The sequence below is a fragment of the Carcharhinus amblyrhynchos genome, chromosome 11, assembly GCF_965287045.1.
Source record: "Carcharhinus amblyrhynchos chromosome 11, sCarAmb.v2.hapA, whole genome shotgun sequence".
Classification (NCBI taxonomy): domain Eukaryota; kingdom Metazoa; phylum Chordata; class Chondrichthyes; order Carcharhiniformes; family Carcharhinidae; genus Carcharhinus; species Carcharhinus amblyrhynchos.
In genome coordinates this window covers 20,692,449-20,915,499 of record NC_137334.1, presented here as the reverse complement: position 1 = coordinate 20,915,499, position 223,051 = coordinate 20,692,449, and the positions used below count along the sequence as shown (strand labels likewise).

Here is a 223,051-nt window from a genome sequence, read left to right as displayed (position 1 = left end):
CGCCCACTACACCAGCAGCGCCGGGCAGTGAAGCCCTTCTCGGGCATTCCTGCAGAAAATAGACCCCCCCACCCCTAATTATAGCATCCAATTTATTTTGCGTTAAAGTTTTAGTTTATTTATTATTGTCACAAGTAGGCTTATATTTACATTGGGATGGAGTTACTGTGAGATTCCCCTAGTTCTGGGTAGCCAGAGGGGAAGGCCACTCAGCCCTTCTATATCCTGTTCTGCCTGCTCCACTTCAGTGAGATGGCAGCTGCTCTACAACCCCTTTTCCCCCACATCCTACAATAGCCACAATCCTGTGGGTCACAGAATCCCTTACAGGGCAGGAAGGCCATTCAGCCCATCCAATTTAAACAGCATTATTAAAATTCTGGAATCTCAGCTTTTCTAAATAGGCACAAAGAATTGATATTAAATCTGGAGATATGCGGAGCTGGTGGTGTAATGTTAATGTCACTGGGCTAGTAAACACACAAGTCTCACAACACCAGGTTAAAGTCCAACAAAAACCACTAATTCCACTCCCACTCACTTGGCGAAGGGGCAGCCAGTGCTCCAAAAGCTAGTGGCTTTTGCTACCAAATAACCCTGTTGGACTTTAACCTGGTGTTGTGAAACTTCTTACTGTGTTTACCTCAGTCCAACGCTGGCATTCCCACATCATGACTGGGCTAGTAATCCAGAGGCTTAGGCTAATGCTGTGGGGACATAGGATCCTGACAGTGCAGAAGAATGCCATTTAACCCATTGAGCATGCACCAACTTTCCGACAAAGCATCTCCACAGCCCCACATATTTACACCACTAATCTGCTTAACCTACACATCATAGGACACAAAGGGGTAATTTAGCATTGCCAATCCACCTAGCGTACACATCTTTGGACACTAAGGAGCAATTTAGCATAGCCAATCCACCTAACCCGCACATCTTTAGAAAGGAAGCACCCAGAGGAAACGCAAGTAGACACAAAGATAATCGACTAAAGAACAGCTTCTTCCCTGCTGCCATCAGAATTTTTAACATGAAGCATGAATTTTTATATGAAGCTGATCTTTCTCTTCACTCTAACTATGACTATAACACTACATTCTACACCCCCTCCTTTCCTTCTTCCTGGTACTCTGAACTGTTTGCTTTATCTGTACCGCAAGAAACAATACTTTTCACTGTATCCCAATATATGTGACAATAATAAGTCAAATGAAGTCAAATGTGCAAGCTCCACAGACAGTAACCCAAGGCCAGAATTGAACCTGCATCCCTGGCACTGTGAGGCAGCAGTGCCAACCATTAATCATGGATGCTGGAGATCTGAAACAAAAGCAGAAACTGTTGGAAAAACTCAACAGGTCTGACAGCAGAGTCAAACACATTAAATGTTTTGAGTGTAATATGACTTTTCTTCAGAACAACTACCAACAGGGGAGTCGATAGCCTAGTGGTATTATCACTAGACTATTAATCCAGAAACTCAGCTTTGAATCCTACCACGGCAGTTGGTGGAATTTGAATTCAATAAAAATCTAGAATTAAAAGTCTATTGATGACCATGAAATGATTGTCAGAAGAACCCATTTGGTTCACTAATGTCCTTAAGGGAAGAAAAGCTGCCATCCTTACCCAGTCTGGCCTACATGTGATTCCAAAGCCACAGCAATGTAGCTGACTCTCAACTGCCCTCCAAGGGCAAATAGGGATGGGCAATAAAATCCTTGCCAGCCAGCAACACCCATGAATGATTTTTTTCAAAATCTCAATTTTAAAATGGAGAATCAACCTGGCATCAATTGTGGAAGATCCAAGCTCCTACCACTTTCGGCGTCAATCACTGTGTGCCATGCAAGCTGTTGGCATCAGGTCCTCTGTGTAACATTTGTCCAAATATTAGGTTCACAGCTGTGTCTGTGTTCTTTGCCTGCCGTCAAGTATTTATTCAGCTTTCTGTTAAAGGATGCACAGTGGTCTCTACCTCCCAATACTCCCTGACACAGAATGCTTCAACAGAAAAAGGACATGTTTTGTTTATTTAGCCCCCTTCAAGACAACTAGACATCCTAAAATGCTTCACTGTCAGTATATTTGATTTGATTTATTATTGTCACATATATTGGGATACAGTGAAAAGTATTGCTTCTTGCCCACAATACAGTCAAAACATACTGTTCATAGAGAAGGAAACAAGAGAATGCAAAATGTAGTGTTATAGTCATAGCTAGGGTGGAGGGAAAGATCAACATAATGAAAGGTAGGTCTATTCAAAAGTCTGATAGCAGCAGGGAAGAAACTGTTCTTGAGTCGGTTGGTACATGACCTCAGACTTTTGTATCTTTTTCCCGACGGAAGAAGGTGGAAGAGAGAATGTCCAGGGTGTGTGGGGACCTTGATTATGCTCGATGCTTTGCCGAGGCAGCAGGAAGTGTATATTTTGGAAATGTAGTCCCTCTTGTAATTAGGAAACACCGCTGACAATTTGCATACGGCAACAGGATGATGATAATGATCAGATAATCTATTAAGGGATGACTATTGGTCTGGATTCTTCTTCAGATCTTTCGTGTTCACTTAAGAGGCAGCACAAATGGTTAGCACTGCTGCCTCACAGCTCCAAGCACCCAGATTTGATTCCCAGCTTTGGTCACTGTATGGAGTCTGCACGTTCTCTCTGTGTTGTATGGGTTTCCTCCGAGTGCTCCAGTTTCATCTCATAGTCCAAGGATGTGTGGATTATGTTGATTGGCCATGTTGAATTGCCTCTTAGTAACAGGGAGATTAGCAGGGTAAATGCGTGAGGTTATGGGAATAGGACCTGTGTGGGATTGTGGTCAGATGCAGACTCGATGGGCCCAATGGCCTCCTTCTGCACTGTAGGAATTCCATGATTTTATAAGAACATAAGAACATAAGAAATAGGAGCAGGAGTAGGCCATCTAGCCCCTCGAGCCTGCCCCGCCATTCAATAAGATCATGGCTGATCTGTCATGGCTCAGTTCCACATTCCCGCCCTCTCCCCATAACCCTTGATCCCCTTGCCTATCAAAAACCTATCAACCTGCGTCTTAAAAATATTGAGCGAGGCAGCCTCCACCACTTCAACAGGCAGAGAATTCCAGAGATTCACCACCCTTTGAGTGAAGAAGTTCCTCCTCAACTCCGTTCTAAACTGCCCCCCCTTTATCCTGAGGCTGTGCCCTCTAGTCCTACTGTCCTTTCTGAGCGGGAAGAGCCTCTCCACTTCTATCCTATCCATCCCATTCGACATCTTATACGCCTCAATGAGATCTCCCCTCATTCTTCTAAACTCTAACGAGTACAAGCCTAGTTTATTCAGCCTCTCCTCATAGTTCAACCCCCTTAACTCCAGAATCAGCCTAGTAAACCTCCTCTGCACTCCCTCCAAGGCCAAAATATCCTTGCATAAGTGCGGCGACCAAAACTGCGCACAGTACTCCAGCTGCGGCCTCACCAGTGCCCTGTACAGCTGTAGCATGACCTCCCTACTTTTATATTCAATCCCCCTCGCTATGAAGGCCAGCATCCCATTTGCCTTCCTGACCACCTGCTGCACCTGCTGGCTGGGTTTTTGCGACTCATGCACAAGGACCCCGAGGTCCCTCTGCACCATCGCATGCTGCAGTTTTTCGCCACGTAAGTAATAGTCCTTCCTACCATTATTCCTACCAAAGTGGACAACCTCACATTTGCCAACATTAAATTCCATTTGCCAGTTCCTGGCCCATTCGCCCAGCCTATCTAGATCCTTCTGCAGACTCTCCACACCCTCCGCGCAATTTGCTGTTCCACCAATCTTGGTGTCATCAGCAAATTTTGACACCATACACTTGGTTCCCTCCTCCAGATCATCTATATAAATGGTGAATAGCTGAGGCCCCAGCACCGACCCCTGGGGCACTCCACTAGCCACCAACCGCCAATCCGAATAGCACCCATTGACCCCCACTCTCTGCCTCCTATTTGACAGCCAATCCTCTATCCACGCTAACACCCTACCCCTAACTCCATGCCCCCTGACCTTTTGCAATAACCTCTTGTGAGGCACCTCGTCAAACGCCTTCTGAAAATCAAGAAAGACCACATCCACCGGCTCTCCTCTATCCACCGCCCTAGACACATCCTCATAGAACTCCAATAAATTCGTCAGACACGACTTCCCCTTAACGAAACCGTGCTGCGTCTGCTCTACCAAACAATTCTCCTCAAAATGCCTCGCTATTTTCTCCTTGATCATGGATTCTAACATTTTTCCTACAACAGACGTTAAACTAACCAGCCTATAATTCCCCGCCTTTTGCCTGCCACCCTTCTTAAACAACGGCGTAACATTAGCCGTTTTCCAATCTTCCGGCAGTTCCCCGGAATCCAGCGACGTTTGGAAAATAATCACCAAGGCATCAACTATCACCTCCGCCATTTCCTTCAGAACCCTTGGATGCATTCCATCCGGTCCTGGGGACTTGTCCACAATCAGAACCTCCAGTCTGTCGAGCACCGCCTCTCTAGTAACAATAATGTCATTCAGTCCCTCCACTCCTACCATCTTTCCATCGCTAACACCCGGCAAATTATTCACGTCCTCCTCCATGAAGACCGAAACAAAAAAGTTATTCAGGGCCTCAGCCATTTCCCCATCCCCTACCACTAAGTCCCCCCTCTCATCCTCTAAGGGTCCAACGTTCACCCTAGCCAGCCTCTTCCTTTTTATATAGTTATAAAAACTCTTGCTATCCTTTTTTATATTAAGCACTAGCCCAGCTTCAAAGTTTATCCTACCCTTCTTTATCAACTTCTTTGTCATTCTTTGTTGACATTTAAACCTCTCCCAATCCTCTTCTCGCCCACTACTCTTAGCTACTCTAAACGCATCTGCTTTTAATTTAACACTTTCCTTCACCTTTTTCCTTCTCATTTTATGAGAGATAAGGCCTCAGCTTAACATAACAACCAACACCTCTGACAGTGCAGCTCTCCCTCAGTACTGCACTGTGATGTACTCAGTACAACACAACCCTCCCTGATGAGTTTAATGCATTCTACGCCTATTTTGAGCTAGAGTTCAGTGAGAGCATGCACTCTAGCTTGGAAGCCCTAGATGAACACGTATCTGGAGTTACCATTGCAGATGTCAGAGCAGATTCCTCGAAGGTCAACCCCCAGAGAGGAACTGCCCTGGATTGGGTACCCGGAAGAGCACTCAGATCCTGCATAGATCAGCTGGCAAGATGTATACAAAGACATCTTCAACCTTTCTTTTCAATAATCTGAGGTCGCTATCTGCTTCAAGAAGACGACCATCATCTCGAATCCTAAAAAAAACCAAGCAGTGTGCCTTAATGACTATCAACTGGTGGCTCTGACGTCCATCATTATGAAGTGTTTCGAGAGGTTAGTCGTGGCATGTAACAATTCCAGCCTCCCAGACTACCTGCATCCACGACAGTTTGCCTACCACTGCAACAGGTCCGCTGCAACAGGTCCACAGCAGACATAATTTCCTTGGCTCAGCACGCAACTCTGAAACACCTAGATAACAAGGACACCTTTATCAGGCTCCTATTTATTGACAACACCATTATTTTCACGAAACTCATCTTCAACCTTCATGGCCTGGGGCTTAGCTCCACCCCCAGCGACGGGATCATGAACTTCCCAATTCACAAACCACAATCAGTAAGGATAGGCAACAATATCTCCTCCACGATCATCCTCAACACCGGTGCCCCACAAGGCTGTGTTCTCCTTATACCCCTATGACTGCATGGTCAGATTCCCCTCCAATTTGATTTTCAAGTTTGCTGATGACACCACCACAGTGGGACAGATCTCAAACAATGACAAGACAGAGTACAGGAATGAGGTAGAAAATCCAGTGAACTGATGTGGCAATAATAATCTCTCCCTCAACGTCAACAAAATGAAGGAGATTGTCATCAACTTAAGGAAGCTTAAAGGAGAAATTGCCCCTGTCTGACCTATAGCATTATGGGATCATCTTCATTGCATGGACTGAAGTAGTTTAGGAAGGCTTCTCACCAACATCTTCTCTAACTCTGGATTGGTAAAGACCTTGATATCATATCCCATGAACAAATTTTTAAAAAGTAGCTCAAGTCTCCTCATAACTATAGTGTTCCAACACGATATTGTCCAAATTAATCTACAGGTTATATTTTCCATGACTTTCTTGCCGATTATAAATTGAGTGGCTAAAACTGCACACATTACCTTAATTGTGGTCTGATCAACATTTTATATAAATTGACCATAACACCTTTATCATATAGTCTGCATGCTACTTTATTTTTTTCTATTTAGTGGGGATATCGGCATCACTGGAAAAGCCACTCTTTGGCCATTTCAGAGGGCTGTTAAGAATTAACCACATTGCCGTGGGTATGGAGTCACATGTAGACCAGAGCAGATAATGTGATGTTAATGTTCCTGTAAGAGATGTTTTTATTTAATCATGATCTCTGCAGCTCACAGTCTTAGGTGATGTCATTGGTGAAGGAGAAAGGAAACTGTGTGGAGCTCAGGTGACAAGGGTTGGTTTTAATTTCATTTTGGCTGCAGAGTTAGAAGCATAGCTGAAAGAAGTCTCTGTTTTTATTTTGGAAGTTTTACCAGTTGGCTGAAAGCACAGCTTATTGTCAGCCTGCAGTAAAGAATCTGTGTTTTTGGTGTTTTGGAAAGCTGATGACTACAAGCTGCTCTGAGTTTTCAAGATCATTTGAAATCAACATTCAACGCAAGGAACTACATTCCAGTATCATGTGAGCTTTAACTGTGCAGTGATAAAGGTTTTGTTTGTTGGATTTTGGTTTTAATTGGAACGCATTAGAGATATTCATTAAGAGTTACAGATTATAATGGTTTTGTTTCTTGTTTGTAATTAATAAAAGTTCTTCCTAATTTTCCTACTATACATGTTAACTATATTGTTGAATAAATGTTGTTTGATAAAAGCTCCCTAGTGGATCGTTTGAAACATACCTGAAGTGGAACAGACCATGCTTATCCTAGCCAAATACAAGATGCAAAACTTATGATTCAGGCGGGCTTCATAAAACACTTTGGAGTTTCTAACCTGACTCACAATAGTAAGGACAGCAAATTTCCTTCTCTAAAGGATATTAGTGAACAAGACATGAAACCCATTCCCTGTGGGGTTTTTCCATTCCTTGTGGGGTTATAGCTTGGAGGGATCCCAGAAGATGTACTGGGGAACCCACCCACGTGAGAAGTCCTCATTGCAAGGACAGCATAGAAATTGCCTGGAAACTTTAAACTTCTGAGGGGCAATTGTCCTGTTGTGTGAACCATCCCATACTCTGATTTAATTTGGAGACTGAGGATGGTTCTTCCTCCCTTAGCAGAATGGTTACTCAGTTAAATGGACCTGCCAAGCACTCCCCCACACTCTGACTACGCCCCTACCACCCAACACTCAGCCGATCCATTTAGAGACGCAAGGACTGATTAGGGACAGTCAACATGGCTTTGTGAGTGGAAAATCATGTCTCACAATTTCAACTGTGTTTTTTGAAGGAATAACTAAGCAGGTAGATGAGGGCAGTGCAGTTGATATTGTCTACACAGACTTTAGCAAGGCCTTTGGTAAGATACCTCATGATCGGTTATTGCATAAGGTTAAATCTCACAGGATCTAGGGTAAGGTAGCTAAATGGATACAACATTGGCTTGATAACATAAGCCAGAGGGTGGTTGTAGAGGGCTGTTTTTCAAACTGGAGGCCTGTGACCAGCGGTGTGCCTCAGGGATTAGTGCTGGGTCCACTGTTATTTGTCATTGATATTAATGATTAGGATGAGAATATAGGAGACATAGTCAGTAAGTTTGCAGATGACACCAAGATTGATGGCATAGTGGACAGTGAAGAAGGTTATCTTGGATTGCAGTGGGATCTTGATCAATTGGGCCAGTGGGCTGACGAATGGCAGATGGAGTTTAATTTAAATAAATGCAAGATGATGCATTTTGGTAAATTAAACTAGGGCAGGACTAGTCAGTTAATGGTAGGGCGTTGGGGAGAGTTACAGAGCAAAGAGATTTCGGGGTACAGGTTCATAGCTCCTTGAAAGTGGAGCCACAGGTGGACAGAGTGGTGAAGAAGGCATTTAGCGTGTTTGGTTTCGTTGGTCAGAGCATTGAATACAAGAGTCGGGACGTCTTGTTGAAGTTGTACAAGACATTGGTAAGGCCACACTTGGAATACTGTGTGCAGTGCTGGTCACCCTATTATAGAAAGGATATTATTAAACTAGAAAGAGTGCAAAAGAGATTTACTAGGATGCTACCGAGACTTGATGGTTTCAGTTATAAGGAGAGGCTGGATAGACTGGAACTTTTTTCTCTGGAGTGTAGGAGGCTGAGGGGTGATCTTATAGAGGTTTATAAAATATCGAGGAGCATAGATCAGCTAGTCAATATTTTTTCCCAAAGGTAGGTGAGTCTAAAACTAGAGGGCATAGATTTAAGGTGAGAGGGGAGAGATACAAAAAGGTCCAGAGGGGCGATTTTTCACACAGAGGGTGGTGAGTATGTAGAACAAGCTGCCAGAGGTAGTAATAGAAGCGGGTACAATTTTGTCTTTTAAAAAGCATTTAGATAGTTACATGGGTAAGATGGATATGGGCCAAACGCAGGCAATTGGGACTAGCTTAGTGGTTAAAAAAAGGGATGGTGTGGATAAGATGGGCCAAAGGGCCTAATCAACTATCAACTATAGCAGATCTGACTGTGACCTAAGCACCATAATCATTAACTTCCTTGTCAATCAGAAATCTGTCTAACTCAGCCTTTAATATACGTAGTTAATTCGCTCCCTTGGGAAGAGAATTCCAAAGACTAATGACCCTGAGAGAAGGAATTCCTCCACCTCTCCATCTCAAACAGGAGGCCCTTCAGTTTTAAACTTTGCCCATGGTTGTAAATTCCCACATGAGAGGAAACATCCTCCCAGCATCTACCCTGTCAAGCCCCCTCAGAATCATGGAGTCATTGAGGTAAGATGGGTATAGAGGGATTTGGGCCAAATGCAGGCAACTGGGACTAGCTTAGGGGTTAAATAAAAGGGCTGCATGGACAAGTTCAGCTCTACAACACAGAAAAAGCACCACCTTTTAAAGGGGCCATGCAATGCTTTCCCCCAAGTATTATACAATTTTACAAGCACCAATCTACAATTATTCTAACCAGCTTTGCAATAGTTGGAATTTTTTTTTTGGTGAATGGAATTGCAGATGAGGCTAAGCTTCTCCTGAATGCATGTGGGGCAAAGGCTTACAAGCTAGTGAGGAATTTAACAACATCAGGGATACCAGGGGACATTCCATTTGCCGACTTGTCCGAGTTGCACTCGTTCAGAATCACCACAATCCTAAGCCCTCAGGTAGTTCAAGTTCCATAGTAATTTTCGTCAGGCAGGAAATGTGTAGCTAACTTTTTTGGCTGAATTGAGACAACTCTCTGAATATTGTGAGTTTGGGGCAGTGTTAGAGGGCATGAGATTAGTCTGTGGCATTAATAAAGACAGCATACTACATCGCCGTGTTGGGAGAAGCCACACTGACTTTCAAAAAGCAAATGTCTCAGGGAATGCAAATGGCTGTAAACAATGCAAAAGATATTCAAAAGGTCTGGGATCGGTTTGGTTCAGTTGCCTGGACAGCTGGTTCATGATGCAGAGTAACACTAACAGCACAGGTTCAATTCCCATACCAACTGAGATTATTCAGTAAGTTCTGCCTTCTTAACCTTGTCCTTCACCTGAAGTGTGGTGACCCTCAGAATAAATCACCACCAGTCAGCTCTCCCACTCAAAGAGTCACCTGGGATTATAATGACTTTATTTTTCTTTTATTCAAAGGGGGATGCAGGGCATCAAGTGGGAAAAGAGGCAGCAAACAAAAGGAGAAAAGCAGTGGAATGTTTTTGGTTTGGGGGGTGGAGACTCTGCGAATCATTGCAAATTCATGGACACTATCACCATTGCAACAAAAATGCGCAGTTGATTAAAAAATTCAGGATTGCTAAGAGCAAGTCTAAGGCTGGGCAGAGCGATTCAACTTGAAAAAAAGCCTGCGTCAGCTGTTTGCCACCTGCATAAGGAATCTCCTCACCTAGGACAGAACAAGGTTCCGGTCTATCCACTGCTCAATCTGTTTGGCATTCACAGGAGAATTTAAAAGTCTCTCAAACAAGAAAATTGTCACTGGAGGAAATGATTTGATTTGATTTATTATTGTCACATGTATTAGCATACAGTGAAAAGTATTGTTTCTTGTGTACTACACAGACAAAACATACCGTTCATCAAGAAGGAAAGGAGAGAGTGCAGAATGTAGTGTTACAGCCATACGTAGGGTGTAGAGAGAGATCAATTTAATGCAAGGTAGGTCCATTCAAAAATCTGACAGCAGCAGGGAAGAAACTGTTCTTGAGTCGGTTGGTATGTGACCTCAGACTTATCCCAACGGAAGAAGGTGGAAGAGAGAATGTCCGGGGTGCGTGGGGTCCTTAATTATGCTGTCTGCTTACCGAGACAGTAGGAAATGTAGACAGAGTCAATGGATGGGAGGCTGGTTTGCGTGATGGACTGGGTTACATTCACAACCTTTTTAGTTTCTTGTGGTCTTGGGCAGAGCAGGAGCCATACCAAGATGTGATATAAGCAGAAAGAATTCTTTCTATGGTGCATCTGTAAAAGTTGGTTAGAGTTGTAGCGGACATGCCAAATTTCCTTAGTCTTCTGAGAAATTTGAGGCACCGGTGGATTTTCTTAACTCTAGTGTCGGCACGGAGGGAGCAGGGCCGGTTGTTGGTGATCGAGACACTTAAAAACTTGGAAGCTCGAATAATGCCTAGTTGACAAGTTTGGTAAAGGGAAGTTTCTGCCAGACATTTCAACAGTGTTGGCGCAATTGTATCTACTTTTCCACAAAGGGAGTCATTGGAACTGGGAAGCAGTATAAAAGAAAGCTTTCAAGGATGTGAAACTGTTGCTACAGTCAATTAGTTCACTTCGATCAACGCAGAGAAATCATTCTATCATGCGATGCTTTGCCCTACAGTGTTGGGGCAGCATTCTCTCATCTAATGAAGCACGGGTCAGAAATAAGCCATTGGTTTTGCTTCATGCATGCTGACAACAGCTGAGAAGGTATATTACAAGGAAGGTCCAGGCATCATCTTTGCTGTTGGATGGTTTCATCAATATCTTTTTGGTCATTCATTTGCCATATGCACCGACCACAATCCATCGATGAGTTCTTTGGGTGAAGCCGGGTGCATTTCTCCCCATGCCCTTGGCAGGAATACAGAATTTGGGCTCACACACTGTCAGCTTACCAATAACATTGCATACAGGGCAGGAAAGGACAATACAAACACAGACTCATCTTGCCTGACCAGACATGGCCACCAAGGCAATATTTCCTCCAGTGACAATTTTCTTGCATGAGAGGCTTTCTAATTCTCCTGTGAACGCCAGACAGACTAAGCAGTGGACCGTCGAGGACACTGTGTTTTCCCAGGTGAAGAGATTCCTTATGCAGGATTGGTCTACAGTTATGGGATATGATGAATTGACATAATATGCAAAGTAGAAAGATGAGTTGTGTTTGCAGGACGGTTGTATCTTTTGGAGGTCCAGTGTGGCCATCCCACCCCCTGGTCGTTCACTAGTCTTGGATGAAGATCGCGAGACTCACCCAAATGCCTCCCAAATGAAAAGCTTAGCTAGGTCATATGTTTGGTGACCTAATGTGGATTAGGACTTGGGGAGCAAGATGAACTCCTGTTCTGTGTGTCAGATCAACAAGAAGATGGCACATCAGCACCATGACGTCCATGGGAATGGCCATCGTCTGTGGTCACAACTTCAAGTAGACTTTACAGGGCCTTGCATGGATCATACAAGAAGATAAGAACCAGGAGCCAGAGTAGGCCATCTGGCCCCTCAAGCCTATTCTGCCAGTCAATAAGATCATAGCTGATCTTTTTGTGGACTCAGCTCCAACTTACCTGCCCACTCACCATAACCCTTAATTCCTTTACTGTTCAAAAATATATCTATTCTTGCCTTAAAAACATTCAGTGAGGTAGCCTCAACTGCTTCACTAGGCAGGGAATTCCACAGATTCACAACCCTTTTGGGTGAAGAAGATTCCCCTCAACTCAGTCCTAAACCTGCTCCTCTTTATTTTGAGGCCTTGTCTCCTAGTTCTAGTTTCACCCACCAGCAGAAACAACCTCCCTGCTTCTATCTTATCTATTCCCTTCATAATCTTATATGTTTCTATAAGGTTGCCCCTCATTCTTCTGAATTCGAATGAGCATAGACCCAATCTACTCAGCCTCTCCTCATAAGCCAACTCTCTCAACTCTAGAATCAACCTAGTGAACCTCTTCTGCACCCCCTCCAGCCAGTATATTCTTTCTCAAGTAATGTTTCTAGTCACCATGGATGTGCATTCTAAGTGGTTAGAAATACACATCATGAGCAACATTATAGTTCCCATTACAATAGAGAAGCTGTATCATGTTTTTCCAACTCATTGTTTACCTGCCTCTGATAACAGTACAAGTGATTTGTTCCAAAAGTTCATGCAAAGAAATGTAATACACCACATGCGGACTGCTACTTTGCTACCAGCTTCAAATGGTTTAGCCAAGCGAACTATGCAGACACTGAAAGAAGGACTGAAGACGGGCACCTAGGAGCGAATCTCTCATGGTTCTTCCAGTTTCATATCACACCACAAACAGAACTCTGACCAGCTGAAACGATGATGGGTAGAAAGCTAAAATTTCACCTGGTTCACATGCTTCTAGATATCAAAATGAGTGTGGGAAATAGGAAAAGCAAAAGGAGAGGCATGGCTAGCATGGTAAGGAGATACATTGCAACCTGAGTGATTGTGTCTATGTAAGATATTACAATGTGCAGGTTGTCCCCCTTTTGAGATGTGATCCCCCAAAACTGAGTCCACAAAAAGATCAGCCATGATCTTATTGAATGGCAGAGCAGACTCGAGGGGCCAGATGGCTATTCCTGCTCCTAGTTCTTATGTTCTTATATTCTTATATGATCCATGCAATCTCTCAGAGGAATCCCTCACCTCGTAATCTGTTAAAAGTGTGTGGGAAGGTGTGAACAGTACTTCAGTAATATTTAATGGGTAACTGACAGAAATACCCCACACTCACTTTAAAATGAATGCTTAACAATTTATTTATTTAATTAATCAGGAACTTTAGCTAAACAAGTAACATACTGAATAAAATAAGCTTCTACTGGATTGCTTTTCGAATAAATACAATGCTCACTCATCAACCAAAAAAAATAGAATTCAGTCACTCTCACAAAAAATACAACTAAGTTTTGTGGCTTTCGGAAACTTTCAGAGTTCTTCTGTTGATTCCTCTGTCTGTAAGTTCTTTCTGATTTGGTATCTTTCACTAGTTAGATGATACGTATATGATTTAGAATATCTGAAACTGGCAGAGGTAAGAGCTGCTCTATTCCTTTTGAGTGTTGAGAGGTGGCATTTCTTCTTTACTCTCTTGTTTTTCACCCCTGCACTCTCCCTAATACCTGTGATGACCTATCAATTTTTCTACAATAGGGTTGGTTTGATGTCGTCAACACCATCAAATTCAAATTTGATAGATTCCTGGCAGCTAAGTGCCTGCTTTAAATTGATTGGGCAAAATTTTAACCAACAGGTTATCTTGTCAAGACTACTGCCTGACTTTTTGATACAAATGTTTCGGTCTGGTCTGGATGTACTTTGCATCCTAACCCTCCAAGATAAAACATCAGCTTTTAAAGGGACACTGCAATGTTTTTTTTCCTCGAGCGTTTTTACAATTTTTTACATCTTTATCAACATCAAATTCCAACTTCACAGTCTCAACTTCGCAACTAAGGAACTTTGGCAGTAACCAATGTTGGCTGTCTGGAATGAACCTTCTCAATCAAAATGATTGATCAAAACTGATCAATGGAAGAGTCATTTGCAGACACCAGGATCATTTTCTTTTGCACCACACCTCTGAGACAACGAGTTGCCAGACCGCATGGCAGAAGCAAATGTTATTGTGGAAACTCAACGGGAAATGGTTCCTAATGTACTGGGGCATACAGAGGACTTGACTGCAGGAGGGAATGGAGAGAGATTCATTCACAAAAACTCAACCTAGTCCTGCACCCACAATGTTTACAGATGCACCATAGAAAACATTCTTTCTGGTTGGATCACAGCTTGGTATGGCTCCTGCTCTGCCCAAGACCAGAAGGATCTACAAAGGACTGTGAATGGAGCCCTGTCCATCACGCAAACTGGCCTTCTATCCATTGACTCTATCTACACTTTCCGCTGCCTCGGCAAAGCAGCTAGTGTCTTCGGAATCACCAGTGGTACTGCGCAGATCACAGCCAAGTCGCAAATCTCCTCAAAGACTGACATATAGTTGAGAAATGAATTTCATTATGTTTCTTTCCTGAAAGGGGAATTGAACTTAAAGCAGGAAAAGTGTTATATTGGGTACACTAAGCATCTACCTATTTGAATATGTATACACTGCTGCCTCACAACTCCAGGGACCCGGGTTCAGTTCCCAGTTTGTGTCACTATCTGCGTGGAGTTTGCATGTTCTCCCCATGTCTGCCTGGGTTTCCTTTGGGTGCTCCAGTTTCTTCCCACAGTCTGAAAGACATGCTGCTTAGATGCATTGGCCGTGCTAAATTCTCCCTCAGTGTACTTGAACAGGCGCCAGAGTGTGACGACCAGGGGATTTTCAGGATAACTTCATTGCAGTGTTAATATAAGCCTGCTTGTGACACTAATAAATAAACTTTAAAACTTAAAAATATGTATGCTGATGTCTTTAGTAAGTGTGAGCCTGTGTGAGGGTTACCAACAGCCTGGGCTAATGCAGGTTATTATTGCAGCCACAAGGGACTTGTGCATAGTTGCCACCAGCTCTAAGCACTCTTTGTTAATATATCCATCTATTTCCCGGAAGTGATGTTCACCAGGGAAATTGCTACGGTGAAGGATCATCCATATAAGTGAACACAAACCTGTATGGAAAGCTTTGTTATTTTTAACCCTCCATTCTTCCTAGCGCCATTTCTCCAATACACAACCACAACGTAATCCAGGATTATATGGTAATCCAAGGACTCAACATATAAGGAAGACAATGTAGTTCCTGGAATATATTGTACAAAGAGGAACACAGTGTAAATACTGGTAGACAATTTAATTCCAGGAACACAGTGCAAACCAGAAACCCAATGTAAAAAGAGGAACCCAATATGAATACAGGTAGACAATGTAATCCAGGAACAGAACTGTCAGACTTTTAAATGGACTTTTCTTGCATTAAGTTGATCTTTCTCTACACCCTAGCTATGACTGTAACACTACATTCTGCACCCTCTCCTTTCCTTCTCTGTGAATGTTATGCTTTGCCTACATAACACGCAAGAAACAATATTTTTCACTGTATACTAATACATTTGACAATAATAAATCAAATCAAAATCAAATCAAGAATAAAAACACAGGAACACAATTCAGAGAAGTCTGCACTGACACATGAAAGGCCCTGACCAACCCACCTAATCACACTTGCCAGCGCTTGGCTCATAGCCTTGAATGTTATGGCATGCCAAGTACTCATCCAGGTACTTTTGAAAGGATGTGAGGCATCTCGCCTCCACCACCCTCCCAGGCAGTGCATTCCAGACCCTCACACCCTCTGGATAAAAAAAGATTTTTGTCAAATCCCCTCTAAACTTCCCACCCCTCACTTTGAGCTTGTGTCCCCCCATAACTGACCCTTCAACTAAGGGGAACAGCTGCTCCCTATCTATCATGTCCATGTCCCTCATAATCTTGAACACCTTGATCAGGTCGCCCCTCAGACTTCTCTGCTCCAGATAAAACAACCCAAGCCTATCCAATCACTCTTTATAACTTAAATGTCCCATCCCAGGCAGCATCCTTGTGAATCTCCTCTGCATCCCTACCAGTGTAATCACATCCTTCCTATAATATGGCGACCAGAACTGCACACAGTACTCCAGCTGTGGCTTCACCAAAGTTCTATACAACTCCATCATGACCTCCCTGCTTTTGTAATCTATAACCCGATTGCTAAAGGCAAATGTCCCATATGCGTTTTTCACCATCCTACTAAAATGCCCTTCCGCTTTCAGTGATCTGTGGACAAACACACCAAGTTCCCTCTGGTCTTTGGAATGTCCCAGTGTCAGACCTTTCATGGTATACTTCCTTATCAAATTACTCCTTCCAAAGTGAATCACCTCACACTTTTCAGGGTTAAATTCCATCTGCCACTTATCTGCCCATTTGACAATCTCATCTATATCTTCCTGTAACCCAAGACACTCAATCTCACTGTTAACCACCTGGCCAATCTTTGTATCATTGGCAAACATATGATCCTACCCCCCCTCATAGTCATCTATGTCATTTATATAAATGACGAACAATACGCGGCCCAGTACAGATCTCTGTGGTGCACTACTGGTCACTGACCTCTAATCACCAAAGCAGCCATCTGTCACAACCCTCTGCAGAATACTACTGTGCAGAAGAGGCCCTTTGGCCCATCAAGTCCAATTATGTATCCACCTTGTCAGATCACCCTGTATCCCATGTGCATCAGCCTTTTTAATAAGTCTCCATGTAGGACTTTGTCAAAGGCTTTGCTGAAGTTCATGTTAACTACATCAACTGCATTATCCTCATTCACATACTTGGTTACACGCTCAAAAAATTCAATCAAATTTGCTAGGTGTGGTGTTCCATTGACAAAACCAGGTTGACTATCTCTGATCAAATATTGCCCTTCCAAATGGAGATAGATTTTCCCCTTCCAAATGGAGATAGATTTTCCCCTTCAGAATCTTCTCCAGTAGTTTCCCAACCACAGATGTGAGACTCGCTGGTCTGCAATTCTCTGGCTTGTCTCTACAACTTTCTTAAATAGTGGGACTACATTAGCTGTCCTCCAATCCTCTGGCACCTCTTCGGTGGCCAGGGGGGAATTAAAAATTTGGGTCAGAGCCCCTCAGTTTCCTCCCTTGCCTCCCACAGCAGCCTCCTACTAAAGGGGAATGCAGTGTAAACACAGGTACACAATATAATCCAGGAACAGAATGTACTCCAGGAGCACAATGCAATCCAGGAACAGAATGTACTCCAGAAACGCAATGTAATCCCGGAACACAATGTAAACACAGGCAAACATAGAGATGTAAACATAGAAACTTGAAGTAGGAGAAGGCCATTTGGCCCTTCAAGCCTGCTCTGCCATTCATTATGATCATGGCTGATCATCAAATTCAATATCCTGATCCCGTCTTCCTTCCAATATTCTCAAGAGCAGTATCTAATTTCTTCTTGAAATCACACAACGTTTTGGCCCCAGCTATTTCTGTACTAGTGAATTCCAGAGATACAGCACTCTCTGGGTAAAGAAATTTCTCCTCACCTCAGTCCAAAAAGATTTTCCCCTCATCTTCAAACTGTGACCCCTAATTTTGGATTCCCTCACTGTCAGGAACACAGGAACTTGATATAGACACAGGAACACAATGTAATCCAGGGACTACAATTACATGCAATAATTATAAACAATAATAGGAAGACAGATTATTACTTGAATGGGTGTAAATTGAGAGAGGTGGATACTCAACGAGACCTTGGAGTCCTCATGCATCAGTCTGTGGATCAGTGTACCTAAGTGCTGAAAATAAGCACTTAGGTACACTGGAAGTAAAGAAGACAAATGGTGTGTTGGCCTTCACAGCGTGAGGATTTGAGTACAGAATAGGGATATTTTACTGCAATTATATAGGGTGTTGGTGAGACCACACGTTGAATATTGAATGATAGAATCGTAGAATCCCTATTGTGCAGAAATAGTCCATTCAGCCCATCAAGTCTGCACTGACCACAATCCTACTCAGGCCCTTTCTCCATAACCCCATGGATTTATCCTAGCTAGTCCCCTGACAATAAGGGGCAATTTAGCATGGCCAATCCATCTAGCGCAAACACCTTTGGACTGTGGGAGGAAACCAGGGCACCCGGAGGAAACCCACTCAGACATGGGAAGAATGTGCAGACTCTGCACGGACAGTGACTCAAGCTGGGAATGTGCAATTTTGGTGTCCTTATCAGAGGAAGAATATCCTTGCTATAGAGGGAGTGCAGCAAAGGTTTACCAGGCTGATTACTCAGATGGCAGGTCTGTCATATGAGGAGAGACTAAGTCAGTTAGGATTATATTCACTGGAGTTAGAAGAGTGAAAGGGGACTTTGTAAAAACTGATAAAATTCTAACAATGTTAGACAGGATAGATTCAGAAAGAATATTTCCAATGGTGGGGAGTCCAAAACTAGAGGTCATAGTTTGAGGATGAGGGGTGAACCTTTTAGGACTGAGGTGAGGAGAAATTTCTCCATCCAGAGGGTGGTGAATGTGAGGAATTCACTACCACTGAATATAGTTGAGGCCAAAATGTTGTGTGATTTCAAGAAGAAATTAGATATAGCTCTTGGGGTTAAAGGAATCAAGGGTTATAAGGGGAAACCAGGATATTGAATTTGATGATCGGCCATGATCAAAATGAATGGCAGAGCAGGCTCGAACAGCCTGCTTCTCGTTTCTATGTTTACAATTCAAACCAGGAACACAATGTAAAAAGGGGAAGACAATGTAATCCACGAACCCAATTAAACCAGGAACACAATGCAAAAGTGGCATAGTGGTTAGCACTACTGCCTTCAGCACCAGGGACCTGGGTTCAATTCCCGGCTTGGGTCACTGTCCGCGCAGAGTCTGCACATTCTCCCCACATCTGCGTGAGTTACCTCTGTGTACCCCTGTTTCCTCCCACAATCCGAAAGACTGAAATGCACCAAAAGGCTAGGTGCATTGGCTATGCCTGAACAGGCACCGGAGTGCGGTGATTTGGGGATTTTCACAGTAGCTTCATTGTAGTGTTAATGTAACCCTACTTGTGACTAATAAATAAACATGAACTTAAAAGGGGAACGCAGTGTAAACACAGGTACATAATTTAATTTCAGGAACACAACATAGATAGAGGAACACAGTGTAATTCCAGGAAAACAGTGTGATCCAGGAACAGATTTTAAACAAAGAGAACAGTGTAAAAATGGAAACTCAATGGGAATACTGTGTAATCCAGGAACCGCATTAAACAGGGAACACAATTTAAAGAGAGGAACATAATGCAATTCCAGGAATACAGTGTAAAAAGAGGAACACAGACACGGCAGCAGGTTTGCACCATGCAGCCACCCTACAGCATGTGTCTCTCCCTGTCTCTGCCTCCCCATTTCGAAACGCGCTTACTGTGCTGCCCCGTGTGTTCTGGCCTCTTTCGGCTGCAGTTTAGGCCGTGCCGGCCTCTGGTGGAGGATCGAGCAGACCCTGCAGCGGGGAATCCCGGGGACAGACCGAGGATCGAGCATGGGAGAGCGGCAGGTGAGGCCCCAGAGAGAGAGAGAGACTCCTCCAGAGAAACTCCCCCAGCATTGCACCCCAGAGACATACTCACACTGTCCCATCTCACTGTATAACATTGGGGTACAGCGCTGGTGGGGATAGGTCTGTCAGTGTATAATACTGGGGTACAGCACTGGTGGGGATGGGTCTGTTGCTGTATAACACTGGGTACAGCACTGGTGGGGATGGGTCTGTTGCTGTATAATACGGGGTACAGCACTGGTGTGGATGGGTGTGTCGCTGTATAACACTGGGGTACAGCACTGGTGGGGATGGGTCTGTTGCTGTATAACACTGGGTACAGCACTGGTGGGGATGGGTCTGTTGCTGTATAATACGGGGTACAGCACTGGTGTGGATGGGTGTGTCGCTGTATAATACTGGGGTACAGCACTGGTGTGGATGGGTCTGTTGCTGTATAATACTGGGGTACAGCACTGGTGGGGATGGGTCTGTCGCTGTATAACACTGGGGTACAGCACTGGTGGGGATGGGTCTGTTGCTGTATAATACTGGGGTACAGCACTGGTGGGGACGGATCTGTTGCTGTATAATACTGGGGTACAGCACTGGTGGGGACGGGTCTGTTGCTGTATAATACTGGGGTACAGCACTGGTGGGGATGGGTCTGTCGCTGTATAATGCTGGGGTACAGTACTGGTGGGGATGGGTCTGTTGCTGTATAATACTGGGGTACAGCACTGGTGGGGACGGGTCTGTTGCTGTATAATACTGGGGTACAGTACTGGTGGGGATGGGTCTGTCGCTGTATAATACTGGGGTACAGTACTGGTGTGGATGGGTGTGTCGCTGTATAATACTGGGGTACAGTACTGGTGGGGATGGGTCTGTTGCTGTATAACACTAGGGTACAGTACTGGTGGGGATGGGTCTGTCGCTGTATAATACTGGGGTACAGTACTGGTGGGGATGGGTCTGTCGCTGTATAATACTGGGGTACAGTACTGGTGGGGATGGGTCTGTCACTATAACACTGGGGTACAGTACTGGTGGGGATGGGTCTGTCGCTGTATAACACTGGGGTACAGTACTGGTGGGGATGGGTCTGTCACTGTATAACTCTGGGGTACAGTACTGGTGGAGACGTGTCTGTCACTGTATAATACTGGGGTGCAGTACTGGTGGGAACCAGTCTATCACTGTATAACACTGGGGTACAGTACTTGTGGGGCTGGGTCTGTCGTTGTATAACACTAGGGTACAGTACTGGTGGGGATGGGTCTGTCACTGTGTAACACTGGGGTACTGCGCTGGTGGGGACGGGTCTGTCACTGTAACACTGGGTACAGTGTTGCTGGGGACGGGTCTGTCAGTGTATAATACAGTACCGGTGGGGATGGGTATGTCACTGTATAACACTGGGATAAAGTACTGGTGGGGATGGTCTGTCAGTGTGTCACACTAAGGTATAGTACTGGTGGAGATGGGTCTGTCACTGTATAACACTGGGGTACAGTACTGGTGGGGATGGGTCTGTCACTGTATAACACTGGGGTACAGTACTGGTGGGGACAGGTCTGTCACTGTATAATACTGGGGTACAGTACAAGTGGGGATGGATTTGTCGGTGTATAACACTGGGATAAAGTACTGGTGTGGATGGGTCTGTCAGTGTATAACACTGGTGCACAGTACTGGTGGGGATGGGTCTGTCAGTGTATAACACTGGGGTACAGTACTGGTGAGGCTGGGTCTGTTGCTCTATAACACTGGGTACAGCACGAGTGGGGACGGGTCTGTCACTGTATAACACTGGGGTACAGTACTGGTGGGGAGGGTCTGTCATTGTATAACACTGAGGTACAGTACTGGGGTGGGGACAGGTCTGGCACTGTATAACACTGGGGTACAGTACTGGTGGGGATGGGTCTGGCACTGTATAACACTGGGGTACAGTACTGGTGGGGATGGGTCTGTTACTGTATAACACTGGGGTACAGTACTGGTGGGGATGGGTCTGTCACTGTATAACACTGGGTACAGTACTGGTGGGGATGGGTCTGTCACTGTATAACGCTGGGATACAGTACTGGTTGGGGAGGGGTCTGTCACTGTATAACACTGGGGTACAGTACTGGTGGGGATGGGCCTGTCACTGTATAACACTGGGGTACAGTACTGGTGGGGATGGGCCTGTCACTGTATAACACTGGGGTACAGTACTGGTTGGGGATGGGTCTGTCACTGTATAACACTGGGGTACAGTACTGGTTGGGGATGGGTCTGTCACTGTATAACACTGGGGTACAGTATTGGTGGGGATGGGTCCGACATTGTATAATACTTGGGTACAGTACTGCTGGAGGTAAGTGTTAATATTGCCCTGTTCTACCCTCTCGGGTGAGGGTATTATCTTGAAGACTTCTATCTGGTCACCGCACCGCCTTCTCCTCTACAGAGACATGGGTCCTTGTCTCTTTTGCCTTTCCTCAGAGTTATTCTGGTTCTTCGTCACCATTACAAATTAATTCTATGCCGTCACATATCTATTTTGTAGTGTTCATAATGCTCTTGATTGTGCTGTTTGCAAAGTTATGAACAAGTTTAACATGGCTTCGCTGCTTTGTATTTTTGTCCATGTTAGAATGAAGGCTGTGTATGGTTTGTATTTCTGTATTTGACTTTTTGTCATGGAGTGTGCCATACAATGATTGGTATAAGTCACCCGATATCCTTTTACTGCAGAATCTTATTTTGCTTCATATTTTCCAAGCAGTGGGCAATCTCCTTCACCCTTCCAAGATCCACCTCCTCAGACTTAAGCTGTATCAAGACTAATTTACCATTACATGCGCAGGCTGCAATTTTTTTCCTGTCCTCTTGCATGTTGACATGTCCTTTCTTTGTGTTAACTACCCACCCTAATCTGGCCTAAAAACAGACTCTCTCCACAGAAGCTGCTAGACCTGCTGAGTATTTCCAGCATTTCTGTTTTTATTCCAGATTTCCATGCAGTATTCTGCTTACACCCAAGTTTGGTGTTGACTGGAAATTTTGAAATCTTCTAATTCTGATGAGGAGAGATTGGTTCAACTGGGCCTGTATTCACTGGAAGTTTAAGTTTGTGTATTCACCACAAGTCAGCTAATATTAATGCTGCAATGAAGTCACTGTGAACATCCCCTAGTCGCCACACTCCGGCACCTATTTGGATATACAGAAAGAATTTAGCACCTAACCTGCACATCTCTCGGACTGTGGGAGGAAACCGGAGCGCCTGGAAGAAAACCACGCAGACATGGGGAGAAAGTGCAAACTCCACACAATGACCCAAGCTGGGAATCGAACCTGGGTCAGTGGCGCTGTGAGGTGACACTGTGCCAAGAGGGATGAGAATTGACCTGATTGAAATGTATAAAATCCTAATTGGGCCAAACAGACTCAATGCAGGGAGGATGTTTTCCATGGTTGGGGAATCTGGAACCCGGGGGCCCAGTCTTAGGATACAGGGTAGACCATCTAGGACTGAGATGAGGACACATGTCTTCACTCAGAGGCTGATGAACCACAGAATTCACTGCCACAGAAGACTGTGGAGGCCATGTTATTGAATACAGGGAATGTATTCGAGAAAGATTTATTTTTTTAATGGCATCCAAGGATATGGGAAGAATGCGGGAATATGGCATTGAGAGTAACAGCCCTGATCTGACTGAATGACAGAGTAGGCTTGAAAGGCCAAATGGCCTCGTTTCTGTGTTTGTATTCCCAAGTTCAAGCTGTTTGTCGAAGTTTTGAACGACAGTGGTGCTGGCACTGATCCCGGGGAACATTACTTCCATCCATTTATCTGTCTGGGTAGTTTAACCCTGACCCCACTGCTTTCTGTTTAGTGGCCACTAACACTGACAGTCAGAAGTGCACGATACTTATCAAAGACCTTTTGGATAGTGCATCTGCCTCTTAGGTTACTTTTTGCCCAATTTAACTTCCAGTTAATATTTTGGTGTGAAAGCTTGCTGTGGCCTGTTGTGCAGTGGGAGCTTCCAGGGAATGGAGGCTCAGTGTGGAACGTTCCTGCAGTGCATCGTTCTAGTCTGTCTCTAACAGACAGCATTTGACCTCTCCCTTTGTTTACACACCCCGCTGGAGTCAAATAACTTGGTGGGCACACACAACATGGAAGGCTCAGGAGAGTTGTGAAATCCTGCAAGAAATTAGAATACTATGTTCTTTGAAGATGTATGCGCGTGTGTGCGTGCGCGTGTGTGTGTGTGTGTGTGTGTGTGTGTGTGCGTGCGCATGCACACATGTATCATGTGCGTGTGTGTGTATGCGTGTGTGTGTGCGCATGCGTTCGTGTATATGCATGCACATGTGCACGTGCATATGTGTGCGTGCGGGGGGGGGTGTGTGTGTGTGTGTGTGTAAGTGCGTATGTGTTTTAAATTCAGTTTTGTACTGTGGCCATCACTGGCAAAACCAACATTTATTGCCCATCCCTTGAGAAGGGAGTTATTTGACAAGGAAGCATACTATGAAAGGTCTGACACTGGGACATTCCGAAGAACAAAGGGACTTTGGCATGTTTGCCCATAGATCTCTAAAGGCAGAAAGGCAGGTTGATAGCGTGGTGAAAAAGGCACATGGGACACTGGCCTTTATCAATTGGGGTATAGATTGCGAAAGCAGAGAGGTCATGATGGAGTTGTATCGAACTTTTGTGAGGCCACAGCTGGAGTACTGTGTGCAGTTCTGGTCATCACATTGTAGGAAGAGTGTGATTGCACTGGATGGGGTGTGGAGGAGGTTCACCAGGATGCTGCCTGGGATGGAACATTTAACTTATGAAGAGAGGTTGGATAGGCTTGGGTTGTTTTGGGGCGTTTGACAAGGTACCTCACAAGAGGTTATTGCAGAAGGTAAGGGGGCATGGAGTTGGGGGTAGGGTGTTAGCGTGGATAGAGGATTGGTTGTCAAATAGGAGGCAAAGAGTAGGGGTTAATGGGTGCTATTCAGATTGGCGGTTGGTGACTAGTGGAGTGCCCCAGGGGTCGGTGCTGGGGCCTCAGCTATTTACCATTTATATAGATGATCTGGAGGAGGGAACCGAGTGTATGGTGTCGAAATTTGCTGATGACACCAAGATTGGTGGAACGGCAAATTGCGCGGAGGGTGTGGAGAGTCTGCAGAAGGATCTAGATAGGCTGGGCGAATGGGCCAGGAAATGGCAAATGGAATTTAATGTTGGCAAGTGTGGGGTGGTCCACTTTGGTAGGAATAATGGTAGGAAGGACCATTACTTATGTGGCGAAAAACTGCAGCATGCGACGGTGCAGAGGGACCATGGGGTCCTTGTGCATGAGTCACAAAAACCCAGCCAGCAGGTGCAGCAGGTGGTCAGGAAGGCGAATGGGATGCTGGCCTTCATAGCGAGGGGGATTGAATATAAAAGTAGGGAGGTCTTGCTGCGGCTGTATAGGGCATTGGTGAGGCCGCAGCTGGAGTACTGTGTGCAGTTTTGGTCGCCGTTCTTACGCAAGGATATTTTGGCCTTGGACGGAGTGCAGAGGAGCTTTACTAGGATGATACCAGAGTTGAGGGGGTTGAGCTATGAGGAGAGGCTGAATAAACTAGGCTTGTACTCGTCAGAGTTTAGAAGAATGAGGGGAGATCTCATTGAGACGTTTAAGATGATGAATGGGATGGATAGGATAGAGGTGGAGAGACTCTTCCCGCTCAGAAAGGACAGTAGGACTAGGGGGCACAGCCTCAAGATAAAGGGGGGGCAGTTTAGAGCAGAGTTGAGGAAGAACTTCTTCACTCAAAGGGTGGTGAATCTCTGGAATTCTCTGCCCGTTGAAGTGGTGGAGGCTGCCTTGCTAAATATTTTTAAGACGTGGGTTGATGGGTTTTTGATAAGCGAGGGGATTAAGGGTTATGGGGAGAGGGCAGGAATGTGGAACTGAGACACGACAGATCAGTCATGATCTTATTGAATGGCGGGGCAGGCTCGAAGGGCTAGATGGCCTACTCCTGCTCCTATTTCTTATGTTTTCTCTGGAGCAGAGAAGACTGAGGAGAGATCTGATTGAGGTGCTCAAGATTATGAGGGGCACAGACCGAGTGGATAGGGATAAGCTGTTCCCCTTAGTTGAAGGGTCAGTTATGAGGGTGGGAGGATTAGGGGGAATTTGAGGAAAAACTTTTTTACCCAGAGGGTGGTGACGGTTTGGAATGCACTGCCTAGGAGGGTGATGGAAGCGGGATGAGCACTTGACATTCAAGGCTGTGGGCCAAGTGTTAGCAAGTGGGATTAGGTTGGCAGGTCAGGGCCTTTCATGTATCAGTGCAGATTCGATGGGCCAAAGGGCCTCTTCTCTGTTGTATGATTCTGTGATTCTGAAAAGAGAGCTGCTTTCGTGAATTGATGTCTGTTTATTGACGGTACTCCCACAGCGCTGTTAGGAAGAGTCAATCTGCTTTTATTACTCTTATAGGATTTCACACAATGCTTTGCTGGGCTATTTTGGAGCGCAGTTTAAAAAAAAATCTTTCACAGAATATGGGTGTTACTGGTTAAGCTAACATTTGATGCCCATCCCTATTTGCCCTTGACAGGATGGTGGTATGCCACCTTCTTGAACTGTCACAGTCCGTGTGGCATAGGTATACCCATTGTGCTGTTAGGGAGGGAGCTCCAGGATTTTGACCCAGCGACAGTGAGGGAATGGTCGATATATTTCCAAGTCAGGATTTTGAGTGAAACACTATCGTGGTGTGCACACACTAGTCCCTGCCTCTGACTAGAATTCAGCAGGCTCAGTCCAGGGCCTGCCTAATGAAAAGCCTGGGTAATAAGTTCTAGATGGGCAGGCTACTCACTGCCTGTTACCAGGGGAACTCGTACTCAACCAGCCCCAAAGGGAGATCAATCAGTGATTCCCCGTGGACATCGAAGGGGGGGGTTATCACAACAGGAATAGAAGTTATTGGGAAATAGAATGTTATCGTTTATTGTGAGGGGAGTTTAATATAAGAGCAAGTAGGCCGTACTTTGATTGTACAGAGTATTGATGAGACCACATCTGGATGACTGTGTAGAGTATTGGTCTCCTTATGGAAGGATGGATGTAAATGCAGAAGCAGTTTGCTAAACTAACATCTTATGGCGAAGATTTGGATAGGCTAGGAATGTGTGGTGCAGTCAGACCTGCCATGGTCTTGTTGAATGATGGAGCAGGCTCAATGGGCTAAGTGGCCTGCTCCTGCTTTTAGCTCCTATGTTTGCATGTAAAATACTGATGTCAAACCAAGTTAGGACAACTGACTCACAGAGGTATCCTACTTAAGGGAGAGATCTTGAGAAAGAATTCCACAGCCTTGGACCCAGACAGCTGAAGGAATGACTACCCCAATGTGAAAAAAAACACGGGGAATGTGCAGAGAAGCCATGGTTGGAGGAACGTCAAGATCGTGAGCGTTATTGGAATGGATGAGGTTATGGAGATACGCAGAGGAGTTGGTGCAGGCTCGGGGACAAGGCAGCTGAGCTTTGGATAACCTGATGTTTACAGAGGGTAGAAAGTTGGAGGCTGACAGGGAGTGTGGTAGAGTTGTCAGGTCTGGAGGTAACAAGGGCATGGATGAGAGTTTCTGCAGCAGAAGAGCTGAGACAGGGCCAGAGTTGGATGACTGAAGCAGTCCGTGTTCAAATGCAACAACATCTGGATAATACCCAGGTTTGGGCTGACAAATGATGAGCAACACTCACGCCACGCAAATGCCAGGCAATGACCGCCACCAGTAAGACCGACTCTGACCACTGTCCCTTGATATTCAACGGTGTAACCATCACTGAATCCCTCACTTTGAGGTTACCATTGATCAGAAATTCAACTGGACCCATCAGATAAATGCAGTGGCTACAAGAGCAGGTCAGAGGCTAGGAATACTACGGCAAGTAACTCACCTCCTGGCTCCCCAAAACCTGTCCACCATCTACAAAGCACAAGTCAGGAGTGTGCTGGAATACTCCCCACTTGCCTGGATGGGTGCAGCTCCAACAACACTCAAGGAGCTCGACACCATCCAGGACAAAGCAGCCCACTTGATTGGCACCACTTCTACAAATATTCAATCCCTCCATCACCGATGCTCAGTAGCAGCAGTGTGAACTATCTACAAGATGCACTGCAGCAAGTCACCAAATATCCTTAGATAGCACCTTCCAATCCCATAACCACTTCCATCTAGAAGGACAAGGGCAGCAGCTACGTGGGGCCACCACCACCTGCAAGTTCCTTCCAAGCCACTCACCATCCTGACTTGGAAATATATCGCCATTCCTTCACAGTCGCTGGGTCAAAATCCTGAAATTCCCTCTCTAACGGCATTGTGGGTCAACCCACAGAACACGGACTGCAGCGATTCAAGAACGCAGCTTACCACCACCTTCTCAAGACAACTAGGGATGGACAAAAAATGCTGGCCAGCCAGTGACACCCATGTACCACAAATGAATAAGAAAAATGTTACAGAGATGGAGATAGCCAGGGCTTAGTGACTGTCACTTAGTGTGAACTTGTAGAAACAGTTGTCCACACCATCCTGTCTCTCATTCGTTGTCCACACCATCCTGTCTCTCATTCGTTGTCCAGCTGAAACATAGAATCCCTACGAGTGCAGAAGGAGGCCATTCAGCCCATTGAGTTTGCGCCAACTCTTTGACAGAGCATCTTCCCCAGGCCCACACCGGCCCCTCCCACACTATCCCTATAGCACCATGCATTATCCTAGAGCACCCAGAGGAAACCCACGCAGACACAGGGAGAATGTGCAGATTCCACACAGACAGTGACTCAAGCTAGGAATCGAACCCAGGCCCCTGGCACTGTGAAGCAACTGTGCTAATCACTGTGCCACCGTGCCATCCTTGTCCGGTTCCTATCTCTGTAATCTCCTCCTGCCCTAAGAGGATCTAAGAGATCTATCCTTCTCAAGCCCGGCCTCTTGAACATCCCGACTTTAATCACTCCACCACTGGTGGCTGCAACTTCAGCTGTCTTGACCCCCGCCCCGGAATTCCCTCTCTGCACCGCCTCCCGACTACACTTTCCTCCCTTAAGACATTCCCATTGATTTGTTTTGATTATTGTCACATTAGTATACAGTGAAAAGTATTGTTTCTTGTGTGCTATACAGACAAAGCATACTGTTCATTGAGAAGGAAAGGAGACAGTGCAGAATGTAGTGTTACAGTCAAAGCTAGGGTGTAGAGAAAGATCAACTTAGTGCGTGGTAGGTCCATTCAAAAGTCTGCTGGCAGCAGGGAAGAAGCTGTTCTTGAATTGATTGGTCCGAGACCTCAGACTTTTGTATCTTTTTCCCGATGGAAGAAGGTGGAAGAGAGAATGTCTCGGGTACATGGGGTCCTTGATTATGCTGGTTGCTTTGCCGAGGCAGCAGGAAGTGTAAACAGAGTCAATGGATGGGAGACTGGCTTGCGTGATGGATTGGGCTATGTTCACAACCTTTTGTAGTTCCTTGCGGTCTTGGGCAGAGCAGGAACCATACCAAGATGTGATACAACCAGAAAGAATGCTTTCTATGGTGCATCTGTAAAAATTGGTGAGAGTTATAGCTGATATGATCTCTTTGATAATGGTTTTGGCCACCTGCTGTAGTACCTCATGTGGTTTGGTGTTTTATAAGGTCCTAGATATTAAAACCACTAGATAAATGAAGTTGTTGACCTATGGCCAGTCACGTAGACCATCACTTGTGACTTCGATAAGGAGTGTTTGTGTTGGTGGGGATTCTAATTGGAGAGATTCAGACTTGAACTTGCAGGTAAGATTGGCAAAGAAGAAAGAGGTTTTGGAGGCGAGGGAAGTAGGTTTCAAGGACAGACGAGGCAACGATACACATTTGGAAGAGTGGGAGTTACATTAGCAGATTTGAGAGAGAGTGGGGGATTACCTGAGGAGAGGGACTGTTTTCTATATTGGACACGGAGGGTGGGAGGTCACCAGTGTGGTTGGCCTCATGGACAGAGTGACTTGTTGCCCCATTTAAATGAATATTTTCTTCTCTCTAGGTTCATCTGTATGGAATTCTATGGCGAGCTGGACTGCACAGGCAGAAGAAGGGGAAGATTTACTGATGGCCAGCCAGGACACAAGGTATCATACAATCATAGAGTCCCTACAGTGCACAATGAGGCCATTTGGCCCATCAAGTCTGCACCAACCACAATCCCACCCAGGCTCTATCCCCATAACCCCATGCATTTACCCCAGCTAGTCTCCCTGACACTAAGGGGTAATTTAATATAGCCAATCCACCTAACCCGCACATCTTTGGTCTGTGGGAGGAAACCCATGCAGACACAGGGAGAACATGCAAACTCTGCACAGACAGTGACCTGAACAAGAAATAAAACCCGCATCTCTGGCGCTGTGAGGCAGCAGTGCTAATCACTGTGCCACCAAGCCACCCAAAGGCTAACCAGAGACAGAGGAGCGCAGGAAGAGGCTCCCAGGCATTGAGTTGGGAATTACAGAGAATATCGCTCCTTCACAAAGGAAATGGGACAACACGCTGTGAGCTGGTGTGGTCCCACCCAGACCGGGACTGTTCTGCATGGTTTCCAATCCAAACAGTTTTCAATTCATAGAGCCCCTACAATGCAGAAGGAGGCCATTCAGTCCATCGATTCTGCACCAACAACAATCCCGTCTAGACCCTATCCCGGTAACCCCACATATTTATCCCACTAATCCCTCTAACCTATGTACTCTGGGACAGTAAGGGGAAATTTAGCATGGCCAATGCACACCTAATCCGCACATCTTTGGAGTGTGGGAGGAAACCGGAGATCCTGGAGGAAACCCATGCAGACATGGGGAGAATGTGCAAACTCTGCACAGACAGTGACCCAAGTCAGAATTGAACCCAGGTCCCTGGCGCTGTGAGACAGCAGTGCTAACCACTGTGCCGCAGGAGAGCCTAAGAGGGCAAGGTGGGTAGGGGTCTTAACTGACAGCCACCTCATGGCTAAGAAATAAAAACTAAAAACATAAACAGCAGGAAAAGAACGGCAATCCAACCAGGAAGAGTTTACACCCCAGAGAGCAGAGGAAACGTCTGTTTAAAAATGCCAAAAATAAAATGTGCAGTGGGTCCACTTTTATTGTGAGAGTTTCAATTGTGCTTTTATTTCATGTTGTCCAGCCCGAGAGAGGAAGAGAGCCCCCAGGAGCGAGGCATTCTGCATGTCTGGACAGCGTGTGGTAACACCAGCATCCCTGAGCATTTACCTGGCTTGGGTGGAAAGGTGGTGTTGCAGGTTGCCCTGGGGACAGAACACGGTGTGCTCCTACTAGAAGGTGAGCAGGCGGGGCCGGGGGTGGATGGGGGAGCCTTAGGCCTAAGCCCGGCTGGCAGAGAAACAACGGGGAAATACCAACAGCCTGGATAATTAGTGGGATGGGCAAAGTGTAAAAATCTGCAAGGCCAGTAATCATAGAATTCCTACAGTGCAGAAGGAGGCCATTTGGCCCGTCACATCTGCACTGACAACAATCCCACCCAGGCCCTATTCCCACAACCCATCTACCCTGCTAATCCCTCTAATCCATGTATCCTGGGACACGAAGGGGCAATTTAGCATGACTAATCGACTTAACACGCACATCTTTGGTGTGTGGGAGGAAACCGGAGCACCCGGAGGAAACTCACGCAGACACAGGGAGAATGTGCAAACTCCACACAGACAGTGACCCAAGGCCGGAATCAAACCCGGGTCCCTGGCACTGTGAGGCAGCAGTGCTAACCACTGTGCCACCATGCCACCCATGTTTCAAGTTCAATAATGGTCCTCTTTCAAATCCAATATTTGGCTGTTCCAACTCTCCCCTGGCTGTTGTCCCGTAAATATAAGCTTGTTTTGAAGCCAAGTTGTATTCCCAATCCCTACTGTATGCACAGTTCCCCCTCCTGACCTCCATCACCTTGTCCAGCACTGTGACACCATGGGGCCATTTCTCAAGATACTTTTGGTGAACTGGAGCCTGAAATCCTTTTCTCTTTTCAGGCGGAGATGTCTGCAGCTTTGGATGCTTTCCCTGGAGACCGGAGAGTGAGCTCCGTCACTCGGCAGTGCCTGTTCTGGAGCCGGGATTAGCTGGCCTGCGCGTGGCGAGCGTGGCAGCCGGGAGCCTCCACAGCGGAGCAGTGACACAGGATGGAGCTGTGTACATGTGGGGAGAGAATGGGTCCTGCCAGTGCGCAGTCCAGGGTCCGAGCCAGGTCCCGAATCCCACTCTGGTTACAATCTGCGACCCCGAAACCAGCCCCCCCGAACTGGCCAAGACGGTGCAGCTGGCCTGCGGGGAGCAGCACACCCTGGCCCTGTCGTCCAAGAGAGAGGTTTGGGCCTGGGGCAGCGGCTGCCAACTTGGCCTGGTCACCACCGCCTTCCCCGTGGCCAAGCCCCAGAAGCTGCAGCACCTGGCCGGCCGGACGGTCATGCAGATCGCTTGCGGTGCCCACCACAGCCTGGCGCTGGTCCAGAGGCCCTGGCCACACGAGAAGAGGCAGAATTCGGAGAAATGCTGCCACTGTCACCAGCTGCTGCTAACCATGACGGACAAGGAGGACCACGTGATCATCTCGGACAGCCACTACTGCCCGCTGGGCATGGCACTGTCCAGCTCCGAGCCCTCTGCCCCCATCCCCGCCGACCAGCCCCCTCCCCCTCCCGAGCTGCCTCCTCACCGTCAGGCCGCCAGCTCCCAGCTTCCCCAGTCCGTTCAGCCCCAGTGCTCACTGGACGCCGCCGACGAGGTGGAACAGGCAGGGGGTCCAGATACCGCTGGGGAGGGAGCACCTCCCGATCCGCCACGGGAGCCTGAACAGGCGGCAAATGGCACCAAGCCCCGGAGTTCACACTACCCCGACGAAGAGGCAGTGAAGGCCTACCTCAGAAAGCTGTCGGACAACTCGCAGCTGGACTGCTCGGTGAAGAACGCCCATCCTGCCAGCGTGCCACTCTTAACCTCGTCCGAGGGCACCCAGCCCACCAGCCCTTCGTCTGCAGCCCCTTCCACATTCAACAACCTGGTGGTCTCCTGCGCCTCAGTGGTGGGGGAGAGAGTAGCCGCCACCTACGAAGCCCTCTCACTCAGGAAAGTGGTGAATTACTACTACCCCGCGCCGGGTGTGGTTGCCGCTTGCATCGGCAGCCCTGCCAGCAGCGGAATCCAGCACAAGGAGACCAGAGAGGAGCTGGTGAAGATGGAGGAGTGCATGCCCGACAAAAAGAGCTTCAGCCTGGGGGACATCCGCGAGCAAGGCTCCGAAGGCATGTGCCGCCGGCTGTCTCTGCCAGGCCTTCTCTCGCAAGGTACTGCACCACGGCAAGCCAAGGGCGGGGTTCAGGCAAGCAGAGGGCACCAATCCAAATGGAACCATGGTCCCAAAACCGCAGCATCGCTGCAAAGGGCAGATGGATGATTTGTGTAGATGCCCCCTGCCAATCACAATGCACCAACCCTGCCTCCCCCCCGCCCGCCCGCCAACCCTGCCTCCCCCCACCCGCCCGCCGACCCTGCCTCCCCCTCGCCTGCTGACTGACTCCCTCTCACCCGCCCGCCGACCCTGCCTCCCCCTCGCCCGCCCGCCGACCCTGCCTCCCCCTCGCCCGCTGACTGACTCCCTCTCACCCGCCCGCCGACCCTGCCTCCCCCTCGCCCGCCCACCGACCCTGCCTCCCCCTCGCCCGCTGACTGACTCCCTCTCACCCGCCCGCCGACCCTGCCTCCCCCTCGCCCGCTGACTGACTCCCTCTCACCCGCCCGCCGACCCTGCCTCCCCCTCGCCCGCCCGCCGACCCTGCCTCCCCCCGCCCGCCCGCCGACCCTGCCTCCCCCCCCGCCCGCCCGCCGACCCTGCCTCCCCCCCGCCCGCCCGCCGACCCTGCCTCCCCCTCGCCCGCCCGCCGACCCTGCCTCCCCCTCGCCCGCCCGCCGACCCTGCCTCCCCCTCGCCCGCCCGCCGACCCTGCCTCCCCCTCGCCCGCCCGCCGACCCTGCCTCCCCCTCGCCCGCCCGCCGACCCTGCCTCCCCCTCGCCCGCCCGCCGACCCTGCCTCCCCCTCCCACCGACTATGTCTCGTCGTCTCCCACCGACTGTGTCTCTACTTGACCCACACCCGTGATTTCTCTGTTGAAACATGATTTGATTTATTATTGTCACATGTATTGGGATACAGTGAAAAGTATTGCTTCTTGTACGTTACACAGATGAAGCATACTTGTTCATAGAGAAAGAAAGGAGAGGGTGCAGAATGCAGTGTTACAGTCATAGCGAGGGTGCAGAGAACAATCAGCTTAATACAAGGTAGGTCCATTCAAAAGTCTGATGGCAGCAGAGAAGAAACTGTTCTTGAGTTGGTTGGTACGTGACCTCAGATTTTTGTATCTTTTTCTCGATGGAAGAAGGTGGAAGAGAGGATGTCCAGGGTGCGTGGGGTCCTTGATTACGCCCACATTTTAGCCCTTTTATTCATTTATAGGACATGGATGTCACTGTCTGGCCAGCATTTATTGCCCTTCCCTACTTGCCCTTGAACTGAGTGGCTTGCTTGGTCATTTCAGAGGGCAGTTGAGAGTCACATGTAGGCCACATCAGGGTCTGGGATCACATAGAGGTCAGACCGGGTAAGGACGGCAGATTTCCTTCCCTAAAGAACATTAGTGAACCAGATGGCTTTTTCTGACAATGGTTTCATGGTCATCAGTAGATTCTTAACTCCAGATATTTTTTATTGAATTCAGATTCCACCATCTGCCATGGCAGGATTCGAAGCCGGGTCCCAGAACATTATCTGAGTTTCTGGATTAATAGTCCAATAGTACCACTATTGGATACTATAGATAATACCACTAGGCCATCACCTTCTCCTCACATCTTGTGAATGAATTAAAAAAAAGTTAAATATTGGGACAACTGAATTATTTTGAATTTTGATCCAAACATAATTCCAGAAGTGCTGAGCTCTCTCTGCCCAGCAACAGTTTGTGATTAAGCCAGTTTGCCACTTTGATGTCATATTTGATCCTGAGATGATCTCAGATCTCATATTAATACTGTCACTAAGACCAGCTGTTTCCACCTCCAGGAAACCGCTTAAGCTCACCCCTGCCTCCACTCGTCTGTTGCTGAAACCCTCATTTATGTCTTGTTACCTCTAGACCCAATGCAGTCCTTGTTGCTCTCCCTCAACCAACCCTCTGTAAACTTGAGGTCATCCAGAATTCAGCTAGTCATGTCCTATCTCAGAGCGCGTCCCACCCTATACTCACTGATCCACAATGGTTCCCTGCCGAGCAATGCCTTAACTTTGAAATTCTCACCTTTTTTTAATCAAATCCCTCCATAGAATTCCTGCAATGCAGAAGGAGGTCGTTGGGCTCATTGAGTCTGCACCAACCACAATCCCACCCAGGCCCTATCCTCATAACCCCAAGTATTTAAGCTGCTAATCCCTCTGACACTAAGTGACAATTTAGCATGGCCAATCCACCTAACCTGCACATCTTTGGACTGTAGGAGGAAAGAGGATGGCACAGTGGTTAGCACTGCTGCCTCTCAGTGCCAGGGACCCAGTTTCGATTCCAGTTTGGGTCACTGTCTATGTGCAGTTTGCATGTTCTCCCCGTGTCTGCATGGGTTTCCTCTGGATGCTCCAGTTTCCTCCCACACTCCAAAGATGTGCGAGTTAGGTGGATTGACAATGTTAAATTGCCCCTCGGTGTCAGGGGGACTAACTAGGGTAAAAGTATGGGTAATGGGGATAGGGCCTGGGTGGATTGTAATCATTGCAGACTCAATGGGCTGAATGGCCTCTTTTTGCATTTTAGGATTATCTGATTTGATACGAAACCGGAGCACCCGGAGGAAACCCACGTAGACACAGGGAGAACATGCAGACTCCACACAGACAGTGACCCAAGCCAAGAACTGCCATCCTCACTGACAAATACCTGTTTTTCCCTTCTCATTATCTGTCAAATGTAGAGACAGTGCTGATGGCCAGTTGCATGTACAGAAAGCACTGGCTTGGGTAGACTAACATGGTTTACTATTTCGGTCTACCCTGTAATCTTCTCCAGCCACACAATCCTGAGATTTCTCCATTCCTTGAATTCTGGCCTGCCATGAATTTTCAATGAGAATTGTTTTGCTATTGGTGACCTTCAGTTACCTGGGCCCCCAAGCTCTAGCATTCCCTCCCTAAACATCTCTGTGAGCAGCACGATAGCACAGTGGTTAGCATTGCTGCCTCACAGCACCGGGGACCCGGGTTTGATTTACGTCTCGGATCACCATCTGTGTGAAGTCTGCACATTCTCCCCGTGTCTTCGTGGGTTTCCTCTGGATGCTGCAGTTTCCTTCTACAGCCCAAAGATGTGTGGGTTAGGTGGATTGGCCATGGCAAATTGCCCCTTAGTGTCAGGGGAATTAGCTGGGGTTACAAGGGGCTATTCTGTTAGGGCCTAGATGGGATTGTCAGTGCAGACTCAATGGGCTGAATGGCCTTCTTCTGCTCTGTAGGGATTCTATATTTATCTGCTTTGCAATCCTCCTTTATGGCACTGCTTGAAACTTAACCAAGTGGTTATTGACCTAATATCTCCATATGTTATCTTCAATATTTTCCATATATCTCCATCCAAAGGTGTGTAGGTTAGATGGATTTGCCATGATAAATGTGTGAGGGTTACAGGGATAGGGCAGGGGAGAGGGCCTGGTGAAGATACTCTGTCAGAGAGCTAGTGAGGACTTGATGGGCCAAATGGCCATTTCTGCGCTGTAGGGATTCTATACGTGGATTAGTGTCACACTTTGTTTGAGAACAGACCTGTAAAGCACCTTGGCATGTTTCATTACATTATAAGGTGCACTATAAATGTAGGTTGTTGTTGTTTAAGTATTGAACAGATGAAAAAACAACTCCAGACAATAGTAAACAGGATCACGCGAAACTGATTTGCCCACTTGAACCAAGAGTGTTTGGTTTCAAATCATAGTCGTGTGTCATGGTATCAGAGCATCAGTGCAGTCAGCACTCTTGCATTCACCTAGCACCTATAAACAAGCGTGTCTTTTTCTTTCAGTCTCTCCGAGGCTCCTTAGGAAAGCTGGGCGTGCAAGAATACGGTCGGTGAGCCTGACTCCCACACCCGGTAGCGAGGCTGATGCACATTTACCTTCCCTACAGACCGAGTTATGGAGCTGGGGACGAGGCAAAGAGGGTCAGCTGGGCCACGGAGACATCCTTCCCAGGTAATGGGAAACCCCTTCATATACAGACCAGAACTGCACACACTGGGACTGCACATACCTCCATATACACACCGGGACTGCACTCATCTCCATTTTCAGACTGGGACAACACACACTTCCATATACAGACTGGGATTGTGGACACATCCATATACAGACCAAAACTGCAAACACCAGGACTGCAAACACCTCCATTTACAAATCAGGACCGCGCACACCTCCATATATACCAGGACCATACACTCCATATACACACCTGGACTGCAAACCTCTTCATATACAGACCAGAACTGCACACACCTCCATATACAGACCGGGACTGCAGACCCCTCCATATACAGACCAGGACTACAGACCCCTCCATATACAGACGGGGACTGCAAATATCTCCACATACAGAGTGGGACTGCAAACCCCTCTGCACGCAGACCGGGACTGCGCACACTTCCATGTACACACCTGGACTGCACACCTCCATATACACACCTGGGCTGCACACACCTCCAAATACACACCAGCACTGCGCACACCTCCATATACATACCAGGACTGCACACACCTCCATATACACACCAGGACTGCACACACCTCCAAATACACACCAGCACTGCACACACCTCCATATACACACCAGGACTGCACACACCTCCATATACAGACCAGGACTGCACACACCTCCATATACTGACCAGGACTGCACACACCTCCATATACAGACCAGGACTGCAAATCCTTCCATCTACAGACCGGGACTGCACACAGCTCCACACACAGACCGGGACTGCACACACTTCCATTTACAGGCCGGGACTGCAAACCTTTCCATACGCAGACTGGGACTGCAAACCCGTCCCTATACAGACCCAGACTACACACACCTCCATATACAGACCGGGATTGCACATATCTCCATATATAGACTGGGACTGATGTATAAAGATGAAGTGTGTAATAAACTCCAAATGAGGTGTCATAGTGAACACCTGAAACTGGAGTTAGAAAGTGTTGGGCCTTTTTGGATCTCGGAATACTGCACACAATGTTGGGTTGTCACCAGGTGTGATTATTAGTTAGAGAGCTGAGCGGGCAATCACAATGTTCTCGTCTTGCTTACAGGCTACATCCCCTATGCATCAAGAGCCTGAGCAGCAGGGAAGTGGTCCAGGTGGTGGCTGGTGCCTATCACTCGCTGGCTTTAACAGCCCGGTCGCAGGTAAGATCCACACCCACCTGCTGCATTTTTGCTCGCGTGCGTCTGATCCACAGGAGAGCCAGAGAGGCTGAAACAAAAACGGAAAACGCTGGAAAATCCCAGCAGGCCTGACAGCATCTGCGAAGAGAGAATAGAGACAATGTTGACAACCTTGGTGACCCAATGTTGAGAGTAAAGAAAATCAGAGGAGATTTATTCTTTGAGAGTTGGGGGAGGAGGGCTGGGGTTGTTGGTGGGGTGGGGTGGTGGTGTTGTTGTAACTGGACAAAGGGAATGTAAATAGTGATGAAGAAGGCTGAGAAAGATGCTAAAAGTGCCCATTAAGTGATCAGAATGTGTGAGTGGCCGAACAGAGGCACAGATTGTTAAGGGAGTGTCAGGATTGTGGCAAGTACACAGACAGCCCAAACTGAAACATTAATATCGAAAGGCCAAGCAGCAGTGTTACCAAGGCAATAGGCTTTGGAATTTAGCCAATCAATTTGAATCAGGCACTTAGATACCAAAAACTTAGGACCAATCCTATTGTGGGAAATATTAATATGTCATCACAGGTATAAAAAAAGGAGGCTGTGGGGCAAAGAGGTAGAGCAACTGCCACCTGTCAGAGCTAACAGCTCTTAACTCTCTCTCTAGTGTGAGAGGGACATGAGGATATTGAGTCAGGTAAGTTTGATGGGGAGTGGAATATGTGTGTTAGTCTTTCATTGCCACCCTTTCTCCATATTTTTCATATTTTAGCCTTTTTCTTTCCTTTGAGAGAGAGAGAGAATCACTAACTCTCACAGCTTCATCTATGTCTTAGAGAAAAACACCATCTAGATAGCAAAGGTACCAAAGAAGAAGGAAGTTCCAGTCAGAAGAATCAACAGAGAAAGCCCAGAATATTCCAGAAGAGACAAAACCTGGTTGTAATTTAGAGAGTGGCTAAATTCTAATTTTTGTTAATGAGTGGGGTTTGTATTTATTGGAACAGCGTACCATTGGAATCTTGTTTTATTCAGGAATAGTTAATAGTTAGAAGGGATTTATTCAGATAGTATTTAGTTAATTTCTTCATTGATAGATAAATAAATTGTTACATGTTGATTTTAGAGAGAGTGTCAGGGATTTATTATCTATTTAACCACTAGGAGTTGCTGAAGAGCAGGTCACACCACTTCACACACGTTTTACAGATTATAGGCCAGGTACTCCTCTTTGTGTGTTTCAGTGTTAGTTCTCAGAGGGGGTATCCACCTCTGCTTTATAACAACAAGCAAACTAAGACAGACATAACATGAATGTGGGATAAATGTGAGGGAATATGTGGCCAAAGCTGGGGAGTGATGGGATAGAGGAATGGAGAGAGGCAGATGAATGTTAACCGTTTACCTATTGGTCCCAGGATCAGATGCTGTTAGTGTAGAAAAGCCCTGGATTGGGCACCGATCAGCTCTTTTAGACAAATCTCCCTTGCTGGTAACACTGCCTTGACTGGACCAAGGAGGAAATGCAACAATCACCTCCACAAGGCTCTCAAGGTGGGGGAATACATTACCAAACCTCAAGAGTCTTTTGTCCTGTGAAGTTTGTATCCTATGTATGCAGGTAGAAGCTTAATGATTTCACACTGATTCTGTGGGTCCTCAATTTTCTTCCTCCAGGTCTACTCGTGGGGTAGTAATGCCTACGGACAACTTGGCCACACAGAGTCACCCACCGTCATGCCCCGCCTCATCAAGGTATGGCATAGCCAAGCTTTCAACTCAGAAATATGAACAAAAATTGCATTAAAGTTGTTATGAGACATGTGCATAAGCTGTTGATATAGGCAGACCAGGTAAATCCCCACCTTCTGAGAATCGCACAGGGTTTACAAATCTGGAATTAAGAATCTACTGATGACCATGAAACCATTGTCAATCATTGGAAAATCCATCTGGTTCACTAATGTCCTTTCGGGAAGGAAATCTGCCATCCTTACCTGATCTGACCTACACATGACTCCAGATCCACAGCTGAACAAAGAACAGTACAGCACAGGAACAGGCCCTTCGGTCTACCAAGCCTGCACCAATCACGTTGTCCTAGCTAGACCAACCGCTTATATCCTTCTATACCACGGCTGTTATTTCATTCATACAGATAAGTCTTAAATGTGGCTAATGTAACTGCCTCGACCACCTCACTTGGCAGTGCATTCTAGGTCCCCACCACCCTCTGTGTAAAAAAACCTCCCCCTGCATGCCTCCACTGAACATTCCTTCCCTTCCCCACCACCACCACTGCACTGCCACAATACAGGCAACTAGGGATGGGCAATAAATGCTGGCCAGCCAATGATGCCCATATCCCATGAATGAACAGAAAGAAAACATAGAAGGCATTGAACTGCAGAGACAAGACTGCCCATTTAAGAGCCTCAGTCTACACTGAGTTAGGTGGTCTCAGTAGGGCCTCTTTTATAGCAGGAGCAGAAAAAGTCCTGCAGGACACTCTCTGCTTGTTACTGTATTATTCTAAAGTGCAGTTTTTATTTAGGAACATGATCAGGTTTTGTTTCTGCCAATGTTAGGTTTTAGTGATGATATTGAGGGTTAACTATTGTTTAAAAGTTTTATTAGTGTCACAAGTAGGCTTACATTAACACTGAAATGACATTACTGTGAAAATCTCCTAGTTGCCACAATCCAGCACCTGTTCGGGTACACTGAGGGAGAATTTAGCATGGCAAATGCACCCTAACCAGCATGTGGAGGAAGCCAGAGCACCCGGAGGAAACCCACGCGGACATGGGAGAACATGCAGACTCCACACAGACAGTGACCCAAGCTGAGAATCGAACTCGGGTCCCTGGCACTGTGAGGCAGCAGTACTAACCCATTTGCTGCCCACTTGCCCTATTAGTTGTCAAAGTCTGAAATCAGCACCTAGCCCTGGTAATTCTCATCCTCTGTTAGAGCTAAACAATTCTCTCACTGCAGCCAATCCCTCACTCAGCCCCACTCACCCATCACCTCCATCCTCACTGACCTGCATGCGCTTCCCAAACTCCAAATGCTTCTGCTCATCCTCGGATCAATCTCTGGCCTTGCCCACCTGACCTCTGAACCTCTCCCAGAAGTCTCTGACTTTCTCAGCACCCCTCACTCCTATTCTCTCCCCTTGGTTTAGAACTTAGAATCCCTACAGTGCAGAAGGAGACCATTCAGTCCATCAAGTCTTCACCGACCACGATCCCACCCAGACCCTATTCCCGTAACGCCACACATTTACCCTGCTAATCCCCCTGACACTAAGGGGCAATTTAGCATGGCCAATCCACCTAACCCACACATCTTTGGAGTGTGGGAGGAAACCAGAGCATCTGGAGGAAACCCACACAGACGCAGGGAGAACGTGCAGACCGCACACAGACAGTGACCCGAGGCCAGAATTGAACCTGGATCCCTGCTGTCCCGGTGATGGGGCCTTCTTTGTGGAACTGTGCGCCCGACACCTTCGGCAGATGTGGGGGGGCAGGAGAACATAAGAGTAAGTTTACAGATGTCGGGCTACTGTCGAACATTAGTCCGGAAACCTCACGACCACTCAGAATTAAACTGACCTGTAAGTGTTTTCCTGGTACAGATTCCAGAGGGTGTCCGTGTGTGGGATGTGGCAGCGGGACAAGGACATTCTCTGTTTTTGGCCGATGAGGCTTCTTTCCAGCCCATCATCTATTACAGTGGACGACTGGAGCTTCCAAAATCCGGGAACGCTGATCTCGGCCGTTCCTGCACCCAGCAGCCACTGCTTCTGTCATCCTGCGGTCAGGCAAGTCAAACTCACAACATTCCTTATTGTTCAATGACATTTATGCAGTGAATCCGGAATGTTCCAAGGAGAGTTATACCATCTTTAAAACATATCTTAAGACAGATTTTCTACAATTGCATTAAGTAACGATAGAATCATAGAATCCCAACAGTGCGTAAGGAGGCCACTTGGCCCATTGAGTCCTCACCAATCCCACGCAGGCTCCACTCCCGCAACCCCATGCATCCACCCTGCTACTCCCCCTGTCACTAGGGACAATTTAGCACGGCCAATCCACCTGAGCCGCGCATCTTTTGGACTGTAGGAGGAAACCGGAGCACCCAGATGAAACCCATGCCGACATGGGGAGAACGTGCAAACTCCACACAGACAGTGACCCAAGCTGGGAATTGAACCCAGCTCCCTGGCGCTGTGAGACAGAAGCGCTAACTACTGTGTGCTGCCCCAGAATTTGCCAGTAAAAGCAGCAGAAGTGGGAAAATATCGTGATCTTGACTGGGATGTTTGGTTGGCAGGGTGGTTCTGGTTGGGGGTGGGGGGCCAGGAAGGGCTGGAAAAGAGCCTCTCTTGGAGAGTCAGTGCAGACTCAATAGGTTGAATGGCCTCCCATTGCACTCCAGGGATTCTACAGAGATCTATACATCAGGCGTAGTTGAATTGGATGCTGGGTTTGGGGATTGGGATCAACTGGGAATGGCCAAATCAGGTTTCTCACCCTCAAGTTCTTATGCAGAGTTGTATCAGTTTTAAATAAGTTAGATATTTTGATTAAACTCCACCCAAATCCTCAAACATCCAGGGATATACGACACAAATCAGGATGTTAAAAGTAATAATGGAAGTTTTTCCGCTTCCAACTGCAATATGGTGTTGTGGAGGAAGTTACTGAGAAGGTTGACAGCATGGTGGGAAAGTGGTTAGCGCTTCTGCCTGACAGCACCAGGGACCCGGGTTCGATTCCCGGCTTGGGTCACTATCTCTGCGGAGTCTGCACGGGTTTCCTCGGGGTGCTCCAGTTTCCCCCCACAATCCAAAGATGTGAAGGTTAGGTGGATTGGCTATGCTAAATTGCCTCTTAGTGTCAGGAAGGTTAGTAGGGTAAATGCGGATGGGATTGCGGTCAGTACAGATTCAACGGGCCGAATGGCCTCCTTCCATACTGTCGGGATTCTATGATTCATGGTGTTAGAGTAAGAATAGCTCTGAAATAAAAGGGAATCAGAAGGGAGTGAAAGGAGAGAAAGGAGTGCAAGGGAGGCGAAGTTGGATTTAGAGTGTACATGTCTAAATGCATTGGACATGGCATTCAATAGTTTTACCATTGCTAAATCCCCCACTATCAACATTCTGGAGGTTACGATTGTCCAGAAAATGAACTGGACTGGCCATATAAAGCAACCGAATTGATTGATATCCCCTCTACAACCTTCAACTTTCACTCCCTCCACCACTGATGCACAGCAGCCGCTACAAGATGCGCTGCTGCAACTCAGCAAGGCTCCTTCAACAGCACCTTCTAAACCCAAATCATCGGCCATTTAGATGAACAAGAGCAGCAGACACATGGGAACGCCACCATCTGCAAGTTCCCCTTCAAGCCACTCATTATCGTGACTTGGAAATATATCGGCCATTCCTTCACTGTCGCTGGGTCAAAATCCTGGAACATCCTTCCTAACAGCACTGTGGGCATACGGACATCAGCTGGATTGCAGTGGTTCAAGGAGGCAGTTAGGGATGGGCAATAAATGCTGGTCTAGCCAGCGACACCCATGTCCTATGACAGGATGCAACAAGATAATTGCTTTTCAGACCAGAGGAAAGAGTGCAATGGTTTTACCAGGTATTTGGACTTGCTCATTCTGATTGTTAAATATATATCCAAGTCATTAACACATGTCAAGCTTTGGAGATGACACAAAACCTAAAAAAGGACAATGAGAAGTTTCACAACACCAGGTTAAAATCCAAGAGGTTTATTTGGAATCACAAGGTTTCAGTTCAGTTAACTGTCCTGGCTTGAGACAATTCACACCTCTTTAGCCTGAGATTATCCCTCTCTCCACTCGCCCTGTCAGTACCTGTAAGGACTTGATTACCTGTAAAGATTCACACTCCAACCACTATCTTGCAGTAGTGTCTCTGTCTATATATGCTGTGTTTGTGAAACCTACCTCTCTCACCTGATGAAGGAGCAGCACTCCAAAAGCTCGTGATTCCAAATAAACCTGTTGGATTTTAACCTAGTGTTGAGAGATTTCTTAGTGTCCCTATCCCAGTCCAACGCCGGCATCTCCAAATCATTAAAAAAAGTGGGGAAATTTAAAAAGGTCTTAAACTCAGACAATTCAAAACTTGAAAGGCAAATATCTCTGTGCAAAAGACGTTATCATTTATTGAACATAAAACATAGAACAAGAGAATACAAATGTACAGCCGACTGGAGACTCATGAAGAGTTAAATAGCTCTGGAACAAAGTGACACAGTCTCTCTGAAAGATCTGAAATACAGAATCAAAAGCAGATCAATTATACTTTTTTCTAATCAATAATTCTGCCTCTTTAGATTAAAATCAATTCCATTTAACAGTGATACATCAATACAAATCTCCATCAAGTACCTCAGCCAACTATATGATACTTAATAGCATGGTGATATCTTATTCGTCCAACTGATTCCAGATGTAATCTCCCTCTTGGCTCTAACTACATCTTTGTTGCCTGATAACAGCAGATGCTACCGCAATGGACGTTCCCACTGGTTCACTGCCAAGATGAATAGACGTGTTCCTGCATCCAGGGGTATATCTATCCTTATGTCTGGGCAATGAATACATCTGTTCATTCATGTTGCACAATATGTCCCCTCTTAGGAATGCCACACAATAAGTCTTGCTGACTAACCAGTTCCCAGACCTTTGGCTTTAAATTATTGATTTTTACTCCTGTGCCTTTTAGCTACTTTGCTTGACTAAACCATACTTTACATTAAACTATATTTAAAATATCAGCATATATGTTTTAAAATCATAACTATTTCTTTTGATTCACTTACTGCATTCACATATATGTAAAACTGTTTGTGTTAACTCATGTGAGAATTTAACTCCTTACTGATCTCTTGTCCTCTGAAAGACTGCATTCTGCCAATAAACCGGTTAGAAACTCCCCTCCACAATGAGAAAGATAGTAACAAGCTCCAGGAGGACAGAAAGTAACGATTACTGAAGGGAAAACAAATGATTGATAACATTTAATGCAGAGAGTGGTGATGCCTTTGTAGAAAAAGTGACGAGACAATATTAACCAAACAATACAATTTTAAAATGGGTCCAGGAATAGAGACCTGGTGATATACAGACACAAACAATGAAGCTGATTGGACAGATTGAGAAAACTGTTAGAAGGCCATGGGATCTTTAGTTTTGTAACTAGCAGCAGAGGGCACAAAAAGACCATAAGACGTTGGAGCAGAAATAAGCCGCTCGGCTCATCGCATCTGTTCCATCACTCAATCATGGCTGATATTCTTTTCATCCCCATTCTCCTGCCTTTTTCCCATAACCCCTGATCTCCTTATTAATCAAGAACCTATCTATCTCTTGTTTTAAAGACACTGAATCACCTGGCCTCCACAGCCTTCTGCAGCAGAGTTCCACAGTTTCACAACTCTGAAGAAATTCTTCCTCATCTCTCTTTTAAAGGATTGTCCCTTTAGCCTGAGGTTGTGCCCTCTGGTTCTAACTTTTCCTACTAATGGAAACATCCTCTCCATATCCACTCTATCTAGGTCTTGCAATATCCTGTACATTTCAATAAGATCTCTTCTCATCCTTCTAAACTCCAAGTACAGAAGGAGAGACTTCAACCATTCCTCATACGAAAAGCTCTTCATTCCAGGGATCATTCTTGTGAACCTCCTCTGGAACCTTTCCAAGGCCAACATATCCTTCCTTATATGGGGCCCAAAACTGCTCACAATACTCCAAATGGGGTCTAACCAAAAAGTTTCAAATTTATGTTAATCTTCCAGACAACACTGGCTGAGCCATGGAAAAAGTAATGTCTTCAATTCTGGGCACCATGCTGTTAGAAAGGACATCAGGATACTCAGGAGGCTACAGAGGAGATTTGTTAGAATGATACCCAGGGACAAGAATTCAGTTACACAAAGCACTGACATTAATTGAGTGTGTTAAAGTTCAAATGTTAGAAGTTTTAATGTTTATTTATCAGTGTCACAAGTAGACTTACATAAACACTGCAATGAAGTTACTGTGAAAATCCGCTAGTTAGCACACTCTGCTGCCTGTTTGGGTACACTGAGGGAGAATTTAACATGGCCAAGGCACCTAACCAACATGCCTTTCAGACTGTGGGCAGAAACCGGAGGACCTGGAGGAAACCCACGCAGACACAGGGAGAGCGTGCAGACTCTGCACAGACAGCGACCAAAGCTGGGAATGGAACCTGGGTCCCTGGCACTGTAAGGCAGCAGGGCTAACCACTGTGCCACCCGTTCTCCTCAGAGCAGAGATTTGGCAAGTGTCCTTGATCATTGAGCAAGTAAATAAGGAGATACTGTTTCCAGTGACGGAGGGATCAAGAGAAGGCAGATTTAAAAACACAGGCTAATTGGCAAACGAAAGAGCAGATTATGATCCCCACCCTGTTGTTGTGGTCTGTAACGCATTGCCAGGAGGGTTGTTGAATCTGCTTCCACTAATACGATGGGCCAAAGGGCCTTTGCTGCACCGTATAACCCTTATGGGCAGAATGACCCCATCCCACCCAATACAGGAATTGTAGCAGGTAGGAGTGGACTACAAAGATCCGTTGACCTCTGGTGGGAATTTCCAACCTTGGAGCGAGTGCACCTGGAAAATCCCATCCAATGTCTCCAATAGCTTTGAAGAGAGAATTCCAAACATTTGAAGGGGACAATGTTTTAATAGTTAATAGGGACAATGTAAGGGAATGTTTGGATAGTGCTTTAAATAAAACAGACAGGATGGCTAAATGACCTTCTGAGAGTTTAATTCTATGGTATAAAAATAGGAGACATTTACTTTGTTTAAGGGAAGAGCCAGCCTGACCCAAAGCATCAATTTACAAAAGTCACTGCAGATAGTGTGTTTATCACTACTTTCTCCCTAAATCACTGTCATGTCTTTAACTGGAACCATAAAATCCCTACAGTGCAGGAGGCTATTCAGCCCATCAAATCTGCAGCAACCTCTTAGCCAGGCTTACCCTCTAAGCCTACCCCACTAACCAAATATCCTCGGATACTAAGGGGTAATTAACATTGCCAATTCACCTAACCTGCATATTGCCTCGTGATCTTATTTTTATACCTTTGAATCATACACATAGGCGGCCTTTCATCTAACCTGCATATCTTTAGACTGTTTAAAATCCAGTTGCATCTTTTGCTACATGACTTGTCTCTTGGTCCCAGTTTCGCAGCCAATACGGGCAGCACAGTAGTTAGCACTGCTGCCTCTGGGTTCAATACCCCAGCTTGGTATACTGTCTGTGCAGAGTCTGCACGTTCTTCTTGTGCCTGCATGGATTTCCTCAGGGTGCTCCAGTTTTTTCCCCCCCACAGTCTGAAGACATACTGGTTAGGTGACTCAATGTATCCAAACAGGCACTGGAGTGTGACAACTAGGGGATTTTTCACAATAACTTCACTGTTGTGTAACTGTAAACCAACTTGTGACACTAATAAATAAACTTAAAAAAGGCTACTTCCACATTTAGCCCCTGAAGGATGGTAATCAGCTGATGTTTTGAAGGGAGATTTCACATGCACCATATGAGTGAGTCATGTGGATGATCTGCCCTTTCAACCAGCTGCCCCCTGGAGAGTGACATTGCAACCTGTTACAACAGGGAGGAACACCTGTAGTCTGTTCCCAATAACTGGAAGCCCATTTATTGGCCATTAGTAGACCAGGTCACAGCTGCAGCTTGTTGGGAGGTGGAATTACTTCATTTCATACTCAGTGTCTTAATCTCTGCTCCAAGTAATTAACACCATAGAGTATCCAGGCTTTGCAGTGGTCAGATGATCTATCTTCCTCTGCAGTGATGGTTTGCATGTGACTGCATTGATCCCTGGCCCTGAATATGTTTTTTTTTCTCTTCTGAGTAGCTGCTGTATTATGAGGCAATCTATTTTGAAGCATTGCAGTTTTTCTCCTGTACTGAGGGGGCAGCAGAGTTCTTCTCCCTCCTATGTGGATTGGGTAGGATAGTGGTATTTTGGCTCGATTCCTAAATCTTCATACAGGTTTTCTCTTCAAGTTTGGGGTGGAGGTTTTCCTGCTCATGCTTTCCATTGCTGTTGTATCTTCTATATTTACATTTCTCATCTATACGCTTGTTCTTTCTATTGTTGAAAGAGTAAGAGTGTCTTTTGTTTATTCATGGGATGTGAATGTCGCTGGCCAGGCCAGCATTTGTTGCCCACTCCTAATTGTTCCTTGAAAAGACGGTGGTGAGCTGCCTTCTTGAGCTGCTGCAGTCCCTGTGGTGTTAGGAACACCCTTGGTATTGAGAAGGGAGTTCCTGGATTTAACCTAGTGATGAGAGGAAATTTGAAAGAATTTCAGAAACAGGAGAACATTCCATCCTTCAAACAAAAGTGATTTTTCTTTATTATTGTAATATATACTAGGACACAGTGCAAAGTATTGTTTCTTGTGTGCTATACAGACAAAGCATACCGTACATAAAGAAAGAAGAGAGTGCAGAATGTAGTGTGACATAGCTAGGATGTAGAGAAAGATGAGCTTAATATAGGTCCAATCAAAAGTCTGATAGCAGGTAAGAAGCTGTTCTTGAGTTGGTTGGTATGTGATCTCAGACTTTTGTATCTTTTTGGTTTATTATTGTCACATGTATTAGTGTACAGTGAAAAGTATTGTTTCTTGTGTGCTATACAGACAAAGCACACCATTCATTGAGAAGAAAAGGAGAGAGTGCAGAATGTAGTGTTACAGTCATAGCTAGGGTGTAGAGAAAGATCAACTTAATGCGAGATGGGTTCATTCAAAATCTGATGGCAGCAGTGAAGAAGCTGTTCTTGAGTCAGTTGGTACGTGCCCTCAGACTTCTGTATCTCTTTTCCAATGGAAGAAGGTGGAAGAGAAAATGTCCAGGGTGCATAGAGTCCTTAATTACGCTGGCTGCTTTACTGAAGCAGCAGGAAGTGTTGATAGAATTAATGAATGGGAGGTTGGTTTGAGTGATGGATTGGGCTGTATTCACAACTCTTTGTAGTTTCTTGCAATCTTGGTCAGAGCAGGAGCTATACCATGCTGGTATAGAAGGATGCTTTCTATGGTGCATCTATGGGAGTTGTAGCAAACATAGTGAATTTCCTTAGTCTCCTGAGAAAGTAGAGACGTTGGTGAGCTTTCTTAACTGTAGTGTCGGCATGGGGGAACCAGGCTATTGGTGATCTGGACACCTAGAAACTTGAAGCTCTTAACTATTTCCACTTCATCTATCTTGATGTAGACAAGGACATGTCCTCCGCTACACTTCCCAAAGTTGGTGACTATCTCCTTTGTTTTCCTGACATTGAGGGAGAGGTTATTGTCGTCACACCAGATTCGCTATTTGCAGGGACACCTTCACTTCAAAAAGACACAACTCCTTGTTACCTGTGGAATCTTGTGTAAATTTGCTGCTGTGTTTTGCCTAAAAAAAAGGAAATGTCCTCCGTGCCTTTTTCCAGCGCGTGGAGGCATTTCCTGTACGGGCTGCTGCTGCACACCTTTCACTACTGCATCCTCACATCGCCCGGATACACCTTGGCAGGCCTTGTTGCTGCCGGGCGGCAGAGGCCACCAGTGGAAGTCCCTTTATGGAGGGATCTCCCCCCGTTACATCGGAGACCTGGGGTGGAGGATGATGCATGCAGCAGTTCCGCACAATCGCAGGATTCACTGGTTCACAGGCTCCGAAGCTTGCCCCTTCTGTAGCCTTGTGAAGTCTGTGGACCATGTCTATGTTTTGTGTCTTATGTTGCACTCCCTTTTTGTTTTTCTGAAGAACCTTTTATTGATGTTTTGTTTGCACTTCAGTCCCACGCTCCTGATCTATGGACACCTGGTGCGGAGAGGGGAGGGTCGGGATGGCGACCTCCATGCGAACCTGGGCCTGGCAAAACGCGCCATTTACAGGTCCAGGCAGCGAGTGATTGAGGGGGGCCAACCGTCCTGACTGTCTGCCCCTCTACCGCGGCTACGTTTGCGGCCTGGTGTCCCTGGAGAGGGAGCATGTGGTGTCCGTGGGCACAGTCGATGCCTTCCATGCCTGCTGGGCACCACAGGAGCTGGGGTGCATTATAGACCCCGACAATCACATTTTGATTTGATGTGTCTTAATTTCCTTTGTACTTTTGTTTTTGTTCAGGCTGTTCCCCTTCCTTTTGGGGAGCTGCCCCTTTTACTTTGTCCTAATTTAGTTTGAGCTTGTCTATTTGGTTTGACCTTGAAATAGGACAACAGTGACTATTCTTTCAAAAATAAAGCATCTCATGGGCTTTGAGGTGATTTGAAATGTCCGAATTCGGTCAAGGCTTGTTGGTGGACTGGCCGAGTACTGAGGTATCTTACTGCCCTCAGCAAAGCGAAAACACTGTCGATGCTGTAAATCCAAGTGCGGGAAAGACTCAGGTCAGACCTGAGAGAGAAACAGTTAACGTTACGGGTCAGGTTCAACCGAATGGAGGGTCCGTTCATTCCTTTTAGTAGATGAAGATGGCACTAATACGATGAGTTTCTTTTACTGAACAGAACTTAAAATTAAAGCATTACAAAAGCGAACTGCCAGAGGAAAAAGAAAGCTAAAAAGAGAATGGCCTTTTCTGCAAATACCGTTCTGATCAAAACCAACCTCCAAAATAAGACTACTGGCTGAACTCAAAACATAGAGCTGAAACTACAATATGCGTTGTTCATTATTTTTGTCATTGAAATTGTTTGGCATATGCTGTCTGTGACTTGGCGACACACCTGGTTTATGAATAACTTTGGCTTATAAAAAGCCTGTCTTTCTAACATTTGTCGTTTCAAAAAATGCAGTCAGTTTTCTGGCTAACCCAGCATGCTTTCTGTATTTTTAAAATGTTAAGTTAAAGCTGAGTTGGTTCATTTTTTAAGCTTAGCATTTAAATGTAATTGCATAGGCAGAAATATCTTAACATGAAGCCTTTGCATAAATGAGGCAAACCGCACACAGGCTCAATAACCTATTTCTGGAGTTTAAGTAGTATTTTCTTCTCCTTCAGTAACTGTTTCTTGCTCCTGAAGAAAGAAGTCTCAGGGCTGTTCTGCCTTTGATTTTCTAGAACTGACTATCACTAGAACTGATTAGTTCTAGAAACTATCAGTTTCTAGAACTGACTTAGTTCTTTGACTATCAAAGAACTAAGAAAATCAGTTCTTTGATTTTCTAGAACTGACAAGTCAAGAACTGACTTGTGTCCCCACTCCTGTCCACAATCCCAGCAGCAGCCTGGCCTTGTTGAATAGTCAGTGGTTCCTGTCAACAAAGAACGGTACAGCACAGAGAAGGGCCCTTTGGATCTCCACCCCTCGCCAATTGCATTTACCTGTCTAAACCAGTCACTTATACCCCTCTCTTCCCCATCTGTTCATGTTTCTATCAAGATAAGTCTTAAATGTCACTAATGTGTCTGCCTCAACCACCTCACTTGGCAGTGCATTCCACGCCCCCACCACCCTCTGTTTTTAAAAAAAAAACAACATCCTGCACATCTCTACTGAACCTTTCCACCCCCCCCCCCCTTATCTTGAACTTGTGCCCCCTTGTAATTGTCATTTCTGCCCTGGGGAAAATGCTTCCAACTGTTCATCCTAAATGCACCCCTCATAATTTTATAAACTTCTTTCAGGTCACTCCTAGGTCTCTGTCTTTCCAGGGAGAACAACCCCAGTTTATTCAATCTCTCCTCATAGCTAATATCCTCAATACCATTACAACATCCTGGTAAACTTTTCTACATTCTCTCCAAAGCCTTCATGTCGTTCTAGTAGTGTGGTGACCAGAATTGGACACAGTATTCCAAATGTGGCCCAGCCAATGTTTTATATAACACAATTTGCCAATTTTTATACTCAGTGCCTCATCTGATGAAAGCACATGGCATGCTTGCCTTCTTTGCCACCTTTTCTGCCTGTGCTGCCACTTTTAAGGATCTCTGAACCTGTACACTCAGATCTGTGTGTCTGTGCTCCTGATGGCTCTGCCATTTATTTTATAGCTCCCACCTGAATTGGATCTACCAAAATGCCTCACCTCAAATTTGTCTGGATTAAATTTCATCTGCCATTTCTCTGCCCAATTTTCAGTCAACTATATTCTGCTGTATTCTCTGACAATCTTCATCATTATCCGCAACTCTGCCAATCTTAGTGACATCCGCAAACTTGCTAAATCCTACCAGCTACGTTTTCTTCCAAGTCATTCACAGATATTATAAACAGCAGAGGTCCCAGCACTGATCCCTGCGGAAAACCACTAGATACAGATGTCCATTCAGAAAAACACTTTTCCACCACTACCCTCTGTCTTCTATGTCCAAGCCAGTTCAGAATCCATCTAGCTAGTTCACCCTTGATCCTATGAGATTTAATCTTTTGTACCAGCCTACTATCTTCAATGACGTTGTCTGTTTGGTTACAGCTCGGCTACGTGAGCAGTCTGTTTGCGGGGGGCCAGATGTGTTTGGCGCTGTCAGACAGGAACGTAATGGGCTACATCGCCAGCTTACATGAGCTCGCATCCTCAGAGAGGAGGTTCTACTGCAACCTGAGTGATGTGAAAAACCAGATCCTCAAACCACTACTGGGCATGGGTAATCTCAATGTTCTTTCTGATCCTCTCCAGCACTCCATACAATGTACATGGCAGCGATTTAATCCAAAAATACACAATCCACTCCTTAGCATGAATAGAGATTATCCTGATTTGAGATGCTCTGGGATGAAGGATTCTGAGCCAGATGAAACCACTTTGAAACAAGCTGAATTGACAGCCCCATCCCCACCAATGCCTTACCCCAGTGTTATACAGCGACAGACCCGTTGCACCCATGCCTTACCCCAGTGTTATACAATGACAGACCCATCCCCACCAGTATTGTACTCCAGTTTATACAGTGACAGACCCGTCCCCACCAGTGCCTTACCCCAGTGTTATACAATGACAGACCCGTCCCCACCAGTACTGTATCCCAGTGTTATACAGTGACAGACCCGTTGCACCAGTGCCTTACCCCAGTGTTATACAGTGACAGACCCATCCCCACCAGTACTGTACCCTAGTGTTATACAATGACAGACCTGTCCCCACCAGTACTGTACCCCACGGTTATGCAGTGACAGACTGAAGGGCTATTAAGTCTTGAAATTAGAAATATTGGGCAGTAACAATGCTGCAGTACGGATACGCAGTGCTGGGATGGGGAAAGCTTGGAGTAGGCCCTGAATAGGGAGAAGCCGGTTGCCAATTTTAAAACAAGTGAAATAGTGAAGTCCACAGCAGTAGGATGGACTTGGTATTAATCTTGAGTGAGTGTTGGTTAGTCTATTAGCTTCCAGAACTGTGTAGAGATCTGTCTGATTATAGCCAAGCTCTTGTAAATGGAACGTCAAGTGGCCCAGGACGGGAACTCCAGAGTGAGGATTGTGTAATCTGATGACTCACTTGGATGTACTAAAGATTGTCAACGCACCTTGCTAATCGTGTATTGTGCTTTACAGATAACCTGTCTTCCATTTTGGGTTTGACACTGAGCCAGTTACTGCAAGACACAGCCAGCAAATACAGCAAACTCTGCTATCTGATTGGACAGCACAGCGTCACCTTGAATAAGTTCCTGCACGGTCCGAAGGATGTCAAGACACTCGTCATGTTGGAGCATGCGAGCGTCTTCCTGGACACATTCAAAGAGCAAGTACACAGCCCAGTTACTGCTCCTGCGGGTGATGCATGTGTTCAATATCGGGGGGGAGAGGAGGAGGCAGGGATCTGAGCTCAAAGATTTTCATAGCTCAACAGGGCGGTATGGTAGTACAGTGGTTAGCACTGCTGCCTCACAGCTCCAGGGACCCAGGTTCGATTCCCGGCTTGGGTCACTGTCTGTGTGGAGTCTTCATGTTCTCCCCGTGTCTGCGTGGGTTTCCTCCAGGTGCTCCGGTTTTGTGTCTCAGTCCAAAGCTGTGCGGGTTAGGTGCATTGACCATGGTAAGTTGATCCTAATGTCAGGGGATTAACAGGGTAAATGCCTGGTGTTATGAGGACAGGGCCTGGGTGGGATTGTGGTCAGTGTAGTGCCGATGGGCCAAATGGTGGCCTCCTCAACTGTAAGGATTGTATGGTTCTATGAACTAGAAGGTGTTGGGGGGATTGCTGTGTAACCTGAACCAACACCCGTTTCCTCCCTCCCCCCGCCCACCCCCCACCTTAAAATCTACTTCTCCAACCAAGCTTTTGACCTGTTTCCCCAAATACCATCTTGTGATTCATTTGTCAGATTTTCTTTTACACTGACGTGTCTTGGGACGTTTTGTTACATTAAAGGTGCTGTTTGGATCTCTTACTCCCCATATCCGACCGCAGTTCCTCAAATTGGACAGGCCAGGAATTATCAAGTTTACTTATTTCTCAGTCACAAGTAGACTTACATTAACACTGCAAAGGCGACTGAAAATCCCCTGGTCGCCACACTCCGATGTCTGTTCGGGTACGCTGAGGGAGAATTTATCATAACCAATCCACCTAACCAGCACGTCTTTCAGATTATGGGAGGAAACCGGGGCACCTGGAGGAAACCCACACAGACACAGGGAAAACGTGCCAAGTCCACACAGACAGTGACCCAAGCCGGGAATTAAACTCGGATCTCTGGCCCTGTGAGGCAGCAGTGTTAATCACTGTGCCACCATGCCGCCCATATTTGCTATGTGACAGAAGACTTGGGTAGTTCATTTTCCATTCTGCTTGTCACACCCACGACGAGAATGGTTTTATTCCATCATTGTAATCAATCGAGAACCATTGGGTTTGTAATGACAGTCTTTGCCAGATTGTCATTACAAACCTAACTGGTTCTCGAATGTGCTATCCTTGTTCTCTCCTCCACCTTGAGGGTAAATGGGTATGGGCACTGAATGCTGGCATAGCCAGCAAGAATCACATCATGGGAGCTAATAGAAAAACTCTGTCCCAGCGCATCTGCTTCTGAAACTCTCCCCTGTCTCTGTAAACTTGGGGTCATACACTCGTGTGTTTTAAACTAGTTCGTGTGTGCGCTGTCTGACTGGATTGTCAGTAGTTCCTCTTAACAGGGTTATCTAGATTTAAAAAATTTTTTTTATTCATTTGTGTGTCTGCATCCTCGGATTCTTTAACCATTTATACTCTATTCCTGAGGTTGTTGAGGTCTCCATTCCTCTGACCAAAGTTCTCTGCTACACATTTATCTGTGGTGTGTCACAATGCCAGCGTTGGACTGGGGTGGGCACAGTAAGAAGTCTCTCAATACCAGGTTAAAAGTCCAACAGGTTTATTTGGCAGCACGGGCTTTCAGAGCACTGCTTACTCATGCGATGAAGGAGAAGTGCTCCGAAAGCTTGTGATACCAAATGAACCTGTTGGACTTTAACCTGGTGTTGTGAGACTACTTACAGCACCATTTAAGTGGATGGGTAATAAAATTGGCCTCTGATTCATGGGCTTGGCTTTCTTTGTCCATACGTATACTCCCACAGATAGAATCCATACAGTGCAGAAGAAAGGCATTTGGCCCATTGAGCCTGCACTGATCACAGTCCCGCTGATGCCCTATTTCTGTAATCCTACATATTTACTCTGCTAATCCCCCTGACACTAAGGGTCAAATTAGTATGGCCAATCAACCTAACACACACATTTTGGATTGTGGGAGGAAACTGGAGCATCTGGAGGAAACCCACACAGACATGGGGAGAATGTGTGGAGTCTACACAAACAGTGACCCAAGGTGGGAGTTGAACCCGGGCTCCTAGCACTGTGAGGCAGCAGTGCTAACCACTGTGCCACCCTGTGCTGGTTGCGAACACCTTGCTCCCGCGTTTCATTCGGGTAGCTGTTCCTTTCCATGAAGTTGCTGTTAGTTCTGTTGACCATGCTGTTCTCGCTCTGGTTTCAGGTACTCCAGCTCCGTGGGCAACTTTCTGGTAGTTGGTGGTTTTCAAGCATTGGCCAAGCCAACAGTGTGAGTATCACTAAATGTTATCTACTTGAAGCTGTATGGCACGGTGGGTAAGGGCCTCGTTGCCTTTTGAGTTTCAAAGAGGGAGAGGTGATCTCATTGTAAATGACAAAATAATTCAAGGGATAGGCAGGGTGGTTAAAGGTAAAATGCTTTCCCTGAGTGGCCGCCTCCTGTCAGAATTCAGTTATACATGGTGGATGATCAGATTAAGTGACGGTGCAGGCTCAATGGGCTGAATGGCCTACTGCTGTTTCTATGTTCCACACTCCCTGCAATCAGAAAACTAGTGTAGTTAGTGAATCCTCACCTTTCAATTTGTCATTTATCAGTTTGATTCTGTGTCTAGGCTGGCTCCAAAGGGCAGCCGTGAACACTGGATTGAAAAATCAAAAGCTTTTTAACTCAATTCTGCTTCTGGTTGTTCCTGAACTCAGCGATGTTCCACTTGCAGTAGCGCTGCAGGGATAAGGGGATATACTGTTGTATCTGGCCGCACAGTGTGTTTCTAAACCCTTATCTGTGAACAAAGCACTGCGAGTCAACTTCTTATTAATGCAGTAACACTTACTAATTCACAATTAGTTGTAGTTATGCAAGTTACTTTTACACAACAATCAGAAGTTTCAAACTTAACACTGGACTTTGACTTAACCGCGAGTAGCTGACAAGTAGCCAAGCAAATATTGGCCTGTATCCACATATCAGTCTCTGCAGTCTCCTCGGTTTGGTCTGGTTTTTGGTCTAGTCTGATCCTCTTCCTCTGAGTCTAGTCTGCTCTTCCTTCTCCTCTGGATGGTCCAGGTTCATACTTCACAGTGGTTTCTAGATTCACCGCTGCTGGTAGTGTATTGCGTGGCACCTTCTTCCGGGCGGGCCCTCGGTCACGACCAATCAATCAGGCGCTGCCACACCGATTTTGGGGTGTATACCAAGCAACCACGCCTGTAGGTGCTGGAGGCATGTGGGTCACATACTTCCCTCCCAACTAAGGGGCTAAGGCACCCTTTTGCCTTGTAAAGAAGTAAACAGGTTGGCACAGTGGTTAGCACTGCTGCCTTTCAGCACCAGGGACCTGGGTTCAATTCCTACTTTGGGTCACTGTCTATGTGGAGTTTGCACATTCTCCCTGTTTGTGTGTGGGTTTCCTCTGGGTGCTCTGGTTTCCTCCCAAAGACCAAAGGTGTGAAGGTTAGGTGGATTGGCCATGATAAATTGCCTCTTAGTGTCAGGGGGTCTAGCAAGGGTAAATGTACGGAGTTATGAAGATAGGGCCTGGGTGGGATTGTGGTCGGTGCAGACTTGATGGGCCAAATGGCTCCCTTCTGCATTGTGAGAAGTCTCACAACACCAGGTTAAAGTCCAACAAGTTTATTTGTAATAAACCTGGTGTTGTGAGACTTTTTACCGTGTTTGCCCCAGTCCAACACTGGCATCTCCACATCATTCCTTCTGCATTGTCAGGTTTCTATTCTATGTTTGACCAGAAAGTGTCCGTTGTCTTTGGGATGGCCTATTTCCTATGTATTCCTGATCATAGGATCCCTACAGTGCAGAAAGAGGTCGTTCAGCCCTTCGAGTCTGCACCGACCATAATCCCATTCGGGCCCTATTCCCGTAACCCCACACATTTATCGTGCTAATCCCCCTGACACTAGGGGCAATTTAACACGCTAAACCCGCTCATCTCTGGACTATGGGAGGAAACCAGAGCACCCAGAGGAAACCCACACAGACACGAGGAGAGAACACGGTGACCCGAGGCTGGAATTGAACCCAGATCCCTGGCGCTGAGAGGCAGCAGTGCTAAACACTGTCTAAGGCTGCTTGTCTCAGTCTTTACACACAATTTGCCCTCCTATCCCATCATGCTTTGTAATCCCCACCTTTGGTGACCTGTTTAGCCATAGTACACGCACTTTATTCTCATAATGCCTGGAATGGGTAGGTAGGTTGGTTCGAACCGTGGGAGGACATGAGGAGAAATCTGACTGTTGGGAATATGAAGAGCAGTCGGGGGAACTTAGACAGTAAAAGCAGAATTGACTTCGTAGAATCCCTACAGCACAAAGGATACCATTGAGCCTGCACTGACTCTCCAAAGGAACATCCCACCCAGGCCCACTCCCTAACCTCATAACCTTGTGGAATAAATTGCAAAGAAAGTGCATTGAAATGCAAATGGGTCCGTTTGATACTTAAGTTTTGAACAAGAGTCATGGTGACTCAATGTTAACTGTGTTTCGCTCTCCACTAATGCTGCTGAGGTTTTCCATCCCTTTGTGTGTTTGCACAGGGAGAGGCAGTGGAAGGGTGTGGTGTTTGTGTGGGAGAGGTTGGAGGGATGCAGTATGGGTTGGTAAGCAAGATCATTCTTCAAGAAATAGTGGTTTGGTTGGACGTGGAGCTCTGCTTCCTCCTGGGCCTGTCTTCTGCAGCTTGTTAAACCCAGTTTTGCAAATAGTTGCTGAATAACAATTTACTGATTCTGCCCATGGGTATCTGAAAGTGAGAATCAGTTCAGTTCATTGTGTCCACAACTTCCCCTGGATTTCAAAGAGAATCTCCAACTATTTGTCAAAATCTTGCTCTCTCCACAGGCCTGTTTCCATCTCAAGATAATCACCAAAATTCCATTCTCCCCGTAACCCAGTATCAATCCCAAACTAACGCCACTCCCTGCTCTCTCCTCATACCCCAGTATCAATCCCTACTAACACCACTGCCCTGCTCTCTTTCCCCAAACCCCAGTATTAATCCCAAACTAACACCACTGCCCTGCTCTTTCCCTATAGCCCGCTCAAAAAAGACAGTAGGACTAGGGGGCACAGCCTCAAGATAAAGGGGGGGCGTTTTAGAACGGAGTTGAGGAGGAACTTCTTCACTCAAAGGGTGGTGAACCTCTGGAATTCTCTACCCGTTGAAGTGGTGGAGGCTGCCTCGCTAAATATTTTCAAGAAGCGGGTTGATGGGTTTTTGATAAGAGAGGGGATTAAGGGTTATGGGGAGAGGGCCGGAAAGTGGAACTGAGCCACGACAGATCAGCCATGATCTTATTGAATGGCGGGGCAGGCTCGAAGGGCCAGATGGCCTACTCCTGCTCCTATTTCTTATGTTCTTATGTAAGAATCCCAACCTAATGCCGCTGCCCTGCTCCCCCCTCATGCATGTGGGCAGAGCTCCGAAGGTTGTCTTTTTCTTGTCCATGGCTAAATGCCTTGAACAGGTGGTGAATGGAACTCCTTCATGAGGTAAAGTGCTCCCGCAATGCTGTTGTCAGAAAGGGGATTCTGGCATTTTGATCCAGCGATAATGAGCAGGCATGTTATGTGGCTTGGAGCGGAAGTTGGAAGTGGTGGCATTCCTACAACACAGAGTGGCATAGTAGTTGGCACTGCTTCCTCACAGCACCAGGGTTCGATTCCTGGCTTGGGTCATTGTCGATACAGAGTCTGCACATTCTCCTCGTGTCTGTGTGGGTTTCCTCCGGGCACTAGGGTTTCCTCTCTGTCTGAAAAACACGCTGGTTAGGGTGCATTGGCCGTGCTAAATTCTCCCTCAGTGTACCCGAACAGATGCCGGAGTGTGGTAACCGGGGATTTTCACAGTAACTTCATTGCAGTGTTAATGTAAGCCTGCTTGCAAGACGGATAAATAAACTTAAAACCTGAGGAGTACAGAGGAACGGAGCAGGGTTGGGGTTACTGTAAACCTCTGACAGACATCCTGTGAAATAGTGTTCTCTCTCTATAGGTGCTCCTTGCTGCATGCACCCCTGGTTCAGTAATAAGGGGGCTTTAAGTTTAAGCTCTGTGCCTGGTCCACTGTGAAGTAAGTGTGGTTGTTTTGTATCTTTGACACAGGGAGCTGTTCAACAGGAACCTGCAGACACTCCAGCAGCTGTCTGAAGTGACGGACGAGAGTATCCACGCGGCTGACCTCTTGCACACCCTCTTCTACTTGCCCATCAGGCACCTCCATGAATATGCCCGCATTCTGCTCAAACTCGCAACCTGTTTCGAGGTGGTAAGTGAAGTTTTGCGTTTGTTCGCTGTCGAGGTGAACTGCTCCAGCTTGGCAGTGTGTCATGAAAGCGTGACCTTTTCCTGAACCAAAACTGGATCCTTGTCTCACCAACTGATGATAAGAGGGGCAAAAATAGAGGATGCTGGGAAATCATAGAATCCTGCAATGCAGAAGGAGGCCATTTGGCCCATCGAGTCTTCACAGACTGCAATCCCACACAGCCCTGTTCCTATAACCTCATTTAGTCTGCTAATTCCCTGATACTAGGGTCAATTTAGCATGGCCAATTAGCATGACCCGCACATCTTTGGACTGTGGGAGGAAACTGGAGCACCCAGAGGAAACCCACACAGACATGAGGAGAATGTGCAAACTTCACACAGATGGTGACCCAAGTCGGGAATCAAACCCAAGTCCCTGGAGCTGTGAAACAGCAGTGCTAACCACTGTGCTACCGTGCCGCCCCAAACAACGATGCCCAGCGTGGGGCTCAAACCCAAGACCCTGCGATTTAAGGGTCCCATGCTCCAGCGACTGAGTTAGCCGGGCACATGGAGTCTGCATGTTCTCCCTCTGTGGGTTTCCTCTGGGTGCTCCGGTTTCCTCCCATGCTACAAAGATGTACAAGTTAGGTTGATTAGCCATGCTGAATTGCCCCTTGGTGTCCTGGGATGCATAGGTTCAAGATTAAATTCGTCAGGTTACAGGGATAGGGCCTGTTGTTGGTGCAGACTTGATGGGCTGAATGGCCTTCTGCACTGTAGGGATTGTATGTATGAGTCCACACCAACAACAATCCCACCCAGGCCCTATTGCCATGCATTTACCTTGCTAATCCCACAAAGGGACAATTTAGCATGGCCAATCAACATAACCACACATCTTTGGATGGGTAATAATGCAAAGGTGTTGCTGTGTGTGAACAAGCCAGCACAGGAGTGGTTTCTTTTGTGCCCACAACTGGGGCAGACATATGGATAGTGGAAACATCCTCCCAACTCTAGGCTTGAGAGGAGGAGATCACCCAGACCTTTTCTCCTCTTTCCCCAACCCTTCAGTCATTATTCAGTACCAGTGGGAGATGTGCCAATTTGATGGCACTTGATCCTTGCATTTGAACAGCCTGTACATGTCTGCACTTGAGTACCTGGGTGAGGGAGTGCAGTTGTCTCTGAGCACTGTTGTGTGGGATGGAGGAGGAGTTGGCTGTCAGGTTGAATGGGGTAACTCTGTCCTGCTTTGTGTCCTGTGACAGGTCTCCAAGGAATACTACAAGCTGCAGGAGGTCAGCTGTCAGTGTGAAGCCCTTGGCCTGTATCTGAAGAAGAAGCAGAAAGAGGCTGAATACACCTACAACTTCTGGAAAACGTTCCCAGGGAAGATGACGGTACGCCCCACACTAATCGCACACTGAACACATTAACCTTCGCCCTTGGAGAATGTGGCTCATGTCATCTCGTGGCTTACGTGCTGCTCTTAATCTTTGAGACCTCAGCCTGGTACAAGAGTCTATCTGTGTTGTTGCTGACTTCTTGCCACTGGGCAAGCTCCTGCACTCTTCCGCTCGCTGCCTCTTGCTCTCCTGATGGTTTGCTAGCTCGCTGACTTGCCATCCACACGTTTGCTCACACTCAGGCACTTGCTATTGTGCAACTCTTGTCTGTGGCAACATGTTGGGTTGGGTGGATTGGTGGGGGATTGGGGTAGTCACTGGGTGAAGTTGGTGTGAAATTGGTGTGGGGGGTTGAGTTGGCACTAGGTTGGGGATATCAGGATGGGTGCAGGGTGAGGGGGGCACTGGGTGGAGGGGATTCGAATAGATGCTGAGGGGGGCTGGTGAGGTTGGTGTGGGGTTGGCACTAAGAAGGGAAGGGGTGTGGGCTTGGTGCTGGAATGGGCAGTGACAGAGAAGTTGACATTGGAAGTGGTGATGGGATCCGCAGTGGGCTGAAAATGATCGGATGGATGTTACTGGAAATCAATGTGTTATCCATTAAGAAACGCCTGTGCAAGAAGTGAATGGGAGCCAGGTGATATTGTTTCCAGGGTCTTGGGATGCAGTCTAAATTGCAGACCGAGGGATTCTGAGCTGGAAATGACTGTGAAAAATTCCTGGAAGGTAGACGCAGAAGGAAAAGATTGTAATGCATCTTTATTTGGCTGATGTAACTGAGCACTTGCCAGTCTCCGTGTTAATAGACCTTTATCCAGCTCTGGATCTGACTTTTCCTGGGGATTGAGAGCATATGTCTGTCCGAGCCAGCCTCACGTCTGTTAGCAGTAATATCCTGGTGACTAAGGAGAGCGAGACTGAAGACATGGAATATTTTTATTCGCTCGGGGAAAGCTAGCATGGTTTTAGTGTAGAAAATGTCATGGTCAGTGATTTCACTCAGTGTTCCTTTTTTGTGGCCTGTTTATTTCAATGTCTTTTCATCCCTCGAGATCCACCACACGTGTGTAATAGAGAGAGACAGTGTTCATGCCTAATAAACCTGATCATCTTTCTGAGGAGATAGCTAGCGTGGTGGACAGAGGAATATCTAAGGATGTTATTTGGACTTCCGCAGACTCCCTCTAAAGAGTCATAAGAACATAAGAAATAGGAGCAGGAGTAGGCCATCTAGCCCTTCGAGCCTGCCCCGCCATTCAATAAGATCATGGCTGATCTGAAGTGGATCAGTTCCATTTTCCCGCTTTCTCCTCATAACCCTTAATTCCCCTATCAGAAACCTATCTACCCGTGACTTAAATATATTCAGCGCGATAGCCTCCACCACTTCAACGGGCAGAGAATTCCAGAGATGCACCACCCTTTGAGTGAAGAAGTTCCTCCTCAACTCCGTTCTAAACTGCCCCCCGCCTTATCAGAGGTTTACAACACGGTCAGAGTCAGAGGTTTACAACGTGGAAACAGGCCCTTTGGCCCAACTTGTCCATGCTGCTTTTTTTTTTAAAACCACTAAGTTAGTCCCAATTGCCCACATTTGGCCCATATCCTTCTATTACCCATCTTGGCCAGATAGCTGTTTAAATACTTTTTAAAAGATAAAATTGTACCCACCTCTACTACTACTTCTGGCAGCTTGTTCCAGCCACTCACCCCACCCTCTGTGTGAAAAAATTGTCCTTCTGGACCCTTTTGTATCTCTCCCCTCTCACCTTAAACTTTATGCCCTCGAATTTTAGATTCCACTATCTTTGGGAAAAGATGTTGACTGTCCAGCTGATCAATGCTAAAGTTGAAACCCATGGAACTGAAGGCAAATAATTGAATGGCAGGGGTCAGAATAGGGATATTGGGCAGGAGGGATTTTACAAGCATCTGATTTGAGCCTCCATTGTTCCCAGATTTGCCAGTGACCTAGAGGACCAGATACCCACGCAGCCAAGTTTGCTGCTGATGCAAAGATTAGTGACATTGTCAGCAGGGTAGGTAGAGTGTAAAATTGCAGGGAGAGGTTAAAGGTAGCACTGCGGCCTCACTGCACCAGGAACCCAGGTTCGATTCCCAGCCGTGGGTCACTGTGTGGAACCTGTTCATTCTCCCCACGTCTGCAAAGGTTTCCTTCGGGTGCTCCAGTTTCCTCCCACAGTCTGAAAGAGGCTGATTAGATGTATTGACTGTGCTAAATTCTTCCTCAGCGTACCCGAACAGGTGCCGGATTGTGGTGACTAGGAAATTTTCACAGTAACTTCATTGCAGTGTTGATGTAAGCCTACTTCTGACACTAATAAATGCACTTAAAGGAATCAGCCTGATAAACCTTCCCTGGACTATAAGGACACCAAAACTACACACAATATTCCAGCTGTGGCCTCACCAATGCCCTATACAATTGCAGCAAAACATCCCTACCCCTATATTCAAATCCTCTCGCTTGAAGGCAACATACCAAAGAGGACAACCTCATGTTTATTCACATACTGCGTCTTCCATGCAGATGCCCACACACTCCGCCTGTCCAAATCACACTGAAACATGAAGGATGTGGAGGCGTTGGAGAGGGTGCAGAGGAGGTTTACTAGGATGTTGCCTGGTATGGTGGGGAGGTCCTATGAGGAGAGACTGAGGGATCTAGGGTTGTTTTCGTTGGGAAGAAGGCGGCTAAGAGGGGATCTTATTGAAACATATAAGATGATTAGGGGTTTAGATAGGGTGGATAGTGATAGCCTTTTTCCTCGGATGGAGAAAGCTAGCACGAGGGGGCATGACTTTAAATTAAGGGGGGGTAGCTACAGGACGGATGTCAGGGGTAGGTTCTTTACCCAGCGGGTGGTGAGGGATTGGAATGCCCTGCCTGCTGCAGTTGTAGATGCGTCTAGTTTGGGGGCGTTTAAGAGATCTCTGGATAGGTTTATGGACGAAAAGGGATTGGTATAGGCTAGTGGGTCATTGTTTTTGTAACTGGTCGGCGCAACATCGTGGGCCGAAGGGCCTGTTCTGCGCTGTAATGTTCTATGTTCTATGTTCTATGTTCTACATCTCTGTATCTTCCTCTCTCCCAACTTTGTATCATCTGCAAATTTGAGATGTTGCATTCAGTTCCTTCTTCCGGATCATTAACATATAATGTGAACAGTTGGGGTCCTAGCGCTGATCCCTGCGGAACCCCACTAGTCACTCACTACCAATCATAGAACAAGAACATAGAACCCTACCATGCAGAAACAGGACCTTCGGCCCATCGAGTCTGCACCGACTACAATCCCAACCAAGCCCTATCCCCATGTCCCTACACATTTACCCAATCGGAAAAAGACCCATGTGTGCCAACTCTTTGCTTCCTATCTGCTAACCAGCTTTCTATCCATCTCAACATTATCTGCAATCCCATGTACTTTAACTTTGCATAATAGTCTGTTATGTGAAACCTTGTCAAAAGCCTTCTGAAAATCTAAATAAATCACATCCACTGGTTCTCGGTCAACTCTACCAGTTACACCCTCAAATTTCCAATAGATTTGTCTTTTCTGATTTCCCTTTTGTAAATCCGTGCTGACTTTGATTATACCACTGCCTTCCAAATGATGAGTTATAAAATCCTTGATAATAAACTCTAGCAACTTCCCCAGTACTAATGTTAGGCTCACTGGCCTTTAGTTCCCTGTTTTCTTCTCCCTTCCTTCCTTCCCCCACGTTCCCCCCCCCCCCCCCCCTCTTTGAATTGGGGGCTTACATTTAGCTACCCTCTAATCTGTAGGAACTGTTCCAGAATCCAAAGAATTTTGGAAAATAACCACCAATGGATCTATTATTTCCAGGGCTGTTTCCTTAAGTTCTCTGGGATGAAGATTATCAGGACCTGGAGATTTATTCACCTATACCCAACAACTTCCCCAAAACCATTTCTCTGCTTATGCTGATTTCCTTCAGCTCCTCACTAAAACATGTTTCTCTCAGCACTTCTGGTACATTATTCATCTCTTCCTTTGTGAAGACTGAAGCAATGGACAAATTTACTTCCTCAGCCGTTTCTTTATTCCCTGTTATGAATTCTCCCATTTCTGACTGTAAGAGGCCTACCTTTGGTCACTCTTTTTTCTCTTTACATTTGAAACTATTACAGTCAGTTTTTATGTTCCCCTCTAGCTTACTTTCATACTCTATTTTTCCCTTTTGAATCAACCCGTTAGTACTCCTTTGCTGAATTTTAAACTTCTCCCAATCCTCAGGCCTATTGCTTTTTCTTGCCAATTTGAATCTGATACTGTCTCCAAATTCCCTTGTAAGCTATGATTTGGCCACAATTCCCTCATCACTCTTGCGACAATCAGAAATAAACAACTTCTGGAGTTCACCTATTCATTCTTTAAATGCCTGCCATTGTCTGTCCACTGTCTTTCCTTTCAGTAATGTTTCCTAGTCCATCATGGCCAATTCATGCCTCAGACCATCATAGTTCCCTTTGTTCAGATTCAGGATCCTGGTCTCAGAATCAACTACATCACTATCCACCTCGACAAAGAGTTCCACCATATTATGGTCACCCGTCCCCAAGGGTTCTCTCTCACCTAGACTGCCAACTAATCCTTTCTCATGGCACAACACCCAGTCCAAGATGGCCTTGTGGTTCCTCAATGTATTGCTCCAGAAAACCATCCTCTAAGCTCTCCAGAAATTCCTCCTCTATTGCACTGTGACTAATTTGACTCTCCCATTCTATATGCAGATTAAAGTTGTCCATAATCACAGATGTTCCTTCCACACGTGTATCTCTGATTTCCTGCCAGATGCTTTTCCCAACATTACCGCTACAGTTTGGTGATTTGTATACCACCCCATCAATGTTTTTTGCCCCTTGTTTCTTAACTTGACCCATACAGATTCCATATCATCTATGCTAATCTCTCTCCTCAATATCGTATCAATATCACCTTTTAATCAACATTGTAACTTTGCCGCCTTTTCCTTTCCATCTGTTCTTCCTAAACACCGAATAGCCTCAATGTTTAGTTCCCATCCTTGCTCACCTTGGAGCCACGCCTTCATAATGCCAACTATATCATACCTCTTTACGTCTATTTGTGCAACTGATTCATCCATTTTGTTTTGAATGCTCTGAACATTTGGGTACAATTAACATTTCTTTTCCTTTTCCTACTGTGTTTATTTTTACTCTGTCCTAATCTGGCCCTTGATTTCTCTGCCTATCACTTTCCTTGTTGTCCTGACTGTCCTCTTCTCTGGTTGTTAATTCCCCCTGCTCTGAATCCTTACAAAGGGTCTCTCTTTCCTTTTCCTTCCACCTCCCCCCGCCCCCCCCCCATATTAGTTTAAACCCTCCCCAGCCAGACTAGCAAATACCGCCCCCCCCCCCCCCCCCCAGCAAAGACATCAGTTCCAATCCTGCCCAGGTGTCCAGTTTGTACAGATCCCACCTCCCCTAGAACCAGTCCTAATGCCCTAGGGATCTGAAACCCTCCCCTACACCATCTTTTCAGCCACATATTCATCCTATGTATCCCCCTGTTTCTACTTTGATTAGCACGGGGCAGAGGTAGTAATCCTGAGATCGCTACCGTTTGATGTCCTTCTTTTCAGCTTGCTTCCAAGCTCCCTATAATCTGCTTTTAGAACCTCATCCTTTTTTGTCCCTATTTCATTTGTACCAATGTGGCTGTTCATCCTCCCCCTTCAGAATGTCTTGCAGTTGCTCCGAGACATCCTCCACCCCAGCACCAGGGAGGCAATATACCATCCTGGAGTCTCATTTGCGGTTACGTAAATGCCTGCCTATTCCCCTTACAATTGAACCCCCGATAACTATTGCACTCCCACACTTTTTACTCCTCCACTGTGCAGTAGAACCAACCCTGGTGCAATGCATTTGACTGTTGCTGTTTTTCCCTGGAAGGGCATTCCCCTCAACAGTATCCAAAGTGTTATATCTGTTTTACAGGGGAATAGCCACAGGAGATTCTTGCACTGCCTGCCTAGGCCTCTTTCTCTGCCTGGTGGTCACCCATTCCTGTGGAATCCGAGCCTGCGGCGTGAACACCTCTCTATACGTGCTATCCACAATACTCTACGCATCTTGGATGCTCCACAGTATCCCCAGCCGCTGCTCCAGCTCCAAAACACAGGCTTCCAAGAGCTGCAGCTGGAGGCACTTCCAACCAACATGGGTTTAAAAAAAGGGATGACGTCCTAAAAGCAAAATATGGGGATCTAGGAAGCAAGCTGAAAAGTAGGACCTGAAAAGGTAGTGATCTCGGGCTTACTACCTATGGCATGTGCAATTCAGAGTAGAATTAGCAGGATACATGAGATGACCATATGGCTGAATAGTGAGAGGGAGCGTTTCAGGTACTGGCCCCGGGCACTGAAAACGTTCTCAGCCCCCCACACAGAGCATAAAGAGCACACCGTGGCTTGGAGCTCTCCTGTTCTCTCTAACCGCTTTAAATTAAAATTTTGAAAGATGTTTTGTGACTTGCGAGATGGCAATGAGTGTCAGTACTTTTACCCAACGTGCACGGAACCCAGACCACAAAGGCAGTTTTGTCCTTCGTTTGTCGTCTTTGTGTGCAAAACATCTGATGTTTCCTGCTGCAGCGTTGCAAGGGTTAATACGAGTTTAACTTTTTTTAGGCTTTTCTGACGCGACATTTTTCTGCTGTGAGTATAAGTACATATGGAATTTTTTTTTTGTGCTGACTATCATGAGAGATGTGCTTAATGAGAATGCAGCATCCCTTCTCTAGACATTAGCTTCCTGTGCTAACTTCTCCTTGGAGGGAGATCTGACTAGCGCTGACTCCCAAGCAAGTAAGTTTAAAGTTACATTCCATCCCTCCCCTTTTCCTCCTTATGTTTGACAGCTTCTTAACATATAGAAGTGTGCTCAGAGGTTGTTACGGCTTGCTGTGATTTAACATTTGACGCATGTCTTGACTGCTTTTCAGCTGTGCAGAAGTCCCATTGCCTTGCATTAAAATATTGTTGCACGGGGTGCAGTTTGTGATGTCCCAACACTTTACGGAAAGGGGAAGAGGGGTTAAGGGAGGGCTGACATCTCTGGGCTTGGGTCAGACTCGATGTTGGGTGGGGCTTGCCATCCATTACCACCTCTGGCTGTCGGGCATCTCGGTGACGCAGCTTCAAAAGAACCTCAGCCATACCCAGTACAAGTCTGCCTCTGAAAAGTGTCTGTCACGCTCTCACTCGCTGGGCACTTAGTGTTGGGGGAAAAAGAAAAACAATGGCATGCCAAGTCAGTCACCTTGGGATCGGTGGGAAATGTGTATTTTGATTTGATTTATTATTGTCATGTGTATTAGTATACAGTGAAAAGTGTGGTTGTTTGTGCGCTACACAGACAAAGCATATCATTCATAGAGAAGGAAAGGAGAGAGTGCAGAACGTAGTGTTACAGTCATAGCTAAGGTGTAGAGAAAGATCAACTTAATGCAAGTCCATTCAAAAGTCTGATAGCAGGGAACAAACTGTTTGAGTCGGTTGGTATGCAACTTCAGACTTTTATACCTTTTTCCTGAAGGAAGATGGTGGAAGAGATAATGTGTAGGGCCCTTGATTATGCTGGCTGCTTTTCCAAGGCAGTAGGAAATGTGGACAGAGTCAATGGATGGGAGGCTGGTTTGCGTGATGGATTGGGCTACGTTCACAACCTTTTGTAGTTCCTTGTGGTCTTGGGCAGAGCAGGAGCCCATACCAAGCTGTGATACAACCAGAAAAAATGCTTTCTATGGTGCATCTGTAAAAGATGATGAGAGTCGCACCTGACATGCCAAATTTCCTTAGTCTTGAGAAAGTAGAGGTGTTGCTGGGCTTTCTTAACTGTAGTGTTGGCATGGAGGCATGTACAAGGCTTCACCGAGTAACTGAAATCCAAACTGGTTGTAATGAAGTGCTGACTCTGTAAATGTGGAGATATACCTGATTCTCTTTCTCTGACCTCTCAGAAACAGTGGTGCAGAGGTGAGTGGACACCCTAGAATCTCACACCAGGGCGAAGCATCCTCTGAGTCCAGAATGAATATTGAGTGTCAACCCGTAGCAATGGAAGGGAAGAGGGATCAGGATGTTGAATCTGATCAGCCCATGATAAAATGAATGGTGTAGAAGACTTGAAGGGCTGAATGTCGTCTTCCTGCCTCTGGTTTCTAGTTAATATGTCTCTCTCTCTCTTTCAGCAACATTAACAAACAGATGTTTATAAATGTAATTGAGACAGTGTTGTACTACTGGAGACATTAACTTGCATTTGTTTGCTGGTTCTCAGCCAGAAGGGAGATAAATAGATACAGGTGACTGGATGTTAGGTTTATTCCCATTGTGTCATAGTTCAGTGGGGCTCTAGTCTGATTGGGTTCTGTGGATTTCCATTCCGTTACACTATTTGGGTGTGCGATTCGTGTCTGCCTGTTTCTGGGCACCAGCAAGGGCTGAGCTTGCTCCCGGCGACGCTCTTTGCAATAATCTGTTCTTTTCCTGCCAAGGATTCCCTGAGGAAGCCGGAACGCCGTCTCATCTGTGAGAGCAGCAACCGGGGACTGACGCTCCAGCACGCTGGCAGGTTCTCCATTAACTGGTTCATCCTTTTCAATGATGCACTAGTCCACGCCCAGGTGAGTCCATCTGAGGGGGCAAATGGGGAAGGTCAGTCACCAACCCAGGGGAAAGGAAGCAGTGTGTCACTGATCTGTGGGGTGGCACGGTGACACAGTGGTTAGCAGTGCTGTCTCACAGTGCCAGGGTCCCAGGTTTCATTCCTGGCTCGGATCACTGTCTGTGTGGAGGTTGCACATTCTCCTTGTGTCTGCGTGGGTTTCCTCCCACAGTCCAAAGATGTGTGGGCTAAGTGTATTGGCCATGCTAAATTGCCCCTCAGTGTGCCTGAGCAGGCGCCAGAGTGCGGCGACTAGGGGATTTTCACAGTAACTTCATTGCAGTGTTAATGTAAGCCTACTTATGACACTAATAAACTTTACGATGATGCCACAAGGTCACTGTCTCCCTGAAAAGCGACACTGGGTTACTGATGAATTGGCACCAAAACCAGGCGAGCACAGTAAACAAGGTGACCCTTTTCACCGAGTGAAACTGTGCCCCATAAACCTGCCTGGTGTTTTATTACTGGCTGTTCTCCACCAGGATTGCAGGGCGTACTTCGTGTTGTTGATTCCTGTTTGCGTTCATTAATTTTTGTTTGTAAGGCGTCTTTTTTCTCTTTTTCCCCTCAGTTCTCGACACATCACATATTTCCTCTTGTGACGCTTTGGGTCGAGCCCCACTTTGAAGAAAGTGGCAGTCCGTGAGTATCCGAGGAGATTGTTTGCCAACCCAGGTGACGTCCATGTGTGATTCTAACTGTAACCCCCTTGTGATGGGAGCCATGTTTCTCTTGTTTGGTCTCTTGTGTGTGCTGTCTGCCAGTTTGCAGCGCAGCACAGCAAGCGGTGAGGGAACACCTTATATCAGCGAGTCGTTCAGCTTTTTCCATTCATGGGAATGGGCGTTGCTGGCTGGCCAGCATTTATTACCCATCCCTGGTCGCCCGTGGGCAGTTAAGTCAACCACATTGCTGTGGCTCTGGAGTCACATATAGGCCGGACCAGGTAAGGACAGCAAATTTCCTTTCCTAAAGGAGATGAGTGAACCAGATGGGTTTTTCTGACAATCGACAATAGTTTCATGGTCATCAGTAGATTCTTAATTCCAGATTTCTTTTGTTGAATTCAAATTCCACCATCTGTTGTGGCGGGATTCGAACCTGGGTCCCCAAAACATTAACTGAGTTTCTGGAGTAATAGTCTAGCAATTAATACCACTAGGCTATCACCTGCCCCTCAACATAGCTGGGATTGGAAGGTCTGATTTCTTTGTAAACAATTTCTGTCCCAAAAACAAAAAGTGCTGGAATTGAATCCTGGACTTTTTAAATCCTGAAGCTATGAATTGTTTAAACAGTCAAGTGGCCATGCTATGGTGTTATGCATCACTCGAGGAGTTGGAGTTGCTTTGGCAACACACACTTAAACATGCATGTTGTCGTCTACACCTAATAGATGGTGATGATGGAGACTCCAATCTTTCCATTATGTGACCAGGAATTTCTCCCACTCTTGCTGTCTGCTGTTGGTGCGTGTTTGGAAGGATTTGCAAGTTGATCTTTAACCTGTTTGGCCATGTTGTGGGCGCACCTTCTGTGACCCTCAAGTCCCAGAATGGGACTTGCATCTAGAACCTCTGCCTCAGAGGTTGGGACGCTAACCCACTGTGCCACAAGATCGCCTGGTCACTCTGTTGGGCACTGATTAATGTTGCACAGCCCCTCTCGGAGGGTGCATGGGAGAGAGGGCAATCCACCCACTGCACTCTTAACAGGAGCAAGGACATTGCCGGGGAGGGAAGCGTGGAAGAGGGAGGGAGTTCCCCTGAATACAGCAACTCCACATTCTGCCCTGTCACTTGAACAGCACCCTGACATTGGGTTCAATGGGAGGGTCACTGGTCCAACCATACAGCAATAAATGGGAGCAGCTGATTGTTCTCAGTGATGGGAACATGTGTGAGGTTTTGCTCCCTCCCATTGTTCTGTCTCTCTGCCAGTCGTTTCTATCCATCTTTGTCTCCCTGCGCACAGTTGTGTACACGCTCGGTCTCACTCCATCTCTTTTTCCCTGCAGGAATGCCCTGAAAATAACCACAGCTGAAGAACAGTTTATCCTCACTGCAGCCACACCACAGGAGAAGGTGAGGTATCAAGTTTATTGGCACAGGGAGTGAGGGTGAAGTTGTGGCCAGGTGGTCTGGTGTTTCTGAGCGGCAGCTGATGGGAGGTGTTTTGTGTCATTAATCCTGGAAGTGAGTGGCCTTGTCCTGAGATTACCCAAATGGTCGCCTTCGTATGACCCTGGGTAGCAGACTGACTGACAGATTCAGCCCAGTGTCAGAATTATAGAGAGCAGTTGGAGGGAAATTTGCATCTGTTTATAATTTGATTTATTATTGTCACATGTATCAGTGTACAGTGAAAAGTAGTGTTCCTTGCATGCTATACAGACAAAGCATACCATTCATAGAGAAGGAAACGAGAGTGTGCAGAATGTAGTGTTACAGTCATAGCCAAAGTGTAGAGAAAGATCAACTTAATGCAAGTTAGGTCCATTCAAAAGTCTGATGGCAGCAGGGAAGAAGCTGTTCTTAAATCGGTTGGTGCGGCTATATAGGGCATTGGTGAGGCCGCAGCTGGAGTACTGTGTGCAGTTTTGGGTGCCGTACTTACGCAAGGATATTTTGGCCTTGGAGGGAGTGCAGAGGAGGTTTACTAGGCTGATGCCGGAGTTGAGGGGGTTGAGCTATGAGGAGAGGCTGAATAAACTAGGCTTGTACTCGTTAGAGTTTAGAAGAATGAGGAGAGATCTCATTGAGACGTATAAGATGATGAATGGGATGGATAGGATAGAGGTGGAGAGACTCTTCCTGCTCAGAAACGAGAGTAGGACTAGGGGGCACAGCCTCAAGATAAAGGGGGGGCGGTTTAGAACGGAGTTGAGGAAGAACTTCTTCGCTCAAAGGGTGGTGAATCTCTGGAATTCTCTGCCGGTTGAAGTGGTGGAGGCTACCTCGCTGAATAATTTTAAGACGCGGGTTGATGGGTTTTTGATAAGAGAGGGGATTAAGGGTTATAGGGAGAGGGCCGGAATGTGGAACTGAGCCACGACCGATCAGCCATGATCTTATTGAATGGCGGGGCAGGCTGGAAGGGCCAGATGGCCTACTCCTGCTCCTATTTCTTATGTTCTTATACGCAATCTCAGACTTTTGTATCTTTTTCCTGATGGAAGAAGGTGGAAGAGAGAACGTCCAGGGTATATACCGAGGGAGCGGGAAGTGTAGACACTGTCAATGGGTGGGAGGCTGGTTTGAGTGATGGATTGGGCTACCTTCACAGCCACTTCTGTGACCTCAGACTTTTATCTTTTACCCGATGAATGAACTCCATGAGATATCCAGATGATGTTTTTCAGCCCCTCGTTCTGACTGAGATTTGAATCCAGTGTTACAGACTGTTCTCTGTCAAAGCCACTGCTTCCTTCCCATGCTGATAACACCATTATCTCCCTTAAACACAACCCTGAGAATACATCCCCCCCCCCCCCACTCCCAAACACATGGTAATCATGGAGAAGTAGTAAATGTATCTTTGATTAAATCAACTAAATAAGAGATACTGGCATCTCCTGTTGATTCTTTGGTGCAGATAACCTAGTAAAACATTGTTTAAATTATTCCTTCCTCCCAGGAAATCTGAGAAAATGTCTCCCCAAGGGCAGCACAGAGGTTAGCACTGCTGTCTCACAATGACAGGGACCCGGGTTTGATTCCCAGCTTGAATTCTTCCCATGTCTGCGTGGGTTTCCTCTGGGTGCTCTGATTTCCTCCCCCAGACTGAAAGACGTGTTGGTTAGGGTGCGTTGGCCGTGCTAAACTCTCCCTCAGTTTACCCGAACAGGCTCCAGAGTGTGGCAACTACGGGATTTTCACAGTAATTTCATTGCAGTGTTAATGTAAGCCAACTTGTGACACTAATAAATTTTAAACTACTGTCTGTACGATGCCTCTTCCAAGGTATATAATTGCTTTCCTGCAATCTGACAAACCCAGCGGTGATTTTCTACAGGATTGGTGGCCAGACTCTGCTGCAAAACTCACTGTTTCTGATCCTGTTTCAGACAAAGTGGTTGAGAGCGATTAACCAGACAGTGGATCAGGCACTGAGTGGTGCCCAGGATTACCTGACCCTGGGGCTGGGCGGCACGGTGCGAGCAGAACCCCCCATCTCACGTACAGCCACTTACACCTTCTACAAAGAGCCACGGCTGAAGGAGGCAACTTACGAAGGACGCTGGCTGTCTGGAAAACCACACGGCAAGTGAGTGTCAGTGTTAACATACGTGGTCAGTATTACATGTGGTGAGTGTCAGTGTTAACTTGCTTGGTCAGTGCCGCACACACAGTGAGGGTCAATGTTACACATATGATCAGTATTAAAGGTGGGCAGGGGTTAGGGAGTGGGGTGGAATAGGAGGAGGGTGCTGGGGGCTGCTGAGGAGAGGCACACTGGAGGATGGTCTCTTGACCAAGAAGTTGGAATAAAGACAGTACCATTGGACTTGGTACCCAGAGAGATTCAGCACCTTCCTGTGTGGGGATGGGTGGGGGGGGTGGGAGTTGGGTGTGGGGATGGATGGGGTGGGGGTTGGGTAGGTGTGGGGTGGAGTGACAGTGGGGAGGGGTATGGATGGCGACCGGCAGAGGGTGGCGATTTGTTGGTGGAAGGATGGGAAATTGTGGAGCATCCTCTGATCCTCACATGTTTGATATGACTGAGCATATCTGTGACCCGTGTGTTCTCTCCATGCCAGGGGTGTGCTGCAGTGGCCTGATGGGAGAATGTACACCGGCGACTTCAGAAATGGTTTAGAGGATGGGTGAGTGTGAAAAGAGTGAAGGTAGACATTCCTCTGAGCTTTGCTGAGTTGGTTCACCGTCTGACGGAATGACGGGAGCCTCCAGGCTGGAGATGGGAGTGGAAATCAGCCGGAGCTGCTCATGCTGGTATGTGTGCCCCCGTGTGGGTGTTGAGCAGACTAGCCCCTGCAATCTAATACCCAGGGCAAGGCACCTCAGGGCAACAAGGCTTGGATGTGAGCTGAATGAAAGAGGCAGAGCAGGAGGTAAACAGGACATGTTTTCTCTCTCTCTCTGTCTGACCCCAAAACCCTGCCACACTTGGTATATCCATGATGAACACCTGTAGGGAATGTGCCCTGGCTCTATGACAGCATATTCCAGGGGCTTCAAGTCCATATCTGAGGATGAACGTTCTGGTGCAGTACCGAGGGTGTGCTACACTGCTGTCTTTGGAGTCAACATGGTGTGTGTGTGTGTGTGTGTGTAAGCCCCAGGGTACTTAGGGAGCCTCCAAGTGATCTGGCCGACATTGCCCATTTACCCAGTGTCACTGGAATAAGTTATCTAGTCATTCCTCTCATTACCATGTGTGCATTGGCTGCCATCTTGCCCACAGTTGCAGCCATGATGGTGCTTTAATTTTGGACACCTCAGGGTGTGAAAGGTTGCTATCGAAATGTGGGATCTTTCCCCTTTTATTTAATAAGGCCCAAGTGGGGCAGCACAGTGGTTAGCACTGCTGCCTCATAGCACCAGGGACCCTGGTTCGATTCCTGGCTTGGATTGCTATCTGTGTGGAGTCTGCACATTCTCCCCATGTCTGCCTGGGTTCCCTCCAGGTGCTCCAGTTTCCTCCCGCACTCCACAGATGTGCGGGTTAGATGGATTGGCAATGCTATATTGCCCCTTAGTGTCAGGGGGATTAGCTAGGGTAAATACATGGGGTAGGTTTGTGGTTGGTGCAGACTCAATGGGCCGAATGGCTTCCTATTACACTTTGATTAATACTTACAGGTCCTTGCTCCAAATTTGAGAAGTGGGGGCTGGGGTGGGGGGGATGATTTGCCTTATTGGCACTAAAGTGCTGAGACACAGGACTGGTCACCGTGTGGAATGTGGGTGAAACTGGCCTCTCGTCCACACACACTGCCAAGTGTCAGCTGTACCTGGCAGTGGTGGCATCAACTGGACAGTCTAGTTTGGGATGTCTGTTATTAATGGGCCTTGTTCAGCTTGCCAGCTGCCATTGAGCATCATGAATGTGACCTGGCATAATGTGGGTCAGTGTTCCCTTGGTTTGAGGACAAGATCCTTTTGAAGTGAGTGAGTAAGAGTGCTGGTGAAGGTTATGATTTGTCTTCACAGGTATGGAGAGTACGTCATCCCCAACAAAGCTCTGAAGAAGAATGATCATTATCAGGGCCACTGGAAAGAAGGCAAGATGCATGGCCATGGCATCTACAAGTACGTACAAGTCTCACATCCGTTATCAGTTGGCCCTGGAATCCAGCCCAATGTTTGACGGTTAAGAGAAGGTGGTTTGGGTGTCGCCGGGATTGGATTAATGAGGTGGTGGCTCTTGGTTCCGCCCAGTGATTGGGGACACTGTGATGGCCAGTCCCTTGGCAGGCTGTCATGTACTGTTTGAATCCAGACCCCGTCCCAATTCCAGCACTGCTGTGATGGTGAGGGTTGTAAAACAACATGCCCCCATCCCCACCTCACCCCCTCTCCCAACTCTCTTCTGGCCACAGGGTGAGCAATGCCACCACCAATCTCTGCAGCTTTAACAATGCATGAGGAGTTGCTTCTTTGGTCACTTGTTACTCGACAAAAGAGGCTTCAGAGTAAAACGTGTCATGAGTGTGGGGCCAGGAGCTGGGTGAATTGGGGTGGTGGGTGCCTTCCTGAAAGGCCTCTAAACTAGGCTGAAACTTTCACAGTCCAACCCTCACATCACCCCCATTATCAGCAGGATTTTGAATCTCAGCCCCTGGCGGTGTAACCACTAAGTCACCCATATTAACAAAAGCAAAAGGCCAGAGTATATAACACGCTGCAAATCCCTGTCTGCTATTGTAACGTGTGCAGATTAGTCACATAGAAACTAGATGCAGGACGAGGCTGTTCAAACCCTTCAAGCTTGCTCCGTCATTCATATTGAACATGGCTGATAGGATCATAGAATCCTACAGTGCAGACAGAGGCCACTCAGCCCACTGGGTCTGTGCTGACCACTATCCCACCCAGACCCTATCCCCATAACACCACACATTTACCCTTCCACTCCCCTGACACTAAGGGGCAATTTAGCATGGTCAGTCAACCTATCCCACACATCTTCATCAAATTCAATATCCTGATTTCCACCCCCCCCGCCCCAACTGTTTGGCCATTCGGCCTTTCAAGCCTGCTTCGCCATTCATTTTGATCATAGCTGATCATCAAATTCAATATCTTGATCACCCCCTTCCCCTCCATTTCCCTTGATTCCTTTAGCTCCAAGAGCTATATCTAATTTCTTCCTGAAATCTCACAACGTTTTGGCCTCAACTACCTCTTGTAGTAATGAATGCCACACATTCACCACCCTCTAGGTGAAGAAATTTCTCCTCACCTCAGTTCTAAAAGGTTTACCCCTTATTCTCAAACTGTGACCCTCTAGTTGTGGACTCCCCCATCATTGGGAACATTCTTTGTGAATCTACCTTGTCTAACCCTGTTAGAATTTTATAAATTTCTATGAGATCCCCTCTCACTGTTCTAAACTTCAATGAATATAATCCTAACCGATTTAGTCGCTCCTCATCTGATAGACCTGCCGTCACAGCAATCAGCCTGGTAAACCTTCGCTGCACTCCCTCTCTAGTAAGGACATCTTTCCTCAGATAAGGACACTAAACCTGCCATCCCAGGAATCAACCTAGCAAACTTTACTGTACTCCCTGTAAAACAAGGACATTCTTCCTCAGATAAGGATGCCAAAATTGCACGCAATACTCCGGGTATAGCCTCACCAACACCCAATGCAATCCTTACTCTGTAAAGGGCAACAGTTAGGGTACTGATTCTGGGGATGGAGAGGGGGATCTTATGAGAAGATCCTGTACAGGGTGGATATTGGAAGGTAGTTTCCCCAGGTGGCAAAAGCTGGAAAATTTTTTTTAAAAAATAGCAGTCTTGTAAGATATGAGGAGAAATGTTTTGAGTTTTTGCAATGCTGTCTACTCCAGGGAGCAGTCAGGGAGGGCCATTGAATATTTTTTTAAGACAAAGGTAAATAGGTTCTTCATTATCAGAGGGAGAAGGTATTCAGACAGCAGTCAGAGCAGCCATGTTCTTATTGAATGGTGGTGCAAGGGAGGAGGGGCACACGTGAAGGGTGTGGACAAGTCAGTTCCTGAAGGACACACGCCGCGATTCCCACTCGCATGCGGTGGGTTGAGTGTGAGGCTGAACAGCTGAATCCCCTGTTGTAGTGGGTGCCATAAAAGGAGTTCGGGTTAGCACAAGAATGATTAGGGCAAAGGCAATTTGACCCCTCTGGTCTCCAGCACCATTCAATAAAGTTATGGCTGATGTGATTGGTGGTCTCAATTCCAGTCTGTCCCTCCATAACCCTCGACGGCGGCACAGTGGTTAGCACTGCTGCCTCTCAGCGCCCGGGACCGGGGTTCAATTCCCAGCTTGGGTCGCTGTCTGTGGGGAGTCTGCACGTTCTCCCTGTGTCTGCATAGGTTTCCTCCCACAGTCCAAAGATTAGGTGATTTGGCCATGATAGATTCCCCTTAGTGTCAGAGGGATTAGCAGGGTAAATACGTGGCATTACGGGGATAGGGTCTGGGTGGGATTGTGGTCGGTGCAGACTCGATGGGCCAAATGGCCGCCTCCTGCACTCTGGGGATTCTATGACTCTTGTGGATCAAAAACCTGTCTAACTGAGCTTTGAATATATCCAATGACCCAGACCCCACTACCCTGAGGAAGAGAATTCCACAGACGATATGATGCAATGGGAGAGTACAACTCTCCTCATCTCTACCTTAACTGGGACACCCCTCATTTTTAAACTGTGTCCCCTGGTTCTAGTCTCCCCTCAAGGGGAAACATCCTTTCAGTATCCACCCTGTCAGGCCCCATCGGGATCTTATATGTTCCAGTAAAATCACCCCACGTTCTTTTAAACTCCGATGGGTAGGCACCCAGTCTGCTCATAGGACAGCCCATCCCTACCAGGTGAAGGTGCATTATATAAATTGGTTTTGTGTTCTGTGTGCTTCAGAAGGGGTGACCTAATTGAAATAAAGGAATCCAATCGAAAGGGGTGGCACATTGTTGCCTCACAGCGTCAGGGACCCAGGTTCGATTCCAGCCTTGGGTGACTTGTCTGGGCAGTTTCCTTCCACAGCAGGTGTCATCGACTTGGATATGAGTGTCCAAGACTATGGCACTAAGAGTCTTCCATCTTCCGAGCTTTATTATTGTGCATTTGGAGGAAACACAGGCATTGGGATACACTGCTAGGTGTTCTGTCAATTCATACAGTTGTATTGCAGTTTTAGTTCATTACAGCAAATGAGGAACAAGCAACTTTTTAATCCTTAATTTATATGCGTAACTCTTAAAATCCTACAATGCCATTCAGGAGGCCATTCAGCCTATCAAGTCTGCAACAATCACAATCTTAATCAAGTCCTATCCCCCATACTCACGTATTTACCCTAACTAGTCCCTCTGGCACTAAGACCAATCAACCTAACCTGTATATTTTTGGACTGTGGGAAGAAACCCATGCAGACACGAGCAGAATGTGCAAACTCCACACAGACAGTGACCCGAGCTGGGAATCGAACCCAGGTTCCTGGCGCTGTGAGGCAGCAGTGCTAACCACACACCAAGTCCACCAATCATAGAATAGCTCTTTGTCCTTTCTTATTCAATAGAAAAACCTCTTCTCCTAATCCATCATTAGCATAATACGTCACCATATCTTGCTTTTGGTATGAGTTCTTGTACTTACCTTTGGTTCCTGTGGCCATGGCAGGCAACATAGTGTTTAAGAAACTGACATAAGGTGAGATTAGTCACTCCTCTCAATTAACAACCACTGATCTCATCCAGGCCTTGTCTGCATGTAAGCACTTTCCATTCTTGGTGCCAGAGCTGTCTGCCGTAGTTGCTGTAACTTAATTTGCACAGTGGATTGGCCATGGTAAATGTGCAGGGTTATAGGGAAAGGGCCTGGGTAAGATACTGTGTCAGAGAGAGTGTCGGTGCAGACCCAATGGATTGAGAGACCTCTCTCTGCACCGTAGGGATTCTGTGATACCTGGTCACTGGTTGGTGTTTTACTAAGTGGTTGTGATTCACTGAGTTGACTAACTTTCTCCCTTTCTGCCTCACTCCCATCACAGATATGCCACAGGAGAGGTGTACGAGGGTGGTTTCCAAGACAACATGCGCCACGGTCATGGTTTACTCCGCAGCGGCAAGCTGACATCGTCCTGCCCCAGTATGTTCATCGGACAGTGGGCACACGACAAAAAAATGGGCTACGGTGTTTTTGATGATATCACAAGGTAATGCAACATTCTTTGCCTTCTGAAGGAGTCGAGCATGGTGTGTGATAAACAGTGTTTCAGGGCTTCCCTGTTCATGCTTTACTTGTGCCGCACTTTGCTTTGCAATTGGAGTTCTGAGCTGTAATGTTTCCTCTATTGCAAAGTAGGGCAGCGCAATGGCACAGTGGTTAGCACTCCTGCCTCTCAGCGCCAGGACCTCGGGTCACTGTCTGTGTGGAGTTTGCACATTCTCCCCATGTCTGCATGGGTTTCCCCTGGGTGCTCCAGTTTCCTCCCACGCTGCTAAAATGTGCAGGCGGGTTAGGTTGATTGGCCACGGGAAATTGCCCCTAGTGTCAGGGGGATTAGCAGGGTAAACAGTGTGGGGTTGCTGGAACGGAGCCTGGATGGGATTATGATCACTGCAGACTCGATGGGCCGAATGGCCTCTTTCTGTACTGTGGGGATTCTATTAGTAAAAATCTGGAATTAAGAACCTACTGATGACCATGAAACCATTGTCGATTGTTGGAAAAACCCATCTGGTTCACTAATGTCCTTGAGGGAAGGAAATCTGCCATCCTTACCCAGTCTGGCCTATATGTGACTCCAGAGCCACAGCGATATAGTTGATTCTCAATGCCCTCAGGCAACTAAGAATAGGCAATAAATGCTGGCCAACCAGTGACACCCATATCCCATGAATGAATTAAAAAAAAGGGGTGCAGGGAGTGAATGGGAGCTAAAAGGAGGGAAATGAAAATCACACTCCTGAGTTAAAGATCTGTCCTCCTCAATCTCATCAAGTGGTTGTCCTGCCTTATTCATTGTTAATGCCCCAGTTCACTGCAGAACTGCCTTTCTCCAGCATGGGGCAAGATCTTCCACAGGGGGTTAACTGTTCCAATCATCGCTTCTCTTGAAGCCAACCTAGAGAGGCTCCACTTACCTCTGTCATCCCACCAGCTCCCACTAGATGCACTTGCCACTGTCGGTTTGAACAGAATGTGACATTCCTTTCCAAAAGCCATTCCCACAATTGGAGATGTGAACTTCAAAAAGTTCCTTTTCCTGCATTGTCCTTGTGCTGTCCTTTTTCAACACCAACATTGTGGACTGAAGGGCCTGTTCCTGTGCTGTACTGTCTTGTCTTATATACCCAGGTGCTACACAGACATGATTAAACATAAAAAATGGATGCCATGCCAATGATTCGGAAGTATAACATAAAGTTCAAAGTGGGTTTTGGGGTCGATCCTAAAGGAATGGAGATGGGCTTTAGGAAGAGAGTTCTAGAAGTTATAGCCTTGACAGCTGAAGGCACAGGCACTTAATGGGATTAGATGAGGAGAAATTCTTTCTTGAGAGTAATTGGTCTATGGAACTTTGTTCCCCCAGAGAGCAGTCAAGGGCTGGTTTTTTGAACTTATTCAAGGCTGGGTTAGACAGATTTCTGATTGATAAGAGTCAGAACATTGAATACAGGACTTGGGACATCTTGAAGTTGTACAAGACATTTGGTAAAGTCACACTTGGAATATTGTGTACAGTTCTGGTCACCCTATTATAGGAAAAGTTCAGAAGAGATTTACTGGGATGCTACCAGGACTTGATTTGAGTTAGAAGGAGAGGTTGGATAGACTGGGACTATTTTCCTCTGGAGCTTCGAAGGCTGAGGGGTGATCTTATAGAGGTCTACAAAATAATGAGGAACGTAGATCAGCTAGATAGTCAGCGTCTTTTCCCAAAAGTAGGGGAGTCTAAAACTAGAGGGCATAGATTTAAGGTAAGAGGGGAGAGATACGAAAGGGTCCAGAGGGGCAATATTTTGACACAGGTTGGTGAGTGTCTGGAGCAAGCTGCTAGAGGTAGTAGTAGAGGCGGGTACAATTTTTTTTTTAGAAGCGTATAGACAGTTACATGGGTAAGATGGGTATAGAGGGATATGAGCCAAATGTGGGCAATTCGGACTAGCTTAGTGGTTAAATAACAGGATGGCATGGAAAAGTTGGGCTGAAGGGCCTGATTCCATGCTGTAAACCTCTATGACTAAGGGATTTGAGGCAGACAGTGAAGTTGAGAGCATAACCAGTCAGCTATTGGGCAGCACAATGGTTAGCACTGCTGCCTCACAGTGCCAGGGACCCAGGTTCGATTCCTGGCTTGGGTCACTGTCTGTGTGGAGTTTGTACATTCTCCCTGTGTCTGTGTGGGTTTCCTCCCGCAGTTCAAAGATGTGCAGGTTGGGTGGATTGGCCGTGCTGAATTTCCAGGGTTATGGGGAGAGGGCCTGGTTAAGATACTTTGTCAAAGAGGGGGTGCAGTTCAGTGGGCTGAATGGCTTCCTGCTGCACTGTTAGGATTCTGTGATGATCTAATTGAATGGGGGAGCTGGGCTCACTGGCCTCTTCCTGCTCCCATGTCCTACTGCAATACGAAGATGAGAATCTCATTTCGAAGACCACAATATTGAATGTATCTCTACTGCACTATCGATCAGTGTGTGTGTGACGGCTGCGTTCCAGACACAATCCAGAATGTTCTACAGCACTTGGACTGCACGTGGAGTACTTAATTGGATTTACTGTTGTCAAGTAGAGAATGCGGTTGTTAACCCAACTCCCATAAAAAGCAATGAGCTAATGACCAGAGAATCTGTTTCAGTGAAGATGTTTGAAGAGTATGTGTTGGCCAGCACACAGTTCTCCTGTTGTGCTTGGAATATTGCCGTGGGATTGTTTACACTGGGCTGAGGTGGCAGGCAAGGCAAACGTATCAACTGGAAAAAAAAGTAGGTAAATTTTACGATCTCGGGACTGTTCACCGGTGGCAACCCCACTGTGGCTTATTTCGGGGCACTCAAAAGACCATAAGGCATAGGAGCAGAATTAGACCACTCGGCCCATCGAGTCTGCTCCGCCATTCAATCATGGCTGATATTTTTCTCATCCCCATTCTCCTGCCTTTTTCCCCATAACCCCTAATCCCCTTATTAATCAAGAACCTGTCTCTCTGTCTTAGACACTCAATGACCTGGCCTCCACAGCTTTCTGCGGAAAAGAGTTCCACAGATTCACCACTCTCTGGCTAAAGAAATTCCTTTTCATCTCTGTTTTAAAGGATCGCTTGTTTAGTCTGAGGTTGTGCCCTCTGGTTCTAGTTTTTCCTACTAGTGGAAACATCTTCTCCACATCCACTCTATGCAGGCCTCGCAGTATCCTGTACGTTTCAATAAGATCCCTCCTCATCCTTCTAAACTCCAAAGAGTACAGACCCAGAGTCCTCAGCCATTCCTCATACAACAAGCTCTTCGTTCCAGGGATCATTCTTATGAACCTCCTCTGGACCCTTTCTAAGGCCAGCACATCCTCCCTGAGATATGGGGCCCAAAATTCCTCACGATATTCCAAATAGTGTTTAAGTCCCCATTAGGCACCTGGGTGTCAGGGTTCCATTCTCCACCAGAGCCAAATTCCCACCAGACTTCCCAGTGAGGGGCAGCTCTCCATTGCTGGCACTGCCACCAGGAGCGGTGGACACTGCCAGTGATACCACGTGGAAGGATCGTCACCGAAACCCCCAGACTAAGGTGAGTTGGGTGGGAGTCTGAGAGACCAGAGTACAAGGATACAAGGCTAAAGACACATCTGTAGGGAGTGCATGATCACAGCGTGTGTCTGTACAGCACTGGATACCTGCGTGGTATTGCTTATTCGCTGTGTGTTCTGAAATTTTGGAAAATGGAATGGGATAGTATTCTGAGGCCAATACTTTGTACTGGAAGCAGCTCAGAGGAAGTTTGCTTTGATTTCTGGAGCGAAGAGGTTTGTCTTGAGGAAATGTTGGGCCTGCATCCATCAGAGTTTAGAGGAATGAGAGGTCACCTTAAGTAAACACATAAGATGCTAAGGGAACTTAACGCACCAGGCTGATTCCGGGGATGGCGGGACTGATGTATGAGGAGAGATTGACTAGGTTAGGATTGTTTTTGCTGGAGTTCAGATGAATGAGGGGGGGATCTCATAGAGACTTATAAAATTCTAACAGGTCTACACAGGATAGATGCAGGGAAGGTGTTCCCAATGGTGGGGGAGTCCAGAACCAAAGGTTACAGTCTGAGGATTCGGGGTAGACCATTTAGGACAGAGATGAGGAGACATCTCTTCACCCAAAGAGTGGTGAGCCTGTGGAGTTCATTATGATAGGAAGTATTGGTGCCAAAACGTTGAATGTATTCAAGAGGCGGCTGGATATAGCATTTGGGGCGAATGGGATCAAAGGTTATGGGGGAAAAAGCAGGATTAGGCTATGAATTGGACGATCAGCCATGATTATGGTGAATAGCGGAGCAGGCACGAAGAGCCAAATGGCCTACTCCTCTCCTATCTTCTATGTTTCTATGTGTGGTGGAAGGGGTGGGGTCCTGGAACTAGGGAACACTGTTTAAAAATTATGGGGGTCTCATTAAGACTGAAATGAGAATTTTTTTTCTGTCAAGAGGGACGTTAGTCTGTGGAATTCTCTTGCCCACGGAGCAGTGAAGGCTGGATCCTTAAATGGATTTATGGCTGAATGAGTCAGATTTTTGATTGACAAGTGGGCAGGAATGTGGAGTTGAGTCCACAATCAGGAATGATCTTATTGAATGCCAGAGCAGGGCTGAATGGCCTACCTCTGCTCCTGATTCTGGGTATCTTGGGTGTAAAGTCTCCAAGTTGTTTGAAAATCATCAGTTCCACCAACTTTTGAGAACCCTAAAGGATTGTGCGGAAGTTAATGGTGTGTAATAACACATGGGTCTAATCACATGCCGTACACAGTGCCAATCCGATTTCCTGGATGTGATCCAGAGATGGGAATGGAATAGGAAAAAAACGGAGCTGCTTCTATTAAACCCACGCCTTACCAATCCCACCACAGCTCCCACCCAAGGTGACGGGCCTCTGGAATGAACTCCCAGAGGCCATCATTCCAATTCCGCTGTAATTCCATTCCCAGAGCCCACCACCTCCACCCTAAAGAGTTATCCGTTAAACTCTGTGGCCAGTGGGATGTCAGGGCTGACTGACCATTTGCTTCCTGCTCCACACCGTCTGGACATTCCCAGCAGGCCTGCAGCGTTCCGAAAGCTTACATCTATCTTTTTAGCCTTCATCTCTTTTTGGTGAGCCAGAATTTTGTCTGGCTCCTGTTTAAAGTCAGCGCCCCTCTGACAACTGCTCCTATGTTTGTTGTTTTCCTGTTCAGCCAACAGTAGTTGGCCTGACTCTCTGGTGACTTGCCTCCTAAGCTTTTTCTATTTATCTTTGTCACATTCATGTGAATTCTCTACGCTAAGTTTGCTGCCTCTCGCTCTCGACTGTCATGTCTGCCTTGACCAACATAAGAACATAAGAAATAGGAGCAGGAGTAGGCCATCTAGCCCCTCGAGCCTGCCCCGCCATTCAATAAGATCATGGCTGATCTGTCATGGCTCAGTTCCACATTCCCGCCCTCTCCCCATAACCCTTAATCCCCCTGCCTATCAAAAACCTATCAACCCACGTCTTAAATATATTTAGCGAGGCAGCCTCCACCACTTCAACGGGCAGAGAATTCCAGAGATTCACCACCCTTTGAGTGAAGAAGTTCCTCCTCAACTCCGTTCTAAACCGTCCCCCCTTTATCTTGAGGCTGTGCCCTCTAGTCCTACTGTCCTTTGAGCGGGAAGAGTCTCTCCACCTCTATCCTATCCATCCCATTCATCATCTTAATGTCTCAATGAGATCTCCCCTCATTCTTCTAAACTCTAACGAGTACAAGCCTAGTTTATTCAGCCTCTCCTCATAGCTCAACCTCCTCAACTCTGGTATCAGCCTAGTGAACCGCCTCTGCACTCCCTCCAAGGCCAAAATATCCTTGCGCAAGTGCGGCGCCCAAAACTGCACACAGTACTCCAGCTGCTGCCTCACTAGTGCCCTGTACAGCTGCAGCAAGACCTCCCTACTTTTATATTCAATCCCCCTCGCTATGAAGGCCAGTATCCCATTAGCCTTCCTGACCACCTGCTGTACCTGCAGGCTGGGTTTTTGCGACTCATGCACAAGGACCCCGAGGTCCCTCTGCACCGTCGCATGCAACTTGACTTGGTTATGCTCCCCCTTACTTTGCATTGACTTCCATGTGGACCCCTTTGAGAACGACACTCCCAGGGGGACAGGAAGACAGCTCCTGCCTCTGGTGGGGTGAATGTCGGCAACTGGGTTAGTCCAGAGGCCTTGCTTGACCTCTGACCTGTGCTCCGTCAATAATTAGGGGCCTGACAGTCGGCCTGGGTTAAGCAGGAAGCTCTCCACTCCCAGACCCCTGTGGGTCCGTCTACCTCAGCTGTGGAAGGGCTTGTCTACAACACTCTCTGCAGTGGAATAGGCTTTTCTATTTCCAAGCACTCATGTTGGGTTGCCACTTGGGAAAAGTGTTGGGGAGAAGGCAGGGAAAGTTCTGGGTGGTTGGGACTGTATCCCCGAGAGGGTGAGGACAGGGGAAATGTGTGGAGAGGCCGGGTGGTGAGCAGAATCCACTCTTGATTTATTTTCTCTCCGCTTTTTACTTCTCTGACTCTTCTTGTCCCCTTGCAGGACGCCCGCTGTCACACGTCCTCCCCCGGCCAGGAGGGTGGGATGGTCCTGGCCATGGACATCCCAGGCGCCACCGTCAGCGCACCTCATTGAGCAGCCAGAGGGAGGCACAGGGTGAGCCCAGGCACTGTCCGTTTATTCACCCCTCTTCTCCCTGCCCCCTTCCCTCCATGCATGGAACACATCCCCCCTGCATGGCACCCTGTCCAGCAGCCTGACCCGGCTGAACGGAAACATAACCCTTGCCCGAGTGAGGCCCTGCACCAGACTGGGGCCTAATCAGTAACTGGGGACTGTAACTCATTACAGGTGGGAGCCAGGTATTTTATTCCAAGTACAGGCGTCCAGAAACATCGCACCGTTTGTGATCCTGGTGTTAATAAATCGGTTGCCAGATTGTCATACGTCCATTGCTGGTTTCTTCCCAGTCCAGATTGATATCCCTGACAAAGGGTTGTCCAGACTTGAAGCGTTGCCTCAATTCTGTCTCCACAGATGCTGTCAGGCCTGCTGAGATTTTCCAGCATTTTCTGTTTTTGATTCAATCCCATCCCCACATGGTTACGTTTTGGCCCCTTGGCCGCTATTTTGCCTTGTGGTGTACTGCCACAGTGAATGTGAACTGCTTATTGAACCATTGTGAGTATCAGAGCCTTTGTCCAGTAGATTATCATCAGAAAGTTTTGGCTGGTTTCTTTCCCCACCCCCTCTCAGCTGAAGGGCAGCGAGACAACTCTCAGTTCTCCAAATGCCATCTGATTGAGGTTAGCTGTCTTGTTGCTCTTCCTGGGATCTTCCTGTTCCTGTCTAGTCTGGCTCCTGGTCGGCTGAGCCAGCTGGCCCGCTGCCTACAGAGCCCTTGTGTCTGGGTGCGCAACTTCTGCTGTCTTTTGCTCCTGTGGTCACTTTTGGACTCGTGAGGTTTTGTGCTTCCTGTGTCTGATTCAGCTTCACAGAATGATGAACTTTACCCAGTCTGTTCACCCTAGCCATTAAACAGCTCTCGGTAGCTATAATTCCCTCCCCTCCCTCCCTAAAAATATCCCAGCATTTTTTTTAAAATGTTGCAAGACTTGAGCAGGTTGCTGTATCTGAATGTGTCACTTTGAGCTTCCAAGACTGGTGGCACAGTGGTTAGCACTGCTGCCTCACCACCGGGAACCCAGGTTCAATTCCAGACTTGGGTTACTGTTTGTATGAAATTTGCGCGGTCTCCCTGTGTTTGTACTGGTTTCCTCCGGATGCTCTGGTTTCCCCCCTAGGCCAAAGTTGTGTAGGTTAGGTGGATTGGCCATGCTAAATCGCCTCTAGTGTCAGGGGGATTAGCAGGGTAAGTTGTGGAGATAGGGGAGTAGGACCTGGGTGTAATTGTGGTCAGTGCAGATTCGATGGGCTGCATGACCACCTCCTGCACTGTGGGGATTCTATGAAAAGGTAAAAATGGGATGCAGGAGGGACAGGGGCTAAGTAATTTGAAGGTGTTGCGTAAAATAGAAAGCAGAAAGAGGAAAGGAGTGAAAATGCTAAGTAAAGAAAACTTTAAAGAAATGGTTATTTTTGTCGAGTGGCTGGACAGAGAGACCTGTTGCTGTACGTCCGTGCCATGCATGTCCTGGCAAACAGCTTCTCCAAGTTTCTGAACTCCAGGAGGGGCTGCTGTTAGTGGGAGGCAGGAAAAAGCTTCAGGATGCGGTCTTACCCGCTGTTAATGCCACCGCAGCTAAGTCAGAGAACTTGGTGGCCAGTCAAACCTCTGATCACCATGGCTGGGGGTGGGGGAATTGGGGAAATCAGCCAGTACTGAGATTCCAGCCTGAAAGTTTTCTTGGCTTGCACTTCCCAGGAGGGTTTCATCCTGCAGTGGGGACGACACAGTGGTTAGCACTGCTGCCTCTCAGTGCCAGGAACCCAGGTACGATTCTGGCGTGAGTCACTGTCTGTGCAGAGTCTGCACATTCTCTTCGTAGCTGTGTGGGTTTCCTCCGGGTGATCCGGTTTCCTCCCACAGTCCAAAGCTGTGTAGGTTAGGCGGATTGACCATGCTAAATTGCCCCTTAGTGTTAGGCAGATTAACAGGGTGATATGTGGGGTTACGGGAATAGGACATGAGTGGGATTGCTGTCGGTGCTAGCTTAATGGGCCAAATGGCCTCCTGCACTGTAGGGTTTCTATGATTAGGAGGATAATAAGCAAACGGCCATCTCAAAGCCGGGTGTGTGAAGCTTGCCCAGCTGGTTTTTGAGCACTGAATACTGGTGAGAGCATCAACACTTCGGGTGTGCAGTATAGCTTCCATCCACAGCACGGTGGTGGGGGGGACATCCTATGGGATTTGATTTGATTTATTATTGTCACATGTATTAGTATACAGTGAAAAGTATTGTTTCTTGCCTGCAATAAAGACAAAGCATACCGTTCATAGAGAAGAAAAGGAGAGAGAGCAGAATGTAGTGTTATAGTCTTGACTAGGGTGTAGAGAAAGATCAAGTTAATGCAAGGTAGGTCCACTCAAAAGTCTGACAGCAACAGAGAAGAAGCTATTCTTCAGTTGGTCGATTCGTGATCTCAAGATTTTTGTACCTTTTTCCCGACGAAAGAAGGTGGAAGAGAGAGTGTCCAGGGTGCGTGGGATCTGTAAAAGTTGGTGAGAGTTCTAGCTGTCATGCCAAATTTCCCTAGCCTCCTGAGAAGGTAGAGGCGTTGGTGGGCTTGCTTAACTATAGCGTCTGTGTGGTGGAATCAGGACAGATTGTTGGTGATCTGAACACTTAGAAACGTGAAACTCTCGACCCTTTCCTGTTCAATCCCATTGGTGTAGATGGGCATGCCCTCCACTACGCTTCCTGAAGTTGATGACTATCTCTTTTGTTTTGGTAAGCGGGAATAGACGGACGTTCCTGCAATCTGGTGCCAGGCTAAAGGACTTCACTGGAAGGCAGCAGGATATTCTGCAAGGAGAGGGGTGGGGGTGGAGTCCATATCAGAATTATTTACACAGGGAAGAAGGTCAGGGTCCTACAGACAGAGTTTCAGCAGCTAGGGAAGAGGTGCAAAAGAGAGTTCTTATGATTTGGAACACACACACACACACACACACACACACACACACACACACACACACACCCCCTCCAACTGTCGAAAGATAATTGGACTTGGGTTAAAGAAGGTAAGCATATGGGTACAGCAGGCAGTAAAAGAAAAGGCAAATGGTATATTGTCCTTCATAGTGAGAGGATTTGAGTACAAGAACAAGAATGCCTTGCTGCAATTATTCAGGGCCTTGGTGAGGCCGTACCCGGAATATTGTGTACAGTTTGGGTCTCCGTATTTGAGGAAGGATGTTCTTACTATGGAGGGAGTGCACAGAACGTTTGCCAGATTGACTTTCTAGGATGGCAGAACTGAAGAATGATTGTGTTGATTAGGATTATATTCGCTGGGGTTCAGAAGAACGATGGGGTTCTCATTGCAACTGTAGGTCAGTTCATTCCTCAGAATGGACAAAGACAGCATTGAATCACAGTTGAATTTCTTTAATTGAAATAATCTTAAAATGAGCATGTTATAGAAAGTGAAAACAAATGAGAGAGAGAGAGTGATACTGGCAAAACCCTGTCCTGTACTGGTCAAAGAACTCCAAACATACTGCACAGACGTGACCCAAAACTGAAAACATAGGCTAAGAATTACAATATATGAGATCTCTTATCTGAATTATGAAATTGTTCGGCACATGCTGTCTCTAGCTGCATAAACAATTTGCTGATGCTTCTATGAAATCTTTGTTTTGGCTCTTGAAAAGGTCTGTTTCTGCTCACATTGTACTTTTAAAAAATGCAGTCTAGCTAATGTTTTAAGATGTGGTCAAGTTTGCTTTAAAAGCTTAGCATTTAAATGTAATTGCATCGGTAGAATTATCTCAGAGTGAAGTCTTTGCATAAGTGAAGCAAACATAGGATCTCTCAGAAACCGATAAATTTCGAACAGAACTAGACAGGATGGATGCAGGGAGGATGTTCCTGATGGAGGATGTCCAGAACCAGTAATCAGTCTCAGGATTCAGGGTAGACCATTTAGGACAGAGATGAGGAGAAATTTCTTCACCCCAGAGAGAGGTGAGCCTGTGGAATTCGCTACCCACAAAGCCATTGAGACCAAAACATTGTATGCTTTCAAGAAGGAGTTCAACTGAGCTCTTGGGGTGAAGGGGATCAAAGGATATTGGAGGGGGGGGGGGAGGTGGAGAGAATGGGGAGGAATCAGGCTATTGAATTGGATGACCAGCCATGATCATAATGTGTACTTGAAGCACCTGGGTTAAGGTAAGTGGATCCATACACACAGGGGTCAACATGGGTTTTGACGGAAGCAATGTTTCTGTGTCGCTGAGTTTATTTGGCATGTTGCTATTAGAATTCTATGCCTGCTTCCCCCCTCCCCCTGCTTCATGACCACCCTCACTCCCTTGTGTTCTCCCTTGCTATCATCCACTGTTCCCTTTCTGTTTTGCTCAGAGAGCCCTTTCCTGCTGCCTTGCCTACCTTCTACAAATACTGACAGACTTGGACATTCTACTTTGAGACATTTACAGCTCTGCGGGTAGCCATTTTGTTTTTTTCTGGGGGAGGAGAGGGGGAGTTGCCAGATTTCATCCAATCATAATCTTGATTAACCAAAGAGCTGTTTTCCTCACATAAACACAGCTGTCTTGCTTGTTCCAGAGGTGAGAAATATATGGGCATGTGGATCGATGACGCTCGCCATGGCAACGGAGTTGTGGTCACTCAGTTTGGCTTGTATTATGAGGGATCCTTCAGCAACAATAAGATGGTGGTGAGTTTTCCTGCACATCACTGGGCTTGATGCAAACCTGTGCACTGTCCCTACTGGATCTGAACTCCACATCCGTCTCTGAGACTGGCCTTGCAATAAGCTATAGGAGCAGAATTAGGCCATTTGGCCCATTGAGTCTGCTCCGTCATTCAATCATGGCTAATACTTTTCTCATCCCCATTCTCCAGCCTTCTCCCTGTAACCCTTGATCCCCTGATTCATCAAGAACCTATCTATCTCCGTCTTAAAGACACTCAATGACCTGGCCACCACAGCCTTCTGCAGCAATGAGATTCACCACTCTCTGGCTGAAGAAATTCCTCCTCATCTCAATTTGAGGTTGTGCTTCAGTCTGAGGTTGTGCCCTTAATTTCTAGTCTGGGGCAGCACAGTGGTTAGCATTGCTGCCTCACAGCACCAAAGACCCAGGTTCAATTCCAGCCTTGGGTCACTGTCTGTGTGGAGTTTGCACATTCTCCCCATGTCTGCGTGGGTTTTCTCCAGGTGCTCTGGTTTCCTCCCACACTCAATGTGTAGATTAGGTGGATTGGTCATGCTAAATTGCCCCAAGCGTCAGGGGGAGTAGCAGGGTAAATGTGTGTTTTAGGGGAACAGGGCCTGGGTGGGATTGTAGTCGGTACAGGCTCGATGGGTCAAAGGGCTATCTTTAGGAATTCTATGATTCCAGTCTCTCACTAGTGGAAACATCCTCTCCATGTCTGCTCTATCCAGGCCCCTCAGTATCCATTCCTCTTGGGTGCCTCTTCCCCTTCAGCCCCTGGCAGCCGGAAGCAACTGCTTCAACTGGTAAATTGTTGATCCAAGTGTGGACTTTCCTGCCCTATAGTGAGGGGAGAGGGAGCCTCTCTCTGCGGGGCAACTCATTCTGCGGAGGGGGCGGGGAGGGGCTCACTCTGTGGAGGGAGCAGGGGGAAGTGAGGTGGGCTCAGCTCACTTTCTGTAGAAGGGGAGGGACCCTCACTCAGTGGAAGGGGCGCTCGCTGTGCGGAGGGGGTGACGGGAGGGGTGCTCGCTGTGCGGAGGGGGGGCGACGGGAGGGATGCTCGCTGTGCGGAGTGGGGGGCGACGGGAGGGGGCGCTCACTGTGCGGAGGGGGCACTCGCTGTGCATGTTCTGATGAATTACCATGTGGCTGCTTCTCTTGTCCAGGGTTACGGTATCCTGCTTTCAGAGGATGACACCAGCTTCGAAGGAGAGTTCTCAGACGACTGGATCTTAAATGGGAAGGTGAAGCCTGTCAGTGTTAATGTGAAGCTGGCTACTTTTTATCAAGGTTACAAACTGAGCAACGCTGGGTTAAAATCCCAGGCAAATTATTCTCCTGTCTCGAAGACCAATTGGGCAGCAGAATAGATAGTTAGGATAAGTGGGTAAGTAGGGCAGCGCAGTGGCTCCAGGTATCCGGGTTCGATTCCCAACTCGGGTCACTGTCTGTGTGGAGTCTGCACGTTCTCCCCGTGTCTTTTTGGGTTTTCTTCAGGTGCTGCGGTTTCCTCCCACACAGACAAAAAGGTGCAGGTAGATTGGCCATGCTAAATTGCCCCTTAGTGTCAGGGGGATGAGCTAGGGTAAATGCATGGGGTTATGGGGATAAGGCCTGGATGGGATTATGGTCAGTGCAGACTCAAAAGGCTGAATGGCCTCCTTCTGGACTGTCAGAATTCTGTGGTTCTTTCTGAGGGTTCTATGGTTAAGGGATGTGGATGGAGACTTTACTGGGACCCTGAAACCTTCTGTTAGTGTCTAAGGAGAAATGAATCTTGGACATTCTGAGTTAGATGCTGTGCCTTTTAACTGGAGATGTCTGATTGCTTGTGAATACCTGTGACTTATCCAGATCTTTGTATCTGCAGGGAGTTCTGACCATGCAAAACGGCGACTACTTTGAGGGAACTTTCAGTGGAGAGTGGGGTGCAGGGATTAAAGTTGCGGGAACATACTTCAAACCAAATTTGTACGAGTCTAACCAGGAGAAATCCCGTGTGTTGTAAGTTGTATTGCTTTAAACCAAAACCCTGTCTTGCTTTGCCTCCGAGCTCAGTCTCCTTTGGTAAATGGTCCTTAATAATTTCAACTGTCATAATCAAATATCATCAGTTTACTCGGATGCAACCAGGATTTGATGGTTTGAGTTATAGGAGAGGCTGGATAGACTGGGTCTTTTTTCTCTGGAGCTTAGGAGGCCGAGGGTGATCTTATAGAGGTCTATAAAATAATGAGTGGCACACATCAGCTAGACAGTCAATATGTTTGCCCAAAGGGTGGGGGGTCTAAAACGAGAGGGCATAGGTTTAAGGCGAGAGGGGAGAGATACAAAAGGGTCCAGAAAGGCAGTTTTTTCACACACTCGGTGGGTGAGTGTCTGAACAAGCTGCCAGAGGTAGTAGTAGAGGTGGGTACAATTTTGTCCTTTAAAAAGCATTTTGACAGTTACATGGGTACGATGAGTATAGCCCATAGAGGGATATGGGCAATTGGGATTAGCTTAGTGGTTTTAAAAAAAAAGGGTGGCATGGACAAGTTGGGCTGAAGGGCCTGTTTCCATGCTGTGACTCTGACTCTAATTCTTACTGGGCAGAAGGTGGCCATTCAGCCCATCAAGTCTGTACCAGCTCTCTAAATGGGCATTCTGATTCAGTGCCATTTCCCTGCCTTTCTCTGTGCCCCTGCACATTGTTTCTATTCATTTAATAATCTGATGACCTCTTGTTTCCTCGGTTGAACCTGCCTCCACCACGATTACAGGCAGCACGTTCCAGAACCCAAACACTCACTGGGTGAGGAAGATGTTTCTCATCTTAGCCATTTGGAGAGTAGAGGATTCTATTGTGCTTGTCCAGTTCTTGGTGAATGAGCTGTTGTAGAGAAGGGATCTTAGCTGGCAATTGTGACTGTCTGTAAGTGCAGCTAAGAATTGAAATGGGAATTTTACTTTGATTCCCCACCCCTCCCCCACTCCCTACAAGTTGGCTACAGGCAGTGGTTGCCTGTACGTTGTGGTTGGAAGCCCATCACCATGTTAACAGATATTATCTGTATGATAGTGTCACAGAATACTCTGGTGCAGAAGAGGCCCTTCAGCCCATCAAGTCTGCAATGACACATGAAAGGCCCTGACCTGCTCACCTAATCCCACTCGCCAGCACTTGGCCCATTGCCCTGAATGTTATGATGTGCCAAGTACTCACCCAGGTACTTTTTAAAGGATGTGAGGCATCCCGCCTCCACCACCCTCCCCAGGCAACACATTCCAGACCCTCACCACCCCTCGGGGTAAAAAGGTTTTTCCTCAAATCCCCCCCCAATCCTCCCATCCCTCACTTCTAACTTGTGTCCCCTCGTAACTGACCCTTCAGCTAAAGGGAACAGCTGCTCCCTATCCAACCTGTCCGTGCCCCTCATAATCTCTACCTGTCCTGCAGAGGAAAGTTTCACCAACACCTCAAGTGCATGAGCAAAGGCCAGTCTGCTGGGCAGGTTATTTACCACCATGTAGGGCACAGTGGTTAGCACTGTTGCCTCACAGCGCCAGGGACCTGGGTTCAATTCCGGGCTTGGGTCACCAATATCTGTGTGGAGTCTACACGTTCTCCCCATGTCTGCGTAGGTTTCCACCAGGTGCTCCAGCTTCCTCCCAGAGTCCAAAAGACATGCTGGTTAGATGGAAAGGCCGTGCTAAATTCTCCCTAAGTGTGTTTGAACAGTGTGGCGACTAGGGGATTTTCACAGTAACTTCATTGTAGTGTTAATGTAGGCCTTACTTGTGACACTAATAAACTTTACTTAACTGCCAAGCCTCACCTGCCTCTCACTCCCACCTTCCAGCAAGGGGAGCCTTTTTTTTTAGACTGTTCATAAGAACATAAGAAATAGGAGCAGGAGTAGGCTATCTAGCCCCTTGAGCCTGCCCTGCCATTCAATAAGATCATGACTGATCTGAAGTGGATCAGTTCCACTTACTCACCTGCTCCCCATAACCCTTAATTCCTTTATCGCTTATAAAATCTATCTACCTGTGCGTTAAACAATAGATGTCTTTCGGACTCTGGGAGGAAACCAGAGCACCTGGTGGAAACCTACGCAGACATGGGGAGAACGTGTAGACTCCACACAGATATTAGTGACCCAAGCCAGGAATTGAACCCAGGTCCCTGGCGCTTTGAGGCAACAAAGGAAAAAAAACAAAGAACAACCCAGCACGGGAAACAGGCCCTTCGGCCCAACGAGCCCGCGCCGCCGCATCACCCTACACCTATTCTACCCTGCGTGTCTACGAATAGAACCCCTGACTTAGCCAGATTCAGGGGAGAATAGTGTCAATTTGGTAAAACCAATCAGCCTAAGAGCACATCTTTGGGGTGTGGGAGGAAACCGGAGCGCCTGGAGGAAACCCACGCAACCACAGGGAGAATGCGCAAACTCCCACAGACACAGGCCCAAATCCATGTATCTGCACAGCTAGCAGTGCTAGTCACCGAGCTGTTGCGGTGCCCGTCTACCGGTCCAGGATCAAGCACACACACCGACACAAAGTGCTAGGCCACTCCCGGAACTTCCAAGAGCAGCCCACGCACGACCCACCGTGTGCATGCCCCTCGTTTGACACGAGGTGGACCTCCACCTGCGGAATAAAAAGACAAAAACGTTAATCTTACAAGCCTGCTTTTCCGGTGTCTCCCGAGGTTCTAACCTTATTTAATAGCCCCTACCATAACCCTCCATCCTTGTTTCACTCATGTGTCTATCTAACTGAACCTTAAACGAGTCCAATGTTCCTGCCTCCACCACCCTACTCGGTAGCGCGTTCCATACCCCCACAACTCTCTGTGTAAAGAACCTTCCTCTCACTTCCAAATTATACCTCTCCCCCCTCACCCTTAAATCATGACCTCTCGTGTTTGTACCCAGTCTAGGGAGCAGTCTCTCACTATTAACTCTATCTATTCCCTTCAGTATCTTATATACCTCTATCATGTCCCCCCTCAATCTCCGTCTTTCCAAGGAGAATAGTCCCAGTTTCTCCAACCTTTCCTCGTAACCCAGCCCCTCCATGCCAGGCAACATCCTGGTAAACCTCCTCTGCACCCTTTCCAGAGACTCCACGTCCTTCCGGTAGTAAGGTGACCAGAACTGGATGCAGTACTCCAAATGCGGTCTAACCAAAGTTCTATACAACTGAAGCATTAGACGGCAGCTTTTATACTCTATACCCCTTCCTTTAAAGGCTAACATTCCATAAGCCTTCCTAACAACCTTCTCCACTTGTGACGCAACCTTCATGGATTTGTGGACCTGCACTCCCAGGTCCCTCTGTATGTCTATACTCCTAATCTGTCTACCTTTTATCACATAGCTCCTCTCTGCATTATTCCTTCCAAAATGCATCACCTCGCATTTGTCAGGATTAAATTCCATCTGCCACCTATCTGCCCAATGCACCAACCTATCTATATCCTGTTGTATCACCTGACAATCCAGTTCAGTACCCACCAACCCTGCCATCTTGGTGTCATCAGCAAACAGTGCTAACCACTGTGCCACCGTGCCCTACATGGTGGTAAATGGCCTGCCCAGCAGACTGGCCTTTGCTCATGCGCTTGAGGTGTTGGTGAAATGTTCCCCTACAGGACAGGTAGAGATTGAGGGGCACGGACAAGATGGATAGGGAGCAGCTGTTCCACGCAATAGATGTTGCTATTTGAGATTTTTGTCGCCTCACCCACCTGAGGCATGTAACGTCCTGCCATGGCCAACGGAGAATGCCATTCTGCCAGCCTCAGCCGCTCTGATTCTGGGGTCAGGTGAGGTTTGTATTCCCTGTCTGTGTCTGTGTCTCTCTCTCTCTCTGGGGCTGATATTTAATTCAGCTTAGCTCGGAGATTCTGTCAACTCTGCTTCGAGTAATTAAGGAAGTTGGCACTTGATGATTGTTCTCAGCTGCTCTATCTTGCTGCTGCTGCTTCTGCCTGTGCTAGTCACTGTGCATTGTACTGCGTTCACAGGAAGTTGGGTAAACTGGCAGTGCATCCTGACGAGAAATGGAAGGCAGTGTTTGACGAGTGCTGGAGCCAGCTTGGCTGTGAGTGTGCTGGCCAGGGCAGCGTCGAGAAGGCTTGGGATAACATTGCAGTTTGCCTTACCAACAGTAGGCGCCAGCACAAGGACAGGTGGGTGTTGGCGGACTGCGGGTCAGTGTTACAATGCAGAGATTAATCTCCTTTACCTCATTATGTAATCTCTTAGTGTTTGGGAAGGTGTGAACTGTCCTTCAGTAATGTTGAGGTTCAATAACAGAAATCCTGACACTCACTTTAAGCAAATAATTAACAAGTTATTTTATTTAACCAGTTGGGAACTTTAATGAAACAAGTAACATAGCAATTAAAGAAAGATTTGACTGAATGCTGTTCAAATAAATACAAGGATCATTCATTACCAAAAACTACGAATGTTAACTTAATCACTTTTTTAAAAAAAAACATATAAACAGGTTTTGTGGCTTTGGAAAAAATCTTTGGAGTTCTTTGTCGCTGCCAGTAAACTCTTTCTGATTTGGTATCCTTCTGATAGATAGATGGAGAGTTCTCGTGAGATATTTCTTTAGCCAGCAGAGAGCTGCTGTTGCCGTCCTCAAGTCTTGAGAGAGGACGGCTGTACAGTTCAACTTGACTGAACTGAACTTTCTGCTAACTAAGTGAACTGAAGGCAGGCAGTTGAGTTCCTATTTTTATGTCCTTGATGACCTAGCATTTTCCTGCACCAGAATTGGTCTGATGGTGTCAACAACAGTAAATTCAAATGTGATAGTGTCCTGATCGCTGAGTGTCTTCTTTAAACTGATAGGCTGTCAAAATGCAACTGCCTGCGGAGCCTGTTACCAAGGCACCCCTGATGCTTGGTCCTGGTTACAGTTGTTGCAGTCTTCCGTGTACTGTTTTACACATTCGTGCACTGAATGCAAAACTAGCTTTTAAAGAGACCATGCACTATTTTTTCCCTCCAGCAGTTTTTTACGAATCTTTTAAATCTGTGCAAACTCAACTTGACCTCAGTTAGAAAATCTCAGTCTGATGGGCACATGCTACAGCATGATTAGCGTTCAGACACGAGCCAGGCAACATGTCCTGGAAATTAAACCAGTGACACTGTTTAGAAATGATTAACTGCAGTCAATGCCTGTGCCCACTCCTGCCGTGCCCAATCCTGCACTTCTTACCCAGTTGGTTATTGGTAAAGCCCATGGCATTGTTACTCCATTTTGTTCCACTGACTTTGGTCAGTGGCACTCTCGCCTCTATCAGCAACTTGTCGACTCGTTTCTCCCTTAGAAGCTTCAGCAAATAATCCAGACTGACGTTTCACTGTGACACTGAGGGAAATTTTCACATGGGCATTCAGCGTCATTGCAACACAGAAGGAGTTAGTAAACCTCAACGCATCTGGACTGGATCTCCAAATGAGCAATGGCCCTAGAATCTCACCTCTACCTTCTCGCCCATAACCCTGCACGCACTTCCCTTCTCATATAATGATCCAACTCCCTTTTGAAAACCTTGACTGAATCTGTCTCCACCACACTCTCAGACAGTACATTCCAGATCCTAACCACTCGCTGTGTGAATCTGTCTCTGCCACACCCCAGATCCTAATCACTCACTTCTGAAAACTTCATGTCACCTTCGCTTCTTTTGCCATTTACTGTAAATCTATGCCCTCACATTCTCGATTCTTCCGTGAGTGAGAACAGTTTCTGCCTCTGTTCTGTCCAGATTCTTCACGATTTTGAATACCTTGATCAAATCTTGCTTTGACATTCTCTTTTCAAAGAAAAATGGCCCCATTTCGTTAAATCTGACATCACCACAATGACATCCTACCTAGCCTGAGCTGGTCTAGTCTTTTGTGACTGCCCCCCCCCCCCCCAAATCTCTGTAACTTCTTCCTCCAGCCCCACAAGCCTCTGCTTTTCCCTGATTCTGGCCTCTCAAGCATTTCTGATCTCTCTACCGTTGGCGGTCATGACTTCAGTTGCTTGGGCCCTAGGCTCTGGAATTCCCTCCCTAAATCTTCACCTTTGTTCCATTCAGACATTCCTTACAATTTAGCTCCGCGACCAAGCTTTTGACCATCAACCCTAAAATTTGGTGTTAAATTTTGCTTCGTTACGCTTCTGTGAATGTTACGATGCAGAGGTGTTCCCCTTTTGAGAAACCACGCCAAATCCCCCCAAAAAGGAATCCCTCGCTTTGTAATCTGTTCAGTGTTTGGGATGGTGTGAACTGTCCTTTGTTAACATTTAGAGGTTCATTAACAGAAATACTTGCCATTCGCTTTTAATGAATAATTAACAAGTTATTTATTTGACCAACCAGGTACTTTAACTAAACATATTGTTTAAAGAAAGCTACTATTAGAATGTTGTTCAAGTAAGTTAAAGGTCCATTTGTTCCCAAAAAAAGACTTCAGCCACTCAAAAAAATATATAACTAAGTGTTTGTGATTTTGGAAAACCTTTGGAATCCTTCTGTCGATTCCGCTGCCTGTAAGCTCTTTCTGATTTTGATACCCTTTGTTAGATAGATGGAGAGTTATCTTGAGAGATATTTTAAGCTGGCAGGGAGCCACTCTTGCCCTCTCTAGGTGTTGAGAGATGGCAGCTTTTCAGTTGAACTGCAGGTAGGCAGTTGAGTTCCTTTTTTATAAATGTGATGACCTATCAATTTTCCTGCACCAGGATTGGCCTGATCTTGGCAACAACACATTCAAATTTGATAGGTTCTTGATAGCTGCATGTCTTTAATCTGACAGGCTGTCAAAATTCAGAAGCCTGTTACCACCGCAACCCTGATGCTTCATTCTTGTTACAAATGTTGCACTCTGTGCACTTGTATTTTAAACATCCAAGTACCGACACACAACCAGCTTCTAAAGGGGTCTTGCTTCACAAACTAAACCTCACGAGTGAAGCACCTTTGGAATGTTTCATTGAATTAAAGGTGCTATATAAATATGTTGTTGTTCCGCGGTCTGTAATTGGCTCTTGATTATGCATAAGGGGAGTAGAGATTGACAGTAACTGCACTCTGCTAGCACCTCCCCACGTCTCAAACTGATATTCTTTTTCAAGATGCTTGTTTCTGTCGGACTCATTCTCCGCACTTTGTCAGCAGTGAGATTTTCAAAGGCGTGTTGTCTCTTCTTTTGACTCTTAGCCCCGATTTCCGGAGCCGATCTCACGCACAAACCTTGGAGAGTTTAGAGGTTATCCCTCAGATTGTGGGCCCCATCACCCTGGAGAAATATGAGACCATCAGGAGGTATTTAATTAAGGTATTGAAACTTAACTGTCTGAGTTGTCATTGGATCGGTCTGGGCACGTAATCTAAGCAAATGGACGCGTGCAGAGTAATGGGACGGAAACTTTGTTTTAAAGTGCTGTGTACGTTTTGCTGAAACGCCCTTAGTAAACAGGACAGAAAATACTGGGCTCTAGATTGGAATTAACCAGGAAGGACACCCAAGGTGATGGCAAAGTCTTTACCCTCTGAGCTAACAGTGCTGCTATGAAGTTCTTCAGACTTCAAATGGCTTATAAATTTGTAGGCAATATTTGGGGATTTTGTAGGAGACAGCTCTTTCCAGTAACTGTTACAGTTACAACTATACCTGCACATCACTCCTTTTCCTCTCCTAGAGAGCTCTGTGATGGGAGTGTGTACTCATACAATTTGTATTTGCTTTCCCCTGTGTGTATTCATTGAATCATAGAATCCCTACAGTGCAGAAGAGCCCATTCGGCCCATTGATTCTGCACCGACTCTCTGACAGCGTATCTTAGCCAGGCCCTATACCCGTAACCCCACACATTCCCCATGGCTCATCCCCTAACCTACACATCTTGGGACGCTAAGGGGCAATTTAGTACGGCTGATCAACCTAACTCTCGTATCTTTGGATTGCAAGCTAGAAGCTAATTGCTGTCCTTTGTTTAGACATCCGATAAGTAATACATAACATAATTGCTAACAAAAAGATACTTGCTGTCGAAGCTTTTGTCTTGAACTCATCAGATTAGATGCAAGAATACCAAATTTCAAAGTGAGCAACAATTTATACTGCATGAGAAGAGGGTGCTGGTTGGTTGGAAAGTCAACTCTGGTCAAGGCATTGCCACAGAGAATGCACTTGGGAACGATTGCTCCCCCCAGGCTTTTGTTTAATTTTTAAAAAGCGCAAAGCCTGGACATGTTCCTTTTTGTCTGTGAAGGACAGGTCCTTGTGTATGCATAGATGTAGCTTTAAGCAAGCGTAAGTGAACCCGACGGATAAATTAGTCGTTAGTACAGTTCTTTGCACACTCTCGACAACACTGGCTGAACCTATCACATCATATTCAGCCATTAGGTTTGGAGTTTTGTAAGCAACACTTGCAGGGCACCTATCCTCTGCAGGTGAAAGGAACATGTCCAGGTATTGCTGCTTTGTTTGGGTGTTTCACTTCAGTTGTCCCAAACATGATCCACTTTCCAAAATCAAACCTACTTCGCTTGCGACTGACATATATATCCCTGTTTCTTCTCCTTTGAGCAGGCATGTGACACCCCTCTGCACCCACTGGGGAACCTGCTGGAAACACTGGTGGCCGTGTACCGAATGACCTACGTGGGGGTGGGTGCAAACCGCCGACTCCTGCAGCAAGCTGTCAATGAAATCAAGTCCTACCTAACTCGCATCTTCCAGCTAGTCAGGTGAGAGTGACTGTGTTTCCCACCTCTGTCACAGGCCATTTAATAGCCAGGAGCCAGAATGGTTTTCAACAACCGATTTAACCATTAACTAAGAACAGCAAATAATCATAGAATCCCTGCAATGCAGAAGGAGGCCATTTGGGCCATTGAGTATGTACTGATCACAATCACACCAGGCCCCATTTCCGCAACCCTGCACATTTACGCTGCTAATCTTCCTGACACTAAAGGGCAACTTAGATTGGTCAATCAACCTAACCTGTACATCTTTGGATATGAAGGGGCAATTTAACATGACCAATCCATCTAACCTCCACATCTTTGGGAGGAAACCGGAGCACCTGGAGGAAACCCATGCAGACACGGGGAGAATGTGCAAACTCAACACAGACAGTGACCCGAGGTCGGAATTGAACCCAGGTCCCTGGTGCTGTGAGGCAGCAGTGCTAACCACTGTGTCTCCATGCCGTTTGAATGATTCACTCCCTGTGTTTCTTTCAGATTTCTCTTTCCGGACCTCCCAGATGGGGACAGTCTGATCCCAGGAACACATAGCGGCAAAGAGGGCAGCAATGAGGAAAGAGACTTGGCTGACCATGGGTAAGTCATCTGACAAGTCATTATTGGGAGTGGCAGTGACTTTTGTGTATAAATCTTTTTTTTTGTGTATAAATTTTTTTTTTGTGTATAAATCTTTTTTTTTGTGTATAAATCTTTTTTTTTTGTGTATAAATCTTTTGTTGTGTATAAATCTTTTTAGTTGACCCTGACTGGTAGGGTTGTGTCACTGAGGCTCCCCGGTGATAATGGCAAAAGCCATGGAGCTGCTTCATTTTAATGATGATGGACACTAGTTGCCTGGGAAACCACTGCAGAGCTGTCCAACAGTGGGGAAGTGCCACAGAATCACCGTACACAGTGGTTGGTGGTTCTCCAGACATGTGCTGTTCTGGACAATTGTTATATATTTGAATGGTTGCATCATTGCTTTAATGGCTGATCACATGATTTGGTGGTGCTGTCATTAGGGTGTTGCACAGTTTGCTGTTTTACGTGCAGTTTCTCCCTGTACACACAAGCTCCAAGAGTGGTTGGAATGAGAGATTTATCACTGCCTCCACTTGTACTGTTTGTACCTGTAAAGACTTAATTACCTATAGAGACTTGCATTCCAACCATTATCATGCAATTGTGTCTTTGCCTATATAAGCCGTGTTTGTGAACCCACCTCTCCACTCACCTGATGAAGGGGCAGCGCTCTGAAAGCTCATGATTTCAAATAAACCTGTTGGACTTTAACCTGATGCTGTGAGATTGCTTACTGTGCCCACCCCAGTCCAATGCCAGTATCGCCACATCCTAGTTACATTCCTACCCCCTTTTGTTAACACTGTGTAGTGCAGCAGCACAGTGCACCTGGGCACAGTCTTGACCTGCCTAGTCCCTACCCAACAGTTGACAGCTTGCATGTTAGATGTTGGTGCAGTGCCGGATGGAGGCTGGTCTCCTGTTCCCAGGAAGGGGAAAGCTATCATATTGGCAGGACTGGGAAGTTGCAGCTGAGGGATGATTGTCCCAAGGAAAACAACCGTAACCTCCACAGAGGGGGTGACTCGAGTGAGATATATAAAATCGAGGGTCCTCGATGGGGTAGACAGGAAAAACTTGTTTTCCCCCTAGTCGAGAGGTCAAACATAAAAAATAGAAGCAGGAGGAGGCCATTTGGCCCTTCCAGCCTGCTCTACCATTCTTAATGATTATGGCTGATCATCAAATTTACTATCCTGATCACCCCCTCCCTTGATCCTGTTGGCCCCAAGAACTATATCTAATTTCTTCTTGAAATAACATGTTTTGGCCTCAACTACTTTTTTGTGGTAGTGAATTCCACACACCACCCACTGAGCGAAGATGTTTCTCCACACCTCACCCTTATCCTCAAACTATGACCCCTAGTTCTGGACTCCTCCACCATCGTGAATGTAGAAACATCGAAGATAAGAGCAGGAGAAGGCCGTTTGGCCCTTCAAGCCTCCTCTGCCATTCATCACCATTGTGGCTGATTGTCCAACTCAATAGCCTAATCCTGCTTTCTCCCCATAATCTTTGACCCCATTCGCCCCAAGTGCTATATCCAACCACCTATTGAATACACTCAATGTTTTGGCATCAGCTACTTCCTGTGGTAATGAATTCCACAGGCTCACCACTCTTTGGGTAAAGAAATGTCTCCTCACCTCTGTCCTAAACGGTCTACCCTGAATCCTCAGACTGTGACCCCTGATTCTGGATTCCCCCACCATCGGGAACATCCTTCTTGCATCTACCCTGTCTAGTCCTGGGGGCACAGATTTAAGGTGATTGGCAAAAGGATTAGAGGAAAATGTTCTGAGCCAGAGCGTGGTAGGATCTGCAATTCGCTGCCCATCTCAACTCATTGAAAAGGTGCCTGAACCTGCAGCTGAAGAACTGGAACCTCCTGGGGAGGAGGGGTGGGGGGGGAGGTGTTGGTGGTGAAGAAGGCAAGGGGGGCGCAGGCGGGAGAGAATAACATGGGGGGGGGAGGGGAGCGAGCGGAAGAGGGCAAGGTGAATGGGCAGGAGAGGGTGAGGTGGGTAGGGGAAAGGGCGAGTTGAGGTGAGAGAGGGTGAGGGTTGGGGGGATGGGAGAGGGTGGGCGGGAAGCAGTAGGTGGTGAGTTGGGTGGATGTGACTGTGGGTTAACCTCACTGTTTGCCCTTGGCAGGGTCCCTGTGATTACGAGCTGTGGCCTCCTCCTCCCAGTGTTGTTGCCTCGGCTGTACCCCCCTCTTTTCACGCTGTACGCCCTGGACAATGAGCGGGAAGAGGACATTTACTGGGAGTGTGTGCTCCGACTCAACAAGCAGCCAGACCTATCCCTGTTGGGGTTCCTGGGAGTGCAGCAGTGAGTATTGGATTAAAGGAACACTTATTAAAATAACAAAACCTTGAATTTATTGCGACCGAATGAGGAATGTGAGAGTGATGGGACTAAGGCCCCTGTGCCAAAGCTCAACCCTCTATCTGGCACTGAATGCCAGTCTGACAGACTAATCTCTGGTAAATAGACCATGGTGCCATTGTTGGCTTTGTGAAAGGGTTGAATGGAGAATTGATCAATTAAATCAGGGTTCAAAAAGACAACACAGGGTGACCTAGCAAAGTTACAAACACATCGAGGCAGTCAAGTTAACATTTCTATCAAACTGTTCAACCCTGAGAATGATTGATGGAAACAGTGTAGAGGGAGCTTTACTCTACCTAACCCCATGCTGCACCTGTCTTGGGAGTGTTTGATGGGATCAGTGTAGAGGGAGCTTTACTCTGTATCTAACGCAAGACTGTTATAATTCACTGTGATCTCTGAGCTTCTGCATGTTCACAGAGTTGGGAAATCTATAGGTGGCATATCAAAGTAGCGGAGAGATTCTGCCAGCTGTAGATTTTCCAAGTCTGTGAAACATGCAGAAGCTCAGGGATCACAGTAAATTATAAGTCTCGCTTTTGCCAGATCCTCCATATTTGGTGGAAAGGCAGACAGCTGTCAGGTGACCAGCATGTGTGTGTGCTGACTGCCTGACAGAGTGGTCAGGGACTGCATAGGCATCTCACTCAGGTTCACTGGTTCCCCTGTATTGTTCCTGTTAATGACAGTGTGGTGCGGTATAATTTACCATGTATTGACAATGTTTTACCACAGCTGGTTAGCACTAACCACTTTCCTCCTGATTTCCTTTCTTTCAGAAAGTTCTGCCCAGTCACCGTCTCCATCCTTGGTGAGATGAAGGAGGTACAGAAGAACCTTTCCTCATACTCCTTCCCCTATTCTCCCTGTCATTTACATGCCTCTTTTCCCCCTCTGCATTAACCTGTACATCTTTTGGACTGCGGGTAAGACCGATGCTCCTGTTTCCTCCCACAGTCTGAAAGGTGTGTAGGTTGGGTGGATCAACCATGAGAAATGTGTGGGGTCACGGGGATAGGGTGGGGTGTGGGCCTGGGTAAGATACTCTGTCAAAGAGTTGGTGCAGACTTGATGGGCTGAATGACCTCTTCTGCACTGTAGGGATTCTCTGGTTCGCTCGGAGAATCTTCCTTGGATCTTCAGAGGGATTCGGCAGGTAATGCCTGATGCCCAGTCATGGCTGAATGAAAAGGAGAGAGTGGATTTGTGTTGGGAGTGAAGGTTTCCTTCCCGGAGATCTGCACCCGCCGAGGGTTGGAGTGTAACCTTTAACCTCCGAGTGTGGCCCAGAGGGAGACTTCACTGGCCGTTTTGCTTGTTTAACCTGGACCTTGTCAGCGTGGGAATGTAAAATCTGTGGGTCTGACAGCATCTGTGGAGAGGGAATAGAGCCAATGTTTCGAGTCTGGATGGCTCTCTGGCTCAGTCTCTGTGAAGGGATCCCGAGCCCATTCACTGGCTCTGTTACCTCATCCCTTGTCCATCTCCAATCCAGTTGCATTGCCATCACTGTGATATCTTTTTGTCTCTAATCCTCATGCTATCCCCAATATTCATTTCCCCTCACCCTGCCTCCCCCATGTCCTCTCATACAGAGGAGTAGACACCAGGTGTATCTACACCATATGGATTGCAGTGGTTGAAGTGGCTCACAGCACTTTGCGGGCAGTAAATGCTTGTCCAGCCAGCAAAGACTATATCCCGTGAACTAATATCTAAAAGAAAAGCTGATCGAGAATGGCACCAGCTTCCTATGGTGACATTCAGTGTGGGAGAGTGCACTGCACTAACCCTTCTCCCCCAGTAACACAACAGACAAAAGATGTTAACTACATGGAGTAACCTTCAACCCTCTCTCCTCCCCTCCCTCCAACCCTATCACCTTAAGTGGGCGGCACAGTGGTTAGCACTGCTTCAATTCTGGCCTCGGGTCACTGTCTGTGCAGAGTCTGCACGTTCTCCCTGTGTCTGCCTGGGTTTCCTCTGGGTGCTCCGGTTTCCTCCCACACTCCAAAGATGTGCAGGTTAGGTGGATTGGCCTTGCTAAATTGACCCTTGATGTCCCACAGTTAGGTGAATTAGTGGGATGAATACATAGGGTTGGGGTTAAGCCTGGATAAGATTCGATGCAGACTTGATGGGCTGAATGGCCTCATGGTAGGGATCTGATTCTATTCTGTGATAATTCAGGAACTCTGGGTGGACTTTTCCCCTGTCCACAGTATGCTTCGTAGCTGCAGGATCTTACTGTTCCACCATTGTCAGTGGGGTTTTCTGTCATCTTGTCATTGGGAAACCGGTGCACTGTCGGCGGGACAGGAAGATCCCGTCAATGTGAGTGGCAGCAAGATTTCGCTGAGTATCCGGAGCAGGATGTTCCCTGACAGGGCCGTGCCAGATTAGCTACGGACAAAAGCTGCCACATTCTCATGCACAGTTCAGCCAGAAATGCTTACTCGACATCAGGTGCCTGTCCCTGTGTGCATGGGGAAACATGCCAGTCTCAGCACTGGCACTCTGCTTGGGGACGCTGGCAGTGCAGAGAAACCACCGAGTTGCTGGTGTCTATACAGATTACACAATCTCTCATCCTTTCCCTTTTCAACAATGTCTGGTTTTGTCCTCTCCAGGTACAGCCCACCACTAAGGAGGTTTGTTACGCTTCTGCTATTGAGAGTTTGCAGCAGATCAGGTAAAGAAACTGTGCCAGTGCACACTTCTGTGACCGGAAAGCTTTGCGGTTTCGGCACAGTGGTTAGTACTGCTGCCTCACGGCGCCAGGGACCTGGGTTTGATTCCCACTATCTGTGCGGAGTTCTGCATGTATTTCCTCCAGACGCTCCTGTTTCCTCCCACAGTCTGAAAAACATGCTGATTTAGGTGCATTGGCCACGCTAAATTCCCCCTCTGTAACCAAACAGGTGCTGGAGTGTGGTGACTAGGGGATTTTCACAATAACTTCATAGCAGTGTTATTATAAGCTTATTTATGACACTAATAAATAAACTTAAAACTGATGCATTCGAAAGTAAAGTTTATTTATTAGTCACAAGTAAGGCTTACATTAACACTGCAATGAAGTTACTGTGAAATTCCCCTAGTCGTCACACCCCGGTGCCTGTTCAGATTAATGCGCCTAACCAGCACGTGTTCCAGACTCTGGGAGGAAGCTGGAGCACCCTAAGGAAACCATGCAGAGACGGGGAGAGGCGCTGTAAGGCAGCAGTGCTTGCCACTGTGCCGCCCTAAAAAGTTGCATAAAAAAATCAATGGGCTTTAAATGGATTAAAAAGCAATTTACTGTGCTGTGGTGCGAATTAGCCTCGTGTTAAGTGGTGGTTAGGTGATTAACAGGTAACTTTTAATCTGATGCACCAATCCCCATTGTCTGAAACTGAATGGTAAGAAGTCTCACAACACCAGGTTAAAGTCCAAAAAGTTTATTTGGAATCACAAGCTTTCAGAACGCTGCTCCTTCATCAGGTGAGTGGACTCTCCTGATGAAGGAGCAGTGCTCCGAAAGCTCATGATTCCAAATAAACATGTTAGACTTTAACCTGATGTTGTGAGACTTCTTATTGTGCTTACTCCAGTCCAAAGCCAACATCTCCGTATCAAGAATCTGAATGAACAAAGCAACAGTTCATCCTTCTATCCTGTACAATATAGTCAGGATACCAGTGTGTCTCAATACAGACACTACGTACCCACTCAGAGCCCAACCGTCCCCTGGGGGAGGGGGAGGAAGGCTACTCAAGGCCAAGTGTAGCGGAAGGAAATGTGGAAAATCCCCCTCTGGCTTCTAGTCCAGCGATCACATTGATACCTTTTGTCTTGTGCAATGAGACTGATTTTCTGATGCCTGTTCTATTCTGGCTCATTTGCATTCTGACCTGGAGCTGGGTGGTCATACTGGGGGGTGAAGATTTGAGAAATCTCAATGCGGGAGCAAAATTGGCCAGAGGGAGGAACGATCCCAGCAACACATTTTTTTTTCTTTCTTTATTCTTTCATGGGATGTGGGCGTCACTGACTGGGCCAACATTATTGCCCATCCCCAATTTCCCCTTGAACTGAGACTCTCACTCAGCCATTTCAGAGGGCAGTTAAGATTGCTGCGGCTCTGGAGTCACATTTAGGCCAAATCGGATAAGCACAGCAGATTTCCTTCTCTGAAGGACATTTGTAAAAGCCCATTTGGTTCACTGCAATCGGTAGTTGACATGGTCATCATTACTGAGACTCATTTTCTTCCCACTGTCTGGGGAGGCAATGGTCCAGTGATATTATCGCTAGACTATTAATCCAGAAACTCAGCTAATGTTCTGGGGACCCAGGTTCAAATCCCACCACAGCAGATGGTAGAATTTGAATTCAATAAATATCTGGAATTAAAAATCTACTGCTGACTGTAAAACTGCTACCGATTGTCGAAAAAATCCATCTGGTTCGCTAATGGCCTTTAGGGAAGGAAATCTGCCGTCCCTACCTGGTCTGGCCTACGTGTGATTCCAGAGCCACAGCGATGTGGTTGACTCTCAGCTGCACTCCACAGGTAACGGGGGATGGGCAATAAATGCTGGCCAGCCAGCGATGCCCGTATCCCACTTTGAACCTGTGTCCCCCAGAGCATTAGCTTAGACCTCAAGATTGCTATTCCAGTGACAATACCCCTATACCATCATCATAAGACAGTTAAACAGCGAATGTTGACACTTTATGACGGTGTCGGGGCCTTGGAGACAAAGTAGGGAGATTTATTCGAATGGAGCTTGGATTGAAAGGATTCCAGCTTCCTGGAGAAGCTGGGATGGTTTCCTTCAGAGTAGTGATGGTTAAGGGGGATCTAATAGAGATATTCAAAATTGAGGTTGTAAATAAGGAGAAACTGTTTCCACAGGTCGAAGGGTGGGTAACCAGCATACACAGATGGAAGAGAATTGGTTAAAAACTGCAGGGGAGGGAGAATGTAAGGATTTTCCGAGGTGCCCCTCTGGGGGGGTCTTGTACTCAGCTTACCTCACTCAACAAATACAGAGACCATGAAAGACAGCATGTAGTTTAAAAAAAAGTTTATTGCTAATGCACGCATCAGGAGAAAAGGTAGTCAGTGAGTACCCTCTCTGACATAACAGCATATGTGAGATAGACATACTTCTTCTGAACACTTAGATCTCCTGCCCAGCTTGTCATTCAAACTGGAGGGTCCAATTACAATATTACACATTATTACCTCAGCCAATAATGCTCCACCTGCCAGCAAGATCAGAAGCTCATTAATCCACTGCACCCAAAAGTTCCTCCCTCGTTACTAAGAAACCTAACTACGTAAATCCGATAGATTCAAAGATATTCTATCTGACCCCTTCAAATTTTAATTGGTAAAGGGAGTCAGTGTTCTTGCCTGAATCTGGCCACCTATATCAGCATGGGTAACAGTACCAGTGTTGCTAACCACTAGTGAGTGTAGTCCTGTACATTTCAAAGCCCTAATTAACTTGCGGCTGCCTAACCCAAGCTGATGAGGAGAATTGCTCTCTCTGCCCCATTGTCCCAAAGAATTCAATCTGTCTGTTACCACCTGTGTCCCATTATTCTGAGCAGTTAGATCATCAGTTGGCCAAGGTTCACAAGGCACACATCAAGAATACAGTTTAATTTCATTATACTTGTATAACATGTGGTTATACAGACAATATCTCTACATGTATTGTACTAGGCACATGGTGAATCCTTATTCTATATAAAAGGCACCTTGTAATCTTCACCTTAACCTAGTCTACTTATAGTAAATTTAAAATGAGAACTTCTTATACTACCTTCCTTCAGGGAATGAGAGAATATTTTTACACAGTGCGCTGCTTACAAGACCAATGGATGCAGATTCAATGGGAACTTTCAAAAGGCAATTTTGAACATGGTTGAAGGGGAGAAAGTTTCAGGGTTACAAGAAGGTGACTAGGGGAATGAGATGGATCGAATTGTTCTTTCAAAGAGCCCATTTCCGCACAGTAGGCCAAAGAGCTGCCTCCTGTGCTGCATCTGAGGCATTGGTCGCAGTGCCGCCACCTGGACCAATCTCCATCACGAGACGGCGTGTTGGATTTCATAACCGGGTAGCTGGCTTTACGTGGAAAATGTCAACCTGCCATTTCTCTCCACAGCACCACCTTCACCCCCGCGGACAAATTGAATGTTATCCAGCAGACCTTCGAGGAGATCACGCAGGAGGTTCTGACTATGCTGCAAGAAGACTTCCTCTGGTCCATGGACGATCTTTTCCCTGTCTTTCTGTATGTGGTGCTCCGAGCGAGGTGAGACGTTTCAATAACTCTGTTAAGTAACCCCTTTCCAAACCACCCTGATTACACTCTCATCCCAGCCTGACCAATTCCTTTTAGTCATTTGTGGGGCATGGGTGTTGCTGGCTGGCCAGCATTTAGTACCCATCCCTAATCGCCTGAGGGCAATTGAGTCAACCACATTGCTGTGGCTCTGGAGTCTCATGTAGGCCAGATCAGGTAAGGACGGCGAGGGGATTAAGGGTTATGGGGAGAGGGCGGGAAAGTGGAACTGAGCCACGACAGATCAGCCATGATCTTATTGAATGGCGGGGCAGGCTCGAAGGGCTAGATGGCCTACTCCTGCTCCTATTTCTTATTTCCTTCCTTAAAGAACATTGGTGAACCAGATGGGTTTTTCTGACAATCGACAATGGTTTCATGATCGTCAGTAGATTCTTAATTACAGATTTTCTTTTATTGAGTTCAAATTCTGCCATGATGTGATTCAAAACTGGGTCCCCAGAACATTAGCTGAGTTTCTGGATTAATAGTCTGATGATAATACTGCGAGGCCATCACCTCTCTCTCTAACTTTCTGCATCATCGTTCAGGCATGGATTATCTGTCATTTTGGAGACCAAGCCACATTGGGGTCAATATCAAATGAGGCTGCAGTATGGTACAGTCATACACACTGTTATTACCTGATTACAGGATCAGATCAAGTTTCTGGTGATGTCCGCTCAGTGGAAAGCATTGCTGCAGAGCTCTGGGCTGGAGCGGGAAGTGTGACTGGGCCACCTCTGCTACTATTGGGTGGCAGACGCAGCTTCAGGCTTGGGCAGTGTGCTCAGAGTTGGTAGTAGGGTTTCCGAAGTGGCCAGTACTGCCTAAACTTCAGATAACGCAAGACTCGTGAAGCCAGGCCTAATGAAGATAGGAAATGTCCAAGGTTTAATAAAAGTAGGAAATGTACAGTAAATGGCAGAACCCTTAAGAGTATTGATAGAACAATCTGGGTGTACAGGTACACAGTGGCAGCGCAGGGAGAGAAGGTAGTCAAGAAGGCACACAGCATGCTTGCCTTCATCAGCTGGGGCATTGAGTTTAAAAATTGGCAAGTCATGTTGCAGCTTTATAGAACCTTCGTTCGGCCTCACTTGGAATATAGTGTTCAATTCTGGTCACCACACTACCAGAAGGATGTGGAGGCTTTGGAGAGGGTACAGAAAAGACTTACCAGGATGGTGCCTGGTATGGAGGGCATTAGCTATGAGGAGAGGTTGGAGAAACTTGATTTGTTCTCACTGGAACGACAAAGGTTGAGGGGCGACCTGATAGAAGGCTACAACTTTATGAAGGGCTTGGATAGAGTGAATAGTCAGAAGCTTATTCCCAGGATGGAAGAGTTAATTACTCAGGGGCAAGGTTTAAGGTGCGAAGGTCAGGTTTAAAGGAGATGTACAAGGCAAGTTTTTTGCACAGAGGATGGTGGGTGCCTGGAACTCACTGCCGGGGGAAGATAGTGAGCTTTGAAAGCTGTCTGGACAAATACATAAATAGGATGGGAACAGAGGGATATGGTCCCCGGAAGGGTAGGGGTTTTAGTTAAGTCGGGCAGCGTGGTAGGTGCAGCCTTGGTGGGTTGAAGGGCCTATTCCTGTGCTGTAGTTTTCTTTGTTCAGTGTCTCAGTTTAAAGACGTAACTTTTATTTAGACAGCAGATGCTAGGAGAGACGATCACAGAGTCAGGGCAGAGCAGTTAGACCCGTCCAGAATTCAAAACAGATCAATTATAGGTTTTTCTTATCAATTATTCCTGTCTTTCATTAACTTTAAATCAATCATGATCAACAAATAATAGTTGTCATATGCCTTAGCCAATCGCATCTTAACCTCTGGTATAATGGTATTCTATTACTCTGTAGAATCCAGAAGCTAACTCCTGTCTTGGCTGGCCCCACTTCGCGTAACCTCAGCCCAAAGTTCAAATGAATGTTCCCATGAGTTCCCCTGAAAGTCACTGCCAAAGCAGATTAACATATGACTCCACGTCTGGCCATGTATCCATTTTATCTAGACAGTGAATAAAGCGTATTCATGAAATAAGATTAAGTGTTCTAAAAGTTCTCTCCATCTGAAGCTGTACTGATAAATCTTGCATGTTCTCAAGGTTTAAACATTCTGTTAGAATATGGGCTTTGCCCTAATGCCCTTTACTATGATGCTTTGCAGCAAATTGCTCTTGGCTAAAGTGAACAATGTACCTTAAAAAACACAATACATTCAAAATATCAGCATATGTGCTTTAAAATCATATTCACTTGTTTAAATCTCTTACCACATCTCGTGTATGTAAACTGCTTTCTTGTTAGGTCATAAGCCTGTTTAAAAGTCATTTAACTCCGCGCTGTTAGATCTATCAATGCCTTAATGTCTAATGGTTTGAAAACCTTACTAAGCTATTAGGATTCTTCCTCTTTCAGAGATAGATCCAGAACCTCCGTCAGTGCCACTCGTATGGACCATCCTATCCCCTCCTAGGATTGTTCTCTCTGGAAAGATGGAGGCTGAGGGGCGACCTGATAGCAGTTTATAAAATTGAGGGATATGGGTAGGGTGAACAGTTGGAAGCTTTTTCCCAGGGCAGAAATGACAATTGTAAGGGGACACAAGTTCAAGATAAGGGGGTAAGGTTCAGTGGAGATGTGCAGGGGAATTTTGTAACAGAGGATGGTGGGGGCCTGGGATCCACTGCCAAGTGAGGTGGTTGAGGCAGTTACATTAGCGACATTTAGATAATGTATTTGGATAAACACATGAAAAGGTGAGGAGTAGAGGGATACAGGTGGTTAGTCTAGATAGGCCCTCCAAGCCTGCACCAATCACATTGTCCTAATGGCTCTGTTCCTGTGCTGTACTGTTTTTTATTCTTTGTCCTTGTCTCGGCAACTCGTGAGGCACGTGAGACAATTGTGCTCACTTCCTCTCTTTCCCCCGATATAAAGTGTCACAACATTAATTCCACCAGAAGCTGCCTGGGTCTCTGCCCAGCTGCTCTTTCCTCGTGTGCCTGCGAGGGATAGATGTGGGCAGGAGAGTGGGGCATTGCTGCAGTAATAGATCCTGTTCTCTCCCTTCTGTTGAGGCTCTTATCCTTGCCCCCTACAGTCACTGGGTAGGGATTAGCTGCAGAAAGTCTGCCTGGTATACTCTCGCCGCCATCCTCTCTCCCTGGCAGTTACACTCATTGCAAGAAAGCATACATTTCGCCACAGTCACTGGCAAACTCGGATGTCCCAAAACACCTCTGTTTAATTGGCTGTAAAGTCTCTGTTGTAAAGTCGGAAACATGGCAGCCAATTCGGACAGCAAAATCCCACAAGCAAGCTGATAATTACCAATCTATTTTTTGGTGAAGGTGATTGAGGGATGAATGTTGGCCTGGACACCAAGGATAACTCCCCAACTGCTCTGTGCAGTGGAGCCACTGGATCTTTCTGCACATTCCTGAGAAGGCAGAGGGCGCTTTGGTTTAACGGTGCTGCACTGTAACCTCAGCCTGGATCATGTATTCAAATCCTAGATTGGGATTTGAACTTCCTAACTCTGAGATCAGAGAGTTTCCCACTGAACCCAGACTGAAACATCAGCAGTTTTGTGGCTGCTGCGCGCACACACGTACACGCACCCCCATGCACACCAGCCATGAGAGGAGGATATTTAAATTGGTCCCAAACAGTCTGGTCTGTGCTGCATGGAATATTCTCCTAAACCATCATGCAAACCAGCCTCCCATCCATTGACTCTGTCTACACTTCCCGCTGCCTCAGAAAAGCAGCCAGCATAATTAAAGACCCCACACACCCTGGACGTTCTCTCTTTCACCTTTTTCCTTTGGGAAAAAGTTACAAAAGTCAGAGGTCGCACACCAACTGATTCAAGAACAGCTTTTTCCCTGCTGCTGTCAGATTTTTGAGTGGACTCATCTCGCGTTAAGTTGATCTTTCTTTACACCCTAGCTATGACTGTAACACTACATTCTGCATCCTCTCCTTTCCTTCCCTATGAATGGTATGCTTTGTCTGTATAGCACGCAAGAAACAATACTTTTCACTGTATACCAATACATATGACAATAATAAATCAAACTAAACCTGCTATTGTCTGCATCTGGCCAGGGATGAGTTTAGTCTGAGTGCTCCCTCATGCTCCATGTTGGGAAAGGCTGAAAGTTGCTCTCTAACCTGGCATTATCTTCCTGTAGGATTCGGAATCTAGGCTCGGAAGTTCATCTGATTGAGGATCTGATGGATCCTTCGGTACAACACGGAGAGCAAGGCATCATGTTCACAACACTGAAGGTCAGTGTTATATTGCAGGGAATGGGAGGAGGGTGTCGGTGGGGGGGGGAACGAGGAGGAGAGTGTCCCGTGGGGAACAGGGAGGGGGTGGGAAAGAGTGTCCCTGGAGGGGAACGGAGGTGGGGGGGAAGAGTGTCTTGGGGGAAGGGAGGGAAAAGTGTCACGACGGGGGCTGGGAGGGGCAAAGATGTCAGTGAGAGCAAGCGAGATTGTCACTGGGGGGAGGGGGGGAAGAGTGAGGGTGTCGCCGGGAGAGGGAGGGAGCGAGTGAGGGTGTCAGCTGGTGAAAGCGGGGGAGGGATGGTGCCTGTCGTCAGGAGGGAGCCTGTCCCCTGGGGTTAACACTCTGGAATAAAACTTACCCATTCAGCGCTAGCAAGTGACCTGAGGGAACTTGCTGTGAATGGCAGGATTTGGTAATGGAGCTGGGAGGTTTGCAGTTATTCAGAGAATGTTTGTAACTAACAGTTTAATGTTATTGTTTTGATCTACAGGCCTGTTATTATCAAATCCAACATGAGAAGCTCACGTAGGACATTGCAGTTCCTCCCCGTCCCTGCTTCTACTCCCCTCTCACAATCAAATGGACCCTGTGCCACGTTTGGATCAGTGGCTTCTGGGTGCAGACTGCGCACATTCACACATTCAGACACAATAAATCTTCACACACACCCTCCACCCCACCTCACTCACTCTGTCCCCCTCATTCTCCCCTCCCCTCTTCACACTCTCTCTCTCTCTCTCTCTCTGACCCCTCCCCTCCCCTCCCCTCCTCTCCTTTCGCTCTCGCTCTCTCTCTTTCCCCTCCTTTCTTTCTCTCGCTCTCTCTCTCTCCCCTCCTTTCTTTCTCTCGCTCTCTCTCTCTCCCCTCCTTTCTTTCTCTCTCTCGCTCTCTCTCTCTCCCCTCCTTTCTTTCTCTCTCTCGCTCTCTCTCTCTCTCCCCTCCTTTCTTTCTCTCTCGCTCTCTCTCTCTCTCCCCTCCTTTCTTTCTCTCGCTCTCTCTCTCTCCCCTCCTTTCTTTCTCTCGCTCTCTCTCTCTCTCCCCTCCTTTCTTTCTCTCGCTCTCTCTCTCTCCCCTCCTTTCTTTCTCTCGCTCTCTCTCTCTCTCTCCCCTCCTTTCTTTCTCTCGCGCTCTCTCTCTCTCTCCCCTCCTTTCTTTCTCTCGCGCTCTCTCTCTCTCTCTCCCCTCCTTTCTTTCTCTCGCTCTCTCTCTCTCTCTCTCTCTCCCCTCCTTTCTTTCTCTCGCTCTCTCTCTCTCTCTCTCTCCCCTCCTTTCTTTCTCTCGCTCTCTCTCTCTCTCTCTCTCCCCTCCTTTCTTTCTCTCGCTCTCTCTCTCTCTCTCTCCCCTCCTTTCTTTCTCTCGCTCTCTCTCTCTCTCTCTCCCCTCCTTTCTTTCTCTCGCTCTCTCTCTCTCTCTCCCCTCCTTTCTTTCTCTCGCTCTCTCTCTCTCTCTCCCCTCCTTTCTTTCTCTTGCACAGGGACACGCTCCCAATCTGACAATGTTTGATCCGCCGAGTTTTAAAACTGAAAAATTGTGGTTGACTTTTTGACTTGTTTTACTTGGAACTTATTTAATGTGGCAGTTCATTGAATAATAAAGGAAGGTTGTTACTCAAGAATAAGTCCTATCCAATCCAGCTGAATTGAGGAGTGAAGTGGTTGATAGCACTGTGTTTATGTTCTGATTGGGGAAGTGAGCCCTGACCCCTGTTCCAGAACTAAGGGGACAGTCCACGTGCTGTCAGAGACCAACATTTCTCAGCCCCCTGCAGTGTAGGGGAGGGGTTTGGTGAGAAGGGGAGATCAGACCTGCCCATGTAGGACCTCGGACACAGTCACAAATGTATCAACAAATCGAGATGAAAGCAGAATGAGATGTTTGAGTTTGAGGCATCAATGATCTACCTTCCTTGCACCATCGATAGACTGTCCGCAATGCTTCGTATGTTGAGGGTATGGGATGCCATAGGTATCGGTTTAACTGGAAACAATGTATACAGAGAGAAGTGGGTTGTGGAACTGTGGGATTCACTCGCTGAATCATTTCCAGAACAGATTGTGTAGTTTAATTTGAATTAGTAATTGGCTGAGGTAGGAAGGGCCCTGTTCCTGTCATGTTCCTCTATCTCTCCCCTTCACTGCTCTGAGTATAAACAGGGAAATATGTGGGGGGAGAGGGAGGGGTGCTGAGAGAAGAAATTTAGAAACCAGAAAAGCCACTGAAACCTGTCCACAATTTGCTTCGACCCCTCTTTCGCCCTGTTTGTGTTACCCCATGAACATGTTTGTCCTGTTTGGGCTTCATTGCAAAGGAGCCTTTGGGTTAGGTTGAGATGTCAGTTGCCTTTTAAGGCAATAAGACATCGGAGCAGAATTAGGCCACTCAGCCCATCGAGTCTGCTCTGCCATTCAATCATGGCTGATATTTTACTCATCCCCATTCTCCTGCCTTTTCCCCATAACCCCTGATCCCCTCATGAATCAAGAACCTATCTATCTCTGTGTTAAAGACATTCAATGAGAGATTTTCTCATAAAGTTGACTGCAGCAGGGCTCCTTATTTATTCAGTTTCCTGATTATCTTTCACAGAATCCTCAAACATCTGTCTTCCTGGGATTTACATACGAATCCCCTTCATAATTCCCAAAGCAGTTTTCTCCCTAAGTTGCCACGCTGAAAGGCAACCATCTCCTTCCTGTGATTCACTATCTGAACTGCAGCAGATGGGACTGAGCCATGCCAAATGCTACCAACTATGCTTTGGACATGTACCAAAGGGCAGTTTTGTGGCACGGTGGTTAGCACTGCTGCCTCACAGCACCAGGGACCCGGGTTCGATTCCAAGCTTGGGTCACTGTCTGTGTGGAGTTTGCACATTCTCCCTGTATCTGCATGGGTTTCCTCTGGGTACTGCAGTTTCCTCCCAAAGTCTGAAAGATGTGCTGGTTAGGGTGCATTGTCCATGCCAAGTTCTCCCTTAGTGTACCCAAACAGGCGTCGGAGTGTGGCGACGAGGGGATTTTCACAGTACCTTCATTGCAGTGTTAATGTAAGCCTATTTGTGGCTAATAAATATACTTTATTTTAATTTTACAAGTCTGAAATAAGAGCAGACACTGGAAATGTGCTGCTCTCTTCTCGGGGTGCAGAGTTGTCAGACCTCTCTTGGGGTTGGTGGGGTGCTGCTGTATCTCAGGGTGACAGCTTCCTTCAATATGCTCGTTGCTATGAATCTCCTCTGCACTGAAAGTTTGCCATTATCGTCAGTCACTTGATTATCTGTCCAATAGGGAACAGGTGCCCAGTGTGTGTAAATGTGGAGAGGCGGGTGACAGTTAACCCCCTTCCATTCGGGAACAGGCTGCCACCTGTGTGTACGGGCAAAGCAAGGTGTGAGAAGGCTAAATACCCCTCTGAGGAAATAGGTTGTCCGATATCTCCTAAAGGCAGACTGGTCCCCCTCCATAGAGAACAGCCTCTGTTCTCTCCTAATCCACATGAGTGGTGCAGGCAGAATGGTGGCACTGCTGCCTCACAGCGCCAGGGACCTGGGTTCAATTCCTCCCTTGGATCACTGTCTGTGTCTGCGTGGGCTCCCTTCGGGTGCTCCAGTTCCTCCCACAATCCAAAGATGTATGGGTTAGGGGGATTGGCCATACTAAATGGCCCCATTAATGTCAGGGGGACGAGCTAGGGTAAATGCATTGAATTATGGGGATAGGGCCTCAGTGCAGACTCGATGGGCCGAATGGTTTCCTTCTGCACTTTAGGGATTCTGTGATCGGAAATGTTAAGTCATTCTCGCTCCCCTTTTCCCTTTTGTGTTCTGTCACTTATACTAGTGAGAGATGTAAAGTCATGGAATTTCCCATTTTTTAAAGAAAAGGTCAAAGGGGGGATTGTGGACGGTTTTCATCCAGTACGACACCCCTTTGCCTGTTCAAACTCCCTGCCCAGATTCTCTGTGCGAGGTGTGTGGGACACACTTCAAATCCCAAATCCTGTAAGTTTACCTCCTCTCTACTTTCAAGTACCAGAAGTTTAAAAGCAAATTCTACAATCTTCGATCCCCATAGGGAAGAGGGGGCCACAGAACTGACACCTCAGTGTTGTAACTGTTTCGCAGAGGGTGGCATAGCTTCCTCAAGTCAGAAGGTTGTAGGTTCGAGTCTCCTTTGAGTCTCCTTCGAGAGCCCTTGATCCAAGTTCGCACTTAAGTACAGTTCAGAGGGAGTGCTGCACTCCTGGAGGTGCCGTCTGTTCGGTGAGACGGCACAAGAAGGTAGCTCCACTGAGTGGAGCAAATAACTGAAAAAGCAAACCTGTTTGATTTGATCAGGAGAAGTCAGACTTTATGAAGCACATACAGAATCTCTGGGTCACAGGAATTCGGCCTTTAATACTGATGCAGTGAGAAAGCATTACAGAGTCGCTCCTGTAAGATATTGTATTGCAGTGTCCTATTTATTAATAAATGGTTTAATATTTTGTAGTCTTGTGAAATTGTTGAAGAAATGAAATATAAATCTAATACATGTACAGAGATTCACTTTAAAATTGACTGTATATTGAGGCGTTTCACAGTACGTTGGATTATTTTGACGCAAATTGGCTGTAATAAAGTATAACTCACACCTTCTCAGACATCTTGCTGCTTTGTACCTGCAAATACTTATCTCTCTTTAATTTATGACAATCGACTTGTGACAAAGATTGTTTTGTTTTTCTGTCATTTGATAAATATAATAATTTTAGCCTTTACAATTTAGTGTTCTATTATTTTTTTAAAAGAACATTAATAAAAAAGAACCATTATGGGTGGCACTGCTGCCTCCCAGCTCCAGGAACCGGGGTTCAATTCTGGCTTCGGTGGGATTGTGGAGTTAGACTTTCTCCCCATGTCTGTATGGGTTTCCTTGGACACTCAAGTTGTGCAGGTTAGCTGGATTGGCTGTGCTAAATTGCCCCTTAATGTCCAAAGATGTACAGGTTAAGTGGATTGGCCATGTTAACTGTGTGGAGTACGGGGATAGCATGGGGGAGAAAGCCTGAGCAAGATGCTCTGTCAGAGAGTTGGTGCAGACTCAATGGGCCGAATGGTCCCCTTCTGCAATATAGGGATTCGATGAATAGCAACCACATCTGCAGCTGGAGAAACGTCAGTTCCAAGTTGGTGGGTTACAGCTGGAGCTTCAGATACTTCAATGTGCCAGGAATGGAAAAGTTAGCTGTGTACTCTGTTCCAGGAGGTAAGGTAGTTCAGATTTGGTCTATGGTCAGAAGCAGGAGGATGTGACTGTGCACGAAACAGGTCTGGGGATGTAGAAGATTTGAGGTTATTGACAGTTGTGTGGATGAGAGCAGAGAAAATGAGCAAACTCAACGAGACCTTGGAGTCCTCATGTACAGTTGCTGAAAGTAAGCACCTGTGCAGGTACAGCAGGCAGTAAAGAGGGCAAATGGTACGTTAGCCTTCATAGCAAGAGGATTTGAGTCCAGGGATAGGGATGTTTTACTGCAATTGTACAGGGTGTTGGTGAGGCCATATCTGGAGTATTGTGCACAATTTTGGTGCCCTTATCTGAGGGAGTACAGCAAAGGTTTACCAGGCTGATTCCTGGGATGGCAGAGACTAAGTCAGTTAGGATTATATTCATTCGAGTTTAGAAGAGGGAGAGAGGATCTCATAGAAACTCATAAAATTCTAACAGGATTAGACAGATTAGATTCAGAAAGAGTGCTCCCAATTGGAGGGAGGGGAGAGAGCCCAGAACTAGGGGTCATAGTTTGAGGATTAGGGGTAAATTTTTTAGGACTGAGATGAGGAGAAATTTCTTCACCCAGAGGGTGGTGAATGTGTGGAATTCATTACCACCAAAAGTAGTTGATGCCAAAATATGTGATCTCAGGAATAAATTAGAGATGGCTCTTGGGACTAAAGGGATAAGGGGGTATGGGGGTGGGGGAGAGATCAGGATAATGAATTTGATGATCAGCCATGATCATAATGAATGGCGGAGCAAGCTCAAAGGACCAAATTGGCCTCCTCTGCTTCTAGTTTGTATGTTTCTAAACTAATCTGTCGCTGTGTGTTTTGCCTTCCTGGTGTCATAGTCAAGTAAAAAGTCTGACAACACCAGGTTTTAGTCCAACCGATTTATTTGATAATAGACTCACAAGCTTTTGGGTTAGTCCCTTCGTCAGGTGATCAAGGACATAGAACCATAGAAAAGTTACAGCACAGAAGAAGACCATTCAGCCCATCTTGGCCATGCTTGCCCAAGGCCACCCAGGGGTCCTTTCTAATCCTACCTTCCTGCCCTGAGGCTTACAGCACTTAAGATGCAGATCCAGGATTTTTTTTAAGAGTTTCGGGTCTCTGCCTCCGCCACCAACTTGAGCAATGAATTCCAGACCCCCACCACCCTCTGCCTAAAAGAAAAACGTTCTTCCTCGTGTTCCCTCTACACCAACTGCCACTTATCTTGAATTCCTCGGGTCACAAGAGGAACCTGCTTGGGATGGAAAGAATCCGGTTGTCATTGTCCACTCAATTTAGCTTAGCCTACTTGTGACAATAATAAACTGACATTAACACTGCAGTGAACACCAACATCCCAGCAGGCCCGGGAAACAGGTTCCCTTAAGGGAATGTGAGCAGACAGAGACAAAATTAAAAAAATAACCTCTGGATTACTCTGAGCCCTGAGTGAATTAATGAAGGGTAATGAAATCTGGGTCCATTGCACAATTCACTGCGTGGGAGAAATGGCTGTTCATCCATGGCCGCAAGAACCAAGTAAAAAGTCTGACAACACCAGGTTTTAGTCCAACCTATTTATTTGATAATATACTCGCAAGCTTTCGGGTTAGCCCCTTCGTCAGGTGAATGGAGAGTTCTGGCCTCAGACAGAGCATATAAAGCACAGACAGTTTAGAGATTAGTAATCTCAATTAATAATTAATTAGTAATTATTAATTAATTAGTAATTAGTCTCAATTAATTAGTAATCTCAATTAATCTCATTAGTAATGTCAGACTTTTTACTGTGTTTACACCAGTCCAACGCCGGCATACCCACATCGCAAGGACCAATACAGGAAAGTGGGAGCTGACTGAGGGTGAGACCAGAGTACTGGTGAATCTTAAATCTGGGGCTTTAAGACAAGTAATGGGGTCAATGGATTCAATTGTGAGGGGATTTGGGACATTAAGGCAAGACAGGGCTGCGATTTGGTTACTGATACTTACAGCGTGATAGGAAGGGACCAGCCTCCACACATCAGAATGTTGCTGCAAATAAGACCAGGGTAGGGAAAAAGAGTCAACAGATAAAATTGAAGACTCTTATAGAGTCATAGCGATCTTACAGCACACAGAGAGGCTCTTTGGCCCATCAAGCATCTGGTCTAATCCCATTTTCCAGCGCTTGTTCTGTAGTTATGTCTGTCATGGTGTTTTTAATACTCTGTATATCCCACTCCCAGCTCCACTTTCCTGTATTGGTCCTTGTGCCCCTGGATGAAAAGCTATTTCTCCCATACTGTGGGCTGTGCATTGTACTTGAATTTCATTACCCTTTTTGTAACATTTGTAATATTTCAGCATTCTGAAAACTCCAAATAAATCTGCTGGATTTTAACCTGGTTTTGTGAGGCATCTTACTGTGTACCACTGGAGAGGTGATGGTCTTGTGGTATTATCACTAAACTATTAATCCAGAAACTCAGCTAATGTCTGGGGGACCCGGGTTTGAATTTGAATTCAATAAAAAATCTGGAATTAAGAATCTATTGATGATCGTTGTCGGGAAAACCCATCTGGTTCCTTGAGGGAAGGAAATCTGCTGTCCATACCTACATGCATGTGACTCCAGAGCCACAGCAATGTGGTTGACTCTCAACTGCCCTCAGGCAACTAGGGGTGGGCAATAAATGCTGGCCCAGCCAGCAACATCCATGTCCAAAGAATGAATAAAAAAAACCCAGTCCAACGCCAGCATCTGCACCTCTTGGTAAATGTTCAAGAGAAAATGATTGCACCAACTCCAATAATGCCCATGTGATTCTGTTCTGTAAGTTTAGCTCCGGTATTGGGGATGTAGGAATTATTCTTTAATCCAGTAACTCAGACATGGCTTCAGCCCTTCCCCCAGCAGATGTTCCCACAGCCACATCTCCCCACATTCAGTCTAAAATATCTGGATCCTGTGATTCTCACGGTCACTGACAATGATGTCCCCTTCCCAGAATGCTACACCCTCCAGACCTTTGACCTGTCCGTCCCTGGTTCCCCAGCTCCCGAATGCCTGCAGGAACGTTCCATCTGGCCGGAAGAGTTGGACTCGATTATTGCCGCTGTCTCCCACCAGGATATTCCCCTGGTGGTCTAGGGCCACACCGCGGGGGTACTTGAACTGTCCAAGGGCCGTGCCCTCGCTGCCAAATTTGGTGAGGAATCCCCCGGACATGTCGAAGATCTGGACACGGTGATTGCCGCTGTCGCTGACCACCACCCGGTCAGCTGGGCTGAGGGCCACGTAATGGGGCTGCTCCAGCTGACCGTCGCCTGCCCCGCGGCAGCCAAACGTACGCACAAATCGGCCGTCCAGGGTGAAGAGCTGCAATCGGTGGTTGTCCTTGTCACAGACGTAGATCAGGCCCCGGCGATCGACAGCCACACCCCACGGGTAACTCAACTGCCCATCGCCGGAACCCTCGCGGCCAAAGGCGCGGAGAAAGCGGCCGGATTCGTGGAAGAGCTGCAGCCGGTGATTGTAACGGTCAGCGGTCACAATCCAGCCCTGGTTACTGACAGCCACACCTGCCAGGCAATCAAACTCCCCGTCGGCACTACCGTAGGACCCAAAGCTTCGCAGGAAACGGCCTCTCCGGTCAAATACCTGTTTGAGAAAATAACAGGAGGCTCAGCAGGGCTTCCCTCGGGTTAGGGTGGTGGAGAGGCAGGGCAGGAATTACAAACAACAAGCTCAAACATTATTACAAAGCTTGAATCTATACAGTGATATTAGTGTCCCTTTAAGAAAGCTTTTTTAAAAAATGGTATTTCTTAGCTACAGTTTCAGTGCTATCACTGTTGCCAACTTGACTGGAATTGTCCTATTATTGCTTCTTAAATGGGGTTATAAAAACATAAGACATAGGAGCAGAATTAGGCCACTCGGCCCATTGAGTCTGCTCCACCATTCAATCATGGCTGATACTTTTCTCATCCCCATTCTCCTGCCTTTTCCCTGTAACCCCTGATCCCTTTATTGATCAAGAACCTATTTATCTCTGTCTTAAAGACACTCAATGACCTGGCCTCCACAGCCTTCTGCGCAAAGAGTTCCACAGATTCACCACTCTCTGGCTGAAGAAATCCCTCTTCATCTCTGTTTTAAAGGATCATCCCTTTAGTCTGAGGCTGTGCCCTCTGGTTCGAGTTTTTCTCACTATTGGAAACATCCCTTTTACATCCACGTTTGTGTTTACCCTGGGATTAGTTTTACGATCCTGCATTGTTAGGAGAAAAGATCATGTGTACGTGGACAGTTTTTTTTCCTTTCCAATGAGTTTAAGGTTTCAGCTTTGAGAGTTCTGAGGCTGCAGTTTAATTTTGAGTCTTAGCAGGGACATCATGCAAGAAATAAGCTGAACTCTCTCTCGCTCTCTGTCTCTCTGTTTTATTTGGAAATTCTGCTGGTTATCTCAAGGCAATGTTTTGTCTGCGGGAAGGAAAGTATAGGCTTCAAAAAGTCTCAAATCCAGTCAAGTGAGATTTTAATCTATACTGTGTTAAGCTTGTGAAAAGGGTTTTGTTTATGAAAGGGTTTGGTTTGTTGGAACAGCTTTATTATTCAATTATGGATTAATACATTATTGTATTGCTTTCTTTTTATTTTCTTATAATTGTTAAAAGATTTTTCTAATTTTCTTACTACAGATGTTAGCTATATTCTTAAATAAACTTTGTTTGATAAAAGCTCCCTTGTGGGTCATTTGAATCAAACCTGAAGTGAAACATATCATGCTTATCTGAGCCAAGTTCAAGCTGCAAAACAAATGGTTCAAGCAGCCTCCATAAATCACCTTGGAGTTTCTAACCTGAGCCATAACAGTATTAACGATCACACTCTGAAACCAAACTCTTGCGTGCGGGCTGGATTTCCCTCAGATTACATCGAGGTTTTTAGGAACAAACTGAAGATGGTGAGGGAGAAGGAAATCATCGCTTCTGAAAGGAGGTTCAGCTGAGAAAAGATGGGAAGAGGCATAATGCTAGTGTATACTGAATACACAGTGTATACCATTCATAATGTATTCATTGTGTGTAAATTGATACTGTACACATTGAAATATTGATATTGTATACATGTGTACACCATTGATATTAGAGTCATAGAGATTTACAGCCTAGGAACTGGCTCTTCAGTCCAAGCTAGTCCTAATTGTCCGCATTTGGCCCATATCCCTCTATACCTATCTTACCCATGTAACTGTCTAAATGCTTTTTAAAAGACAAAATTGTATCCACCTCTATTACTTCCTCTGTTTGGATACTATGTGTACCATTGATACTGTGTACACTACGTGTACCACTGATATTGTATACACTATGTACCATTAATATTGTATCATTGTGAACCATTGATATTGTATACACTGTGTACCATTCATATTGTAAACACGGTGTATGCCATTGATATTGTATACACTGTGTACCAGTGATATATACACTGTGTGTACTATTCATACTGTAAACATGTGTTACCATTGATATTGTATACACTGTGTGTATCATTCATACTGTAAATATGGTGTGTACGATTGATATTGTATACACTGTGAACCATTGATATTGTATACACTGTGTGTATCATTCATACTGTAAACACTGTGTGTACGATTGATATTGTATACAGTGCACATACCACCAATTCTCAGCTCACTCTGAATTCCATATACTAGATTATGTGGCCGTTATGTGTACTGTTTGTCTCCATTTTACATATACATAAGAAGACAAGATATAGAATCAGGAATTGGCCTCTCAGGTGAGTGCCACTAGGCTGTAAGACTTGCTTCACATTATTTCCTCTAACCCACCCGCTCCCTTTACCTATCTGCCTGACAGTCTGACTGAGTCAGCGGCTCCGTACCTGAACTCTGTGGTTACTGCTGTCTGCCACCACCAGCTCACCTCCCGGGGTCACAGCCACCCCCCGGGGCCAGGTGAAATGTCCCAGGTCGCTGCCCTTCGACCCAATCTTGCATTTCATGCGGCCCTTCCCTTGGTAGTGGAGCAGGAGGCTGTGGTCAGTCAGCTTGAAGGCCGGCAGGCCGCTGCCAACGCCCTGAGGTTCAACTGTCAGGGTCGCGGTGTCTGGGGGGCCTAGAGTGGTGCTTGAGGTTAAAATGCTAGTGGGTGCCTTGAGGAGGAGGCTGGAAGAGTTGGTAAGAGGCAGGGGGGGAAACATTTCCACACTGTTGGACACTGAGGTGACGCTTGGATATGACCTCTGAACTTCCTGACCCCTAGGCAAAGGGGAAGAGATGATTGGAGTTGGTATGGAGTCTTTTGTAACCCAGGTTACAGCTCCGAAGCTGAGGCCGTTAGGGTAGATCGCCATGCTGGGTACAAACGTTAGCAGTTGCGGCCGTTCAAGCTGGGGCTTCTCCAACTGCCTCACCTGGTCGATCAGCTCTCTGGATTGCTGGTGGAGCTGCCAGAGTTCGGTGGGCAGGAGGTTGTTGTTTCTGGCCAGGCTGCTGTCGACGCAGTCACAGTGGCTGGTCACCGTGGCCAAGCCAAGCTCGAGATCCTCCTGCTTGCTCTGGAGGGCCCTACCCGAGCTCCGTACCATGCTGTCCACCTCCAGAATTAATGCCCGCTCCCGCTCCTTTAACTCGGTGATGTGCCGTTCAGCGCTGCGGCGAATCTTGGCGCGCACGGCCTCTCCGTTCTCCCGGAGTGACGCGGACCTCCGCTCTAAGGACCCGAGGGCGTCGGAGAGCTTAGGGATGGACCTTCTCAACTGGGACACCAGGCTCCTGAGATCCCACTGCACCTGCTCCATGTGGGCACGGTGGCAGGAGCTGCAAAGCTGATCCTGACAGTGATGGCAGGTGGTAAGCTCCTTTCCCAGGCTGCAGGAACCACAGGTTCGGGTTCCAACCTTGGCTTGACTGCTGACCTGCCCCGCGGAGATGTCCAGGAATCCCAGGATGGTCCTGTTGCTCGGGAACCCAGTGACCCCTTCCCTGGGGATGGCGTGGACCCTCCGACACTGGGGGCATTTCACCTGGCGTCCACCTGGGTCCACCAGGCCACTCAAACAGGGCTCTTGGCAGAAAGTGTGCTGGCAGGGCAAGAACCGGGGTTTGGTGTAACGCTCCAGGCAAACTGAACAGGTCAACAGCTGCTCGACCAGGTGAGGATTCATTTCCCGCTCCTTGTATCCTGCAGAGGACAGAAGCAGAATTACAGCAACCTGCCCTCGGTTGAATTGTAACCCCCCATCTCTCACACACACAATGTCCAATTGAACTAAAAGGTCGGGACACACAGGAAGGAGTTCCGAAGGAGCGAATCTCCCAGTTCAATCTCTGGGGGGTGTATTTGATTTCAGCACCTTCAGGCTGGTGAGGAACTGCCCGGAGTTCTACAGCTGATTGGTACCCAAGAACCCAAACCATACAGGGGCAAACATCAGCTGACAGCAGGATTGTGTCCACTGTTTTGAACATTTTTAACTGCTCTCCATCTTTCATTTCTTTGTTGTCTTTCTTTTCTTCTTTCCCACAATTTTATCCCCCTTTTTCTCAATTTTACCTCTCTCCCATCCATTCCCCCTCCTCCCCCACGTCTCCATCTGTCACAGTTTACCCCCTGATTTCAGTTTCTCTGCTGTTTGGCCATTCACACCTTCTATTCTCTCTATGGGCTGCCATTAGCAGCCTCTCCCCTGGTTTCTGTGGCTATAACTCCTCTTTCATTCCCTCACCCTGCAGTGTATATATCTCCCACTTCCTTTGTCTTTTAGCTTTGATAAAGGATCTCTGGACTCAAAACATCAGCTCTTTTCTCTCCTTACAGATGTTGCCAGACTTGCTGAGATTTTCCAGCATTTTCTCTTTTGTGTCACCTGTGATGTTTTCCTGATTGAATATCTCAGTGAGAGCACGGTCAGGATAGACAGGGATCTGAACCCCAAGCATCGCCTTCAAAAGGGCAGCAGAGTATTGCTGGGAAAAAAAACACACAAAACCTATTTTTCAAAATCTACTTTCTGTTTCCCACGATTTCCAATTGGGGCTCCATCAAACACTCCCAGGACAGGTACAGCACGGGGTTTGATACAGAATAAAGCTCCCTCTGTACCTATCAAACATTCCCAGGACAGATTCAGCACAGGGTTAGATACAGAGGAAAGCTCCCTCTATACTGTCCCCATCAAAGACTCCCAGGACAGGTACAGCATGGCGTTGGATATAGAATAACGCTCCCTCTGCACTGTCCCCCATCAAACACTTCCAGGACAGGTATAGCATGGGGTTAGATACAGAGTAAAGTTCACTCTACACTGTCCCCCATCAAACACTCTCAGGATAGGGAGAGCACAAGGTTAGATACAGAGTAAAGCTCCCTCTACACTGTCCCCCATCAAACACTCCCAGGACAGGTGCAGCTACAAGGTTAGATACAAGTAAAGTACCCATTACACCGTCCCCATCAAAAACTCCCAGGATAGGTACAGCATGGGGTTAGATACAGAGTAAAGCTCCCTCTACACTATCCCCCATCACACCCTCCCAGGACATTTACAGCATGAGGTTAGATACAGAGTAAAGCTCCGTCTACACTGCCCCTATCAAACACTCCCAGGACAGGTACAGCATGGGGTTAGATACAGAGTAAAGCTCCCTCTGCACTGTCCCCATCAAACACTCCCAGGAAATGTACAGCGCAGGGTTAGATACAGAGTAAAGCTCCCTCTGCACTGTCCCCATCAAACACTCCCAGGACAGGTGCAGCACAGGGTTAGATACAGAGTAAAGCTCCCGCTATGCTGTCCCCATCAAACACTCCCAGGTCAGGTACAGCACAGGGTTAGATACAGAGTATATCTCCCTCTACGCTGTCCCCATCAAATGTTCCCAGGATATGCAGCTACCTGGAGTAAAACTGATTGGGAATGGTCTCATCCATTGGTTTTCTGGCAGAGGGACCTGGGTGTCCCTGTGCATGAATCACAAAATGTTGGTTTGCAGGTGCAGCAGGTAATTAAGAAGGCGAATGGAATTTTGTCCTTCATTGCTAGAGGGATGGAGTTTAGCTTGGCTCACTGTCTGTGCGGAGTCTGCACATTCTCCCCATGTTTGCGTGAGTTTCCTCCGGGTGCTCTGGTTTCCTCCCACAGTCTGAAAGACATGCTAGTTCGGTGCACTGGCCATGCTAAATTCCCCCTCAGTGTATCCAAACAGGTGCCGGAATGTGGCAACTAGGGGATTTTCACAGTAACTTCATTGCAGCGTTAATGTAGGCCTATTTGTGACACTGATAAATAAAAAAACATGGTGGCACAGTGATTAGCGCTGCTGCTTCACAGCGCAAGGAATCCGAGTTCTATTCCCGGCTTGGGTCACTGTCTGTGTGGAGTTTGCACATTCTCCCCATGTCTGTGTGGGTTTCCTCCGGATGCTCCAGTTTCCTCCCACAGTCAAAAGATGTACGAGTTAGATTGATTGGCTGTGTTAAATTGCCTCTTAATATTGGCGGATTAGCAGGGTAAATACGCGGCAATTTAACATGGCCAATGCTCCTAACCAGCACGTCTTTCAGACTGTAGGAGGAAACTGGAGCACCCAGAGGAAACTCACGCAGACACAGGGAGAATGTGCAGACTCCGCACAGACAGTGACCCAAACTGGGTATCGGACTCGGGTCCCTGGAACTGTGAGGCAGCAGTGCCAACACTGCGCCATCATTTTTTTTTACAGGGATAGGGCCTGGGTGGGGTTGTTGTTGGTGCAGGCTTAATGGGCCAAAGGGCCTCCTATTGCATTGTAGGGATTCTATTCCATGATTGATGGAAAATAACCATGCTGTTAAAAATGCCGACCTTAGCAGGGAGCACTTAAAAAGCTCTATTATGCAAGACTATGGACCAAGTACTGGAAAATGGGATTAAAATGGATAGGTTCTTGTTGGACGGCACAGACACGATGGGCTGAAGGGCCTCTTTCTGTGTTGTGAAACTCTACAGGTTGACATGTGAAAACGAATTTAAAGAAGCTGGGCTGACGAGGGGTAAAAATCCATTGGAACAACTTCAAAGTGCTTCGCAGGAACGCTGGTCCCTTTAAGAGCAAAGTGCGGAGGTGTAACACAGCCAGGTGCTGTGAAAAATGCAGATGTCAACCCGTCACACCAGGCTCAAAATAAAAAGTGTGAAATCTAACAGAACTGTGCTAATCCCTCCCACACACACACGCACACACGAGTACTAAACCGACTCACAGATAAATTATGTATTCACCAACCAAAGGAAATATCCTTCTTTCAGATAAAAATGTAAATGCCACTCGCCACTGCCCACGGGCTGGTTACGCTGTTGCCCCTGCAGCCTGTCGGGGGAGTGAGCTTTCTCCAACCCTCCCTTGTTGTACCTCGACCTGCTCCCGGTATCCAAGTATTCGCTGGTGAGCCTATTCCGTAAGGAGAGAAGCCTTACACCTGATCCAACCGACAGACACCAGATCTGCTTCCTCCACGGATCACCTCCCACAGAGGAGGAGAGAGCGGAGAGAAACAGAGGGGGAGGGAGAGGCTGCATACAGAGAGGGAGAAACGCAGAGAGAATGTCGAGAGGAGCCACGCACACACACAGAACGGCAGACACACAGAGAGAAAGAGAGAGAGAGAGAGACAGGGAAGAAACAGAGAAATACTGGATTTTTGTGACATGGAGGAGGCCATTCGGACTATCCGGTCTTGTACTGGCTTTCCAAATGAGTAATACATCTTATGTCATTCTCCCACCTTCTGTCTGTAACCCTGCACCTTCTTCCTTTTCAGACAACAGTGTCAATTCCTTTTGCAATTTGCTTGATTAAACCTGCCTCACAGTGCCAGGGACCCGGGTTCGATTCCCAGGTTTGGGTCATTGTCTGTGTAGAGTTTGCACATTCTTCCTGTGAGTTTCCTCCGAGTGCTCCGGTTTCCTCCCACAGTCCGAAAAATGTGCTGGTTAGGGTGCATTGGCCATGCCAAATTCTCCCTCAGTGTACCCGAACAGGTGTCCTTTCCTTCTCTATGAACGGTATGTTTTGTCTGCATAGCTCACAAGAAACAATACTTTTCACTGTATGTTAATATATGTGACAATAATAAATCAAATCAAAATTAAAACATCTGCATCCAGGTCCCTTTGCTGCTGCCCCCACTTTCAAATTTAACCCCCTATTTTATATTGTCTCGCTATGTTCTTTCCACCAAATAAATCACTTCATATTTCTCCACATTAAACTTCATCTGCCATCTCTCTGCCCATTCTGCCAACTTCTCTCTGTCCTTTTAATGTTCCACACCATCCTCCTCATAGTTTACAATACTTCCAAATTTTGTGTTACCTGTACACAGCAATCTGGACAGAGGGACTCATATAGAGAGAGAAATTCAGGGAGCGAGAGAGGGCCACACAATCTAAGAAATGGAGCAGGGTTCGTACAACAGGTGAAGTGAGAGAGGTTGTGACAGAAAAGGATACCAGAGAAAAAGTTCGGAGGGAGAGGAGTTCCCTGGGAGGGATTCCAGAGAGGGGTAAATCGAGATGACAATTAAGGTACTGCCTTAACTTTAGACAATACAAAACTCACGAGGCAGATATCTCCGTACAGAGATGTTACATTTATTTAAAAGACAAACAAGCAGCTGCTAGGAGATCACTAAAAGGATTAAGTCTCTGAGATAGAGTGACAGAACCTCTCCGATGAATCTGACATATACAATCAAAAACAGATCAATTATAGTATTTCTTACCAATTATTTCTGCCTTATATTAGTTTAAAATCATTACATTTAATATACGTACATCAATAATAATCTCTGACCTTCACCTCAGCCAATTGCATTCTACCATCCAGTATAATTATATTTCATTTATCCATTAAATCCAGATGCTAACTCCTATCTTGGCTAAAGTCACTTCCTTGTTGCCTCATTACCTTAGACCCTTCCCAGGCCTTTGGCTCTGAACTATTCACCTTTACCATTATGCCTTTTGGTAACCTGCTTTTGGCTGAAATGATTCACGCAATGTTTAAAATGCGTTAAAATATCAGTATGTATGTTTTTTAAAGTCATAATTACTTGTGTAACTCTCTTTCTGCTTTCACATATGTGTAAACTATTTTCTCATTAGCTTATTAACATGCTTCAAAAATCATTTAACTCTTCTGGTAGTCCTGTCAGTGCCCTAATGTATTCTGTTTAAAGGCCTTATTAATTTATTAGAAATGTCCCACAACTGATGGCAAAATAGAAACTGCGAGACAGCTAGCTACCCGATGTCTCAGGGCCAACTCCAATAGTTGCTGTTACGGGTAGGTTATGACAGGTTCTAGAACGGACTGGAGAAAACATTCTTTCTAAGTTGAAAGTTTATTTATCAGTGTCACAAATAGGCTTACATTAACACTGAATGAAGTTACTGTGAAAATCCCCGAGTCGCCACATTCTGGCACCTGTTCGGGTACACTGAGGGACAATTTAGCATGGCCAACACACCTAACCAGTCTTTTGGACTGTGGGAGGAAAGCAGAGCACCTGGAGGAAACCCACGCAGACATGGGGAGAATGAGCAAACAGACAGTGACCCAAACCAGGAATCGAACCTGGGTCCCTGGCACACTGAGATTGCAATGATTGTCCCATGAGGAGCGGCTGAGGAGTCTGGATCTGCATTCGATGGAGTTTAGGAGGATGAGGGGGGGATCTAATTGAAACTTACAGGATACTGAGAGGCTGGGATAGAGTCGATGCGGAAAGGATGTTTCCACTAGTGTGGGAGACTAGAACTCAAGGACACAACCTCAGAGTGAAAGGATAATCCTTTAAAACCGGGATGAGTTGGAATTTCTTCAGCCAGAGGGTGGTGAATCTGTGGACCTCTTTGCTACAGAAGGCTGTGGAGGCCAGGTCATTGAGTGTCTCTAAGACAGAGATAGATGGGTTCTTAACTAATAAGGGGATCAGGGGTTATCGGGAAAAGGCAGGAGAATGGGATGAGAAAAATATTAGCCATGATTGAATGGCAGAGTAGAAGGGCTGCATGGCCGAATGGTGCCCCTATATCTAATGGTCTTTTGGTGCCGCCAATCTGGTAGCTGTCCCACGGTAGGATCCTCCTGGCAAGCAGAGTCAGTGCAATGGATCAAAGACTGGCCTTTCCCCGTTGGGGGGTAGGGATATTGACCCAGCTCAGAGGCTGCATGGGGGGATTCTGCACACACATGATGGGTCATTCTGCTGCCTGCTGTGGCCTGGGTTCACTTAGACTAAGACTCCAGCCATGCAGCTAAAACCACTTCTCCACTGGTCTCAGTGCCAAGGAGAGCATGCAGAGCAATCTGCTGATGATTGGGTCACTTGCCCAGGCATTGGGTGCAGCCACCATTTGATTTGATTTGATTTATTAGGTCAGATGTATTAGCCTACAGTGAAAAGTATTGTTTTTTGCGCGCTATACAGACAAAGCATACCATTCATACAGAAGGAAAGGAGAGAGTGTAGAATGTTGTGTTATAGTCATAGCTAGGGTGTAGGGAAAGATCAGATTAATGCAAGGTAAGTCCATTCAAAAGTCTGACAGCAGCAGGGAAGAAGCTGTTCTTGAGTTGGTTGGTATGTGATCTCAGACTTTTGTATCTTTTTCCCAACGGAAGAAGGTGGAAGAGAGAATGTCTCGGGTACATGGAGTCCTTAATTATGCTGGCTGCTTTGCCGAGGCAGTGGGAAGTGAGGACAGAGTCAATGGATGGGAGGCTAGTTTGCATGATGAATTGGGCTACATTCACGACCTTTTGTAGTTTCTTGTGGTCTTGGGCAGAGCAGGAGCCCATACCAAGCTGTGATACAACCAGCGAGAATGCTTTCTATGGTGCATCTGTAAAGATTGGTGAGAGTCAAAGTGAACATGCTAAATTTCCTTTGTCTTCTGGGAAAGTAGAGGTATTGGTGGGGCTTTCTTAACTATACTGTCGGCATGGGAGGACCAGGACAGGTTGTTGGTGGCCTGGACACCTAAAAATTTGAAGCTCTCGACCCTTTCTACTTCGTCCCCATTGATGTAGACAGGGGCATGTTCTCCTTTACGCTTCCTGAAGTCGATGACAATCTCCTTCATTTTGTTGACATTGAGGGAGAGATTATTGTTGCCACACAAGTTCACCAGATTCTCTATCTCATTCCTGTACTCTGTCTCGTCATTGTTTGAGATCCAACCCACTACAGTGGTGTCATCAGCAAACTTGAAAATCGAATTGGAGGGAAACTTGGCTGCACAGTCATAGGTGTATAAGGAGTACAGTAGGGGGCTGAGAACATAGCCTTGTAGGGCACTGGTGTTGAGGATGATCACGGAGGAGGTGTTGTTGCCTATCCTTACTGAATGTGGTCTGTGAGTTAGGAAGTTCGGGATCCAGTCACAGATGGGGGAGCCAAGGTCCAGGCCATGGAGTTTGGAGATTAGTTTTATAGAAATAGGTGTTGAAGGCTAAGTTGTAGATAGTGAAGGTTGCTGCACTGGGACACAATTGCTGAAGTTTTCCCAGAATCACTGCCTGGACTATTTTCAGCAGAGTGATTGTGAGATGAAGCAACTGACACATAGGACAGCACAATAACATAATGTAGCAAACTGAGGAGAAATAAAGATAGACAAATATTATAAAATCAAAACAGAAAGTGCAAGAAAAATTCAACAGGTCTTATAGCATTTGTGGAGCCAGAAACTGTCCCCATCAAACACTTTCAGGGCAGGTACAGCACGGGGTTAGATACAGAGTGAAGCTCCCTCTACACTGTCCCCCATCAATGCTCCCAGGACAGGTACAGCACGGGGTTAGATACAGAGTAAAGCTCCCTCTACACTGTCCCCCATCAAACACTCCCAGGACAGGTACAGCACGGGGTTAGATATAGAGTAAAGCTCCCTCTACACTGTCCCCCAGCAAACGCTCCCAGGACAGGTACAGCATGGGTTAACTACAGAGTAAATCTCCCTTGACACTGATCCCATCAAACACTCCCAGGACAGGTACAGCATGGGGTTAGATACAGGTTAAAGCTCCCTCTACACTGTCCCCCATCAAACACTCCCAGGGCAGGTACAGCAGGGGGTTAGATACAGAGTTAAGCTCCCTCTACACTGTCCCCCATCAAACACTCCCAGGACAGGTACAGCACGGGGTTAGATACAGAGTAAAGCTCCCTCTACACTGTCCCCCATCAAATGCTCCCAGGACAGGTACAGCACGGGGTTAGATACAGAGTAAAGTTCCCTCTACACTGTCCCCCATCAAACACTCCCAGGACAGGTACAGCATGGGGTTAGATACAGAGTAAAGTTCCCTCTACACTGTCCCCCATCAAACACTCCCAGGACAGGTACAGCATGGGGTTAGATACAAAGTAAAGCTCTCTCTACACTGTCCCCCATCAAACACTCCCAGGACAGGTACAGCATGGAGTTAGATACAGAGTAAAGCTCTCTCTACACTGCCCTCATCAAACACTCCCAGGGCAGGTACAGCATGGGGTTAGATACAGAGTAAAGCTCCCTCTACACTGTCCCCCAGCAAACGCTCCCAGGACAGGTACAGCATGTGTTAACTACAGACTAAATCTCCCTTGACACTGATCCCATCAAACATTCCCAGGACAGGTACAGCATGGGGTTAGATACAGAGTAAAGCTCTTTCTACACTGCCCCCATCAAACAGTCCCATTTAAATAAAGGTTGGATGTTGGATAGCAATGTGTGAATCTCAGTGGTAGAGTTGTCTTCCATTCTTCTTTAGAAACTGTTGAGTATTTGTGCTCAGTGTGCTGGGGGTGGGAGCAGGGGAGTCTGTTTGCTTTAAGTTGTGCTGACTTGCGGCCAGCCAATGTTGGATGTGTATCTGAGAAAGGATTGAGGATCCTGAGAGCATTAAGGGATTACTATCCCTGCATCACCATGCAGCTGTGGTGAAAGCAGTGTGCAGGAACACGGTAAGAGAGCAACAGCAGATATCAAGTGCTGATTCAATCAGGTTTATAACCTAACCCGGGGCTGTCGGTGGTAAGTAGTTCTGAGCTTTTAGCCAAAAATCTGTGGTGTGCAGGTTGATAAGTGGAGAGAGTGTGAGGAGGGAGAGATTGCGGCTGCATTACAGTTGGTTTGTCTCCCTATCCGTGTCCCCGTGTTTTTCCAGTCTGAGCACAATTGAATTGGTAGCGGTTTAACTAGAGAAGGACAGTTTGAAGAGGAATGCTCATCAACAAGTGACTCTTACTCTGTTCTGTTAAGTTACTTGATTTGATTTGATTTGATTTATTCTTGTCACATGTATTAGTATACAATGAAAAGTATTGTTTCTTGCATGCTATACAGACAAAGCATATCGTCGATAAAAAAGGAAAGGAACAAGTGCAGAATGTAGTGTTACAGTCATAGCTAGGGTGTAGAGAAAGATCAATTTAATGCGAGGTAGGTTCATTCAAAAGTCTGACGGCAGCAGGGAAGAAGCTATTTTTGAGTTGGTTAGTACATGACCCCAGACGTTTGTATCTTTTTCCCGATGGAAGAAGGTGGAAGAGAGAATGTCCGGGGTGCGTGGGTTCCTTGATTATGCTGGCTGCTTTTCCAAGGCACAATCCCACCCACAGTCTGACCACAATCCCACCCAGGCCCTATCCCCGTAACCTCATGCATTTACCCTAACTAAGTCCCCCTGATACTAAGGGGTGAGTTAGCATGGCCAATCCATCTAACCTCCACATCCTTGGAGTGTGGGAGAAAACTGGAGCAGCCGGAGGAAACCCACGTAGACATGGGGAGAACATGCAAACTCCACACAGACAGCGACCCAAGCGAGGAATTGAACTTGGGTCCCTGGCGCTGTGGGGCAGCAGAGCTAACCACTGTGCCACCGTGCTGCTCTCATATCTTATGGTCTTAAATGTCTCAAATGTCCTCCGTTACTCTCTCATTCTCCTACCCTATCTTGTAACTCTCCTTCCCACCTGGCCCAGCATCTTATTTCCAGATTTTTACACTGAATTCCGATTTTCTGATTGCCGCAGTGGGATTTGAACCTGTAGACTGGTCCCGCAACATAACAATTACGCCGAAGTGATCTCTGGATCCTGAGGTCTTTCCCATGTCGCCGCACGCTCTTTGTCAATGATATTCCTCCTTTAGTCGGAGAACTCTCTGGCAATCACTGAGCCACCTTAACGCCTGGTGAGATTAGCTCATCGATTAGGCCCCTGGGAGATTGAGTTGATTAACTGATGTGAAGCTGAGGCTGTGTCGGAATTAATTACTCAAAGGATTAGAGCAGACGTGCTGTCAAACTGGCCTTGGATGTGGTTGCTATGGCAGCTGGATTTCACCAAACTGGTAGGCTGGTGTTAGTCAGAAAGGAGTCGCCCCTCTGGGCTCATCGAATTGATGACAAAATGATGGACGCTCTCTCAAGAACATACACTGAGCGTACATCCCCATCCCATCCCATCCCATCCTGGAGTCCAATCCCAAATCACTCTCTGACTACTCGCTGGATATCTGGGCCTTCCTTGAGAGGTTGATGGATTAGATTTTGATTTGATTTATTATTGTCACTCGTATTAGTATATGGTGAAAAGTATTGTTCCTTGCACATTATCCAGACAAAGCATACAGTTCACAGAGAAGGAAAGGACAGGGTGCAGAATGTAGTGTTACAGTCATAGCTAGGGTGTAGAGAAAGATCAACTTAATGCAAGGTAGGTCTATTCAAAAGTCTGATGGCAGCAGGGAAGAAGCTGTTCTTGAGTCGGTTGGTACGTGACCTCAAACTTTTGTATCATTCCCCCGATGGAAGAAGTGGAAGAGAGAATGTCCAGGGTGCGTGGGTTCCTTAATTAAGCTGGCTGCTTTTCCAAGGCAGCAGGAAGTATAGACAGAGCCAATAGATGGGAGGTTGGTTTGCGTGATGGATTGGGCTACATTCACAACTCTTTGTAATTTGTTATGGTCTTGAGCAGAGAGGGAGCTGTGATAAAACCAGAAAAATTGCTTTCTATAATGCATCTGTAAAACTGGCTTTGGGATTAAGGACCTTGTTGGTGTGGCGTGTGAGCTGTTAGGAATATATGTCCCTGCTTACATTCCATAAGGGGAAACATCCTCTCAGCATCTTCCCTGTCAAGTCCTCTCTGGATCTTAGTTTTATTTATTCATTCATGGGATGTGGGCTTCACTGGCTGGGCCAACATTTATTGTCCATCCCTAATTGCCCCTTGAGAAGATGGTGGGTGAGCTGCCTTCTTGAACCACTGCAGTCCGTGTGACGTAAGTACATCCACAGTGCTGTTAGGGAGGGAGCTTCATGATTTTGATCCAGTGACATTGAAGGAACGGCCGATATTTTTCCAAGTCAGGATGGTGAATGACTTGAAGGAGAACATCCAAATGGTGATGTTCCAAGGTATCTGCTGCTCTTGTCCTTCTAAATGTTAGTGCTCGTGGTTTTGGAAGGTGCTGCCTCAGGAGACTTGGTGAGTTGCTGTAGTGCACCTTGTAGATGGTACACACTGCTGCTACTGAGCATCGGTGATGGAGGGAGTAGATGGTTGTGGATGGGCTGTGAATCAAGCAGGGCTGCTTTGTGCTGGATGTTGAGAACTTGTTGAGTGTTGTTGGAGCTGCACCCATCCAGGCAAGTGGAGAGTATTCCATCACACTCCTGACTTGTGCCTTGGAGATAAGGTTTCAATAAGGTCACCTATCATTTGTCTAAACTCCAATGAGTACAGGCCCTACATGCTTAGCTTTTCTCAAAGGTCTCCGACAGAATCTCCGTTTGTCTAAATCTCCGCTGATTCTCCTTGCTATCAGCTCTGACAAAGGCCATCCAGACTTGAAACGTTGGCTCTATTCTGTCTCCACAGATGTTGTCAGGCATGCTGAGATTCTCCAGCATTTTCTGTTTTTGTTTCAGATCCCAACACCCGGGTATTTTGCTTTTATGAAGAGAAATATTGCAGGTTTTTTGAAATGTCTGAATCCAGAGGACTGCGGATGAATATTTGTTGAGTAAATTCAATCAGGGATCGAGAGATTTTTGAATATTGAGGAATTAAGGGATATGGAGGAGGTACGGGACTGCAGAGCTGATGTTGATGAGTCATGAAGAATGGGGAATGCTCAAAGGCTCTTACGGCCTTCTCCTACTCTCATTTCCTCTGATATTCTCATTATGTCAATAAGATACCTCCAAAGATGGCAAGACCAATGTTGTGAAGTTAAGTTTATAAAGTGTGGTCCCTTTAAAAGTTAGTTTTGTGTCAGTGCTTGGATGTTTAAAATGCAGGTGGACATGGGGTACATCCTGGTAAATCTTTTCTGTACCCTCTCCAAAGCCTCCACATCCTTCTGGTCATGTAGCGACCAGAATTGAACACTACATTCCAAGTGCGGCCTAACTAAGGTTCTATAAAGCTGCAACGTGACTTGGCAGTTTTTAAACTCAATGCCCTGGCCAATGAAGGCAAGCATGCTGTGTGCCTTCTTGACTATCTTCTCCACCTGCATTGCCATTTTCAGTGACCTGTGTACCTGTATAACCAGATCCCTTTGCCTATCAATACTCTTAAGGGTTCTGCTATTTACTGTATATTTCCCATCAGTATTAGATCTTCCAAAATGCATTACCTCACATTTGTCCAGATTAAACTCCATCTGCCATCTCTCCGCTCAAGTTTCCAACCGATCTATATCCTGCTGTATCCTCTGATGGTCCTCATCATTATCCGCAAATCTGCCAACCTTTGTGCCAAAAACAGCCAAGTCATCTGGTTGTATATAATTTTTCGAGAGTGACTAAATTATTATTATTATTTTTTGAGTAATGAATGATCATTGTATTTATTTGAACAGCATTCCAGGAGTATCTTACTTTAATCAATATATTACTTGTTTAGTTAAAGTTTCAAGTTGGTTAAATAAATGACTTGTTAATTATTCACTTAAAATGAGTGTGGGGTAATCTGTGAGTTACCCACTAAACGTTACTGAAGGAGAGTTCACACCTTCCCAAACACTTTTAACAGATTACGAGATGAGGGATTCCTCTTTGGGGGTTCAGTGTGGCTTCTCAAAAGGGGGACAATTTCTGCGTCGTAACACCAAGAACAGCCAGTCTTTCATCTTTTTCAGAGTCAGGGGTCAGTCAGTCTCCCGTCACAGTTACAGTGGAAGTCCCCGTGTATGAAGTGTCACTCTCACTCATCGAAGGTCACACAGGACAAGAGAAGCATCTGGTTAAAATGTGCGACGGATAACAGTTCAGACAATACAAATCGGGTCTCCCATGATGAACCTCAACCTGTTCCCTTCTCTACAGATCCTTCTCTGCTCCTCGAAGGACTGAAACCAATCTTCTCTCCAGATAATAACAGTTGCGAAATGGATGTTTTGCACGGATTGCTAAACACACGATTGCTGCAGTCACTGCTAAAGGTAAAAAGGTCACTGAGAAACCATAGCGTTGGAAAAACCTGTTTGAGCTCTTCTACTCACAGTGTGGCCCTACCCTCCCAATACCAGGGGGGGGAGATGCTGGCGCAGTGGTAATGTCACTGGACTGCTCGTGCAGAGGTTAAACTGAGACCTTAGGATCGAATCCTACCACAGCACCTCTGGTGGAGTTGAACCACAGATTGTCAGAAAAACCCATCTGGTCACTAATGTCCTTTAGGGAAAGAAATCTGCCGTCCTTACCCGGTCTGGCCTACATGTGACTCCAGAGCCATAGCAATGTGGTTGACACTGACTACGCTCTGAAATGGCCAAACAAGACGTTCAGTTCAATTCAGGATGGGCAATAAATGCTGGCCCAGCCAGTGACATCCACATGAAAGAATTTTTTTTAAAGTGAGCAGTCCTATTGCAGAGTTAATGACGCTGCCCCTTGCCTCATCCAATGGATAATTTAATCATGTCACCATAAAACATACTGTTGTTTTGAATTTGTACTTGAAGCAGTACAGTGGCACAGTGGGTTAGCACTGCTACCTCACAGCGCTAGGGTTCTGGGTTTGATTCCCAGCTTGGGTGTGGAGTTTGCACGTTCTCCCTATATTTGTGTGGGTTTCCTTTGGGTGCTCCAGTTTCCTCCCACAGTCTGAAAGACATGCTGGTTAGGGTGCATTGGCCATGCTATATTCTCCCTCAGTGTACCTGAACAGGCGCCGGAGTGTGGCAACTAGGGATTTTCACAAAAACTTAATTGCAGTGTTAATGTAAACTTTCAGAATCAGAGAATCCCTACAGTGCAGAAGGAGGCCATTTGGCCCATCGGGTCTGCACTGACCACAATCCCACCCAGGCCTTATTCCCATAACCCCACACATTTATCCTACTAACCTGCCTGACACTAAGGGGCAATTTTAGCATGGCCAATCAACCTAACCCGCACATCTCTGGACTGTCGGAGGAAACTGGAGCACCCAAAGGAAAACCACCACAGAACAGGAAGAACATGCAGACTTCACACAGACAGTGACCCAAGCCGGGAATCAAACCCGGGTCCCTGGCGCTGTGAGGCAGCAATGCTAACCACTGTGCCACTGTAGACCTGGGAAAGAATGACAGATTTCCTTCCCTGAAGGACATTAGTGAACCAGATGGATTTTTACAAGAATCGGTGACAGCCTCATGGTCGCCAACACTGAAATTAATTTTGTAAATCCAGATTTTTTAATTGAATCAAATTCCACCAGCTGCTGTGAGATTTGAACCCAAGTCCCCAGAGCATGAGCCTCAAGATTGGTAGTACAATGAATTTACTGCTACCCTCCATCTCCCCCAGTGCAACAAGTGTAGGAAGAACAAGGGAAGGCAACACAGTACCCGCTAAACGGTACACTGTTAAAGGAGATAAATGAGAAACAGTCATGAGGCTGATCGTACGCAATTCTTGGAAATTCCTTGGATATTCGATGGTTTCTCCTTGTTTCTCCAGGTTTATGAGAGCCTGTATCAGTACCGGAGAAGAAAGCCTCCCCCAGTCATGCCCCAGGCCTCTGCACTTTGCCAAGAGGTGAGGAAAAACTCTTTAAGGCAATTCATAACAATTCTTGGGGCCTAGAATAAAGTTAAAAGTTTATTTATTAGTCACAAGTACGACTCACATTAACATTGCAATGAAGTTACTGTGAAAATCCCCCAAATGTAGTCATAGTATGCCTACAGTGCAGAAGGAGGCCATTTAGCCCATCGAGTCTGCACCAATCCCACCCAGGCCCTATACGCTGTATACACACATATTTACCCTGCTAATCCCTCTGACGCTAGGGTCAATTTAGCATGGCCAATCAACCTAACCCGCATAAACTCTGGACTGTGAGAGGAAACCGGAGCGCCCAGAAGAAACCCATGCAGATATGGGGAGAATGTGCAGACTTCACATAGATATAAAATCACAAAATGCCTGGATTTCTTCATCTTCATCTCATCTGACACATTCTATTGTGAAAGGATTCCCAGGACTTTCACACAGTGAAGCTACTGCCAGATATGACTCAGTAATATCCTCATTGGGGCAGTCACACATTACTAACTGAGGGTTAACCAACAGTGGAAAACTGTGCCAGATTATGTCGTATTGGCAATAGTCACAGTCAGACAGTCATGGTGGAGTGAAGCATGGGGAATGGTCAGACACAATGTAACAGTCGCTGAGGCACTTTCATGAGACAGTGTAGAGGGAGCTTTACTCTGTTTCTAATCCCATGCCCTACCTGTCCTGGGGGTGTTTGATGAGGGACAGTGTAGATGGAGCTTTACTCTGTTTCTAACCCCATGCCCTACCTGTCCTGGGGGTGTTTGATGGGGTCAGTGTAGAGGGAGCTTTGCTCTGTATCTAACCCCATGCTGTACCTGTCCTGGGAGTGTTTGATCTGATAGTCTAAATGGAATCTAGATTAGGAGCAGGCAGCTTTAGGGAGCACATAGTGCTTATCCAGATGAATAGAAGAATCCCAGTATGGGGCTGGTTCTGGGTTCATACATAAAATTGACCTTTCACAGTGATGGTGTGTGTGTGTGTGTGTGTGTGTGTGTGTGTGTGTGTGTGTGTGTGTGTGTGTGTGTGTGTGTGTGTGTGTGTGTGTGTGTGTGTGTGTGTGTGTGTGTGTGTGTGTGTGTGTGTGTGTGTGTGTGTGTGTGTGTGTGCCGGATCTGTGAATGGACAGATATGTTTGGGTTTCTGTGTGTATCAGTGAGTATCCCATGTTCATCTTTACAGGTGACAAAGATGCTTCGAGAAACATCTCGTTCCATGGACTACCGAGAACTACACTGGCTCCTAGGAAAACCTGATTTTCAGGTAGGAAGTTTTGATATAAATTTGCTGTCTTTAAATTACTTATTGTGGGCAGCACAGTGTTTAGCACTACTGCCTCACAGCGCCAGGGACCCAAGTTCAATTCCCGGCTTGGGTCACTGTCTGTGTGGAGTTTGCATGTTCTCCCTGTGTCTGTGTGGGTTTCCTCCGGGTGCTCCGGTTTCCTCCCACAGTCCAAAGATGTGCAGGTTATGTGGATTGACCATGCTAAATTGCCCTTAGTGTCATGGGGGTTCGCAGGGTAAATATGTAGGGTTATGAGGATAGAGCCTGGGTGGGATTGTGATTGGTGCAGGCTTGATGGGCCGAATGGCCTCCTTCTGCACTGCAGGGGTTCTATGATTCTATTTTTCAACCAGTTTGGATTGACTGTAATGTTTACTGTCGATCATATCAATAAGGTTATTTTAATTTTCAATCATTCATATTTACTCCAATTCACTTTCACACTTATGAACACTCCTACACAATCTCACATCCACAGGTTTACACAGAATTACTACAGGCCCTTCTATCCAACTTGTATTTGCTGATGTTAGATTATTTTAACCTGTATTTCTGGGCGCCGCTCTTCTTTCGATGGTCTCTAGTTGTGTTTCTGTCCACAGAGAGGAAGCATTCTCTCTCAGCTGGATTGACGTCAAGGAGATGGAGATCAGGAGTCTAGAATATTTCTGGGGACAATGAGGGATGGGCAACAAATGCCCCGTTAATTTTATAATATGGTCTACTCAGGATTCAATACAAGTTTAATGTAATCTCTTCAGTCTCAGTTCTGCTTCTTGTGTTGGGTGCGGTAGGGAGCGGCTGATGTTGCTGCAAGAGGTTAATATCTGATTGTTTGATTGGTTGACAGGCCCTCCTCTCCGCCCATGACACAGTGGCTCAGGAAGACTATGAGCCCCTCCTGCCCCCGCTGCCAGATAACATCCCAGAAGATGAGGAAGCCTTGAGGATAGTGTGCCTGGTGAAAAACAAGCATCCTTTGGTAAGGCTGTGTGATGTAAAGGAGATACCGGACTGTACTACTTTAATTTAAGGGGGGCACGGTGGCACAGTGGTTAGCATTGCTGCCTCATAGTGCCAGGGTCCTGGGTTCGAATCCAGCCTTGGGTTATTGTTTGTGTGGAGTTTGCACGTTCTCCCTGTGTCTGTGTGGATTTCCTCTGGATGCTCCAGTTTCCTCCCACAGTCCGAAAGATGTGCGGGTTAGGTTGATTGACCATGCTAAATTGCCTCTTAGTCCGAGATGTGTAGGTTAGCGGTTAAATATGTGGGATTGTGGGGATAAGGCCTGGGGTGGGATTGTGGTTGGTGCAGACTCAATGGGCCGAATGGTCTTCTGCACTGTTGGGATTCTATGATTTACTGTCTTGTGTCAACAAGAAAATATGTTTTAAAAAAATGCTCAAATTCAGCACCTTAATTTCTCTCACTCAGCATCTCTCTCTTTCTCTCTCTCTGAAATACACAGTCTCACTCTCAGCCCCTCATTCTCTGCTTTAATTTCATGTGTGGGGTGGTTAAATGTATGTGTTAGTTATGTGCAGGGGGTAGTGGTCACATGTGTAGGTTAGTCACATGTGGATTTGTCACGTTTGATTGATTTGACATTATTGGCGCATGTATCAGTATACAGTGAAAAGTATCGTTTCTTGCTATACAGACAAAGCATACCGTTCATAGAGAAGGAAAGGAGAGAGTGTAGAATGTAGTGTTACAGTCATAGCTAGGGTGTTGAGAAAGGTCAACTTAGTGCGAGGTAGGTCCATTCAAAAGTCTGACAGTAGCAGGGAAGAAGCTGTTCCTGAGTCGGTTGGTACGTGACCTCAGACTTTTGTATCTTTTTCCTGACGGAAGAAGATGGAAGAAGAACGTCCAGGGTGTGTGGGGCCCTTAATGTGGGATGGTTAGATGTATGTGTCAGTCACAAGTGTGGGTTAGTCACATGTCTGGGTTCATCACATGTGGGATGATTACACGTATGTGTCAATCACATGGGTTAGTCACAAGTGGGTTAGTCACATGTGTAGATTAGTCACATGTGTGGATTGGTCATTAAAAACATAAGAATATAAGAAATAGGAGCAGGAGTAGGCCATCTAGCCCTTCGAGCCTGCCCCACCATTCAATAAGATCATGGCTGATCTGAAGTGGATCAGTTCCACTTTCTCGCTTTCTCCTCATAACCCTTAATCCCCTTGTCTGTCAAAAACCTATCTACCCGTGACTTAAATATATTTAGCGAGGTAGCCTCCACCACTTCAACGGGCACAGAATTCCAGAGATTCACCGCCCTTTGAGTGAAGAAGTTCCTCCTCAACTCTGATCTAAATTCCACCCCCCTTATCTTGAGGCTGTGCCCTCTAGTCCTGCTGTCCTTTCTAAGCGGGAAGAATCTCTCTACCTCTACCCTATCCATCCCCTTCATTATCTTATACGTCTCTACAAGATCCCCCCTCATCCTTCTAAACTCCAACGAGTACAGACCCAGTCTATTTAGTCTCTCATCGCCAGTATCAGCCTAGTGAACCTCCTCTGCACTCCCTCCAAGGCCAATATATCCTTCCGCAAGTGTGGCGACCAAAACTGCACACAGTACTCCAGCTGTGGCCTCACCAGTACCATGTGTGTAGGTTTGTTAACCTTAGGGCAGCCATCTGTCTGGAATCCACAGGCCTGTAACTTCATCTTAGTGGCAATCTCTGGGAGAATTCCATCCTGGAGGGACTTTCCCATGTTGAAATTCCAAAGTCGCTGTCTCACTCAACATTCTTTCCTCAGGCTGGGTGAGACAGCAGCAGTAAAGCGAGTCCAGGCTCAATCAACGTGGAGGCAGGGAAGAAAAGAACACTCCCTTTTTACAGCCCTGGCTGCCATGAAGGAGCTGTTTAAAGGGACAATTTAAAGGGAGAAAGTAAGTTTCGAATGGAAGTTTTCTTTTGAAGTTAAAGTTTATCAGTTAGTGTCATAAGTAGGCTTGCATTAACACTGCAATAAAGTTACTGTGAAAATCCTTTAGTTGCCACATCCCGGTGCCTGTGCAGATACGTTGAAGGAGAATTTAGCATGGGCAATGCGCCCTAACCAGCACATCTTTCAGACTGTGGGAGGGAACTGGAGCACCTAGAGGAATCCCACACAGACACGGGGAGAACGTGCAGACCCAAATCGGGAACTGAACCCAGGTCCCTGGCGCTGTCAGGCAGCAGTGCCAACCACCATGCTGTCCCAATCCGGGGAAGGTGGGGGGGGGAAGTTGGGGGAATCTTGGAGGAGGCATGGAGGTGAGCATGGTATGGGGGATCCGCTGGACGGGGGGGGGGGGGGGGGGGGGGGGGGCGTTGGGGAACGTCATGAGTGTGCGCGGGGTCCTGTCTGTGGCTGGGTCTGGGTGTTTAGATAGTTAATCTAGAGTTACAGGTGTTCTTTTTCCCTTCTAACTCTTTCAGAGTAATGATCAGGGTAAAACTGGCAGAACCACCCAAAGTTAGTGATCTAAGTCTCTGCTGTCGATGGTTCCCAGCCCAGCACAATTGTCCAGGGGAAGTTAGCACTTCTGGGCAATTGCCAGATAAATCCTTTTGTGGGAACCTACCAGATGGATTCCCCAGAGCATCACTAGAGTCCCCCGTCAAATGTAACACTGGGGAACCAGGATGTTATGAGCTAATGTGATCATAGAATAGAATCCCCACAGTATAGAAGGAGGCCATTCGGTGCATTGAGCCTGCACCAACAGCAATCCCACCTGGCCCTATACCATTACCACATGTATTTACCTTGCTAGTTCCCCTGACACTAAGGGGCAATTTAGCATGGCCAATCCACCTAACTTGTGCATCTTTGGAGTGTGGGAGGAAACTGGAGCACCCAGAGGAAATGCACGCAGACACGAGGAGAATGTGCAGACTCCACACAGACAGTGACCCAAGCTGGGAATCAAACCTGGATCCCTGGTGCTGTGAGGCAGCAGTGCTAACCACTGTGCCACTGTGCCGCCCGTCTTTCCAAGTTAGGTTATTCCCCACTTGAGAGAGAGATAGTGAGAGGGAGGGTAGGCCTGACTCTCAGCCTTCGAGCTGCCTATTGCTTCACTGGGGCTATAGGCTTTGGCCAGATCCTGAGGAAAAGGCTGGCTCTGGGAATTTTGATATGTGAGCAATCTTCAGTGTAGCAATACAGTCATGGGTGCATCAGAGGCAGCAAAGCAAACTGGCTGCTGATTTCACCTCAAGGTGATTGACTTCACATCATTCACCCCATCCCAAGCCTGCATCCACAAACTTCCCATTAAATTGTAAAGAAGAGACTGCGAGATACAGATGGATGCAGAACAGGCTCGATCATAGAAGACAGAGGGTAGCAGTGGAAGGGGCGTCTCTGAATGGAGGGCTGTGACAAGTGGCACTCCTCAGGAATCAGTGCTGGGACCTTTGCTGTTTGTAATATATATAAATGATTTGGAGGAAAATGTAACTGGTTTGATTCGTGAGTTTGCGGACGACACAAAGGTTGGTGGATTTGCGGATAGCGATGAGGACCGTCAGAGGATATAGCAGGATATAGATCAGTTGGAGGCTTGGGCAGCCGGACTTGGAATATAGTGTCCAATTCTGGTCGCCACATTACCAGAAAGATATGGGGCCTTTGGAGAGGGTACAGAAAAGATTTACCAGCATGTTACCTGGTATGGAGGACATTAGGGGAGAGGTTGGAGAAACTTGTTTTGTTCCCAGTGGAACAACGGAGGTTGAGGGGCGACCTATTAGAAATCTACAAGATTATGAGGGGCGTGGACAGAAAGGATAGTCAGAAGCTTTTTCCCAGGGTGGAAGAGTCAATTACTAGAGGGCATGGGTTCAAGGTGCGAGGGTTAAAGTTATAGGACACGTATGTGACGAGTTTTTTACACAGAGGGTAGTGGATGCCTGGAACTCGCTGTTGGGGAAGATAGTGGAAGCAGATATGGTAGTGACTTTTAAGGGGCGTCTGGACTGGCTGGGAATGGGAGGGATATGGGCCCTGGAAGGGTAGGGGGTTTCAGTTCAGATGGGCAGCATGGTCAGTGCAGGCGTGGAGGGCTGGAAGGCCTGTTCCTGTGCTATAATTTTCTTTGTTCTTTGTTCTGAAGTGATTGTGGAGCTCTGGATGATTGTACTGCTGGGCGAGATGTCCTGTGCATGAGATACTACAATCACCACATGGTGTTAATTGGCTACAGTGAATCTGGGAGAGATCGGCATCAAGCCCCACATTTCTAATCTGCTTTGTGTATCTGAATACAGGGCGCGACTATTAAACGTCACGAAGAGACAGGATCCATTGTGATAGCTCGAGTGATCCGTGGAGGCCTCGCTGATCGCAGTGGTGAGTAATTCCCAAGGACTAAAGTGTGGAGGTGGGTTAATTGTCTGAGCGCGTGTGGGCAGCATAGGGGCAGTCAGAGGGGCTGAGGGCCTTTGTTACCAGTGTGGAAATTAAGTTGTAATTCCCGCTATGGCCAAATATTGAAAAATTAAGTTACAACTAGGCAATCCTGTCAGCAAGAATAGAGAAAAAAACTTTTCAACAAGGCCTTCCGTGAGGCCAGCACTGGCGTATTCAGGCTAAACGATTAATCTAAACCTTGTGTCAGTTCCATAAACACTGGGGTCCCAGCCTTGGTCACAGGATGAAAATAAGACCCTTTCAATAACAAAATTCCAAAAAGCAGGATACAGTGAACTATAACTGCTATATTGTTTGTATGAATCAGGAGAACTCCTTGCAGCGCATTGCACTGAATATGTGTTTTACTTGGTGGAAAGTAATTAAAACTTGGAACTTTGAGTACTTACAGTGTTAAGTGTTGTTTGTACTCAGATATTCGACACCAGCGCACGCTCAGAATATTGCCCCAAATGAGATCAAATGAGATCCTAAAGGGAAATGACAGGGGAAATACTAAGAGGACTTTTTTCCCCTTATGGCGAGTCTAGGATGAGGTGGAACAGTTTAAGAATTAGGGATCTCCTGTTTAAGACTTCGATGATGAGAATTTCTTTCTCTCAGAGGGTTGTTTGATTGTGGAATTCTCTTCCCCGAAGAGCAGTGGGTGCTGGGTCATCGAATTCATTGAAGGCTGAGTTAGATAGATTTTTGATCAACAAGGGAGTTAAGAATTATGGGAGACAGACTAGAAAGTGGGGTTGAGGCCGCATTCAGATCAGCCATGATCTGACTGAATGGTAGAGCAGGTTTGAAGGGCCGAATGGCCTACTTCTGCTCCTAATTCTTGTGTTCCTTACGGGTTTAACTGAAGCTGCCGTTGAACAAGTGCCAGAATTTCCCACTCTGGCATCAAACGGGGGCCAGAATATTAATTTGGAGCCTTGAGGTTCCACGAGGCAGAGGGGGGGGTGAATGTCAAACCCTCCTGTCTTGAGTGCAATCTGTCTGTCAGCTGATCCCAAATATGAAGTCAGGGTGGGCGCGTTGGAAGCAGCAACTGGCCTGGTGGAAAGGGGGGGTCAAAGGGTCGTTAGTAAGAAGGTACGTCATGGGAGTGGGTTGAACTCGCAGGAGAGGAAGAGCAGTGACAAGGGGAGGATTGGTGAGGAGAAGGCCTCAGCTTTCTTTGTAAGGCCCAGAGGAACACTATCTATGCCTCCCACCCCATATTAGTGCTTCAAGACCCCAGCAGAAGATCAAAAATGGGGATGTGGACTGCTAATTGCAGTGGTCAACGTTATTCATAAATTCTCAAATCCTGAAGCAGTCCTTGTCGACACGCAGCAAGACCTGAAAAAATTTGGACTAAGGCTGATAATTAGCAAGTAATGTTCGTACCACACAAGTTCCAGGCAATGACCATCTCCAGCAAGAGGTAATCCAGCCATCTTGCCTTGACATTCAATGGCATTGACCATCGCTGAATCCCCACTATCATCCTGGGGGTTACCATTGACCATCATTGAATCTCCCCCATTATCAACATCTTGGGGGTTACCATTGACCATCGCTGAGCCCGCCACTATCAACATTCTGGGGGTGACCATTGACCATCGCTGAATACCCCACTGTCAACATCCTCAGGGTTACCACTGACCAACGCTGAGCCCGCCACTACCAACATCCTGGTGGTTATCATTGAACAGAAACTGAACTAGACCAAATCATATAAACAGGGTTGATACCTCTGAAGGGCGGCATGATGGCATAGTGGTTAGCATTGCTGCCTCACAGCGCCAGGGACCAGGGTTCAATTCCTGACTTGGGTCACTGTCTGTGTGGAGTTTGCACGTTCTCCCCGTGTCTGCGTGGGTTTCCTCTGAGTGCTCTGGTTTCCTCCCACAGTCCAAAAATGTGCGGGTTAGATGGATTGGCCATGCTATATTGCCCCTTAGTGTCAGGGGGATTAACAGGGTGAATGAGTGGAGTTATGGGGATAGGGCCTGGTGTGGGAGCTGGTGTGTGAGGGGGGAGCCAGCATGTGAGAAGGGGCTGGGGCGTGCCGGGGGGAGCCGGGGTGTGAGGTGAGTACACGGGGAGAGCTGGGGTGTGAGGAGGGAGCAGGGGGTGAGGAGGGGTCTGAGATGTGAGGAGGAGGTGGCAGGAGTATGAGGGAGGAGCTGGGGTGTGAGGGGGAAGCCGGGTGTGAGGGGGGAGCTGGGGTGTGAGGTTCAGGCTGGGGTGTGAGGTTCAGGCTGGGGTGTGTGTTGTAATGCTCGCTGTAGACATTGGCCCAGTGCTGTATACCCCGTCCTCCCCTCTGCACTGACAGATTTGCCATTTGTTGTTCCAGGGTTGCTGTTTGCTGGTGATCAGCTGGTGGAAGTTAACGGGATACCGGTCGCTGGACTTGAGCCTGAACACATCATCCAGTTCCTGGTAACAGCTTCCTGCGAGTTGGATAGCTGGCTGTGTGGCTATCCTTCCGGCTTCTAGAATTACCCCCTCGCCAAAGGGCACTGCCTGCATTCCCATTGCACTGATTATCCATCATTAATCTACTCAGTCGCTACATGTGGAACCCGTCAGGCTGGATTTCCGACTGTAAAGACCCTTTCAATCCTTTCCTCATCCCGTTTCCACGACAGGAGTCTCTGGGGTGGGGCAATGGGGGGGGGGGAAGCAGTCTGAAGCCTGTTGGCTCCTCCGAATCCTTCTCTGACACTGGAGATAACTCATTGGTGTCCTACTGGGTACAACGTGGTCTCCACATCTCACTAACACACTGTTATGAAAATCTACCTCACTGGCTTTGATCTTAATCTCCTATCCCCACGAGACAGAACTCGAGCCGGGGGAGAGGGGGCGGGAGAACTTCTACTGTACCCCAGTGCGAGTCAGCACCTTCAGGACAGGAGGGGGACCCTGTACCCCAGTGAGAGTCAGCACCTTCAGGAGAAGAGGGGACCCGTACCCCAGTGAGAGTCAGCACCTTCAGGACAGGAGGGGGACCCTGTACCCCAGTGAGAGTCAGCACCTTCAGGACAGGAGGGGGACCCTGTACCCTAATGAGACTCAGCACTTCAGGAGAAGAGGGGACCCGTACCCCAGTGAGAGTCAGCACCTTCAGGAGAGGAGGGAGACCCTGCACCCCAGTGAGAGTCAGCACCTTCAGGAGAGGAGGGGGACCTGTACCCCAGTGAGAGTCAGTATCTTTGGGATGACAGGACAGGGGCCACTGGGGGCAAGCAACAACTTGGGGATTGGATAGAGTTGGACAAAGGTTCGCCCCTCCAAAGGCTACGCCTTCAGCAGCCCGGGCATTGAGTACAAGAGTTGGGAAATCATGTTGCAGCTATATAAAACCTTGGTTAGGCCTCATTTGGAGCATTGCTTGCAGTCCTGTTCGCCACACGACCAGAAGGATGTGGAAGCTTTGGAGAGAATGGAAAGAAGTTTCACCAGGTTGCCTGCTCTCAAAGATGTTGGCTATGAGGAGAGGTTGAATAAATTAGAATTGTTTTCACTGGAAAGATGGAGGCTGAAGAGGAGACCTGATAGAGGTCTACAAAATGATGAGAGGCACAGACCGGGTGGATAGTCAGAAGCTTTTTCCCAGGGTGGAAGTGTCATTTATAAGGGAACATAGGTGAGAGGGAGAAAGTTTAAGGGAGATGTGCGGGGGAAGATTTTCATGCAGACTGGTGGGTACCTGGAACGTGCTGCCAGTGAAGGTGGTGGAAGCAGGAACATTAGCAACATTCAGAAGCAGTGCAGAAAGAGGCCATTCAGCCCATTGAGTCTGCATTGACCACAATCCCATCCAGGCCCTATCCACATAACCCCATGCATAGCTAGTCCTGTGATGCTAAGGTCAATTTAGCATGGCCAATCCACCTGATCTGCACATCTTTGGGCTGTGGGAGGAAACCGGAACACCCAGAGGAAACTCACGCAGACACAGGAAGAATGTGCAAATTCCACACAGTGACCCAAGGCCAGAATTGAACCTGGGCCCCTGACACTTTGAGACGGCAGTGCTAACCACCGTGCCATGTGCCGCCCCAAGAGGCATCTGGGTGGGTACATGAATAGGGAGGGAATAGAGGTATATACACCGAGTAAGGGCATCATGATGAGACTTGGAGGGACTGTCCCTGTGCTGTACTTTGTTCTTTGTTCAAAACCTTACTGAGGAACTGTTTTTGTTCCTGTTGTGTAATATTTGTACTCCATGTGACCATTAGTCCATTTCTATTCGGTAGGCCAAATCTGAAGCCAGCGTTGTGTTCAAGCTTATCCCAGTGTCGCATCGGCTAACCAGCTCCTTCCAAAACACGGTAAGGCCTGTGTGGCACTGAGTGCCCCTCAGAGACCAGTTTATCTTACGGTACCCAGTGCTGAGATGGCATTTATATCATCCTTGACCCTATTCCCTAAATCTGTCTTCTCTCCGTCTTCCCCTCTAACCCAAAACCCCAAAGTATGTTATGAAGTCCGACTAGATCCCAACAGATTTTCTATTCGTGTGAGGATAAGGTGTTTAACTCCAGGTATGATCCAATTGATTTGATTTGATTTATTATTGTCACATGTATTAGTGTACTGTGAAAAGTATTGTTTCTTGTGTGCTATACAGACAAAACATACCATTCATAAAGAAGGAAATGAGAGAGTGCAGAATGTAGTGTTACAGTCATATTGACTCACTAGGAAGCTTTTCTCGAAACAAACTTTACTTTAACAGTGCAATTTAACTATAACAAATAAATTAGCGCAACTTTTACCAGTTGAAATACTTAAACATGACAAGATGCAATTCTTAACTGCTAACCTATCTCTATTAGTTCCAACTTAAGCAATATTCCTCATAGCCTTAAACTCCTCTTTAAAATCAGTTAGAAAACAACACAGGCTTACGTGTTTTTACTTGATAACAGTCCAAGAGACTTTGAACATCTCTAGAGAGAGAGAGGAGAGAGACAGAGAGAGAGACACTGTCTTCTGACAGCCCCAAACAGCAGCCTCCAGAGAGAGAGAGAGAGAGAGAGGGACAGAAAGATGCCCCAGGCTGTTCTAAAAGAAAAAAGATCTGTGCACTTTCCTGCAAGTTTAGCTCCACCCATTAACACATGACTATCTCTACATGACTGTCTCTGTCAATCAGCTTAATCAAAACCATCCTCTGAAAACTCTGGGGAGAAACCCAAAGCAAAATAAAATGCATTAACTTGGATTAAACAAACATCCTATTGGCCAAGATCAATTATTATCCTGGATTCTCAGGTTGGAGCTGCCTGGTGCAGACAAATTGGCACTGTGTAAAACAAAGCTGAAATTTAAACATACCCCTCACAAGGAACATGATCAAAAATATATTTTTTTAAAGACGCATTTGCAATTCCTCCTTTCCTGCAGCTTTATGTCAGAGCCCTGGTGGATTATTGCCCGCAGTATGATCCTATAATTCCCTGCCCGGAAGCCGGTCTAACCTTCAGGAGGGGAGACATCCTGCAGATTGTTGACCAGAATGATGCGCAGTGGTGGCAGGCCAAAAATATCACAACCGCCTCGAGATGCGCCGGCCTGGTTCCCTCCAACAACCTGCTGAAGAGGTGAGGCCACCATCCCTGAATGGGTGACAGCAGGACTGGTGGAAAGGTACAACTGGTGCCTCTCAGTCCCTCTCACTGATTTACTGCTCAATGTAAACAGGGTTTTGTGGTGCAGTGGGTAGCATCCCTGCCTCTGAGCCAGGAACTCCGGGTTCAAGTCCCATCCCAGGACTTAATGTCCAAGGTAATAGATTGGTTATCAACCTGTAAACCCCTCTAACACACCGATGGCCAATAGTAAGAATGGGAGGGAATCATTGAATCATAGAAACCATACAGTGCAGAAGGAGGCCATTTGGCCCATCGAGTCTGCACCGACAATAATCCCACCCCAGGCCCTATCCCCACAACCCTACACATTTACCCCATCAATCCCTATAACTTACACATCCCAGGATACTAATGGGGCAATTTAGCATGACCAATCCACCTAATCCGCACATCTTTGGAGTGTGGGAGGAAACCGGAGCACCCGGAGGAAACTCACACAGATACGGGGAGAATGTGTAAACTCCACACAGACACTGAGCCAAGCCCGGATTCGAGCCCGGGTCCCTGGCACTGTGAAGCAGCAGTGCTAAGCACTGTGCCACCATGCTGCCCCCAAGAGGGTCTGAGAGATTCCTGGCCACGTGACACAAAATAAATTTGGGCCTCCACTGTCACCATCCATAGCTCCAGGCAACAAGCTGTAAAAGCATTTGTTACCACAGCAACCTGGAGTCTCCACGGGTCAGGTGGCTCAGATGGCTGCTTCGCTGGTGTGGGTCAGATCGGTATGGACAACATGGGAGGGTCAGACCCCCTCTGGGTGGACTAAGGACCTGTCTCCCTGTCTTACCCATGGTACTGTGGGTCCATAAGACCATGAGATCGTAAGACATAGGAGCAGAATTAGGCCACTCGGCCCATCGAGTCTGCTCCACCATTCAATCATGGCTGATATTTTTCTCATCCCCGTTCTCCTGCCTTTTCCCCTTTATCCCTGATCCCCTTATTAATCAAGAACCTATCTATCTCTGTGTTAAAGACACTCAATGACCTGGCCTCCACAGCCTTCTGCGGCAAAGAGTTCCACAGTTTTACCACTCTCTGGCTAAAGAAATTCCTCCTCATCTCTGTTCTAAAGGATCGTCCCTTTAGCCTGAGGTTGTGTCCTCTGGTTCTAGTTTTTCCTACTAGTGGAAACATCCTCTCCACATCCACTCTATCCGGGCCTCGCAGTATCCTGTAAGTTTCAATAAGATCCCCCCTCATCCTTCTAAACTCCAATGAGTACAGACTCAGAGTCCTCAACCATTCCTCATACGACAAACTCTTCATTCCAGGGATCATTCCTGTGATCCTCCTCTGGACTCTTTCCAAGGCCAGCACATCATTCCTTAGATATGGGGCCCAAAACAGCTCACAATATTCCAAATGGGGTCTGATCAGAGCCTGTAACTGCCTCAGAAGTACATCCCTGTTCTTGTATTCTAGCCCTCTTGACATGAATGCTAACACTGCAGTTGCCTTCCTAACTGCTGACTGAACACTGCACATTAACCTTAAGAGAATCCTGAACAAGGACTCCCAAATCCCATGTGTGTTTCTGATTTCCTAAGCATTTCCCCATTTAGAAAATAGTCTATGCCTCCTTTCCTCCCTCCAAAGTGAGTTGATCTGCCTTCGGGCAGGAAACTCAGGAAGAAGAAAAATAAAGCAGATATGTTTATAGCTCCCTTTTGTCCCGTGCTAACAAAACAAGAAAGACTCACCTTCATATGTATAACATTATGAAGGGGCTTACATAGAACTCTTTCCTCTTGGTGGAGGGGTCAATGATCAGGGGGCACAGATTTAAGATAAAGAGGCAGGAGGTTTAGAGGGGAATGTGAGGAAAAACCTTTTCACCCAGAGGGTAGTGGAGGCAGAGACCTTCACAACAGCTAAGAAATATTTAGATGCGCACTTGCGATGCCAAGGCAAAGTGATGGAAATGGGATTAGAATAATTAAGTGGTTTGTCTTTGACCAGTGCAGACACGATGGGCCAAAGGGCCTTTTTCTGTGCAGTAAGGCCTCCATGACTATCTCCCGTCAACAAGGAACTACCTGTTCTCTGATGTGGTCCTAAAAGATCCTGCGGCACTATTTCAAGGAAGAATAGGGGAGTTCCATCGGTTCATGGCAAATATTGAAAGCCCATCCCTCTGGTACATTAACTCTCCCATCAAAGCTCATCCTCTCTGACATTCATTTTCCTGTAGTCGCCTGATGTCCCAGATATTTGGAATTATTTCGTGTCGCAGTTTTGGTTTGACAGCTAAAACTTGCACTGCTCGCCTGAAAACATGTTGAAATTCTGCTTGCTGTGTGCACTTTTCTCACTCTCCTCTTCGTTGTCTCCCCAGGAAACAGAGAGAGTTCTGGTGGTCGCACTCTTTCCCGTTGCACACTTGTAACAAATCAACACTCTGTGAGTAGCATCAGTAAAAGACATTACAGTCAGCGTGAGGGTGTTACAGTCTGCACAAGGGTGTCATAGTCAGTGTGACAGTATTAGTGTCAGTACAAGGGTGTTACAGCTCAGCTTGAGGGTGTTACAGTCAGTATGCGGGTGTTATAGTCAGCACAAAGGTGTTACAGTCAGTTCAAGGTTGTTACAGTCAGTGCAAGGGTGTTACAGTCAACACGAGGGTGTTACAGTCAGCATAAGGATGTTACAGTCAGTGTGACAGTGTTACAGTCACAATGGGGGTGGTACAGTCAGGGCAAGGGTGTTACAGTCAGTGGGAGCATGTTACAGTAAGCACGAAGGTGTTACAGTCAGCAAGAAGATGTTACAGTCAGTTTAAGGGTGTTACAATCAGTGTGAAGGTGTTACAGTAAGCACAAAAGTCTTACAGTCAGTGCGAGGGTGTTACAGTCAGCATGAAGGTATTATAGTCAGCGTGAGGGTGTTACAGTCAGTGTGAGGGTGTTACAGTCAGTGCGAGGGTGGTACAGTCAGTGCGACGGTGGTACAGTCAGTGCAAGGGTGTTACAGTCAGTGTGGGGGTGTTACAGTCAGCGTGAGGGTGTTACAGTCAGCGTGAGTGTGTTACAGTCAGTGTGACGGTATTACAGTCGGTATGAGAATGTTACAGTTAGCGCAAGGGTTTTACAGTCAGTGCAAGGGTATTACAGTCAGCACTAAGGTGTTATAATCAGTGTGAGGATGTTACAATTGGCGCGAACGTGTTATAGTGAACACGAGGGTGATACAGTCAGTGTGGGGATGGTACAGCATTCTTAGGCATTGGTTTCTCTCCAATATATGACAAAGGGTGTTCCTATTGTGTCTGCTCTCACCACTTGTCTCTCGGTTATACCCTTACTTTGCTGTTTTCAGATACTTTGGTCCATACACAGGCCTCATGTTGACCATAAAGATTTCCCCTAAGATTGAGGATTGGGTCCTGGCTATGGAATCACCATTCCTTTCAAGGTGCTGAGGGCTGTGTTTACTTTGTGTCTTGTTGTTCACACTGCCTGTAAGAGCTTGTGTACTGAGTGTGATCTGTTTCACTTCCTGCTGCGGCCGGGGTCTGTGCAGTGAGCCCGGTAGAAGAGGGTGAGTACTAATCACACGCTGAACTGTCACACTGCACTTCCTGTCCTGAAGATCCCAACTCATTCATGTCTCATTTCTGTGGTTTTCAGAAGAAGACATGGCAATTGCTGAGAAGTTTGTTGAAACAGGTAATAAAAAGATGTTGAGGTGGGATTGAGGGATATGGGGAGAGGGTAGTTAGGTGGGATTGAGGGATATGGGAAAAGGATGGGTAGATGGGATTGAGGGATATGGGGAGAGGATGGATAGGTAGGATTGAGGGATATGGGAACAGGATGATTAGATGGGATTGAGGGATATGGGAAAAGGATGGGTAGATGGGATTGAGTGATATGGGGAGAGGATGGATAGGTAGGATTGAGGGATATGGGAACAGGATGATTAGATGGGATTGAGGGATATGGGGAGAGGATGGATAGGTGGGATTGAGGGATCTGGGGAGATAGTAGAAGGTGGGATTGAGGGAGAACATGCAGACTCCACACAGACAGTCACCCAAGGCTGGTTTTGAACCCTGGTCCATGGCATTGTGAAGTAGCGGCGCTAACCACTGTGCCACCCACCATGAAAGGTGAACAAACCTGGAGGATGAGTCTGTGAGTCAACTGGGTGCCCATTTTACTGGAGCATCAACCGTTAAGAGCCACCAACCAATCATGGCTGATGGGGGAAGGGATGATTTGACTAGGGGCTGTGGTGTTTTGAAGAGGGAGATTTTTGACTTTGTGTTGATTGTGTTATGGGTTTGAATATCGGAAATACATGCGTAAATTCCAAACTCCCAGTGTCAGTGTTCTTGCCAGCGGCCCCTAGTTAGAACATATTTCCAAATGCTGTGTTAAAATCCTCTTTCTTATCTCCACAGACGAAGAAACCTTTGAATCAGGTAACTGAGTCTCTTGTGTTTCATTTACAATATCAACCACACTCCCTATAAACTGCAAACAGCCCAACATCTCACAGTGTTAGGCTATACTTTAGGGTCATAGTTAATGCCACAATTTTATGCTAGGGAGGCATGTCAGATTCCCCTCTCCTCTCCCCACTCCATCCTATTACTTTTGTTACAGCTTTATAGAACCTTGGTTAAGCCACACTGGGAATATAGTGTCCAATTCTGGTTGCACGCAACCAGAAAGATGCAGAGGCTTTGGAGAGGGTACAGAAAAGATTTACTAGGATGTTACCTGCTATGGAGGGCATCAGCTATGAGGAGAGGTTGGAGAAACTTGGTTTGTTCTCACTGGAGTGACGGAGGTTGAGGGGAGACCTGATAGAAGTCATAGAAGTCATAGACCTCACAGATTATGAGGGCCATGGTGAGAGTGGATAGTCAGAAGCTTTTTCCCAGGGTGGAAGAGTCAATTACTAAGGGGCACAGGTTTAAGGTGTGAGGGGCAAGGTTTAAAGGACATGTAGGAGGCAAGTTTTTTTTTACACAGAGAGTGGTGGGTGCCTGGAACTCGCTGCCAGGAGAGGTAGTGGAAGCAGATACAATAGTGAGGTTTAAAGGGTGTCTGGACAAATACATGAATAGGATACGAGTAGAGGGATATAGTGCCCGGAAGGGTAGGGGGGTTTAGTTCAGTCGGGCAGCATGGTCAGTGCAGGCTTGGAGGGCCAAAGGGCCTGTTCCTGTGCTGTAATTTTCTTTGTTCTTTGTTCTTCTTCTTTTCTCCTCCTGTCCTAGTGGCCCAGATAATAAGGCAAGACAAGGCAGAAGTAGGCCATTCAGCCCCTCGAGCCTACTCTGTCATTCAACCTAGAACCATAAAATGCTCGGGGGGGGGAAGTATTTCGGGAGGGAACGTCCTCTGTTGCTAAGGTTGATGGTACCCTCGAGAGCCTGGAAAACTTTCCTGGGGTAAGCTTGCTGAAGAAAAGTCATAGTGAGTGTACCATGCTTGGGTAGAACAGCTGACTCCAGACTTATGGTTCCAAAGCTTTCAACCACTATATCTGGGGTCTGTGGTAGACTTTAGGATGAAGTCTATCAAGGCTTGGAGACTTGACAGCCCACAATTCACTCAATACTACTTTCCAGGTGATGCTGGAGTTAGATGGAATGGATCGGAAGAGGCTGGAGTAGAGTGTAAACACTGGCATGGACTGGCTACACTATATCACCTCTACATGTCATGTACATTCTATCTAATCCTCCATAACAACCTCACTGCCATTTACAGTCTGTGCAGAATCAGTGTGCACACAGACACTAGCACAGGATACCTACCAACTCAAACTAGTCCACAACAAAGTCAATTAGCTGCAAGTTAATGAGTAATGAGTGCCACCCATGATAGTAGAAAGAGTTCAAAGTAGAGCCTGTAACCTCGGGAAGCCTTTCGAGACTGATTTATCAGAGTGGTCTGAACAGAGTGTTTCTTGATTTGATTTATTACTGTCACATGTATTGGGAAAAAGTGAAAATGTATTGTTTCTTATCACTATACAGACAAGGCATATTGTTCATAGAGCACATAAGAGTAAGAGTACATTGGAGAATGGGGAGAGTGCAGAATGTACTGTTACAGTCATGGCTAGGTCGTTGAGAAAGATCAGCTTAATATAAGGTAGGTCCTTTCAAAAGTCTGACAGCAGCAGCGCTGCTAAAGTCTACCAACTCAAGAAGCTGTTCTTGAGTTGGTTGGTACATGTCCTCAGACCTTTGAATCTTTTTCCCAACGGAAGAAAGTATGTCTCTGGTGTTGGGGCCAGCTTTTATTTCCCCTCCCTAGTTGTCCGAGGGCAGTTGAGAGTCAACCACATTGCTGTGGCTCTGGAGTCACATGTAGGCCAGACCGGATAAGGACAGCAGATTTCCTTCCCTAAAGGACATTTGTGAACCAGATGAGTTTTCCCAACGATTGACAATGGTTTCATGGTCATCAGTAATTTCTTAATTCCAGATATTTTTTATTGAATTCAAATTCCACCATCTGCCATGGGAGGGATTCGAACCTGGGTCCCCAGAACATTAGCTGAGTTTCTGGATTAATAGTCTAGTGATAATACAACTGGGCCATCACCTCCCCACCTGTTACTCAAAACATATGGCCACTGTTGAGACTGGGGAGGAACAGTGTCTTTGGTTGGTGGGCAGAAGTGCCATTGTTAACTGATTTATTATTTTTCCTAATTTCCTCTTCTTGTTTGCTTTCTGAAGAGGAACTAAAAGAAGGTAAGTCTACAAAACTCTGTGTCTCTGTGGTCACTTTAAAACCACACAGTCATTCACAGAAGGTAAAACCAGTTCAAAAAGCTCAAATCCCAGTAAAAATAACAACAGCAACACTGGCACCAACAATGCTGGAGTTCTGATGCCACCAATCATTTTGATTTGATTTGATTTATTATTGTCACATGTACGGGCGGCACAGTGCCACAAAGGTTAGCGCTGCTGCTTCACAGCACCAGAGACCTGGGTTTGATTCCTGGCTTGGGTCACAGTCTGTGCAGAGTTTGCACATTCTCCCTGTGTCTGTGTGGGTTTCCTCCGGGTTCTCCGATTTCCTCCCACGGTCTGAAAGATGTGCTGGTTGGGTCCATTGGCCCGAAAAGGCACCAGAGTGTGGTGACTCGGAGAATTTCACAGTAACTTCAGTGCAGTGTTAATGCAAGTCTTGCTTGTGGCTAATAAACATTACTGTATTGGGATACAGTGAAAAGTATTGTGTCTTGCGCTCTATACAAACAAAGCATACTGTTCATAGAGTACATAAGGGGGGCATAGACAGGGTGGATGGTCAGAGATAGAAGCAAAATACTGCGGATGCTGGAATCTGAAACAAAAACAGAAAAATGCTGGAAAATCTCAGCAGGTCTGACAGCATCTGTGGAGAGAGAATAGAGCCAACATGGATGACTCTTCGTCAGAGGCTTTTTTCCAAGAGTGGAAGTGTCAATTACAAGGGGTACAGGTTGAAGGTGAGAGGGGGAAAGTTTAAGGGAGATGTGCGGGGAAAGATTTTCATGCAAAGAGTGGTGGGTGCCTGGAACGCACTGCCAGAGGAGGTGGAGGAAGCAGGCACATTGGCAACATTTAAGAGGCATCTGGATGGGTACGTGAATAGGGAGGGAATAGAGGGATATGAACCGAGTAAGGGCAGAAGGCTTTTTTTTTGTTTAGTTTGGGCATCATGATCGGCACAGGTTTGAGGGCAGCAGGGCCTGTTCCTGTGCCTGTTACTGTTCTTTGTTCTTCGTACATAGGGAAGAATGAAAGAGTGCAGAATATAGAGTTACAGTCATAGCTAGGGTGTAGAGTAAGATCAACTTAATATGAGCTAGGTCCATTCAAAAGTCTGATGGCAGCAGGGAAGAAGCTGTTCTTGAGTCGGTTGGTGCGTGACCTCAGACTTTTGTATCTTTTCCCCAATGGAAGAAGATGGAAGAGAGAATATCCGGGCGCGTGGGGTCCTTAATTACGCTGGCTGTTTTTCTGAGACAGCAGGAAGTGTAGGCAAAGTCGATGGATCGGAAGCTGGTTGTGTAACCAGTCCAATGCACAATGGGTCAGTTGTATTTCGCACCCAATGGGTGGGGGGTCGGTCCAGTATCTGAGGACAAAACCCACAGGAGTGGGTGCCTCCAGGAAGGACGTGAGGCAGAGGATGGAGGGGAGGTGAAGGGATGAAAGTATGGGGAATGGGCCAAGAATAAAGATCTGTGGTTCCTTAGTCAAGTGAATCAATGAGATGGGATCAGCTGATCCAAATCTTCACAGTCCCAGTTACTTGCTGGGTCTCCAAGGTCTAACGTACCGCAAATAGGTTTTTGTATATGGAAATTGAGATATAACCTCGTGTGATTTAGGCTCTGACTGAGAGGTTTCAAGTACAGGAGCAGCAATGTATGGTTATACAGGGCTTTGGTGAGGCCACACCTAGAGTATTGTGCGCAGTTTTGGTGTCCTTTTCTGAGGGAGGATGTTCTTGTTCTCGAGCGAGTACAGCAAAGGTTTACCAGGTTGATTCCAGGAATGGCAGGACTCGTGTATGAGGAGAGATTGACGAGGTTAGGATTATTTTCATTGGAGTTCAGACAATGAGGGGAGGATCTCATGGAGACTTATAAAATTCTAACAGGACGAGACAGGAAAGATGCAGGAAGAATGTTCCTGATGGTGGGGGGGTGTCCAGAACTAGGGGTCACAGTTTGAGGATTCAGGGTAGACTAAGGGTGGAGGTGAGGAGACATTTCTTCACCGAAAGAGTGGTGAACCTGTGGAATTCATTACCACAGGAGGCATTGGTGTCAAAACATTGAATGTATTTGAGAGGCGGTTGGATATAGTACTTGGGGTGAATGGGATCAAAGGTTATGGGGAGAAGACAGGATTAGGCTATTGAGTTGGACGATCAGCTATGGATGGTGATGAATGGCGGAGCAGGCTCAAAGGGCCTCCTTCTGCTCCTATGTTCTATGTTTCTATGCTAACATTGATCCTGTTCTGCTCTCTCCTGGTGTTATCTTCCTGGTGTACAGAAGATGCTGAATTCAATGGATATAACCAAGGATTGTACATTGGTGGGTCCTTGCTTGCTCACTCCCCTCTGTGTGGCTGCTTTCCATTTGTCTCCCATTCTGCTTCCGGTCTTTCAGTTCACTCTCGCTGCGGCTGGATGGGGTGTCCCTAGGCAGAGGGATCAGACATTCACCCAGACTGTTGCTGCTTTGCTCTGGCTTCCACACGCGCACCCTTGACGTGCCTTAACTTTCAACCAAAGTTTTGTTTCTAATCTCAAACTTGCCCTTTCCCAACACAAATATTGGTCTGGGAAAGATGGGTGGTGGAAAGGGGTGGGGTTATGTGGAGAGATGCCCTCTCCTCCCACAAATATTGTCTGGGAAAGAAGAAGAATGTGAAAGGAGGCCATTGTCTACCTCCCCATTTGACATGACAAAGTGACTATCTTTCCATTGGCTGAGATTATGGGGGTTGTAGTGGGTAGGTATAAGTTTGGGACTCACCCCATTACCTGGCATTGTCACCAGGGACAAAGACTTGCTTTGCTTCAGAGCCTTTAACATCTTTCTGTGTGACTTACCCTCCCGTCCATTAACCTGTGGCCGTTGCCCCCTTGCAGCCGGATTTAGGAGGAGTATGAGACTCTGCCGCAGGAAGTCTAAGAGCAGCCAGTTGCTGAGCTCTACCCGCTGCCCGAGCAGCTGTTACACCAGCGTGGTGTTACCATACGAAGAGGTGATGAGATACCAGCGCAGCCCCACCGACAGGCACAGGCTCATCATCCTGGTGGGTGAGTAACTAATCATCCAGATGAAACCCTTCCCAAACGGAGGCTTCCTAAACTCATGAGGGGGCTGACAGGTGGGCATTTCCCCATTGACTCCAGGGGGCAGGCCACTCCTAGTTGGAGGACACTGGGTGATGGCTGCAATCCCTACAGGGCACAAGGCAAAGGGCCCAGTCCCACAAGGCAAGGCACCAGGGGAAGGGCCCCTTCCCACAGGACAAGGTAACAGGGGAAGAGCCAGTCCCTCATGGCAAGGTACAGAGGAGAAGGGCCTTATCCCACAGGACAAGGCAACAGAGGAAGAGCCAGCCCTACAAGGCAAGATACCGGGGGAAGCGCCCTATCCCATAGGAAAAGGCAACAGGGAAGGAACCAGTTCCACAGAGCAAGGCACCAGTGGAAGCACCCAGTCCCACAGGAGGCGATGGCCTAGTGGTATTATCGTTAGACTATTAATCCAGAAACTCAGCTAATGTTCTGGGGACCCAGGTTCAAAATCCCACCACGGCAGATATGGAATTTGAATTCAATAAAAAATATCTGGAATTAAGAATCTACTGATGACCATGAAACCATTGCCAATTGTCGGGAAAAACCCACTTAGTTCAGTCATGTCCCTTTAGGGAAGGAAATCTGCCGTCCTCACCCAGTCTGGCCTACATGTGACTCCAGAGCCGCAGCAATGTGGTTGACTCTCATCTGCCCTCTGAACAAGGGCACATAGGGATGGGCAATAAATGCTGGCCAGCTAGTGACACCCGAGTCCCATGAATGAATAAAAAAAAGAGGACAAGGGGTTTTTATTTTAAGGGGCTGGAGTATTAAAACAAAGAGGCATCTGTACAAGGTACAAGTGAGGCCACATGTAGAACACTGCACACACTTTTGGTCCCCTTATTTTATTTTTAAATTTATTTATTAATGTCACAAGTAGGCTTACATTAACACGGCAATGAAGTTACTGTGAAAATCCCCTAGATGCTGCACACCCATGCCTGTCCAGGTACACCGAGAGAGAATTTAGTACAACCAACGCACTTAACCAGCACGTCTTTCAGGCTATGGGAGGAAAATGGGAGCACCCGGAGGAAACCCACACAGACACGGGGAAAGCATGCAGATTCCACACAGACAGTGACCCAAGGCAGGAGTCAAACCCAGGCCCCTGGTGCTGTGAGGCAGCAGTGCTAATCACTGCACCACCATGCTGCCCACATAATTAAGGAAAGATATATTGTCACTGCAGGCAGCACAATGGATGTTTCCTCAGATGATCCTGGGTATGGAGGGATTGCCATATGAGGAAAGATTAAATTGGTTGAGTCTGTACTCTTTGGAAATCAGAAGAACGAAGGTGATATAATTGAAACATAGAAGATTCTTAGGGCGTGAGACAGGGTAAACGTTGGGAGAAGTTATAATGTGAAACCTAATTCACATGTTTGAGTTGCTGTGGCTAAAATTGGATAGAATCAAAGAATCATAGAATCCTACAGTGCAGAGTGAGGCTATTTGGCTCATCAAGTCCGCACTGACCATAATCCCACCCAGAACCTAACCCCATAACCCCATGCATTTACCCTAGCTAGTCCCCCTAACACTAAGGGGCAATTTAGCATGGCCAATCAAAATACATTACACGTTTCTCAACACCAAACATGTCATTTAAATACAATGGTACAAATAACATATCACAGTAACAAGCAGCTCGCAGCAACAGTGAGTCACTATTTAAACCATACTGACAGCTAATGCAGTGCTTTAACCAATAATGAACAACTACTCCCTTACACTAAGAAAGAGTTGGTTTTCAATTATCTTTGAATTTCCAGGGCATTGCCCTCCATATTTTCTCCTTCCGAGGGGCTGGCTCTCTCTCCGAGGCTGATCCTCTGGGGGTCATACCACAGTGCAACAACAAACATCTCCATCACAATACAATGACCATTGTGAGTCATCTGCATCCCTCCGGATGTTTTCACTTCCCAGATTTTTGCCTCAATTTGGCCCTCAATCAGGAAGCTCATATTTAAGTAGGCCAACGTCAATTGCCTGATTAAAACTGTTACACTCGTAAGCCCTTAATCATTAGGGTGTATAGGACTTGCAACATGGAAAGGTTATTTTTAGGTTGCTGCAGGCGCTGGACCAGGGATATTGGGAGAACTCACCTTGATAGGTAAGAGTGGACCCAATCAAGCCCAGTCCCATTGAGCTGGACAACAGAGGAGAAAGTACTGGCTTGGTAGTACAAACTTGAGTCTTGCTAAAAAGAGACATGCTGAACAAGCTTCTTGCAATCATCAGGAGAAACTCAAGAATTCCAAATTTCAAAGGGGCAACAATTTATACTACATGAGATATGGTTACGATTGATTGGCAAGTAGGCTCTGATTGGCTGAGATATTGCTCTAGAGAATGGATCAGAGAACCTTTTATTTAATTCAAAAAAGGTGCAATGCCTGGATGTGTTCCTTTAGCCTGCAGAGGACAGGTACTAGCATATGCGTATATGTATCCTTTATGTAAGAGTCACTTGCGGCTGGGAACCATAAAGCATAGAACTGTAGATTCTCTACAGTGCAGAAAAAGGCCATTCAGCCCACTGGGTCTGCAGCAACTCCACCCTATCCCCGCAATCCTGTGAATTTATCAAGGTTAATCCCCCTAACCTACATATCTTTGGACTCTAAGGGGCAATTTAATAGGACCAATTCACCCAACCTGCACATCTTAAATAAGAACATAAGAACTTGGAGCAGGTGTAGGCTACCTAGACCCTCGAACCTGCTCCTCCATTCAATAAGATCATGGCTGATCTTTTCATGGACTCAGCTCCACTTACCTGCCAACTCACCATAACCCTTAATTCCTTTACTGTTCAAAAATTTATCTACCCTTGCCTTAAAAACATTCAATGAGATAGCCTCAACTGCTTCAGTGGGCAGAGAATTCCACAATTCACAACTCTTTGGGTGAAGGTTTTTCTCAACTCAGTCCTAAATCTGCTGCCCCTTATTTTGAGGCCATGCCCCCTAGTTCTAGTTTCACCCACCAGTGGACGCAACCTTCCTGCTTCTATCTTATCTATTCCCTTCATAATCTTAAGTGTTTCAATCAGATCTCCCCTCACTCTTCTGAGTACCAATGAATATAGTTCCAGTCTACTCAGTCTATCCTCATAATCTAACCCTCTCAACTTTGGAATCAACTGAGTGAATCTCCTCTGCACCACCTACTATGTCAATATATCTTTTCTCAAGTAAGGAGACCAAAACTGTACACAGTACTCCAGCATCTTATACAGCTGCAACATAACCTCCCTGTTTTTTAACTCCATCCCTCATGGTAATGAGTCACATTACAAGCCCGAGTGATAATCTTAAATTGGCTGTTAGTGTAATCTTTAGCACACCCAGGTTGTTCAGCAAGCAGAAAGAACATGACCGAGCATTTCATTTTCTTTGCATTAAACAAAAGCATGGGGCAACAATAATTCCCTGGTGCATTCTCCATGCCAACGCCTTGATCAATCAACTTGCCAACCAATCAGCACCCTTCCCTCATGTGGTAGAAATTGTTGCTCCCTTTGAAATTTGGCATTCTTATGTCTGTCCTGCTGAGTGTATGGTGAAAAGATTCGACAGCATGTCTCATTTTTCAGTGAAACGAGAAAAGAGAGGCTTTATTCCCCAAGAGTTCTTGTGATCCTTCAACCAAAGTTATGATGATGAGCAGGAGTTTGAATGTTTATCTCTAGCATGCTTCTGAATTTCCAAAGGTAGGTGTGGAACAATGTTAACAGTATTACATGGGCAGCACAGTGGTTAGCACTGCTGCCTCACAGCCCCAGGAACCTGGGGTCGATTCCCGGTCCCTTTCTGGACAGAGTTTGCACTTTCTCCTCATGTCTGCGTGAGTTTCCTCCGGTTTTCTCCCACAGTCCAAAGAAGTGCTGATTAGGTGATTTGGCCATGCTAAATTCTCCCTCAATGTACCTGAACAGGCACTGAAGAATGGCAACTAGGGGAATTTCACAGTAACTTCATTGCCGTGTTAATGTAAGCCGACTTGTGACTAATAAATAAACTTTAACATTTAGTTTGCTCAGTCAGTGCATGCAACTGGGGAAAAATGTCCTGGGATAATTGTGAAAAGAATTTAAGATTCAGAGACCAGCCTGGTTTCCTTACTTTCTTGACAATCTAGGTCCCTCGGGAGTCGGGGTGAATGAACTGAGAAGAAGACTGATCGAGTCTAATCCACGTCGATTCCAAAGTCCAGTACCACGTAAGTCAGGATATCTTGTGCAGCACTGCTCCTCCATTGCTCACGCGTCAAACAATACTGTGGGTGTATGTGAGATCTCCAAGCTTCTGATTTTAGCCCTCTCATGAGTTGCTGCCTCTGTGTTTAAAGTGGCAATGTATGCCCCTCAGCCTATAGCACCAGGCCCCTCTCCCCTCCAATATACACCCCTCAGCCTATTGCACCAGGCCCCTCTCCCCTCCAATATACACCCCTCAGCCTATTGCACCAGGCCCCTCTCCCCTCCAATGTACACCCCTCAGCCTATTGCACCAGGCCCCTCTCCCCTCCAATGTACACCCCTCAGCCTATTGCACCAGGCCCCTCTCCCCTCCAATGTATGCCCCTCAGCCTATTGCACCAGGCCCCTCTCCCCTCCAATGTACACCCCTCAGCCTATAGCACCTGGCCCCTCTCCCCTCCAATGTACACCCCTGAGTCTATTGCACCAGGCCCTCCCCTCCACAATGTACACCCCTCAGCCTATAGCACAAGGCCCCTCTCCCCTCCAATGTACACCCCTCAGCCTATAGCACAAGGCCCCTCTCCCCTCCGATGTACACCCCTCAGCCTATTGCACCAGGCCCCTCTCCCCTCCGATGTACACCCCTCAGCCTTTGGCACCAGGCCCTCTCCCCCCAGTGTACGCCGCTCAGCCTATAACACCAGGCCCCTTTCCACCCACCCCCGAATGAACGCCCCTCAGCCTGTAGCACCAGGCCCTCTCCCCTCCCTGCAATGTATGACCCTCAGCCTAATGCACCAGGCCCTCTCCTCTTCAATGTTCGTCCCTCAGCCTGTTTCTTTCCAAACTCCTTCTGTTCTCCTGTGGAAGGCAGCTGCAAAGCGACTGACCATCACCTTGGAAAGACACTGCCAGCTTTCACCCGTTGGGAATCTGTTAGCCCCTGATACCCATTCATCATTCACTTGATCCCAAGAGATGCACGAACCTGCCGAACCACTCAATTGCCTTCCCATCACTTTGGTGCAAGTACATCCCTCTGAATCCAGAGACCAATCCAGTGAATTATTTTCTCGGACAGGTATACTCTTCCTCAGTTAAGGAGACCATGACAGTCCACAGTACTCCAGCTCTGTACAAAGAGTGAGTAAGAGGATGAGATTGGGGGAGAATGACCCTCAAACAGACGCTCGACTTACTAGTCTGCACTTAGTGCGTACACATGCTCAGCTGGGTTCAGCCTAGTGATTCACCTCGCTCTGTCCTTGCAGATACCACCCGGCCACCAAACAGCTACGAGGACGATGGGCGAGAGTATTACTTTGTTTCCCGGGAAACATTTGAAGCCATGGCACTCAGCCACAGGTGAGGAAGCATTTCAGTGACTGGGGGTTGGGCTTACACTAGAGGCTGGACAGTGCTGGTGGGGCAGGGGAATAGATACAATGTTGGTTCAAATAAAACCTCAGCCATCCTGTTGGCTAACGACCAGTGAGGCCTATTGCAATTATGCTGGAAAATGGCAGTAGGTACAGCGGCTCTATTCTCTCTCCATAGTAGCATCTGTGGAGAGAGAATAGAGTCAACATTTTGAGTCAGGATGACCTGTGTTTGTGCTAACAGCTTTGGAGCTCAGAGTGGACAACCAGGTCTGCCCCAATAACAACGTAAGAGTCAGAGGGGGAGCGGACCCCCTCAGTCAGAACAGTGAGGTTTTTAACCAGGGTTTTAAGTTATAGAATAGTGACAGAGCAGGTGGAATCGAACCCAGGTCCCTGACGCTGTGAGGCAGCAGGTGGAATTGAACCCAGGTCCCTGACACTGTGAGGCAGCAGCGTTAACCACTGTGCCACTCCACTGTTTTGGCGGGGGGGGAGGGCACACAGCCCGGCCATTCTCTCTTCCACCTATTTCTGTCAGGAAAAAGATGCAGAAGTCTGAGGTCACGTCCTCAAGAGCAGCTTCTTCCTTGCTGCCATCAGACTTTTGAATGGATCTACCTCGCATTAAGTTCTCTACATCCTAGCTATAACTGTAACACTACATTCTACACTCTCTCCTTTCCTTTTCTATGAATGGTATGCTTTATCTGTAGAGCGCGCAAGAAACAATACTTTTAATTGTATACTAATACATGTGACAATAATAAAATCGAATAAAATTCTGGTCATCAGACGTTGATTGTGAAAGCTAGATGAAAGCTGCATTTGAAATCATTCTAATTTATCAAGGATCTCCCGCTCGCAGGTTTCTGGAGTACGGCGAGTACAAAGGTCATCTCTATGGCACCAGCAGGGAGGCTGTGCGCTTGATTCTGGATTTGGGTTTGATTTGTGTCATTGACCTGGAAGCACAGGTAAATTTATTCATTAGTGTCACAAGTAAGGCTTACAAAACACTGCAATGAAGTTACTGTGAAAATCCCCTCGTCACCACAGTCCGGTGCCTCACCAAACCTTCGAGATAACCAGCTTTTTAGCCAGCTCCCCACTCATTACACGTGGTCTCTACTGCCATTCCCATTTGCTATCTGCTCAACCGACTGCTCTGAGACTGTTTACTGCATTCAAACATCCTGGTTGTTGAAAAGTGAGAAAACATTTAAGAAAATGGAGCATTCAGGGTGTGCATCCCAATGTGAAGATGATTGGAGAGGCAAATGAGATCTCAGGATCTGAGGAGAATTATTTTTCATGCAGTGAGTCTTTGAACCGGAAGGCAGCACCTGAAAAGGTGATGGGAGCAGATCCAGTCGTTACTTTCATAGAATCATAGAATCCCTACAGTGCAGAAGGAGGCCATTCGGCCCATTGAGTCTACACCAACCACAATCCCACCCAGGCCCTATTCCCCCTCAAGCCCATGCCTTTACCTAGCTAGTCCTCCTAATACTAAGGGACAATTTAACATGGCCAATCCACCTAACCTGCACATTTTTGGACTGTGGGAGGAAACCGGAGCACCCAGAGGAAACCCACGCAGGCATAGGGAGAATGTGCAAACTCCACACAGTGACCCAAGCAGGGAATCAAATCTGGGTCCCCGGTGCTGTGAGGCAGCAATGCTAACCGCCGTGCCACCCTGCTGCCTCGAACGGATTCAGATAAATATTTAAAAAGCGCGTTAAAAAAATCAGGGCTGTGGAAAGCAGCAGACCAGTGAGTCTAATTGGATGGCACTTCCAAAGAGCTAGCACAGACACAATGGCTGAATGGCCTCCTTCTGAGCTATATGAGTTTATATAGAATCATAGAATCCTACAGTGCGGAAGGAGACATTCAACCATTCATCGAGTCCGCTCCAACTACAATCCCACCCAGGCCCTATTCCCGTAACCCCATACACTTACCCCACTAATCCCCCTGACACTAGGTTTAATTTAGTGTGGCCAATCAATCTAACCTGCACATCTTTGGAGTATGGAAGGAAACTGGAGCTCCTGGGGGAAACCCACGCCGACATGGGGAGAATGTGCAGACTCCACACAGACAGTGACCCAAGTCAGGAATTGAACTGGAATCCCTAGTGCTGTGAGGCAGCAGTGCTCACCACTGTGCTGTGCTTAGTGCAGTATAACTTACAGAGGTTATAGTGAGGCTTTATAATACACAAAGCTCACTAACGTTTCCATGTAAAGCACAGTGTGAGTGAGATGGTGGGCTGGTTGTGTCAGTGGTGGGCTGGTTGGGTTGGGAGTGTAGATTTATCTGTTCTGGGTGGTTTACTGCTATAGGGTAGATGGACCCGTGCACTGACAAGTGCTTTCACTTCTTCCTTCACAGAGAATCCCAGAGGCACGGACAAAGGAATTAAAGCCCTTCATCATATTTATCAAACCCCCAAGCATCTGGCGCCTGCAGCAAACCCGAGCGAAAAGCCATATCATCACTGACTACTATGTAAACAGGTCTTTCAAGGTGAATCCTCCCAGTATCTCTGATACTGCCACTACAGCAACATAAAAATAACCTTTCCATGTTGCAAGTCCAATTAACCCTAATGATTAAGGGTGAATGGGTGTAACGGTTTTAATCAGGCAATTAAGGTTGGCCTACTTGAATATGAGCTCCCTGATTAAGGGCCACCTGGTGCGGAGGGGGGTGGGGAAGGAGGAGGACCTCCTCCTGGGCCTGGCAAGAGGTGCCATCTACAGGTTCAGGTAGTGGGCAATCGAGGGGGTCGTCCAACCCGTCTGCCCCTCTACCGCAGCTATATTTGCGGCCAGATATCCCTGGAGAGGGAGCATACTGTGTCCGAGGGCACAGTTGACACCCTCCACGCCCGCTGGGCACAGCAGGGACTGGAGTGTATTGACCTTTTAATCACATTTTAACTTGATGTTTTGTCTTTTGTTTCAGGCGGTTCCCCTCCGTTCAGGGAGCTGCCCCTTTTTTGAGTTGTCCTTAAGTTAATTTGATTTTGTTAATTTGGTTGGCATCAAAAGATGTCCCTGATTAAGGGGTAAATTAGGGCAAAATTCATTATGATCATGGCTGATTATCCAACTCAATAGCCTGATCCCACCTTCCCCCCCACCCACCCCCCAGTCTTGCTTTCCTTGTATCTTTCCCTCTCACTCCCCTGTACAATTGTCATGCGCTGTCTCTATTTCTATGTTTTATGTAGATAAAAGCTCTTACTTTGTGTTCACAGGAAGAAGAATTACAAGAGATGGAGGAGGTTTCTGAGAAGATGCTGGACTATTTTGGACACTTATTTGACTGTGTGATTGTGAATGATGAGCTCCCAGAGACACACACGCAGCTGCTGTGTGCTGTACAGCGAGCCCAGGCTGAGCCACATTGGGTACCAGCAGCTTGGCTCGATACAGACATGGGTGCTTAACTCCTTCTCAATCAGGTGTCGGGGTGGATAAGTGATTTTGTAGAAAATAGGCTGTACCTGTCCCGGGAGTGTTTGATGGGGGACAGTGTAGAGGGAGCTTTACTCTGGATCTAAACCCAAATGTACTCTTCTAGGAGTGTTTGATGGGGACAACGTAGAGGGAATTTTACTCTGCATCTAACACTGTGCTGTACCTATCCTAGAGTGTTTAATTGGCACAGTGTGGGGGGAGCATAACTCTGTATCTAACCCCATGCTGTCCCTGTCCTGGGAGTGTTTGATGGGGGACAGTGTAGAGGGAGCTTTACTCTGTATCTAACCCCGTACTGTACCTGTCCTGGGAGTGTTTGATGGGGGACAGTGTAGAGGGAGCTTTATTTGTATCTAAACCCAAATGTACTGTCCTGGGAGTGTTTGATGGGGACAATGTAGATGGAATTTTACTCTGCATCTAACGTCATGCTGTACCTGGGAGTGGTTGATGGGGGACAGTGTAGAGGGAGCTTTATTCTGTATCTAACCCCATGCTGTACCTGTCCTGGGAGTGTCTGATAGGGAACAGTACAGAGGGAGCTTTACTCTGTATCTAACCCCATGCTGTACTTGTCCTGGTACTGTTTGATAGGGGACAGTGCTGTCACTGCACTATTTTGTAGAAAATATACTGTACCTGCCTTCAGAGTGTTTGACAGCAGACAGTGTAAAGGGAGCTTTACTCTGTATCTAACCCCATGCTGTACCTGTCCAGGGAGTGTTTGATGAGGACAGTGTAGAGGGAGCTTTATTTCTGTATCTAAACCCAAATGTACTCTTCTAGGAGTGTTTGATGGGGACAGTGTAAAGGAAGCTTTTACTCTGTACCAGTCCTGGGAGTGTTTGATGGGGGACAGTGTAAAGGGAGTTTTACTCTGTATCTAACCCCATGCTGTACCTGTCCTGGGACTGTTTGATAGGGGATAGTGGAGAGGGAGCTTTACTCCGTATCTAAACCCCCGTGCTGTACCTGTAGGTACCCAAATGTACTGTCCTGGGAGCGTTTGATGGGGGACAGTGTAGAGGGAGCTTTACTCTGGATCTAACCCTGTGCTGTACCTGTCCTGGCAGTGTTTGATAGGGAACAGTGTAGAGGGAGCTTTACTCGGTATCTAAACCTGTGCTGTACCTGTCCTGGAAGTGTTTGATAGGGGACAGTGTAGAGGGAGCTTTATTCTGTATTTTTTGATGGTGGCATTGTTTGATCAAATGGAAATTTTCCAGAGCTGAGTGACTTTCCCCTGATGAATAAAAATATTTTGACCAAAATGTAATGTAGAAACCTAGAAGCAGAACCCTGTTACAGGGAGACATGTATTGTAGGGAAAATTTACCCTGTATGTGTGAAAGATGTTGTATAAAGTTGCATTGTAAATGACAAAGTCACATTGTTGGTTGACTGTTCTACTTAGAATCATAGAAACCCTACAGCACAGAAAGAGGCCATTTGGCACATCGCGCCTGCACTGACAACAATCCCACCCAGACCCTATGCCCGCAGCCCCACACATTTCCTCTGCTAGTCTCCTTGATGCTAAGGGGCAATTTAGCAAGGCCAATTCACCTAACCAGCACATCTATGGACTGTGGAAGGAAACCAGAGCACCCAGAGGGAATCTACGCAGACACAGGGAGAAGGTGCAGACTCCGCGCAGACAGTGATCCAAGGTTGGAATCGGACCTGGGTCTCTGGCACTATGAGGCAGCAGTGCTAACGACTGTGCCACCCCTTATGATGAGTTGTGGGACTATAAATTTTGTTCTTCCCCCTATCCTTCACTTCCACCAATCTTCACCGTTTCAGTTTCAATGCTTTTCCTGATACTTTCCTTTTCCAAAGTCACAGACATTTTTCGCAGTTGAAACAAATAGGTTGTGAGAACGCCAGTCACAACAACACACAGGACTGAAAGAAAAACAGAAAAAACTGTAAATACTCTGCAGGTCTGGCAGCATCTGTGGGAGGGAGGAACTAAATTAACATTCTGGAAGACTTATGTTCATCTTGAAACATTTCTCCACAGATATGGCCAGATCTGCAGATTTATTTCTAGCACTTTTTATTTTTATTTCGAGTTTCCCGCGTCTGTGGTTTTTTCGTTTTGTGACACACAGGGAACTATGACGTTTGCTCCCTCGGCCTCCCCAAACACAATGTCCACAAAGAGTATGCAACCTCCAGGACAACACTGCACAAATTGCCAAGGTTACTACAGCTGCATCTTCCCTCACTGACAGCCATGACTATATAAGAACATAAGGACTAGGAGCAGAATAGGGCATTTGGCCTCTCGAGCATGCTCTGCCATTCAATAAGAGTATGGCTGATCTTTTTGTGGACACAGCTCCACTTACCACTTATGGTCCGTTCACCATAGCCCTTAATTTCTTTGCTGTTCAATAATCTATATATCCTTGCCTTAAGACCATTCAACTGCTTCACTGGGCAGGGAATTCCACAGATTCACAACCCTTTGGGTGAAGAAGTTCCTCCTCAACTCAGTCCTAAATCTGCTCCCCCTTATTTTGAGGCCATGCCCCCTAGTTTTAGTTTCATCTGCCAGAGGAAATAACTTCCCTGCTTCAATCTTATTTATTCCCTTCATAATTTTAAGGTTATGAGATCTCTATATAGAATCTCTATTTCTATAAGATCTCCCCTCATCCTTCTGAATTTCAATGAGTATAGCCCCAGCCTACCCAGTCCCTCCTCATAAGCCAACCCTGTCAACTCCGGAATCAGCCTAGTGAATGTTCTCTGCATAGAACATAGAACACTACAGCACAAACAGGCCCTTCGGCCCACAAGTTGCGCCGATCCTATGCATACCTACCAGGCCTATCTATAACTCTCAATCCCATTAAATCCCATGTACTCATCCAGAAATCTCTTAAAAGACCCCAGCAAGTTCGCCTCTACCACCACGACACCCCCTCTAATGCCAGTATATCTTTACTTATATCCTTGACTGTGGCAATATCATTGGGAACATACTCACCTTCAAGTTGCGCAAGCCCCCAGATTGGAACCATGTCACCGTTCCTTCACTGTAACAGGGTCAAAATCCTGGAATTCCTTGCAACCCCCATCAGAGTGGCACTATCAGCCCTGTATCACCCATCCTGTGGGATACAGGGATTGGGAGGTAAATGTGAGCACAGTAAGAAGTCTCACAGCACCAGGTTAAAGTCCAACAGGTTTATTTGGAATCATGAGCTTTTGGAGCACTGCTCCTTCATCAGGTGAAAGGAGAGGTGGGTTCACAAACATGGCATATATAGGCAAAGACACAAGATAATTACAGATTGAAATTCGAGTCTTTACTGGTAATCAAATCTTTACAGGTACAGACACTGTGAGTGGAGAGAGAAATAATCACAGGTTAAAGAAGTGTGAATTGTTTCAAGCCAAGACAGTTAGTAGGACTTTGCAAGCCCAGGCCAAATGGTGGGGGTTACAGATAGTGTGACATGAACCCAGGATCCCAGTTGAAGCCGTCCTCCTGTGTGCAGAACTTGGCTATCAGTTTCTGCTCAGCAATTCTGCATTGTCAAGTTTCTTGAAGGCCGCCTTGGAGAACGCTTACCCGAAGATCGGAGGCTGAATGCCCTTGACTGCTGAAGACACTCCTGCCTGGTCTAACGCCGGCATCTCCACATCAAAGTAAATGCGGGCATGTCAAAAGTCTCCACATCCCAAGAGAGAAAAATGAATACCGCATGGCCTGTGATGTTGAGTAGCCCATTCCCAGTACCAATAGCAGTGCAATGTCTCCCTCAACCCTCACACCTAACAAAAGGGAAATGATACCATTGCAACAAAGAGATTTCACTCACCGCAGGCCAGGTTCAGATGATGCTGAGCTTCACTGTGATTGATACAGCTACAAAGGCAATCGGAGAAAGATGTCTGGGTTTGTTCCCTTGTCCTGTGGTTGACTGACTTGCCTTAGGCAGCAGCAACAGGCAACATATGTACTGAGTGAGACATAAAAAAAGTCCTGAAACAACCTGATCTTTCCGCAGTTGCAGAGGGTGCATTACTTCCCATTCATTACAGTGCATTAACCTTCAGAGATTACACCATGTTACCGCCCAGTCATTACAGTGCATTACATTCCAGACATTAGACTAAAATATCTCCCAGCACTTAACCTACATTAGACAATGCATTACTCCAATAGATTACAGCACATTACCCCAATCATTACAGTTCATTACTCCCAACCATTGCAGTACTGTAACCCAAACATTACAGCACATTATTCCAATATTTACAGTACATTATCCTAATCATTTAAAGTATATTCTTTCCAGAGACTACAGTAAATTGCCACAATCATTACAGTACAATGCCTCAATGATTACGGTACATTAATTAGCCATTACAACACAATACCCAAGTGATTGCGGTACGTTACCACAATAACTACAGTGCATTACCTTAATCATTTAAATACATTACTTCCAGACATTATAGTACATTACTCAGCCATTACAGGACAATATCTCAGTGATTACAGGACATTACTCCCAGTCATTACAGGGCAACACCTCAGACATTACTCAGCAATACTGGAGTCTACCAGCCAACACAGCACATTACCAGCCATTACAGGTCATTACCTAGCCATTACAATACATTATTTCAGACATTACAGGACATTACTGCCGGGATTACAAGATAATGCTCAGCAATACTAGACATTATCAGCTATTACAAGACAGTATCTCTGAAATTACAGTACATTACTAGCCCTTACAAAACATTACCAGCCATTATGGTACATTACTCAGCCATTATAGGACATACCTCAGGGATTACAGGACATTAGAGAAGTTTAGTATGATCAGAAATAGTCAGCGCGGCTTTGTCAAAGGTAGGTCATGCCTTACGAGCCTAGTTGATTCTTTGAAAATGTGACTGAACACACTGATGAAGGAAGAGCGGTGGATGTGGTTTACATGGACTTCAGCAAGGTGTTTAATGAGGTCCCCTATGCAAGACTTCTTGAAAAGGTGAGAGGGCATGAGATCCAAGGGGCTTTGGCCTTGTGGTTCTAGAACTGGCTTGCCTGCAGAAGGCAGAGAGTGGTTGTGGATGGGTCTTTTTCTGCATGGAGATCGGTCACCAGTGGAGTGCCCCAGGGATCTGTTCTAGGACCCCTGCTGTTTGTCATTTTCATAAATGACCTGGATGAGGAAGTGGAGGGGATGGGTTAGTAAATCCACCGACGACACGAAGGTTGGTGGTGTTGTGGATAGTCTGGAGGGATGTCAGAAGTTGCAGCGTGACACAGATAGGATGCAAGACTGGGCAGAGAAGTGGCAGATGGACTTCAACGCGGATAAATGTGTAGTGGTCCATTTTGGCAGGTCCAATGGGATGAAGGAGTATAATATCAAGGGTAGGACTCTTAGCAGTGTTGAGGAGCAGAAGGACCTTGGGGTTCAGGTCCATAGGACTCTTAAATCGGCCTCGCAGGTGGAGGATGTGGTCAAGAAGGCGTATGGTGTGCTAGCCTTCATGAATCATGGGATTGAGTTTAGGAGTCGGGAGGTAATGCTGCAACTAAGACCCTTGTCAGGCCCCACTTGGAGTACTGTGCACAGTTCTGGTCGCCTCACTACAAGAAGGATGTGGAAGCTACTGAGAGGGTGCAGAGGAGATTTATAAGGATGTTGCATGCCTTATGAGGATAGGTTGAGGGAGCTAGGTTTCTTCTCCCTGTAGAAACAAAGATTGAGAGGCGAACTGATAGAGGTTTATAAAATGTTGAGAGGTATAGATAGGGTGGATTCTCGGAGGCTATTTCCCAGGGCTGAAATGGTCGCTACAAGAGGACACAGGTTTAAGGTGCTGGGGAGCAGGTACAGAGGAGATGTTAGGGGTAAGTTTTTCACTCAGAGGGTGGTGAGTGAGTGGAATCGGCTGCCGTCGGTGGTGGTGGAGGCGAACTCGCTGGGGTCTCTTAAGAGGCTTCTGGGTGAGTACATGGGATTTAATGAGATCGGGAGTTATAGGTAGGCCTGGTAGGTATGGATATGATCTGTGCAACTTGTGGGCTGAACAGCCTGTTTGTGCTGTAGTGTTTTATGTTCTATTATCTCAGTGATTACAGGCCATTACAGGACAATATATCTGAGAATACAGTACATTACCCAGCCATTACAGGACATTATCTCAGTGATCACAGGACATTACCAGCCATTACAGGACATTATCTCAGTGATTACAGGACATTCCTCTCAGTGATTTTACCTCAGTCAGGCCCCGCCCTCACAGTGATTGACGTTACCGGGAACCAATCAGCGATGTGGGTTCCACCTCCTCCCCTCTGATTGGCGGGGACTGTGACCCGGAAGTGGACAGCAGGCGGCGCTGACCCCGGGAATCGGGGCTGCCAAGGCAACGGGAAAGCGGGATGGCGAGCGGGGAGGAGGTGGTGAGTGTCTCATACTGCGGTAGGGGTTGTTGTTGGCCTCAGTGCCCTGGGGTAAGGGGCTGCTGCTGTTGACCTCAGTGCCGTGGGGCAAGGGGCTGCTGCTGTTGGCCTCAGTGCCGTGGGGCAAGGGGCTGCTGCTGTTGGCCTCAGTGCCGTGGGGCAAGGGGCTGCTGTTGGCCTCAAAAAGGCTATTTTTATGAAGCCTTTCACATTCACTTGAAAGCGGACCTGCCTTCAGAGGATTTTCATAGTAACTTCATTACGGTGTTAATGTAAACCTACTTGTGGCACTGATAAATAAACTTATTTGATCTGAAAGTCAGTATATTTGATAGTGGGGCACTCCCTCAGTGCTGCTGTTGTGCATCAACTTATCCAAATCCTGGCATGGTCACTGTGAATTTGTGATTCAGAGGGTGGGAATCTCTGTGATAAGGTACCACCAGCATTTATTTTCATGCTCTCCGTGGGAACTTACTGTATGTAAATTTGACTACCTGCATTGTGACAATGTCTAAACTTCAAAAGTACTTATTCATAGAATCCCTACAGTGCAGAAGGAGGCCATTCAGCCCATGGAGACTGTGCCCACAACAATCCCACTCAGGCCCTATCCCCAAACATTTACCCTGCTGGTTTCCCTTACACTAAGGGGCAATTTTGTGTGGTCAATCCACCTAACTGGTGTATCTTTGGAGCGTAGGAGGAAATTCATGTAGCCATGGGAAAAACGTGCAGGCTCCACAGGGACAGTCATCCAAGGCTGGGATCAAACTCAACCCTCTGGTGCTGTGAGGCAGTAGTGCTAACCACTGTGCCACCATGTCGCCCTATTAATTGTAAAGCCTCCACCGCGTTATCCTCCCACAATCGATAACCACAATCCCACCCAGGCCCTATTCCTGTAACCTGCACGTTTACCCTGCTAATGCCCCTGACACTAGGGTCAATTTAGCATGGTCAATGCACCTAACCCATGCATCTTTGCACTCATCAATATAATAACATTGTTACGGGGGAAACAGCTTCCTCCAAGATAAACAAGCCTTCTTGGGGCTTCTTGAACCCAGTACTTCTCTGCTCTGACACTCAACCACCTGAACTACCAAACCACTATTAATTGCCTCTGGTTCATGGTGAAGGGTGGGGAGCCAAGTAGTCTACTAGAGGGCTCTGCTACAGTCTGCAGAACAGCACACAAACAAGAGTAAGCTTGTCAAGGATAGGGTAAAGGCAAACAATGTGGGTATTTATTACCAGATGGGGTAACCCAGACAAGCACTCAGATCCTGTGCGGATCAACTGGCAGGAATATTCGCAGACATCTTCAACCTCACTTTGCAACTATCTGAGGTCCCTATCTGCTCCAAGAAGATGACCATCATCCCAGTACCTAAGAAAAACCAAGCAGCGTGCCTTAATGACTGTTGGCCAGTGTCTCTGACATCCATCATTATGAAGTGCTTTGAAAGGCTAGTCGTGGCACAAATCAATTCCAACCTCCCGGATTACTTGGATTCACTGTAGTTTGCCTACCGCTGCCACAGGTCCACAGCGAGCGCTATCTCCCTGGGCCTGCGCTTAACCCTGGAACGCCTAGATAACAAGGACACCTATGTTAGACTCCTTTTTATTGACTACAGCTCAGCCTTTATTCCTATAAAACTCATCTCCAAACTCCATGGCCTGGGTCTCTGAACCTCCCTCTGTGACTGGATCCTGAATTTCCTAACTCACAAGCCAAAAGTAAGGATCAAATCAGTAAGGATAGGCAATAACCCCTCCTCCATGATCATCTTCAACACCGGTGCCCCCAGTGTATAAGTATACACTCCTTATACACCTATGACTGTGTGGCCAAATTCCCGTACAATTCGATTCTTCAAGCTTGCTGATGACACCTTCGTAGTGGGTCGGATCTCAAACAATGATGAGACAGAATACAGGAATGAAATAGAGAATCTGGTGAACTGATGCAGCAACAATAACCTCACCCTCAATGTCAACAAAACGAAGGAGATTGTCATCAACTTCAGGAAGCGTAAAGGAAGACATGCCCCTACATTCAGTTCTCATTAGGTTCTGATCACCAATATTTTTGGATCTTTCTGCACTTTCATCTCCAAACATCATGATGTCTCTCATAATCTGGTTGCACTTTAAATATTCCTTTCATCAGGCTTTGTGACGTCATTGACCTGGGCTAACCTCTAGGGCAGTTCACAGTGTCATGAGTTGAATTACTGCTGCTGTTTTATTAGAGTCACAAGCAGGCTTACAGTAACACTACAATGAAGTTACTGTGAAAATCCCCTAGTTGCCACACTCTGGTGCCTGTTCGGGTACACTGAGGCAAAATTTAGCAAGCCAATGCACTTCAACAACATGTCTTTCAGACTGTGGGAGGAAACTGGAGCACCCGGAGGAAACCCACGCAGTCACGGGGAGAACATGCAGACTCTGCATAGACAGTGACCCAAGCCGGGAATCGAAGCCAGGTCCCTGGCACTGTGAGGCAGCAGTGTTAACCACTGTGCCATTCCTAAAGGTGTTTGTGCTGACACCTTTTGGCTGATTGGACAGGCGCCAGGCACCCCCAACCCCAATCCCTACCCCTACCCAAAGCAGCACCATAGTCAGGCAAGGGACAGACTCCCTTATTCAGAAAAACAAGGTTTTTAACCGGGCTTTTAAGTTGTAGAATAATGCAGCAGAGCAGGTGACCATTCATCCCTTGGGGTTTATATCATGTCTTTTGGAGAACAATCTGGTTAGTCCCATCCCCTGCTCTTTCCCCATATTCCTGCAATATTTTATCCTTGACAAAGAACAGTATTGAAACCCAACTCTTGTCAGCATCTCCAAGTAGTGAGACTGTGACTAGAGGTGCAGAGAGAGCTTGGCTATAACTGTACCGTGGACACTCTTGCATTGCAGTGGAAAATTGAATTCCGAGGATTTGATTTGATTTGATCTATTATTTGATTAATTATTATCAACAATCAGTGAAAAGTATTGTTTCTTGTGCGCTATACAGATAAAATATACCGTTCATAGAGAAGGAAACGAGTGCAGAATGTAGTGTTATAGTCATAGCTAGGGTGTAGAGAAAGATCAACTTAATGCAAGGTAGGTCCATTCAAAAGTCTGACAGCAGCAGGACAGAAGCTGTTCTTGAGTCGACTGGTACATGACCTCAGACTTTTGTGTCTTTTTCCCAAAGGAAGAAGGCAGAAGAGAGAATGTCTGGGCTGCGTGGGGTCCTTAATTACGTTGGCTGCTTTGCCGAGGCAGCAGGAAGTGTAATCAAAGTCAACCTCCAAAGATGTGTAGGTTAGGTGGATTGGCCATGCTAAATTGCCCCTTAATGTCCCAGGATGCATTGGTTAGAGGGTTTCACGGGGTAAATATGTGGGATTATGGGGCATTGAACCAGGGTGGAATTGTTTTTGATGCAGACTGAATGGGCCAAATGGCCTCCTTCTACACTGTAGGGTTTCTGTGATATCTTTCAGTGGGCAGTGAAGTGGGAGGAAAAAAGGGGACAATGTGCAGCGTTTTTGTTGCGTCACAAGATTCCCAAATCCCTTCTGTCACAGATAGCTGTCACATGGATAGTCACCCAGCTAATCCTGTAGGTCAGAATCTTTCTAAAGGTGGATTTAGTGGAGGATTAGCTTGAGGTAAGGTAGCTGCTGACCCACTTATCGAGACTTGAGGATCGCAGACACCATGAAGAAGAAACAAGTGGTGAGGAGCTCGAATTTAAATTGGATCTGGTAGAAGGAATGGGAACTGGGAATAAGCAGTACCTGGAAAGGAAAAAGCAGGTTAATGTTTCAATATCAATGGACAGCAAAGTGGTCTCACTGCCTCACAGTGCCAGGGACCCAGGTTCAGTTCCGAGCTTGGGTTGCTGTCTGTGTGTAGTTTGCATATTCTCCCTGTGTCTGCGTCGGTTTCCTCCGGGTGCTCCAGTTTCCTCCCATACTCCAAGAGATGTACAGGTTAGGTAGACTGGGCATGCTAAATTGCAGATTAGTATCATGGGGAGTAGCATGGTAAATATGTGGGGTTGCGGGGATAGGGCCTGGGGATTATTTTCTCTGCTTGATGAGCAAATGGCCTCCTTCTGCACTATCGGGATTCTATATAGCAGAAACCAGAGGGTTCACTGTGACCAAGAGACTATAACCAATCCTTCTCACACAGAAGCACCAAACATTGCCAGTGCATTGCTGGAACCAAAACCATCTAGTGCGATAACTGGTTCATAAGATTAGTCAGTCATTGCTTAGAGGAATTGTGTGATCACCTGGTTAGTGGAATTACACAGTCAATGATCTCACTAGTTAGAGAGATTTATTACAAGTCAGACACTGTGTGAACTGGGGTACAGTGTTAGCGGGTACAGGCTGTTGCCCGAGTGCAGTATTAGCAGGTACAGGTCTGCCACTGTGTAACTGGGGTACAGTATTAGAGGGACTTGGTCTTGTTATGTAGCAATAACGAACATTGCTTTTTTAAAACTCCTTTCAAATCCATCCATTATTTTCTTCGTTTCCCACTTAATGAATCACCCATTTCATGGAAATCCAAACCAATTTTGAAAAAAATGAAAGCATTTATACAGTTCCTTCCATAATCTCAAACCGCCGACTAACTACTATATTGTTGAACGATCATCCACCAAGATCCGACAAACAGTGATGCGATAACCGATCAGTTAAATTGTTTTTGGAGTTTGAATGAGGGATAAATTTTGCCCAGAACATCAGGTGCTCCCTATTCTTATTCAAATAGTTCCATAGGATTATTTTAATGGAGAAATGGTTTAAGGTTGTGTCTGCAAACAGCACAATGTCAGCCTGAATAACAGAATAAAGTTTTGTCATAATTGTATCAGGGACTGTGACATTATGTCCCTGACAGCTTCAGGGTGCTATAATGATGGTTTGTATCAGGAACTGTGAATGGTGTGCCTACAGTGTGACTGTGTTACCCTTATGTTAATGATTCTTTGTTTTTTTTTCAGCGACCACCACGCGCTCTTCCGCCAGTGCCAAGGTAAAACTGATGAATCTGAAGCTGTAAATGGGTGAGAAGGCACGGTCGTATATTAACTGCACTGTGCTATTGGAGAGGAACAAACAATAGCTGGGGCTATGATGGCAAATGTTTGGAAACTCATGGATTAATGACCAGTGACTAATTTGAGAGGACCTTGAGTTGTGGAGTTGGATGCTGGGCTGATGAGTGGTCGAGTGGGGAGGGGCGCATGCTCAGTTGGTGGCATTGGGTTAGTGTGGCTGGTTGTCCAATCGGTGGCCAGGTGGTTGGGCCGTGGGACTGGGCGTGGGTTGGTGTGGCTGGGTACTGGGCCTTTGGGTAGTGGTGGGCTGTGTTAGTGGCATTTGTTTAATGCAGTTGGTTGTTGGATTGGTGGGCATTGAAGCAGAGGCTTGGCTGTGGGACTGGGGTTTGAGTATGGGTCAGTGGCTATGTTGGTAGTGTTTGGTTAATGCGGTTGGTTGTTGGGTCGGTGAGCAGTGGGGCAAGGGCTTGATGTGGTTGGTGGGACTGGGTTTTGGGCCAATTTCAGACATTTTTTATTGAATTCAAATTCTACCATTTGCCGTGGCAGGATTCGAACTTGGGCCCCCAGAATATTAGCTGAGTTTCTGGACTAACACTCTAGAAATAAGACCACTAGGCCATTGCCTCCCCTATGCTGACTGCTTTCCTGAGGCAGCGGGAAGTGTAGACCAAGTCAGTGGATGGAAGATTGGTTTATGTGATGGACTGGGCTCCATTGACATGCCTTTGTAGTTTCTTTCAGTCTTGGGCAGAGCAGGAGGCATACCAAGCTGTGATACTTTCTATAGTGCATCTGTAAAGATTTGATTTGAATTATTATTGTCACATGTATTAGCATACAGTGAAAAGTATTGTTCTTTGCACACAATACAAGAGAAGGAAAGGAGAGAGTGCAGAATGTAGTGTTACAGTTAAAGCTGGGGTGTAGAGAAAGATCAACTTAGTGCAAGGTAAGTCCATTCAAAAGTCTGACAGCAGCAAGGAAGAAGCTATTCTTGTGTCGGTTAATATGTGTTCTCAGACCTTTGTATCTTTTTGGAAGAAGGTGGAAGAGAGAATGTCGTGAGTGCGTGGGGTCTTTGATTATGCTGGCTGCTTTTCCAAGACAGCAAGAAGTATAGACAGAATCAATGGATGGGAGGCTGGCTTGCGCAATGGACTGGGCTTTGTTCACGAGCCTTTGTCGTTTATTGCAATGTTGGGCAGAGCAGGAGCTATACCAAGCTGTGATACAACCAGAAAGGCTGCTTTCTATGGTATGGTGCATCTGTAAAAGTTGGTGAGAGTCGTAGCTGACATGCCAAATTTCCTTAGCCACGTGAGGAAGTAGAGGTGTTGGTGGGCTTTCTTAATTATAGTTAGAAGTCTCACAACACCAGGTTAAAGTCCAAGAGGTTTGTTTGGTATCACAAGCTCCTTCAACAGGTGAGTGGAGAGTTGGGTTGGGTAAAGAGTTGATTACCTGTAAAGACTCGCATTCCAACCATTATCTTGCAATTGTGTCTCCGTCTATATATGCTGTGTTTGTGAACCTAACTCTTCACTTGCCTGATGAAGGAGCAGTGCCCCAAAAGCTCATGATTCCAAATAAACCTGTTGGACTTCTTACTAAGGCGAGAGAGAGAGAGACACAGCTCTGATGTCCCTTCTAAAAAGTAACTCTGCAGCCAAACAGAAAATTAAACCTTAAATTCACTAGGAAGAAACAAAACCTGTGCAGAACACATGACCTTCCTCATAACACAATCCAAGGTAAAAATAAACAAACCATATTTAAACCATTGAAGGAGCAAAAAAAAGGACTTCCATGGAAACTCGACGATGCTGAGAGCTACAGAGAACATGATTTTTTTAAAAATTTCTTAAAGGTACACTAATGTCACAATAAGAAATACAGTAAGGGGCTGAGGACACAGCCTCGTAGGGCATCGGCTTTGAGGATGATCGTGGAGGAAGTGGCGCAGTGGTTAGCACTGCTGCCTCACTGTGCCAGGGATCCAGGTTCAATTCCGGCCTTGGGTGACTGTCTATGTGAAGGTTGCATATTCTGCATGGGTTTTCTCCGGGTGCTCCGAATTCCTCCCTTACTCCTAGAATGTGCAGGCTAGATTGATTGGCCATGGTAAATTCTCCCTTAGTGTAAGGGGGATTAGCAGGGTAAATATATGGGGTTATGGGGATAGGGCCTGGGTGGGACTGTTGTCGGTGCAGACTCGATGGACTGAGTTGGCCTCTTTCTGCACTGGAGGGATTCTATGATAAGACTTACGGTCAGTGGGGGGCTTGTTGGTTCTTTTTGTTAAACAGTGTTTTACAATGTATGTTTACCTTGTTCATTTTTCCTTTTCTGGCCTGATTGGAAAGAAACGCCACAACCAAAGGTAGGCCTTTGTTACGTTGAATCCCTCCCAGCGATATACTACCGGTTGTGTTGTATTTTCAGTCCTTGTTGGATGAATTAGTTATTTTAATTACCTCAGTAGGAGATGGAGCCTCCTAACAGAAGGAGTTTGTTGTTGACTGGAACTGCTGCTCCCATTTGCAGTCCAATTTCTAATATGGAACATTGCTCATGCATGCGCACCAACTAAGAACAGCATTGGACGCAACTTTCACAGTTGAATTTTTTACTCATGCTCATTGCCATAGTTGGTACTACAAACTACCTGAGATCAGTTAGTATCTGTGTCCCTATACACCAGCTAGAGATCTGCTTGTGAAAAGGGGGCAACAAATTGACCAGTTAAAAATGTTAGTGGTTTAGGTTAGAGATTCTCTTTTGTCCAATCGAGGATTGTGCCACAAATTGCACAAATTTTAAATAATTTATTTTCTTCCCTCTGATTTTTCTGGTTAAGCTTATTTGTGTAGTATCTAAGACAAAATCCATCATGATCCAGCACAATTTGACTGTGTTTTAAAATTTAATTTTAAAGAAAGTTGCTTTAGAAATATTCACTAGCTATGATGGGACAATGGGGAAGAGTGGTGCCGGAAAACTTTATTCTAATATTGAATTGTATGAATATTGTACTTGTATCTTCGATTGCTGTACTCATTGTCCATGTTTAGTTGGGTGGAGTTGAATTGTGCCTTTTGGTAGTTAGTAACAAGCTGCCTTATCTTTGTGTTCATTACAGATGTACCTATAAACAAATCTAGAAAGAAAAAATCCAGAACAAGCAATGGAGTAGGTAAGCTGCATCAAATGCCCATTTACGCCTGGCCCGTCCATATCACAGAAACAACCACGTCACTGGTTGTTCCAGTTTTTATTCCCAAATTTCCACCTCTTTCCTTTATTATTTGTTTTTTTCCAGTTTATTACGTCTGCCTCTCTCAGTCATCATTTTAAATCTATTGCTGAGCTGATCCCCTGTTGGGTTAATTTTCCATGATTAGATCAGTAGCGATTCCTCACTTGTTGGGCTTCTTACATACAGGCTGAGAAATGAGTTCTATATATGCTACAGAGACTCCAATGACCATTCCTCTTTCACAGTGCCATCTTGTTAGCTTATTTTAGAATTGTTGAAATCTCTCCTGAATATCACATCGTGTCAAGACTAATTTCAATGATTGCTAATATATTCTTTACTCCTGTCACTATTATGTGCTCTGTAGAGTGGCCAAGTGAACATGACTGATCCATTCTTGTCCCTCAACTTTTATCTAGTCCACATGGGTGCTGTTTTATTCTTAATGTTGGTTATGTCCTTTTTGCTACAATCATTATGCTATTTCTAATTAGTACAGCCACCTCACAGCCCATTATTTCTTTCCTGCGCTTTCTCAGTATGTTATATCTTGAAATATATATCTGCCTGCTATGTTTCAGTTTTCCCACTGCATCTGGCTCACTGCTACAAACTGTTAAAGAGAAACATAGAAGGTAGAGCAGGAGGAAGCCATTTGGCCCTTCGAGCCTGCTCCGCCATTCTTACGATCATGGCTAATTGTCCAACTCAATAGCCTAATCCTGCTTTCTCCCCATAACCTTTGATCCCATTTGCCCCAAGTGCTACATCCAGCCCCCTTTTGAATACATTCAATGTTTTGGCATCATCTATTGTTTTCCATTTCCCCCATTTTGCTATATGCTCTGCGCATCAGTTTAACTTGTTTTTTTTATTAATTGCTACTCTTGCTTCAGCTTTAACTTTATGGGGAGGCGATGGTCTAGTGGTATTATTGCTAGGTTATTAATCCAGAAACTCAGCTGGGGATCTGGGTTCAAATCCCGCCACGGCAAATGGTGGAATTTGAATTCAACAAAAAATACCTGGAGTTAAGATTCTACTGATGACCATGAAACCATTGTCAATTGTCAGAAAAACCCATCTGGTTCACTAATGTTCTTTGGCGAAAGAAATCTGCTGTCCTTACCTGATCTGGCCTACATGTGACTCCAGAGCCACAGCAATGTGGTTGACTCTCAACTGCCCTCGGACAACTAGGGATGGGCAATAAATGCCGGCCAGCCAGCGACACCCATGTCCCACAAATGAAACTGCTATTTTATAGTTTCTCTCTCTAATTTCATATGTTCTGAAGAGTTTATATTAGCCTTTCTTCTTACTTTAGTCTAACCTTTACTCCTGTCTCCTGCAATGCAGCGTTGTCACATTCAGATTCCCGTTGCCTTTCCCTATTACGACTATAGTGTTTAGTACCAGTTCCCAGTGAAATCAGTGCCTGTGGAACTGCACCCATTTGCAATCAGCACTAGGTCCTGCCTGGAAAAATTGGGTATCCTGCTTGGAGTGACTCCAGTTGGAGTCAGTTCCACATGCTGACTGAAGAGTATCTTGTTCTCAAAATCCACACGTTTGATCCGAGTATGTTTTGCTCAGATTACTGGCACTCAGGGTTGCTGCACAAGTGCCTCCGGAGGAGCATTTTGGAATCATAGAATCCCTACAGTACAGAAGGAGGCCACTCGGCCCATTGAGTCAGCACCAAACCTCCAAAAGAACACTGTACCTTGGCACCGCCCTATCTCTGTAACTCCTCGCATTGATCATGGCCTATCCGCATAACCTGCACATCTTTGGAAATTAAGGAGCAATATAACATGGCCATCCACCTAACCTATACATCATCGGACACTAAAGGACAATTTAGCATGGCCAATCCGTCAAACCTACACATCTTTGGACTGGGAGGAAACCAGAGTACCTGGATGAAACCCACACAGGAGAGAACGTACAAACTTCACACTGATAGACACCCAAAGCCAGAATCAAACTTGATTCCATGGCGCTGTGAGGCAGCAGTGCTGACCACTGTGCCACCCTGTTTGATTCGTTCAGTAACAGATGAGCCACTAAGATGTTTCCATGGGTTTGTGCGGCACCGCAGAGGGGATTTTGCTGAATATTCCAGAGATTCAACAGGACTGGCTGTAATGGTGATTACATCCATTACCTCGTATTTGAAATCTTCCTGCTTTGGTGCTCTGAATCTTTCAGGAGGTGCAATTTCATAGATACCTGAATGTCACCCATAGTCACCACCCCCTCCATTGTCAGCCAGTGAATATGGGTGCTCAGTTATAGAGAACCAAGCTCAATTCTGCTGACAAGAACAAGGGCCCCAGCTGATTGTACTTCCTTTAGCTGGAGCCCTATGGGCAGTACAGTGCTGCTTCACAGCGCCAGGGACCCGGATTTGATTTCTGGCTTGGGTCACTGTCTGTGTCGAGTTTGCACGTTCTCCCTATGTCTGCGTGGGTTTGCTCTGAGTGTTCCAGTTTCCTCCCACAGTCTGAAAGACATGCTGGTTAGGTGCATTGACCTGATCAGGTACTGGCATGTGGCGAATAGGGGAATTTCACAGTAACTTCATTGCAAGGTTAATGTAAACCTACTTGTGACATAAACTTTAATTCAGCACAGTCTGCAAGCCAATCTGGGCATTCCCGATCTATACAGCTCAGGTATATACTGCCATTACAAACAGAGTCCTTGGCTTGGGGAATAGATGTCTTGCGTCTTCCTTGACCCTTGTCTGTCTCTCCTTGTCCCTCAGATACATTGGTGAGCACAACAGAGCGGCGCCACTCTGACTGCATAGAGCCCCTTACTCCAGATCTTCAGGATACTGCTCCTCAGAAGAAAAAGAAGAAGAAAAAACAGCTGGCAGAAGCTGGTGAGTAGAGTGAGACTCCTCTGAACTGCGGAATGTGCATATTGTTGGAGCGTAGAGCTTGGTTAGTGTTGAAACTGTCTCTGACGTGTTGAGACCCAAAACAACAGGCTTTGAGCTCAGCGTAGCGAAGCCCATGCACATTGTGTGCACCAGTCACGTGCAGTTTTCCAGAATTTGCCTGTAACTCAACATTAAATTCACTTGAGCTTTAAACAAACACCGATATATTTTCAAAATCCGATTGGTCTATTGTGCTATCCCACCCAAACAAAATCTTTCCAAGTAGCCACTGTGGATGTGCCTGCCAAGAATTTGGTAACCGTAAACAAGTGTTGGATTAACCTACTGTAACACTGTAGGGTAACAGTGTGAGCGCTAGATGCTGAACCTAATGCCTGCCTCCTTTCGTACATTTAGACTGCTTAAATTCAGGACCGTGCAGATCATCACTTGTATTATTCCAAACTGCATTTCCTTGTGTGGATATTTTGTTCTTTCTTGTTTCAAAGTGCTCGGGTTTGCTCATCTGGGTGTCTAACACTATAGTGTTGGGATGGGGCGGTACAGTGGTTAATGTTGCTGCCTGTCAGTGCCAGGGATCCGGGTTCAATTCCTGCTTGTGTCACTGTCTGCGTGGAGTTTACACGTTCTCCCCGTGTCTGCGTGGGTTTCCTCCAGGTGCTCCAGTTTCCTCCTACACTCCAAAAGATATGCTAGTTAGGTGCATTGGCTGTGCTAAATTCTCCCTCAATGTACTTTAATAGTATGGCAACCACGGGATTTTCACAGTAACTTAGTTGTAGTGTTAATGGAAGTCTACTTATGATTAATAAATAAACTTTACTTTGCATTGAGTTTGTGAAGTTAGAATGTGATGTTGATAAAAATGTTTTAAAAATTGTAAAAACACTAGGGGGACAAAACATTGTATGGACCCTTTAAAAGCTGGTGTTTGGTTTCAGTGTTTGGAGATTTAAAATGCAAAGAACACACAGAGTCTCAGACTGAAATATTTCTATCCAAAAAGATAAGCTTTAGGCTTAACAAGGCAACCTGTTTGTGTTTGAATTTTGCACTCAGCTACCAAGAACCTATAAGATTTAAATTTGATGTTGTTGACAACATCAGACCAATCCTAATGTGGGAAAAGTAATCAGTTATCAAAGATATAAAAGAGAATGAAAGGAGGAGAAACAACAGATAGCCACTGCACCTCTCTAGTCTCAAGTGGGAGAAAGCAGCTCTCCATCCTGCCAGCTTCAGATATCTCTTAAGAGGTTGCACCATCTAACTAGCAAAAGGTACAAAATCAGAAAGAACTTACAGACCAAGAAAACAACCGAGAAACTCCAGAAGACTCTGAAAGACTCAAAACCTGATTGTATATATCTTTTCGAGAGTGATGAAATACTATTATTAGTTATTTTGTTCATGAATTGTCCTTGTATTTATTTGAACAGCATTCCAGTAGAATTTTATTTTATTCGGTATGTTACAAGTTTAATTAAAGTTCCTGGTTAGTTAAATAAATAAATTAAGTGTTAATTTTAAAGTGAATGAGGGGTATTTCTGTTAGTTACCCACTAAAATTACAGAAGGACAGTTCACACCTTCCCATACACTTTTAACAGATTACGAGGCATTCCTCTTTGGGGAACTTGATGTTATGTCTCAAAATGGGGACAACCTCCACATCATAACAATAGGAACATAGGAGTGGAATAAGGATGAGGCCATTTGGTCTTTTGAGCCCGCTACTCCATTCAATACGTTCATGGCTGATAGAATCTGTGCCTTCTTTCATTCGTTATCAATAATGCTGCTGTTTCAGTGAAGTTTTTCAGGTCTTGGATCTTAAAGAAAGTGAGTATTGAGTAATTAATGGTTTCCCAAACCTAACTCCAGATCCATCAAAATACTGGCTTTGTGTTGACTTATGGACCAACATTTTAAAAATGTAAAGGATCACTCTGACCTCTCCCCTCCTGAGAGGAGTCCCTTTGACCCCTCTTCCCGAGGGGAGTCGCTCCGACCTCTCCCCTCCACGAGGGGAGTCGCTCCGACCATCATTGTGTTACTCAGCATCTCTCCCAGAGAGGGGATGCCCTTCAGGCAGGAAGCTGGCATCACCATCCAATTTGGCAGATATGTGGCTTATGTCCCAGACGATGTGATTGCTGGGGGCTAACACATGATGAGCGATAAACGCAGCATTTCCTGAATTTCGTTCACTTCCATATCAATTCTTCATTCACTCGTGGATATGGACGTCACTGCTGGGCCTGCATTTTAGCCAGCCCTTTGAGAAGACGGTGGCAAGCTCTCTTCTTGAACCACTGCAGCCTAGAAGATACAGATACACCCACAGTGCTGTTAGGAAGGAAGTTCTGGGATTTGACCCAGTGACAGTGATGGAACAGCACTGTCCCAAATCAGGGTGGTGAGGGATTTGGAGGGAAACAGTCCTGAGCTAGTGATGTTCCCACGCACCTACTGCCCCTCCTGATGGTAGTAATTGTGGGTTTAGAAGATGATGTCTGAGGAGCTTTGGAGAGTTGCTGCAGTGCATCTTCCAAATGGTACACACTGCTGCCACTGCTCGTTGGTGCTGGAGGGAGTGAATGTTTGTGAAGGGGTGCCAATCAAATGGGTTGCTTTGATGTTGAGCTGTAAGTGGAGAGTATTCCATCACACTCCTGACTTGTACCTTGTAAATGATGACCATGTTGTGGGGATGCTGACGTTGGACTGGGGTCGGCATAGTAAGAATTCTCACAACACCAGGTTAAAGTCCAACGGGTTTATTTGGAATCACGAGCTTTCGGAGCGCTTCATCAGTTAAGTGGAGAGGTGCGTTCACAAACAAGGCATATATAGACACAGACTCAATTACAAGATAATTACAGATTGGAATGTGAAGAATGGGTTATCTTGCAATTGTTCTTTGCCTGTATTTGCTACGTTTGTGAACTAACCTCCACTTGACTGAGGAAGGAGCAGCGTTCCGAAAGCTCATGACTCCAAATAAATCTGTTGGACTTTAACCTGGTGTTGTGAGCCTTCTTACTGTAAATGGTGGACAGGCTTTTTTTTTAATTCATTCGTGGGTCATTGGCATCACTGGCTGGCCAGCATTTATTGCCCATCCCTAGTTGCTTGAGGGCAGTTAAGAGTCAAACACATTGCTGTGGCTCTGGAATCACATGTAGGCCAAACCAGGTAAGGACGGCAGATTTCCTTCCCTAAAGTACATTAGTGAACCAGATGGGTTTTTCCGACAATTGAGAATGGTTTCATGGTCATCAGTAGATTTTTAATTCCAGATATCTTTTATTGAATTCAAATTCCACCATCTGCCATGGTGGGATTTGAATCCAGCTCTCGACAACATTAGCTGAGGCTTTGGCGAGTCAAGAGATGAGTTACTCTCTGCAGGGTTGCTGGGGTAATGGGAGGAATTTAGTAACTGGCTGAAATTTCCCTATATCCCAAAAGTACCACACTTTCATTACAATACATCCCATTGATCAAATCACAGCTTAATGTAAAGCCCAGCTTAGAGGATGTGTTTAGCTGCCATTAAAAACATGCATTTAAAGCAACTTCACTGTATTCATTAGAGAGCTGGCAACCAATATATAGCTAAAGATAAAATTAGATTATTTTCCTGGTGGAAGAGGAGACTTTGAATGGGTGTATTTGAAGTTCTCAAGATGATCAAGGTACCTGATAAAACTGATCAATGTAAGTTGGCCGTTATTGTTAGACTTCAGATCCCCAAGAGATGTGTGTTTAAAAATGAACACACAACAAAGAAAATTACAGCACAAGAACAGGCCCTTCAGTCCTCCAAGCCTGCACCGACCATGCTGCCTGACCCCGTACCCTTCCGGGGACCATATCCCTCTATTCCCTCCTATTCGTGTATTTGTGTAGATGCCCCTTAAAAGTCACTATCATATCTGTGTTTCCACTACCTCCCCCGGCAGCGAGTCCCAGGCACCCACCACCCTCTGTGTAAAAAAACTTGCCTCGTACATCTCCTTTAAACCTTTCCCCTCGCACCTTAAACCTATGATCCCTAGTAATTGACTCTTTCACCCTGGGGAAAAGCTTCTGACTATCCACTCTGTCCACGTCCCTCATAATCTTGTAGACTTCTTTCAGGTCACCCCCTCAATCTCCGTTGTTCCAGTGAGAACAAACCAAGATTCTTCAATCTCTCTTCATAGCTAATGCCCTTCATACCAGGCAACATCCTGGTTAATCTTTTCTGTACTCTCTCCAAAGCCTCCACATCCTTCTGGTAGTGTGGCGACCAGAATTGAACATTATGTTCCAAGTGCAGTGTAGCTAAAGTTCTATATGAGCAAAATATGAGCTCAGGCAAAGTCTTGCAAGAAGTGGGGCAGCTTATTCATGCAGAAGGGGGAGTGCTAGTGGACTATATAATTGGGGTTATGAAATCTGTTTGTAGAGATAGAGAAAAAGGGATATCCTCAGATGGTGATAGGTATTAGGGGACATGGCTAGAAGGTTGGCAGGTGAAAGTTGAGGCATAAAACGAGAAGGTGAATAGGCTGGTTTATGGGATATGTTGTGAAGGTGGGTGGATGGGGTTGGGGGATGAGGTCAGAAGATGGGCCAGTGTTGTCCAAGGATGTGGTGGAAAACTGTTCATGTCCTTTCCTCATATGTCTCTGCCAGGTGTAGGTTGCTGTACCCCTGTGTCTGTGCCCATGCCCATTGCCACATTCCTGTCCGTTCCCAATAGTTTGCACATACTTCTCCATGTCTGTACCAGGTATGGGTTCTGATAAAGTAAAGTTTATTTATTAGCCACAAGTAGGCTTACATTAACACTGCAGTGAAGTTACTGTGAAAATCCACTCATCATCACACTCCGGCGTCTGTTCAGGTACATTGAGGGAGAATTTAGCACGGCTGATGCACCTAACCAGCACGTCTTCCAGACTGTGGGACGAAACCGGAGCATTCGGAGGAAACCCACACAGACACAGGGAGAACATGCAGACTTCACATAGATAGTGATCCAAATCGGGAATCAAATCTGAATCCCTGGCTCTGTGAGGCAACAGTGCTAACCACTGTGCCACCCCGATGACTATTCTGAACCCAAGACCTGTGATGTGTTTATTGGTGTTGCCAGCAGTCAGTGCCTTCCTCCACTTGGTCTTCTGCTAGACTGGAACAGTTTCAGCTTAAGTGTTGTAAAATCAAACGAGGCTCCTGACTATGTCTGATTGTAAACTTCCTATTTGTTATAGAATTGGAGACCTCCTTTAACCAATATAACACCTTTGACGTGTGCAATTTATACAATGGACCAGATGACAAAATGCCCCGGAAAATAAAGAAGAAAGCCAAGTGAGTTTTGATAACCATAACGGGTCCTGTTTGTGCGTTTTGGGTCTGTCGTTAATACCCTCTTGAACGTTGGAGACTTTATTAATAGGGCCATCGTGTACAATAGCCAGGTGGTTATGTTAAACTTGCGTAACACAATTGTTTGGCCTCAGCTGGAATATTGCGTCCGCTTCTGAATAGGTAGAATGTGAAGACATTTGAGAGAGTATAGAAAAGACTCAGGAGTGGTTCTGGGGCAGCATGGTGGCACAGTGGTTAGCACTGCTGCCTCTCAACATCAGGGACCCGGGTTCAATTTCGGCCTCTGTGCAAAGTTTGCACATTCTCCTTGGGTCTGCATGGGTTTCCTCCAGGCGCTCCAGCTTCCTCCCACAGTCCAAAGATGTGTGTTAGGTTGATTGGCCATGATAAATTAACCCTAGTATCAGGGGGATTAGCAGAGTCGATAGAGGGGTTACAGGAGTGGGGCATGAGTGGGATTGTGGTCAGCGCAGACTTGATGAGCTGAATGGCCCCCTTCTGCACTCTAATTCTATGAACTTTAGCTGTGTAGATAGATTGGAGATGTCTGGACTGATTACCTTAGAGAAGGGAAGATCGAGAGGAGGTTTGATATTGGTATTCAAAATAACGAGGGGTCTGGATAGGATAAATAGGGGGAAACCTTTCCATTTGGTGGATGGATCGAGCAGCAGAGGGCACAGCAGATTGTGTGTGAATGCATCAGTGCTGGTTACAGCTCTAAGCGCTCCGAGTATCTTGTGGTTCAGCGTGATACAGTATTGCTCAGGATTTGATAAATCGGCAGTTTAATTCTGAGCTGTGGCCATCTAAAATCCCTGTGATCAAACTAGTTGTGTATGATCAGAAAAAAGTTCTTCCATCATTTGGAAAATGCTGTATTTCATGCACAGGTGAGTTAATTCCCTCATTCTTTATTCAGTTTTTGCTTCAGAAACCAGGAGCACTGATATGGGCTGATTTACTTTGATGTCCCCTTTTTGATTTGATTTGATTTATTATCTTCACCTGTATTAACATACAGTGAAAAGTATTGTTTCTTGCGCGTTATACAGTCAAAGCATACTGTTCATAGAGAAAGGGAGGAGAGAGTGCAGAATGTTGTGTTACAGTCATAGCTAGGGTGTAGAGAAAGATCAACTTAATGCGAGGTAGTTCCATTCAAAAGTCTGATGACAGCAGGGAAGAAGTTGTTTTTGAGTCGGTTGGTACGTGACGTCAGACTTTTGTATCTTTATCCCAATGGAAGAAGGTGGAAGAGAGAATGTCCGGGGTGCATGGGGTCTTTGATTATGCTGACTGCTTTGCCGAGGCAGCGGGAAATGTAGACAGAGTCAATGGATAGGAGGCTGGCTTGCGTGATGGATTGGGCTACATTCACAACCTTTTTTGTTCCTTGCGGTCTTGGACAGAGCAGGAGCCATACCAAGCTGTGATACAACCAGAAAGAATCCTTTCTATGGTGCACCTGTAAAGGTTGGTGAGAGTCGTGGCTGATACGTCTTTTGCTGGCAAACTAATGATTGTCAAAGAAACTGGCGTCTGGTTTCTTAGTTTTCAGCTCCAATCACAGACCTGCATCTCACAGCTCCTGTATAAAACCTGCCTGCCCCATTTTTTTCTTTAAGTTTAATCTGCTCACTGGTAACAGTGTGCAGTATCCCAGGCCCATCAACCAAACTAACAACCTGCTCTCCTCTGAGTATAGCTTGATCAGACACCTCAAGCAGTATCCATGTACAGCAGGTCGTGCTTGGCACAGTGGGTATTGGTTGGCCCTCTGGCATGAGATGACATTACTTAATATCCCAGGACATCCAGACCCCCCTAGTCTTACTGCAAATCTACCAAAGACTACAGCCCCTTTATCTCTTTAAAAAATGTATGATTGCGCCTTTAAACATGCACAGTCCCACAATGTTTTTCTTGAAGGGGGAAAAAATCTCAAACTTGAGTTTATGAAAAGTTGCTGGAGAAACACTGGTTAGCATGTCTGCCTCACAGCTCCAGGGACCCGGATTCGATTCTCGGCTTGGGTCGCTCTCTGTGTGAAGTTTGCATGTTCACCTTGTGTCTGCGTGGTTTCCTCCGGGTGCTCCGGTTTCCTTTCACATTCCAAAGATGTGCGATTTAGGTGGGTTGGCCATGCTAATTTGCCCGTTAGTGTCCGGGATGTGTAGGTTACAGGGTTTAGCTGGGTAAACATGTGAGGTTGCAGGGATGGGACCTGGGTAGGATTTTGTTGGGGCAGACTCGGTGGGTCAAATGGCCTCCTTCTGCATGGTAGGGATACTATGATTCTATGAAATGAATAGCATCAGTTCAAGATTTACCAAAAATGGGTATGGCTAGTGGCCTTCTGTGCTGCAATCGCTGTTATCTCAAAACTAGCTTCCTTTTGTTTAAAGCAGTCTGGTTTATGGGCGGGATGATGGCGCCGTGGTTAGGACTGCTGCCTCACAGCTCCAGAGACCTCAGTTCGATTCCTGGCTTGGGTCACTGTGTGGAGTCTGCGCATTCTCCCCGTGTCTGCATGGGTTTCCTCCAGATGTTCCAGTTTCCTCCCTGAGTCTGAAAGATGTGCAGGTTAGATGAATTGGCCATGTTAAATTCCTCTTCAGTGTCCAAACAGGCGCAAGGTGTGGCAGATTTTCACAGTAACTTCATTGCAGTTTGAATGTAAGCCTACTTGTGACCAATAAATAAAATTTAAACTTTACTTTAACTTTAGAAAGTTTGTCAGGATCCGAATCTCTCTTCCGCAGCTCAGTGGTTCTCTACAACCCCTTTGAAGTAACATTTAGTCCAGTAGCAACATTTTGAATGAGTGTCATTTCTGAAGATCAGCAATGATCGTATAGAATGACAGAGCAGGCTGCATGGCCGTTCGCTCCTATTTCTTGTTACATGCAAGTGTGAGGTTATCCACTTTGGTAGGAATAATGGTGGGAAGGACTACTACTTACATGGCGAAAAGCTGCAGCATGCTACGGTGCAGAGGGACCTGGGGGTCCTTGTGCATGAGTCGCAAAAACCTAGCCTACAGGTGCAGCAGGTGGTCAGGAAGGCAAATGGGATGCTGGCCTTCATAGCGAGGGGGATTGAATATAAAAGTAGGGAGGTCTTGCTGCAACTGTACAGGGCACTGGTGAGGCCGCAGCTGGAGTACTGTGTGCAGTTTTGGTCACCGCACCTGCGCAAGGATATTTTGGCCTTGGAGGGAGTGCAGAGGAGGTTCACTAGGCTGATACTGGAGTTGAGGGGGTTGAGCTATGAGGAGAGGCTGAATAGACTGGGCTTGTACTCGTTAGAGTTTAGAAGAATGAGGGGAGATCTCATTGAGACGTATAAGATGATGAAAGGGATGGATAGGATAGAGGTGGAGAGGTTCTTCCCGCTCAGAAAGGACAGCAGGACTAGAGGGCACAGCCTCAAGATAAGGGAGGGGCAGTTTGAACGGAGTTGAGGAGGAACTTCTTCACTCAAAGGGTGGTGAATCTCTGGAATTCTCTGCCCGTTGAAGTGGTGGAGGCTACCTCGCTGGATATTTTTAAGACGCGGGTAGATAGGTTTTTGGTAGGCAAGGGGATTAAGGGTTATGGGGAGAAAGCGGGAAAGTGGAACTGAGCCACTTCAGATCAGCCATGATCTTATTGAGTGGCGGTGCAGGCTCGAAGGGCTAGATGGCCTACTCCTGCTCCTATTTCTTATGTTCTTATGTTATGATGTTGTGAAGTTAGTGTTTTTAAAATTATTTTAAAAAGTGATAAAAATGCCAAGAGTTGTAAAACTGTTTCAAAGGTGGTTTTGTTTTTCTGTACTTAAGAGCTTTCTAAAATATGTATAATTTTTAGTCACGCTCAAAATGCAATCAGGTTTGTCATCTCCCGGGATCTTCTTGGCTGATTTCTTCTGCCTTCACTATTGTAATAGGCAGAAGTCCCTTCACAAGAATCCCTTCATTTACAAGTCTGAGAACAGCATACAGAGCGCTATCAGTCACCTGTCTACACTAGGAGTCATGATGTGGAGATGCCGGCATTGGACTGGGGTAAACACAGTAAGAAATCTCACAACACCTGGTTAAACCTGTTGGACTTTAACCTGGTGTTGTGAGACTTCTTACTGTGTTTACACTAGGAGTCCCAGAGGAACTGACACAAAACAAGAGGCTCCCTTAGTCCATCAATTTGGTCCTTCGTCAAGGAGTTCATATTTTTTACAACTATCTTCTTTTGGTATCTTTACGATTGAGATGAGGCTTTTTCTTAAGACATAAATGTAACTGTCATATTAGCAAAGAGCTGTGTGTGTGTCTCACTCTCTCTGTGTGGCAGTCACTGGCAGGCTGTCTTCTCACAGTTGGAGCTGGGAGCTGTTTTATACCCCTGATGTCATATCAAAATGGTTTTTGGTAGGATTGGTTTACAGGTTATCAAAACATCAAACTGAAATCTGATAGGCATTTGAATAGCAGCAGCCTATTTCAAATTGATTGGTTAAAATTTTTTAAAAACCTGTCGTCTTGGCAGCACCACTGTCTAGCTTTGCGATACAATGTTTCAGTCTGTGCTCTCTGTGTACTTGCATATGTACATGCAATTTTTTTAACTTTTAAGTTCAGAAGAAACAAAAAAAAGGACAAGCTTATAACACTTAGCATCTTTACCATTTTTTAAAAATAGTTTTACACACACTATATTCACAACAATGGTCCTGCATTGATTCACAGTTCAAATGATGGTCTACCCAGATATGATGTGGGTATGCCGGCGTTGGACTGGCGTAAACACAGTAAAAAGTCTGACAACACCAGGTTTTCGTCCAACCGATTTATTTGATAATAGACTCACAAGCTTTCGAGGTTACCCTCTTTGTCAGGTGAATGGATAGTTCTGGCCTCAGACAGAGCATATAAAGCACAGACAGACCAGATAGCCAGACCTGTTTTCCTTCAATCAGGCTATTCCACCGTGGAGAGATTCACTGCCAAGTCCACGTTGTTGTTGCTGCAATAACCACCCCTGTACTTTCCAACAGGAGTGACTGGGTAATGGTCACTGAGCAAAAGCAGGAACTGTGGCAGCTTGGAGTGGGGCTGCTGCGGCCTCTTATGGTGATGGTCCAGCCTCTGAATAAGAAGGTCGGGGTTCAAACCCCGTTCCAGAAACCTGAGCGCATAATCTAGGCTGACGCTTGACTACCCAGTTCTCCTGCGCACACGAGTGTAGCTGCCAAGTCACAGTTAAGATAAGATCGGCAATTAGTGCAGACCAGAGGTGGGTCATTACTTTCCGATCAGAAACAGAAAAATGCTGGAAAATCTCAGCAGGTCTGACAGCATCTGTGGGGAGAGAATGGAGCCAACATTTCGAGCCTAGATGACCCTTTGTCAGGGATCACAGTCTGAGGATTCAGGGTGGACCATTTAGTATGGAGTAGAGGTGACATTTCTTCACCCAGAGAGTGGTGAGACTGTAGAGTTCATTACCACAGGAAGTAGTTGATGCCAAACATTGAATGTATTCAAGAGGCGGCTGGATATCGCACTTGGAGTGAACGGGATCAAAGGTTACGGGGAGAAAGCAGGATTAGGTTATTCAGTTGGATGATCAGCCATGATCTTAACGATGACAGAGTAGGCTCAAAGGGCCAAACGGCCTCCGCCTGCTCCTATCTTCTATGTTTCTATGTACCTAGACTCGAAACGTTGGCTCTATTGTCTCTCCACAGATGCTGTCAGACCTGCTGAGATTCTTCAGCATTTTTCTATTTTTGTTTCAGATTCCAGCATCTGCAGTATTTTGCATTTAACTTTCTGATCAATGTTGCTTGGCTCTTTGTTAATCAATTCACTTAATCTCACAAGCGATCAAGAAGTTGAAAACTCTCCTATGATCTTCCCCTGTAAGTTTCCTTAATATAACGGGCACGCTCAGAGATTGGTTGTAACACTGCTTTTGTTTCAAAAAAAACAGGAGAACTCGGCGTGCAGATCACAGCAATGAGCTTGAGGTGGAGGAAGAGGACATTATCGGGGATGGACAGGCTCCCCGACCCCATGGTTCTATTTTCTCCATATCGGCTGGCTCCAGCCAGCCAGTGGACAAACTGTTTCTCGAGCGAAGCCGTAAGTAGTTGCACTGGTTCTCAAGGAGAATGGGTTGGCTGGGGAGGGGCGTGGGGGTGTTGCTGGGGGAGTTTAAGGAATCAGAATGGACTAAACATTCATGGTATGACATTGTATTTAAACATAGAAACAGACTATTCCATCTGACTGGTCCATATTTTTTATGCTCTATGGAAACCTCCTCCTACTCTTTATCTCACCGGCGTAATCTTACATTGGGTGGCACAGTGTTAATTCTGCTGTCTCACAACACCAGGGATCCAGGTTCGATTCCTGGCTTGGGTCACTGCCTGTGTGGCATCTGCACATTCTTCCCATGTCTGCGTGGGTTTTGTCCGGGTGCTCCAGTTCCCTCTCACATTCCGAAAGACATGCCAGTTAGGTGTATTAGCCGTTCTAAATCTTCCCTCACCCGAACAGGCGCCGAAATGTGGCAACTTGGGGATTTTCACAGTAACTTCATTGCAACATTAATGTAGGCCTACTTGTGACACTAATAAATAAACCTTTAGTTTTCAAGCTTTTATATCCTTTTCTCCTCCATGTATATGCTACCTCGCATTAAGTTGCTCTTTCACTAAACCCTAGCTATGACTGTAGCACTACATTCTGCACTCTCTCCTTTCCTTCTCTGTGAACAGTATGCTTTGTCTGTAAAACGTGCAAGAAACAATACTTTTCACTGTATACTAACACGTGAGTGAAATCAAATCAAATCAAAATCAAGCTATCCCTTGAATGGATCTGTGCACTTCCTCTGAACCACTCCTCATGGCAGCAACTTCCACATTCTTTCCACTTTCCTCAATTCCCAGTTGAGTTTATTGGTGACTCTTAATGGCCCCTGGTTCTGGTCTGACCCACTCGTGGAACCATCTTCGTTAAGCTTACCCTTCAAACCCTTTTATAATCTTCAAAATCTCTACCAGCCATCCTTCATTCTTCTTTTTTCAAGAGAAATGAGTCCCGTTCTGTTAAACCTTTTCTGTTAGGTATAAACCCCCCTCCACTTCCATGCTTTGCTGTTTCTCCCTAAATTCCTTGTTTTAAGAAATGCAAAACTTGTTTTCATAATTTCTCTTTCCCTTCTGATTAATTTTTGACTTTCTGAACCCTTTTTTGCAGTCACTTCTGTCATCCTCTGTGTGATTTCTGTGATTCGTACTATAGAAATGTATAAGATTGCCATTTTGAGAACAGCAATACAGAGGACAGCAGATCCAGCGAGGGATTAATTCAGCAGTGTTATTGTTGAGAAGAGCAGACCTAGCGAAAAGAATTCAAGAGACCACCAGCCTTATGTAGAGATCATTTTAAGTAGCTATATCCTTGTCTAGGGAAGAGAGTTTAATCCCATCCTCATGTTTAATTCTCTCAATAGCCTAATTATTCCCTATTTTTGACCTCCTTTCATCCTTTGCATTCCTCTAATACTGACCTCCTATATAACATATCCATGGCTTCTGTTGTCTTATGTTACAACGCAGAGTTTGTTCCCCTTTAAGACATAACACCAAATCCCCCAAAGAAGATTACCTCACCTTGTAATCTGTGACAAGTGCTTGGGAAGGTATGAATTGTCCTTCAGTAATATTTAATGGATAACTAACAGAAATACCCTACACTCGCTTTAAAATGAACACTTAACAATTTATTTATTTAACTAACCGGGAACTTAAACAAGTAACATACCAAATAAAATAAGATTCTACTGGAACGCTGTTCAAATAAATACAATACTCATTCATTAATCAAAAAATATAAAAATAGAATTCAGTCGCTGTCAAAAAGAAAACCAGTTTTGGAAACTTTTGGAGTTCTTTAGTTGATTCCTCTGTCTGTAAATTATTTCTGATTTGGCACCTTTCATTCATTAGATGGTGTGTTCTCTTCAGAGGTATCTGAAGCTGGCTGAGTTGAGAGCTACTATTTCCCTCTTGAGGCTTGAGAGGTGGCAGTTTTTCATTGCTCTGCTGTTTTTCCCCCTGCACGCTCTCTTATACCTGTGATGACCTATCACTTTTCCTACAATAAGATTGGTCTAATGGTGTCAACGTCATCAAATTTAAATCTTATAGGTTTTTGGTGGGCTGCTTTAAATTGATTGGGCAAAATTCAAACAAGAACAGGTTGCCTTGCCAAGACTACTGCCTGACTTTTTGGTACAAATGTTTCAGTCTGGGACTCTGGATGTACTTCGCATTTTAACCCTCCAAGCAGTGAAACCAAACACCAGCTGTTAAAGGGACACCGCAATGTTTTGTCCATCTAATATTTTAATAATTTTCTTACATCTTTATTAACGTCAAATTCCAACTTCACAAACTCAACTTTGCAACACCAGCATCTAAGCTGTGAAATTACCTTCCTCAACTTCTCCTTTTTCTCCTTTCAGACCTACCGCTTTGACCAAACTTTTAGTCACCATCCTGACTCCCTGGATGTTAATTTATGTTTGAGAACACTCCTGCGAAATGCTTTCGGACGGTTTACTATGTTAAAAGTGCAATATAAGTCTTTGTTGTTCGCTCTTCACATCTATATGTCAGAAGGTAACTGGACTACCAGGCATCAAAAGCCTCTGTGCAAACATCTACAGGAGTCAGTGGAGTAAACCAGCCTCTCATTTGCCTGCTTTGCCCTATGATTTTCAGATTAGTGCATTCCCCTGCGAGGCTGCAGGCAGCCCTTCTGCCTTATTGTAGCATGTTGCACATTTCTTCCACAGGTCGGTTCCAGGCCACGGACAGGACAGAGATGAAGAAACTTCCTGAGCCGGTCGACGTGTACATGGAAGTCAAGTCCACCGTAACAACCAGAGATGTCTCTTTACAGGTACACCGTGGATTCAGGTGAGGAGAATGATCTCTCACATCCCCACCTCCCCAAATTGTACCAGGAAGTCAGAGCTCTGTTGTTTTAACACTTTGCAGCTGAGATTGTTTTGACTCTTTAGCTGCTTCACAGCGCCAGGGACCAGGGTTTGATACCTGGCTTGGATCACTGTCTGTGTGGAGTTTGCACGTTCTTCCTGTGTCCTCATGGGTTTCCTCCGGGTGCTCCGGTTTCCTCCCAGAGTCCGGAAGACGTGCTGGTTAGGCGCATTGGCCGTGCTAAATTCTCTCTCAATGTACCCAGGCACTGGAGTGCGGCAATTAGGGGATTTTCACAGAAACTTCATTGCTTAGAGTTATAGAATCCCTACAGTGCAGAAAGAGACCATTTGGCCCATCAAGTCTGCATCAACAACAATCCCACCCAAGCCCTATCCCCATAACCCCACTCATTTACTCTGCTAGTCCCTCTGAAACTAAAAAGCAATTTACTCATTTTACATGGCCAATCAACCTAAGCTAACTCTTTGGAGTTTGTGAGGAAATTGGAGCACCCAGAGGAAACTCATGCAGACACGGGGAGAACTTGCAGACTCCACACAGACAACGACCCAAAGCCAGAATTGAACCGGGTCGCTGACACTGTGAAGCAGCACTGCTAACCACTGTGCCACTACATTGCACTGTTGATGCAAGCCGCCTTCTGACACTAATAAATAAATGAATAGATCTCTCTGCTCCTCACCATTTGGAAATAAAATGTGTATTTGTCTTGGGTCCAAAGTGAATGGCCTCATACTTGCCCATATTGAACTCCATCTGCCGCAATAATTTTTAAAGTAAAAAGTTAAAGTTTATTTATTAGTCTTACATTAAGTAAGGCTTATATTAACACTGCAATGAAAATCCCTTAGTTGCCACACTCCAGTGCATGTTTGGGCTAATGCACCTCACCAATTCCCACTCACTGAATCTATCGTGGATTACGTAAAGCGTAAATCTCTCTTTACATTTCCCCGTCAATCACTTGCAGGTCAGGTACAGCACAATGCTCCCTTTGTTTTGTTCCCAATCATGGAAGGATATATAGCATTTTGCAGTTCCCACTTCAGGCACTCTGTAGCCTCTTTGAGTGATAGGCCACCCCTTGCCCAAATTCATCAATAAAAGCGAAATAGTGTGGATGTTAGAAATCGGAAATAAGAACAGAAAGTGCATCAAATGCTCAGGAGATCTGGCAGCATCTGCTCTGAAGAAGTCACATTCAACTCAACGTAAACCTGCTTCTTTTAGCAGACCTGTTGGGTATTTCCAATATGTCCTGTTGGTATGTTCAATCCATCAACTGGAGCTCATAGAAACATAGAAGATAGGAGCAGGAGGAGGCCATTTGGCCCTTCGAGCCTGCTTTCCCTTTTGTCACGATCATGGCTGATCATCCAACTCAATAGCCTAATCCTGCTTTCTCCCCATGACCTTTGATCCCATTTGCTCCAAGTGCTATATCCAACCGCCTCTTGAATACATTCGATGTCTTGGCATCAACTACTTCCTGTGGCAATGAATTCCACAGGCTCACCGCTGTTTGGGTGAAGGAATGTCTCATCTCTGTCCTAAATGTTCAATCCTAGATCCTCAGAATGTGACCCCTGGTTCTGGACTCCCCCACCGTTGGGAACATCCTTCCTGCATCTACCCTGTCTAGTCCTGTTAGAATTTTACAAGTCTTAATGAGATCCCAAATAATGTCAATCCCAAAATCCTGGAGTGGACATGCACACAGTTGAACACTGGCTCCATCCATTGAATCCCCTGTGTTTCTGATTTCACTTTAATGATCTTCCTTTGAACTGCAATGATGTCTCTTGCTGGGTTTGTTCTGGAGGGCGTTGTGTTGCAGAAGGTGCGTTACTTGGAGCTCAACCCACTCTGTTCCTCTTCTCTTTAGGATAATCGGGCTTTTCTCACAAGGGTTTCTGGCTGGATACATGGTGTGGAATATCATTGTGGTTTATGTGCTGTCGGGTGACGATTTCTCAACGCTTCCAAATCTACTGAAACAGTATACCGTGTTAGTCTACCCAAGCCAGTGTCTCCTGTATATGCTGCTGGCCATCAGCACTGTCTCTGCATTTGACAGGTAACAAGTGAAGGGAAAACTAGATATTTGTCAGTCGGGCGGCACAGTGGTTAACATGGCTGCCTCACAGCACCAGGGATCCAGGTTCAGTTCCGACCTTGGGTCGCTGTCTGTGTGGAGTTTGCACGTTCCCCCCATGTCTGTGTGGATTTTCTCCAGATTCAAGATTCAGTTTGTATTTCACCACCTGATCTTGTAGACATTGGTGCCACACAAATGCCAGGCAATGGCAGTTTCCAAAAGGAGGGAACCTAACCATCTCCCCATGAGGTTGAACAACATTAACGAGAATCCCCCACCATCAAAATCCTGGAGGGCTACCATCAACCAGGGACTCAATTTCATCAGCCAGCTGTGAAAAGTGTGATTTCAAGAGCAGGTCAGAGGCTAGGTATCCTGTGGCGAGTGACTCGCCTCCTGACTCTGCACAGCCATCTGCAGGGCACAAGTCTGGAGTGTGATGGAATACTCGATGGCCATTAGAGAGTAAACATTGACTTAGCCAGTGACGCTCATATCGCAGAAATGAATCGAAAAAGTTGCATGCATGGTTAACATTGGCTGATTGTCCAGTGCCAAAACCAGGAATCCTGCTTTAATTGGGAACTCCAAAGTCTAATGATGACCATGAAACCATTGTCGATTGTCAGGAAGACCCATCTGGTTCCCTCATGTTATTAGTGAAGGAACTCTGCCACCCTTACCCAATCTGGCCTACAAATAACAGGAATCAGGAGACAGCTGACCTCCAAGCAAGCTGATCGGGCTCCCGAGAAGTTGCGCGCAGGTGATCGGGTCAGTGGGAAGCTGCGGGCGATATAGCCTTTGAACCATTGTATAACGGTCACGCGGGTTATAATTAAGTAATACGATGATTCTCCTGCTGTTTCTCACGACCTTGGCCCTGTCAGCCACAGAGGGAGAGTATTGGTGGGATCAACAATCCTCTGAAATTGGACCCCTTCACACAAATACATCCGTGTACATGTCCTACTTATATGTAGTACCGTCGAATTTGAGCAAGTGCTGGGTCTGTTCGCACATTCCCACGCTCGGAAGCGAGGGGGGGGGGATAGCCTTTGTTCCCTTTGTTGACCCCAGAAATGATAGAATGGATGTTGAATCAGAATGGAACCCAGGACGGGACAAGGAAAGTGACAGTTAAATCCCCATCAGGAACCACTATACAAGGTTCTTTCAATGTCAGTGACAGTGATGCTGTTCTGGGGTTGGGAGGCAGAGGGTGCACTCTATCAGCCTTTAAGAACCATTACCAGCCTCACTATAATAGATCAGACTCTCCACCACACTTTGTTATGAAAAATCAACAGAGAGGTTCTATCTGCCTGCTAAGAAATGATTCCATACCTGTTGGCCGCAGCTACTGTATTCAGCAGATTAACATTACCAGTAGCGCCTGGACTCGGGTAGAACAGGTCACAATCCACTGCCCCACAGACAATGTCTCCGTTAGTTTCTCCTCCGCCTATGTGAGCAGCATGACTGCTTACAATGGCACCTATTTTATCTGCAGAAACAATGTCTATCCTTAACTTCTGAGGGATGGTCGGGGTCATGTTATCGAGCATATGTGGTACCTGATAGTTCTAGAGAGGTTGAGGAAAGGATTGCGGAGACAATCCTGGTTAGGAGTGAAAGTAATAGGGTAATTGTTATGGGGGACTTTAACTTTACGAATATTGATTGGAATTGCTATGGTTCTAGCTCATTAGAGGGTTCAGTGTTTGTACAAAGCGTGCAGGAAGGTTTTTTAACTCAGTATGTAGATAGGCCAACTAGAGGTGAGGCTATATTGGATTTGGTGCTGGGAAATGAGCCAGACCAGGTGCTAGACTTGGAAGTTGGTGTGCACTTTGGTGATAGTGACCACAGTTCGGTTACGTTCACCTTAGTGATGGGTAGGGATAGGCATGAACCTCGGGTCAGTAGTTTTAGCTGGGGTAAGGGTAATTATGAGGCTATTAGGAGTGAATTAGGAAGCATAGATTGGACTAGGAGATTACAGGGACTGGAAACGTCCGAAATGTGGAGTTTTTTCAAGGAGCAGCTACTGCGAGTCCTTGATAGGTATGTCCCTGTCAGGCATGGAGGAATTGGTAGATCTAGGGAACCGTGGTGCACTAAAAGAGTTGAGTCGATGGTTAAAAAGAAAAAGGAGGCTTATGTTCGGATGAGATTGGAGGGCTCAGGTAGTGCACTAGAAAGCTTTAGATTGGCTAGGAGGGAGTTGAAGAGTGAGTTAAGAAGGGCTAAAAGAGGACATGAGAAGACTTTGGCTGATAGGATTAAGGAGAATCCTAAGGCGTTCTATAGGTATGTCAAGAACAGAAGGTTGGTCAGGGCAAGATTAGGGCCAGTTACAGACAGCAGAGGGAAGTTGTGTGTGGAACCGGAGGAGATTGGAGAAGCATTGAACCAATATTTCTCTTCGGTGTTCAAGCAGGGGGACATGAATATAGCTGAGGAGGACACTGGGTTGCAGGGGTGTAAAATAGACAGTATTACGGTTGATAAGGGGGATGTGCTGGATATTCTTGAGGGGTTGAAAATAGATAAGTCCCCTGGTCCGGATGGGATCTACCCTAGGATTCTCTGGGAGGCTAGAGAGGTGATTGCAGAGCCTCTGGCTCTGATCTTCAGGTCGTCATTGGTCTCTGGTGTAGTCCCGGAGGATTGGAGGATAGCGAATGTTGTCCCATTGTTTAAGAAGGGGAACAGAGACTTCCCCGGGAATTATAGACCGGTGAGTCTTACTTCTGTTGTGGGCAAGGTTTTAGAAAAAATTATTAGGGATAGGATTTATAGTTATTTGGAGTGTAATGAATTGATTAGAAATAGTCAGCATGGTTTTGTAGCGGGTAGGTCGTGCCTTACTAACCTTATTGAGTTTTTTGATAAGGTGACCAAAGAGGTGGATGGGGGTAAGGCAGTTGATGTGGTATATATGGATTTTAGTAAGGCGTTCGATAAGGTTCACCATGGTAGGCTTCTGCAGAAAATGCAGATGTATGGGATTGTGGGTAATCTAGGAAATTGGATCAGAAATTGGCTATCAGATAGGAGACAGAGGGTGGTGGTTGATGGTAAATATTCATCATGGAGTTCGGTTACGAGTGGTGTGCCTCAGGGATCTGTTTTGGGGCCACTGCTGTTTGTAATCTTTATTAATGATCTGGATGAGGGTATAGTTGGGTGGATTAGTAAGTTTGCTGATGACACCAAAGTTGGAGGTGTGGTAGATTGTGAGGAAGGGTGTCATAGTCTGCAGGGAGACTTAGATAGGATGCAGAGCTGGGCCGAGAGGTGGCGGATGGAATTTAATGCGGAGAAGTGTGAGGTAATTCACAACAGATGTGTCGAGTATAGGGCTAACGGGAGGACTTTGAATAGTGTGGATGAACAGAGGGATCTAGGTGTATGTGTACATAGATCCCTGAAAGTTGGGAATCAAGTAGATAAGGTTGTTAAGAAGGCGTACGGTGTCTTGGCGTTTATTGGTAGGGGGATTGAATTTAAGAGTCGCAGTGTCATGTTGCAACTGTACACTACTCTGGTGCGGCCGCACTTGGAGTACTGTGTGCAGTTCTGGTCCCCACATTACAGGAAGGATGTGGAGGCTTTGGAGAGGGTGCAGAGGAGGTTTACTAGGATGTTGCCTGGTATGGTGGGGAGGTCGTATGAGGAGAGACTGAGGGATTTGGGGTTGTTTTCGTTGGAAAGAAGGTGGCTAAGAGGGGATCTTATTGAAACATATAAGATGATTAGAGGTTTAGATAGGGTGGATAGTGATAGCCTTTTTCCTCGGATGGAGAAAGCTAGCACGAGGGGGCATGGCTTTAAATTAAGGGGGGGTAGCTACAGGACAGATGTCAGGGGTAGGTTCTTTACCCAGCGGGTGGTGAGGGATTGGAATGCCCTGCCTGCTGCAGTTGTAAATGCGCCTAGTTTGGGGGCGTTTAAGAGATCTGTGGATAGGTTTATGGACGAAAAGGGATTGGTATAGGCTAGTGGGTCATTGTTTTTGTAACTGGTCGGCGCAACATCGTGGGCCGAAGGGCCTGTTCTGCGCTGTAATGTTCTATGTTCTATGTACATGTGAGTCCAGAGCCACAGCAATGTGCTTGACTCTCAAATGCCATCCGAAATGGAGGGCAGTTAGGGATGGGCAATAAATGCTGGCCCTGATCCTGTAAATAAATTTAAAAAGTGAAGGCTGAAATGTAGTAAACTGATGTCAAATGTGGCTGCAATGAACCTAATGGACACATGACTTGCCAACATTAGAATCATAGAATCCCTACAGTACAGAAAGAGGCCATTTGGCCCATTGAGTCTGCACTAACTACAATCCCACCCAGGCCCTACCCCCCTATCCCTATATATTTACCCACTAATCCCACTAACCTATGCATCTCAAGACACTAAGGGCAATTTATTTTAGCATGGCCAATCAACCTAACCTGCACATCTTTGGATTTCAGATGGCATTAGTTTCTTAGATAAGTACAAAGCGAAAGGGCAAGAATCAGAGGGCTGCCAACAGAGGCACTAAGGAGATATGGAGGCCCATTTGTCTAGGTGCTGGGTTTACAGAGGAAGAATTGTAGGTTTTAATCTGGCCCTTGTAGCCAGTGAGGATTAGGGTGTGAGACTAGATGCTGCAAGTTGATTGAGCTATTAACTGATCAGTAATATGATTCATTCATCAACATCTTGCCATTTGTTTTGCTGTTCCATTCTCTCCAGGGTTAACATAGCTGATGTGTCAATGGCAATACGTAGAATTGTGACATTGGATCCTGCCGCACTGGCCTCTTTCTGTAAGTACTCTCACTGCTGTCTGAGTTGAAAGCATTCTTGTTTTCCCTTATTTAGTTGTTTGTACATTTTATGTGTCCATATCTACGTTGTCAACTCTTTGCCCATCAAACTCACTGCCTGTTGCCTGGAGGACAGTCAGACTCTCTGGCCGATTGCCTGTTGGAATCAAGCTTTTTTTTATATCTTTAATTGTTTATAATGTGATCTATCACTCAAATTAAAATTGAAGAATCTTAATCCTTCAAAAGAGAGAAGCTTGGATAACAAAATGTCCAATAGGAGAGTAAAAGAAAAATACTTTCACATACATGAAGGCACTTAGGCCTCATTGTTGAGTTGCCAGCTTCCTTCTGGTATCTGACTCATGTCTCAGTTCTTTTTGATTAGCTTAGACACAAAGGCCGGAATTTTCCAGCTCTTCCAGTCCCATCGATGTGAACAGAGATTTCAGTGCTTCGCCAGCCCTGATGTAGGCTGGAAACTTCCAGCCAAAGTGTCCAGAAGCTGTTTGAGAATCGAAGCTTTGTTTGCTCACTCTCGCTCCCCCTCGGGCACTGAGTTATTATAGCCCCAATCGTACACTGAATCACAGAGTAGAATCATAGAATCCCTGCAGAGCAGAAAGAGGCCATTCGACCCATCGAGCCTACACCAACAACAATCCTAGCCAGGTCCTATACCTGTAACCCCATGTATTTACCCTGTTAATTCCCCTGACACTAAGGGGCAATTTAGCATGGCCAGTCCACCCAAACTGCACATTTTTGGAGTGTGGGAGGAAACCCACGGGGAGAACGTGCAGACTCCACACAGAAAGACACCTGAGGCCGGAATTGAATGCTGGCCCTGTGCGGCAGCAGTGCTAACCATTGTGTCACCGTGCCGTCCCCACAGTGGCAGAGATTAGCTAACTGAGCACAATCAATCAATGCGAATCAAACCTGTCTGTCTTCCTTTTTTAAAGAATATATTTACATTAAGCAGTATCTGTAATGGTGGACTATTGTGTTTGATTGGTGGTATTTATACTGTTGTCTGTCTGTGTGCAGTGTATTTCACAGCTCTCATACTCTCACTAAGTCAGCAGATGCCAAGTGACAGGCTAAACAGATACCGTTTCCAAATTGCGACAAATGTCACCCTTTGGTAAGTTGCAGGCCATACCTTTCTATTGCAACAGGGCCCCAGTGGAATAATAGAAAGCAAAGGATTTTTACCCCAGATGTGCCGTCTGCTTTTCAATCAGTGAGTAGCACTGTTGCAAACCAGTAATTAACCTGCACCCATCAGTCGTTATGATGTGCTGTGCTTCACTTCAAGCCATACCAAGTCAGCACTTGTGAAAGAAGGAGAAGTGTAAGCGTGTGGAAATTAAATTGTAATTCCGGCTATGGCCAAATATTTAATTCACTTTGTTCTGCAAAATTAAGGATGCTCACTTCAAATAAAGCACCATGGGGCTGCTGTGAAACGACAGTTAAAAGCAGTTAAAAATTGCAGATGCTGGTGTGGAAATAAGTTACAACAACAAAGACCGGCAACTCTGTCAGCAAATATGGAAACAAGGTCTCATTGAGGTCAGTGGCTGCAATTCAGGAAAGAGACCAATCTAACCTTGTGTCAGTTTCCCAGCCTTGGCCACAGGATGAAATAAAGATAAGTTACCATGACAAATACCAAAAAACAAAATATGTTGACATGTTACGCTAATGAAGGAGATGGTTTTCTATTGGGTAAGAAAGGGCAAAAAGCAATAATACAATTGGTGGACTATTTATGCAAATGAATGTTGAGAAAGTTGCTCATTTGTCATTTGCTGTAATTAATAACTGTTAATTATCTGTGTGAATCCACAGAACACCATTGTGAAGTTCACTGTGTCTGTGCTCCTTGCTAGCAAGTAATAAAAGCTTAGAAGATTTGAGTGCTCACTGTGCATTGTCTAGTTAATCCTCAACAAGCGTGGAGTGCTTTTGTGAAGGGGTTATTCTCCTACCTCACTGAGCTTGTATCAAGAAGGGGAAAAAGTTACCAGCTAATTTAGCAAGAATGTTCTCATTCTTTTCATTTGGGAAATGCATGAAGGACAAACGTGAACAAGAACCTGATCTGTGGCTACATGCAGGTTGCAATATTACAGCCCCTGAGTGAAGCATTACACCTCTTGCACCTTTTGATATTGAAGGCTTCCTCCTCCTCTCGAGGGCAACTTTGGATCTCCGGCCTGTGTGCTGCATTGGACTGTTCCTAACCTTCCTAATCACTGATGGACCCCTTAACCCTTTGCAGCATTGACCTTCCTCCCAAATCGGAGGCAGACTCCCACTCTTAAACATAGCATTGGATCTCCTGAAGCATCAAATTGGCCTTCCTGCTGAACATCTAAAGGTGCTCTTTAGATGTGATTACGTTATAAATCTGGTGCAGTGGTTAGCACTGCTGCCTCACAGCACCAGGGACCCAGGTTCAATTCGGCCTCGGTTCACTACCTGTGCGGAGTTTGCATGTTCTCTCTGTGCCTGCGTGGGTTTCCTCTGGGTGTTCCGGTTTCCTCCCACAGTCCAAAGATGTGCTGGTTAGATTGATTGGCCATGCTAAATTGCCCCTAGTGTCAGGGGGACCAGTGGGGTAAATGAAGGTTACGGGGATAGGGCCTGGGTGGGATTGTGGCCTCCTTCTGCATTATGAAACCTGTATTGATTGCTCAAGCTTCTTATCCTAAGTGCAATAGGAATTAACTGAGTGAGATCAGACTGGAGTCACTTGTATGTCAGGCTGGACAGAGATGGCAGGTCCTTCCCTGAGTATTTTGAACAATCCCTCAGATTTTTTCTGTTGTCAGAAAACAAGTGACCATGTATCATATCTCGCAAGGTTAGGACGAACTGCTAACCTCCCGGTTGTTAATCTAGAACCTTAATCACTTGCCCACGCAGCTGAGTATCATGACTCCCTGAATATTGTTTCTTAAAGTTTATTTATTAGTCTCACAAGTAGGCTTACATTAACACTGCAATGAAGTTATTGTGAAAATCCCCTAGTCGCCACAATCCGGTGCCTGTTCAGGTACACTAAGGGACAATTTAGCATGGCTAACACACTCATCAGCATGTTTTTCGGACTTTGGGGGGAAACCGGAGCGCCCAGAGGAAACCCACGCAGACACAGGGAGAATATGCAAACTTCATACAGCTGAGTGCTATTCAGTGTCTCGTCCCAGCTGCGGTGATGCTGTATTTCACTGTAGAGCCTGTGACTGAATGAATCTCTCTCTCACTCTCTCTGTGCCCAGGCCTTCTGGATCGGAATTTCAGATTCTGCACCCATGGATCGTAGTGAACCTGGTAGTGACCGTCTTGGTGGGACTAGCCTGGATCTTCCTGTCATATCATCCAACGCTCGACTACACGGAAGGTACGTGAGCAAAGATTATGGTTCAGGGTGACTGATAATCAGGTGAACGGTCAAAGCTCATAGTGCGAATCATCACCTTCCAGGGACCCCGGTTCAATTCCTGGCTTGGGTCACTGTCTGTGTGAAGTCTGCACGTTCTCTCTGTGTCTGCGTGGGATTCCTCCAATTTCCTCCCACAGTCCAAAGATGTGTGGGTTAGGTGGATTGGTCATGGTAAATTATCCCTTAGTGTCAGCGGATTAACAGGGTAAATATGTGGGGTTACGGGGGTAGGACCTGTGTGGGATTGTTGTTCATGCAGACCCGATGGGCTGAATGGCCTCCTGCACCATAAGGATTCTATGTAAATTAGCAAGTGGTGAATTGATGATTCTTGGGTTTAAATGTGGAAAGGAGGGAAGATGTTCATTTGTTTTTCCGAAGTTAGGAAAGGCACAACTAAGAACAGGAAAAAAGTGATACAAATTTAGGGAATCTGGAGGGGGAAAAAAAGCCAAGATGCTGGAAATACCCACCTACACCTTACAGGAAAAGAAAAGGCGAGTTGTGACCTTTCCACTGTGCTGTCACATCTCTGTATGGATGTTGATGGACTTGCTATGTATTCAGGTTTCTGTCACAGTACTGGATAGATACATCTAGGCCAAGTATAGGCTTGTATTCTGAAGGTAAAATAACATTGTAAACTGTTCCCATTAGTGGAAGGATTGAAAAAGGGTACAGATTTATGGTAATGGGCAAAGAAGCAAGGAGAAACCTTTTGACCCAGCAAGTGGTTAGAATCATAGAATCCCTATAATGCAGAAGTGGCCATTCAGCCCATTGAGTCTGCACTGAACCTCCAACAGAGCATCTTACCCAGGCCCTAACTCTGTACCCCACTAATCCCCCCAACTGATGCTTCTTGGGACACTAAGAAGCAATTCAGCATGGTCAATCCACCTCACCTGCACATCTTTGGATTGAGGGAGGAAACCAGAGCGTCCGGAGGAAACCCATACAGACACAGTGAGAACGTGCAAACTACACAAAGACAGTCATCCAAGGCTGAAATTGAACCCAGGTCCCCACCACCTAGAAGCAACAGTGCTACCCTGCTGTCCTTTAGGATCTGGAATGCACTGCCTGAGTCTGGTGGAGGCAAGTCCACTCAACGTATAAGGATTATTGTCTGAAAAGAAATAATGTGCAGGGTTACAGGGAGAAAGGAGGGGAGTGGCACTAGTTCCATTACTCATTCTGAAAGTTGGCGTAGATATGATGGGCTGAATGGCCTCCTGTGCTGTAATGATTCTGTAAAGGTGTGTTAGTTTCTCTACCTGTCTACCATGAGTGTAGGCTATGTTTGGCCTGTTCTGTGAAAGGCCCATTAGGCTGGAGTCAGAATATTCATGCTCATTATATTTTTGGTGGCACACTGGACCAAAGGAACCTCTCAGAACATTCCCACAACATTACTTAATCATTGTCAGCAGATTACACATGGTCCATGAGTAGCAAAACCCTATCCCGGTTCTGGGAGGGTAGGGAGAGAAAGGATTGAAAGATTGAGCACTGATAATCCAGTCGACCATAGTGAGAGTGGATTCCTCATCTGGGGAAAGGTAAGACATATCAGAGGTGTCCTTGTGGAAGGTAGCATCATCAGAACTGATGTGACAGAGACAGAAAGAGTGGGAGAAAAAAATAAAAATAATGACAACAAAAGTCCATTCTAAAAATCACATTACCTTCAACTAACAAAGACGGGCAGGTTTAGGTGGATTGGCCATGCTAAATTGCCCCTTTGTGACCAAAGATATGCAGGTTAGATTGATTAGCCATGCTAAATTGCCCCTTAGTGTCTAAAGATGTGTACGTTAGATGGATTGGCCATGCTAAATTGCCTTTTAGTGTCCAAAGATTTGCAGATTATGTGGATTGTCCATGCTAAATTGCCCCTTAGTGTCCAAAGGTGTGTAGGTTAGGTGGATTGGCCATGCTAATTTGCCCCTTAGTGTCCAAAGATGTGTAGGTTAGATGGATTAGGCATTGTAAATCCACTGGGCATATGGGGCTGGGCCTGGGTAAGATGCTTTTGCGGACAGTCGGTGCAGACTCATTCGGTTGAATGGCCGCCTTCTACACTGTAGGGATTCTATGGTACTTAATGTTTCCTTAAAAATGTCCTACAAAAATATTATAACATGAAGTTTGGAGCTTTCTTTGCCTCCATCAAATATCTGTTCAATGTTTGCTATAATTAGTGAAGAGAGGTAAATATAGCCTGTAGTGCCAGGTTATCATCCGGCTGATATCTGTTTTGATGAGGCGAGTCTTTGTTACTGGAGGCTCATTGTGAGCTACTCACGTTGCATTAATGTTCTCACTTCCCTTTGCAGAATCGGAGTTTGGATCACACACCAATGATGTCGCTGAATCTGATGAAAAATTCAAAGCACAGGCATAGACTTGTGTTTGGAACATTTAGATTTGAATGGCCTGGCTACAGGATACCTTGGGTTCCTTCTGTGTTGCTGTGTGAGACAGAATTATAGGGTGCAGATGTCCAGTCTTGTATTTCACCCCAAAAACAATCTCCAAACGTGTTGGGCAGAATCATAGAATCCTTACAGTGCTAGAAGAGGCCATTTGGCCCATCAAGTCTGCACCAACAACAATCCCACCCAGGCCCTATTCCCATAACCCCACACATATACCCCGCTAATCCCTTTAAACTACATATCCTGGACACTAAGGGTCAATTTAGCATGGTCAGTGCACGTAACCTGCACATATTTGGACTGTGGGAGGAAACCGGAGCACCCAGCTGAAACCCATGCAAACATGGGGAGAACGTGCAAACTCCACTCAGACAGTAACCCAAGCTAGGAATCGAACCCAGGTCCCTGGCACTGTGAGGCAACAGTGCTAAATCACTAGAAGTTGAAAGCAAATCCACGTCAAACATTATAGCTCTCTGTTTTCCAATACGAGAAGCTTTTCAACATTGCCTGTATCATCTGCCTGATTCCAGTGAGTAAAACGTTCATTTTATGTTAAAACATTGAGGCTGACGACTAATGCAGATACAGTATTTTGCTACAACTTCAGGAGCGGTTGACTCATACTCCATGTTTATGTAAAATCAGGACGTTTGGGGCGACAAAAATGAGGTCATCTTATACGCTGGCTCACTTTATACACTATGATCTACAGTAATATTATTGTACTGGGTGTCGAGTAGAGCTTCACACTGTTACTAGTATCTGGCACCCGGTCCAGAGGCAGCTCTGGGTGGAAAACTGCTTTGCCAGTGTCATTCCAATCTCTTCCAGATCAGTGCTACCACTCAAAACTGCCCTGATTCAGCAATATTTCCCATCAACTTTGTCATCTTGGAGAAGGTATCAGAATGGCTGGTGGAGAATATGCTAAAAATATCACGTTGATACATTAAGGGATGCCGTTCTGAGATTGGAATGAAGGTCATTATTAGGACAGTTTAACCCATGTCGTCCCTGCACTGTGAGTGTTTGATGGGGACAGTGTAGAGGGAGTTTCACTCTGTATCTAACCCCATGTTGTACGTGTCCTAGGGGTGTTTCATGGGGGAGAGTGTAGAGGAAACTTTACTCTGTAACTAACTGTGTGCTATACCTGTCCTGGGAGTGTTTGATGGGGAAAGTGTAGAGGGAGCTTTACTCTGTATCTAACCCCGTGCTGTACTTGTCCTGGGAGTGTTTGATGGGGGACAGTGTAGAGGGAGATTTACCCTGTATCTAACACCCGTGCTGTACCTAATCTGGGACTGTTTGCCAGCAAAGTTATCAGAAGATACAGAGCCCAGTGCTGAGTGCTAATTTAAGGAGCCTGCCGACTTAAGTGTGTTATGGCGGCTTCCTAATAGAGAAAGGGGAAATGATGTGAGACTCAGTATAGGAGAGAGAAGCAGCAAACTGCCATCCCCCATATCAAGTGCATCTGCTGGAGTTGTTCACAGAGCAATGGTGATTGTTACAAGGGAACAACCCACATGTTGGATCACGGAGGTGTGAAAGTTCCACTGTCCTGAGGGAGATATCTGGATAGGCAGGAGGACGCGTCAGGTTGCAATGCAGTATATCCCTTATAGCGAATGTCCAGTAGAAATCACTCAATGCTTCAGGACACACACAGCGTATGAGCCTTATTCATTTCATGTACCTGAATCATCTATTTTGAGTAGATGATGAATTCTGCTTTGGAGAAGCAATATTCATCTTACTGTCTTGCCCACAACCATTAAACCACTGGGGCCATGTCCCCATTCAATTCCACATACCTCAGATTACTGAAATCAACAGAGCTCGTAGTTCTGATTTAGAATTTATCCTCCAGTGTTAGGAACAGTCCTTCCAAACCACCATGTTCTTGCAGGAAAAAAAGCACAAGTAGGACTTGTGCGATGTGGCAGAATAGTCTGAGAATCCGATTTAGTCCACAAATTTCTCTTCAGTTTCTTATTAAAAAGTGACAGCTGTGACTCTGCCCTTGGTATGTTTGCCTCTGAGTAAGAAAGTGGTGGATTCGAGATCCACCCCAGAACGTGGAGTCCAAAATTTAAGCCACGGGATCCCTCCACTGTGCCTTGGTGCAGTACTAGGAGAGCACTGAACTGTCAGACGTGCCTCTTTTTTAAAATAGACGTGAAACAGCCCTCTCATGAAAGATCCTGTGGCACTGTGAAGGGATTTCGCAACACTGCAGAAAGAAGATCAGTGCGTTCTCTGGGTGTCTTGGACAATATTTCTGCCCTGACTGGCATCACTGAAACATCTTGTTGATGTTTGTGGGATCGTGCTGTGCATCAGCCGGCTGCTGTGTTTCATACACTACAACAGTGACTTCACTTCAGAAGTGCCCCATTAGCTGTAAAGCCCTGTGACTCCCTGAGATTAGGAATGCAAATTCTGGGGGGGTTTCCAAACTTTGTTTGAAATATGCACTGTACAATCCTGATAAAACTAAATAACAGAATTAAAATATGAGCCCTTGTGATTTCTTACGCTTCAAATGACTACTGTGACTTTCTCCAACGTTCTCCTCCTTGTTCTGAACAGGAGACTTCTGCCAATGTTCCGTTCTGGGTGTTTTAGTCACCTGGTACCATGTCTAAGAGGTCACTGCATCAGTATGGCAGGACAGTAAGTGACTGCAAGCACAGTCTGATCTTCATCCTGTCATCTGAAGACCATGTGGATTATAAACAAAGAACAACCCAGCACG

General features: G+C 46.3%; 4 protein-coding genes across 10 annotated transcripts; 3 read left to right on the top strand and 1 right to left on the bottom strand.

Annotated features, from left to right (window-relative positions):
- The first annotated feature begins 19,497 nt into the window (after nucleotides 1-19,497).
- On the top strand, nucleotides 19,498-122,544 carry als2b (alsin Rho guanine nucleotide exchange factor ALS2 b). 4 transcript variants are annotated; one of them, XM_080198734.1, is made up of 35 exons: nucleotides 19,498-19,605; nucleotides 29,687-29,771; nucleotides 30,823-30,977; nucleotides 31,685-32,995; nucleotides 36,771-36,939; nucleotides 38,056-38,152; nucleotides 39,799-39,876; nucleotides 41,765-41,950; nucleotides 52,679-52,850; nucleotides 53,758-53,947; nucleotides 56,187-56,252; nucleotides 60,113-60,275; nucleotides 61,531-61,662; nucleotides 68,371-68,397; nucleotides 70,239-70,367; nucleotides 70,983-71,053; nucleotides 72,429-72,495; nucleotides 74,478-74,677; nucleotides 75,171-75,236; nucleotides 76,585-76,683; nucleotides 80,634-80,798; nucleotides 87,398-87,511; nucleotides 92,119-92,230; nucleotides 93,401-93,478; nucleotides 94,105-94,238; nucleotides 98,254-98,418; nucleotides 101,464-101,581; nucleotides 102,842-102,999; nucleotides 103,501-103,599; nucleotides 105,745-105,924; nucleotides 106,764-106,809; nucleotides 108,615-108,676; nucleotides 112,149-112,298; nucleotides 116,536-116,632; nucleotides 117,127-122,544. In XM_080198734.1, exons 2-35 carry the CDS (start codon nucleotides 29,707-29,709, stop codon nucleotides 117,163-117,165), a joined length of 5,160 nt encoding a protein of 1,719 aa, XP_080054860.1. In that variant the 5' UTR covers nucleotides 19,498-19,605; nucleotides 29,687-29,706; the 3' UTR covers nucleotides 117,166-122,544. The 4 variants fall into 4 exon arrangements, with proteins under 4 accessions (XP_080054860.1, XP_080054861.1, XP_080054862.1 ...); XM_080198735.1 differs by lacking the exon at nucleotides 68,371-68,397; XM_080198736.1 differs by lacking the exon at nucleotides 87,398-87,511.
- A 2,053-nt stretch (nucleotides 122,545-124,597) lies between these two features.
- LOC145349801 (tripartite motif-containing protein 2-like) lies at nucleotides 124,598-129,079 on the bottom strand. Its single transcript, XM_080198347.1, has 2 exons — nucleotides 127,796-129,079; nucleotides 124,598-125,536 (listed from the first exon to the last, which is right to left on the bottom strand). The coding sequence occupies exons 1-2, from the start codon at nucleotides 129,077-129,079 to the stop codon at nucleotides 124,826-124,828; spliced, it is 1,995 nt and encodes a 664-aa protein (XP_080054473.1). The 3' UTR covers nucleotides 124,598-124,825.
- Nucleotides 129,080-137,871: 8,792 nt separating this feature from the next.
- On the top strand, nucleotides 137,872-176,714 carry mpp4b (MAGUK p55 scaffold protein 4b). 3 transcript variants are annotated; one of them, XM_080198731.1, is made up of 21 exons: nucleotides 137,872-137,980; nucleotides 142,290-142,405; nucleotides 143,910-143,987; nucleotides 145,194-145,274; nucleotides 146,149-146,280; nucleotides 150,581-150,662; nucleotides 153,079-153,164; nucleotides 154,991-155,065; nucleotides 156,144-156,340; nucleotides 158,733-158,797; nucleotides 159,917-159,934; nucleotides 160,024-160,062; nucleotides 160,800-160,820; nucleotides 163,101-163,115; nucleotides 165,422-165,463; nucleotides 166,024-166,194; nucleotides 170,401-170,481; nucleotides 171,736-171,829; nucleotides 172,712-172,820; nucleotides 174,247-174,381; nucleotides 175,118-176,714. In XM_080198731.1, exons 2-21 carry the CDS (start codon nucleotides 142,352-142,354, stop codon nucleotides 175,307-175,309), a joined length of 1,767 nt encoding a protein of 588 aa, XP_080054857.1. In that variant the 5' UTR covers nucleotides 137,872-137,980; nucleotides 142,290-142,351; the 3' UTR covers nucleotides 175,310-176,714. The 3 variants fall into 3 exon arrangements, with proteins under 3 accessions (XP_080054857.1, XP_080054859.1, XP_080054858.1); XM_080198733.1 differs by lacking the exon at nucleotides 143,910-143,987; XM_080198732.1 differs by lacking the exons at nucleotides 160,800-160,820; nucleotides 163,101-163,115.
- Nucleotides 176,715-181,739: 5,025 nt separating this feature from the next.
- On the top strand, nucleotides 181,740-222,823 carry tmem237b (transmembrane protein 237b). Of its 2 annotated transcripts, none has more exons than XM_080198728.1 (13): nucleotides 181,740-181,788; nucleotides 186,824-186,855; nucleotides 189,250-189,266; nucleotides 190,026-190,079; nucleotides 192,916-193,035; nucleotides 198,324-198,423; nucleotides 204,423-204,574; nucleotides 207,303-207,426; nucleotides 209,357-209,548; nucleotides 214,316-214,389; nucleotides 215,440-215,536; nucleotides 217,683-217,804; nucleotides 220,186-222,823. In XM_080198728.1, the coding sequence occupies exons 1-13, from the start codon at nucleotides 181,768-181,770 to the stop codon at nucleotides 220,251-220,253; spliced, it is 1,173 nt and encodes a 390-aa protein (XP_080054854.1). In that variant the 5' UTR covers nucleotides 181,740-181,767; the 3' UTR covers nucleotides 220,254-222,823. The 2 variants fall into 2 exon arrangements, with proteins under 2 accessions (XP_080054854.1, XP_080054855.1); XM_080198729.1 differs by lacking the exon at nucleotides 181,740-181,788 and adding an exon at nucleotides 185,479-185,538.
- Nucleotides 222,824-223,051: the final 228 nt, after the last annotated feature.

Excerpts from the sequence above, each read along its gene's own strand:
- als2b (XM_080198734.1), top strand. The coding sequence starts at position 29,707 with ATGGCGAGCTGGACTGCACAGGCAGAAGAAGGGGAAGATTTACTGATG. Across the intron at positions 38,153-39,798 it reads CTTTAACAGCCCGGTCGCAG|GTCTACTCGTGGGGTAGTAA; the intron begins GTAAGATCCACA and ends TTCTTCCTCCAG. Across the intron at positions 52,851-53,757 it reads CAAACCACTACTGGGCATGG|ATAACCTGTCTTCCATTTTG; the intron begins GTAATCTCAATG and ends TGTGCTTTACAG.
- LOC145349801 (XM_080198347.1), bottom strand. The coding sequence starts at position 129,079 with ATGAATCCTCACCTGGTCGAGCAGCTGTTGACCTGTTCAGTTTGCCTG. Across the intron at positions 125,537-127,795 it reads GCAGTAACCACAGAGTTCAG|GTATTTGACCGGAGAGGCCG; the intron begins GTACGGAGCCGC and ends TTTCTCAAACAG.
- mpp4b (XM_080198731.1), top strand. The coding sequence starts at position 142,352 with ATGGATGTTTTGCACGGATTGCTAAACACACGATTGCTGCAGTCACTG. Across the intron at positions 145,275-146,148 it reads TAGGAAAACCTGATTTTCAG|GCCCTCCTCTCCGCCCATGA; the intron begins GTAGGAAGTTTT and ends ATTGGTTGACAG. Across the intron at positions 166,195-170,400 it reads CAGGCTCATCATCCTGGTGG|GTCCCTCGGGAGTCGGGGTG; the intron begins GTGAGTAACTAA and ends TTGACAATCTAG.
- tmem237b (XM_080198728.1), top strand. The coding sequence starts at position 181,768 with ATGGCGAGCGGGGAGGAGGTG. Across the intron at positions 204,575-207,302 it reads ACTGTTTCTCGAGCGAAGCC|GTCGGTTCCAGGCCACGGAC; the intron begins GTAAGTAGTTGC and ends TTTCTTCCACAG. Across the intron at positions 207,427-209,356 it reads CAGGTACACCGTGGATTCAG|GATAATCGGGCTTTTCTCAC; the intron begins GTGAGGAGAATG and ends TCTTCTCTTTAG.